The sequence below is a fragment of the Macaca nemestrina genome, chromosome 12, assembly GCF_043159975.1.
Source record: "Macaca nemestrina isolate mMacNem1 chromosome 12, mMacNem.hap1, whole genome shotgun sequence".
Taxonomy (NCBI): domain Eukaryota; kingdom Metazoa; phylum Chordata; class Mammalia; order Primates; family Cercopithecidae; genus Macaca; species Macaca nemestrina.
The window spans coordinates 58224107-58427776 of NC_092136.1; the positions used below are offsets into that span (position 1 = coordinate 58224107).

A 203670-nucleotide genomic window follows, 5' to 3' on the forward strand; every position below is an offset into this window, starting at 1 on the left:
CTCTGATTTAAGAAATATTCTGCATTGGTCAGCATTGAGTGTCTGAGTGGGCTGGGTGCTCCATCAGTGGTCCCTCATGAAGCTCAGCCCAGTCAACTGTACTAGTCCGCTGAGCCTCTTTGTTCAGGATGACATTTTAGCAAAATGCACAAAGGATGGGCCAGCGCCAGGGTGAAGAGGAAGAGATGGAGTGGGTGGGCTGCTTACAAGCTCTGGCAAAGACAATGAGCCGAAGATGTGACTGGGTAGCAGGGGGCACATTGGAAAAGAGGCCCACAATCAAAGCAAACAGAACATCAGAACAGGGGGCTCCTCCCTTGGGGGACTTCTGATCCAAGCCTTAGGAGATTTTTTAATACAGTAAATTCAAGTATAAATAAATAAGCCCTATGAGACAAAAGCAATCATTCATTTATTGTATTAGTTTCCTATTGCTACTGCAACAAATTACTACAAATTTGGTGGCTTAAAGCAACACAAATCTGGTCTATTACAGTTCTGGAAGCAAGAAGTATGAAATAGTTTCACAGGGCTAAAGTCAATGCATCAACAGGGCTGATTCCTTCCAGAGTCTCTGAGGGGAAAATCCATTTCTTTGCCTTTCAGCCTCTAGTGGTTGCCTGTATCCCTTGGCATGTGGCCCCTTCCCCCATCTTCAAAGTTCATTACGCCAATCAATCGCTGCTTCTGTTATGGCACTGCCTTCTCCTCTGACTCTCTTCTCCTGTGTCTCTCTTATAAAGACCCTTGTGATCACATCAGGCCCACCCGGATAATTCAGGAGAGCCTCTCTGTCTCAAGATCTTTAAATTAATCACAGTTTGAGAGTCAGAAAAAAAAAAAAAAGTGTTTGTCCTGTTCTTTCTCTCAATGATCAACACTTCTGTGACCCTAGATTTGTGGAAATTTTTCCCCATACACCACGTGAGCCATTCTCCAGTAGACACTGGCTGAGAGTCCTCTAATTCAATTCATTTCTGACATCGTCTACTTGGAAGTAGCCTAAGAGACCACACATTGAGGGTTCAGTCCCTAAGACTGCCACCCACCCCAGATGCCAGTCTCAAGGCTGGGCTTCCAGAATTTCTGACTGATTGGCTATGAAGTGGGGTTCCCATGACTCCCTACTCAAATTAGATTAATTTGCTGGAGTTGCTCATAGAACTCAGGGAATCAAGCTAGTTATGTTGATCATTTTATAATAAAGGATATTCCAAAGAATACAGTTGAACAGCCAGATGGAAAAGATGCACAGGGCAAGGCATATGGGCAGGGTCATGGAGCTCCCATGCCTTCTCCTGGCACACTGTGCTCTAGGGACTTCCACATGTTCAGCTATCCAGAACCTCTCTGAACTCAGCCCTTTGAGGTATTTATGGAAACTTTGTTATGTAGGCATAATTGGTTAAATTATTGACCACGGGTGAGCGATTCATCTTTCAGTCCCTTTCCCCTCCCTGGAGGTTGGAGGTGGGAGGCTGAAGGTTCCATCCAACCTTCTGTATTAGTCCATTTTCATATTGCTATAAAGAACATCCCTGAGACTGGATAATTTATAAAGGAAAGAGGTTTAATTGACTCACAGTTTTGCATGGCTGGGGAGGCCTCAGGAAACTTACAATCATGTCAGAGGGTGAAGGGGAAGCAAGCATCTTCTTCACAAGGCAGTGGGAGAGAGAGAATGAGGGAAGAACTTCCAAACACCTATGAAACCATCAGATCTGGTGAGAACTCACTCACTATTATGAGAACAGTATGGGGAAACTGCCCCTTAATCCAATCACCTACCTCCCTCTTTCCCTCTACACATGGGGATTATTATAATTCAAGATGATGAGATTTGGGTGGGGATACAGAGCCAAACCATATCACCCTCTAAACATGAGGTTGGTTTCCTTGGCAACCAGCACCCATCAGGAGGCTATTCAGGAGCCCCTAACAATCAGTCAACTCATTATCATATAAAAAGATCCATATCACTTGGGAGATTCCAAGGATTTTGGTTGTCGTATGCCAGGAAACTGGGAGGAAGATCAAATATATATTTTACAATATCATGCACAGCTACAAAGTCCCTTTTGTCATAAAGGGTAGCATTCATAGGTTGTGGGCATATCTGGGGTGCCATTATTCAGTCTGCTCCAATTTAGGTTTAACAGCTAGGACCTAAGAAATGGTCATTTATATAGAGAGTAAAATGGAAATAAATTATTTTCAAGAGTAAACACCTAATGAAAAGTTCACAGCTGCCTGGAAACTGTTTTGTGAGCAAACATTCATTTAAAGAAATTTTTACCTTTTATTTTAGATTCAGAGGGTGCATGCACAGGTTTGCTACGTGCATATTACTGCACAATGCTGAGGTTTGGGATACAAATGATCGTGTGACCTAGGTAATGAGAATATTAGCCAATAGGTAATTTTTCAGCCCATGCCTCCCTCCCTTCCTCCCCGTTCTAGTAGTCCCCAGTGGCTACTGCTCCCATCTTTATGTCCATGTGTACTCAATGCTTAGCTCCCACTTAGAAGTGAGAACATGCGGTATTAAGTTTTCTGTTTCTGTGGTAATTCACTTAGGATAATGGCCTCCAGCTGCACCCACATTGCTGCAAAGAACATGATTTTGTTTTTTTTTATGACTATGTAGTATTCCATGGTGTATCTGTACCACATTTTCTTTTTCCAATCCACCATTGATGGGCACCTAAGTTGATTCCATGTCTTTGCTATTCTGAACAGTGCTTTGATGAACATGTAAGTGCATGTGTCTTTTTGGTAGAATGATTTATTTGCCTTTGGGGATATATCCAGTAATGGGATTGCTGAGTCAAATTGTACTTCTGTTTTCAGTTCTTTGAGAAATCTCCAAACTGCTTTCCACAGTGGCTGAGCTAATTTACATTCCAACCAACAGTGTATAAGTGTTCTTTTTTCTCCACAGCCTCACCAACATCTGTTATTTTTTGACTTTTTAGTAATAGCCATTCTGATTGGTGCAAGATGGTATCTCATTGTGGTTTTTATTTGCCTACCTCTGATGATTAGTGATGGGGAGCACTTTTCCATATGGCAATCACTCATTGACCAATGACTTGGGCAGGACATCAGTTCCCCCAGAGGATACTCAGTAATGAAGGAGGCCTCGCTCCTGCACAGGAAGAGCTGAATCTTTGGGGGTGGAGTCTCACAGATGTTCAAACAGTGACAACAGAGATTCATCTTGTTTTGTTTTTCTTTTCCTTAGCAAATGCATGCTGAGAGCCTACCCTTGCCAGGCCCTATTATAAACCTGGGGATTCAGAGACATGAGACTTGTGCTTATGATTTATTTCAGGGAATTAGTAGAAAATGAGCCAAAATCCAGGCAGCACATGAGCATGTGAGGGACACATTTACAGTGTTTAGGAGTTAGGAGAAGAGAGGGGGATCACTGCCCTTTCAAGATTACCGGGAGCCCATATAAACGCCTTTTATCCTGCTCCAAGAATGAATAAAGAGAATGTGCTTGCTATCTGCCTCTCTAATAACAAGAGGGAACAGGCAGAGAAAATGAGAAGGAAGAATGAAGGGTAGAAACAAACTACTAAGAAAACCACAGGAAAAGGTGAGGTGCCTCTGGATTTCAAAGCCAAAAGTAAAGGTTTTTGACAGAGTCAAAGGGAGAAAACAATGTTTGTTCATTCATTCACACATGCAATAACTATTGAGCATCTACCAATTGCCAGACACTGTTCTAGGGATATAGCAGTAGCTAAAATAGACAAAGTAACTCCCATCCTCATGAAGCTTACTGATATGGTTTGGCTGTGTCCTCATCCAAATCTCAACTCGTAGTTCCCATAATCTCCATGTATTGTGGGAGGGACCCAGTGGGAGATGGTTGAATCAGGAATCATGGGGGCAATTACCCTTAGGCTGTTCTCGTGATAGTGAGTGAGTTCTTACAAGATCTGATGGTTTTATAAGAGGCTTTTCCCCTTTTGCTCAGCACTTCTCCTTCCTGCTGCCACGTGAAGAAGGATGTGTTTGCTTCCCCTTTTGCCATGATTGTAAGTTTCCTGAGGCCGCCCCAGCCAGGCTGAACTGTGAATCAATGGAAACCTTTTTCCTTTGTAAATTAGCCAGTCTCGGGTATGTCCTTATGGCAGCATGAGAATGGACTAATACACTTACAATCTATGTAACAAATAAGTAAAATATGTTGTATAGGTAAAAAAGTATATGATCTGGTGCTATGTCTTACGGAGACAAATTAAGCAAGGAAGGGAACAGAGTACGATGGAAAGGATTGTTCCTCTCCTAGGTGAAGAAGTATATATGGAGCATCTATCATGTGTTCTAAATGCTGTAGGGCAGAGATGAATTCATTCATTTGTTCATTAAATAGTCATTGAATGTTGCCTTTGTGACAGTCAGTGTGCTAAACCCTGGGAAAACAAGGTGTCTGCCATAAAGGAACTTCCAGACTATTGTGAAAGTCAGTCATTTAATAATGCACTATTCAAATGTACAATTACAAACTCAAGTAAAAGCTATGAATAGGACCGGGTGTGGTGGCTCACACCTAAAATCTCAGGACTTTGGGAGGCCAAGGAGGAAAGATCCCTTGAGGCTAGGAGTTCCAGGCTATACTGTGCAACGACCATGCTTGTGAATAGCCATTGCTCTCCACCCTGGACAACAAAGCGGGACCCTTACCTCTACAAAAAATACAAAAATCACCCAGGTATATGGCAACAGTCCTTGCTACTCAGAGGCTGAGGCTGGAGGCTAGCTTGAGCTGGGGAGTTCAAGGTTGTAGTGATCTATGATCATGCCATTGTGCTCCAGCCTGGGCAACAGAGTGAGACTTTGTCTCTGAAAAAAGAAAAAGGCTATGAATAGAATAGTTAAAGTAAAAGAAAAATTAAATTTAACAGAGTTTCATTGAGCAAAAAACAAGTTATGAATCAGGCAACCCTAAGAACCAGAATAAGTTCAGAGCAACTCTGGGGCTGCCACATGGTTGCATAATACTTATGGACAGAAACAGGAAAGTGATGTACAGAAAATGTAAGTGAAGTACAGAAACAGCGGGATTGGTTACAGCTTACCATTTGCCTTATTTGAACACAGTCTGAACAGTTGGCTGCCTATAATGGGCTGAAACTCCATGATTGGTACAATAGTCGGTTACAGTTCACTATGTACGAAGAAACTTTGAGGGTGAACCTAAAATATGTAAGGAGGCAGCTTTAAGTTAAACTTAATTTGACAGACAAATTAAGTTACAAACATTACAAGTTAAATTATGTTAAAACATTAATAGGTACATGTACTTAAGTTGGGGGATCACAGAAGCATCTCCAAGGGAGTGATATCTGACCCGAGATCCAAAGAATGTATAAGAATGAAAGACATAAACACTTGTTATAAACTACTGTAACTAAAACAGTGTGGTATTGTGACATGGTTAGGCAACTAAATAATGTAAGAGAAATGGGAGGCCAGAGCTACAGTCACACACTTATGAAAACTGACATAGCACAGGGGTAGCAGATCAGTTGCAGGTCAGTGGCCAGGTGTGAGCAATTCAATAAATATTACTGAAAAAAACACATTAGCCACATGGAAAAATGAAATTGTATCCCTGCCTCACATCCTACACAGAAATCAATTCCAAGTGGTTGAAAAACTTAAATGTGAAAGGAAAATCTTTAAATCTTATTGGGGAAAATACACGATATCTTTAAGGGCTTGGGTAGAAATAGACAAGTCACAAAAATCACTAACTATAAAGGCAAAAAAATTGAAGATTGGTACATTTGGTTACACTGCAATTCAAATTTCTATTCGTCAGACTACACCACAAAAAAAGTGGGACAGAAAATAAAGAAAAAAGGAAGAAGTTACAAATTACAAGAAAACATTTATAACTCATGTAACTGGCAAAGAAGGGATATCTAAAATATATATAAAAGACTCCTAAAAATCAGTAAGAAAAAGACAACGCAACAGAAAAATGAGCAAAAATCATGAGCAGGCATTTCTTTTTTCTGAAAAGGAAGCTCCATGGGAAATAAATATATTAAAGATGTTCAACCTTATTAGCAGTTATTAGGTAATGCAAATTGGGTTCCTGAGACATCATTTTACACCTATCGCATTGTCAAAAATTAAAATATCTGACAATAATATCCAAGCACCTACGGGTAAATCAAAAGTAAAGGCATTTGATTAAGTCAAAGAGAGAAAATTAAGTTTGTTTATTCATTCACACAGCAAGAATTTTTGAGCCTGTGGTGGTGTGTGTTTTGGAGATAAGGGTTGGTGAAGTGTTACGGGTTATTGTTTTCACCCCCATTCTTATGTTGAAGCACTAACCCCCAGTACCTAAGGATGTGACCTTATTTGAAGATAGAGCCTTTACATAAGTAATCAAGTTAAAACAAGGTCATTAGGATGGACCCTAATTGAATATGACTGGTGTCCTCATAAAAGGGGAAATTTGGACACAGGGGACACACATAGAGGGATGAAGATGTGGAGATACAGGAAGATGCCCCTTCTCCTAGCCCCTCTCCTACAAACCTAGGAGAGGCATGGAACGATCCTTTCCTCCCAGCCCACACAAGGAACCTACTCTGCCCACACCTTGATTTTGGACTTCCAGCCCCCAGACCTGTGAGACAATAAATTTTTGTTGTTTAAGCCGCTCAGTCTGTGGCACTTTGTTACAGCAGCCCTAGCGGAGTCAAACAGGCGGGGATCTGCTTCTGGGCGTCTCTGTTTCACACAGGTCCTGAGGCAAGAATTTGCCTTTGCCTGTAATCAAGGGTGAGCGGGCAGCGAAGGCTCCAAAATGCACCGTGAAGACCCTCTAACTGTGCCTACTGTTCTGCTCCCCTCCGATCGGCGCGGGGCCCTCGTTCTCCCTCTCCAACCAGCGAATGAATGAACACATGAATACATGAGTCTTCAACTCGGCGACGCCCCTGCTTCGGCCCCACCCGGAAAACACCCACCCCGGACCAGGCCCAGAGTAGGTGCCCAAGAGGCATATTGAATGAATATATTCACGCGTTCTTTGCTGCTGCCTGAATTCCTCCTTCACCAGCATCCCCCTCCGCCCAGTCCCCCAGACGGCCTTCTCCAGCCTTGCCGCGTTTAAGTAAGCTGAGGGGTGCTCAGTGTGGCAGCTCGGAAGGGGCCAGGATGCAGAGAGGCAGCGCAGGAGCGAGGACGCCCGGGCTCAGCGCCCCGCCAGCCTCAGGATCGAGCGCTGCCCTGGGGGCAGGGCTGACCCAGAGCCAGCGGCTCGCGAGTGAGAGCCCCCCGACCACGGCCCTTCTCGGGGAGCGGGCCAGCAGCCAAGGTCCCAGCCTGCGGGGTCCGCCCGAGCCTCTGTCCTCCTGGGCGCGCATGTCCGCGTCTCGGCGGGTTCCCCGTCGGCCAGGCGGAGCTGCAGGGCGGCGCCACGAGTCTGCGGGCCCGCGGGGGGAGCCGCGCACCGGCCCCCGGCCAACCCCAGTTCGACGACATGTTGGGCGTCTCACTCCGGGTGGGTTCCGCGGCGGGGTGTATTTATGGAGTATTTAAGAAATATCTCTGTCGGGACGGCCGGAAGGAAAGAGGCCGGAGGCCGGCTAGAGCCGGGAACGTCAGACCGGGCGGCTGGGAGCCGGAGCCGGAGCCGGAGGCGGGGGAGCGGTGGTGGGCGGGACCGCGAAGGGCTGGGAGCGGGGCGGGCCGGCTCGGATTCCGGAAGGCGTGGTGAGGGCTGAGACTCCAGCGCCCGGGCGGGAGGAGAGGGAACTTTCCCTGTCAGGCTTGCGTTGGGAGAGGAGCAGGCCGGCCTTGTGGGGTAGGGACAGATGCGGGGAGGCTGGCCGAGTCTCTGGCAGTTGAGTGCCCAGGCCCTCTTCGCCCTGTCCAGGAGAGTGTTGGGGAGTCCCCAGGCTCTAAGTCACGGGGCACCTCTTAAAGCTACGCACCCTAGTTCTGTCTTTAGGGACTGGGCCCCTTATTCCGGATTGTGTGTTAGGGGTAATGTCCTCCACCTTCACCTCGAGGAAGGGACTTCCAGTGTGTGAACGTTTGGCCGTAGCCAGGAGGGGCCTAGTGACCTGAGCACCCCAGGCCATGTGTGCGGCCCGGTCCAGGGGCCTGAAACATCCTTCCTGTGTGACCTGCAGCTGACCCCTCCCTACCTTCTGGTCCGCCACAGGCTGTCCCAGCCGCCTTCTGTGTCACTACCGCTCTCTTTGCCTATTTCCTTCAGGCAGAGCTCAGCTTCTGTGCCTTTGGTGAGGGGAGGGTGTACTGCGCCTGAGAGCTGCCCTGTCCGGGGCGGGCAAGACCTGAGGTGCTCTGCTTACATTGTGTCTACCAGGACCCGTCCCTGCTCCTGACCATCACCGTCATTGGGGTCACTGTGCTCGTGTTGGTCCTGAAGAGCATGAACTCCAGGAAGAGAGAGCCTATCACCTTACAAGACCCTGAAGCCAAGTACCCGCTGCCTTTGATTGAGAAAGAGGTAATGGGTCAGCCCTGCGGGTGTAAGGCAGTAAGTGGATGATGGCTGGGATGGCAGGGCAGCCAGACAGTCATCTCATGGCCTCCAGTTCACTCCCTGCCGCCCTGTGTGCCTGTGCTGGAATAGCGCCAAACGGATCTCCTTTCCCAGGCATCTCACCTGCCCAACAAGGCTTTCTAGAAAGCTGACAGAACCTGCCTATGTTTTGTTTTGTTAGAAAATCAGCCACAACACCCGGAGGTTCCGCTTTGAACTGCCTTCGCCTGACCATGTCTTAGGACTTCCTGTAGGTGAGCTGGGCTTGGGTCATCACCAGGACTGGGGCCTCTGGGGGCTAAGCCCTCCTCTCCGAACAGAAACACAGGTTTCCCACGTCCTGAGGTGTGGAAGATGCCCTCATGCTCCTCCTGAGCCTGTGTGCTCAGGAAGATAGGTGGATGCATGTGGGACAGAAAATTTATTTTCTTCATTATTCCAATTGGGCTGACACAAGAATGGTACCTCAGTGAGCATTGAAAAGAACTGAACCTAGAGCCAAAAGGCCTAAGATCTCACGGAAGGCTCCTTGCTGGGGAACTTTAGGGAAGTCCTTCAATCTCTCTGAGCCCCAGTCTATGAAATGAGATTTCCCAGGCCTGCCTGTCTACCTCACTTGGGTTGTTGTGAAAGTAGAGTGACTGATGGATATGAAAATTCAGAAACTGCAAAGTATTGTGCACCTGGGAGGGATGGGAGGAACCAATGGTCAGGGGAAAGGCCCAGAATGTGCGGGCAGGCAGGAATGAGTTAGGTGTGCCCTGCCCCCACGGTCACTTAGATTCTCTGCAGGGGCCTCAGACCCACATAAGGAGGGGCCAGCCCTAGGAGTCCTAGAGTTGACTTATCCCATTTCTAATCTGTAACACCATCAGATAGCTGAGTCAGTCTTAGTGCAGTAGAAAACTGCTAGAATCAGGGATTCAGAGAAGCTTTGTATAATCTGCTAGTGCTGCTTGCCTGCCTGGTGGATCCTACTCCATGGCCTATTTGTCTTATATGCAAACAGGACAAAACATTGACCTCAACTCCATCAGGGGGTGAGATTACACTCTAGCCAGCTGGCTGGGCCCCTGAGCCTCCTTGCTGCTCCCTCACTCCCTCTCTATGCACGAGAGCTCAGTGTTGTGCGTGCGGTCTCCCAGCTCTCTGCTTGGCCTGTCAGGCCGGTCCTGTTGGCAGGAAGCCTAAAAGAATGAAAAACTTTGAGATACAGAATTTCTTAGAAACTGCCTTGACCCACTATCTCCTCAGCCTTGGCCTAGGCCGTGCAAAGTTAGTGGGACAAGGTAATGTAGAGGCTTCTGAGAGAGTCTAATATGAAGCCTCAGAGTTCGCTGCTTTGTCCCAGGTCAGTGGAAGTGAAGCCAGTTAGAGATGGGGCCTGAAGGACCAGCCAGGGAGCCCCATTTGCCCTGGGGACAGCATCGGGCCAGGCCTAGGTGGCTGCATATGAAAGAGCCTTTCCAGGTTTCCAGTTTCAGGTTCTCAGAAGGAAGCTAGATGTCTCAGGCACTTATTCCTGCATATCCCTGGTGCCCAGAGGGACCATGACCAGAGTCATTGAGCCTGTTCTGAGCCCAGAGTGTTGGCACCTCAAAGACTTGGCTCATCCCCTTGAATCAGCTTCAGGGACCAGCCCCTCTAGTGCCTACTCTGCCTCCTTTTTTCTCCTCCTGCCACCTCCTCCTCCCTGCACCTTAGGTCTTGGTTTCTATCCATATTTCTGTTCCATCTTCCTTGTCTCTTGACTAATTTCCTGTATGTAGTCCACTCAGTTTCTGAGTGAGTAGAAACTGACTACATACAGGAAATTAGTCAAGGTTTAGGGTTAGGGTTAGGGTTACAAAACTTTATCTCTTGATTGCACTCCTGTCCCTGCCACTAATTGCCTTAGTAATTTGAGTCTCACATTTTGGATCCAACAGGTTGTAGCTGCCCAGTGTATCATCTGACAGTGGGATGTAGTCATGATCCATAGGTCTCCGGCCATACTTGGTTTATTGAATTCTACCCAGGAAGTGCAGAGTTACATGGTTTAAAACTTCACTGCTACTCCTCACAGGGCCATAGGCCAGGAAGACATGATATTGTTGCTTCATTTGCTCCATGGGTACCCAAATCCTAGGACCCTATAGTATCTATTAACCCAGGCCTGCTCTGTGCCTAATACCAGGATACAGATGGAGTAGTTGTAATTTATTCACAGACCCCAGTGATACATCCAGTTTAGGAAGAAATTAGTCTGTGAAGGCCACTATTTTTCTTGAATAGACAAATACTCCTTTCTGTATTTTTTTTTTTTTTTTTTGAGACAGGGTCTCATTCTGTCGTCCAGGCTGGAATGCAGTGGCACAGTCTCAGCTCACTGCAGCCTCGACCTCCTGGGCTCAGGTGATGCTCCCACCTCAGCCTCCCAAGTAGCTGAGACTACAGGTGTGCACCACCACACCTGGCTAATTTTTTGTATTTTTTTGTAGAGATGGGGTTTCGCCATGTTGCCCAGGCTGGTCTCAAACTCCTGAGCTCAAACAATCCACCCGCCTCTGGGCTGGGATTACAGGGGTGAGCTACCATGTCTGACCCCTTTCTGTAATTTTTAATACTCACCCTCCAACTTTAATGATCTTTTCCTGCTCCAAAAAGCAGTTATACTATGATCACAGGTGGGCAGACATATCATCCCTATTTTACAGATGAAGACACCAAAACCCAGAGAGGTGAAGTGACTTGCCTAGGGTAGCACAGCAAGGCAGAGCAGGCCTAGGATCCAGGCATCCCATATTGGGGCTCCTTCCCTGATCTCTCCTTCCCGCCCCCCTTAACATTCTGCCCCAGTATTTGCTCCCTTCACTGAAGCTCAGTCCTTTATCCCTGGGCCTTATTTAAGCTAAGTATGCTTTGACTCAGTGCTTGATGCCTTTTCTATAGGTAACTATGTCCAGCTCTTGGCGAAAATTGATAATGAATTGGTGGTCAGGGCTTACACGCCTGTCTCCAGTGATGATGACAGAGGCTTTGTGGACTTAATTATAAAGGTAAATAGTGCTCACCATATCTGGCTGCCTCGTGCTTTCAAGCCTATTGAGGGTGGTGGGGTGGAGGGGCAGTGCTTTTCCTCCGAGGGGACATATGCCCTAGACAGGGCTTTCCAGCAGTGAAGCTACAGTTAACCTTGAGGCAGCTTCATCTTCAGGGACTGCGTACAGCAATTAAGAGAGCAGAACATTTTCTCTGCAAAGCTTCCAGCAGTAAATACATTTTCTGGTTGTGTGTGGCTGTGGCATTGTGTCTGGGAATGTGAAAGCAGTGCTGCCTTGCTTTTCAGATCTACTTCAAAAATGTACACCCCCAGTATCCTGAAGGGGGGAAGATGACTCAGTATTTGGAGAACATGAAAATCGGGGACACCATCTTTTTTCGAGGGCCAAAGGGACGCTTGTTTTACCATGGGCCAGGTACTGGAGGGGTTCATGCTGGGCTCCCAGCCGGGAGGAAGATTCCTTCAATGGTTCCATTGTTCTCGTACACGCCTCAGATTTGAGTCACATGGGGTTGTCCTTAGTCTTCATTCATTCACACACAATGCATAATGACCACACTTGTTATGCCTTCACACACCCACTTCATGAGGTTGTAAGCTTTTTTAAGGTAGGGGAATGATTTGGTGTTTCCTCGTCATTGTATCAATGTCTCCAGCACAATGCCTGATACATAAATGGTGCCTGCTAATACTGAAAAGTGGATGGAGGAGTCCATGCTCCTTTGCTTACTCACATAGCCATTATTTACTCACTGGTTCACCTCCGTGAGTGAGAATGCTCTTTGAGTCTCTGTGTTAACTTCAGCTTGCCCCTCTTTTTCCTCAGAACCAAAGGTCCAGCGATTCCCTGAGCAGGCTCAGGCTCTATTCCCACTTTGTGCACTGGGGCGCCAGAACTCGCTGAGGAGACTGCCCTGGCCTGCTTCACCAGCTTAAAATGGTGCAGACAGTCCTTTAGTTGGAGCTGCCTCCTGGGAGTCCTAAAGAATGTCAGTGATCTTTTGCAGTCTCTTAGGCAAGAACTGCAGAGGTCATAAGCATTCCCTGTGTTTCCAGGGAATCTTGGAATCAGACCAGACCAGACGAGTGAGCCTAAAAAAAAACTGGCCCATCACCTGGGAATGATTGCTGGGGGCACAGGTAAGAGGCTTCTAGGGGCTCCATCCGGAGAATGAGCCCTGAGACCATTCTGACTTGGGAGTCATTTGATCCTCGAAGGGACAACATGAGCGATTTCGCCCCCAGCTGTAGAAGGTGGGAATGATGAATCAGTGACAGGTCTTGAAACCGACCCTGTGTGCCCTGCTTCCCCTAACCAACATGGTGGTTGCTCAGGAGCCTTGCGGGGACCTCTCAGGTCAGGCTGAGGGCCAAGCTGGGCAGGCCCACCCATGCTGTCCCAGGAGCGCCTGGATCCAGTTCAAGTCTGACTCTCCCCATCCCTTGAAAATGACTGCCTGAAGGAAGAGAACAATCTTTGAAGGAGACATACAATGTGCCAGGCACTGTAATAGGCACTCTTAAAGCTATCACATTTACCCGTCATTAATTGTTTGATGAATGAGGACACGGAAGAACTTAGAGTGTTCTTTCCATCTTGCCATATGAAAATGAGAAAGACCTTCTGACTTACTGTTGCATTAGAAAGGAAAACCAAAATGAAGGGCTGTTTCCCACTTTTGAGTTTTGGGGACAGAAGTGAGAAAAGGATAACTGGGGCTGGGGGCAGGTAAGCTTGCTGCAGGTCAGGGACTGTGGGCTTCAGAGACAGGGAGAAAGCTGGCTGCCCACTCACTATGTTCCAGGCATCACACCCATGTTGCAGCTCATTCGCCACATCACCAAGGACCCCAGTGACAGCACCAGGATGTCCCTCATCTTTGCCAACCAGGTCAGTTCCTGCTGAGCTTGCAGTGGTAGGATGGAATGTTTGCTGAGCTGGGCTCTTGTTTTCATTTCTCCTCCATTGACTGAGCTCATGCTGCTTGGGTGCCTGTGACTGTGGGAGGGCTTAGTGGGATCAACAGGGCTGCTGGCAGGGAAGCTGAGTCTAGGCCTGCTTTTTGCATGTATTTAACTCTTTTGTGTCTCCTCAGCCAACCCTAAGCACTAAGCATTCCTTTTTTCCTTAATATGTATTGCTACATTTTTGCTAAGTGCAAAATCACAGATGTCCTCAGTGGACAGACACTTCAGAAAATACAGAATATAAATACTTACTTATTTTTTAAATCTTTTTTCTATATATGCGATATATTTATAATTTATATATGCATTTTTTTCACTCAGCATTACCACACAGGCATTTTCTTCTCTTTAAACTGCTTTATAAATATTTTCATCATAGTTTTTATCAAGTTGCACTATAATCTAACTTCTATATTCAGGCTGTTTTCAGTTATAAATAATACGGTCATGAATAATTGTGCCTACGCTTGATTACTTTTAGATTATTTTCTAAAACAGAATCCCAGAAGTGGAATGACTGGGATGAGAATCATGAAGGTTCTGTGCAGGTCTTCTGTGCAGTACGTTTGAGCCTGTGACAGGTTATTTTTGGCTTTGGTTCCCTTTCCCCCAAATGAGGCTCCAGACTGTTTTCCTCTCCTTCACATATCCAGTACTGTTCTATCACAGGACTTTCTGAGCCCATTACATTTCTTCCAGAAGATCCTGGGCCTGCACTGAGCTTGTTCCAGTTAGGTTTGCTGTGCTAGAGCTCAGTGTAGATGTAGGAGGCAGGGCTGGAGCTCTGCGTGAAGCCATCCTGGCCAGTGCTTGGCAAAGGTCCTTCTAGCTGGAGGCAGTCACTACAGCTCCATGGGAACCTACATCCTACCACCAACTTCATCCACAAGACAAACGGTTTTGATCTTCACGAGCAGCAGCAGAACTCCTGTTTGCCCTGAAAGTTGGCAGCAAGCATTCCAGCTGGAGCGGCAGCAGCTTTGGCCAAGAGTATGCTGACCAGTGTAGTCAGTCCAGGGAACAACAGGATGGCCCTGGAGGGGCTTTTCTAGTGTTGCTTCTTTTCTAGACAGAGGAGGATATATTGGTCAGAAAAGAGCTTGAAGAAATTGCCAGGACTCACCCAGACCAGTTCGACCTGTGGTACACCCTGGACAGGCCTCCTATTGGTACGATATCCAGTGCCCTCACCCACCATGGGTCAGCATCAACCCTTGACCACTTTGAGGACTGGTCTCTGTTTGTTTTGTTTTTGTTTTATAGGAACAGATGTGGGGGTGAAGCCTTGGGCTCTGGCTCCAGGTGGGAAATGTGAGAAATTGAGGGAGAGAGGATTTGGGATGGCCTGCTTTTAAGGGCAATCAAGAGCAGGTGTCTAATACATCAGCAGCACCCCACACACTGCACTGAACATCAAAAGGGACACTGCCCCTGTCCACTCTGAACACCCACCCACTCCACACACCATCACATACACATCTAATATGGGCACTGACCCCTTCACCACTCACGCCTCTGCTTACGGCCACCACACCCCTCACCACCCACCTCGCCTGGACAGCAATCTTCACATGCTGAGCCCCCAGACAGCTGCTGCAGCCCAGGCAGCATCCCAGCAACCACTGTGCACAGAGCACCCCACAGGCGCACATCTCACACTGCGCCCAGCTGTACCTGCTTGTCATACAGCTTCGTGGTTGGCAGAGGCCACTACCCGACTGAGCAATTCTGAGCAGTTCCACTAACACCAGGCCACACCCTGCCGGACAACTCCAGCCGGCCGTCTTGATTCACACACCTCGGTATACCTCATTGTGTTCTCCTTCCTCATTAATGCTGACAGCTGACAGCAGCAGGGCTTCAGGGTCCCCGCAGTGAGCCTGGGACCTGGGGCGACTGCTGCAGAGGGCTGTTTACTAGTTCTGAGGCTTTTTGCAGGGAGCCGTAGTACAGACTTCTAAGCCTTTGTAGAGCAGCTTGTCACCTCCTCCCTGGTTGAGGGTGGGTATATAGGCGGCCTGGGATCAGGAACTCCACCTGGCATCCCACAGCTTTCTCCTGCGTCTGCTTCATTTCAGGCTGGAAGTACAGCTCAGGCTTTGTTACTGCCGACATGATCAAGGAGCACCTTCCTCCTCCAGGGAAGTCCACGCTCATCCTGGTGTGTGGCCCACCACCCCTGATCCAGACGGCAGCTCACCCTAACCTGGAGAAGCTGGGTTATACCCAGGACATGATTTTCACCTACTAACACCTCCATGTGCTCAGGAAATTTGCATGTCCCTTTTCATCTGTTTCAGAGTAAGTTCAGTCTCACCACGTTAAACTGGGATGTTTTCAAAAGTGCTTTGCCAGGTACCCTCACGCAGACACTGGTTCTCCTCTCTTTTGGGTGGGGGCCTAACAAGAAGGGCTTAAGGGGCTGGAGACTGGCTGCTGGGGCCTCCTTGCTTGGAGGCTGGAAAGAGCTCCATTTCAGTATCTTTCTCCATGGTTTTGTGAAATAAACTCAAGTACAAAGCAGACAGCCCATGAAGTGTGGCTCTGTGGGGGACCTGCTAGGTAGTCAGAGGCCATGGCCTGGCCTGTGAGTTGGCGTCTGCATACCCATGGGGGTCAGAACTGTCAAGTGTAGGGGCAATTCCCAAAAAACTCCAAGTGGGGTCACATCAACTCTCAAGAATCTCTCCATGGCACTGGGGGTCATGGTAGGAGTGGTTACACACAGAAACTTCTCAACTTTCAAAGTCAGATTCCAGAAGCTGCCTTAAATCCTTTGTAGTATCATGAAACCCAAACGATACGAGTGACCACATGGCCCCCTGCGGTTCATGGCCAGGATGACACAGTGCTGCTCTGTTACCTGTGAGTGGGTAGAGCTGCTTCTGCCCTGCTTCATAGAAGTCTCATAACAAACCAGAGATTCTGTAGGGATTTTGTTCTCCAAATTATAGATGAGGAAACTGAGGCCTGGAGACTGTGTTCCCAGGTCATTCAACCAGTGGGTGGCAAAGCTGGCCTTAAACCTAGGCCAGGTGTATTCTAAGTTGTTCCCCTTTTCACAAAAACTGACATAATGGTGGCCACGTTGGAACTTGGTGTCACTGGACTTGTTACTCAGTGTGCATGCGCGTGAGGGAGAGGGGAGCGGAGAGAGAGAACAGGGCTCTGGGGAGCTGTCTGAAGTACAGCTGTGTCTGACCCTCCGGTGGCCAAACACAGAGATGACCTCACAGAAGGTCTGTGGGGGTGGGAGGGAGGGGTGGCCAACCTCACCCATCCACCTGTTCAGTGTCTCCTCGGGGATCCTTCACTGTTTTCAAGGGAGACCCCACTCTGGCCACCCCTTCTCTCCAGGACGCACTCCAGGGTCTGGCTCCCAAGGCCTTTCTTGATTTGGCTCCTGCTGACCTTGTCAGATTTTCCTTTCCCTGGGCCCCCAACTCTGACCCCATTCTCTCGCCTAGTGGTTCTTCAACTAAGGGTGATTTTGCTGCTCAGGGAACAGATAACAAAGTCCAAAGACATGTTGGTTGTCAACTAGAGAAGGGGTGCATCTACCCTTTATTGGCATCTAGAGGGTAGAGACCAAGGATGCCGCTAAACGTCTTAAAACCCACAGGAGAGCCTCCATCACAGAGTATTACGCAGCCCAAAGTGACAGCAGCACAGAGGCCAGGAAACCCTGCTTTAGCCTACCAACTTTTGGCAATTCCTAGGTTGTGCTGCGCTGTTTCAAGTCTGTCTACCTGGAATGCCCTTCCCCTCTGGCATACCTGGGAAAATACGATTCATCTTTCCAAATTCAAGTGTCACCTCTTCCATGGAACCTATTCAGACTCCTTCCCCAAACCCCCATTAAAAATGATAACATGCTCTTTTAGGCTGCAGAAACTAATATTGGAGCATCTGTATCCTTTGGCAAAGTCTTGTTTGAAACTGGTCTGTACTCCACTAGACTGTAAGCACCTTCAGGCAGGGACCTTGGCATTCATGCCTATATCTGTAGCCCTGGCATGGAAGCTACTTAACACACACGTGTGAAGGAGTGGGTGGATGGGGAACTTAGGAGCATGGATCTCCTTGGCAATTGGAGGACTGTCTGTACGGGAACCAGCCCAGAGCAGGTGCTCCAAGTTTGTGGTGAGGACGGGTATGAAACTTCAAGGTGAGCTGTGCTCTGGCTCAAGGGCAGACACGGTACTGTGGGACACCTGACCTGTAACTGGATCATGCGGGAAGGCTTCCTGAGAGACGGTCTCTTTGCCATGCCTTGGGAGACAGGATTTTGCCTCATGAAGGGGACTAGGAGAAAAATGCATTCCCCAGCGAGGGAAGGGCCTGAGCAGATGCCTGGAGGGAGGAAAGACTAAAGAGTGGAGAGGAAACGGACATGTTTGGGAAGTTGGTGAGTTGCGGTGGAAACACGGAGCTTGAGGTGCCCAAGGGCCTTCCACTTGGGGGAGCTATTTAATCAGACATTATGCCTGAGCTGCTCCAAGGGCAAGGCCTGGGAGGCTGTGTGTCAGCTTGGGCGGAGGCAAAGGGCAGGGCGTGCATGTGTTGGGGACGCCTCTGCTCCAAGCTGGGAGGTTGCACAGATACCCCTTGCAGATGACGGGAGATAGAGTCAGGCAGGGCTGTGGGAAAGGGGCCTCGTTGCTTTCCCTGCTCACACCCTAAACACCTGCCTTGCCCGGCCACAGTCCTGTGAATGGAAAAGCATGCTCCTGTGAAGCAGCGCCGGAGGGAGCTCCCGGTGATCATTTCACAAAACGCAGTCTCTACAGAACATTCAAAACAGTTTTTCGGAACTTTTTTTCCAGCAGGTTTTATTAACTAACAGCTCTCCTCCTCGGGTGTGAGAGCCTCCAGGATGTCACCAGGAATAGCATGAGCCATCTAGTCTGCGTGCTGATATCTCACTGCCCTCCCACAAAAGTGGTCCGCAGACCATGTATAAAAGTACAAAAGGTATGAAGCCTGCGGTGAAGAGCGCAGCATGGTTGAAGACACGCACGGACCCTGGGGCCACCCCTGGACACCTGTCCCACAGCTCTGCTTCGTGCCTGTCGGCACCCTGTCTGAGACACCCTGCCAGCCCAGACTGGGCTTGCAGAGAGGGCTGTGTGCCAGCTCCCCACAGAAGCAAAGGCTCTGGGCCCCCACACATGCCTCCCTACGCTCTCAGCCATGAAGAAAGTCATCTCCAGTCATCAGAGTCGGGGGCAGGCAGGCGAGAGTCATTCAGCAGCTGGTCCTGGCTCAGCATTGTCTGAAAAGGACACAGCCGAAGGGTCAGTTTAACAGAGTTTTGGTCCAGGCTGCCCTGCAGCAGCTGCATGGGAACTAGAGGGCACTGGGTGAGGGCTGCATCTGACGCAGGTGAACTGTATAGTGTTTATAGTGTCCCAAGAAACCCTGAGTATTGGATCAGAATAAACAATACTATTAAGATAAAAATAAATTGTTCATCTTAGAAATACATTTTCTATTTTCAGGCCACCGAAGGACTAGATCATAAGGGCAAGTGTGGTCAGATTCCTTTCATGGGTGGGCCAATAAATACAAACGTTGAATAAAACTGATCCTGTTTGGAGTCAGGGAGACTTCCCTGTTGTATCCTTGGATACAAGGAGAGTCGTGTGTCCCTGTCCTTGTCCTGTCTTCCCAATGGGCCTTGTTAGACAAGCAAGCAAAGTACAGTGACAGGGGCCTCGATGGGGACAGACACTACAGCCAACAGGCTGAGTGATGGGATGTCCAAGAACTAAAAGGCCTTGGGAGTTATGGGTCCTCAAAAACAAATCCTGTGCTCTGAGGCTGCGCTCTGTGGCTGGCCTTTTCCTGCCGGCTCTAGTCTGCCTGTAAGCCTGGCAAGGAGGGTATCATTAGCCCTGCTTTACAGATAACTAAGCCAAAGCTCAGGAGAGAATGACACCCCAGGTCACAGAGCTAGTGAAGTCAGAGCAGAGACTTGAGCCTCACTCCAAAATTGCTTTTCAAGGCCAAGCTCCTTCCCCATGATATAGTTTGTCCTTTCAGGCATGCCAGATGGGCTCACAAGCCTGTCAACACTTTGTGATACCCACAAAGTCAGAGGCACGATAGGAAATGCATTTGTCTCTGGGCAGAGGGTGGAAGTGTCCACTAGGACAGGATGCAGCCTGGGCTCTAGGCTGCTGAGACAGATGATCCAGAGCTGCTGAGCATTTTGGTTTCCTCATCTTTAAGCCTGGGAAGAGGACCTGAGATCTAGTGTGCTTTAGCTGGCTTTGGCTAACAGCCCATGAGCCTCCCCAATGCCCTTAAGGGCTCAAGGTCCAGTAACAGGCCAACAGAGAAGGCCCCTGGGCTGCTTTCTGCCTCGGGGCTGTTTCAGGCTCAGGCTGTGACCCCAGCACTGAGCACCATTCTTTGCCGTTCTCCAGGCCTTGTGCACTACCACACCAAACTCACTGGGCCTCCCTAGCACCAGTCTGACTATGGGGAGAGGGGTCAGAGTCCTACCGTAAGGCGGTGAATGTCTTGGGAGAGGAGCCCTATTTGCGTCACGGTACCTTCCGAAGGTGCCATCTGTAAAATGGGCAGCAGCCTGGTCAGCACACATGGACGTAGCTCGTGATTCACAGAAATGGCATGCAAGTCCTGTCATACTCAAGCCTGGCTTCTCCAGGGCATGCTTCCCTGGAGGGATGGGCAAGGAGGGGGCCGGGCCCTGAGGAGTGACAGGTGGGTGGAGCACAGGCTGCTTCTGTTTCCTGGGGAGAGGCATCAATGTCCCACACTGCATGCATACCTCTCCTGGGGCCCCACTGGGAACTGGCATTCAGGGTACACAGAGGCAGGACACAGGCTTGTCAGAAGCAGCCCTTCTGCACGTATTCAATGTTCCAGCTATTTCCAGGAGCAGAGAGCAGCAGCAATGAAGGCCTTCAGGATGCTAAACACACTCACACTAACCAGGCAACAGAAGCTCAGACACCAATGCCCTGACATAGGTGGGCATCCTTCCTCACTACTCAAGAGCCTCCCTCCTGCCCCTCCTTCTCAGGTAATGCTGGTCTCTTCCTTCTTCCCTAAACCTACTTAGACACTGTAGATTTGGAAACATCCTCTGTAAATTTGGAGGGCACCAAGTGTAACCCCTCCCTTGTTTTATAGGTAGGAAAACTGAAGCCCACAAAGGGAACAGGACTTACTTGAGGGTGCAGAGAATCAGTGGCAAAACAGTTCCATGCAGGTTTTGAAAAGAGGCACATGCAGAGATCCCTGTACTGTGACATAAGAAGCAAGGGACAAAGCCTGCCCTGACTGGCTCTACAACTCCAATGGCCAGGCGTCAGCCTGAATGACCACTTCTCATCCAGCGGACCTGGGTACCAGGATCTAACAGCAGCATTGCCAGCTGGCAAGCTTGTCCCGACATCTCTCACCTCCTGTGGCAACAGACCATGCCTGAGGCTGCTGGTAGTTTAAGAAGTGAATCTTAGCACAGCCTCCATCTGGGACAGAATCAGAGTGCCACAATGGAATGGGGTCATCAGGCCGTGCCCAGGCCATCAGATGGCGGTGATGTGGTGTTACTTTTCTGCGATGAGGCCCAGGGGATTGAGGGGAGCCAAACGCTGCCTGGGGGCAAACTAAAGTCTCTTGACCAGGAGCCCAGACTGGCAAGGCACGTCTCTCCCTCAGTCCCAGCCAGACAAGGCCCATCTGGAGGAGCCATTATCAGTCAGTCAGCCTCTAAATCAAGGGGACAGATCTCTTTCAGTTCTGCCAGCAGACAGACCAGCCCCCACCATGGTTATGAGCCTGGCTAAGTCAGTAATAGAGAAGCCAGAAAAACACATGAAAGAACAGAGAGTCTTTCCAGCAAGGTGCCCTTCTTATCTCCCAACCATCCCCTTCACTGAGGGAGCTCATGCCACTAAAACCAATCAGCTTTGAGGTCTGCACGACAGATGTGCCGTATGGTCAGGACGTGCATGAGACACGAAGCCCCCTCTGCTTCACAGAGGGAAGCAAATTCTGGAGCACTGAGGCCACAGACCTCCTCTGAAGGCTATGGGAGGGGTTCCCGCCTTGTTCTATCCCCTAGTGAATCCTGAGCCTGCACCTGGCTGAGGACCAGGCTCAGTGCCATCGGCTCTTCAGCTCTGCAATTGGTAGGACTCCATTTCCAGCTGCCCTCAGCTCTCTTTCCCCAACAAAGTTAAAGATATGTTGCACTTCTTGCTTTCCACATAAATATTGCTTTTATTACAAGAAAGAAGAGACCACCTCTGAAGTAAGGCACAACACAATTCCATTGTCACTGTGGCAGAAGTCCCTGTGGCTCCTCCCTTTGATCTCAGCCAAGACTGTGGCCCACGGGCCTAAGGCACTTGAGCTTTTCCCTCAACTGAAGCATAGAGGGTGCCTGAGAGCTGAGCCTCGTGGGAGTGTCCATGGTCTCTGGACCTGCATCGAAGTTCATGTGTTTCCACTGGTGCTGAAGATGAACATCAAGACTTACTAGAAATGTAAAGGTGTCTTTAAGTGTCTTTCCTGCTGAGTCCACCTTTGACAATGGTCCCCAAAGCCTGGCCCCTTAGAGATGCAGCTCCAGATCCTGGCCACCCTCAGAGTTCAAAGAGAGACTGGCCCAGGGGTACACAATTGCTGGAATGTTCTCTGCGAGTCATGCACATGTGCAGGGGTGAGGTGCAGTTATATGGTGACACAGTGTTACTGTGAGCTCTCAGGGTGCACAGAGGGCAGGTGACAAGGGCATCAGCTAATCTGTCCCACCTGGTCCAGCCCATCCAGTTCAGGGGCATCAAGGGGGCTGAGGTCCCGGTAGCCACTGTAGACCCTATGACTGTCACTGACACCGTCACTAGGCTCCATTGGGCAAATGTAGTCCGTCGATTCATCAAACTTCTTTTTTCTTATGTTTCCAAAGTGTGAAAATCCTAGTTTCCTTGGCTAAAACACAGCAAATGTAAGATTATGAGAAGGCAATCAGGGCAGTGTGCAGGTGTGACTGACAATATAATTAAAATTTAAGAGCAGGCCCGCAAGGAGAGGAATGATGTAAACTGCTCCTAGAAAGATTCTGAACAAAACAGAGCTCTTGTAAGCAATTTATATGCTGCAGAAAGGCCAACAGGTAAATAATCTTGAACAATAAGAGCTGCCCCTCCAATACTATGCCAGAAACTCATGCCTGGCTGCCCCACCAAAGTGACTTTCTTATTTCCATAGATGAACTGGGAGTTTCTTTAGAATGTACTTGAGGTCTGCACTTGAGGCGAAGCACAGAGAACTTGCCTCAGCACAGCTACTGGCACCCCAACCCTTTCCCATCTGAGCACCTGGCACCATCTAAAGGCATGTAGGATAGCCCCAGGTTGCTCCCTGCCCTAGCGTCACACAGCACTGTTTCTGCTTGACTCCCCCAGACATACTTCCTGTCCTGCTCCCTTGGGGAACGAGGTCTGTGCCTGAGTTATAGCTGGGCATGAAGCCTCAACACTACCAGGGATAGGACCAGCCTGGCCTCCAGAGGTTGCCTGTGGGTCTTTAGTCTGGGAAGAATGTGGTTTGAGGATGCTGTGGCTCAGGCAGGTCTAAAGGGCTTTGTGGGATTCTGGGAGCCCCAGTGAGTAGTGTTGGTGCTTGGAAGACCTTGGGACCTCTGGGTATCTGTGTGTTGGCCACGTCACAAAGCAAGACAAATGGAACCAGCTTCCAATGGGAACACTTCCTATGTCAGCAGGACAGCTTTGGCCAAGATCCCACGGCATTGCGGCACGCAGGCAGGCCTGACCGAAGGAAAGCCAGACTCGGAGCACTTCTGCTCCGCAAGATGAGTCACGGCAGCAATGGGGTAGAGGGTGAGCTCTAAGTCACCTGAGGATAGGTGCTTCCTGAACATATTTTCTAGGTAAAGAAACCTGCACTGTCTTCCTTGGACTCAAAACTGGTGGAGAACTGGCTTAACAAAGACTGGCCTAACAGACCACAAGACCACAGCAGAAGCTGCAAGATCCTCCTTGTCCAGGCTGCGCATGCTGCTCTGGCTGCGGGCATCGAGCCAGGTGCTGTGCTGCCTGAGGGCCAGGAGGCAGCCCAGGGCCCACTCAGAAACGGTCTGCAACTCACCCGGACTTTGGCTGTGGTGGTCAGTGGTGTGTAGGCTGGTGAGGCCATCTTCTCTCGCTTTTCCTGTTCAGCCTCTGGACCAATCAGGGCATTGAACTTGGTGGTCAGGTGGCGCCTGAGGAGCGTCTTTTGTGGGGGGATATTGAGAAGCATAGCCAGGGTGTCCCCAGTGAAGCGCGGCTCCAGGATCTAAGAAGGAACCAGAAACAAACCTGGCCAGGAGCAAATACAAATAGCTCGAGGGGAGGATGCCGAGAGATTGGCCTGTTGGGCTAGGGGCACCTCCAGAGCAGGGGCAGGAGCTCAGTCACTTGTTCTGAGTCCCACTCCTCTCACTGGCTGGCACAGGACCTGACTCTGAGCACACACTAGCACATTTGCTGACTGACCACCTTGTTTTCACAGAGCAGCAGAGAACTGGGACCTCTTTGGTAAGGCTGTCTCTCAGGATCTCCTCTGGATGACATCCAAGCCACCACACTTCCTCATTTCCCCTCTGGCTTTGTCACTGACAGATCTGAGTAGTGATAAGAATCATACTGCAGCAAGTGGGAAGCTGCATTTTTATGGCTTCCCAGTCCCTTCCCCAGCCCCGCTCAGGGACAGGCAGATCTGCCTTGTAAGCGTTGGTCTTCATGCAGCCCATTGACGTAGAATCCTCAGGTCTCATGCCAAGGAGGTGCTGCCAGAAGGCAGCTTGCTTCCATGAGGTATATTAATTCTCAAGGACAAGTTATCAAAATACTTTGAGATGTCAAATTATGCAAGAGCTTCAGATGAAGTACCTATTTTTTTGGTTAGATTTTATGTCTTGTCCTTAATAAATAAGTTTCTGAATATCCCATTTGCACCAAGGCAGGTGGGCTAGGCCAGAGAGCCACTCACAATAAGGCCTCCATGGACTCCACTCCCTCGAAGATTGGGTGCATACTCTGCCAGGTCCACAGATCGCAACCACTCCATCACTCTGTGGTTGGACCACTGTACAACTTCTGAAGGAGAAAGGTTACTCTGTCAGAGGGAGGAAAGTGAGGAAGTTAGGCTTAATAGGTCCCACCATGGTCCTCTGTGGAGTCAGCCCCTGTAAGTAGCCCTGCCCCAGACACATCACAACAATAGAAGACCCTCAAGCTTAGTGACCCACCCCATCTGCCAGAGCACCAGCCTCCCCAGTTTCCAGGAAACAGAGCTCCCACTGAATCTTGCAAGATCTTCCACACTGAGATATCTGAATCCAGAATTCTGTTGCTCCCTCATTTTCTGGCTAACTTTGAGACAAATAAATGAGGACATTATAGTTATTCTTTCAGTGATTCAATAGAACTTTAAAGATGACTGTCAATTACAATCCAAGTGGTTTACAGATGAAAGATCTCCCTGGCATGGCCAACAATTTTAGGGGAGCGCACCTTAAGATACTTATTCCTAAGTGCTCTCACCTAGCACTGTGGTCTTAAAAATGCACAGCGCTGTGCTTGACATATACAAGACATTCAAAACATGTTGGTTGAATAAGGAGAAAATAGGAGATAGATGGCAAAGGTAACAGCCTAGGAAGCTGAGTTAATTTTATATCAAGGTTAGACCTAGTTCCCAGGAACAGAGGAGATAGGATGTGACTGACAATCTGCAGTTTGAGGGTCCACCAAGAACTCCAAAGTTCATGGAACATAATCAGTTATTTCTTCATGACTTGGGGTGCTGTTATTTTCCTATACTGTTTCTTCTGTAGCAAGGCTGCTCATGGATCCCTTGTACCTGGGCCTGGAAGTCAGTTAATTTTGGATCTAGAAGTAGGGATACCTATTCTGAAATGTCTTAGCTTCTATGGGCTCCTGTTCCCTCTCCTCTGTCTCTTCTCTTCTACTGTGACACCCATCTTTCCATTTTTTGTTTCTGTCTCCCTCTCCTTTGCACCATATACTCATCTCCCTTAATCACTATGATGACTTTATAGCACGTGTCTCCCCAGTGGAGGGTGGGAGCTTAGAGGTCTATGGCTACTGTGAGACACAAAGTACAGGTAATGGGTGTTTGGGGCACCAGGAAGCACAAGCAAACAAAAGAATCCCAGGCACCATGATCCAAAAAACAGTGCTTTTATGATGTCATTCTTGTTTGCTCATGGTCGATGTTTCAGAGGTCCTGGTTCAGGGCTACCTGGAGAGATACTATTGTGGTCTCACCTCATCAGCTGGCCGCCGGTGCAGGCAGTGGGGGTTGAACTTGTTGACATGCAGCACGTGAATGGCACATTTGATGCTGAGATGATGTAGTTGGCTGGTGACTTTTAAGAAGAGTAAATCATTCTGAAAGAGGAAAGTTTGGTTGATACACCAGAGTTTCCAAAGTGACAAAAGACCTCTGATGTCCCTTACGAGACCAAACATAGACAAGTCAACCACATCTCAGGAAGGTGCACGCGGAGACACCAATAGCTTATCACAGTGGTTTGTACTCTGCTACTTGGGACCTCTTTTGTGACAAATGATACTATTTCAAGGCCTTAAGAATATATGGAATCAAGTTTAAAATGACCACTATGGGTACATGTGAGCTGAGTGCTCACAGGGACAACTGAAATTGAAAGAAAAAGTCCTCACCACAGTTAGGTATTGCAGCATTCGTCCGTCAACTCTAGATTCATGAAACTGGTCTTTGTACTGGGGTAAGCCAATATCATCAAGCCACCCTACAAATACAAAAACCCCAGATGTGTCAGGATTCATGAGAATCAGAGAATGTAGATGCAAAAAAAAAGGGGAGCAAATTATATTTTGAGGTTCGTGTTATTCCCCCAAAAGTTTAGTAATTCCTCTGCCTTTTACAAGGAGACAGCTGTCCTTGAGGTACTCATTTAACAGGGAAATTCTTTCTACCCTTAGTTGCTGCCAGAGACATACTTAATATATATATGCCTGTCCTTACGTGTCACCCAGATGTGGTCTAGCAGTGCAGACTTCTCCTCCTGTTTGGTGTTGATGGCTTTCACTGCTAAAACAAGCTTCTTCCTGTGGAGAGGGTGCTTAATTCCTAGCTCCTGAAATTAAAAGATGAAGACCACATGTGAAATTTTGGCAGGCAATTTGGTCCTCAGAGAAAGCTGTGTGTGGGTGCAGATGCTCTGAGAGTATGGCAGTGGATCTCTGCACCGTGCCCTGGGATGCCAACCTGCAGCTACAGAGGGACTATCACCCTCCTTCATCCATCCTTCTGTGTGTGTGACAGGAGTGGCGGACCCTGCCCTCCCCATGCATTGGTTTGGGAAGAAATGGGCGCCTCCTCTCCCCAAGCTCAGCCCTTACCTTTTCCATGTCCTGAGGGGTGGCTGTCAATAAAGTGTGGCCAGAAGATACCCACTGCCTGGCAAAGATCACATACTGAGCCAGGCCAAAGTCCTCCAGCCATGCACACACACGCTCTGTGCTCCACTGGGCAAAGGGGGCATTGGCGTCACTGGGAAGCAGGAAAACAGCATATTCCTGTTAGTGGGAGAGCCTGAGGTTCTGAATCTAATCATGTCTCACAAAACAAAACAAAAAACCTGTTTTTTAACAAACAACTTCCATCGTGAGATTCTGTTGAACAAAATTCCACTACAACACACTCATAGGAGGAAGACCCTAGAGTTTTCTTAATAACATAAGATCTGAATTTCAAATCTCAGGCTACTTAGAGAATGGGGCAGCCTGTATGACCCTCCTGAGATCATGTTCACATGTCCTGGGTGCACATACACACATATACATGACACAAGCCCAGAACTGTGGCCTCATTAGGCGGAATCATCTTTTTAGGAAAATGCTTAGAAAACTAGTTTTCTTAGCATTTAAGAGGGTCAGTTCTCTTAACATAAAAAAAAAAAAAAAAAAAAACCAAAAACAAACAAACAAAAAAAAACACACACCAAAAACTAAAAGCAAAAACTTTCCAATCAACAACAGCTAACACATTACTTATTAACAAAACAAGAGGAACATTCACATTAAATTCAATAAAAGGACAATATGTTTTTTAGCAGTGCTAATAACACTGGTCTGAGAGTCGTAGCCAGTATTAGAGATAAATAAGAACAAGAAGTATAGCTATTAGGCAGAAATAAAGCCATTCTTTACAGATGACAGGACTGCCCATTTAGAAAACCCAAGAAAGCTCAGTAAGATGGCCAGTTATGAAATGCACATATAAACATATGTAACATATATGTTACAATACAAATATCAACAATTTTCTAATACCATCAATGCACAGATACTAATGCTGTTAAAACAATTTAAAAATCCCACTCATAGCAACCAACATTATAAAACGTCTAGGAATTGCCTTAACAAGAGATGTTTGGCCTTGTGTGATTATGTGTGGGGACTGCGGGGGTGGGGAGAGGTATTGACTACAACAGTAAACTGAGCAACATAAAAAAGGACATGAATAAATGAAAAGCTAGATTATGTTCCTAGACAGGATGACTGGGTTTTATAAAGCCATCAGTTCTTAAAGACATCCATTTTTCATTTAAAGTGTGAATATAATAGCACACTAAAAATACCAATAGAGTCATTTTTTTTAGGGGGGGATTCGACAGAGCAACTTTATGTTCATAAATGAGGATTTATAGAATATTGAAGATTAGATATTCCTTCAAAGACCAGAAAGAGTCCTTCAAAGTAGCCCTAACATACTAGATTAAAACATATTTTTTTTAAATGCCTGGTTGAGCTGTTCTTAAAGTGAGGGAATTCCTTAAAGGATAAGCATGATAAGAATGCCCCATTTTAGAACAAATGCTAGAGATGATGTATACCCTGTGGCAGGGACTGATCAATCATAATCTGGAACCTGGACTTTCATGGGTCCTGAAAATGTTTTACGAGGCCTGGAACTTACAAATTTTCTCTTCAAAAAAAGTATAAAATTTGAACATGTAATTAGAAACAAAGGGAATATTTAGAATTAGAAAACAAGCCACAAAAATTGCAAGTTTTGCAAAACTGAAAAAAATCACAAAATGTAGAAATATTTTATTATATAAAAGCTTGAGATACCTCTATAGTTTGATTCTTTTTTGAGACAGGGTATTTGTTATTTCAGAGATGGGGTATTTAGAGATACCTCTATAGTTTGATTCTTTTTTGAGACAGGGTATTTGTTATTTCAGAGATGGGGTATTTATTTTAGAGACAGGGTTTTAGTAATTAATTATTTTTAGAGATGGGGTCTGGCTCTGCTGCCCAGGCTGGAGTGTATAGTGATGTAATCATAGCTTATTACAGCCTTGAACTCCTGGGCTCAAGCAATCCTCCTGCCTCCTCCCAAGTAGCTGGGACTACAGGTCTGAGCCACTGTATCCAGCTATAGTACTTTTTGACTCTCATATTTTGGGTGGATACTCTTTGACTGCTTCTTTATACGTCCACAACTTTATAATATTTTCTATGACAACAGATGGTTGATTTAGTCTTCTAACCTGATCAATATTTATCTTTTATGATAATAGTTAAAAAGTTTTGTCTCACAATTTATAACGGTATGGTCATGTACATTTTTAGAATCATTTAAATTTAGAAAGGCCTCTATCAAATGTCTTTTATATGTAAGTTGTAAAACTATAATGCATTCAAGTTTTCTAATGCTATGGCTAATCTTAAACATTCTTTGAATTGACAGTATTCATTTAACTCATGTGTTGTCTATGTCCTTGTGGCAGTACATGAGTTTTATGTTATCTTTGTCACTGTCAGTATATCATGTAAACTCAGCAAGAAATTTCAACCTTTTCCCAGTGGGTTCATATCATTCATCTTATATGAACAACAATCTAGAAGGCTATTCACATTTTTTGTTTAAAACTTACCTCTTGCTCTTAGCAAATTATGCTTTTGGTATGATCTGGATTTTTTGTTTATAATTTGTTTTTTAATGTAAGAAAGTAATTTCTCTCAAATTTCAATGTTCATTTTATCACTTTTGTTTTATATTCTATTTGGTTTTTATTTCATTTGTTTCCTTGTTTCTTGGAAGTGGGAAAAACAAACATATCTAAGGGACCTTTCAGTTCTTTTTTAAATTTTTTAACTTTTATTTTTTGCTTAGTCTTTGTGAACCTAACATTTCAGCTCTGAAGGGGAAATAAGTGTTTTTGAGATCATAATTGGAAAACCTCTGTCCTATTGACCTTTTCAAAACCACCTAGAGCTCTGGGCCTCATCTCCAGTAGTCTTCCCATTTTTTGTTTTGTGAATCCTCTCCTCCCTCCTAAACCTTGAAGTGTTCACACAGAATCAGACCCAGCTTCTGCACCTCCTCCTCAGCTCCTCTCAGTGCCAGCATCGCCCACCTCAGCCAGGGCACCACTGAACACGCTGGGAAATAATTTGGAGATGACAGAGAAGATGCCCTTCATATATAGCCAAACCATTTGTTTTGTTGACACATTCCAAAACATCTTTTCAAATTGCACTTCAAATGATGTAGCTGAGATTTCTCAAATATGCTCTTCTCATGGTAGGGGGAGAGCACGTGGCACATTTATAATTGTACAGTTCATAAGTGAGTACAGAGCACTGAGCGAATCGGCACAATGGGAAGTAGAAGAAATCCTGGAAGCCATTTGTGCAGTAGGAAAGCTAGTGAGTTAAACCTAACTAAACTAAACATGCAGTGACTGCAAACCACAAACACACACATCCCACCCTAAACCCAAACTACATGTATCCTCAGGCTGACTTCCCCTTAACAAGTCCCCCAGAATCCCCACAGCTGCCCTAACACCATCTGTTATAAGGAAAAGCATAGATCAAGGGAAAGTTGCAGTAAAAAGAGTCAGCAGTCTTAAAACTGGTTGTATTTAAAATACCTCTTTTATGCAAAATTTTCAAAACACCTGGCCCTGTTAACACTATGATCAGACTCTCTCTGGACCCTGGAAGGGCTCCGTACAAAGGAGGGTCCCTGAAGCTTAAGCATCTTTACATTCATGATGAATCTGACTCATTATGCGTGTAGGAAAAGGAAACAAAAAGGGGTCCAAGGTAGGGGAGCAGTAGGACTGGGGACCTCTCCCAAACCTGGAATCCTGAAGGGCAATACACTCAGTAGATCAACTCAGGAAAAAAACACTCTGCAAAGATGGGATCCAGCCATGTGGCTCTAGACCCTGTTTGCCTTAAACATTATACTTTACTGCCTTTTTCTCAAAAACAGTAACTCATAATAAACTCACAAACTAAAATAATTCCTAAATGGATTATTCAAAGTTTTTAAAAATCACAGAAAAAATTTAAAACAAAATGAAAGAATTCACAAAGTGGATAAACCTAATTCTAGATCAACATAAAAATTCCATGTATCAAAGTATCAGGAACAAAAGTAAAATTCTGCCACAAACCTAAAAATACTATGTCACAATTATTAGACATGACTTAATATCTTAATAGAGAACAGTTAGAAATCTATAAGAAATACATTAATAATGAACAAAAATGCAGATAATTCACAAAAGAATTAAAATGACAAACATGAAAACTAAATTACCAATAAAAAGGAAATTTGGAGTTTCATAAAAGTAGAAAACTTTGAAAAAGAAAAATGTAAATACTTAATGCTGACAAGGATGTGGGTGTAATAGGCGCACTCTGTCCAGCAGCGCTGACTGGAATGTAACTCTGTAAAACTTTACCTGGGAGAAGAAAGCAAATAAAATGTGTTCATCCATAATCTGAAAGAAAGTGCCTACGCAATGTTATCAATTCTCATATTTTTTTAAAAATCAATTGTTTTATTGAACAAAACATGGTTGGGGCTGGAGGCTTTCAGTAACAAAGTACTTTTCCTAAAGAATACTAGCAACAACAGTTTTAAAGCTACACCTAAATATTAATATCTAGAAATTATAAATATTACCAGGGGACATTAACATATATCAAATTTCTACTTGAGAGTTATAAAGGCCTTTCTTTTCCACCAGCAAATTCATTTTGCACCGTTACGATAAACAAAGCAATCTCATCAGGACCTCTTCACACTTCTTCCCTTTCTCATCCACTGTTACGGTTAATAAAGCAGAAAGACATTCGAACAAAGCAGCCTTGGGGCTGGAACTGCAGTTTTTTCCTTTGGCAAAGAAAGCTACTGACCCTGGTCATCCCATACCCTAAAGTGACTGTCAGAATACAGAGAGCTCCCTAACCATGCTCTCCTACTCTAGGGACAATGCTGAGGGGTCTTAGGAAAGTTTTTATACCCTGACCCAATGATTCCCCTTCTAGAAGCAATCCTTCAAGAACTAGCCAGAATTCAAACAAGGACGAATCATTCAAGCTTACTATAGCTTGATTTTTTTTCGGCTCACATAAATCAGAAACAACAGTAATATCTACATTGAGAAAATTGCTAAGTAAATTAGAATATCTAATTACTGAATATACAGGTAAGCTTTCTCTGGCTCACTTTCTAAGGGCTCTGAATTGGTCTCTGACTTACTTAGACTGTGTCCTTAGATTCTCTAGCCTGTAAAAGCTAGTGGTCTACACATTCTCATGTTTCTTTTCAAGGTACCTGGAGTCTGGGGATACTCATTCAAAGAATAAATGGATCTGGAAAGGTCCCATGTCTCATGCACCAGGAGGACCTGGTAAGACTAGAAACCTGTTTGGCAAGCTGGGGAGGTGGAGTATCATATCCATGTGCAAAATAAGCTAAGGCTCCCTTCCACAGGGGATGCAGGTCTGCAAACAATATGATGCATTTAGGGAAATGGCTTTTCTTCCTTAATTGGAATCTAGACTGTATTATTTCTGAGAACGGATATTTGAATTATACGCATCTTAACCAGCAACTACCTGTACTTTCCATTGGTATACGGCAATCTTGAGGGGGACTAAACTGAAGAGAGTTACAGCTTACTTTTTGCTTTTTGGTTGGATATAAAATGTCACATTCAAATCCTGTGGAAGGCCCTCAGGAGTACTGATCTTGGCTGAGTAACTCAGAACTTAGGAGATATTGTGCTGGAGATGATGTTATTGTAGGGACTGCTTGGCTGGGGAAGAGAATATGGAAAGGGGTTTCCCCAAAACACAGTAGTAAAGATTCACCTGTGCAGGTTTGAGGGGAGATACTCTTTTTCAGAGCAGGGAGATTAAAGGAAAGTGGGTAAAGCTAGTAACTGGAGGGTTTCCACCAGGGACACCTCTGGAGAAGTTTAACGTTTTCTATGCTTTTGTATTAAGGTATGATGGGAAAAGTGACATGAAACTTCCCACTTTGACTCCAGTGCCATCCCTTTGTAACCCCCTTTAGTTAACATCCTACAGTAAAGTGTGGCACAGGATTATGAAAAATAGTGGCAGGCGTGGCCAGCTCCACCAACATCTTTCTGCAGAGTCTTTGTGGCAGGATGGAGCTGACCCAGAGGCAGGTAAGAGACAAGGCTCACTTTCCCGAATATACTAGAGGCTGTTGACTCTTGAATGGCAGACAGCTCATGTAGTAGCTCATGTAATCCTCACGATAACTTTAATAAAACAATTGTTTTGGACATCTACTTTACAAGTGAGGAAATGAAGGCATAGAGAGAGATACTGTATAACCTGGTTTAAAGCCCACAGCTAGGAAGTGGTTGAGCAGCGATTCCCAGGAATTCCCTGGGATTCTAGAATCTGTGCTCTTCCTGGCTACACCAAGGCTATCCATCTAGTGTGTAAACCCACTGCTGAGAATGGGTTATACGTGTGTAGCACTGTTCAGGTGCTCAGGGAGGCCCAAGGGCCCACCCTTCTACCCTAGCTCCCTACCTCCAGCTGTAGGGAGCTTCTTATCTTTACCTCAGCATACTTCTTATCTTTACCTCAGCATACCTCAGCATACATGCATGGAGCAACGTCCATGCATATTGAATGGGCAAGTTGAGAAGCTCTGCACTAAGGATTCCTGGCTTCTATTTCTGGAGGCTGTGGGACAACAAACACCCTCTCCCCACTCCACCCTGGCTGGGATTTTACACAACTTTTTGTAGATGGACTGGAGGGAACCTTACCTTTTCTGTCCCTTGGAGTCCCTGGTCCTAGAGAGTCTTGGCCCTGCGGTCGCCCGGAGCCCACCTCGTCGAAACTCTGCCATCCCCAGCGTGTCAGTGTTGAAATTTCCTGACTGAGTTCTTCGGATTCTGCATGGAGAAGAATCCATGGAGACTGTCATGGAATAGTTGGAAAGCCTACAGTCACTGTGCCTCCTCTTTTGCAAGGCCATGCAGGCCAGCACAGGGACTCTGGGCAGCATTGTTTCTCAGTACCTTCCTAGAGATCAAGGATCACAACCTATTGCAGCTCCTCCACCAGACTCAAGCCTCAATTCTAATCCTGCCTCTGGGATTTGGTCACTTGCCATAAAGGTCAAAGCAAAGTTTGATGCCTTGTAGGAGGCCCCAGTTTCTGCCTCATGTCACAAAGTGGATCAGTTGGGTCAGCAAGTACTTCGCTTTCAAAGATTTTTCAAGGATTTCTTAAAACAGATTGACTCCTAAGAAGGGAGAATACAGTCTCATCTATGTCTGTCCCAAAGCCCATGTAGCTGCAGAGACTATGTTCAGGGTGTGTGGAATGGGTGGGTGCCTAGGATACATGACACAAAAGGCAACTGGATATATTTAATGGGTGCCTTTCATACTTCTCCTTCTCTTGGCCCTGAAAAATATCTAAGATTCTTCTCTTTAAACATGAACACTCTGTTCTGACTGCTGTTTCAATGTCTAATGGACCAGGGGCTTAGATAGACTCTTTGCCCAATCAAAAAGAAAAATTCAAAGCAATATAATTAGGATCAATAGCACCAACTTACTTTCCCCAGAACTTCTTAATGCCTTTGGGATTCCGTTTACCATCTGGTGTTAGAGGAGACTGAGGACCTGATTCAGTGCCCGATGATGTGGATGAGAGGTCATTGACCACAGCAGTGTCATCCCAGCCACTTTCTGTGTCTCCTGAGATTGGAAGAAGGCAATGAACGTGAATGTAGCCTCTGGAACCCTTCTTCCTCAAGCCTGGGCCCTCCCCTTCAGTGGGAGTCCAGAGAATCTGCCCAATTCTGCCTTCAGGGCAGAACTCCATACCAAGATCCCAGAGACTAGTGGGGACTCCAGGCTTCCTTGCTGAGAAATTAGTGTGCTCAATATTTCAAATGTAGGTGAGCTAATGTCTTTAATGTTAAGGATTTGGGGTCCAAAGTACTTGTGGATTATTTCAACAAGGAGCTTGTTCTTTTTCCTCAGAGGGAGATGCAGGAATGCAGGCAGTAGTGGGACCCTGGCTGAGTGTTGGTGAGGGGGAGGGTTAGGGTAGGGAAACAAAGGCATTCTCACTCTCCATCTCACCTGGAATGGGTACAGTACCTAATACGGGGGCACTGACACTCCGGCCACGATCTCCAGTGAACCAAGAAGCAGAGAAGCCACATGAAGAAACAAGAGAGGCCAAAGTCCAGCCCAACAGAGTTACGGGGAAGCAAAGAAATAAACAAAAGAGTGTCATCGAGCAAGAGAGAAAAACTCAAACAGAAAGAAAAATAATCCCATGGAGAAGGATGGGGTGAGTGGTGACTGACATTGAGAGGAGGTTTCATGTGAGGGGACCAAGTGCTCCCAGTGCCCCTTTGTGACAGGCTGAGGTATCCACACCCAGGGAAAGGAAGGGACAGCAGCAGGGGCTGAATACTCCAGGTCACGGGCAGCTCTTGTGCAGGTGCCTGGGCTCACTCAGCTCACACTAGAACAATCTGAAGCCGTAGTGAGTCCAGTTTGAGTGTCACTAGAACTCATTCAAGGGCTTATCTGAAGTTCCTGCAGCCAACGGCAGAGCTGGCCTTCACGAGGCCAATGCATAGGCCAGCTCAGAGAAAAGCTGAGGCTGAGGAGCCTCAGGAAGAACTCTGCCAGGACCAGAATGTTCCCTCCTGGGCCCTTTGAATCTTCTGCTGCTGGTGGGGAAAGATGGCTTGTTTTGAATGAAAAGCAGCAAAAGCCTCTGTGGTTTCAGGTCTTACCCACCGAAAGGATACCTGTAGACCGACACCCTTGCCCATTGGCCACTGACTCCATTTGCCTAAGGAAATGCTCCCACTTGGAGTGCATGATACCCTCCTACTGGGAATAGGGAAGCTGCAGAGAAGAAGGTGGAGGCAGGAGAGAGAAGATCAGAATGACAGAGGAAGGAAGCGCGAGGGGCAGGAAGGGTAGAAGGGCGTATCTGAGAGGAGGGAAAACAATGCTAGGAAGGACAGGAAGGGGTTCGAGAGGAGGAAGAGAAGAAGAGAGGAAACGAGGGTGAAAAGCTGCAGCTGAAAAGAAGTAGGGGATACACACACCCTGGTTTGCTGAGACTGTAGAATGCTTACCTTAGAAAACAGCTCACCCAGGGGGAGCCTCTAGAGGTGGGACCACCCCAAGGTACAACTTGTTCCAGCCACCCACCCCACCATTCTCCAACTGTGGATTGTGGTGGTAGGTGCAGGGATCTTATACAATCACTGAAAGTGCCAAGGATGCTGCTCAGAGGCCACCAGCACCAGGACTGGACACTCACTCAGCCTCAGCAGGCTGCTCCCCGTGGCATCAGGCTGGCAGACAGTGGGAGGAGATTTGGCAGCCTCTCCATTGGGCGTGGGTCCCGAAAGCTTCCCAGGTAAAGTGGGATATTTGTGCTCCGCCAAGAAAGGGCTGTCCTATTGGAAGGTGAGAGAAAAAGAGAGATATCGACTTAGCTGTCAGCCTCAGTTAGGAAATCCTTGGATACAGAACAACTCCCTGTTTTCTAAGAGACATTTTTCACATATGGTGACTTGAAGACCCCTCAAAGATTATTTAGCTAGTCTGAGAAAAGGGACCAGAGTTCCAAGGAAGGAAGAAACTTTTCCAAGGCCACACAGTAAGACAGGGACAGAGTCAAGTGCAAATCTGGGGCTGACTGCAACTGCCTCTAATAGGAAGTGAAGTTGTCTTGCAAAGGGGCCTTTGCTGTCTGGCCTAGTGCTCAGAGACCCAGTGAATTAACAGCCATGAATGACTCTGCAAGCTCTTTGGATATGAAAATTGGCATTCTAATAAAAGCTGCCTAGTGCTTTATCATACATACCTACAAATATATGTAAAATAACAATCCTGCAAGAGAGGAAACTGAGCTCAGTCTAGTCTGTTTCTCCCAGATTTGCTTTTCTGTGGTGAGGAGAGAGGTGTTTCTGCTCATTGGGACCCTTACTCAGACCAGGCAAGGGCAGATATCTGTGAGGGCCTGACCAACTGCACAAATGATATGGATCTTGCCTGAGAGTGGCTATGGTACAGAAGAGAAATTATAGTTTAAATTTGGAGCAAAAGAAGAAAAAAACCGTATATTGTGATCATGGCTTCTTTAAAAACATCATGTTAAGGCAAGCATAAAGATACACACACTCTTGGGGGAGGTGACCACAAGAAATGGGCCAGAGGACTACATGTCAACAGAGCTCTTTTGGGAACTTAGGATCATAGTCTGCACGAGGTAGAGCCTCAGTGCAGCCAGCTCCATGCTTGGACCCTGGCCATGGAAGGGTCCAAAAGAAACAAGTTGATTAAATGAGGAAGGAGATAGCACTTATTTGGTAAAGAGGCATATAATGGCCTCTAAATCTGCAAACCCGAGAGAAACACAGTGGAATGTACTGTGAAAGTGAGAATAAAAGAAAAGAGAAATTGAAGCAATGTCACTACAGGAATCAGCTGTGGATCACCTGATTAGATCCAGAAGAAAAGTAATATGAAAAACAAATAGATTTCAAACTGACAAGTCAGAACAGTAATGGAAGGCTGCTGTGACTGAGACATCTTCTGAAGTTCCACTTAGCTAAAAGCCAAATATCCAATATATTTCCAATTCAATTTGCTTATAAATGTATGTCCTAGAAATTGTTTGAGATTCAGTTCATTCATTGACAATAACTCCCTAAAAATAATTCAGAAAGGAGAGATACAGGAAGAGGAAACTGAATTCTGAAAGAATTCTGGAAGAACTGGCTGGTAGAGGAGAAGTAACTAGAACCTTAAGAGAGGAAGGCCATGAGATTTTCAAGTTTGTGATGACCCATGACATAAAGATTAGACATGATCAGACATGTGGTCAAGACCCACAGTTTCCAAATGGTAGTTCATGTGCTGGCTGCTCTTCATAATTACCTGCGGCACTTGTAAAACAACATGAATTCCCAGATCCCTCCTGTGCCCAGTCCCTGATTCAGTCCCTCTGGAAGCACACCCCAGATGTCTATATTTTTAACAAGCATCTCAGATTAGCTCAGATTATACTAATGCAGTCAAACCCAGGAACCACTGACTGTGAGAAGGTAGTGTTCAAAAATTTTAGAGACCTGAAGGACATGACTCCAAGCTCCCTATTATATAGGACATATGGGAGGGGGGAAGAGCTCTCAAAAACAGGTTTCTGGTTGCATCATCATGTATGCTCCCTCAAGGCGGGGTAGAGACAGCCAAGGAGCCAAGTGGGCCACCCGGGGAACTCCCTGAGGAGCTGAGATGCAAAGAGAACACATATCTAACCCAAGGATGGGGTTTAAAAGGCAGCCCAGACCTATAAGAAAGATAGCAAAAATGAATCAGTGACAATGGAAAGGACTCTCTGAGCTCTGCTCGGGCCAAGAATAAGAGCTGGGAAGAAATGACTCACTGATGTGGAAGGCAGTGCAATGTCAGGACATGACGCAGATGCTCAACTCCAGTTCTGTTTCTCCAGTCTCCAAAAAGAACAATCCTCCTGGCTGTGGGGGAACAGAAGCCCCAGCCAAGGGAGTAGTATAGAACTGATTACCCAGCTGCTTTAAATTAGAACAGAGAAGCAGCACTCCAGAATGGAAAGGGCCTAGCCTTTGAGTCAGACCAACTCAGACAAAGCTCTTTCTCTTCCACCTCTCAGGACCTCTGTTTGATCATTTCTAAATAGAGAATAACAATTCCTGCCTCAAGTTTGCCAGGAAATAACATATCCACAGGGCCTAGCACACAGTGGACAGTGGATAAGGAGAAAAACACAGGAAATATCACATACCCAGGGCCTAAAGAAACAGCAATCTAGAAGAGCAGTCCTTAGACCAAGGCAGGCGCTGGTGAGACTACATCTAGAATATCACACTCCAAGTCTGGTCCAGGGCACAACTTGAAGAATACATTGAGAAACTAATGCTGATCCTAAGAAGACTAAGTAGCAGCTGGAAAGGCTTGTGATCCATGCACATGAGAAGGTGATGTTCAGCACAGAGAACAGAGCACTCAGAGAGGGCAAGAGGGACTTAAATTCCAGAGCTGTCAGAAGTAAAGGAGATTGACTTTTTCCATGGGCTAGACACGGAGAGAGAGGATCAGCAGATGCACATTTTAGAGAAGCTCACAGAGGTAGAAAAGAATACAAAGGATGTCTTACAATGAAATGAGCTCTCAGTCACAGAAAGCAAGAGCCAGTTTAAGCAAGGGCCGGATACCAAAGTTAGGAATGCTGCAGAAAGATGGCTGTGGAACGGTTCTGCACCTGTGGAGCAGTTCTGGGGAGGACAGTGGTGTATGTGGGTGAGGGGAGAGGGGTGACCATGTTGAATTACTGAGGTTGTATAAGATTGCGATTATGGTCAAAACCATATAAGAATTAATCTTTTAATCTGGAGCATTTTTTCCTTTATAAATAGTCCCACATCACTCATATTTCTTGGTAATCAAATTGGCATCTTAAACCTTGAGCCTGTGAGCTGGGCATGTTTCCAAAGGAGGAGGTGGTCACTTACAGGTCTGCTTTAGAAACACCTGCGAATGATCTCTGTGAAGCTGAGGTGGGAGGGGGGACTGCTGAGCGATTTAACAGCTGTCTCCATAGGAAGCCTTTCAATTCACAAAGGGACCACACCAACCCCAGGCTCAAGGGCCTGTGTTCCAGAGCACCTGGGCAGGGGAGCAGGCAGAAGACTTTTGCTGTCCAGTTCAGATGGCCCAAGGAATGGCTGCCCACTTGAAGCACCAACTGCTACAAATATGGAAGTGTAGAGAAGCCCCTTACATAGATGCAGATGTGCAGAAAAGATCTTTCTCTTACACAGATGTGGAGGAGCAGAGATGCCTCATATGACTCACCATAGGGATGTGAAAACAAAATGACCCTCTCAGGCAGAAGTCAGAAAGCAACGAGAAGCTCCATGTTTCATATGGACATGGAAGCAGGGGACAGAGAAGGGAAATGCCATCAGCCTCACAATACATTTTCCATATAATGTTATAAATGGTCGTTGGGTGTGGCTGAAATAATGCTAATGATATGAATCTTCATTTCTTTATGGGCTCAACATTTGTGCACTGGCCTAAAAACTTAATCCTCTTCCATGACAGGCTTCCCTGGAGAAAATCAGTCCTAATGAAATTTTTATAACATGACTTGTTCATCAAAGCGGGACTGAGTATACACTCGTGTTTTTTTAACCATGACATATCAGTCCAGAAAGGATGAGAGCTATCACATTCTTCAGTGTGCTGAGATCGTAGCAATCCCCTTCCCAGTGATTAAATCTGGATTACTTTGTTAAAGATTAATTTATCTGAGCCTACAAAATGGAGGTGATAATAATAAATCCTGTCCCACAGATAATGGTAGTGAAAGCATATTAAATAGCTGAGTGCACATAAAATTAAAATGGGAGAGAAAAGTTGCTTCTTTCCTCTTGCCCTCTTACTCCTTACAGTTAGCACATTTTAAGGTTATGAAAACTATGACGTGCTAAGTTAAAATACTAGCAAACAGTGTAAGCACAAATAGGCGATGGGGCACGAAGTCAACGTACCTTGGGTTCTACCACCGGGAAGGGCTGGTTCCCATCCATACACTATGGAGTAACAAGAGGATTTCGTTTATGTGGAGAAAAAGAGACTTGTGTTATTCACAAACAGCAACAACTCAGGACTACCTGTTTGCTTAAATCTGAAAGGCTCACCCCCTCCCTCCACATCTTCATGTCAAGTAATCATCATCCACGGCAGGAAAGATCCCCATCCCACTCCATGGACAGATGTCCTGGGCAGCTGCCAGCAACATGACCATGGCAACCAAGAGACACGTGACCATGGGAGCAGAGCCATTGAATAAGCCCAGGGCTCCTGCCAACTTCAGCCTTTATGGTTCTCCACTGTATCAACAAGGAGGCTGATGAACATTATTGGAGACCAAGGGATGGTATGCAGCACAGGCTCACTGAAGGGTCTCTATCGGGGCAGGTTCCCTTGGTCTCTAATGACCAAGCTCAAGAGCCTGCTACTATCCCTTGCGGGATGAGGTCCACCCACATGATCAAGGGCTACTCCCATATAAGGAGCCACAAAACCCTCCTCCATAGACTCTTACAACAGCTCACTCTCCAACATCCTGAAGATCCCACATCTTCCCTTGGGATCATCTCCTTTATTCACATTAATTCATCATTAAAAAATCGGTATGATGTCCCCAAGTGCCCCAGGGATATAGGACTAGTAGTCAAGATCTTCCCTGGCTTGATCTGTCTCATGGCTCTGACCTTACCTCGTTCTACTCCCCACCATTTCCCAAAACCTGCTGGTACCCGGCAGACTCTAACCAAGCTTTGCCGACCTCAACATCTTCTCTCATCAATTCCAGGCAGCATTTCCTGAATTGTCCTTCCTATAAGATGCTTTGGGCCATACCCAGTTGGTTAATTTTCTCAAAATGTTCATGTAATTCCTGGTTCTCCAACAACTTTATAAAATCCTCTACAAGGCAGGGACCAGGACCCGCCTGTATATATCCCAGTACTACGCTAGGCCCAAAAAAGTAACTCAGTCATCTTTAAGGATAGGTTGATGAGCTGACCTTATCCATAGATTCACTTCTCAAGTCTTCCAGACTACAAGAGAGCTTTTTCTGAGCCCTGAAAAAAACACAAAAGAAAGAAATAGTTATGAGAAGGAGGTACATGTTATCACTCATGCAGACGCCATTTCAAATGCTTAACCAGTGGTCTTGGGCTTAGGTTCAAGGTCATTGAAAAAAAAAACAATACCCTCTCATAATAGCCTTTACATACAAAATGAGACTGGCCCACCTTGGGGGATAGACTGGATCAATAATGTGTTAGCAAGGGCATGAGGGGGTCACTTAAATCCAAATGAAATGTTCTTGACATTGCACAAAAAGCCAGAATACACTCAATTCTGCTGCACTGAGGTGACAATTGTGTGGTCATAAAAGACCTAGGTCTACAGTGTCAAAAGAGCGGAAAGGCACTGATTACTCTGATTCTAAGAGTAATCCAGACACCAGGGAGCAGGGACCTGGGCCTCCTCAGAGTGCAGATGAACACATTAGCCAGCCATGGCTCTAGAACATCACCTGCTAGGACCCTTCCACACTCTGCTCTGGATCTGCATGCCCATCTAGTCTGCTTAGACTCATTTGGTTCTTTCAGGGTCTATTTTGCAGAGAAGGGCACCAAATGTGTCAAGAGGCAATGCCACCAGTGGTCACAAGGGTAACCTGTGCCACGTCTCCTTGGCAGTCATATTTCTCAGTTTATACGAATAAGTCATCATTTAAACAAATATTAGTCTCTTGTAAATCTGGTCAGTCTCAGTTCCTTGGTATTGACCTTCCCTCAGTGAACTCATAAACCACAATTCTTATTCTCCAAAACTAAGGATTGCCTGATCAACTTCTTTAACATTACCATTTTCCTCTGGGCTAAAGGCTCAAGGGAACAACTGCTTTCTGGAAAGTGGACTCAGAGTGCAGGCTCTGGAGACTCAGCACCATTCTGGGGAGTTTCTGTGATGCTTGTGGTCATCTGCCCCAACACCTTAGCTGAAAGGCAGCCTGTTCTTTGTAGTGAAGCCTCCATGTTACCCTTACATGGGGCTCAATTTCAAAATGTGTGCTAAAGTGCAGGCCTAGGGAACTAGATTTAGGTTTATTTTAGAGGGAACAAGAGAGATGGCAGTCAAATGACCTCAGAGGTGAGCCCATTATTAGTTCATTGTTGTGAAGCATCCCTAAAGCAATTAGACCAATTGCTATGAGAAGACATGGCCATCCCTGGAGAGCTTTGATTGCCAAAGGGCTAAATTCGCTCTAAGAGCAGGAAGCAGAGGCTGACAAAAGCAACACACATCACACGATGCTCTCAGCTCTGAGGAGCTGTTGTAAGACACAGATGAGTTGCAGCCACCTCTCCTCTGACGCTCCAATCCTGGCCAGATCCTCTCTCAGTGACAATGATCCACACCCTCAGCCTGAAGGATGAGAAGCCCCTCTGTGGCCAAAAGAGGTAGGCTTGGTTTGTAACTGCCCTAACAACAGATGGGCAGGTGCACCTAGGATGCAGTGGCCATGCTTACCATTCACGGCCCTCACCATCCACTTCGGCAGCCCCAAGGCAAGCCTGAGAGCACACTGGCTGTGGGGAAATGCCCAGGTCTCTTACCTGGCTTCCAGTGATTTCTGTGGCAATGGAGGTGGCCCCACTGTAGGAGAGCTACATCTCGGAGGCATCTGCATCAGAGACAGAAGAGTCATGGTAGAGGACAGTCTGTTTGGGGACCACCCACCATCTTTCCCCCTTCTTTACATGATTCCTTTTAGGGAGATATTTCCTCCCTGGGTACAGCCATAGTGGATACATCATTATAGATGCCTTGCTCTTTCAAGATGCCAAGGGGGCGTGGTAGGCCTATCAGTCCATCTGGGCCAGCTTGCCTCTCCTTCCTGGGCCCTAGAGCTTAGATCATGTTCATATCCCAGCAGTAGAGTCCTGAGACCTGGGTTCTTGGGCTTTTTCTGCTCCTTCCCTTCCTGAGCTTGGTTCTTCAGCTTTTCCTTTCATTCAGCAAGCCACTGCACACTCTTTTAAAAACAATTCTTTTTGGCTTAGGTTAGCCAGAGCCAAATTTTGTTGCTTTCAATGAGAGAATCCCATTTGATATGGTCACCCAATAAACATCAGCAACATCTACTCCCTGCCAGGCCCTGTGCCAGGTCTGGAGCTAGCACTCCTCACATCTGGGAGACAGACAAGTAAATTAGGAGAACAGAACAATGTGCAATGTTCTTTTGGCTCCAACACCTGTAACACAATATGGGAATAGTGGGAGAGAGGGGCTCCCTCTCACTGATGGGAAGGCTGAGAAAGCTTTGGAGAGGAGAACAGCTGAGCTGAATTTTGAGAAATGAAAACTGGTTAAGGCAAGAAAGGAAAGAACATTACAGGTGGAACGACCACAAGCTAATGATGGTATGAAAGAATACAGTCCCGTGTCTTCAGTATTGCACCTAGCACAACACTGTGCCTTCAGTAGTGCACCTAGCATCACAGGCGGAGCCACCTTGAGCTAATGGTGGTTATGAAAGAACACAGTCTCCAGTACTGCCTCTTTTCTCTAGATCCTAGCATCCTCTTGGTCTACTATAAGAACAACCCTGGCATTACAGTATAGTTTTAAAAGCCTAGGCTTTGTGGTCAGACCTGGGTTCAAGTCCAGATTCTGCCAGATAGATTGTTCATCACAGTGACCACATGGAGGTATACAGTAAGACTTGGACACCGCTATTCTGTAATTGCCAGCAATCTGGTGTGCTTGTTCTGAGTCAATAACTGGCTCCCTGGATGATGCTTTTGCTCCTTAATTAAAAAGGTTGAACTGAAGCACTAAGATTCTTTTCAGTTTGATAGTCTGAAGTTTCAGGAATCTTTTGGACCCTAGGCTGAAGCCCCTCCTCCACCTGAGGTTTTGTTTATTTGCATCTAGCTTAAGTCTAGAGAGAGTCATACAATAGGACCAGATTTTAAACAAATGAAATAGATGAGAAGGAAAATCTGTGTCCTGGCTATAGGGGCTGAAGGGCATATCTGTCAGGAAGGAACGCAGCATTTCAGAGGTTGCAGTTGATTCCTCTAAATGAGCAAGACATGTTCGTTCATTCAACAAATATTTGTTGAATTCTACTGGGTATCAGGCATTACTGCAGACCTTGGAGAAAGGGTGGTAGATAAATCAAACACCACCTTTGGTCTATGCTTACATTCCAGAGAAAAAAAAAAAAGATAAAAATAAACTAGCAGCCTGATTAAAAAGAAGAACTCCTATCCTTGAAAGTTCCAGTATCCACCATGCTGCCTCCAACCAGAGCACAGGCCAGAGCCTCAGCCTCTTGCTCCCCTATCCCCACCACAGCCTGAGGGGCACTTTATTAAATTTAAGTATTCACCTGCCAAGATATGTACCCGACACATGTCTGACTAGATCCTCCCTCAAGCTCAGGGCAAGCTCGGAGGAGCTGCTGAAACCCTACATCATGGATGGAAACACAGTACCTCTTGTTTAAATAATTCTTCAGGGCCCTTATTTGTAGTGTTCCACTTTCTGAAACCTCCCTCTAGTTCTTCTTCATTGATTGAGAGAGTTCTCTCTGAAGGCCCTGCAAGCATTAATGCAGTAAGAGTGAATTGTTGAATTCATACTACGTGAATTGTTTAGAAACCTATAATCGTACCGCAAAATTTTAACATTGTTTCCCCTTCATTAAGAAGGACTAAGAAATATATAAAGGGACAGTAAGAGTGTGATTCTGAAGAATCTTCAGGGCATCTGAGCAAGGGCTGGCATCAGGATCATTTCAAGGTCAAAGTTTATTTGCAGAACAGAGGTAAGGTACCCCCTGCCTCCAAACTTCTCACTCCTTAGCTACAGGCAATCAAAGCCCTGAGAGTGGCTTGATCCATGATCTTAAAAAGAGGGCTGTGAGGCCAGGTGCAGTGGCTCACGCCTATAATCTCAGCACTTTGGGAGGCTGAGGCAGGCGGATCACTTGAGGTCAGGAGTTCCAGACTAGCCTGGTCAACATGTTGAAACCCCATTTCCACTAAAAATACAAAAATTACAGGCAGGTGCCTGTAATCCCAGCTACTCAGGAGGCTGAGGCATAAGAATTGCTTAAACTTGGGAGGCAGAGGTTACAGTGAGCTGAGATTGTGCCACTGCACTCCAACCTGGGTGACAGAGTGACACTCCATCTCAAAAAAAAAAAAGAGGGCTGTGTGTGAGGGCTGGCAGAGGCCCTGGTCAGTGACCAGTCAGCCACATCCTGGCAGAGGCTTGGCTTCTTCCCAAGAAGAGGCAGAAGCTCAGCCAGAATCAGAGGTTCCTGAATATCCTTCAAAGCAGCCCTGTGCTGTGAAACAGCTGCTTCCTCAGGATCTATGATGGGAGCCCAGGTCAATGGCATGAACAGTGAAGGCAGCCTGGCACATGCACCACTATGCCCATAAGAACCCTGATGCTGCTTGCATGTTGCATTCAGTCTGGGCAGCAAATATAAAACACAGCAGCTCTCTCTGTCCTGTGACTTCCTATAGCAACTCAGGCCCAGCAACTCGAAGAAGGCTCCCAGAGGGCCCTTTGAGTCTGCTGCGGAGCTTTAGATTTTCTAGGAGGTGGATGAGCTCTAATCCTCAATGACAGCACTGAGTTGATTTTTGATCCAGGTTTAATTGCACTTGCTGCCTCTAAGGTGTGTCCTGGGAAGGTGCATAAGAGACCCTCCAAGGATGGGGAATTCACAGGCTTTATATTCTTGGTGATCTGGATAGTCCCTGAAGGCCCTGAGCTGACTTCCATTTGGTAATATTTCTGGAAATCAACAACTGCTAATTTCTCATCATGCAGAAAAGTCTAAACAGCTCTGTTCTCCAGTAGGGAGTCTTCTCCGAAATAGAGGTGAAACGGCTGCTAGCAGGACCGCCCCTGGATTTAACACAGCTGATGGAATATCTTTCAGAGACAATGATAGGATTGCCCTTGCTCTTACCTTGAGTGACCACCACAATCTCCTTTACCTTCCGGTACTGGTTTAACAGCCCCGTAAGCTCCTCTATCCGACGGTCCTGCCACAGTGTGAGCAGAGATTTAGATTAATGCTACGCTGGCAGCTCAGATGATTTCATTTTGGGACCCACGCTATGTTCTGGGCACAAGGAGAAGAAATCCCACGTGGAACCAAAGGAAAAGAGTGTCCAGGCCCCATTCCACAGAGCTGGGATTTCAGTGGTCTGCCTCATAGGCATCTGCAGGCATTCACGACTCTACCTGAAGACTGTGAGTCATCTGAGACACCCTTCACAGGGCTTAAACATTTTCAGAAGCACGCAACTCACTGTCTTCCTACCTTCCTGAAGTGGTCATTGAAATCTGCCTCCTGGTCCTAGTGTTGCCCACTGGAGCGACACAAAAAAAGACTAAAATAAAGCTGTCATATTTATCCCAATATACTCATTTGTTCCCTAGGAGTCTGAGATACCTCATACTGCAGAGTAAATTCCCAGAGAAGATTGTTTCATTCAAGGCAAAGGCCTTGAAAGGAACCTGGGAGACCACACAGGTCGTAGATAAACTTGGGTGTGAAAGCTGGCTGTGCTATTTACTAGTTACCTGACCTTAGGCCAAATTACTTAAGTACTCTGAGTCTGTTTCCTCATCTGGAAAATGAAGGGTTGTGATCCTCAGAGATGATGTTTATACCAGCCAGGTACTCTTTATTTATAGAGGTGGCTATTTATGACTGTGCCAAAATTAGATGCAAAGGATATAAGATGGCAGAGTAAACTGAGGCACAGCATGCTGCCAAGTGTCTCTATGATGGTTCTATTGTCAGATCATGCATATGGGAGATTGGGGGGGCTATTTTGCTAGGAATTCCAGCAAGAGCTATGATATTGGCAGTGATCACAGCAGCAGCAGTATTTTTTTCCCCCCACACCAGCAGGAACAGGCAGGGCTATAATCTGCCTTTAGGAGATTCCATTTAGACAAACTTTCCATTTCTCAAAGCTAAAAACAGGTGGCTGAGGCCAGGTCTCTAGGAGGCATAAGTCATTCTCCTGACATACCCCTATGTCAATGGCATAATAAGTATGGCCCTGTCCAGAATATCAGAGACCAGCAGGGACCAAACAGAGCCAGGGATGTAAGCACGGAAAAGACAAGGCTACCCAATGACCATCTCACCTTATCTTCATTGGCAAGCAGCAAAGTTTCCATCCCCATTTTCAGACGTTGAATTTCTTGGTCTAAAAGAATTCGGGTATAGAAATAATTATTTATATAAATGCAAACAGCTATCCACACTTGCTATGATGCCTCCCAGGTTCAAATGAAGACTTTCCATGTGAACATGGCTCTTTTAGTTCTTTAAAGAGGCCAGGATGGTGTCTGCCACAGACTCATTCTCTTTAAATATTTGCTAGACTACTAAATGAAGGAATCCAGTATGCTGTCTTCTCTTTACAGACATTTATGGGCAAAATCAAAATGCCCATGTACTTGAGGTGACACAGATCTTTCAAAACCAACATCTCCTAAGAATATAGACATTTTTATCCTTTACAACTTGAGGAGGCATGTACCTGGGCTTCTGGCTGGCTTTGAAGAAAATCATACAGTCTGACAAATCGTAGGAAGAGGAGAATTTAACATTAAAAGAATCTACAGTTGAGTGAAGACTGGGAAATAAAAATTATGTAAAAGAGTTGGTACTTGGCTTAATTTGAAATGATATAGTCAAAACTGACTAACAAATGTTTAGATGTATTGGGATAGATACATATATGCAAATGCTGGGTTAAGGATAAACAATCTTATTTCATCATAAACCAGAATTTCCCTATGGGCTGAGAAATCTGTCGGTCTGCGGTGGAAAACCCGCAGCCTTCTCTCAGTTTGGACCCAACAGGGACTCTGTTGATTCCTTAACTGTTTTGGAGAGCCTAAGGAAGCTGGAGGTCATTTGCCAGATACTCTAGGAATTGGCACGTAGCTAGATTGTTCAAAGAAGGATCTATGCCTCCTCCTAAATGGGAATAGGGATGTCTATATCAAAAAAAAGTACAGGAGTCAAGGGAATATATAGGCCTCCCATTTTCTTTTGGGATGCTTGTTACATCTAACAAGAATAGCAACAGTAGATCTATGGACTTTGTGTAAACAGTTGTGGAGATGAATTTTCAGAATAAAGTGGATAATCGCTTGCTCATTATTTAGGCTCTGGGTAGCTAATATCAGCTCTGCAGCTCACTTTGCTGGGGAGGGCAGTAAGCTTCATATGAAGACTGGCAAACCCTGATCCACTGGTCAGAACCTAACTTCGACAGCAAATGACCCAAGGACCAGCTCTAGAAAGTACCCAGTAATGGAGTGGGGTAGGGCCTGGGAGGCTCAGACTGTGGGGAGAGGAGGGGTAGACTGGGAAGGCTGCCTGGCCTAGAAGTCATGACATGGGGCACTCTCTGTCCAGGCTTAGCATCAGAGATAGTCCAGGTTGTCTTAGTAGAGCCCGGCCTCTACAAGCAGGCCTTGGCAGGTAGGCAACACAGCCAATGGCTTGGGCGGACACTGAGAAAAGCTAGGAGAGGGATGAGCATGTTGATAACTAATTTCCTTCTCCAGCCTAAGCCATTGTTGCATGGCTTCCACACCCCAACTGGGGATCCAAGCTAAGCAGTGCTGAGGCCAGGATGTGACTAGGTAGTGACACCAACCCGTAGGACTATATGATCTTCAGCATTGCTCTGCAGCCTGGTAGTGAGTGGAGAAGTTGAAAGGTGTGTGATCATTTTGTATACATGGCAAACAGCCATAAAGATTTATGTGTTTATTACAGTAGTTGAGGATTTATCCTCTATTTTTGATCAGCAAGACTTGAACTCCTCAGGGACCATTCACCATCCTTTCACTTATTCAAGAAATATTTATTAGGGAAATATTTCTACAATGAAATATTTCCACAAGAAATATTTCTACAATGGGACGAATATTGTGCTGGGCTTTGTGGATACGCTCTTAAACAAGAAACATATAGTCCTTGCCCCAGAGTGGGGATAACACACAACACTGGTAAGTTATAATAAGTGCTAGGCAGGAAAAAGAAAGGATATGGAGTTAGAGAATAATAGGACTGGGACCACCTATTTGAGTTAGGGTGGCCAGGAAAGGTGTTTCTGAGAGGTAAGATTTGAAACCTCAAGAATGAAAAAGAACTGACTTGTTTCTGTAATCTCAGGGCCTTATACAAGCATCAGGCAGATCTCCATGAAATGACTGAATAAATTGCTAAAGCCTCCCCTTTGGTGATGATACAGAAGTAAGGCCTTTCAATCAAATGAGAGAGTTAGGTATTTCCTGCATTTTCAGTAAAAGCTCCAGAGGTGGCTGCACAGAACTTCTGTGCATCTGAAAAAAGCCTTCTAGTTAGGGGAGAGTTCCATGGGAATGATTCCACAATAGTGCTGCATTATAGGGATACACACAAACACACAAACTGGTGCATCCATTCACTTGGCCATGCTTGCACACATATATGCATGTCCATTAGCGTGGCTATACACACAAGCATACGCACACTCATTTATAGAAAAACAGGCTCACTTATAAGAGTAGGCCCAGGGACCCAGACAACTGCATTTTGTCACAGTCAAGCTAGTCACCTCTCTCTGTGTGGTCACCGTGGAGAGCTGCTGTCCGGGAGAGCTGGCTGTGCAGACGCTCAATTTCTGCATCTTTCAGGGCCACCTGTTCTTGCAGCTGGGCGACTTCAGCCTGGAAAAGCAACAGAGGATCCCTACCAGGTCAGAAGGACTGCTAAATCATGATGAAGTGCCTCTCGTCAGAGTCCAGAGCCCATCAGGCACCAGGGTGAATCAGGAGTTAGAAGAGGTGAGCAGTAGCAGGGGCTCACTGCCCTCTCTACAGGTGGAACTCTGCTGACTGAACTCACTCTTCTAGGCCATCCTGGCCCTCCCCCACAGCTCTGGACATCAATGTGCTTCTTCCCCTGCATCTTCCTACATGACCAGGTTTTCTCTCCCCTGCCCTGTGAGGACTGGGATTGTGATGAGGAGTTGGGATTGTGTGCAATGGGAGGGCTGTCCTTGGTGCAGAGGAGGATATTCTGGATGTGGTCTTCCTTCTCCCAAGATACTCATGCAATAACATTTAGAGACACCACTGTAACAAGTGCATGCAGCTTTCATCTTTCCAACCCACACAGAAAATACAGCAGAAGCCAAATCACCACTGGTGGAGAAAAGGTAAGCCAAGGGCTCCCTCCTTCAACACGCTCCTACCCTTTGGGCACAGTCACTGCCTCTCTCCAATGTCCAGGCATGTGTGCATGTTCACTCATATATAGATGTACAAACATTCAGGTGTGCTTAATTTACATACTGTGGCAAAAAAGCATGTATACACACCTCATAAGTACACACATACATTCATATTTGCACACACACAGGCAGCTGCACTAGATGGTTCCCAGGTCACAATTAAGTAGTGCAGGTTAAATTTCATACACAACACTAGGTGTGGTTGTTCATGCTTTCCCATACTCATTAGGAGATCAGAATTGTATAGGTCCTGTCCCAAGAGGTACCTGGATTTTGGAGTCAAACAAACCTTGATTCTCTTTAGTTGGGTGACCTTGGGCAAGTAAGTTAACCTTTCTGAGTCTCAGCTCACCTATAAAATGGGAAAAACTACACCTACTTCATGGGACTGCAATAAGGCTTAAGATAATGGTTATGAACGACCTAGTCCAATATTTAGTATATACTAAGAGCTCAATAAATGCTACTGCTATTTGCTCCTCTCATCCTATTCTTTTCTTTGTGGATAATTGGTTCAATTCTCTCTGCATCAAACCAGGTAAGAAAAGGGATGAGCATCGAATGTGGAGTTGGTCAATAAAAGACAGCAAAGGCTTCTCCTCTGGCCACCCTTCCCCATGTGTTGGCCCTATCATGTCCCACCTTTGGTCCTGAAGGTCATAGTATGAGCTGTTCATTTCCACAAAGGCCCAAGTTAATATTTGAACAACCCCAAGTAATTAAGTGAATACTGGCCCTGTTGGCAACTCTGTTGCTGGACAGGCCTTGTGTTCAGTTTCAGCACAAAGACTGAGCACCCACCCTGATCAGCCCCTGCGCTCACTTTCTTACATCAAATCCTCACAAGAAACCACCGGAGGAAACAATATCTCCGTAAGTCATCAGGGAGCAAACGGGAGTAATACAAGATTCTGTGTCAGTCACAGAGCTACTTGATGACCAGGCCAGGATGCAAACCCTGGCCTGCCTGCTCCAGTGTCAGGGCTCCACCCACCACCGCATGTCTGCTTCTGAGTTAACAGGACAGATGAAGGCCACTCTTACCAGGCTTGGGCTCCCTGAGCTCACCTCAAGGGTTTCTGAATCACCTTCCCTAACATCCCCCAAATAGGACAGGGATGACCATATAAAGAGATGACAAGGGGTAGGGTTTCCTTATTCCAAAGTTCATAATGAAGCACTGCCCCTCTACTCACAGAGGCCAAGAGCTGGGTCCTGCTGTGCAACCCGCTTGCTGAGACATGCAGCTATGGAGCAGTTTATCAGAGCTCACTCAAGGCAAAGATGCCCATGGGCTTATGACTCATGGTGACAATGGCTTCTGAAGATATTAGCTTTGGGAGTCTCAACATCCATTTCTACAAAGGCCAGATGATTCTTGAAAGATATTCCTTTAACTTTTCTTGTACCTCTCCACACCCATTTCTCCCTTTCTTTGTGGACAAGATGGGCACTGGTCTCTGTCAGAAATCTGGATACCTGATGCTTGTCTGCTGGCCCCACAGTTGGGAATTCAGCAGTGTGGACTGATCAAGACAGAATCTAGCACCTGGCACTATGAGGGCTCTTCTTCCTGAGCCCTGCCTCTAGGGGAGGTCCTGTAGGTATATACAATGGACCCTACAGACCAAGTGACTGGGTCCAACCTGCCTTGTGCCAATTTCCACAGAAATAGGCCAGACTCTATAGGGGCTCTGTTATCCTTTGAACGATCTCTGTCCCCGCAGTTGGGAAGGCCAAGAACACTCCAGAGACCTACTTGACTGTGTATGTTACTGCCACTTGACTGTGTATGCTACTGTCTGAGTCCCTGCAGATGCTGTGCCTCATTAAACCCAGGGACCATGCCCTACTGTCATTGCACTGGGAGATGAATCCCCTTCAGGGACTGAGAGGCCTTAAGCAGAAAAGTGAAAAACTTCCAAAAACAGTGCTGGTTTTCTCTGCAGGGAATCAGGATGATGTTGGAAACAACATGAAGGCACAGGAATGACACAGACCCAGATGTGAACCTCAGCTTGGCCATGCTGAGCCTCTGTTTCCTTCCCAGTCAAGTGAGAATAAAAAAACATATACCTCACTAGGTGATTTTATGGATTATATGATCAAATGTGTGCAAATAGCTTGGTACATTCTGGCACATAGGAAGTGCTCCACACCTGGTAGTTATTAAATAACCCTTAGCATCTCAAAGGTCTACATGCCAAGGCAAAGAGCTGGGGTAATTTAAAAAGAAAAGTATTATTTGGTTTTATGACAGAGGGTGTACAACTTCAAAGGTTTCCCCAAGACAGGGCTTGTTTGAGTGGGGCATTGTGATGGAAGGTTCTGAGCTACTGGACAAAACCAGTGCCCCTAGAGCTGGTGCCTGTGAAGCATACACATACACAACTACACTCAGATACACACAGGCCAGGACACAGATGGGTCTGATTGCCTAGGCTTGGTACCAAATAGCTGTAAAATCCTGGGAAAGTTAAATCTCTCTGTGCATCCATTTCATTATCTGTAAAATGATTAATCAAATTATTTTACATGTATACACTAGATTACATATTTACATATGTTCAGTGCTTTATTTTGATAACATGAGAAGTCATAAAATTTTAAATAATAGCATGATATAAAATTGCATATAAATTATCAACAATAAAAATTAAGAGACAGAGATAGGGAGACCCTGATGTTTGAATATTTCTTCCTGCCAAATCTCATGTTGAACTGTAACCCCCAGTATTGGAGGTGGGCCCTGGCAGGAGGTGAATGGATCATGAGGGTAGATTTCTCATGAATGGTGGTGCCACCCTCTTGGTGCTGTCCTCGCAATTGTCAGTGAGTTTTCATGAGATGAGGTTGTTTAAAAGTTTGTGGCACCTCCTCTCGTCTCTCTCACTTGCTCCTGCTTTTGCCTTCTGCCATGACTGAAAACTCCCTAAGGTTTCACTAGAAGCTGAGCGGATGCGACCAGCATGCTTCCTGTAAAACCTGCAGTACCCTGAGCTAATTAAACCTCTTCTTTATAAATTACCTAGTCTAAGCTATTTACTTGTAGCAATGCAAGAATGGCCTGACACAGACCTAAAACAGAAGAGAATACATGGAAGGAAATATTAGCACTGGTAGTACCTGGGTGGTATGAGTGCTTTTGATTCCTTTAATTTTTTATGTTTTGAACATTCTCTATAGTGTGTGTTACTGTTTTTATAATAATTAGCAATTAACCTGCACAAAAAATAAAAATACAAAGTAGAAGTTAAGAAAATTCTAATAAAAACGATCCAGTAATGCCCTTGGGTGGCACTGCAGACACAGTAGGGGAAGGCAGGTGTGAGCCTCCCATCTCCCCATACTCCCCAAAGGAAACCTAACTGTAGCCTAATGTAAACTTCCTGAAATTTAAATAACAATTCACCGTTTTAAAATCCAATGTGCAGGCCAAAAAAATTCATGGGCTACATGTAACCCACTAGTTTTGATCTCTGCACTTTAGTATAGGAAAAGAAGGAAGAAACAAAGAGGGGACGGAAGAAATTTATTTCACAATATAATTTATTTTTGGTGTCCTTCAAATTGCAGGCTCCCTAGTTTAAGAGAAACATGATTTGATTGAAGAAATAATTCAAAGCTTATATCATTTTTAGGATTATATTTTGTGCCAAATATAAAGCATGCCTATTTTTTTGAAAAACTGATTCTAGAAGGGACTACTGAATTTAAAATGATGCATCCAACATCTGTTTTAGGACTCATGACTCACTGCTTGCCACTCACTTGCTCCCCCACTCCTAGCCCCTTCTTGGTCCAGCTTCAGCCAGGCATTATGGGGTGCAGGGAGAGGAAGCAGACTGGGTTACTACACTTGAGCAATTCATAATCTCGCAGGCTTTCTCCATGAGGATCTTTCCTGGATCAAGTCTGTCTGCTGCCCAATCTGGGCACTGTTGTGTGTCCACACTGGAGGGCTGATTTGCATTTTCAAACTTAGGCTACTGGAAACCCCCAAGTTGGAATGCAGACCTTCTCCACAAGGCCCTCGTACTCTCTCCGTAAGCATCAGGAGTGCCGTTTACCTTAGTGGCCTTTAGCTTCCATTCGTACTGATTCCGTTCATTTTCCAATTCTTCCACTTTGATTTTGAGGTGCCTGAGCTCTTGCAGTAACTCCTAGAGGGATGAGGGAGAAAGACAAAGTTCTGATGGTTAAAAGATGTGCTCTCGATTTACCAACTTGGTTAAGCTCATGCATAGGGGATGCAGCAACCACATCAAGCTCCACATAGCAGCTTTAATCTTTAAACAAGACCCTTGTTTCAGGAAAGCTGTATGGCCATTAAAAAACAAAGGCCAGTGCATTCCAGACATAAGAAAGTGAAAACTTTCCTTTTAGTTTTAGAACCTGTTCTGCCTGCCCCTTTCTCTGACATCTATGTCCTCTGCGGGGTATGCCAGCATCACACACATGAGTATAGGCAGGCAGGCGAGGCTTTGGAGTGGGGAGAACAGAGCTGCTGAAATGAAGCAGCTTCTTCCCTGTGATGCAAAGTAGTAGGAAGCAGGCTAATTGGGAGCATCTCTCTGTGCTGGGAGTGAAGGAAGCTAGAAGAAGGGGCCTGTGATCCTGGAAGGCCTCACAGAGGAAAAAAATGAAACCCGAAGGGAACAAACGTTAAGGGCCAAATATAGATGTCATAATGGGTGTTCCAGTTCAGAGGAAGATAATAGTTTGAAGAAAGAAAGGAGGGAGAAAGCATCCAGGGAGGAGTAAAGATAGGAGACAGAAAGGGAGATAACTCATGGGGCTGGAGCTGAGGATGGGTGTAGGTACACAGTGGAAGATGAGGCTGAGAAGTTAAGGTGAGGCCCTAAGGTAAAGGCTTGAGGATGAGAATACATATGATGAGTTCTGATGCCATTCTTTGGACAGTAGTGAGTCACTGAAGGTTGCTGAGTGGGGAGGTGACACAAACAATTTTCTCTTACATGGAATTCAAGCCCCTATATTCTGACTCCAGGACCCTTGTTTGTGAAACTACTCCTTCTATAAAGATGACTCCACTAAGCACTGTTATCTTGAACCAAGATTCTCTTAACAGACAATTAGTCCTGCTGACTAGCTCCCATCAGAAGAATTGGCATAAAGATAATTATTTCCATAGGCTTTCTGAACTACAGTCTCATACAACAAACTTCCTACTTAACATCACATGGATGCTCATAGGCATCTCCGGACCGTCATGTGCCAAGTGGAATCCTCAACTCCCCTCCTAGTTACTCTCATCTTACTAAATGCCATATCCATCGATCTAACAGCTTATCCAGAAACATAGGATCTATCCTCAGCATCTCCCTCTCCTTCCTCCCCTATGTATGCAGTTCATCCCCAAGTTTTATTAATTCTACTTTCAGGAAAACGACTTGAATGTCGCATTTCTTTCCCACTCAGGCACCACCACTCTGGTCTAGCAATTAGCACTGACAGCCTGGACAGTCAATTCATTGGTTGCTTCTCGGTTGTCTTGCTCCTCTCAAAGCAGTTGACCCCGTGGCATCTGGGGGAGTGATATGATCAAACCATACATTAGATCACGGCACTCCCATGCTTCTCAAAGCTCATAAACTTCAACACATGACCTGACACCTCCCTGCCTGCCTCTTGGATCACTCTTTCTCCCTAGTTATGCTCTAGCCACATGGATAATTTTCAGTTCCTCTCTCCAATTTAGGTGTTTGCAGGTAACATTCCCTCTGTCTGGAATTTTCTGCCAGGTTAACTCCTGCCCATCCTTCAGGTCTCCCTGAGTAAATCTATCCTGACCTCCATACTATATCAGGCCCCTCTGCTATATTCTCTTGTACTTCCTACATAATATGCAATTAAATATTTATTTGTATGACAGCTAACAGCTAGCTCTCCTCCTAAGCTGTAAACTCCATGAGGCATTTGCTAACCTCTGATTATCCTGCAGTGCCTGGCACATAGTAGGTATGCACAATTTGTCAATGAATGCACACATGAAACTCAAGTCATTATTTAACTGGCCTGGAGGTCTTGGCCTTCTGAGATCATCCACCACGAAGTGACATTGCTTACCCTTGAATTTCGTAGGGTCATTTATTAAGATTGCCTTCTAGCTGAGGTGAGCATTTGCTGATGCCCATTAAAAACAAAACAAAGAAAACTTCTGGCCAGGCACGGTGGTTCACGCCTGTAATCCCAACACTTTGAGAGGCTGAGGTGGGTGGGTCACTTGAGATCAGGAGCTCGAGACCAGCCTAGCTAACATGGTGAAACCCTATCTTTACTAAAAATACAAAAATTAGCCAAGTGTGGTGATGAGTGTCTGTAATCCCAGCTGGAAAAAAAAAAAAAAAAAAAAAGAAAAGAAAAAAGGAAAAGGAAACTTCTCAACTAAGGCTATTGCATCCATGATCTGCATCACTGGATATCAAGGCCTCAGTTACCTGCTTTGACTTGCAGCAGACCCTGAATCATTCTCTGAGAACATTATTGGCCCTGCCTGAGAGGCTCCAATGCCCACAAGTTGGGGGTTCTTCTGCTCAGCCTTGTATCCTAGCCAGGCTACTCAGTCTGTTGGAGAGGGTGTCAGGCCAGCTGATATCAGAATCGGAAGTATGCAGGTTCCTACTGCCTGAGGAGCTGCCACTGTGGGTACACAGCGATCATCCTCTCCAGGCTCTGTTACCTCTGGAACATCCTCTTCCTTCCATGTTACTTGTTGTCCATCACTGACTACCAACATGAGTACACGCACATTTTACCTTCCTTTAAAAGTCTTGCTGGAGTAACCTACTCAACATAGGTCATGGGCCAACACCCTCTCAAGGCTTCTCTATCCAAATCTACATTTACATCTTGACTTTCCTATTTTCCCCCTGTCCTTTAATGCAGCAGGAAATCTTTCCCACCGAATCCCTCCCCCCAAAACCTATGTCTAGATTTTCAACAGGCTCTCTAATTGAGTATGGACCATAGTAACTTCCTACAGAGCCAGGGTACCCTCTGTAGTACTCATGGCTGCTGTGACCTCAGTCTTTTCTTGGGGTGCTTCCAAGTCCTTTTCAACAGTAGGCCTCCTTAGAGGCATAGGCTTGTCTCTGCTGAAGCTGCTATCACCTGCCATGAGCAAAGTCACAGAGGACCAGGTCATCCCCATGTGGAGAGCCAAGTCCAGAGTCCCAGTCAGATACAGCCCCGCGTGGCCCAGTGGTTATAAAATCAGCCTGATGTGATTACGTGGGGGGGGATTTTTCCTGGAAATTCAGATGACGACTTAATTATTCACAGCACATGAAAACTTGCATTTTATTTTTTCACTGGGGGTAAACATAAACTTGAAAGGATTCTTTTTCATAATACTTTTTTTTCCTTAAAAAAAAAAATCATGTGAAACAAAACTTTGTTTAATCTCCCAGCCTGGGAGGAGGAATCAGGATCTGAGTCATATACATGGGAAGGGGAATCATGAGGCTTCCTGTGGCACAAATGCCCCATCACTCAGAGCACCTGGTGCACCTCATTCCCAGCCCTTAAGGAGATGAGTGCCACCTGTTTGAGGGTTGGCCTCACCTGCTCAGACCCTGCTCAGTGAGGGTCACTGAACTCACTTCACTTCCCAAGAGGATTGAGTGAGTCCAAGCTCTGCCCAGAGGTAACAACAGATCCATGCCAAGCCACTGCACTCTGTTCTGGTTAGGAGAAACCCCAGCCCCTCCACGAGTGAAATGCCCCACACACGCATGCTCTGGTATACTTAAGTGTGGTTCCTACAGGTGACCCCTCCCAACAGGCACAGTCCTGGCCGCAGGACTGGGACTCGGCCACACCGTCACTGGCCGCTACCTCCTCAGGGTGGTCCCTACTGTGTAACAGGCGCTCTTGAATCTGCCTGTGGATGTCCAGCTGCAGCCTACACATCTGCTCCTGCAGCTCACTGATCACATTCAGAACCGACTGTAGGAAGGAAAAGAAAGAAGAGAAAAGCGCTCCAGGTCAGACAGCTCTCAGATGCAGAACTCCTTAAGAGAAAAGCACAGAGGTGCATGGGGCAGGGAGGAGGTGGCACCCAGTGGTCACTGTCGACAGCCCTCCACTTTCCTCACCAGAACCAAAAGACATGGCATTTTTCCTCAGGCCTGCCCCATCCAGGTGCCTGTCTGGCAGTTCAAACAAATCCCCAACAGCTCCTTTGTGCCATACTGTTGTGTCAACACCGAGATATGGAGTCTAGAAGAAACCCTTCATCCAAGCAGAAACAATAGCAGATGTGGGTGCACACCGGGGCACACACACAAACACATCCCCTCTCCACCATATGCATGATACACATACTGACTCCCCTTACCCAAACACCCAGTGTGTCAGCACGTATGCACAGGCGACATATGGCACACATAACACTTATCCATGACAATATGTACCTAAACTCTGAACTCGGTCAGGCACCAATATGCTATTTCAGTGTCTTCATCTTACATTCCTCCATCTTGTCTACAAGATTATCCCAAGCAACGTTTTTGCAACACTTCAGTGAAATGTGGATTTACCTGGTCTACCACAAGACACATTCCTGGCCAAACTGATAAGGCCAATCTAATGTGACTCACTCCTCGAGGACACCAATCCCCACTACTTTGTCTCCTAGCTTCTTGCAAACCATCATAGAGTTGGCCCCAAACTCAATAGACTAAAATTTATTGAATCTATCACACTTTTGCCATTTTGAAAATCAAGAAGGAAATGGTTCCAGTTTTCTAGAAACATTTGATTTTCCTGATTCCTTAAAGTTAACTTATAGCAAGCACTTTGGGGGACTACTGTCCTAAATTTTTTGTACCTGTCAGAGGCATCCATGGAATCAAGTCCATTTTTTCTTTGTTTTTCTTATTAAGAACATAACTCTGTGTGGTGTGTGTGTGTGTGTGTGTGTGTGTGTGTGTGTGTGTGGCTTTGTGTTGTCCTCAGCATTATCCTTTAGTTTGGGATGTCCCCTTCCTGACACTGGTCATGCAGGTGCACTTTTGTCTTTAGCATATGTCCTTTCTGCCTTTTGTACAAGCCCCTCTGAAAACTACTTCCTTTCAAGACACCTCTAAGCTCTTCCTTTTTATTGGTATTATCTGTGAGATTGCACAGTCAGAATTATATTTAAGTAGTTCAACATTCTTGGGTCTTCCTCTATTTGAGAGTTCCCCATCCATTTTATTTTTAAACTGTCAGAGTTATGACTGACCCAAGTTTACAGTGCATGTCTGTTTATGCCTAGTTTTTTCCGTGCTCACCCTTGTGAACATTCAAATAACAACGACCACTTTCTCTCAAGGTACCTATCACTTTTACTTCATAAACCAGTGCCTCCTTTTGCTTCAATATTGGAGCTAGAATGGCAGTTTTCCTAGTTTTGTCTTCTACCCTCTGAGTAGAGGGTAAGCAAGTGAGAAAAACAAACAAGTAAACATTCAAATGCTTCAGAATTCAGCTGGGAGACATTTAGGAGCTAACCAAGTAAGTTGCTGCTCCCCTTCCTCCATCACTGCCCCTTGTGTGTATCAGTCTGGAGACCTGCATCAGGAACACATCTGTTTTCCTCCCTCTGCTCAGCGTGTGGTGTACCCAAAACTTCTGGGCTACTCTGCTTTAATTCTCCTGAGCCATGTGTTGTCACTGTTTTATGGTATGTCTGTCCCCAGGCTTGGCATTTCAACTTAGCTTTATAATTTTTTTTTTTTTTTTTTGAGACAGAGTCTCGCTCTGTCTCCCAGGCTGGAGTGCAGTGGCGTGATCTCGGCTCACTGCAACCTCCACCTCCCAGGTTCAAGTGATTCTCATGTCTCGCCTCCCAAGAAGCTGGGACTACAGGCGCACAATACCATGCCTGGCTAATTTTCATATGTTTTAGTAGAGACAGGGTTTCACTATGTTGGCCAGGCTGGTCTCAAACTCCTGACCTCAAGTGATCCACTCTCCTCAGCCTCCCAAAGTACTGGGGTTACAGGTGTGAGCCACTACACCTGGCCTAGCTTCATAATTCTTTATCTCCAGGGCTGGCCCATCTCCTCTCTTAACAGGTCTGTTTCCCTCCCATAAAGCAGACCCTTTTGTAGCTCTATTCCATTCTGGGTCCCACATCATGATGTCTAGGTGGCATTTATGAGGTTATAATTGCTGTCCTGTGTTGTAATCTCAGCTCACTTTTTTTTTAATCACACTTTGCCAACCATTAAAGTTCTTCTTTATGGTTCTTTTCTGTGTGAAACTACTGAGCACCTCCTGTAATCACAGTTGTTCCCAATTCCATCTTACCTGTTAATCTTGTATATAATTTTACTTAGTTCTTTGTTCTTTTTTCAGGCTCAGTTTAATACTGTCCTGGCACTCTTATGCATTACATTGCTCATGGGAATATAACCTCTATGTTCTAGAGAGGGCCATTTGGAAATATCTGTCAAAATGTCAAGTTCGCGTACTCCTTGACCCATAAACTCCACATCAATATCTTTACATATATACAAGATTATTCACTGCAGCATTATTTGTAATAGCAGAAACTTGGAAACCACCTCAATGTCCACTGAGAGAGGACTGGTTAAATAAATTAGGCTATAGTTGGATGGTAGAACAATATGCAGACATAGATATGAATGAGGAAGTTTTTAAAAACATACTTGGTGTAAAAAGAACTCCAAGACTACTAAATTTAAAAAGAAAGGTCTAGAATAGTGAACATCTGTATAAAAATGAGGGGAAGTGTGTGTGTCTGTGTGTATCCACATGAATGTACTTGTCCACACATAATATAACTCTGGAAGGATACAAACTGATGGCACTGGTTCCTGACTGCTGACTGGAGGACAGGTGTTGAATGAGATCTTTTGCTATATGCCCTTTTGAACTCTTGATTTTTGAATTGTGGGAGTATATTTCCTATATTGATGCAAATGAGTAAAGAAAGAAAATAAAAGCAAGAATAACAAAACTCTCCTCATTAGGCCAGCTCATCTCTGAGCAAACACAATCTTCCCAGATCTTGCTCTGTAGTCCAAGTCCATCATTCTGTTGCCTCAGTTCAGAAATCAGAATCCCTTTCTCCCAAGGTCCTAACCACAAGAAAGAAGAAATGATGGCATCATCGCTTGTGCTATAAGATGTGTCCATTTTCTGCAGGAAATCCTAAAGATTCTTTCCTGTTCTCTTCTTGCTCACACGTACCCCTGATCAGTTGGGCTGACTCCCCTTCCTAGCATATCTGGGGTCCTTGCTCCCTTCTTAACAGGCTGTTCTGGTAACTACTCACAGAACCCTCCAGTTACCACAGTGGGGTCCAGCTGCAGGTTGCCGGCACCCCCACAGCATGGGGAAGCCAGATTCCTTTCTCAGAGAAGACCCATCTGAGCAACACGCCTATGCAATGCTTTGATCTGTGTCCACACACAGGTTTCCCTTTACCTCTGGATCTCTTTCTTTCATGCTCCATCTCCTTATTGTGGTATTTACTTTCCATGTCAATCATTCTTCCATAGTCCTGCTTTTCAGGAGTACATCTAATTTATCCAGTCTTCAGTACCCTCATATGACACTGAACCATTGCAAAAGGCTGATGAGAAAAGGTAAAAAGGAAACCTAGTATTCATCCAAATCTCATTTGGGCCACTACTCATTCCTGAGCAAGGCTGGCCATCAAGGAACCTGTGCCTGCAAGTCCTCAAGTCTTACAGAATGACTGTCAGTAATCATTTCCACAACTTAAACAGCAAGATGCTGGCTTGAGCTATGATCAGAATCAGAGCAGAAGGAGCAGTCTGCAATGCTCTTGCCACCAGCATTCTCTTCTTTTCATTAAAACATAAAACAGAATTTGAGGATAAAGCCTGAGCTAAGCTGAGGAGGTTTATTTCAGATCTGGCTACCTCATACCTAAGGGGAAAAAAAAAAAAAAAAAAAGAATCCTGCCTGTTCCAAACCATACACAATGAGCCCTTAAGCTAAATACATTCACCGGAAAAAAACAGCTGCAGTACAGTATGGAAAGCAGCATTCCCTTTATTCATGCAATTACAACATCTGATGACCTCAGCTAGCAAAATGTCTCACTCAAAATAAACATCTCCATGCACATGACAATAGTGCAGCTTAAGCAGCACCCTGTGGTTTTAAACCCCTGGTGCTCCAGATGCTCACAAATAGAGGTAGAAGTTCTGTGCATACCAGCAAAGATTATGTGCAATTACAAGAATGAGGAATTTGTTTCAGATCATGTGGCTGCTCACTGATTATCACAGGTTTGCACAGCCTGCAGAATTCCTCCACGTGGAAACCTAATATTTGTACTAGCAACTGGAAAGGGCTGTTATCTGGTAGAATTGAGGCCAGACACTCAGAGTCTACGTTGCCTTATGCATGAACAGACCAATGAAAAACAAAAACAAGAAATTCAGATTTAAAAATAATCCTTCAGAAAAGAAAGAAAAAAGCAAACAGCAAGATGACTGTGTTAGTGCTTCTTATCCCAGAAGCGGGAGCTCTCCTTCCTTTCTGATGTCCCTTTAAAAGGACTGCATTATGCCAGCTTGGTGCTAACTCTGCATACTTCCACAGATGGGCTGACTTTAATACTCACACCCCCCACCCCTCATGCACGGATCCCAGAGGTGGCTGGTGTAGAACCAGGTATATGACCCAAATTGACCCAATGAAATGCACTCCTGGGGCTTTTGCTGGAATCTTTGAGAAAGCACCTCTTTGACTGCAGAAGTTGCCTGGCTGGTAGGATATCATTCTGGAGCTACCAATGGCTATCTGTGTCACCACTTGGGGAGAGTCTTCTTGAGAATAAGGCTAAAACAGAACCAAGTGATACAACTGAGACTAATTTCTAGTGACACTGTGAGATTACCTGGATCTAGTCATACTGCATTTTTTAAACCCTAGACTTTTCAAGTTACGTGACATAGGTCTCTCTCCTCCCTTTTTTTCTTGATTTTGAGTTGAGTGTCTGCCACTTTAAGCCTTCTCACAGAGTTTATGGAATTCTGCCCCCGAAGTCCTAATGTGTGTTCACATACAATCATGCATGTTGAAACATTGGTAAAATAACTTTAAACCAGAAGAAAATTCAGTTACTTCTCTCTGAACATTTAATTCAACTAACACTTCACACAGATTAGCTTTCAGGCTGTGTAAACTTTGCAATATGTAAATAACGTATCTATGTCTACATTTTCATTTCCAACATGCTTAACAATACTATCAGTAAGTGATCAATAAAAGCTAACTATTACTATGCTAAGAGTTCCACATACATTGTCTCATTCACTCCTCAGAATAACCAAAGAAATTGGAAGTATTACTACCTCCATCTTACAGAAGAAGAAACGGGTTTGGGAGGTTAAATTACTTGCCCCAGATCACAAAGCCACTGAGCTCAGTTTAAAGCCAGGAGATCTGATTCATCAGCCTGGACTCTTAATCAATACAAGCTACTGTTCTCAGCTTATTGGGGATATCTTCTTTTGGCAACTGTACTTCTAATTAATGAACATGTTCTCAAAAGCAATGCAAGGAATATGCTCGCACATTAGAAATATTCTAATCACCAGTGTGTTTACTCAGCAAACATGGCAGGTTTCAGTATGCACTAATGCTGGCACTTATCAGAAGGGAACAATATCTGTCTTTGGCCTAAATGTAGGAAGGAGATGAAGACATACCAGGTACTGACAAAATGCCAAATACTATGACAGGTACATAATTTTCATGATTTTATTTGGACTTTACCACACAGTTATCCGCTAACAAGTAGTTAGGTCAGTAAATGAGCAAGGTGTTTCTAAACCTAAAACCTATCTTCTTTCATATCTCTCATTGTTGGTGTGAATACAAGAACTTAAAGGTAGAGGCACAAGAAGACGGTTATCTAAGGTTAAAACAGGCTGCCTGCTCTCAAAGGAGTCTGAGTCTAAAATTCTGTAAACATTTATTTAAAAAAGTCTGGCATGTTCCAGCCAATGGCATACAAAGACTGAAAAACAAAATTAGGAAAACATTCTCTAAGAGAAGGCCTTCAGATGGCCGCTCCATAAGACCCATCAGGAGAAAAGAAACACATAACCTGAGGTTCCACCTGGGTCAGGGAAATGCACGTCAAGAAATGTTTCCAGACTCCTTGGATCTAGTGACAATGGGCTGTTGGGAGGCCAACTTCATTATGGTACGTCGTCATTTCCTTGGTTCTCACAGAAGACATCTTGTGTCCCTCCATATTTTGTCTTATTCTTCCCCAACTATTGCTTCTCTTTCCATCCTTGTCAGCAGTTTGAGGGCAGATAAAGCCTTAGAGCCAAAACTGGGTGGTTTGGATATTGCTGAAATTTGCAGCCACAGCAAAACTTGATAACTTGGTATTAACAGATCACTGCATCTCTAGTGTATAGATATTTCTGGCACCCAATAGCTTCCAGGCTGGGAGTTGACAAGACAGCCTAAATTCACATTATGACAGCCTTCTCAGGTCTGAGCTTAAGACAGTACAAGTTCACCCTCACCTCTGCTTTTCTCTGCTTCTCCTCCTGCTCTCTCTGCTCCTTCTCCATGCCAACCAGCTTGAGCTTCAGCTCAGACACTTCAGTCATCAGATCAAGCTTCTGGGTCTCAAGAGATGTGCGGCTTAGCAGCTCCTGCAAGCAAAAACAGATCTTGAAATCAGAAACCACCATGGCAATAAGAACAGCTCCGGCTTCATCTACAGCACATAAGGCAATACCTAAATTGTGTGTTCAACAACACAGAATTGAGACTGGTACATATGAGTCACAGGCCTATTATGGATGGGCCTGGGCTGATGCTGGGCTATTAGGAATAGCACACCCCCGATACCACCCACTATGCTTTGATAGACAAGGTGAGCTACATTTCTCAAATATGTTTGCCCATAGAGACCATTATTCATTATTTCCATATCGAGAAAAGCGAATGGATACTTTCAAAGAACCAAATTTATCAATTTTTTTAAAAAACAAAGCAGCAGATCCTCTCTATCAAAACAAAAAAAACACTTAACAATATATTTTTTTCAAAGTCAAAATTTCTAGATCACTTTCTGGGCTCAACCAATGCTCAGCCCAGTCTTCAACATGTTTGAATACAGGACTTCACTGCAATGAACCTAGACAGGAGCTAGAGCACAAAGTAGATGTCCAAAGAGTATTGAATGATTACATATGAATCTTATGTGAGATGGATCTTTCCTGGGCTATTCCAAAATTATAATCTGGCCACTCTGGAATGTAAATAAGATTGTTCTTTCCCAATTGTGAGAACAGACCAGGAAGCTTATTACTAGTCTTGCCATCACTAGAACAGTAGCAGACTATAACCAAATAACCCAGGTCTTTGACGACAAACCTGTCACTAATAAAAACACTTAATAAGCATAAACAAGGTAAAAAATAAAGATGATAGACAAGACACCCACTTAGAACTAATATGATTATAAAGGACCTCAAAAATCAGGATCATTTCCTAAAGTCCAGGGCAACATATTTTTTCCATTAGCAAAGGACAATGTCCTGTAAGGTCCAAAATCCTGGCACATGGTAGACACTGGCTACACAGGTTGTGGCAAGAATAGACACAGCAACCAGGAATAGCAATGGGCCAAATGAACAGAAGAATATGCAATATCCTGCCATGGTTTGACCATTTTGTATCATCTTGGGCAACCCAAGCTCAGCACAAGAATGGCAATCTCAACACCCTGACTCAGCCACTACGAGGTCACAGATTTGGAACTGTCCTCAGATCATGAATCAAACCACGCAGGACAGAAATTTTTGACTTGGAATACATGATTCCCCAGGCCAACGGCCTGGGAAACAGCCTACCTGGGAACGGCAGGCAACAAACTGTTCATCTGCTAGTCTGAGGGGATGGGTATCTATCTAGAAGTCCAGCAACTCAGCATAATAAGCTCCCCAAGCTCTGGGACTAAGGAGGCCAGCTCTTCCTGGGCCAGCCAGACTGGAAGCTGGCTCACAAGGCAGAGGCAGAGCACTGCAGCCAGAGCACAGGCTACTTGGCCACTAGGAGTCAGCCAGATGAGTGTGTCCAATGCACTGGAGAACTGAAATATTTTGAGTGCCTCTTCTGTACCAGAGACTGCTGGTGCTTTTGTATACATCTTCTTAATAAACCCTCCCAGTGAGTCGGCAGTAAATATTATCCCAATTCTACAGATGAGGAAATAGGCCAAGAGAGAGTATGTAAATCTTTTGGCCAAGGACACAAGCCAATCAGCAGCCAAGTTAGTTTTTCTTTCTTTCTTTTTTTTTTTTTTTTTGAGATGGAGTTTCACTCTTTTTGCCCAGGCTGGAGTACAATGGCGCGATCTTGGCTCACCACAAGCTCCACCTCCCGGGTTCAAGCGATTCTCCTGCCTCAGCCTCCTGAGTAGCCAGGATTACAGGCGCCCACCACCACACCCAGCTAATTTTGTATTTTTAGTAGAGACTGGCTTTCACCATGTTGGCCAGGCTGGTCTTGAACTCCTGATCTCCAGTAATTCACCCGCCTCAGCCTCCCAAAGTGCTGGGATTATAGGCGTGAACCACCACGCCCGGCCAGCAGAGTTAGTTTTCAAACAAAACTCTGTTTGACCCCAGAACTCATTTTAGTCTATTGTATTACACAGTTTCCCAAACAGAGAAAGAAGTCCAAGCATTTTAAGAGACATTTTAAAAAAACACGCTAAAATAGCCAATCAACAAACATTCAGTGAGCCCAGGAAATGTCCACTCAAATTGCCAAGACTTCATTGAGCACATACTACCTATCAGGGCCTAGTGCTAAGGCTATGCAGGCCACAAAGGGCCTTAAGCAGTTCTTCCCTGAGTGTGAGGGCACACACAGTAAGTTCTCTGAGTCTTGAGTACATGAATATCTTAAGATACAATCATCCCCCACACCACCTATTCTCTTCCCCTTCTTTCCTTTCCCTACCTCCCTCTCTTCCTTTATTACCTCATTCTCTAGTTCTCTATCCTTCTGCCTACCCACCTTGTTCCCAAAATGTTTTTAGGCAGTTTGCAAAATAGATATTTTCAAGTTAAAAAATAAATCATAAAAATTAAAGCAGGTAGGAAAATAAGTTAAAGTCAGAGTTACAGTCAGTAGAAAATCTATGCCATAAACTTCTATAAACAGCTAGAGATAGACTATAATGTACGTGTGAGCCTCCCAGCTGCCAATGCAAAGGGGAAAAGGAACAAGTGCACAGGTCAAGGTCCACAAGAAAATGTCTTTAGACTACTAAGATCTCAGGGAAAAAACATCCTCCATGAGACTTCATTCTTTCATTCAACAAATATGTTTTTAAACAGCTACCAGATGCCAGTGCCTAGACACATGACAGTTACTAATAAAACAAAGCCCCTGTTGAGTACTTGAACATCTTAAGATGATGCTCAGCCTGGGCACAGTGGCTCATGCCTGTAATCCTAGCACTTTGGGAGGCTGAGGTAGGTGGATCATTTGAGCCCCCAGGAGTCTGAAATCTGCCTAGGCAACATAGTGGAACCCTGTCTCTACAAAAAAAAAAAAAAAAAAAAAAAAAAAAAAAAAATCAAATTGGCACCCGTGGTGGCATGGGCCTATAGTCCCAGCTAATTGAGAGGCTGAGGTGGGAGGACTGATTGAACCTGGGAGGTTGAGGCTGCAGTGAGCTGTGATCATGCCATAGTACTCCAGCCTAGGCGACACAGTGAGACCCTTTCTTAAAAAAAAAAAAAAAAAAAACAAACATATTCACGCAGTTTTGTCTTCTGATCAGCATTCAAAATATTGCTTTGATGTGATTTTTAAAAGTTTCACAATATATCTCTTTTGAAAGCTAAGAGTCTACTCTGCTTCCATCATGGCCAAAATCCCTATTTTAACTACCAGGTTGTGATTGGTCATACCAATGTTCCCGCTGATGAAGACAATATTTTCACTAGTTCCAATAGCCATTCCAATTGGTCATGCCAGTGTTTGAATTAGTCACACTAACATTCCAAATAGACATTCACAATTGGACACACTAACATTTTAATTAGAAACCTGGGGTTGTGGCCGGGCGCGGTGGTTCACGCCTGTAATCCCAGCACTTTGGGAGGCCGAGACGGGCGGATCATGAGGTCAGGAGATCGAGACCATCCTGGCTAACATGGTGAAACCCCGTCTCTACTAAAAATACAAAAAAAACTAGCTGGGTATAGTAGCGGGCGCCTGTAGTCCCAGCTACTCTGGACGCTGAGGCAGGAAAATGGCGTGAACCCGGGAGGCAGAGCTTGCAGAGAGCCGAGATCATGCCACCGCACTCCAGCCTGGGTGACTGAGCAAGACTCCGTCTCAAAAAAAAAAAAAAAGAAACCTGAGGTTGCTTAATTTCATATAGTTCACTGATAATAGAACATTACTTATTCTCTTCAGCTTATATCTATTAGCATGTGCTTCTACCTTTCATGATCATCTTCCCCTTGTCCCTGTCATAATTACTGTTCTGGTCCCTAAACTCAAAATCAGCCTTCAACAAACTTATCCCAGTCCAGCTCTACTTCCCCATCTCCAGATCCAGCAAGGCCCTTAGCCACTATTATGAACTGTGATCTCTAAAATGTGTGTTTTAATAGGAGTTAACTTATCCTACATCCTCAACTGCTCCTTCTACTTCCAACATAAAGTGAATCTTGTGCTTTCAACAATATTACACATTCTTCCCAGTCATTTCAGATGGAGACCACTCAGCTTCTACCAGCCCAACTTACAGAACACTGTGCTCCCTATATTCCAGGGCTGCTTCCAACCCACTATTTGGCCCCCCGACCATCCACATCTATCCTCCTATTGTAAGGCAGTGCTCTTCACTTATACCACATTCTCCCCAAACCGAAGGAACTAACCCGCTTCCTTCAGGCTTTTTTCTTGATCAACAGATTTTCTACCTACTTTAGGCGCATTCCACCTCCTCAATAGCTTCCACATTCTTGTTATTAATTTTTCCATTCAGCATCCACTCTGGCTTCACATTCTTTGACCTCAGCTCCAATAGGCTTTGCTTTCCATTTCGTTCAGCTTTTCAGCAGCACAGTCACAACTTGGATCTCACGTGTATCCAGAATGTGTTTGCTTTGCTTCTAAAATCTTCAGCTCTGAAATTCTCTGGCCACAATCTTCTGACCTTTCATCTGTCCCACTTGCTCGCTCAACCTCTAAGTTCTTCTGTGGCCACTAGTTACTTAGTAACTCTATTTTCCTGGTTTATCAACTTCCTTGAAGCAACATTGTTCTCCTTATCCACTCTGTACCTTGAGGTGAGTCATTTCAATTGTATTCATACCTACAGCAGAAAATCCTCATGGGATATCAACCCTGTACCAGGCCTCGTGTGCATTTGTTAGTCTTTTGTCTGATTCCACTCTCCACAGCTTAAAAATTGCTAGTAAAAGTAACTTGACGCCAGTTGGTTTCCATACAAATTTATGCTATCTAATTACAGCTGATCTTCCAATACTGCCTGGCAAAACTTGTGTTTGTCTCTGTCCGATTCCTTTCAGGAACTGTTCCAAGTCTTTTCTGTTCTGCTCAAGCCCTAAACCCCTACCATGTCCCCCTCTTCTCCTCAAATAATCTCTCCTCATATTTGCTGAAAAGATAAAATGCATCTGTTCACTGAATGTAAGTTCTATTTCAAAGTTTCCTAGCATCATCTTTCATTCATATATCTTAAATCCCTGTCTAGAAACAGCAAGCCCATAGTTCCTTTCCAAGGATAAATTGCCACAATCGCACATTGCTATCTTTTCTATAGGCTTCTTTCATCTTTGAAAACTGTTCCCTAGCTCAGAACACTTCCAGGTGCACATAAAAAGTAACCATCAAAGGATATAATGCTTCCAGAATTTGTTCCTGAATTGCCCCTGACTGACCTTCCCATTTCTGGCTATTTCTCAGCCTCCTGACTCTTCATACATCCCCATACAACTTGATAAACCTTACGGTAACTCCCTGGTCAACCAGCAGCCTTTGACCCTGTTCTCTGAGTTCTGATCCTGTTTCTCCCTCCAGCTGGTAACTCAGAATGGCTCCTGCTCACATGGTCCCAGACTCTCCCTCACTTCTATACTGCCTTTGAGCAAGTTCCTACCAAGCTCTGTGCTACTCTAGGTTAGGGCCATCAATCATCCACTCTGGCAGGCATTTAATCTCTCCCTAACCATCAGCTCCCATTCCTCAGGCTATAAACATGATCAAATTTCTGACATTCTAAAGAAACTTCCGTCTTGACCTTGCACTCAAAGCTACCACCATCAACTCCCATGTCCTCTTGCTGGACAGATGCATGTGTGTGTGTGTGTGTGTGTGTGTGTGTATGGGTGGGTGAGTAGGTGTGTGTGGGGTGTGTATGTGTGTATGGGTGGGTGAGTAGGTATGGGGTGTGTGTGTGTGTGTATGTGTAGGTGAGTAGGTATGAGGGGTGTGTGTGTGTGTGTGTATGGGTGGGTGAGTAGGTGGGTGGGTGTGGGTGCATGTGGGTGTATGTGTGTCACTCCTCAATAAGATTTCTGCCTGCCTGAACCTGGCTTCTGCCTTCACTAACTAGGGCACAGAAATAATCCTGAAACCAATGTACAAACTTTGAGATGCAGCTTGCATTTCTCATATCTTAACTGTCTCGCCCTTCATCCATTCAATGTAAGGTACTCCTAGCCACCCCATCTTCCTTGCTTCAGGTTTTCCTGACCTTTCTTTTTTCTTCTCCATCTCCTTTGCTGGCTGCCTTTATTCTGTCTATCCTGTAAGGAAAACATTCTTGGAGCCCTTATTCTCAAGACTGGAGTGAACTGTGATCCAGGCTGTCTGGAACACCCACATCCTCGCCAGGCAATGCTTGCCCCCTGCTGAAGGCTTCCTGACCTTCAGGGTGGAATTCTGTTGGAGTCATGCAGCTACCGCAGTGTATGAGGAGGAAGTTGAGGGGAGGCAGTGAGCTGAGGATAAGGGGCAAAGGCTTCACAGGCGGCATTCTGCTTCTGCTCTCAATTGTTTGAAGGTTGCCTGTGCAAATGAAGAGGGAGGTGGTCTGGGGGAGGGTGGTTTGTTTTACTCACTGTGATGGACCATGAAACTGGGTAATAAATGTTTAGAAAAAAATCAATGGACAAAACTGCCACTAACCTTTTCAGAAAGACAAATACTTCTTCTTTCTAAGAGATGAAAGAAAGTTTATATCTCGGAGCAACTCATCATTTCCTTTTTCCAAAACTCAGGTTCTGACTAAAGCTGAAAAAAAGAATTTGCCTTCCAACCTATTTTCTCCTTAAAGGGCCACATCTTGAAGCAATTACCTCTATCTTTCAGTGTGGAATATGACCCAGGGAGTTACTGACCAATGACAGAGGACTGCAGCCAGACTGGCAACCTGAAACCAGAACGAAAGAGTGGGCAATGGAAAGGCATAAAAGGAAAAATAAGTCTCTTTGCCCTTTGAAGTAAAAGGCCCAGGTCTTGCAGGGAAGTCTCTTTCATGAGTAACACTGTGCAGAGAAGAAGTGCTTGTAGTCAACTCGAGTTTGAGTCCAGACTCAGTCCTCGGTAACTCAATCATCTCTCTGAACCTCACTCTTATCTGTAAAATGGAGTTCAAGTATCTACTTTGCCCTGTAGTCTGGATACCCAACATCACATCGGATAAGCATGAAGAAACTCATTAGCTCATAAATCCCCAGAGGGAATTTTGGGGAATATTTGAAAAATTCCTGTTTTTTTCACTTCTGAATCAGTGTCTTACCCACCTCAGAGAGATTTGTGTTCCCACCGGAACATGTACACAGCTCTGTTTAATATTCTCTTTGAGATAGAAATACCTGCTTAAAGGCGCTCCTGGGAAATTTACCAGGCAGCTACTAGGCCTAAGTCTTAGGCCCACGACCTCCTGCTCAGTGTCTTGACTCACAATGCCCAACCGTGTGATAGCACGTGCTTAATAACACTGGAATAACTTTACTATAACTCTGAGAAGTAAGAGGTGGGCAATACAGAGTCCATATTGTCATCCTCAATCTCTACTAGTAAGAAAACAGGTGCACTGACTTTCCCAGATCAACAGCAAATAGCAAATCTACAGAAACTCATATCCATGAACTCTTAATCCCCTATATTTGTCACTCCCCAACCTCACCTAAAAGTCAAAAAAATGAAGTTGCCTAAACCCTGAAGCTCTGGCTCAGTAGGGAGGATGGAAATAGAGGCTGGTGTTGTCCAAGATTTCCCAAAAGCAGGATTATGTCCTCACAAGGTTTGCATCCTTACTTCCTCCCCACGGTGCTCCCTTTCCCTGTGTTGTTTTGACACTGAACATTGTTTCTGTTTATATGGATTATATCTGTAAATGGCCAGTCTCTGGAAAATGCTCCATTTGGCCACCAGCTCCATGTAAAACCTCTTATCCACTGAGTAGCATCAGCTTCTTCCCAGAGATCCTCTTCCTCTAGAGAAGGGTGCAGAACCTACTAGACCCCGGTGAGCTCACAGTGGCTACTTTAGAAAATGCCACCACGGGCCTCAAGTATATCACAGACCAGGGAAACCCTCCCCATGATACAGAGATTTTTGTTGCCAGCATAGTTTGAGCCAGTCACGAGAACATTGCTGGTCCGTGCCTGAAACCCTAGGGTACAATTCTGGGCCCTGGCCTCTGATAGCCTCAGTGTGCAGCTGAGCAATGCCTTGATCTGCTTAAGGACCAAAGAGGCAGGGCCCAGTGCTGTGAGTTCTACTTTCAGGCTCAGACAATACCAGACCAGTGAAAACTGACACGGACTGTCCCTCCCTTAAAGATCCTTTTGAGAAATGTCTCTTCATTTTATTTTATTTTTTTGAGTTTCATTCTTGTTGCCCAGGCTAGAGTGCAATGGCATGATCTTGGCTCACTGCAACCTCCATCTCCTGGGTTCAAGCGATTCTCCTGCCTCAGCCTCCCAAGTAGCTAGGATTACAGGCATGTACCACCACACCTGGCTAATTTTGTATTTTTAGTAGAGACAGGGTTTCACCATGTTGGTCAGGCTGGTCTCGAACTCCTGACCTCAGGTTATCCGCCCACCTCGGCCTCCCAAAGTGCTGGGATTACAGGTGTGAGCCACAGTGCCTGGCCAAGAAATGTCTCTTCTTAATGGGGAAAGTTTCCTGGGCAATCCAGACATGCTCAGTGAGTCTAAGACCACATCTGACTAGGTGCTTCCATAGGCGGTCCTGAGAGATGCTTGTAGCTGTCTATACAGACAGCTACAAGGTATGTCTATATGTCTATGTTGACAGCTATGAGATGCTTGTAGCAGTCCTGAGAGATACTTGTAGCTATCATATTCCCTTCCCATCCCATATCCTGCCATGGGCTGCAAAATAGAAACATTATTTTGCCCTGAAAAGTGTTCATAATCTAGGTGGGCTCATGTGGACCTGCCCCTTTGCTGGCTCTGGTTGGTTCTGGTTTGCCTGTCTAACCCCAAGAGAGGTCTTTTTGTTCTTTCTGGAGGCTAGATGAGTTCATGTGTAGACAAAAATAGATACGAGTTGGGAGGTCAGCCTTGAGCAGGGACAGGCTGAGGATGTTGTGGCTGGGGATACAATGAGTACATTGTTCATGAACTGGGTAGGGAACTAACTCCTCACCTCTTGTGCTCCTGGAGGGAGGTTGACATTGGTCAAGAGAACACTATGGAGAGAGACAGCTCAACTGGGGTTCCTGGAGCCCCTCTAAGCACAAAGTTTGGGCTATGCTCATTGATTTGGCTTTCCCCAAGTCCCCCTAGAGTTATTCCAGACTGTGGAAGGGGCCAAGTCTAGAGGAGAGGTTGCAGATTAGAGGCCTGCAGGCCAGGCTTGACCTATACGTATGTACTGTATGATTCACACAGCATTTAAAAAAACTTAAATTAGCTGCTAATATTTTAAAAGCAGACGTCTTTAACTCTTTAAATCTGGATTTTGAGTCTTGTGAAAAATGAGAATATCTAGCATTACTGGGCCTAAATGGGCAGTCAACGAGTAGAATAGCGGCTGCTGCCTTCAGACAGGATGTCTTCAGCCTGCAGGGTTATCAGGAGCAGCAAACCCAGAGGAAGCACCTTATCTATAGGCAGTCAGAAGGGCGCATGCTGAGACAGTGAAAGGATTTCCTTTAGAGCCTTTGAGCAGCAGGCTCGCCTTGGCTCTGGGCAGGAATGGTTTCTGAGGCTGGCAGAAAGAGGCAATTGTTTGTCTCCATTCTCTGCCTCTAGGCCATGAGTCATTCTTGCTCCTACCACCAGAAGCCAAGGGCCCTGCAGCCCGGGATATCTCAGTCAAATCAGGCAAGTGTTTGCCTGTCCCTAGCTCAGAGAATGCATACATAGTCCAGCCAGAGATATTGCATCAGCACTGTGGTGCAAGAATCAAGTGTCTTCACAAACAGCATCAAACAGACGTCAGGAAAGCAACAGCATGTGTGGCCGAACATTCAACTTTGGATTTAGATCTGGGAACTCAAAAGATCCCAAGCTCTGGTGCCACCCAGCCCAGCAAACACATGAGTGGGAGATGAGGCTCAGATGTGTCCTATGGCTTGAACTCAATTTGTTAAGAAAGGAGCACTGCACACTGCTATCATTTTACCCTTGACAATTTGAGAGAACACAATGAAAGCTTACGAGCAGAAAAATAACTTAGTCAAGCTCAGGAATCTTTGAAACTCAGAAGTGGCTACCATACTCCAAAATATGCCAGGTTAAGACATCTACTTGTATGGCACATGGTACCACATGCCCAATACCAAACCCATAGCACACAAGAAAGAGGATTTAGAATAAACAGAATAAAAAAGGTAACTGAGCTTATGACTTTTTAAAAAGTCTAAAATGGCATCCATGGGATGATGCTTAGAGGAACTAGACAGCCTCTCCCCAAGTGGTACAGGGCATCACAATCAGACTCCTTGTCACAGAGACTTTGACAATGGAGCAGAAACACTGCCGTGGAGAGCTATGCAGAGCAGGCACAGCAGCACGGGCAGTCAGATAACTCAGGTACTACAATGCAGCTATTCTCTGACCTCTGATTATGTGGTTACTCTCCCGGCATAACCTTCCTGAAACATCAGCCTTCTGACATGTTCCTTTCCATATTCAAATATTCTTGATCTCTTTCTGGATTGTTTACACCATTCCATCATCTTCCTCCCTTATCCTTCTCACCTCAAAACCACACCTTGTGCAGACTTGAAAACACAATCTAGTAGGTTGTTTTCTGCACTCTTTCTGAAAATACTTTCATCATTTGAGATTTTTATCCATCAGGCTATTTTCTTTCCTGGGTCTTCAAAAGAAAGATTCAATTAAAAAAAAAAAAAAAAAAGCTTCAATTCCTCTTGCTAGTCAGAGTTTTAGGGAATATTATGAACAAGAGAAATGGCACACAACCTAAGTAGAAAATCAAATGGAGCCAAGAATGTGGTCATTTATTAATCAGCAATGAAAAGATAACAAACAAAAGTTTCAGAGCCATTGGAACTGGTTTTTATGGAGGCATACATATAAAAACACTGACTTACATTTATATAAAGTTATTCAAAGGCACTCAAACTAGCAAACACCAGAATTAAGATGTTCATCATGTGACCAAAGGCAAAACACAAAGCCTATGTCCACCAGTATGCTGTCAAGAAACAATCTGAGTCTTATGCTGATCATGACAATTAAAAAAAAAAAATGCTAGTGCTTTTGGGGGAAAGATTGTAAGCAGTCCTCTAATTGAATCCACCCATTTTAAGGACCAAACTTTTGTTCTTTAAGTAATTGTGAGCACCTTTTATGTGCCAAGTACTCTGCCAGGAGTTATAAGGCATACACACATAAACTTCAGTCATTGTTTAATTTTCAAGATAACTTAAAATGTAAGAATGATTTAAGGAAAATTAAATATTAGATATATTAATACAGTTCATTTAAAAACCTAATTAGCTTCTCAACAAATTCTGAAGAGTTTTGATGCAATACAAATTCAACACCCCTTCCTAAAAAATTGTAGCTCATTATTTACAATACAGAAAAAGTATTTAAGAATTGAAAAATAGTTAAGTCAATTCTGATACTTTTACTAAGAAAATCTATTATAAGTGATAGTAAAGATGACAATACAGTAAAAATTTAAAATGGGATAAATTATATGATATTAAGCATACAAAATCAGAGGACTAAATTGCATATCTCTTGGGACTACAGATTTGGAAAGTACATGTATACACATAACAAGGACAAAAAGAAAATAAGGAGAAGACATTATTTGAATGGTAGGGAACAGTTTAATATTTTTTCCATTTTGATAGCTATTAAATTATATTAAAATGTTATTTATGTAGTAATTTTTATTTAAAAAACTATATAGAGTAGGAAGAGGTGGAGCAGGATGGGAAAGGGGCATAGAATCAGCTGAGAATTGACTTTCTAAAACTCCAGATGGCACCCACAGGATGAGGGTGAGGCCCCCAGCTGAGGGCTCCCTCACTGCACCAGGTCTGGGGAAAGTGCTATCTCGGAATCTGTCTAACCAGCTCAGCAGGTTATTCATCTCAGGGCAGCCCTTCCTTTCCCTACCCCCTCTGCCACCCTCAACGTACAGGTTGGTTTCACTTGCTGTATAAACACTATACACTGAGCAGCCAATCCCACCTCCAGGCAGGATGGGAAAGACGACAGCGAGATCTGTAGCCTGGGCATACAAAGGAGCTTCAGCACGAGCTGCTTCAGAACCCAAGGGCCTTCAGTGCACCCGCCCTTACCTGTTGAAGCATCTCTTCAGCAGCATTGAGTTTCACCTGGTGTCCTTCCAGACACACTTCCAGGTCTCGAATCTTCTCTCCCTGGGCTTCTACTTGGTCTGTGAGGACACTCACCTGTTCCAGGAAATAAAGCAATGGTGGAGGACCAGGGACTTCACATGGTGCAGGAAAGCCTCCCCACCGCAGGCAAGCCGTGAAACCTCACCACTGACTCTTATACACAGGGAACAGTTTTGCTTTTTGCTGAATGGCGGGTGGAGGAAGTGCCCTGAATGAAGGCAGCTCCAGTTAGATTCTTACCTTACCAGGGAATCTCGGCCACTGCTCTGATGACATGGGTCACGTTTACTGTTCTTGACAGACTCAAGAGTAAAACACCCAACAGCCACGGGAGCTGCCTCTGGGCTGGACTCCTGCTCCTTATTCCTTTTCCAGAACAGCCCCAACCTCAAGGCACATCTCAGCTGGCTTGTCAGGACTTCTGCAACTTCATGTGGAAGAGCGTTCCAAACTTCATGGAAACTAACCAATGACCTTACCTCTCTCATAAGGGTGTGAGGACTGCTCACCTATCAGGCGAGTGTTTTGTTGCAATTAAGGAATGTGGGCTGTAAAGGGCATGTATTAGCGCTGACAAAACTTGGCTCCAGAAAGGTTTTTGTGCTTCACAGGCCAAAACATGACTCTAAGTCATAAATATAGAGGAGCCACATTACACATACGGTGGCAGGAACAAAGTCATCTTTCTGAAGAATGCTGAGAATCTCTATTGAAAATATTAATTAGTAAAAACTCATTTACAGGAGGTCATTCAAATTATGCCCTAACTATATATTAACAATGGTTTTCATAGCCTTCTCTATTAGCAAACTGCCCCAGGATCCTTTTTCTTTATTAAGAGATGGCTCAAAGCAAGAAGAAAGAGAATGAGTGTCCTCTCCAAAGTGAAGAAATTAACAGTTGATAAACTGAGATCCTTTCGACCTTTTTGATTAGAGTCATTGCCATTTACATATAGATTATCTGGAATTATTTCCCAGTCTGTAATGGAATAATAGACGGAGCATGAGTTGATGTAATTCATTTATGAGTGTTTAAATAAACTTTCTGAATTATAAAGCGCCTGTTTAAAAAGGAACTAATCTAAATTAATATGCCTACTTTAAGATCTCCATTTTTATTTTCCCAAACGATGAATGAATTATTGAAACATATTCCTGGAGTCGACACATGGTTAACATTCCACTTTTAACCAAAAAATCTGTTTAAAAAAAAAAAAAAAAAAAAGGCTCTATCAACTTGGTCCACCTTACACGCAAACCTTTGTGGGTGGGTGTTTATTTATTAATTCCTGTGGCCCAACACTCTCAGCCATCCTGAACTAACTCCACTTTCAAAAGGGCAGGACTCTCGGGGTGGGCTTTGTTCGCTGGAATCTAGAGTTTCTGTTTGTGAAGGATGTTTTCTGGTTAATATTATTATGAGGGTTAAACATTTCTATGGTCTATACCATGCCTTGAGGCCATATGTTGGTGATACTCAAGGAATTATAGGATCTCTAGCATTCTGTAACTAATTGTTCAGCTCCAGGGTCCTTCTGAACCTCAAGGCTGATTCTAAGTATTACGAATGAAGGGATGTAGGAAATCCAGACAAAATACATAAAGGTCCTAAAATGTGACCTTCGTTCACTAAAAACAACTATTTTTGAAACCCTAATAGATGCTAGGCATAATTTTAGGTACTGGAGGATACACAAGTTAAAAAAAAAAAAAAAAAAGGATGAAAATCCTTTTCTTAAGGAGTTACATTATAACGAAGATATAAGAGATTTTGGTTTTGTTTTTAACTAATCCTAGAAACAAAGTATTTTGTTATGTGTGATTTGCCTTTTTCTACCAGTAGAACCAGGAAAACTTTCTGGGCCAAGGACTCTAAATTAATTCAGTCTGGCTAAGCTGCTGTGTTCATTAAGCAAGAGGCTCTACCCTGCTGAGAATCTGCCTAACCAGCTCCACTGGGCCACTACAGAACAGCAGTGATCACGTAACAGATACTCCTGGAGTCTGCCCATAAGCTCCCAGTAAAGTAGAAACCACTAGGGTCAACTTCTGACTTTACTGGTAAGCAGCTTCCCAATTGTGTTAGGATTATTTAAATGGGGATTATTCAAGAATTCAGAATTTTAGAAAACTATGAATGTGAAAGGCAGCATTATTACACAGGACTTTAAAAAATTAAATTGTAATCCTCTCTAAATAGGAATGTGCTATTTCAATCATGAAGGGTCCTGGTTCAAAAGTTTGCAATGCCATACTGTTTGCTGCCAAATCTTACATTGGATACTCTTTCATTAATCATGTCATTGGGATAAGAGTTTCAAATTACATATCCCTCAAATATCTGTGCTACAATGTGCTATTCAATCTGGTCCCTGCTACCTCTCTACAAGGCAGCTTGCACCACACTTTTGGGCACAGACTCCAGGCACAATGGCCCCTTGCTATTCTTCCCACACCCCAAGCACACTCTTGCCTCATTGTGTGGGCTGGACTGACCACCTGCTCTGCCTGGAATGTACTTCTCCAGGTATCTGCATGGCTCCCTGCCCGGCTTCCTCCTGTAAAGGAGATCTTCCTTTTACTACACAATCCTCATCCTGCTTTACTTTTTTCCAGAGTTCTTACCAGTGCCTGAAATAGTTTATGTATTGGCTTATTGTCAATTCACACTCTCCTTTTTCTTTTCTTTTTTTTTTTTTTTTTTTGAGATGGAGGCTCGCTCTGTTGCCCAGGCTGGAGTGCAGTGATGCGATGTCAGCTCACTGCAACCTTCACCTCCTGGGTTAAATCAATTCTCCTACCTCAGCCTCCTGAGTAGCTGGGATTACAGGCACCTGCCACCATGCCTGGCTTATTTTTGTATTTTTAGTAAAGACAGGATTTCATGCTGGTCAGGCTGGTCTCCAACTCCTAACTTCAGGTGATTCACCCGCCTCAGCCTCCCAAAGTGCTGGGATTACAGGCATGAGCTACTGCACCTGGCCCACTCTCTGTCTTTCAAATGGAAGATCCACAAGAATGGGAACTTAGTTTGCTTCCTTCACTGCTGCATCCTAGCATCTAAAACCAGCATCTCACAAGTTGTAGATACTCAATTATTTTATAATGAAGAAATTAATGAAGTGAAGAAAAACACAAAACTTCAAAGTAAAACTGTATATTTGGTATGAGCTCAGTTATTTAGAATAGAGGCAAGAGGAAAAAAAAAAAAACATACACTGGAAAAAAGGCCAAAATGTTAACCTGGTTCTTCAAATTTTTAGAATTTTAAAAGCTTCTAAAATCATTCATTACCCTTATGTTCATAAAATACAATGAAAGAATAAAACATATAAGGTAAAAAGAGAGAAAACAAACACATTGCCACCTCATAACCCTAGTGCTCCAAGCTAAAGCCCACAGCCTGGGGTGGGGGCCAGGCCTCCCTCAACCCCTCCCTTCATTCTATCACTAGTCTAACTCATCACCCTTTAAGCTTTTAAGGAGCTGGGATTAGGATACGAGCCTTTATATTTTCCAAATCACCAATTAATATCTGATGCATACCAGACCTTGAATAAATGCTTGCTAAATCAATTTATATTTTCAAGAGTTAACACAGCAAAGTGCTAGACCTGCTTATTCAACAGCCTTCTTATGAGAATACCTAACTCTATGTCCTACCAAGGCACACAAACTTTCAAGAGCAAAATAAGCTCCCTTGACTATCCTTCTCCGTAAAAGGTTTTAGAGTTCCTCTCTTTCAAGCAAGACAGCGATCAAAGGCTTAGCCCATTACCAGCTCGAGGGGATTTGGCATCAAAGTGATCAGTCTAGATCCAGCGTCAGACAATTTGGACTTGATTCCATTAGCATTCACCCTTAGGCCCATATCACCCACAGCTCTGTTTTATTAGTGGCATGAGGATATATCTCCCCTCCCGCACAAGACTCAGGGGCTTCTGGGGGACAGGGCCCATTTTGTTCATTCTTAGCACCTGGAAATCAGCCTGGTCATGGGGCTTCCAGTGTATAGAGGCAAGTGCTTGGTAGTGCATGATCAATGAATGAATGAATTCACAGCCCCCCAAAGCCAAGTCTAGAGTTAAATGTCCCCTGAGTTACTTAATGTTTTATTTCAGGAAAAGTCTTTTCTAAAAACATATGCTTTGGAAGGAGAAAAATTCCAACAGAGAAAATCCCTTGTGCTTCCCTTCCACGTAGGGGAAACTACATAGTAGGAGGTAACAGGATAAGCTGGTTCTCACCAAACAGTACCCACCTGCAATATGAGGGACTCCTTATCCCCTTCTAGACGTGCCAAGCGTTCCTGGTAGGTTTCATTACTAGCAGCACTGTGGTGGTTTACCTGGGACTAAAGAGGACAGAAAAAAAAGAATACACTTAAAAGGTTGGAAAAACATCTTACCAACTTCTAAATGAAATAGGGGATGCATGTAATTTGTGAGGATAGCTTCACTGATTATATGTACAAAACCACTCATCAAAACAGGAAACCACAAGATTTCAAAACTACCATGAGGAGAACCAGATCACATGCCACTGAAAGGTGTGCCCTGGAAGTTGGCACAACCACCCCCTGGATGACCTCACTCCTGGCCAGGAGGGCCTCTGTGAAACTCTAGGCCCAGCAGTGCTTGACTTGACCAGCTGGGTCTGGGTTAGCCAGAGGCACAGCCTCCAGAGGCATGTTGACAGTGAGGGTCTGCTCTTTGAGGAGACTGGAGAGCTGGCACCATACACCAAGGGACTACATGGGAACAGCTTCTGGATAGATCTTGGTATCTCCTAACTCTCATGCCAGGGTCCCCTGAAGCCAAGGCACACCTTGCTGCATGGAGGCCCATCCTGAATATCACAGTGAGCACGAAGGATGGAGGATGTCAAATGCAAGGCCCTTCACTCACACATCCCTTCCCACCCCAATCCCACCCTCTAATAAGAGCTTTGGTAGCCAGGCTAGCAGGTCACATTTCTGCAGTGCTAGAGCTGAGAGAAGCAAGCTAAGACAAACATCTTGAGAAGAACTTAAATAATAGCCAGAGGGATGCCAGAGCAAAAGCACAGGAAATGACAGGTAGCCAGAAACTACAGAAAACAGAGGAAGGGGAGAGGATGTGAAATGTCAGAGGAGAAGCAGAATCTTACAAATGCCCCGAGCAGAGAAAGGAGGTGTCACTTTCTTGGGTGTGTCTGACCTGGTTGTGGGCAGACAGGAGAGAAGGAGCTAATGTCACCAAGCTGGCCCCAACACGTCCTTCCTCCATGCGAATGGAAGACTGAAACCAGACTGGTCTGCAATAGGCCACCTAAAAGGTTGGCAGTCTGAAAAAGTAGATCCAATTGCTAAATGCGGAACTGAGTATCATATAATCTGAGCTGGTCCAGTGAAATCAGTGCTTCAGTATTCACGAGGGAGGTGTCTACTACCCTAGAGGAAAGTCTTAATTGTGCAGAGGCAGATGTGAGAGACCCAGAGTCGGGCTACCTTGTCCTAGGCCATTTCCCCACATTTCAACTTTTAGCATGGGCTCTCCCACCACCATGAGAAAAGGCACCTCCTTCCTCCTCTCATCCCACCCCTTCCCAATGCACTGCATAGGTGAGGGAGGCAACAGAGTCATGCCCAGTCCTAGAACAGAAATGTGGACCAAGCATACTGCATTCAAACCCTGGAGTCTCACTAGTGAAAGATGCATTGCTTGTTTGTTGAAGGTGCAGCCGGAGGACAGGCCCAGGGGCCACTCCCCAGGCCAGCTGTGCCAGGCAGCACCTGCTGCCACACCTCTGTCTTCTGCTCCAGCCCCTCTGGAGTCTATGTCTTGTTCATTGTTATGGAAGCTCTTAAGAACGTTAACAATCACAAATGACTTCTTTGTTAATGGCAGTTTATTGTTGCTAAATTAATATTCCAGTTCTCACATGATCAAATCCTCTGACTAGAATCCAAGAATATATTATAATCTATATTTTCTCAGAACCTGAGAAGGAATGATAGGAGAATAATTCTTAATAGCAGGTCAACTTCTTTGTCAAACAATTCATATGATGGTGATTTCCAGTGGACAGAGAATTAAAAAGGACCCAGGTGTCCAAGTGAAGCTCTGCACGTAGAACCCCAGTGCCAAGTCCACATGGACACGGAGCCACCTAGCTCTGGCAGCTGCCCATTCTCTGGCAGGAAATGAAGGACAGAAGACTAAAGGGAAGACTCCTTCCACAGACTCCAGAAGCCACTGTACCAACTATGCCTTATTCAAATGGTGTGCAGTATATTCTTCATTATAATAAAAGGTCTACCCATACAATCACCCAGAGAGGTAACTATTTTTATTAGTTGACAAAGAGTAAGAAAGTTGAAATCAGAAATTCAGTTAATAAAATGTATGACCCAGATTCTATAACACATGCTAGAAGGGGGATCAAAAATCTAGATCCACGCTAGCAGCCAATGAAAAAAGAGAAGCACAATCAAGTTAACGGATGCGCAGATCAGTGTGGTAAAATCAAATCAATTGCCTAGGAGAAGCATAATTATTCTGGAGCAAGGGATAAACTTCATGTTTTCATCCAGAGATTTCGTGTAATGGGATCAGCAATACCCATGATGACACCCTTAGAGTAAACAGAGCCCAGTAGAACTCATTGTTTTTGTGTGATGTTCTCAGAATAGTTCAGAGGCTAGTGGACAATATGGGCCAAAGGTGAAAGCAATTCTATGGAGACTAATATAATACGATTCAGGCACAGTGCTGTAAATATACAGCAAGCACCTTGTGCTCAGTATGTGCCAGGCACTGTTCAGAGCACTTTGCCATAATGTTTGAGTTTCCTACAAAATGTTTCTATTAATTAAAATATATTTGAAAATCTAGAAGCACTGTTAGAGGACCTAGAACAGTGGTTCCTGATATTTGTCCCTCCTATAACAGATTCAAGGAGCCAACTCCTTTCCTAGCAGTCATACTGGTCCATACAGCAGTGGTGTGCATGGCAGACAGGTCCCTCCCGCACCCAGTGCATCTTCCTCTTCTACAGGTCCTTCAAAATAACTGGTCTCCAGCAAGCTTTTTAAAGGTATTAAACAGCAGTGAAAGATAATGTTCCAGACAGAAACGCAAAGTATCACTAGCCTTTGCTTTTGATGAAGTCAGAGCCATGTGTTTTCGTGATCTATATAGGACTGGGATGTTAAAAAAAAAACTGAATTCTTCAGAAGGGCATAGGCCAGGATCAAATGCCACCTATGCCTGGAGAAAAACTTGGAAAGCATCTGAGAACAGGGCCAAGAAGAGGATTGTCTTGCTGAATGCTAATACTCATCAGCCAAAGGTAAGGATTTGCCTTTGGGTGAATCTGTATATTCTGTATTCTTATAATATGGCAACAGGTTCGATCACATTCTGGTATCATTCTTGCATTATAAAATGACTACATCATCAGGGCATAATAAGCTTTGTGGTTATCAAAATGTGATTCCAATTTATTAAGAAATATATTTTAAAGGACTGAGTTAGGACACACCTCTGTTTTGCTCTACTTTAAAGAGAGCTTGCTTGGTCAACAAGTATACCTGCTTCTTTAATAGTGGAATTGCAAACAGAAGGCTTGGATGGATAGTGGGTCCCTGCATGATTCCAGGTTTGAGGCGTCCCTGAAAAGTCTTGTCCATGTTCCTGATTAGGTAAATCAGTGATAGGGCAGTTGCCCAGCTCTCCATGAATGAAGTCAGGTTGCAAGAACCAAGCCCACATTCCACAGAAAAGAAAGTCCAATCAAATTCTGAAGGATGCCACATGCTAATTTTCTGGGTTTTTTTTTTTTTTTTTTTTTTTTTTTTGGTTGTTCTTTTTGAGATGGAGTCTCATTCTGTCACCAGGCTGGAGTGCAGTGGCGCGATCTAGGCTCACTGCAACCTCTGCCTCCTGGGTTCAAGCGATCCTCCTGCCTCAGCCTCCTGAGGAGCTGGGACTACAGGTGTGCACCACCACGCCCAGCTAATTTTTTGTATTTTTAGTAGACATGGGGTTTCACCATGTTGGCCAGGATGGTCTCCATCTCTTGACCTTGTGATCTGCCCACTTCGGCCTCCCAAAGTGCTGGGATTACAGGCATGAGCCACTGCACCTGGCCTACATGCTAATTTTCTATTGTTTCCCACTGTGATATGGCAAGTGACTATAAAGGAGAGTATCATCTACCCCCTGTTCTACTTGTTAAGGATGCTCAACCCACAGATGAATATAAGAAAGAGCTAACTTTTACTCAACCAATGACATTAGCCACTAGGCTAGACCTGCCAATGGTAAGCTCTGTTACATATATTTGATCAAACTTCCTCCCCCTCTGTTTTGATGGTTATTGCTACAAATGTGACAGGGAAAAGTCAATCTTCTCATTCAAATTTTCCATTGTCAGAACTGTTTCTGATACTGTAATTCAGGTTAGTTACCTAAAAATATTGTGAGAACCATGTGATCTGTGTGCCCTATGGAGAATTGTTAACTACAGATATTTCCATATCCTCTTCAATTTTGACTAAAGAATGCCACAGTGAAACATACTACCTCTCCTATATCATGGAACTGAATCAAGACAAGGGCTTCTTGAATGCATATCGTTAAGAACTCAGCACCTTTAGTCAAGATTATTGAAGCCAAACCACCTTTCTGTCTATCAAGCTTTGCTCTCAAGAGGTTGAAAAAAGTCTCAGACACAAGGAATTCATCCTCTAAAACTCAGATCTTGTGGAGGCAAATATAAAACACAGCACGGAGTTGTCATATCAAGGTCTTCCCTAGGCCTTGAGAGTAATATTCCAGAGTGTTTCAGAAACAGTGACAACACATCTCCTTGATTCTTACAGGTTATCCTAGGGTCTGTTTCTATAAGACCCAAACAGCTACCACTGCTGGGGCTGGGCAAGCCTAATGTGCAGCTTGAGCAATTAACAGCCTAAGGTGTGGGTATTTTCTAAGCCATCCCTAACTGAGAGGGGCCTCAGAAAGATGTATCAGCTGTGCAGGATATTCTATGGTTGGGGATTCTGGAGTTGATCATGATAGTCAATCAGCCTCAGCAGGGAGAGGATAGAAAGAGAACTGTGAGTAGCCAGGAGGGAGAGGACTGGCTGACCAGCAAGATTCCAGCAGGGATAGTCTCCACATAAGGGGCATTTTGGACCGTACAATGACACTAGCCTAACCTAAACCAGGTCCTGTCCCTGCCTCTCCCATCCCTCCCCTTGGTCAGTAAGAAATTTACTCTTGATAAGTTCCTCAGGCACAGAGAGCTGGATGCTGGCAGACTCAAGAAATCAAGATTTCTGCACCTTGGAGAACATTGCATTTTAGGGATGAGATTTTCAGGGGATGTGTAAGGTCCAAAAAAGAAACTTCATCAGGAATTGTGGTGAACCCTAGATCAGCCGAATTTTCCCCTTGTTCTCTTGCTAAGGAAAAGGAACAGAGAAGACTTGTATCAGTCTTGGCAGAGAATTCTTCAGCACCCTGCTTTAATGGAATCTATTGTTTGTGTAGAGTAGGCTGAGATCATCGCTTTTACTGTAATTATGTGGCACAAATGAGGGCTGCCATCTTCTTAGAAAGATCCTCATCTCCCTGCCACTTGATCCAAGCTTGACTTGTTGAAATCCTTCCTCTGAATTTTTAAACTTGGGAACATAGCATGGTAGTGGTGGTGCAATAGTTCTGAGGTTGTCAGTGGCCATGTCCTGCTCCACAGGGAAAAAGCTGGTTTGCAGCAAGACACAGCTATGAACCAAATGTGCACAGAAAAGCAAACAAAAGCCAAGAAAAAGACTGGAGGCATTCTCATCCCTGGTGCCTGCTGTCTAAAAGCAGAGATATATTCCAGCCCTTCCTGTTGGTTCCCTCTTGGCCTGGTTCAAACTGAGCTTCTGTTATTTGCAACCAAAGTTCTGGTTAATGCATTTGTCTCAAAAGGTGATCAACTGACTAAAATTTACTCCTTTGGAAACAGACCTGTAGGAAAGAATTCCTGCTATTTGGATATAGTTCTGAATTGCAAAGGAATTCTGCCACTATTGCTTGATTTGTTTAAACTGGTAATTTTTAAGATAGGACTGTCGGTCCTAAGCCAACTATAGTTCAAACCAGGATTATCGTCAGGGGCTAATTGAGATCTACTTTGTGGCATAGGGAGTGTCTGTGTGGGATGTACTAGGATAAAAAGGAAACCCAGTCTCTTTTGTGTGTGGAATAGATGACTTTCTATCCACCACCTGTTTGCTTCCATTCTTATTTCCCATGTAGAGCAAAAAGGTTAAGACAGGGAATGAATACAAGACGCAACAGGCCCATGGGCATCAACCGGGGTTGGTGGAGGTGGGGAGCAGGATGTGGGATATGAAAAAGTAAGTTCAAACAAAACAAGAAATAAACAGGAGCTAAAGTCTAAAAGATATAATCAGAAAATGAATCAGAAAATGAATAAATGAAGGGTAAATAACAGAAATATATCTAACAACTGTTTAAGTAGTTATGTCGAGAGAATTACATGTCAGACACAGCTATACAAATGCCAGGTCTGGGCACTGGGAGGCTGAGAGCTCTGGGTTTCCTGTGCCCCTGATTTGGCCCAGCTGAACTTCAAGTCAGGGGATCCCTGGGGACTTTCTTGTGTTGCTTCCATATTCATTTACAGAATTTCTGTTGCATCCTCCTCCCCAAGGGACCACCTTCTCTGCAGAAAGAGGACAAACCAAGAATAATTAGGAGGCTGGGGATGCACCTAACCATGTGTAATCGCAGGTAGGTCACCTCATCTCAGGCTTTCCATCCTTTCAAAAGAAAAAATTATGCTTCATGGAGCAACAGAGAGCGTCAAGTCGGGTCAGTATACCTGAAAACGTGTGGTACTAAAACTATAGAATGCTCTTTATAGTAGGGTGCTCTAAGTATTCCTGTGTGACATAAACAGTTTTTGAATAATCATAGGAATACTTTTTTTTTTTGAATAATCATAGGAAATGATTTTCAAATTATAATTTAACACATGAATTTAGCTAACTTATAAATGAATTTAGCTTTGTTTAATCTAAAAGACCAATGTTCAGTTAGAAGCACCAGTTAGAAGGCATCATTTAATGCTTTCTACAAAAAGTTTTAATTAATTCACTTTTTTTGTGTAAGAGAACAATGGGGGCAATATTTCTGATCAGGATGCCTAAGAAATATCTATAAAGATCTGTACAAACAACCCAAGGAAACAATAACCAAAATACTTTCAGGCTTGAAATGAAAAACAAAACAAAACAAAAAGAAAGCCTCTGTGATAGTGACAACACAGAACCCATCATTAGCTAATAGCCCTGGGATCATGCCTTTGGGCCACAATGCCAAAGATGAGTTCACTTCTGCACTATCCCTGAAAAAGTGCTCACATTTTGGAGTCATATATTCATGGCCACATTTTTTGCTTTCGTACAAGTGTTTTATTGTGTACTGTAAGTATTATGTGCTAGATACATGTTTATAATGAGTATACTGGGAATTTCTGTAGCTAATAATAACCAATCATAAACACATGGGTTTTTATTTCTGTTCCAATCTAGTGGTTAGTTCAAATGCGGGTTAAACATGAACTTTTCAGCCAAGTTAACCCCCAGCAGCCTCCTCAAAGACATCACCCTCTGACCGCAGTGGCTGTTCATATCCATGACAATGCTCTCTCCTGGCCTAGCCCTTCCACTGTAGCGTGGCCACGGGATAGCCATATTAGTCTCTCCATGGAGCTCTAGACAGGGTGTGAGTGCTTGATGCCATGGCTGGGGTCCTGCAGATTTGCGGGCAGCATGACTGCTTTATGGCCTGGCTGGCATTTGCAAGGAGAACATACCCTTCACATGTGCTCTGGTACACCTCAGGGATGCTGGGTGAGGGCATTTCTGTAGCACTCCCCAACTGGCACGACCCAGGAGACTTCCTTCTGGCACTGTACTTCACTGAACTAGGGGAAGGAGTTGGTTCCAGAGTAGTCAAATGGGGCAAGGGGAAGATCACAACAGGGCTGTCATTGGTATACAAGTAAGGAGTGTGGGAAAATCTAAGACAGTCAGTTCCCCAGTGTGACAGCTCTAGCCATCATGTTGGTTTCTGAAGCCAACAGTTGCTTCTCAGGGCTCTTGCCTTGGGATCCTCAAAATGCATCTGCCTTCCTTTTTTTTTTTTGATATCAATAGCTGTCATCTTGGCCAGGTAGAGTTACATTTCCTTCAGTGCTTCTAATAAGCTATAAATTCCAGTGCCTTCAGGATCTTGGCCATAGTACATACACTGTCCCAGCTGGTCAGAGCATGTTAAATTATATGACGGCTCTTTGCCTGTAAATACGCTGAGATTTTGAATACAGCATGTTGGGTAAGCCTGTAAATACGCTGAGATTTTGAACATAGCACATTGGGTAACCTTGTCCTGGATAAGCCTTAAAATGATTCTGCCTTATTTAGCCATTTAGATGACATGTATTTTTAGCTGAATAAGAAAACAAAAGAAAATGTATAGTGTTTCCATGCTGCCTGGTCAAAAGGATCTTATCAAAATCCAGAAAACCAGTTACAAGTGAACCATAGCTGCCAGGCACAGGGCATCAGGGGAGATATTCAAGTTACTAAGGCTATATCTTAAGCTCAGAAGCACCACTCACATGCAACCCCTTTTAGAAACTTAGAAGACATAAACCTTAAAAGTAAGGGGACCAAAATAAATAAATAAACAAAAATGATTGGATCACAAAAGCTAGTCAATTCCTGCTACAGGACTCTGGTTACCCAACACCAAGGGATCCCAGCAGTATGAGTGTAGGCAGGTGCTTATAAAAAAGAAAACTTCCCTTAGATTTTTTTATTAAGGAGTTCTAGGGCTTTCTGGCACTTATTATAAACCTGACTATTCCCAGGACCAGTTCTACTTTTTCTAGGTGAAGAATGGTCAAGCCAATCTACCATCTTTGGCACAGTGTTAAAGAAATTTCTTCCAAATGCAATGTGAATAGAGTGCAATCAGATCCTTTGCTGCTAGGAGTCCAACAAGATAAAGTCTATCCTGACCTTGACCCTTATGCCCTCCTCCCCTCAATTATATATAAGGTGAGGTTAAGTATTGCTGATGGGGTTATCATCCAATGATCTAAATGTCCTCTTTTAAGGAAGAACAAATCAGAGTTCATAAACAGCAAATAAATAGCTTCTTTGTTGACCAATGTTCACGTCATCACACTCCATGCATGTTCATTCAATGACTTGAATAATCTTGAGCACCCACTAGGTATCACTTTCTGTACTAAATAATGATTTAGTTCCTGCCCTTAAAAAGCTCTGTAGTATTATAGGAATAAGGACAGAAGTTAAAAAGAAATCAACCTTTGCAGCAGGATGTAATAAGTACTATCATAAAGAGTTGTACGCACATGAATGGCAGGGGCATAGAGGAGAGACAAAAATATTTCACCTTCAAAAGAGAGAAGAGGCTTTAAAGTGGAGGCACCATTTGAATGATTGAGTCTGAAGGCTATAAAGGAATTCCCCTAGGAGAACGTGAGAACAGCAGCTTTGCAAATAGCCTTCCCAATACAGACATGCTACCCATGAAGCTATGACAATCACTACCCTTCAGGCATTCTGGTCTTCTGGAACTAACACGGCAAACACAGGACACCTTGAAGATGAACTGGCCATCAGCTCTCCAACCAAGGGGCTGGCACAAAGCTCCTAACTGATCTTCCTGGGGAGCTAGATTTGTAGAGAAACACATTTGATTTACCAAGATTTTTTTTCCCCAAAATTATAACCTTGGCTGAGCTTAGTCACTGCTAAATTCTCTTTATCTGGTGGCTGGACACTTAAAAAGCTTATATCACTGGGCTGCAGAAACAGCATTTGTATGTGTGCTGGTATCCTGTAATGAGAGGATGTGAAAGCCAAGAGGAGAGTAAAAAGAGAATACTCTTTGAAGACTGTCCTCACCTTGCCAACTCCAATAGACGCACTGAGTCATTATTACTGGAAACAGCTTCAGAGACAGTGCAGCAGGAATGGGTGCTAGAGTTGGGGTGGAGTGGGCGCTGTGACTCTCTTAGCTCCCCTGGAGGCTTTGGAGCCTGGTGTCTCTTCAACTGTCTAGACCTCCCATATGAGCAACAAACAATCATATAGGCATGAAAGATCCAAAGTTGGAGAACACAGAATTAGGCAAGGGCCAAAATGAGGAGCTGCTCCTTGGGTCACAAGAATGCCATTAATCCTATAAGATTTCCAGATGGAAGTGAATACAAAGGAAAGTATATGGGGAAGATTGCTTGGGAACTAGAGGCAGCAAGAACAACATTACAGAAGGAATTTAAAAGCTGACTATAGGAACAAAGCTAGTGCTCACTGGCTTCAGGAGTGACCAGGAGGGAGTAGAGATGAACAAGCAGGCTAACAACTCACCAAGGATCTTACTGGTGAAAGGAAGGTAAGTTATAAGGCAGCATGAAGAGGCAAGCACAGGGTCAAAGACAGTTTTGATTTGTTTTTTCCCTGAGAATTGAGAAGCATTTTCCACCAAGGGCAAGGGACAAATAGGCAGGGAGGAGCCGAGAGAAGAAACAATCAGAGGAAGAAGAGGAGATGGAAGAGGACTGGGTCAAGGACAGGATACTGGGATAGCCTTGGCTGAGAGAAGAGACTCTTGGCCCATGAAACAGAAGGATGCTGAAACACAGTTACATTTTGCAGTGAAAGGGAGGAAGGGTAAGAGACTCATCTCAGTTTGGCTGTCTTTTATTTCTTTCTTGTTTTTTTTTTTTTTTTTTTTTTTTTTCTATGACATTGGTAGCGACATCAGTTGAAAGGGGAGTATAAGGTTGGAGACTAATGGAAAAGTGTGAAAGAGCTGCTATGGAGGATGGGACAGAGAAAAGCAGGGACGAGTCAAAGGATCCCTAAGTGCTGCTGCCAGCCCACAAAACCAACAATGACTGCGCTGCTCTGCAGTGCCCACAAGTTATTCAGCAAATGACCCTGGTGTGATGCCACTTTGTTAAATCCCACTGGGTAAAAGAGACCTCTCTTCAAGGAGCTGGCAGGAGTAACAGGTGCTGGGTGTCAGAGATCGCAGAATTCTAGCTTCTAAATTATACCAGGAAATATGATGTACAGGTACCTTGGGTGTGTTGACTAGAAATAGGAGGTATCATAGGAAATTGAGGACAGCTAGTGCTCTTGGGTGACCATATCCACTGTTGCCTTTCCCATGGGATTGAAAAACCTCTCTTTTCAGAATCAAGGTTGGGTACATGGCTCCTGAGTAACCACAGGTTGTCAGTTCTGATCGATGTCATCATCCCCATAACTCTAACACTTATGAAGTGCTTCCTAAACACTTAACACATATTGAATTGGCTGGGCACGGTGGCTCACGCCTGTAATCCTAGCACTTTGGGAGACCGAGGCGGGTGCATCATCTGAGATCAGGAGTTTGAGACCAGCCTGGCCAACATGGCAAAATCCAATCTCTACTAAAAATACAAAAATTAGCTGGGCGTGGTGCCGTATGCCTGTAATCCCAGCTACTCAGGAGGCTGAGGCAGGAGAATCGCTTGAACCCAGGAGGAGGAGGTTGCAGTGAGCCGAGATTGCACCACTGCCTGGGTGACAAAGCTAGACTGTCTCAAATATATATATATATGTGTGTGTGTGTATATATATATGTGTGTGTGTATATATATATGTGTGTGTGTGTGTATGTGTGTGTGTGTATATATATATACACATGTGTATATTATATATATAGAACTGTTTATCCATATATTATAGTCAAGGAAATTGAATTCTAAGAGGGTTAAATAAATTGCCCAAGTCTACACAGAGGTGAAATATGAGCCCAAGGAATCTAGATCCAGGATCCATGCTCTTAACTAGTAGAAACAGCCTTCACAGAAGCTCCTGCCTATTTCTGTAACTTTCTCTGCAGTCCAACATGAATGCAAGACAAGTCAGTGTCTGGAGCAAGGATGCCTATGTGTCCACCTTTGCAGCTCTTCTGGCCCAAGTGGCCAGGCTACTGGATCAACCATTTGAGCACCAGATGACACAGAATAAAGTCTCACATTAGCAGCTTAAGTTCATTCCACTTTCTACTGCAGAACCCAAGCCAATTGCATGGGGGACCTGTAGTGATTCCATTTTCTTTGTGACTTCGAGTTGGAATTTGCTTAAGCACTGAGAGTGCTGGAAGCCAGGAAGCAGTGTGAAGATGCTGACAGTCTGGGATTTCTGTTCCTGGGAAAATGAATTCTTGCTGAAAGAGCAGTGGGTGGGTCCCACAGACCCTGCTCGGAGCTATTTTTAGAGGCGTGTTCATGGTTGTGTGGGTTGGATCCACTGGCCTCAATGTAGGACAGGTGGGAGCTGTCTGTGACTGAGTCCCTCTGGATACTTGTGGCAGGAGACTACCTTATCCCTAGGCTTTGTCTGTTAGAGAATGAACTAGAGCATCAGCCCTGATTAGCCTTCACTCAGCAACCACAGCCAAGCTGGCCGGATCCAGCAGCCAATGAGGCCTCTGGTCACCTATGATGGCCCAGGTTGCAGTAGCCTCTTCTAGGTTTTCAATATGCTTGGTTTGAGACCTCAATCTGAGTGTGGGAAAGCGCATAGAGCTGAAGCACTGAATGGCCTGAGAGGCACTGCTAGGAGAGAACCTGGTCCCATCTGTTCCTCTTTCAACTTCTCCCTTCCTGATAATCACCAATAGCAGTTAATAGCAAACATGTTATTGAGTATTTCCTACATGCATGACACTGTACTAATTGTATCGTTTTAGTCCTCATAAAGCCTGTATGTGGTAGGTACTATTATCTCCCTTATTTTACAGTTGAAGAAATCCAGGCTTTTGAGATAATTTACCTTGGATCACACAGCTGGTAAACGTGGCAATGCCAGGATTCTAATCCAGGCCTCACTCCAGACTCCATATTCTTAACTATAATGTTAATATTATAGTATCTCTATATATTATATATATAATATCTATATAATATTATATATATATTGTATCTATATAATATATCTATCTATATATCTATCAATATATCTAATAATCTATATATATCTATATAATATTATAGTATCTATATAATATTATATACTATCCCATCCCACAAGGACCCTGGAGCAAGGTTTCTTTTCTGGGCAAATATTTCCCCTCCAGTTCCTTGCCTCTCTGACCATAGGTATCTCCCCTTTGCCCTGAGACACTAACTACCACCTTGGACTGCTCAAAGGGAAAGCGTTCCTGCTCTGTGCACCAGGTACCTCTTCTTCCAGAATCTATGCCCTCTGTAAAGGAGAATGAAGATGACAGTGTTTCTACCTTCAAAAACATGAGTTCAGAGAAACCAGCTCTCTATGCCACCTCAGCTGAAGGGAGCACAGGAGAAAGGGTGGGTGAGCTGTGCAGATGGGAAGTGCTGCAGACCTGGGCTACAGGAGGTGGGGAGGGAGGGCCAGCAGAGGTTTCCTGGGAAAAGACAGCCTGGATGGAGTCAGATGAAGTGGAAGAGAATTAGATAGGAGGTGGTCATCTGGGGTAAAAGCTCAGAAAAGGGAAGAAATACACTTGGGAGCTCATCAGGGTAGATATAAAAGATAAAACTAAAAAGGTAAGTTAAGGTGGGACTGCTAATGGTCTCAAAGGCCAAGCAAGCTGAAGGGCCTGAGATTTTTCTTCTAGACTAAGGGTGAGTCCAGGGGGGCTCATCATCAGGGTCATAGGATGAAACGGAATTTATTTTTGTTTTTTTTTTCAAAGAAGATTTTAAAAATCTGGCAGTAGTGTTTAGGGTAGAGAATAGGGAAAATACTCTTTCACACTGCCTATGAAATGTCTAACACTTTGAGTTTTGCTTTTGTAAAATGCTCTTTAAAATTCTAAAAGTAGAAGAAAAATATCTGTTTTGCTATGAGTCATCCTGGGGGGTTCTAAAGTCTCCTTACCTAAAGTTTCCCTAAGCAAACTTCTAACTGTCCACAGGAGCCAGAATACCCTGGGTCTTGGGACAAGAAGGGCCTTCTTACATTGCATCACATGCAAAATTAGTTCTTCCGCACACAGAACTTCTCCTGTAGTAGGCAGAGTTACAGTATCTGCCCCAGGGGCTGGGACAAGGCTCTGACAATCCTAGGCATATGTTGGCTGAAAGGATTTCTTGATTAAAAGTTTCATTTGGAATACAGGGAAAGAAGGACCAAGTGATGGACAGTGCATTTCTTACATATTTCCTGCCAGTATCTCCCCAGTGGGACTTTTAAAAAACGTAAGATGATGCAAACCTTTCCCAAAACGTCTGGTCATCTCAGCATGCTCTCTGGTGACTGTGATGCCCTAGGGGCTGGGCACAGACAGGATTTCTGCTGGGTTCTAAAGCAATAATTTTATACATACTTGGCAGAGAAGATGAATAAAGAGAACTAGACTGGGAGATACAGAACAGGGTTCAAGACCAGGCTGCACCACTAATAGCTATGACACTAATACCATGAGGTTCTTAGCCCATCTTGGGCTTTGTTAAATGAGGGGTTTGTACTAACCGATCTCTTCAAGCCCTACAGCCCTATAATTGTGTTCAGCTGCCTCACTTTTCCCAACATAGCTTACCATATACCACATCACAGCTAGAGTAATTTTCTTAAAATACAAATTGGACCGCCGTAATGTATCCCATGTCACTTCCCTGCTACAAGTCCCCCAGCACACAAACCATGTCGCCCAAAAGCCTTACGGTGGCCTTCACTGTCCTGCGTGATCTGGCATCTGCCCACCTCTGCCTGCCATCACTGTGCTCAGCCACACGAGCTCTCCCTCAATCTGGACACTTGGCAGACTCTGTCTTGCTTAAGGACCTTTGCATACATCATCCCCTTTACCTGGAATGTTTTTCACCCCATTCTTCACCTGACTCATTCTTACTGCTCTTTCAGTTTTCAGCAAAGTATAATTTTCTCAAACTCCCTGACCACTCCCCCCAATCCCCCACCCCTTGTCCATCAAAACAGCAGTCCCTTGTCTTCTGTTCTTCCTCCAGGCACACTTATTGTTTGTAATCTGAGGTTTATTTCCTGGGACTGTTTCACCTACATCTCCAGCATTAGGTAGAAGATCCACAAGAGACTGGCACCATTTTGCTCACTACCATACACCCAGTACCCAAACTCAGTAAAGATTTGCTGAAGGAGTGCTGCTGCACTCACACAAAAGCCAGCCAGCCCAGTGTCTGGGAGTCGAGGTCCAGGCATCTGCATGCCCCTTCTGAACTGGATGCTTCCTGGCTCTTCTGTCCTTCTGCAGTTACAATGTCAAATTTCTAACCCGTCAGCTGCTTTTGCCATTCCTGCCTCTGAAAAACATTCAGCCTAAAATCCCTTAGTGTGAAAATCAATTCATACCTATCTTAGCCAATTTAAAGGCAGCCACAAAAGAAGAAAGAGCCTTAGGAGTACGATGCTACTCCAGCCCCCAACGTCCATTCATTCCTTGCTCATACCACACACTCAGGTTTGTCCTCTAAAGAAAGGGCATGAACAACTTGCAACGTAAACCCTCAGCTTCAGAGCATTCAAAAGAGAACTCCCTGAAAGCTTTCCTCCGGAAATGCAGAAGCTCATTCTGCTGATAGCAGATGTGTGCTCCACCGGATAACATCACAGTGAGAATGAGTTAAACAACTTCCGAACCCAGTACATTTAAAAAGGCAGCAGCTTCCTCCCTACATCCTCAAACTGAAAAGCGGTGGGCACATTTTTCTGGTCACGGTGTCTGGAGCTTCTGACTGTTTAAGTGCCAAAGTTAAAATAACCAACTTTCCTCACTCCATTCTTGCCTTTCTGTACAGAGGCTCATTCACTAGAATGTCAGTGGAGAAACAAAGACAGCTGACTGTTTTCTCCCTGGTGTCTATAATTAGATTCTCATGAAGAACTTGGCCACAGCAGGGCTTTGCCGGACAATACCTCCCCCTACCACACACACGCACACAGCCCCAAAAGCACCCTAAAGCGTCTCCCCCTCACTCATCTCCACGGAGACCCAGACAAAGCAGCCAGTCACTTACCCTCTTCAGCCACGAGAAATGCTTGTAAACATCAATGTCCCCATCCATGCTGGGCACCCATGTCAGCAGTTAGATGCCTTGGTGGAAAAAGCCCTTTTTCTGGCTGGAGACCAAGTTCTCTCCTCTTCCTTGCCTCTGCCCCCTCCCCCACTCAAGAACTCCAAGCTGTGTTCAAATTTCCCCACTTCCCTGGCCTGCGTCCTTCAGCCTCTCCCTAGACAGTTTCAGACACACAGCGACTCAGAGAAGAGCGCGCTGCTCCAGTGTCCTCCCCGACCACCCCAACAAACACACACACACACATACACGCACACACACACGCACCAGGACTGGGATTCAGAGCCCTGAGGAGAAATCAAATGTAACACAAAGGTAGGGGAAAAAGAAGACTTGGACAGGAGTTGTACACACAACACACAAGCGCACACACACGGGACCGTTCTCAGTGATAATACCGGAGCCTGCCAGAGGGAAACAGTCCTGAAGAAAATTCCTTGTCTGGCTTCCCCCTTCTGGAGTGGCTGGAACTCATTACTGAGAGCCCCGATTTCCTGTCTCTGCTTCACTCTGCATTTACCCAGGGCTCCCAGCTGCTCTCAGTTTATTTGGGACTGGGGAGAAGACTAAAAATAAGTGCTGCTCTTGGAGGAGCTCGCTGGTTCCCACACACAGCCTGACCCCCACCCTGAAGCCCACGCCTACCCGTTTTCCAGGCCAGTGACAGGCTGTGCCCCGAGGAAAGCCTGTTGTTTCCAAAAAAGAGCAGATTCAGAAGCAGCTCCAGTCTGGGTTCTTGGTCCTGCTGTGCGATGGGCCCTGCACAGAGCGTTTGCTGTCCTTGGCGCTGGTGGTACCATCCATTAGAGACCAAATGCTGCAAACTCAGGGGAGTCTGGCCCTGGGCTGTTGGCCACGAGCCGGGGCTCCCTAGGGGCCACATTCTGGACAGGGGCCAGGGCTGGAGGGTCCTGCCTTTCTGGCTGTCCCCCACTGTGGACTACCTGCCTGACAAACCAAGGAGGTGGAAAGGTTGAGGCTGCTTCATGTGCATTTCCATGAGACTCAGGGAGCAGTGCTGGGTAGACGGGGCCTTGGAAAGGCTGACGGAGACCTGGAGCTGTGACTGTTTTCCTCCTGTCAGGGCAGGTCACATGCGGGCTCTCCAGGTGGCCCCTCCAGCACTCCCTAGATGCCAGCCCCCACCTCCTCCTCATATTCCCATCTCCTTTGAGAGCTTCCCGCTAAAAACAGCTTTTCTCCCTTGCCCAGCCCTTAATGTGTGGCCTTTGGCTATGACTGATTGTGAAAGTGACCTTTGATGTGGGTGCGGTGGGAATTGTGGTTACATGCAAGGCCCTGAGCTCTGCTGTGGCAAAGGACTTGCAGATGCATATCTTGTGACTGCCCTGGCCTTCCCAGGTCCCTTGGGGGTCACCTCCAGGGTTTCCTGGAACGCCCAGTCTGAAGAGAAGTCCCTATTGGGTGTCAGCATGTCCCTCAGCATGGCTTCAATGTCCACCAGGGCCAGAAGCAGGGCCCAACAAAGCCTGGCAGCACAGTCCCCAGCAGGCTGGGCCAGCCCACAGAGATCACAGAGGCAGCAAGGAGGAGAGCTCTAGCCAGCAGCTGGCATGAGGGGAGGAGTAAATTCCTGGAGACACACCCAGACAGAGGCCAGAAAGGAAAAGCAGGCTTTCCTACCCATGCGCTGAGCTCTAGCCCCTTGCTCCTTACCTCTGGCCCAGCTCCACAGCACAGTGTGACCCACCCAGCCCAGGTTCCCTGCCCACGCTATGGCAGGATGTTGCCGAGGAAGAATATCTCTAAAGGTACAGGGGTAAGTAGGTTGGTTTATCTCTGTCTAGAAGCCTGAATAAGTCACATAAAGAAATTCATCCAGTCAATACACATTTTCCCCGCATCCAAGGCAAACGAAAAACTTCCTGCCTTGGGTTAAGAATTACCACATGGTATGCAATAAAGGTATATCTAGGACTCCAAGGAAGAGGAGGTAGACAAGCTGATTTGGGAGCTGGATAGGGAGAGGTGGTGCAGAGTTCCAGCCTCTACAGGATGGTAGACAATCCCCCACGCTCCTGGGATGAGCACAGTGCTCTCCCTTAGGTTCTGGTACAAGAGAGGAGGAAAGAGAAAGGTGGCCAACATGGCTGCTCTCATCAGCCTTGCTCACTCCCAGCTTACACAGAGCTGTGACTCAGGTGTCCCTCTTCTATCCCCTCCTGAGCACCTGCGTTCCCTTCTACTTCATCACTGACCTTGTCACACCAGACCACCCCTACTGCGCCAGACTGTCAGAAGTATGTCTGATTTCCAACTCACTTCTCCTACTTCCATGCCTATAATTCTTAGCACACAGTATGAATTTAAACATTTTTTGGATAAAAGAATAAGGCTCAAATGATAAGACTGGTAAAGTAAGACTAAAATTCTACTTGAAGAAAAGAGACTTGAAGGTCTGTTTCTCCAGGGTAAAGATGTTTGACACAAAGAGGAAAAGACGGGACCCATTTCCTCTGTTAGCTCAACTCAATGTGTGATGAACAAAGGTGGGGGGTGCGGAGTGGGGGAGAGAAAGGGACAGAAAAGGGAGGAAGGTAGGGAAGAATCCAGATAAACTGCAGTTAAATTCTTGACATTTTTATGGCATCCTCAAGTAGCAAGTCTTACCTCAGCATTGTTTTTCCTTAAACACCAAAGTACATTTTACTTATATTGTAATTCAACTCAAAAATCACAAATTAACACCCCAAAAGACCTAGGAGCAGGTTGGCAGGGGGAAAACGGGAGGGGCTGAGTGAAATGGGATGGATTGAGAAGCTAAGGTGCCTCCTCACTCACCCCACCCCCAGGGGCAGCTGGGTCCCTGTCGTGGCTCCCTCATCACGCTGGCCTGGCAAGGCAAACCCATGGCTGCACCACTGCCCTAGAAGTCCATCCTGTCCAGGGCACCTCACTTGATCTACGGATGGAATTCCAGGGATCAGAAAAGCCCCTAAATATGTTCACCAAATATATACAAAGTACCACTATTTGTATTCACAAATCTTTCTCTGAAAAAGAGTTGTCAGATTATCAGAACAGTCCATGACTCCCAAAAGGCTAGAGGCCCAGATTTTATTTGGCCTAGGTAGTTACTCCCAAAGGTCTAGGCTGTCCTTATTATTGGGAGCTCGGGTGCCTGGGCTTCCTGCTCCCATTACACTGCTCCTGTGAGGTGGTGTCTCAGACTCGCTGGACCCATCCCTGAAGACAGAAGTCCTCAGGAAGCACAGAGGGTACACAAATAGGGGTCACTACAGTGACCTAACAGCCCCCAGGGCCTTCCTGGAAGTACTTTGCTCACCTACAACCAGACTCATTACTGCCTGCAATATGCAGCAGTCAGCTATGGGAAAAGGGCAGGAGACTGTGAGGCTGAGCGTTCTGGGAGTGAAAACACAGCTAAGAGGCCAGGGTGGTCAGGTTTGCTGGGGAAAGTCACTATAGCTTGCTCCACCCCTGTCCTAAGGTCCAGAAGAGAACCCCAGGATTGTCACCTACCTGACTGGAATTCCAAGTACTTGAGGGAATGGCTGAAAAAGGAGCTGAGGTCCCCTGATGTGTTACTCCAGCTGCCTACCAGAAGTCAGCAGCATCTTATCAGGCAGAACTGTAAACTGAGAGGAATCTCATGGTCACATGCTGTTCCACTGACCTATCACCTACAGGCATCCTGGGCTCCGCTCAGCCCTGAGCCTTCACCTCTGGGCCATGGGTGGCAGCTGCTAGGACACTCCCTCATAAATCCTCATAAGTCAGATACAAACTTGTGTTCTTCAACAGACATGGTGCACAGTGGGCCCGCTGCTAGTAAGAAGGAGAAGCGGGGGAAGGGAGTGAAGAGCGCAGTGGAGGAAGTCCTGGCCACTGCAGCTCAAGCCTCCACAGAACACAAGCATGGAGAACGCACTTCCAAAACAGATCAGGACAAAGGTCACCAGGCTTTTCCTGTAAAGGGCTAGATGGTAAATATTTTGGGTTTGGTGGGCCATATAGTCTCTCTCATACTCAACTCTCCCATTTGCAGTGCAAAAGCAGCCACAGCCAACACCAAAACCAGTGTGTGGCTGTGTTCTAGTAAAACTTTATTTATGAACACCAAAATGTGAATTTATGTTATTTTCCCATCTCAAAACATTCTTGTGATTTTTCTGCAGTCTTGAAAAATGTAAAAATTATTCTTAGCTGATGAGGGTAAGAAATATGCAGCAGGCTAAGTGTGGGCCATGGTTTGCTAACCCCTGGGTTAAAACAGTGCCTCCCCATCCAGAATGAACTGCCTGGACCCGAGGGGGTTCTAGTAAAAATGCAGATTCTGGTTCAGTAGGTTGGGTATGGGGCCTGCTGTTGTGCACTGCTGACAAGCTCCCAGGTGATGCTCATACTACTGGTCCCAGGACAACACTTGGAGGAGTAAGAAGTTAGGAAACTGCTTTCAAAAGTTCCTCAAGGCCGGGCATGGTGGCTCATACCTGTAATCCCAGCACTTTGGGAGGCCGAGGTGTGGGCGGATCACCTAAGGTCAGGAGTTCAAGACCAGCCTGGTCAGCATGGTGAAACTCTGTCTCTACTAAAAATACAAAAATTAGACCGGCGTGGGGGTGCACAACTGCAATCCCAGCTAATTGGGAGGCTGAGGCAGAATTGCTTGAACCTGGGAGGTAGAGGTTGCAGTGAGCCAAGATCATATCACTGCATACCAGCCTGGGCAACAAGAGTAAAACTCTGTCTCAAACAAACAAACAAACAAACAAAAAACAACAACAAAAACAAAAACCTCCTAATTACTAAACAAACTTGCCTAGAAGCATAAATTCCCTGGAGGCCTGCCTGCCCACTAGCAGGTACCTGAAAGGGCAGAAGGCTCTTGGTAGTGTGTCTCTGGCAGGTTTTTCTTTTGTGAGTGGAGAGTAAGTGGTTGTCCACATGCTCAGACCTCAAGTTATGCTAACCTGGCAACATCGTCCACCATGGCCCCTGGGCCTGAAGCAGGAAATTTAGTGGGGAAGGATTTATTTGCTCTTTCACCAGTGTTTGCACATTCTTGGTCATTTATAAACATTGGTTCTTAGAGGCTGAAATAGTCTCTTTAGGTCAGGTCTGAAAGGAGCCGGATTGTTAGAATTTAGTAGGGTAAATTTACTTTAGGGGGCAGGGATCAAGATCCAGGAAAATTAAAACTGCTAAATTTGCAGTGGCTGAAGGCCCCCTTGGCTGCTGTGCCAGGAAAAGGGCATTCAAAATCCCCCAGGGGACAGGAAGCTTCTCTAGGGCAGGGCATGACATACACTGTGGGCTAGGAAATGCCCCCAGGAATGGAAAGGGCCATCCTACTAGCACCCCAGCAGAAGGCACTGCAGTCAAGAAATCTGGAGAGGTTTCTTCATATCCACAGGGGAAGGTCAGGTCTATGCTCCCAGGACCAGCCCTGTCTCTTCTCCCCCACCCTAAACAGTGGAGCCCTCCCTTGACTGCCCTTTGTCCACTGTTTCTAAGGAAAATGGCAAAGAATTATCTTTGCCAGCAGACCTAGGTGCAGTTAAGCAGTTTCAATAATGAGAGATGCTTATGTTATCTTTATCTAAAAGAGAAAAATAAAAAGTTGTTTTCTCATACAAAGCCCATGCTGTACCTCATTCTTTGGGATTTCACTTCCCAGCATTTGTCCCTGACTCCCACCTAGTGGCTTCTTCCAGCACTGCACAGGGACAAAGAACTGCCACTGGTGCCATGGGAGTCCGGCCCCGGAGCCCCTTGGGAGCTGAGCACAGAAAGCAAGCATGGACACCTATTCCTTTCTCATCTCTCACTCAAGTTCACACCTGTCACAGGGGAGGTAAGAAAACATGCTGGAAACAGGCTCTACTTTTTTTCTTGAAAAATAAGCACCGAATTTTCCCTCCTCTTAAGATCCAGAGGAAAAGGTTTACCTATAAAACTCCTTCTGTAACTTTTCAAAATTAAAATGTTCAACACACATGTATCCTGACTATCTTCTGTTTTCCATTCTGGAGATACAGAAATGAATCACATGGTAAAAAATTCAAGCTCACATTTTATAATTCACAAAACAACTTTTTCTCTCCACCATTTTTTTGCAACTCCTCTGGCTTTTCAATATGGTAAACAGATTTGCTACTTTGGACAGAATGAAAGATTGCAAGCTGGATCTGGCAGTAATGTATGGGCTTTGTTTGAGGAGCTTGGAGCTGAAGAAGCTGCCATCTGTGACAAGGTGGTTTGGAGCTGAGAAGGCGGGTGGCTGTGCTCCCCAGCCTGGGTCTGGGTTTCTTTGTTTTTTGGGAAACTAGTTAAAAAGGTAACTGAGGGCATCTGAACTGACTGCTGGGCTGTCAGAGGTGAGCACTTACCCAGCTGGGGCCAGCAGAGGCTGCTTATTCAGGAGGGCAATTCTTCAGGTTTTTCAATATGGTAAACAGATTTGTCTCTCCACTGTTGAGATGTGGGCCTCCGTCAAGCTCTAACATAAGGGCAGCAGTAAACTGAGAGGATCCTAACCTGTCTCCACACTTTGGAACTCAAGAGGTCAAGACTGAGGGAGGCAAAGGCGGTGCTTACAAAGAGACCACTCCATATAGCTCCTAGAACAAACTGCAGAATTGGAATGCTTGGCCAGATCTTGCAGACACTTTCAAACTCAGCTGTCATTTCCAGTAGGGAAACTGAGTCCCAGAGAAGTGAAAAAGAGGCTCATATGAGTAGTAGGGCCAGGGTAGAACCCTGGCCTTTTAACTCCTTCCTACCTTCCATACTCCCTCACCCTGGTTCAATTTGCTTTCACCTACTCAAGCACACTGACCAGGACTCTTGCAACCTTGCAAAGAAAAGCCTGGGTTCCTGCTGGGTTCCATGTACCCCAGTTCCAAACAGGGCCTACAGTATAACCCTTCTATGGGTTCTCTGCCAACCACCCCTCACCCTTGAGCCTGAGCTCTTCCTTGACTTGCCTTCACTTTGCTGCTGGGTTTGCCTACCCCTTCTCTGGCTTCATCTTGAAACTTCACTGAGAATCTCCTTGGCCCATACCCAGTGTGCTAAACAGCAGAACAGACTGGCTGGCAGGTAGGAGATGAAGGGTATACATAACATACTGTTAGAGAAGCACCCATAGCTACTTCATATGGAGACTCTACTGGCTCTGGTATCTTCTGGGCATCACCCAAAGACCTGGGACACGAATCAACACTGTGTACCAGCCTAGGTCTACTCCTCCCAGCTAACTGGCTATTTCCAGCCCTGTAGAGCCCACTTGAATCTGCTGGCTAACCTGTCTAAGGTTTCCACCACCCAACCTAGCTGTAGATCTATGCAGCCAACCACCCAGCCAAGCCAAGCAGGTGTGGAGGGGTAGAGACACCCCTTTCAGACTATGGGAAAGCCCCACTCAAGGCACAGCCAAAATCCTGGAAGTGGTCACAGTTGTACCAGCTCCTTCTTGCCCGGGCCAGGTACCACATGCCAGGGCCACTGATGAGTACATGTCAGTACATGCCAGGGCCACTGATGAGCACTGCTTCCATTTCCGGGCTTCAGGACCACCTGTGGGGTTCTGGGGCTCCTGACCTGAAATAACCACACCCTCCTGAGGGCATCATCCTACATTTCACCATAGTAAACAGAGAAGAAGGAGGATGCCCCTTTCTGGAACTCAGCTCTGTTCCCATCACAACAGAGCTGCCTCAGCCTTCCAGCCAAGGCCTCAGCTGCATCCTTCATGAGCACTGACCCTGAGCTTGGCTCTGTCTTCCAGTTATAAAGGACCACCTTCCCATCTCCTAAGGGTAACACTGCTCTGCTGCACCACAGGCAGGACAGCCTCCCAAATACTTCCTCTGCAGGCCAGGTCCCAGCTCATCTTAGACCCCAAGATACCCTCTATACAAGGTCCTCATTCACCAGCTTTCCAGAGGAAATACTGCTCCTAGACCAAGGGAATCCAGGCCCTTTGTTCCTTGCCTCACTGAGGCCCCAGAGGGTGTCCCCATTAAGAAAACCTCGCACATGCCCTTCTAGGCCCGGAGCCCACTTCTCCTCATTATACCTACTGTCAAGGGGCAGGATGCTAGTTTAGACCCCAGAGCATGGGAAACTCTCTCACAACCGAGTGCCACTGACTCCTGGGCAGGTCTGCTCCACTTGGCCTTTACAACGAGTCTGCTCTGTTTTATACCCATCTCCAGGCAGAGTCCCGGCCAACAGCACTCCTACTGCTGCCGACTGTGCTGGCCCAGCTGTGCTTCAGCTCTGCCAGGACCCAGCAGAAGAGGAACCAGCCCTGCCACAAAGAAACAGCTGCCCAATAGGAGGCACTAGGACTAGGAGTGTCCTTTCCATGTAAGACATAAAAGAGAGAGCCCAGGACTAATCTGCTATTTGTCCTATTCTAACTATGGACCACTCCTCCACATCTACCCCTGCTTCTCAGCAGTCCATTCTTCTGGTGGACCACAGATGCCCCAGTGCCAGAAGGTCTGCAGTCCCAGATGAGCAGCAGCAGTACAAGACCACATTTTCCACTACGTAATCCCTCCCCTCTGCTAACAGTTGATTCACTCTGGGGTAGACACCTGATCTAAGGTGTGCATCCATAGCTGTGAATAAATTAAAAGTCTTTAATGCCTGTTTCTTTTACACTTAACACTTCTTCATTGATCTGGAGGACTTCGCTCAAAAATAATTAACTGGGTCAATCAGATTCTTTTCCTTAGAAACTTGAGTTTAAAAAGAAAACATATTGAGAAAACATGGAAAGAATTTGTCAGTCAACAAGAGTAAACTCAAACCTAACAGAAGTTTGTGGCAGTCACTCTGAGCTGTCTTCCTGAGGGCCACTCACTTTCCCCCACTCTATCGTCATTCCTTTCTGACAGAGGCCACCTCCCTGTATGGCAGATGGAAGTGCCAATACTTGCTTCCCCAGCCTCCCTTGCAGCTAGGGTATGCACAGGTGAATAAATCCTGGCCACTGCGGCTAAATGGGAAGTCTGCTAGAGGGTTGCAGAGAGTTTCCCTCCTGATTAAAAGCAACAACAACAAAAACATACTAAAGAAATGATTCTCTACCTCTGCACATAGTTGTATAGTTGTGTCTTGTAAGGACATGCTGCCTGCGGTTCTAGTGGCCATCTTGTGACTATTAGGGGATATGCCTGAGCAAAAACCACCCCTTGAGGATGGCAGGGCAAAAAGATGGGAAGAACCAGTGTCCGTGAGGTCACTCAGAGCCACTTATTTAACCCTGTGACTGTCTGTCTTCTGTACATCTTGTTAGTGGTCTATCTTGTTATTGTTTACATCATTTTACTGGAAAAAGTATCCCAACTGATATAGATGCCACAAGACAGAGTTGGACCATGTCAGGCCAGTGTCATGGCCAAGCAGGAACTCTAGGTGTGTAACAATGCCAGTGTGTCTACAGAGGAGAAGGGAGCAAATATGCAAGGGATGCACAGACATCACGCATGAGAAGGCGCTGGGCAGTGCTGCCTAATCATTCAAACCGTCTTATTAGTTCCAATTCCAATCCTAATCCACATGGGATTCTAAAAAAATAATTCAACTGAGTCTCCATGGTTGAAAGCAGTGCTTCTTAAACTTTAATGTGCTTATGAGTCACCTGGAGATGGTTCAACAAGTGTGAGATGGGGTCCATATTCTGCATTTTTCACAAGCTACTAGGGGATAAGAAAGCTGCTGAGCCAGAGACCAAAATTTGAGCAGCAATAACTTCTAACTAAAAGTGTCAATCTAAAGCCCGCGATGAGTTTGCTCACCAGTCTGAATTTTATTTCCATACAGATTAAGACCTTGTGTGGAATGTGGATGTGCCGATTGTAAAATGACTTTAGGTCTGCAAGATCTAAAATACAGACAGGCTATCTCTGTCCAGAATAAAAACTTTAACATACAGCTCTTACATCTTGGAATGTTTATATGAACTTCTGACCCCCTAAAAGTACTTGCTTCCCCATTCATAGGTTAGTGATGTCCATAATTACTCTAGAAGATTTATGAAAGCAATCACTTTTTGGGAAATCTCTTCAAAGGCAGGCATGCCCTACACCATTGTAAATAACCCCAAGACAAAACTGCAAATCTGAATGCAAGCTGTTTTCTACCAATGCATCTTGAAAAAAAACAACCATGTCAACTGCCTTTGGATCAAAAAATATTTTTAATAAATTTCCAAAAACTGTTTTAAAAGTTAGATTCGTTGTTTATACCAAACACTAAAAAATATTGTTGATGGACTGCAGTTAACCATAAAATAATCAAACCATAAACTTACTAGAGGAAGATACAGGTGAATAGTTATTTGTTCTGAGGTTGGGAAAGGCCTTGCTAGGGCCAAAAGGAAAACAAGAAACCAAAATAGGAAAGACTGATAGAGTGAAGTACAGTTGGTTAAAATTTTATGTCTCAAAAAGTTCCCTAAACATTTAAAAACAGAGTGAGGAAAATATATGCTACAAATAAAGCAAACGGCTAATAAAAGTTCATTCAAATAGATAAGAAAAACACTAAAATCCTAATAGAAAACAACAGCACAGAATACGAATAGACTAGAGTGGGAGAGGCGCACCCAAGAGGCTCAAGGTGATTTCTGGGTGTATAGGGAAAAATATTGGAACTATTTTTTAATCTATCCTTTAAAACTCTATTTTGGTGAGCAATGGATACCCTAAATACCCTGACTGACTTGATCACTATGTGTTATATAACATGTAACTAAATTTCACATGTACCTCACAAATTCATACAAATAAAAAACTTCAAAATTCTGTTTTGTGGTATTTTTATAATTTAGGTATACTAGTGAAATACTGGCTAGGTGCAGTGGCTCATGCTTATAATCCTAGCACTTTTGGGAGGCCAAGGTGGGTGGATTGTTTGAGCCAAGAGTTCAAGACCAACCTGGGCAACATATGGAAACCCCATCTCCACACACACAATTTTTTTTTTTTTTTTTTTTAATTAGCCAGGTGTGGCGGTGCACTTCTGGGAGCAAGAGTTGGGAGAATTCCCTTGAGCCTGGGAGGTCGAGGCTGCAGTGAGCCATGATCAAGCCACATTGCACTCCAGTTTGGGTGACAGAGCAAGACCATGTCTCAAAAATAAAATGCTGCATGTGAATATGTATATGGGAAATGCATTCTTTTTCCAGATAGGATAGAATCAAAAGTTTAGAGACCATACAGAGGAATACGAATAAACTAATTTTTAAAAGTTTAGCCTTCTTACCAAACAAAGAAATGCAAAAATAAGAAAACATTTCCTCCTAAGAAATTTGTCATGCTTTTTTTTAAATCAATGAGGTAACCAGTCTTTTGTTTGTGGTAAGAAATAAGGGGTAGTGGGATCTAGCTGAGGGGAGAGACACCAGCCAGGGATTAGAACTCAATAAGCAGTACTTATAATTCGAGGGTGTATGTGTGTATGTGTGAAATCGTCAATGTTTGTCCTTCTCTAGCCCTGGATTTCCTCAGGAGAGAAAGACTGTGGACCACGGAAGGGCAGAGGACATAGCTTAAGTCCCTTGACTGGGCTCTATACTCCTTGATAAGAAGGGCCACCCTGCAGCGTTGGCTAAAGTGGGATGGAAGAAAAGGCTAGAAGGTGTACAGATGAGTCAACAGCCCCAGTCAGTAGGGGCACTCCATGGGCTGCACCATTACATTCCCCAGTAGTTCCCAATCAGGCCACGGGACTACTCACCAAGCTCTCCTCAAACCACTCCTTTATGTAGGCAGCCGTTGGGCCAGGGATCTGGCTCAGGAGGGCTGCTCTCTCCTGAGGAAGCTCCAGCATCTCCAAGGCCAGCCTCAAGTCCTCGATGAGATGGAGCACCGGGAAGGAGTTCATGTATGAGGCTGGGGAAGCCAGTCCAGGCTCACAAGTACCATCACTAAGATCTGCACCTGTTTTAGTGCCTGCAACGAGAGAGAGGTGGAAACTCAGTAAGAAGGGTGGACACCATGGGCAAGGAACTAGTAAAGGGCAAAGGTGGTGAAAAAAAGGTGAAAGGGACAGATAAGAAGCTGGGAGTGAGCTGGGCATGGTGGTGCATGCCTGTAGTCTCAGCTACTTGGGAGGCTGAAGCAGGAGGATCACTTGAGTCCAGGAGTTCCAGGCTATAGTGCACAGTATCAGGCTTGAGAATAGTCACTACTCTCCAGCCTGGGCAACAGAGTGAGACCCCATCTTTAAATAAAGAAACCTGGAAGGCCACCTCGACCCCAGCTGAATCACTCACAATGTAAACTTTCCAGAAATCATCTTTATCTAATCTTGGGCTGGACAGTGTAAAAAGAGGCATGCAGAGGTGGATGACCATACCCTTTGGGACTGACATATGAAGCTCACACACTTAGACAACTGGGAAAGCACAGCCAGTCCTCACTAGGGACCACAAACTGCTAGTTTAGGCAGTAAGATCTCATTCTTCAGCTTTTAGAATAATTTTTTTCTTTATATTAATGTCATAGATTGCAGTTGGCCACCAGAGATTCCTCTATTCCTGTGTGTGCATTCCACTCCTCTGATAAAGGGATGGATCTTGACTCTGGGCTGGCTTGGTGACTTGCTCTGATCAACAGAATGCAATGGAAGTGACTCTGTACCAGCTCTGGGCCTGGGCCTTAAGAGGTCTAACAGGTTCCACTCTTTCTTTGACCCTAAACCACCATGTAACAAAGCCCAGTTACCCTGCTAGAAAAACAGCCCCACCTTTCTTAGCCCTCCCAGCTGTAGTGACAGACATGTGAATGAAGCCATCCAGGATCTTCCAGCCCCCAAGAGCCACCCCAGCTGACACCATGTGGAACAGGGAGGAGACACACCTGCAGTGCTACTCAAATCAGGAAATTACAAGGAAACGATGGTAGTTTTAAGCCAATATGTTTGGTTTGGCTTATCCCACAGCAATAGATGACAATTACTATATTCATTTTGGTGAGGGTTTAGTGAACTGGAATCTTTCTGGATCTTCCCAGTTGGGAGATCTTCATATTCCCTATATATCTCTATATGTTCTTAAATTTGTATTTATATATATCTCCATACCTTATCTCTTTATTGTGGGCTGTGGAGTCTCTGAGAGAGTCCATGGTCCATGTTACATTTAGCCGAGTTCCCAGCATCATGCACTCTACCCAGTAGACACTGAAAAGGAATCTGACCAAATGCCTGCACATATACCTGAACGAGTATCTGGAGAGAGAGTGCTTCAACGTCCTCAGAGATCTGGTATATTGGGTCAGCTCTTTCTAATTTGATAAGCCCCAAATTCGACTGTTCCACCATTTTTTTTTTTTTTTTTTTGAGACAGAGTCTCGCTCTGTCGCCCAGGCTGGAGTGCAGTGGCGCGATCTCAGCTCACAGCAAGCTCTGCCTCCCGGATTCATACCATTCTCCTGCCTCAGCCTCCCAAGTAGCTGGGACTACAGGTGCCCGCCACCACACCAGCTAATTTTTTGTATTTTTTAGTAGAGACAGGGTTTCACCGTGTTAGCCAGGATAGTCTCGATCTCCTGATCTTGTGATCCGCCCACCTCGGCCTCCCAAAGTGCTGGGATTACAGATGTGAGCCACTGTGTCCAGCCTGTTCCACCATTCTTACACCCATTTAACAACAGCAGTAGCAGCAGCAGCAGCAGCAGCAGCAGCCAAAATCTCCTTTCCATAAGCTCAGGGATATATTTTTCAAATCAAAACTGGGGCAACAGTCTAACAAAGGAAGTCTGTGCTTCTTTCAGCAGTAAACACTTTAGAAACTATGGTTTAGGTGGTGGAATTTCTAGGGCATTTGGATTATTTATAAGGCCAACCGGATGAAAGATTTGAAATTAGGACTCTACTGGAAAATGTGAGCTTGGGGCCACCGCATCCATGGTATGCTGCAGGCCTGACGTCCAATTTCCAGGTCCCTTTACTCTTCTCAGAGCCAACCTCCTCCTTGCCAGGCAGTCTTGGGAATGAGAAATCCACACAGATGGAAACAATTACCATTTGATTGCCAGTTTGCTTTCTGAAAATGCATGATACAGGGAATCATGGATCACAATCCACAAACAAGTCAGAGGCTCTGGGGAGCCAGGAAACTGCCCAATTACCCACCACTGTGATGTGTGCTCAGCACTTTCTGGCTCCTACAAATCCAATTAAGAGTGGACTGGGAAGAGCCACAGCCAAACTTCAAGGAAGAAAATGGACAGAAGCAGAGCAAGACCTTCAATCTCCAAATCATTGCTGAGTAATCCCTCTCCATTCTGTATACACGAATTTCAAACACGTAGCCATTCAGTTTCATTTTAAGTATTTCATAAATGTAGGAAGAATGAGTCAGGCTAAAAGGTGGATGGAAGATCTGGGTTTTCATTAACTTTATACCACTGTGTGGCCTTGGAAAAGTCTCTTCCTTTCTCTGGGACCCTCTCTGCCCTAAAGCTTTGAGATTCTTTCCTACTATTCAGAGTGTGTGTGTGTACATGTATGTGAGTACATGTATATCTGTGCCAAGTTTTACAGGCATATGTGTATATATGTATAAAAACTTTATATTTCTTTGCAACTTATATTTCTTTTATTACTTTATCAAAACCAATAGTCAATAAATACTAGATGAGAGAAGTGAAAAGATAAATATTTTGTCCCTGAGCTAGTGGTAATGACAGTGACAGAAAAGCCTCAGACGACAAACTCCACTTGATTTTAAATTTAATCAGATAAGGTTACAGGGCAGAAAACTAAGGGAAGAAGAAACTTCCAGATGCCACCATTGGGCTTTGGGATGCAAATGACAAAATGATATTGAATAAGCATCTACACAAAAGGAGATACAATTCTAAATTTCTTCTCAGAGGAAGAGTTTGGTAACCAGCTTCCAATAAGCCGTCAGTGACCCATTCCTCTTAATGTTCGTAATTTGTGGATATTATATCATGGTTGCTCCGTGTCACCAGTAGAATATGACAGAAATGATGGAACGTTGCTTCCAAGGCTAGATTATAAAAAGCACTGTGACTCCTTCTGCTTTATTATATCAGGCCACTCGCTCTAGGGGAAGGCCGCTGCCATGATATAAGGACATTCAATCATCCCTACGGAAAAGTCCATATGGTGACGAAATATGGCTACCTGTCAGCAGACATCAAAGAACTGAGCCCTTCTACCAACGGCCATATGAGTGAGCCACTGTGGAAGGGATCTTCCGGCCCAGGTGTTCCCAACCCCAGCCACAGACTGGTACCAGTCCATGGCCTGTTGGGAATTGGGCCACACAGCAGGAGGTGAGCAGTGGGCCAATGAGCATTACTACCTGAGCTCCACCTTCTGTCAGATCACTGGTGGCATTAGAGTCTCATAGGTGCGCGAACCCTATTGTGAACTGTGCATGCGAGAGATCTAGGTTGCTCACTCCTCATGGGAATCTAACAAATGCCTGGTGATCTGAGGTAGAACAGGTTCATCCTGAAACTTTCCCCCGACCCTCCAGGTTCATGGAAAAACTGTCTTCAACAAAACCGTTCCCTGGTGCCAAAAAGGTTAAGGATTGCTGCTCCAGCCCCAGAGAAGCCTTCAGATGACTGTAGCCCCAGCTAATATCTTAACTATAACCCTTTAAAAGACCTAAGCCAGAACCACCCAACTAAACCACTCCTGAATTCCTGGCAGATAGAAACAGATGATAAATGTTTGTTATTGTATGATGCTATGTTTGGGGTAATTTATGTTACACAGTAAAATAACTAACCAATAAAAATAGCTGAGAATATTCTGAGAAGTACAATCAAGAGACACTTGCCATGCACTGCTAAAATATGTTACTAGAATTACTCTCACAGAAAAAAATAAGATCTTTATTCTATACCATACACAAAAATAAAATTTAGACAGACAAGGATTATATGCTTAAAAAACTGAACTAGAAATACAAAGAGAAGATAGATCAAAACTGAGTTAGAGGAAGATTTTATAGGCACAAGAGCAATTGAGCAAGACATAAAAGAACAATAAATCTGACTACGTAAAATTAACTTCTGGAATATTAAAAACACAATTAAATTAAAAGACAAATTATAGCCTGAAAAACCTACTTGTAAGGCCAGGCATGGTGGTTAATGCCTGTAATCCTAGTATTTCGGGAGGCCGAGGCGGGCAGATCACCTGAGGTCAGGAGTTCGAGACTGGCCTGGCCAACATGGCAAAACCCTGTCTCTACTAAAAATACAAAAATTAGCCAAGCATGGTGGCAGGCCCCAGTAATCCCAGCTACTCGGGAGGCTGAGGCCGGAGAATGGCGTGAACCCGGGAGGCGGAGCTTGCAGTGAGCCGAGATTGCACCACTGCACTCCAGCCTGGGTGACAGAGCGAGACTCCGTCTCAAAAAAAAAAAAAACAAAAAACAAAAAACAAAAAAAAAAACCTACTCATATCAATTACAACAAAAGCTCAGTACAGCCTTCATTAAAAAAAAAAAAAGAGAGACCTTATCTATCAATAAAAAAAATCCCCAATTCACTTCTCACACATAAAACAGGCACAAGGTTCTTATGTGGGTAATTCTAGAATTAAAAAACAAAAGTAAAAATTAAAAATATGGAAAGAAAATGTTTTTGCACTAGTAAATAGAACATTTAAAAATGATATTCAATTTTCACCTACGCAAATTGTTGAAAATGCAAATGCAATGATAGTTAATGTTGGCAAGCTCGTATGCTATTCATAAGGGTACCCTCATACACTGTTACTAGACACAAAGACCAGCCTAATCTTTCTGAAAAGCAATTTGGCAAGATACAGGAAAAATATTCATGGCTTTTGACCTAGCAAGTCCAATTCTAGAAAGTTAACCTACAGAAATATAACCAGACATGTAGTCAAAGATTAATATATAAGAATCATCTCAGCAGCATCTTAATTTTCAAAAAGTAGGGGAAAAATCCCCCCAAATTGCTGAATGTTTAAATAACTTCTGAAACAAAGAATATGATTCATATAGCTATATAAAAAACAATTATCTAAAGACTCAATAACATGGGGAAATACTTGCCTTATTCAGTAAAAAAAAAATTATAAATATATGTATACGGTGTATATATACAGAAAAATACACAAATGTTGACAATATTTTCATTACTTTTATAACAATTTGTTTTAAACTTTAAATTTGTTGAATGTAAGTGAGACATTCAAGTTTGACATTTAGTTTGCACAGGGACTGTAGGTTCTCTTGCTCTCTGAAAGTCCCCACAGGATGCTAGACAATATGGAAGAATTCAGGCCTTTATTTGGTCAGGAAATGAAGTGAGTAAACCCAGACAGGTTTCTTCCTTGTGCTATTGATTAGCTTTCCCTCTCTCCATAATTGCATTAGTGAAAGGGGGGAAAACCTGGTAGTATTTCCACAGAACAATCATTTCAGAAAATCCCAGAGCAGGCTTCTTGGTAAGCTAGCCATGTACTGCTTAACGGGGAGCCTTCTGGAAACAGGACAGACTCAACTGCCAGGAGTCCCTGTTACCCACAATGAACAAACAGAAAAGCTGAAAAAGATAACACCTTTATTTCATTTTTATTTTTTAAATGTGGAGCCAAGCTTGAAAGACAGTAAAAACCTTGGGTACCAGAAACAGAGTGAACTCAACAGTGAAATTAATTCAAGCTGACTCTACAGTAGCCCGGGGCAAAATACCCAGCTATAGGGAGGAACCGAGGTTGGGGCTTGAGGTTTTAATGTCTCCAGTGAAAGCAGTAAGTTGAAAGTGAGACCCCTATAGAAAGAAAGTACCCCGAAGTATTGCCTATTTCATAAAGGGGTCTGAAAAATTTCACCCAACGGCAGGGAAGCTTGCAGTATGCTAAGGCGCCCCCTACGTGTTTATAATACCACGTATATACACCCTCCCTCACCCCCAGTGAGACATCAAACCTACAGGCCTCTGCATACTACTGGTATAGTGCCAAATTTCTACTATGCACTTACTACTGAAACCCCAAACCAGAAATCAACATACATGCACACAAAATGGTCCAGAATAGTGCAACACCTAAAGCCCAGCATTAGCAAATGCAAAATCTCCCAGGAGGCTCATTTCCACACTCTACACACATTCCCCGCAATTATCCCCTATAAAAAAAATTACAACCACAGTGGGAAACAAATCAAAATAGAACAAAAACAATAAATAAAGAAAATGTGTACCCTAAAACCTGGGATTAACAGGACAATTTAGAAGGCACAATAAACCACTAATACTGGATATGCCTAAATATAAGGCAAGATTTATCCCCCAAATTTCTCAGAAAAGGGTAATTCAACTTACAGTCAAGCCTAAAGTTTCTCTTTGGGGCATTCTATTTCATTTTGAGCAACGAAGTATTCAGAGTAGCACAAATGTTTTCAACTTTCAATGCTCACTGAAGTCACCTGAGCAGTTTTACAAACTACAGATGCCTGGGCCCTCCTCCAGGGATTCTAATTTAATTGGTCTGAGGTGTGACCTGGGGTAATAAAAAGTTTTCCAGGTGACACTAAAATGATGCTTAAGCTGAAACCATGGCACTAGCAGATCACCTCAATCAAGTCTAGCTTTGATGGTTATAGAGGTCACCTGAGAATTTTTATTTTAAGGAAGAAAACCAAAATTTAATGAAGATGTAGTAATTATTTTTGAGGATAAGACCACATACAATGCAAGTGTTATAGGATTTCATTGAAAGCCTTTTCTTTTCTTATTTTTATTTATTTATTTTTTTGAGACAGAGTCTCTCTCTGTCACCCAGGCTGGAGTGCAGTGGCACGATCTCAGCTCACTGCAACCTCCACCTCCCAGTGATTCTCCTGCCTCAGCATCCTGAGTAGCTGGGACTACAGGCACGCACCACCACACCTGGCTAATTTTTGTATTTAGTAGAGACGGGGTTTTGCCATATTGCCCAGGGTGGTCTCGAACTCCTGACCTTGTGATCTGCCTGCCTCCGCCTCCCAAAGTGCTGGGATAAAGGCGTGAGCCACCACACCCGGCTGAAAGCCTTTTAATGATTGCTTTTGAAAACACATAGGCATGTATGTGGTAGTGACTGGGGTTGTTCAGGTATTTTGTTCTCCTCTGCTTGCATTCTTAGTAGGCTTACAGTTCTGTCCCTTGAAGTCACTCATGGTCACATAACTTCCTTTGGCCAATAAACAGAAACTATGTGTATCACTGGGAGAAAGTCTAAGAGCCAGTACACAATTCCCCATATCTCTTCCACCTTCCCTGACTCCTGGCAATAGTGGAGACTCAATCAGCCTGTGTTCAAGTGAAGATGATAAGGACCAGAGCTCTTGGCAGATCTCAGAGAACTTGCAATGTGCACAAGAAGTAAACCTTTGTGTTTCAAACTACTGACATTTCAGTAGTTTCTCACTGCAACATAACTTAGCTTATCTTCATTCATGCAAAATATATATGTTGTACAATTAAGACATATAAACAAGATAAACTTTTAAAATCTAATCTTTTACTATGTAAATGGAGTTCTTTGGCATGAGATGAAATAGCTGATGACAGCATCATATGTGAATTTTAAAAGTGTTGTATTTAAAACAACTTCCAAGTAAGGATGGTGTGTTCTAAAACCTTGCCACTTAAAAGTGGGGTCCACATGAGTAGCAATAGCAAAACCTGAGAGTTCATTAGAAATACAGAGTCTCAGATCCCATCCCAGACCTACAAATAGGAATCTGCATCCTCAAATGCTCTACAACTGCTCTAGAATGCTAGGATTATTCAAAAAGAGCTCTTATAATGATAGAAACAAAGATAAGTATAAAAAGCTTGAATAAAATTATTTCATCAGATGTGCCAGTGACAGGAATGGTGGCGGGCACCTGTAATCCCAATTACTCAGGAGGCTGAGAATTGCTTGAACCTAGGAGGTGGAGGTTTCAGTGAGCCAAGATTACGCCACTGTACTCCAGCCTGGGCAACAGAGCAAGACTCTGTCTCAAAAAAAAGAAAAAACCAAGTGCCAGTGAGACAAGAAGTTCATAAATTAACATATCATTTTGAATTACTGAAAGCCTTTTAATTAGTGCTTAAACATATAACTAAATCAATACCTGAATATTATGAATAAATATTTTGTCTATTTGGGAATATTTGGGCATATTTCATATGTTTTATGTAATTAAAGGAGAAAAGGAAGAAATAAAAACCTTAAAGAAAATGAAAGCATGATTTTAAAAAATAGGAAAATTTGAAAAAAAAAATACAAACCAAAATAAAGAATGCAGCGAAACAAATTAAAAATTAAATGAACAGGTTAAATAGCAGATGAGAGAATTATTGGAGAGGAAGATAGATCTGAAGAATGCTGCATACAGAGACACAAGTGAAAAATATAAAAGAGGAGTAGCAAGCATGGAATTAAAAAACAATGACAAAGTCCAACACAATTCTTCAGGAATTCCAGAAGAATACAGAGGATGAAGCAGAGGCAACAAATAAAATGGCTATGAATTTTTCAGAATGGAAAACTTGAGTCCTCTCAGTTTAAAGACACTCACTGAGTCCCAAGAATAATACATCAAAACAAATCCACCGAAGAAACAAGACAGTGAAACTGAAGAACACCAAAGATAAACAGGAAGTTTAAAAACAACCAGAGACAGAAGACAGATACAGATCGCCAGACTTCTCATTAGCAATAAATCCCTGTGACCACAAAATAATACCTATGGATAGTGCCCAACCTACAAGCCTGTATAAGATAAACTATCATTCAAGATTAGGAACATTTAAGGACATTTTTCAAATGACAACTAATACAATCTATTACTCACAGACTATCAAATTTTAAGGAAGAAAACTATATCATGCAAAAAAAGCAGCAGGATGAAAGAATCAACTATGATTGGAGAGGTTGTTAAAATTGTTAAACAAAACGCTGCCAATTTAAAAAACAATAATTTGGAGAATATAAATAAAGATACTAGAATACTAAACAAAAATAATGTGGAAGATGGGGCAGTGATGGGAATTAAAGCATTCTAAGAGTCAAGTATTATTTATTTTATTTTTATTTTATCTTTTGAGATGGAGTCTGGCTCTGTCGCCCAGGCTGGACTGCAGTGGCGCGATGTCAGCTCACTGCAAGCTCCGCCTCCTGGGTTCATGCCATTCTCCTGCCTCAGCCTCCCGAGTAGCTGGGACTACAGGTGCCTGCCATCACGCCCGTCTAATTTTTCACTGTGTTAGCCAGGATGGTCTCGATTTCCTGACCTCGTGATCCGCCCGCCTCGGCCTCCCAAAGTGCTGGGATTACAGGCGTGAGCCACCGCGCCCAGCCCTCTTATAAAGAAATTTAATCGTAGTTTAAATTTTTTTCCACACAGAAAACACCAGGCCAAATGCTTTTATATGTTAATTCTATCAAACATTAAAGAATAATTCTAATCTAAGAAAGTATTTTAGATAAAATATAAAGGCCAACTTGATGCTAACAAAATGGAAAGCCTCAGTAAAATGGACACATTTCTAGAAAAACTTAACTTGCCAAGACTCAATTAAGAAAACCCGTCCACACCATTACAAGAAAAAAATCTTCAAACAAGAATACATGATGCCCACACAGTTTTGCAGCTCAGTTCCTATACCTACAACTATAGCAAATATTTAAGGAACACATAGTTCCAGCCTTATCCACTCTTTCAGAGAATGGAAAACAAGGCACAGTTCCATAAAGGACTGGGAGATGGGGTCTACCAGTGAGGGAAAAATGGAATGAGGGCTGTCAAACAGCGGGTGCCCCAGTAGCAGTTTTGACCTCTTCATACAAATGGCAGTCTTTAATAGCTCTGCCCCTTAGACACTCCTAAAACCCCCACTCCAGCTCTTCTGAACAAAGTCCTAGCAGGGCTCTCCCACCCCGCAATGGGAAACAGTGAGTCTGTTACTGATGACTGCTATATGAGGCTCCACCTCAGAGAAGCCGGGATAAGACCAGTTAAGGACTGTTCAGAGTATAGTCTCAACAGCCTTCAGCACCACAGCTGACTTCATTCATAGGCCGACGTGAAGAATCTTGGTCTTGATCAGAACTTTCTCTGCCCCTGCACAATCTTTTGTTGTTTTCTTTTTACAAACCCAGACGCTAATCAGAGTTGGCAGAATGGCCGCAGCTGACAGGGCAACCTCTTTAACTGTCATAAAACAGACTCCTCTTAACTATTCCTCCTCAATGAGTACTGCTTGTACATAACTGCATGAGTAACCTCCTGCACAGCCAAGAGGAATAAGTGGCCCTCTGTGTCCTGACCACGTGGCTCTCTGGTCCCCTGCCAGAAGTGGCCTGACAAAGTAGCCACTGAACCTGTCAGTTCACAAATTAAGCCCCATGCAAAATTAGTGTCTGTGGCAGTTGCTCTGGGCCATCCAGAGGGAGGTAATTAAGCAATATATAGTTCAATTTCAATTGTCAACAGTGTAATTCAATTACAGTGTAATTTGCAAGCAGAATCACAGGGACTAATCAGGAGGAAGACTAGATCAAAGGTTAACATCCTACTGAAAACTATAATAATGGTCTTTCATATTGGAACCAAGTCATTATTGACACAGGTCCTAGAGTCTTTAACAGCCACCCTTTCCCAACTTTCTGATATAAAATCCTGAGGTCCAAATCTAGTATAGTCCCACTCTAGTATAGTCTAGTCACCTGGGATTCAGCCATTCAGATTTCAAGAATTCAACTTTACAAGGAGTTTCATTTAATAGTCCTGCTTACAAGGCATTTCTTTTTGCATTTACAAGAACCAATTTCTATCTCTCACACCTCCCAAGCGTTGACCACCTGAGATGAAGGCCATCACACTACGGCTCTGGAGGGGCGTAATTACCACTTGCGCATTAGGATGTCCTCTCAGAGTACTCCTGGTCTGATTGTTTACAGGAGTGATAATCATCCTGCACTGTTAGCACTTTTTTAGTTGATGGGGGAGGAGATGGACATTTTTTTGCACTAAAAGCTTAATTACATAAACACTGATATCACATGCCCAAAGTGCACTCCTTTTAGAAGGAGTTTTGGAAAGTAAACAGTAACCTAGCCTACTGTAATTAATAAGAGGCAATTCCTTGTTACATAGTATATGATTATTAGTGATCACTGAATAAATTACATCCATTTTAGTAGGAAAATGTGTTGTTTTCGTGTAAGTGGCTACTATTTGGGAGGTGCAGGAAGCCCATAAAGGTTTTTTCCATTGAAATACATGGTAAAACACACTCTTTGGGTACTTGAGTACTTTGATGGAAAAGCAGTTGTGTTTTGGCAGTGGTGGTGGCACTACTTGACATCATGCAATCTGAAATTAATCAGAGAATATAAATAAAGAGAGGAAGATTTAAATGTTCACACAAAAATGTCATTTCTGCAAGATCTATGGTATCATGATGTGGTGCCACAGTTTTTCAACTTCTTTAGCTGTGCCATCCTTAAGCAAAGGAACCCTTGTTTGGAAGAAATAATGTAAGAGAGACAAGAACAAAACCACTTTGGCTTAGGGATTGTGATCAAGAAGAGAAAAGTATCCTTCCCTCTGTTAATTCTTTTCTCTTACAGACAGCCCCACGCATCAACATAAAAACCAGCCCAGGAATAAAAGGAGCCCGGAAGAGACTCAGATGGCCCTGGACTCAAATCTCAGCAGTATGATCTTGGGGGGTAAAAATAATTTAATGCTAGTATCAATAAAACAAATAACTTGGACCAATTCAGCACTTTCTAGGTGCCTTATTTGCATTAATTCAACCCTCACAATAATATGAGACAGGTACTATTATTATGGCTATTTTATCAATAAGTAAATTGAGGCTCAGAAGAATTAAGCAATTTGTCCAAAGATCCCACAGCCAGCACTAAATGGCTGAGCTGGGATTCAAATCCCTACAATCCAACTCTGTAGTCCACATTAATAACCACAAAAATTCTTAACCTCTTTGGTCCAATTTGGCTCAGCCATTTTAATGCCATCATAAAAATGAGGAAAAGTGTCCTCAACAATCTTGAGAAAAAGTACCCTCAACAAGACATTCAAAAGAATGATCATTATTTTTATCAAGAATAGCATAGAAAACACGCCCTCCAGATACTCACTAGTAACCTCAATGTTGAATAATGTGTCAAATAGCTCCTGTCAAATATCTACGTGAGCCAGTTACTACTTCAGGGATGGTTCACGGGACATACAAACTACTAGTTTTCCAATAAATAAATAAATAAATAAATAAATAAATAAATAAATAAATGATTTGTTATTCCAAAAAGAATCAGTGAAACAAAGGTGAAAATAGAGAAAATAAATGAAGTTCAGTAGGCAGTCAGATAGAGGATGTATACAGAAACCTATATGTATACCTCCTAACCAATGAAAAGGAGATCCTAGTCACAAAAGCAAATAAAAAAAATACATCTAGCATATATTAAATGCTTATTAACTAAAATGCCTAAAACCACCCATTAAGGCACTGGAGATACAGTGGCAGAGCCTCTATCCTTAAGAAACTCACATGCTGGTGCAGGAGGCAGACAATAAACAAAGAGGCAAATATGAATGTAATAGGTCAGGAAATAAGTGCTATAAATAAGTATAAACAAGATACAAGAACAGAGTTATGTGGGAATGCATGATAGACACAGTCAGGGAAGGCCTTCTGATATGGTAACATTTCAGCATAAGCCTAGATCTGGAGGAGGGCATTCCAGAAAAGGGGAGAGCAAGAGCATGGTTAAAGTGAGATAAGCCCTGGGAACATAAAAGGGATGCATAAAGGGCTGCAAAAACCAAGTCATACCAAGACGTTGCTGGCCATGGTAAGGGTTTTAAACTTTATCTTGAGATGGGAAGCCATTGAGGAGTTTTGGAGAGAGGAGTGATATGACTTAATTTACATTTTCAGGTTTACTCTGCAGCTCTGTGGAAAAGAGTCTATAAAGGAGCAAGAACAGACACAGAGGGCAATCAGAAGACTATGTATCAATCTTGCAGACCCTGGGCAAATCCAGCAATGGATGCACAAGCCGTATACAGTGAAAACTACAAAACTCAGATGGGTGAAATAAGAGCTTTAATAAATGAGAATGCTACCCTGTCCCAGAAAAGATTCAACATGATAAAGATTATTTTTAGTCCCTCATTAATCTATCAAGAACTAACATTTTATAGTGCTTACTATGTGCCAGGCACTGTTCTAAGCACCTTACGTGTGTTAACACAGGCAACTCTCCAAGATGGGTACTATTACTATTCTCATTTCAAATATGAGGAAACTGAGGCACAGACCATGCAAGTAACTTGTTGTAGAGCTAGGATTTCAAACAAGTAGTCTGGCTACAGGTATTCCTCCCTACCAATCTGCAAAGAACCAATTTGCAAAAAATGTCTTCTCTCTATAAAACTCTCAAACCTGCTCCAGACAGAGAAGCCCAGGAGTCCTTCTAGATGGAACCTTCCAAGATGGAGGACTAAGGAATGGAAGGACAGAGCAGTTTGTACTGGAAGATCAGAAGAATAGGTCTCCTGGGTTTCACACAACCCACACTTAGGGCCCCTCTCTCCACACACATCCCAGATTCTCAATTGCAGATCCTGGGTCAAGGCAAGGCCTTAAGGATCCAGTCACATAATGTCTCTCAGAGACAAAATGAATTTTCCCAGAGGCTCTGTCATTTCAGGAATGCCTGTATGGAGAAATCAGGAAGCAGAAAGAGGTACTGACCCCATACAAGGCTACTTTTCTTTAGAAGTCTGATTCATCGCTCAAAAATTCAATATTGTGAAAGTGTCAGTTCTTCCCAACACGATCTAAGTTAAATGCAATCGCAATCAAAATCCCAGAAAGGTACTTTGTGATAAAAAGAAAAAAAAAAAAAACTGACTCTAAATTTCATATGAAGAGGCAAAAGGTAGCCAACATAACATTGAAGAATAAAGTTGGAGGACTGACAGTACCCAACTTCAAGACTTACTATAAAGCTACAGTAATCAACACAGTGTGGTATTGGTGAAAGAAAAAATAAACAAATAAATCCCTGAAACAGAATAGAGAGCTCAAAAATAGACCTGAATATGTATCACAAAAATATAATCAAATGGCCTTTGACAAAGCAGCAAAGATAACACATAGAGAAAAGACAGTATTTTCATCCCTCCCTGACAACCATGGAAGAGGTCTGACAGGGGCTCGCTCAGTCTCCCCTTTGCTCTTTGGCTGAAGGCTCTGAAGTGCTGACTGCCTCAGGCATTTTCAGGCAATGATCCTGTGGCTCTTATCCCAATGCACATAAGCTCCCAAGGAGCTCGCAGGTCAGTATCTCTAAAAGGATTGCTAGGAAATCCACTTTCTTGACTCTTTCTCCTCAGTAAGGCATCAGAGACCCTAATCTAGAACATGACATCTGTATTGGCCAGGGTTCTCTAGAGGGACAGAACTAATAAGAGATATGTATACATAAAGGGGAGTTTATTAAGTAGTATTAACTCACACAATCACAAGGTCCCACAATAGGCCGTCTGCAAACTGAGGAGCAAGGAAGCCAGTCACAGTCCTAAAGCTGAAGAACTTGAAGTCTGATGTTCAGGGACAGGAAGCATCCAGCACAGGAGAAAGATGTAGGCTGGGAGGCTAAGCTAGTCTAGACTTTTCATGTTTTTCTGCCTGCTTTATATTAGCTAGCAGCTTATTAGATGGTGCCTACCCAGATTAAGGGTGGATCTGCCTTCCCTAGCCCACTGACTCAAATGTTAATCTCCTTTGGCAGCACTCTCACAGACACACCCAGGATCAATACTTTGCATCCTTCAATCCAATCAAGTTGACACTCAGTATTAAACATCATGACATCCCAGTCTATGGAGCCTCTGAAAAGCAGGACATTAGTCATGGCTTCTCAAGGGCTCTCTATCCACTGAGAAATTGAGAAGCAGACAGATGATAGATAGCTAGAATACATCACAGTACCAACAATAACCTGAAGAAGCTGCAAGACACAGGCACACTCTCCCACCTCAGGCTCAAACACTAAGAGCCCTCTGTAAGTCAGGTGAAACCCTCCAATGGGAAGGAAAAGCAAATGCCTGAGAAGCGGCAGTGTCAGGTACTCTGTATACTTCCTGGGGTCTAGCCACACTTGGCCCAATACCTTCCTCCATGCTCTCTTCCAGCCACAGCTCAAACAATGAAGAGCAAAGTCCCAAAGAAGCACATCCAATCTACCAATGAGGCTACTGAAGTGTACCTGGTAAAGTCAGAAGATTTGGGACCTTCTGGAAAGATTTCCAACAAAAGGTTTGGTCTAATCAATACAGGCTTCTGGTTGCTCCCGTAAAGAAAGGAATCAGCTGGAACAGCTAATGGATAGTACTTTCAAATTAACCACAACTTTGCTAGATCTTTTCTTAAAAAAAAAAAAAAAAGTCCCCTACTGGCTAATGCAAATATTAAAACCAAACAGTTGAGATGGATAAAAAACAATATGGCATAAAGAACATTTGAATCACTAATTGAATCAAAACAAAACTGCCTCCCATCTCTGAAACACACTAGAGACCATCTGAGGAAGCTGACACCTGCATTAGGTGGCAAAGTCTGCTAGATTTCAAGTTTCAGATCAGCTGTAATAAGCCATGAAAAGCCCTGAAAATTTTACATTAGAATCAGTCTCACTGAACCCAAACTGCCTCGCAGCCAGAATCCAAACTGAGGCGGTAGATGGTAGGTACATCCACACTGTCTCAGCAGAGACCAGAACGATCACACCAGACATCAGAGAGTGGTATAAGTTCGTATCAAAGAAAAAAAGAGAGTTGATATACACAATAACACTATTGAAAAATAAATACAACAAGAGACTTTTCTCTATGCCAAAAAAAAAGTAAATGGAGAGAAGCAGTTTCTGGAATGTGGAGGATGAGACCTCAGTTGCTGGGGTTCCCTGGGCATACCTGCAATGATCCCGTCCATTTGCTCCAGGGCAGCTTCCAGCGCATGACTAGCATCAGAAGCCATGACTCCTTTTGCCTGCCTAGTCTCCTCCTCTTCTTACTGAAAATTCAAATACAGAACAAAAGAAAAATTACAGAGAGTTTCACGTTACGCACACAAGATCACAAAAACCTTTCATTCCATCATCACACAATGTGTTTTCATAAGAATCATAATAGCCGACATGTAGTTTCTGCACCTCCACAGCCTTTCCCCTCCTGGCATGAGTGCTTTTTCCATGAACCTTTAGCACACAATCCCATTCACTTCTGTAATGAAAAACCACCAGGGCTCTCCAGAGTCACCTGTGGCAGCAAGATGGCAATTGTTAACACCTCACCAGGTGTAACAATTGGAGTCCCAGGTTCCAGAAGCTCCAACCCCACTGTTTCACTGAGTCTACTTTGCCACTCCACTAAGTGGCGTAGGAGAGCAGCGTACCTAACAGGGATACTGCCAGGGCCAGGGCGTACAAGGCAATGCAGTGCAAAGGCAGGGCCTGGGACAGTCCCTGCAGGCATTTAACTGTCTTACATCTGCATTTGCCCTATGCCTGCAGTGCTTTCCTTGGGTGGGTGTGAGCCAGGCTGAGAGGGCTCAAATGCCACTTCCACTCCTTCAATTGGGAAAGGGTGCACTGCCTAGGAAGGCTACAGGCCACGAGGATGTAGAGAGAGCACTGTCCCAGGAGCACTGTAACTGACCATCTTAGATCCACTCTACCCAGCACCATTCGAGGTTCAGAATCCCATCTTTTCAGGGCAGATGAACACCTGCAAGGATACACAGTCCAGTCACTCCCATAATGCTGTATCCCCTAGCTATAGCAAAGGGGAACTGCTCAGTGCCTCTCCCCTGTCCCTTGGACAATTGCTTCCATCTCTAGACAACTCTACCTCAAGGAAGGTCTTTAGTTTAAACTCTCTTCCTGCTGCCTCCTCTCATTTTTCTTGTTCCCCACCCCCTCCCTGGGTAGCAGGGAGGGATTTACAATACCACTTGTAATCTCAAGAGAATTAGCTCACGTCTGTAAACTAGAGGAGTTGCTGTTTGCTCATTCAGCAAATCTACACATGTGCCTAATGGCCATACATGCTATGGAGAACAGAGGCACAGCTCCCACACTCAAGCATTGTGCAGCACAGGAAACAGGTGGTTCTGAAGCTCTTTGCCAGTTTTTCCTGTGAAGTGGGACATTTAGAGTGAAGACAGGAAAATGGGCACCACCCAGGAGTGGCTTTGGAGATGGTGTGGATAAGCATATCAAGACCAAGGAACCACACTTAACTGCACCAGGAAGTAATAGTTAAAATTCACAGGCTCCAAAGTCAGATAGCTTGAGTTCAGACCCAGCTCTGCTATGTATTATGTGATCTCTGAGCCTCAGTTTCTTCATCTGTAAAATGGGGATAACAGCATAATCCATAGATGTCATGATTAAAATTATGTAGAGAGCACTAAGCATATTCCTTTGCACAAAGTGTTCAATATGTTAGCTGTTTTTTGTTTGTTTGTTTATTTTAAGTGAGGATATAACATCAGGACATATTTTTGTCAGCTCAGAGGAAACTTTAAACAAAAATAGGTAGGTGCAGGGAGGGAGAACCAGATAAACTCAGGAGGCTGGTTTGTTTGGAGGTGGCAGGCATGGGGAAGGAAGATAAGCAACCATGCTTGTGAAGGGGGAGAGGGCAGGGATTTACAGGTGCTAAGGCCAAGGAAGGTTCAGAAGCAGGCATTCAGCCTCGGGGGTCAAGAACCACTGCACAGTTAGCTTAGAGAGAATGAGAATGGGAGCTCTCAGGGGTGTCGGGGAACTTCAGTGTACCTTAGGGCCCTGGCAGGAGCCAGAAAAGCCTGCAACAAGGAACAGAGCTGCTCCGAGGTGAGATGAGCAGCCCAGGCTGCTACAGAGTGAACACGGTGTGGAAATCCTGGGGCCTGAATGGAGCCAGCTTCGGACAGGATAAAAGAAGAGGTAGCAGGGAAAAGGGGGGAAGCAGAAGGAGGGAAACAATCTGCAGACTGTCACCTGTTCAGCATAAGAGATATTAAAAGTTTGAAATAATCCCTCCAAATCCTTCCCACTGCTCTTTCAATAAGGGGAAAATTCCCAACTCCTTACTGTGGCCTATGACGCAGGTCTCAGGATCAGGCCAGGCCATGCTCACATTTCTCCCCTCACGGCTCCTCATGCTTCAGCAGCACTGGTCTCCTGTCTGCTCCCAAGTCCTCCAAGACCTTCCCTCCTCTGCAATACACCTGCCATCCCCCTACCCTGAGCTCACTTCCTGGTTCTCTGTACAGCTGATTTATTCTCATCCTTCAGGTCTCAGATCCAAAGTATCAGAAAGGTCTTCCCCACACTACCCTCCCCGGCACCAGGTAAAGCAGCCCCTTCAAGGCACAACAAATCCACAGTATCTTGTTCTATGTATTTGTTTCCTTGCTAACTGGCCACCTTCTCACAGAGGCAGAGGGACCCTGTCTGCCTTGTTTACTCCTAGGTTCCCACTGTCTAGCAGATAGATACTTACGAATAAATGGATAGATCCATGCAGCCAGCATTGTGCTAGGGCCTAGAAGGATACTGATAAATCAGACCTAGTCTCTGACCCCCATGAACCACACAATCTAGTGGAGGAGATGGAAGTATGAACAAATAATTATGACACAGTGCAAGGTGTGTTGATAGAGGCAGGTGTGCAACTTCTCTGGGTCTTGAAGGATGATAGAAGCTTTCTCAGAAGGTGAGGAGGAGAATGCTGTTCCAGGCAGAGAATGTGGTGCACATGAAAGCCAGGGAAGCATGCACAGGCAGGATGTAGTTGGCAAAGGCCAAAGTGGTTGATGAGATTATGCAGCAGCACCCAGCTGCTCAAGATGAGTCAAAGCCTTCCATGGAATTCACATATGCAGTACAAGGGCAATGCATGAGAGGAGCCTGGGAATCACACCCACCACATCAGGGGACTGGATGCCAGTGCCTAACAAATCAAGTGGCTTCAGATGTAAACATGACAGAGTGTCAAATCCAGAGGGCCCAGGCTATGTGCCCCTGCAACAGAAGGGCCATAAAACAAGACCCATGGGCCCTCTGCCCAGCGATGAGTTTGCACTTGGCAAACAGTAAGCTGGGTGGACCCGTGGGAGCTGGCCTGAAGTGAAACATGATTCAAGGTGTATCCTATTCACAATGCATGACTAGCATCAGAAGCCATGACTCCTTTTGCCAGCCTATTTTCCTCTTCCTGAAAATTCAAATACAGAACAAAGAAACATTACAGAGAGTTCCACATATGCATACAAGACCACAAAACCGCTTAAATCCATTGTCATACAATGTACTTTCATAAGAATCCTAGGAGCCGATGTGTAGTTTCTGACAACACAGAAGCAACCAAATAGAAGAGATGCACAGGGCAAGGGACTGGGTGGGGTGGGGAATGCATGGAGCTTCCATAGCCTCTCCAGGGCTGCTACCCAGCAGCACTTTCAGGGGTTGACCAACCCCGAAGTTCTCCAAACCCCTTCCTTCATTTAGGGTTTCTTATAGAAGTTCCCTTAATCCAATCAGTCCTTGGTGATCGAATTCAAGCTCCAGCCCCACTCTCCTCCCTGAGGTAGGAGTCAGGAGGATGGGGAGTGGAGCTGAAAGTTCTAACCCTCTAATCACAAGGTTGGTTTCTCTGGTAACCAGCCCATCCTGCAGGAGTCGCCTCATTAGCATAAAGTTGAGTAAGGTTGAAAGGGGCTTATTATGAATAACAAAAGTTGCCCCTTTTCTGTGCTAGGAAACTGGAAGGAGACCAACTATATATATTTTTTAATTATAGTAGTCCCCTCTTATCCTTGGGGGATACATTCCAAGACCCTCAGTGAAAGCCTGAAACAGTGGATGGTACCAAGCCCTATATATAGAATACAATGTTTCCTGTACGTACAGACCTATGATGAACTTTAATTTACAAATTAGGCATGGTACAGTAAGAGATTAACAGTAATTAGTAATAAAATAGAACAATTATAATAATACACTGTAGAAACATTATGCGAATGTGTTTTTTTATTTTGTTTTTCCTTTTTTGTGACAGGGTCTCACTCTGTCACCCAGGCTACAGTGCAGTGGCACGATCTCGGCTCACTGCAACCTCCACCTTCCAGGCTCAAGCAATTCTCGTGCCTCATCCTCCTAAGTAGCTGGGATTATAGGTGTGCACCACCATGCCCAGCTAATTTTTGTATTTTGGGTAGAAGACAGGATTTCACCATGTTGGTCAGGCTGATCTCGAACTCCTGGCCTCAAGTGATCCCCCCACCTCGGCCTCCCAAAGTGCTGGGATTATAGGCTTGAGCCACCATGCCTGGCCCTGTCTCTTTCAAAATACCTTACTGGATGGTACCTTGGGTAACCAAACCCCGGGAAAGCAAAACCATGGGTAAGAGGGGGCTACTGTATCTCATAGTATCACAGGTCTCAGAGGTAAACGTGCTGTCTGATGACATGCAGTGTGTTGTTCAGTGGCTTCCACATCGGTTCCTCCCACAGGGACACGGTATCTCCTAGGGAGCCAGGGCTCTTCAGGGATATGGGGCTTAACTGTACCAAGCTCCAGAAGCAACATGCCAGGGAGAAGACAGAGGGAGCCAGAATCCAAGACAAAATCCCAAGTAACATGTGAAAAATCAGGATATCATCTAAGCAGATGGTGGGAAGTAGATTTTTTTTTTTTTTTTTTAAAGGAGTCTCACTCTGCCACCCAGGCTAGAGTACAGCAGTGCAATCTCAGCTCACTGCAACCTCCACCTCCCAGGTTCAAACAAATTCTCCTGCCTCAGTCTCCCAAGTAGCTGGGACTACAGGCACCCGCCATCACACCCGGCTAATTTTTTGTATTCTTAGTAGAGACAGGGTTTCACCGTGTTAGCCAGGATGGTCTCAATCTCCTGACCTCGTGATCCACCCGCCTTGGCCTCCCAAAGTGCTGGGATTACAGGCGTGAACCAGGATGTAGAATTTAAATCATGCTCCCCAGCAATGCGAGGAGAGCTACAGCAGCTAGTCGAGGGCTTTACACAGCACGGACAACAGAGGAATCAACAATGTGCCATGGGGACTGTACGAGGGGCACCTAACCAGCCCAGGAAAGAAAGGAGCGGACACAGAGAAGGACATTGCACTTATCACAAACAATACAGTGACAGTTGTTACACGGAACCAAAGCACTTTTCATTCTCTCTGGACACTTAACATAGCTGGCATTTGACCCTAATGAGCAGGCTGGCTTCTGATACTGAGACACTGTCTCATCCCTGGCCATAAAGATAAGGCAGGGTATGTTGTTTAAGAAAAAATGCAGTCCATCCACAATTCATCCTTCCTTCACTCACAGACCTATATGTGAGTATAGGTCTCACATATATGTGCTGTCATCTTCCTATCTGGGACAGCGTCTGAGGTTGGGGCTCCTGCTCATTACAGGACTTAACCCTTCTCTTCACTACCAGTGAGGGAGAAAATGATCCCACACCCCCTTAGCTGTAAATGCAGCCAGTGAGGAAGTAATAGCCATGTTTTAGAATGGCAAGGTATATGACATGCCACAGCCACATGAACTGCACCACACAAAGGCCAGTTTGGCACCTGGAAGTTGATTAGGGAGCAAGATCTGTATGTGTTCTAAAATTTAGAAAGTGAGTCACAATTGACCCTCATCATCTGGTATGTTCTGAGGCAAACAGTGATTTATATACTACGTTAACTCCTTTCATGTTTGGCAAAAGAAAGTTCTAAGTAGGCAGCATCCACTGATTAAGGTGAGTTTGAAGCAAGTAAACCTTAATTTACCCCACCCACACTGAATTCCATTTCTAAACTTCTTTTCTCTCAATAAAAATGGTTAGGGTTGTAACTGACGTTTGGAGCAGGCTAACACAGCTTTGGATGCTGAAATGAACTAGGAACAGATCTGGAAGTCACCGCTATTCCCTGTTCCTCCAGGATATTCTGGGCCTTGGACACAGTTCGGCTAGAGCTGAGACCTGACTCCTCAGCAGCTGCCACTAGACAGGGGCCAGTATTTCTGCCAGAAGGCAAGGCCTGGGGAAGGAGGCCTCAGCCAAGAACCCCACCACAACCACGGAACCTAACTCCTTTCCTACCTCTCCCTTCCCCAAGTGGCGAACAGATGACAAAGAAGTGTCACCATATCACAAGAAACTGGAGTCTTTTCCCCACAATTTACAGGCTTCCCATAAGCCATAGCTGCTCTTAAATGGTTATTTTAAGAAATACCTTTTGCTATCCCTAGGCTTAAGAGAAAGCCTCTGAAAAGGATATAAGAAACCTCTTTGGTAGCGTGGAGCAAGAAGCCATTTGGAGCGTCCAGAAATAAAAAGGACAAAGACAGATATGAAGGAATTTGATGGCAGTGCTAACAACATCCCATATTAACCAATAACTACTTTCTTTCTAAAGGACAAAGGAGAGAGAGTACAGCTTTTATAGACAGACGAATTAAAACATGGGCTCTGCTGCATAATGGCTGTGAGTCTTTTAACCTCTTTTAGCCTCAATTGTCTCATCTGTAAAATCAGTATAAAATCACTTTCATTGTTATGGGCAAATGTAAATAAGACAGAACTCAGATAAACACTGCAGGCTGAACCTAAACATTTAATTTAACTGCTAATTTAAACAAGAGAGAGATTTATTCTGAAAGACATAAACTCAAAAGGACACAATGTCATAGCCATAAGGGAAATGCTAGGGTCCAGTTCTGCAGCAAGCCTGCAAGGTCAGCCTTGGGAGAGACTTCATCAGTAATACGAAATTGACAGAATACCTGGTGCATCTGAACATCTTAACAGACTTACATAATTGGTGAAGACCTTGTTTAATTCAATAAGAACAGATAATGACAACTGGGGGAAAATAATAAAGCAGCACAACAAGCATTTTTCTAGAGCTACAGATAAAAATACAGGACTAGAAGAATTAAGGAGCTCCATCTGAGGAGGAACAATGGGGTGGGGAGGTGGAGAGGTGGCTGTTTTAACAAATTACATACAATTATTTGAGTCTTTAAATTGTGTGGATATATAGTGGTGACGAAAATTAGAAGAAATAAAAAAGATTAAAAGAGATAATACATGTGGCATGCAGGCACAGTGCCAAGATTAAATTAATGCGGCGTCTTTCTCCTCTTTAGTTACCATATATTGGGCAGATAACTGTTAGCTACTTGCTAAGGGTTTACTCAACATTATCTCACGTAATCCCCACACCAGTTAGGAATTATTCTCCCCCGTTACAGATGAGAAAACAGATTAGGCAATTTGCCTGAGGATGCACACCATTTTTCCTCCTGTTCTTCCACTTTCCTGAGACAGAAACCCATTTGGAGGGTTCTAAGGATAGAGTTGACATGATCTGACTTAACCTTTTAAAAGGATTACTCTGGCTGCTGCTTGGAAAATAGACTGCAGGGGATGCAGCAGTGAACACAGGAAACCCGGCAAGAGATGAAGTGACTCAGATCATAATAAATTAGATGTTCTAATTCCTGATATACCTTGAGGACAAAGCCCGTAAGATTTACTGATAAACTGGACATAGGCATGAGAGAGCAGAGTCAAGCGTGCCTACACGGTTTTTGCCCTGAGTACCTAGAGAATGTGGAGGTCTGCAGAAGCAACAATGTAGGGTGTCCGGGGATGAAATCAGGAGATTGGTTTTGGAAACATTCAACTTAAGATGTCTACAGACATCGAGGAAGTTACGCTAAGTAGCCATTTGGAAATAGGAGTCTGATGTTTACAAAGTCTGGGATGGAGATGTCAAATACATCTTCATAAAGATGTATTTAAGCAATTGCATGAAGTGACTTAAGAAGTGGTATTAAAACAGAGGAAGCCCCAGGACTCCCTGAAACATTCCACCATGCAGCCACCGGGGAGAAGAGGAATGGACAAAGGAGACAGGAGGAGCAGCCAGAAGTGAGAGTGGCACCCAGAAGCCAAACGAAGGGTTTCTGGATAGAGGGCGCAGTCAGGTGCACCAAATGCTGCTGAATAAGACCAGAGCACTTCTCTCCACTCTCACGCTAGTGGTGATCTCACCTGCTCACACAGCCTCACCTGTCCCTGTATTACCTCACCCTAGATGACTACAATAGCCTCCTAGCCGGTTACCCTTCTCTGAGCAGCCCTCCCCATTCACTCTGCACTGAAGATTCACCTATCTCAGTGGTCCTCAAACTCTGCTATTAATCAGAATCACCCTGAGAACTAATCGAGCAAGAAGCCCAACCTCCTGTAAGTAGAGCGCCTGACCTTTATGGCTGATCTAGTCATTCGGGTGATTCTGATTCTGACCAAAGTTGAGGAACTGATGGAATGCAAACACAGCCCTGCACCAGGCACCCTTTTGCTTAGACAGCCTCAGGGGCTGGCCACCAGCCACAACAGTAGAAATCATGGTCTATCATCATATGGACTCAACCTACTTGGTCACAGCTTTAACTTTTACCATACATACCTTTTGGCAGACCTCTGCCCCATCCTAACCAGATGCCTTATCACTAGTGGACTGATCCCAATTGTTAGTTAATTGGCTGTCTGTCTGCACTGCTTTCCAGCTTTTATGCCCATGCCTACTGCTGTCCCTGCTAAATTCCCATCAAGCCAGCTCTTCCAGGTAATTGTACTTAATTCTGGCTACCTAAGTGGGATCTCCCTGATTATCTTTTTCATCCGGAAGGAAAGGGATGACAGCAGCTGTGCACAACCATCTCCCTGACAACTGTGCCATGTGTCTGGGTCCCTGTGGGGTCCCCCATTCTGTAAGCACTGGATAAATGTTTACAGATTTATTGATAAAATAACCAATTCATTGTCCATGGGAAGCTAAAGCCTGGGAGATAGTGGGGACTGGAGTGAGGTTACAGCAGGTTCCCCACAACAGCCCCCAAATCTTCCTATCCTGAACACCCACCTCCCTCTCTATATTCTCACAATGGGTGGCACCCAAATGCTTCCCATCCCACCTTGGTGATGCCACCATGGTCACCAAGATAAAAACCTGGGAATCAGCCTTGGACCTTCCCTTTTGTTACCCATATCCAACTGGGCACCAGATCTGGTAAAATCTCCTTCCTCACCCTCTTTCAGATCTGTCCCCTCATCTTCACCCGCCCTGCCATCATCTATCAGAGTGGCTGCACTGGCTTCTAACCAGTTTCTCTGCCTCCAGCCTCACTGCTCCCCCATACACCTCATCCTCCAAATTGCTGCTAGGAGGATGGGTCTATTTCACAAATTTTACCAAGGCTCCCCAGGGTTCACAACGCTTCACCAGCTTTCTATCACCCAGGCAACAAAGGGGTGCCTGGGGACCTGGAGAGGAAGTTAAGGACCCACGAGAGCAGTTAGGAGAGTGGGCTCTGTAGTCAGACATGCATGTAGATCCAAGTTCTTTGCTTCATGAGCTGTGCCCCTGACAAGCTCCTTAACATTACTGAACCTCATTTTACCTATTTATAAAATTCAGGTGAAAAGAGACACATTGTGGGATTGTAGAGATTCAAAACTGGGTGGGAGTTCACAACCCCAGCAGTCGTAATTCTCCTGGCTATATCTGGCTCCTGCCCTGAGCAACAGCCAAGCTATTGTCTCCAGTTTACTTCTGCTTTTGGGGCTTCCTTGGTGTTTTAGCTGAAGTCCTTCGTTCCACCTGCTTGACTCCCACTCCTGTTTTGAGGCCAAATTCCATCATCATTATCTCCAAGGATCCTCTTCCATTCCCCAGATGGAAGTGACTGCTCCTGAATGGGTTTGTCCCCCCTCGCCACTCCCAGGACAGACCTTTCTAGGGCACTTTTGTCTGAGTGGTAAGGCCCTCACAGGCAGGGCCATGTCTCTGACCCCGGAGCTCAGCTCCCATTCTAAAAGGGAGAAAGTGAAAGGAAATAAAGAGGTCACTGGTCTACACTGGCGAAGCTCTCAGCATAGCAGTTGAAGTTGTCCCCACCTTCTGCCGGGGCCACAAGCTGTACCTGTCCTCTACAGATCCTATACCATCCTGAGGTCACCACTCCCACAGGATCAGATCTGACAGTGGAGAGAAGCCGCACACCTGGCCTGCGAAGACAGCTCCTCAGAGCAATGGCAGAGCCCACAGACACTGGCTTTATATCACAACGCTAAATTTCACTCAGGACAGAGGAGCTCAACACAGCAAGACATCCTGTCAGGACAAAGAGGAGCCATAGCAGGACAGAGGGGCCAGGCTGCTAAGAACATTGCTATCAGAGTTGCTGAATGCCTTTAGTGAATGTCGGAGTCTAATAAAAGTGAAGAGGCAGAGCTTTGTTCTCTTTTGTCAATGAATAGAAGCTTAAGTAGCCTAAAAGAAGCTGAAGATGAGAAAATAGAAGAATGCCACTGAAGGTGAACAAGCATGCTTAACTGGTCCCCATCTAATCATATTATCAGTAACTCCAAAGACCAAACATTTGTTTAAAGCTTTATAGTGACAAAAATATTTGGCACATACAAGGTTCCTTGTTTCCACCTAAACATCCTAGATCAGGCTGTTCTGATTAGTCAGTTAAGCTCAGGCCGGTGGGGGCGGAGATCTGTCAGAACAGCCGAAATGGGCTCTGAATCTAGACGCAGGCTGGCAGTGCTGGGTGGCGGCAGGGGATGAATGCAATATTTCTTGCTTAGCATCTTTTTCCCGCTATACCAGGTTAGTGAGTTGTGTGCGCTGGGCATTCCCAGCCACTCCTTGTCAGGCGAGTTCCAGGACATCCTTAAGAACATTTGTGCTGGAGCCTAGTTCTGCTGAACCCACTGGGAGGATTCCTTTTGCTTTCCGGTCCTTCCATTGAAGACACAGCCCAAGTCCTGCTCCACCACCAGCCTCCTTTGGCATAGCCAAGCCCAGATGCTTCCACTTAAGCATTCCCAAAATGCTCAAGCCCTTCTCACGAAACCACAGCCCTTTAAGCAAGGCTCCATGATCCCAAACAGCATTTCCAGCAACATATCATAACAGCAGGGCATTCAGTCACAAAGCTGAACACTGCCCTCTGAAGAAGGCAAAGAACAGCACCAGGCACTGACACCTCACCTCCGGGCGCCCCGAGGCCAGACTCCCTCTGAGCCTAGCTGTCCCACAGTCTCAGGAGCGACATCCTCCTCCTACTGGAAATGGCAAGCTTCTTAAGAGAAACGCCACCCCAAAGACATGAGCATGAGACACCATGAGCCCAACCCACAAGGAGGAGCACAGGGTCTAGCCAGGAAACGGGTGTGAGTCTGAGGTTCTGATGGCTCACACCCAGAAGCACATCTGACCTTCTGGGCTTTAGGAACACTGAGAAGCTGATGTCAAGTTTCCTTCACTGTGTTTGCCTGATGTTGTTGAATGCTTGCTTCACCCTCCTCTGACTCTTCTCACCTCCTATTTCTGCTCTTGATATTCTGCCTTTGTTTCCCTCTCTCCCCAAGCTGGTCCTTTTCCCAACTCAATCATTGATTAGGGTAAATGGGCCACAACAATCTTGGTGACCAAGGCCATGCCTTAATGCCAGGTCTGTCAAAGAATGGTATGAGGAGACATCAAAGGTCAAACAGTGTAGGTACTCCAACAAGGAGAGGGATTGGGGGTGGGGGGAAAGCGAGGCAGGGTTCTGTGCCTTTGGGAAGAATTGAGATGGAGAGCCAGACAGCATCCAGGGAGCAAAGCATCACCAAACTCCATCAGTCTGCCCTTCAATACTGTAAGACAAGTATATCAGTGCCCTAATGGGGATGGGGCCCACCGTAGCCACTTAGAGAACTTGCAGAGAGGAGGCTCTTTCCCTTCCTTCTGAACCACTCAGAAAGAGTGGGTCTAAGAAGTAAACGTAAATGACAGTCTACCCTTTGAGGCTGAGATATGAAGAGCCAGGACTAGGAATAAATAACTCACAGATTCTAAGATTTGGCTGCCTGCCCTGGCCACACAGCCATTCACAATAGATCAAGATGATGGTGAATTACTTCATGCTTGTGCAATATCCACCTGTGTGTAAAAACTGCCTGCTCTGGAAGTTCACTGGTTTCCTGTCTCCTTTGAGAAGCTGCTGCCCCTGTGGAAAAAAAAAAAGTATCCTCCTTTTTGTTTTCTCATTTAATCTTCAAGGGGGTCCTGTGAGGGTATAGTACAATTATCAGCCCTGTTATACAAGGATGTAGCTCAGTGGCCAAAGAGCAGGGGAAAAGTGACAGCGAATGAAGCTGACCCAGCTTGAGAAGGGTCTCTCACCTCTCACCCCTATAACATAGCCTGTAGCCATTAGGCAATTACAGCCACCGAGGGAGCCACCTAGAAGCCACCCACTCTTCCCAGCAATAACATAGGAGGAGGAGGCGGGGACCTGAAGGAAGGATCCTTCTCAGTGAGCTCAAGGATCTCTCTGGATTCCCCTCCCCAAGGGTAACCATGCTCTGCCGGCCTGCCCCTCTACCTGCCCACTTCAGGTCCCCACCTATCCCCTCCCTCCCCACACTTCCTTGACTCCACTTCCTTTTTCGCCATAGCCCTATTCTGGACAATGTGGAAGCTCTCTCCCTGGCTCTGTTCGTCAGAGCGTAGAGTCCTCACCTCTCTCCAGCTGCCTCCCAGCTCACACTGAACCTGCTTCTCAGCTCATTCTGCCTCTCTGGTCACAACTTACCCTCATCCTCCCTCTGCCTGGGGTACCAGGTTCACATGTCTCTTCTTCCTTCTGCTCCCGGGATGCTAAACAACACATCAGACATTCATGCGCCCTAATCTCATGTTTCTTCCTGTCAAGACTCCCTCAGCAAACTACCATGCATCTTTCTTTAATGAGAAACAAAACCTCTTGATTTCCCTTCTCTCATCTCTTACCCTCTCTTCATATGCTGTGGAAAAGCTGCCGCTCCTCCCTGTGACCCCTAATCTCCAATCATCACTGAGATCCAACCTCTCAATTATTCCCCCTCCAAACTGAATCTGCACTCTCCCTCTCCTGCTGCTTCCTCTGCTATCCTAGAACATGTCCTTTGACCCTGCACCCGACTGTTATTATTCCATGTTTCTCCTTCGCCTCAGAGCCCCACTGCCCACCTCCCATGCTCTCTGACACCCCCAGTGGTGGGATGTCACTCATCTGTGTGCACCCGTGCCATGCTCTCATCCAGCCAGCTGCTTGTGTTTCCATTTCCTTAAGAGGCAGTCTAGGGTGGGGTTAAAAGCCCAGGCTGGGGTTGGACTGCCTAGGTGACAGCCCTGATTCCGACACTATATGTCCCAGGGCAAGACATTTAACCTCTGTGCCTCAGCTTTGTCATCTTTAAGATGAGGATAATAATAAAACTGCCTCCCTGACAGGGTGTTTGTGAAGGTTAAATGTTAACAGAGTAAAGCACTTAGACTCGCCATCAGTCAGCATTGCTCCAGTGCCTTCTTTGGCATCTCATCAGTGCTGATACTCTCCTCCTCTGGCATTTGGGAGAAGCGCTCTCCGGGTCCCTCCATGAATTATGCAGCCTGCATTCACCTGTCATGCTTCCCCACCCTACTCCCCTCCCCTGTGAGCCACCAGGTCTCTGTGGTCTCCCCCTGCAGGGATGCTCTTCTCCATCTCATCCTTTCCACTCCTACTGCCCAGACTGTGTTCAGGTATTCAGAACTAGGACACTGGAGGACCTCCTCTCACCTGAGTAACACCTGGCCTCTCCCACAGCAGTCCAAATGCATGAGCTGACATCCAAATTGCAGCTGACCCCAAAATATCCTGGACTCATGATGGTAATTATAATGGCTACCATTTATTAAGCACTCACCTCTATACTGAGCTAAGTTCTTATATTTATCTCATATCTCAATATTTATAACTATTATTATCCAGATTCTACCGATAAGAAAACTGAAGCTTGGAGAGGTTAAGTGACTTGGCCAAATCACACATCCAGGAAGCAGTAAAGATAAGATTTGAATTCAGGCAGTCCAACTCCAAGGTTATGTTCCTAACCACACTTGATGCACTTCCTCACTGAGCCTGACCTGCTCCTGGGTTCCTGATACCCCAGCCGCAAGAGAGCGTTCTTATGCCACTGTGCCTTTTTCATGCTGTTTCCTCAACTAAAGGCCCCTTCCCCAATCTCTGTCCATCAAAACTAATTAATTTTTCAATGCTCAGGCAAGTTTTCTCTGTGACAGCATCCCCACCCCTGCCTGTTCAAATGAATCTTGGCTGAGACATGGGCTCCCAACTCCATTTAGTTTCTGCTTCATGTTGTCACGGGGAAGATCCAATGGGAGGATACTGACTCCCTCTTTTTCCAGGATTTCCTCCCCGGGGAAACAGGTCAGTATCTGATGGTAGAAATCAAAGAAGGAACTGAGCATGTGCAGCTCAGCCCATTCTTCCCTCTCCCTAGAGCCACCTTGGTGAAGGAAGTGGCCTGTGCCAGAAAGAGCCTATGAGGTCCCATCGGGGCCTGTAGTGATACACCTACAATGGACATGGTGCCTTCCATTTGAGAGCATGGCTCCCCAGCAACCTGCGGATGATGCTGTAATTCACTTTCCCAGGTGGGGTAATGCCAGGAAGGTGGTCTGGGAAAGTAGGCATTTGTGTTGTGGCCACTGCACAATGCCTGCCAGAGTAAATTAAATTGGTGTCTGGCTTACGGACTAGCCTTGTCAGGTTGGTCAGTGTGAATTAAGCTCTGGGCAACAAACCCCTCCCAGAGAATGGATAAGGGTGTGTGACCTGTGGTAGTCCTTACCTCCGTTCTCTCCCCTGCCCACACCGCACCTGGCCCCACAGCAGACAGAGAGCCTCACGCTCCTGACAGGACCCTGTTGGCAATGTGCCTCCTTAGCCCCAGAACTCACCCTTCAAGGGAAGCTACCCTCATTTTCCTTCTTACAGCAAAGAACACACAGGCATACACACAATTTACCTCTAGGGAGGAACAAATGGACATGAAGTCATTTCATTGCCTCAACCAGATCATAAACAGATTCAGAGAAATGCTTCAAATGCAACCTCAAATTGAATATTTCCAAAAAGCTTCATCTCAAAAATTGCCCCCCTAAAAAATAATACAAGCAAGAGGTCGTTAAGCAAATGATAGGTGAGAGCATTCATTTTACTATTTCTATTTCCGTGTACATTTGAATTCTTTTTATAGTAACAGGTTAACACAAGAAACCAAACCACCACCTGGGGATGTGGACTTTTCAGGGCAGGGGGCACAGAATTCTACCTTCCCTTCCAGCAGAACTGAGATTTGAACCTAAGTTCCTGATGACTCATTTGGTGCTCTTTCTACTGTGCCATTCAAACTCCCTGAATAGGTCCTAACATTCCACCAAACTCTCCTTACCTCTCACCTCACCACAGTTTAGAACCTCATCATCTCTCAGCTAGATTGCAAAAGCTGCTTCCTCTGGGCTTTCTACCTCTAGGCAACTCCCCTGCAATCTTTCTTTCTTTCCTCGTGCAGGCAGGACATGTTCCATGGTGCTCATGACATGCTCCTCTGCTCCCAAACATTCCTCGGCTCCCCAGTGCTTTCAGGAGAGAAGCTGCATTTTGCAGCTCTGCAAAAGTCCTCTAATACAGTTAACCTTCCCCGCTACACTCCTCACCACTCTGAGTTCCAGCCTCACTGGACCACCTCTTACCCTCAAATACAGAAATACTCCATTTTCTGTACTTCCTCTATGTGGGCGCTTTTCTCCATCTCTGCTTTCAAATCCCACCCATGCTACAGCCTTATCCAAATGACCACTGCCAGAAAGCCTTTCCTAACACCATTACCCCGTCATCCCTGAAGGCACTGGATGCCTCAGCTCTGCTCTTGTCATATCCAGTATGCACAAGCAAGAGGTTGTTAAGCAAATGATAGCCTATCTATAAACAAGCCATTATTTATAAAGATGATAATAATTTGTATTATTTCTCAATATGTCTGCCTCCCTGTCTAGATTAACTCCTAGGGAGCAAGGAGTATGCTCCATTTACCTTTCTATCCTCAGAGCCCAGCAAAGAACCTGGCACAGGACTTTCAGTAAATGTTTGTTGATACAAAATGTTAAGTGTTTGTGTATCTGAGTGGAAAGTTGAAGGGAGGTTGGGCATGTAACCTTGGCCAGCATTCTGAAATAAGGATTGGGGGCAATCCATGACAGCCTCTCCCACTGAACTTTCTCCATACCTGGGGCCCTTCTCTCTTATAGCCAGATATTCAGAGGTGAAAGCGTCTCTCCCATAACGGGAACTTACGCTTGGGCTTGGCATGAGCGAGAGACATCACTGATGGATGCAATTGTATTCCTGAAGAACCAATGAGAAAAAAGGATGACACTTCCCCTAACAGATGATAAAACCAGGCATTTCTCCCCATTCCATTATTTTAGAATGCTAAGCAACAAGATTAAAAAAAAAAAACAGATATGAATTGGTAAGTTTTCTCTGTTAGCTGCAGCATGCATAACTTTTGCCTATAGCCAACTCCCTCCTACGAGCCTCCCTGGCTGCCTGCTGAGGGATAGGCCCCAGAATTTGGCAGGCTGGAGGTAAACACTAATTGAATTAATCAAAATGTATTCTGTAATTTGAGCCTTCATTTCAACATTTGTTGAACGGTTTAATTTTGATTTAATGCAATGCTTTTCCTCTTGCAATAAAAAAAAATTAAGCCAGTAGAAGACCAAAGAACTTCTTTAAAGACAGGCCTGTGTGCACCGTCAACAGCCTGGTCCCTGCCTCCATCAGAGGAGAAGGAGGCTTCCCCCAAAGGCCTGGACTGGAGGGTATTAGCAACTCTGTCTTCACTGGAGTTTGAAACTCCAGTGAAGGGCCACACGGGAGCCAGATGAAGTCACTGCACAGAAACTACTACTGCCAGAGAGCCTGACTACAAGTAAACAGCTCGGCCTGGAGCTGAGCTTTTGGACAAGGCCAGTCAGGCTTCCTCCATTAGCTAGCTGGGTCCACCATCCTCTCCTGGTCCCAAGGTTGGCAGGATCAGTAATAAGTACCTCTCCATCCTTCACCATGACACTGAGCCTTGTTCAGTGAAGATTTTGGAAACACCCTGTTATGAGCTGAATTGTACCCACACACTCAAAATTCTTATGCTGAAGTCCTAACCCCCGGTACCTGAGAATGTGACTATATTTGGAAATAAGGTCTTGAAAGAGGTAATTACATTCCAATGAGATAATTAGGGTGGGCCCTAATCCAATAGTTGGTGTACTTAAAAGCAGAGCAGATTAGGACACATGGGTACAGAGAAAAGACCATGTGAAGACAAAGGGAGAAGACAGCCATCTAAAAGTCAAGGAGAGGCTGGGCATGGTGGCTCACGCCTATAATCCCAGCACTTTGGGAGGCTGAGGTGAGTGGATCACCTGAGGCCAGGAGTTCAAGACCAGCCTCGCCAACATGGTGAAACCCTATCTCTACTAAAAACACACACACAAAAATTAGTTGAGCGTGGTGGTACACGCCTGTAACCCCAGCTCCTCAGGAGGTTGAGGCAGGAGATTCACTTGTACCCAGGAGGTGGAGGTTGCTGTGAGCCAAGATCGTGCCACTGCACTCCAGCATGGACAACAGAGACTCTGTGTCAAAAAAATTAATTAATTAATTAATTAATTAAAAATAAATAAAAGTAAAGGAGAGGCCCCAGAAGAAACTAATTCTGCCAACACCCTGATCTTAGACTTCTGGCCTCCATAATTGTGAGAAAATAAATTTCTGTTGTGTAAGCCCCCCAGTCTAGCACCTTGTTATGGCAGCCCAAGCAAACTGATACACACCCCCATTTGATCCTGCACACGCAGCTGGGAAAGTTATGGGAAGAAGGCAGCCTCCTCTCCCAGGCTGTCAGCCTCTATCCTGACCCACTGGTGTTCCCCTTCCCTCTTAATCCAGGGGAAACTTTGCTTCACATCCTCAGACCTTAAACCACATCCAGGTAAGCACAGTTCCCAATATTCCTTTATCTGTATTCTTTGTAAGTCAGCTCTAAGTCGAATCACACCTCTGGACCAAGACCATTTAGTGAGGCCAGTCTTTAGGATGCTACAAAGAGGAAACTCTAAGATCCTGCAGCCTGACCAGATGTCAAGCTGCATTCAAGGACCAAGAGCCCCAGGCCCAGCTCTCTTCAACTCAGTTCAAAAGCTCCAGCATGTGGGGAGGCAGGGGAAGGGTTGGTCCCTAACCTCAGCTTGCCAGTCACAAGATATTTGCCACTTGGATCACTTCCCTCCCCTAAGAATTCAGAAGCCAGAGAGTGGTTTAGGGACTTTCCCAAGAAAAGTGCTCCAGGAATCCCCCACTTGCACAAGTGTTCTGCAGGCCAAAGACTGGCCTGCTGGAGAATGACACTGCACTAGGTAGCCCCTTCCCTGCAGGCTCAATTGGTCTTGCTCCTGGAAGTTTGTTAGCTGGACTCCAGGGGAGTGGGAAGGTCTAACAATCTCCTGGGACCTCTCTCCTACCTTTCTCAGCTCTTCCTTTCCATAAAGCAGGGTCTTTATTCCCCTATAGAAGATACCAAAAGAGTTCCTCAGAATGAAAGGAAAAAGTGAAAAGCACAGAGGTCTATGTGACTCAAAAGGGCCACAGAAGGGACAGTATAGATGCCAGGTCCCCATATGGGGGGATGCTCCCCAGCCCCATGCCTTCTGAGGCTCCTTTTTTCCCAAGTGAGGAGGGGCTTCTTTCCCTGAAGAAAGAGAGGCGCAGCAGGCAGCAGAAAGAGCCCAAGCTTTGTCTTAGTCTGTCCAGTCTGCTTTAACAAAATTACCATAAATTGGGTAGGTAGCTCACAAACAATGGAAATGTATTTCTCATAGCTGTGGAGGCTGGGAAGCCCAGGAACAAGGCAGCAGCAGAGTCAGTGTCTGGAGCAGGACTGTTTCCTTGTTCACAGATGGTGCCTCCCAGCTATGTCCTCACATGGTGGAAGAAACTAGCTAGTTCTCTGGGGCCTCTTTATAAGGGAACCAATCTCAAGCATGAGGGCTCCACTCTCATGACCTAATCACTTCCCAAGGCCCCACCTCCTAATACCATCACTTTGGGGATTATAATTTCAACATATGAATTTTTAGGAGACATAAACATTCAGACCATAGCAAAGTCAGACAGACTTGGGTTTAAATCCTTGCTCCACTACTTATGAGCTGGATTCGTTTTTTACCTTAGGTAATATGGACATTAACCTTTCAAGTTACTGTGTAATGGATATAATACCTGCCTCACACAGGGTTAGTCAGAGGGTTAAGAAAGAGGACAGAATAAACTACCCACCTCAGTGCCTGGCCCAGTAAGTATGTAACAATCTGCCTCTCCTCATCAGAGAACAGGTTCCCAATTGCACTATTCCAGAAGATGGCTTTAGCCAAGACCCTTCATCGGGGCCTAAATGTTGGGATCAGGGGAAAAAAACAACCACCACGATGTTGAGTTCCTTTGAGAAGTTGCCAAATCTCTCGCAGGTAGCCCCCAAAGTGGCAGACCCTGGGGTACGGCAGCTCAAACAGCCCACATGCTCCAGGTTTTCTGTATCTCTCTAGTCGTACCTGACAAAACAGAGCAAGGCTAGGGCCACACGGCCTTCCAGAGCTGAAGGTATCCTAGGGATCACATGCCCACTCTTACGGCCCCTCGGTGCCTCCCTCAGCCATTCCACCAGGGTTACAAGGTGACCTGCTTAGGGACAGTGAACAGGCTGAGTTATGAGGCTCAGGGGCCATCCCAGGGGCAGGTACCTGACAGAGAAGACACCGCTGGGGAAATGGATTTGGGAGGCCTCAAACACATAGGCTAAAGCTGAACTGGGCTCTGTGGAGTTAGGGAGGGGAAGGGCAAAGTCTTGACCATGTTCATGGCTGGCTGCCTTCAGCCTTGGTGTAGCAGGTCCCTGGCTCCATGCACTGGCATCCAGAGAGTCCACAGTAACTCTAGAGATGGCCTTGAGAGAAGATGGCTGAGCTGTACTGGTATCCGAAAAAGGCCTTCTGGTTATTCTCAGTGGACACCACACTCTTGGGGGACACTTATAGCCAGATAGGCAATCACCCCAGGAGTTACTAAGGGAAGGTTTCCATATACGATGTGTAACAGTGATGTAATGAGATGCATTTTTCATGCAACTGATAAGATCTGTCTCATTAACTCCATTTCCCATTCAGCTGTCACTTGGCTTATTTAAAATTCTCTTTTAAATATAAATCATAACAAATTTGTGACCCTGGAACAGCCTTTAACGGGTTCTCAAAGTGCTCCTTATTAAGTGGTAGGACAAGGAGGTAGAGCTTCCTCCCACATCAAGTCTCCTGTTAACTTGAGATCCTGAGTCACTGCAGCCCAGATGCTCCCCCAACTTCTTCCTCTGAATATTTCCTCTGTCTTCTCAGTGGTTACTACTGCCCCCCAGGTGGTCTCAACTTTTCTCTCCAGGCTGATGAAAAGCCTCCCATTAGGAAGTCTGAAGGACCCTGGGTCCACCCTGAGGACAGAAGCAAGGTGTGGCCACCAGGGCTAGATCTGATTTCTGAGCTCCAGGAGGAAGGTCAAACTGGATGGAGAATTGGGCCCTGGGCAGATCTGCTCACCAATAAAGACTGGCTGACTCTACTAGATATACACATCAGAATGAACCCCAACTTGAGCAGGCAGTCCCCACCAACACCCACCTGCTCAGAGCTTGAACATGCTATCTGTGAAAACAATGCTGTCCTTTCATGCAGGTATCCCAGCACCCACTCCACAACCCTGCATGGGCAGGCTCTCAGCAAACGCTTACTGAATTGTATCAGTCCCTCCTCTCAACCCCTACAGCCCCACCTGGGTTACTGCCCATGTTTCTCTGACTCTTACCCTCATCCCACCCTTCCAACCCACTTGGAGTACCACTCTTGCTAAATATCTCTTAGGGCTGACACCTTGGTATCCTAAACAGGTAAGGTTGGTTGTAGGTAACTTGTTACTAATGATAGAAGCTTTTTGTATAAATTGGAGAAGATTCAGGCTTATCTTGCCCCATTCTAATATACTTTATTGATGGGATGAGAAAATATTGGAATTTAGCCAGCAATTCAGAAATTGCCTGTAGCAGTCTGGGAGTAACAGTTTCTATTATAATGTGAAAACTGCATTTAGGAAGTTAGAGATTAACTTCCTAAATATACATGTGTATGTATACACATATATGTATTGGAACTGAGATATGCTTTGTGACAATCTGGCCATGTCCACCAAGTACCCTCTCAAAGGTTACTGTGGTTTGCCATGTGCCATCTGACCATCTTCCTGCCTCAGTACGGTAAGAACAGGCCTTCACTGTAAATTTAAGACTGGATAATCTGGACTCTAAACATAGTGGCAAGATTAAGTGGAAAGAACAGAATTTGGGGTCAGGCAGCCTGGACATCAATCTTATTTTGGCCACTCACCAGCTAGGGAACCTTGAGATGATCAGATATCTTCTTGGAGCCCATTTCCTCCTCAGTTAAAGCCCTGAAAGGCTGCTTTGAAATTTAAGTGAGCACAGACTCTGTGCTCAATGGCTGATGCATGATGGGTACTTTATAGATGGTAATTTCCAATTCCTGATGCCCTATTTAACCTCATTTACTCCTCAGTTCCAGCCAAATCATGCCTCCAGCTGTTTTCCACAGGTGCCCCTTAATTGGTGTTACTCATGCCTTCCTTTGTGCACTGCTGTTCCCTCTGCCAGCAATTCCCTTCAGCCCCAGAGCGTGTCTCCAGTCCCTGTCTTTCCTTCAGGACACACCTCAAATGCCACCTCCTCAGCAAGCCAGGTCCCCCAACATCTTTCTCTGAATATTAACTGTATCTTCTCAGCAGTTACTACTATCTGTTTGAGTAAGGGGGTACATTTCTTAAGTTCCATTCAGTCAGGTCAGGGGACATGTCTGTTCATCTTGTGGTCCCATCATCACCATTCTCAGCATAGAGGACAGTTCAAAAATTATTTAGAGACTGAAATAATAAATACTGTCATAAGCCTACTGATTCCACAGTACTTAAGAAGTACGCTCTACCTCTGCTGCTAAAAGGTAGGTTTCCCCAGATCCAATGGGCCAGTTCTGACCTTGGGGTTCCATGGCCACTCTTCCTACCATTCTGGCCAGACTCCCTCCTTGCCACCCAGACCAAGACATGCCGCTGAGGCATCCATGTTGCCTAACCACAGCAACTCTCTCCTCCCATACACCACACCCCACCCAAAACCTCAGCCTACTTGAATGAGGTACCCACATCCTTTCCTTGCCTCCCCTCCCAGGGATGGAACCTTGCTCACTCTATGGCCGGAGCTGCAGTCAGTCAGATTTCCCAGGGTAAGGTAGGTATAGAAGGGAGTGATTCAGGAGGACATTCTTGTGACCAGTGTCCTCCTGGATCACTCCTTTCTATACCTGCTATGCCCTCTAGGATGCTGTGAACCCAGCTGTTTCACACCACATGCCCTGGTTCTCCAGGTCTCAGGATCGTGTGTTCTCAAAATCTTCAAGGGATGGCAAGTGAGTCTACAACAGCTCTCAGGCCACAGTCAGGTGGCTGGGCCAAGGTAGGCATCAGCAAAGAATATACACAGTCCAGTCACTTCTTGGGATCATAGTCTCATTTTCAGCCCACAAAGACATTTGCTCAGAGCCTTTCCCTTCTCCCAGCCCTTGTTACTAAGTGGGATGTCCAGCCTGTGACTTGGGATAGAGAAGCTTCTGCACAGCTTTAAGGCTGCTCTTTCCCCAGCCTCCCACCCTCACTCCAGCCTACATCTGCTGCAAGTCATTTCTCTCAGAAGCCACCAATTATTCCCCACTGCTGACAGGGTAAAGTCCAACTTCCTAGTTTGGTATTTAAGTTCCTTTTCCCTTAGAGTCCCAACTTCTTTCTTTGACTTTTAACAATGGGGAGAAGCTGGTTTCCTTATGATTTCTTGATCCCACTTCACTCACTTGCACTTCTATGCCTTTTACTTACTTGACTGACCAGGGATCCCCAGAGAACCTTTTCTTCCCAGCTTCCCAGGATCCCACCCCAGTTGGTTGATCTACAAAGCCTTCCTTTTGCCAAAATCTTACAGTACTTTAATTAGAGCCATAACCTTTCAGTACACCCTCCTCCCTGTTATTTCATAAACTCCTCTCTAGTCAATACTGCTTGAACAATACCCTTTGCAGGTAGACTCCAATATCTGCTCTAAAACAGCTGTTTGGCCATAGAGACAAGCTTGAGTTCTTTAAAAATTTCTTACATTATGTCAAAGTAGAATCTGCCCTGTCTTTAGTTTTCTTTGCCATCACTACCATAGGCCTTCGTCTCTGCCCTCTGAGCAACACAGAACACGCTGCCCCTCTTGCCCACCTGAAAATAGCAGTCATTCTGCTATATCTTCCTGACTGTCCTTGGGCCCCTCCAAAGCTTATAAGACAGGGATACTAGCTTTGCACACTCCAGGTGTGGCCAGTCTCAGCCAATGCAGGGAAAAGATACTCTACCAAGGTCTAAACCCAGGACTTCAATTAATGTAGCCAGGCTAAGCCAACATATTGGGCTTTTCTATATAGATGAATAGGACACTCACAGAATTAATTTTCAGGGCCTAAGGGCAGGACTTTGCACTTAACCCTGCCACGTCTCATCCAGCTGGTTTGGGCTCTGCGCTGTTTGCTTCTTTTGTCCTGTACGTGGGTGACCAGGCACCTGAATCCAGGCTGTTTTCTACCTTATCATATACTTCTGCCTCCTGGACTTTCTGCTCACCACCACCATGGCTGCCCTTTCTGTGTCATGCCTGGAAGCCCAGAGCATGCAACTTCCCACCTGAAATTTCAGGATAAGTCCTCTGGATGATCGAAATACCTCTTGACAAACGATTTCTCTCAGGCTTCCTGAGAAGGGAATAATAGCATTTACTGACTACCTATGATGTGCCAAGCACTGGAGTCAACATTTCATCTCATCTAATTTTCTTTTTCTTTTTCTTTTTTTTTTTTGAGACGGAGTCTCGCTCTGTCGCCCAGGCTGGAGTGCAGTGGCCGGATCTCAGCTCACTGCAAGCTCCACCTCCCGGGTTTACGCCATTCATCTAATTTTCACAACCACCAAATGAATTGGCCTATTATTGTTCCCATTAAACAGATGAGGAATGTAAACCTCAAAGAGGTAAGGAGACTTGCTCAAAGGAGCAACAGCAAATTTGTGTAGAGCTGAGATTTTAATGGAGGACTGTAACCCTCCACTCTAGAGCTACCAGGGTCCTCAGGAGTTAGGGAGGCCAAGTCCTCATGCTGGAGAAAACCTGTTGCCTGCCATGATAGAATGAGGGGGCGGGGCAGGCAAGAGGAGTCAGTTTCCTCATCTCCAGAAGCAGGACAATAATCCCTGCCAGGGGCATTGTGCCGCACCAGTGAGCAGGCACAGTGAAAACCCAGACAGACACACAAGGCTGTTGTTGTTACCAGGTGAGCACATGCATCCAAGAACCAGATGTCTTGGCTGGTTGGTCACAGGAAAAGCTTATGTAATAAAACTTTTTCATGACATCCAGTCAAGGTCAGATGTCAGAGTCAAGAACTATTCCTCTGCCTTGGTGAAATGTTGAATTAGAAGAATCTGCTATGCCTATCCCAAATCAATTTCCACCCCCTCAGGCCAATCCACTCTCCCACCCCACCCCTTCCCTTTTCTGCCCCCATTGCTCATAGAATTCAGAGTTTTGAACACTGAATTTGAAACCACACATCCCAATGTGCCTGATCCTGATCTTCCCCAGGCCCCATCCAGTTTAGCATTTATGTGCCTCCTTTCACTTTCAAAAGTGTTCAGTTTGGACAATAAATTACATTAAATCTAATACTCTGGAACCTTCAAAAGTGTCTTTACTTCTCTGGCACCTGTTTCCCATAAAATGGGAATAACACTACCCTCACCTCAGGAAACAAGCCATTTGTCAAACCCATCAAAGTTGCAAGTTCTGCTCTATCCTTTCCTGTGGAAGAAACCTTCTGTGGGGCCAGTCTACACCTCCACTGCCTCCATGAAGCAGTCCAACATTGAACTAGTTATTCATGCAAAAATGTCTTTGATTTGGAGGGAACATGGACTTGCGTGTTGGGAGAAGGAAACTGTTGACCCTGAAGATAGAGGCTTTCTTGCCTAAGCAAGCAAGAAAGAGGTAACCCAGTTTTGGTCTTCCTAAGCTTAAGCGTCTGTGGCTCTACCCACTGTCTGTTCCCCTTGTCCCTATAACAAACCTCTTGATTCCTACACAACTCTCTCTCACACACACACACACACACACACACGTGCACACACACACACACACACAATTGTCAACCAAGTAGTTCCTTTTGGCAGAGTTCTCTGAACCTTTCACCAGAAGCAACTTGGAGAAGTTTGCTAAGAAGGCCTCTTGGGATAACCAGTGCAGTCACAGGAGTGACCCTCCAGGTCAGAGTGAGAGGCCCAGTTGCATGTGATGGCTGCATTTCAACCATGCACACAAGTCACTGTGGAAGTGTAACTTTACCCTGGAGAGCAGGGGCAAGAGTATCCCCACTAAACACGCCTCATTGGCATCCCTAAGCAGGCAGAGAAATCCTGAGATCTGGATCATCTCCTTCCCTATTCCCAGGAGGAAAGAGACATACCCAAAGCAGAGCCACCTAGGAACACCACAGTGGCCATAGGCCAGGGAAGAGGCAATGTAGGATCTAGTCCCCATAGCCTCCCTTGGGCTAACAAATCCCTTCCTGGAGATGCATTAGTGGTTCCTCCAACCACCTACTTCCTAAGAAATGGGAAGCACAAATCTAAGTCTGTAATCTGTGCAATTTGTGGAGTCCCTGACACTTTACTATGGGTGAGCAGACTCATGCACATATTTTGGCCTTAATATGAAAAACAGAAACAAAAAACCTTCAGAACAAGATGAGGTATAAACTGGCAAGACCCCACTACAAAGCTCAAAAGAGAAGGGGAGGCTTGACAAGTTTTCCTTCAACATTGGCTCCCAGTATTCTTTGTGCATACGTTTTTATTTGGCAACTAACACATCTCAGACAATAATCCAAATGTTTCACATTCATTAACCCAGCTCTTCCTCAAGAAATAGAAGTGACCACTGTGTCAGCATCCACGGCAAAGACAAGACTCCCTCCTGGGAGGCTGGAGGCTGAGGAGCCTGGCTGGGCAGAGAGCTGTGGAAGGGAGGGGTGAGGAGGATTGAGGAACTCCAGCCTCAGGGCCACTGAGTCTCCCTACAGCAGTACAGATTCTAGATAAGATCCTCACTCCTCATCCGACAGCTGTAGCCCTCATCCAGCCATCTGAGTCCCTGATCCTGACTCTACGCTGGCCCCTGCTTGGATGAGGTCCTCATGGCTGGCTGCCTTCCCTAGCTAGCTGTTCCCTGCACCCAATCCCCACTCCAACACTATAAGAGGCAACTTTTCATGAATTGGCTGGATGTGTCCCTGAAGTTTGGGTAAAGGAGGTGTTTGGGCCTTGGAATACAACTTTCCATGGAATTGATAAATTGACTGGTGGTTACATTCCCAGAAGAAAATTAATACACATGTGCCTACATTGAGCATAATAAGTATAAGAGCACTGATACCCTAAAAGTACTTCCTACCTCCAATCAGTCCCACATACAGCTAGGTCACAGGGCAAAAAGGAGGCCTCATGAGCCTTCAGGCCCCCATGGCACTGGCAACCAGCAGACATTTCCCATCTGGGTGCTTGACCTGTAAGACTCCAGCCTTAGCTGTTCTGCAGGCTGAATTCACCCCAAACCTGGTCTCATTCCCATTTTTCATTGCCTAATGGAATCTCCATCTCGACCTTCTGGCAGCTCTCCTCTCTCTATACTCATGCGCTACAGAAAATAGAAGCCCAGGCCATAACGTCAGGAGGCCTGAGTTCTACCACCAACAGCTAAGTGATCTTGGGTAGGTTTCTTTGGGCTTCACCATTCTTTCACGGGTAAACATATAAAGGGCAAGCAAGAAGCTACCCAAGACTCCCTTCTGATTCCAAAAGAATCAACCACTTTCATTTCCCTTCCCCCTTCCATGAAGTGCCTCCATGCTTTCATTAACATGCTATTGACAGTTGCCTCATTCTTCTCCCAGCAAACTAACACACAATGTCAGTATCCAGTTTGACTCTTTTCTCTCTCCCTCAAACACAATCAGTCACCAAATCCTCCCAGATTTCTTGGCATGCTCACTCGCCTCTGCTCCCTTCTCTCTATTCCTACTGCCATTGCTTTGATTTAGGTCCTGAGCTACCTCAATGGGTTATTCTAACAGCCTGTGCTCATAAGAAGTTCCTCCCTGTCCCTCCAACCTGCCCTTCCCAGCCAGAATCATTCTGAACAAACAGTTTTACCATGTCTTTTCCATACTTGAGTATGGAACCTTCAATGTCATCAAAATAAAATTTAAATTATATAGCTCCAACTTTCAGGGCCTTCCATGATCTCTTCCCAGCCTGAGATTCTATCCTCACCTCTCCCAGTGTCCACCCAACCCCCTGACTCTAGCCATGTGGGCTCACTCTTCATTGGGCCTGTCCTTCCTCCCAGTCTCTCAGTTTCTGCTCCTGTTCCTTCTCTCATCTACCACACGAAATAACCAGCCCCTTTCCCTCTTTACTGAGGTAAACATTGCAAAGCCAGCCAGCTTAAGGCCCATATCTACCACAGACTCTTCCTGAACATCTGCTAACTGTGGGGCCACACACAACAGCTGATAGAGCCCTAAAGCAGCTCAGAGTTTAGAGGGGTATGGACAGAGACATACACATAAAGTGATGAAACAGCATCGCAGATCTTTATTTGATGTGATATGTATGTAACAGAAGAGTAAAAACGACTTAGGGGCAAGGGGGTTTCAAGAATTTGATCTATATCCTGAAGGATTAATAATCTTGTAGAACAGAGACAAAAGGGCTTTCTGGGAAGATAAAAATAGTGTATGCAAAGGCAGATAGGCACAAACAAATAGAAATTATTCAGCTTCTCAGTTTGGGGAACAGTAGAGATGCAGCTGGAGAGCTAAAGTAGGGCCCACCACTGCAGAGACTTGAATGCCATACAAGGATGGTATATTTTATCCTATCAGAGAGACAGTCCTATACACTTCTGTGTCTAGGCCTCCCATCTACAGGTATGTTAGGGGTCATGATTACTATGCAACATAGAATAGGGTGATTAAAAGCATCATGCACAATGAATGCTCAGCTTTCAGTGTGCATGAATGTGTACATATGAACAGGACAGAGAAAGGAAATGAAAGTAAGAATTACAAGGGAGAACCAAGCCAAGGACCGTAAAGCAAACAGAAATCATACATTTGCTGAAGACAAAGCTCAGAGTCAGCAGTCCCCTGGAACTTGAGGCGCTAAGGAGATCTGGACCTAAAGTTAAACAGATTGTTCTAGGACAGCCTCTTTTAGAGGATTATTTACCAGATGAGTGAGAGATAAGAATGAAGCTTGTGAAGATCCACAAAGTCAAACAAGACTTGACTTTAAGGGTATATAAAGGATAAAGCCCACCTTCCCCAGACTACACATAGATTCCATGAAGACAGAGACACATAGGTGCCATCAAGCATTGGAACCAAAGAATGATACTAAGAAACATAAAGTTCAAGAGAAGTGGAGCTCCTCTGAAGAAGAAGGAAGCAGGAAAAATAGTGACTCAGGAATAAACAAAGCTGCCAAAAGTTTCAGCCTAGTTGTGCCCACACCAAATGGGGACTGAATGTCACATCTTGAATGGGGATGAACAGGCTGTAGAATGGAATAAATGTTTAAATACCTTATCAGTTGTGTTTATATTAGTACTTCCTTCTTATATTTTGCATTAGGATATCCACCAGAGGATTTCAAACAGGACAGCATCATGAACAGATTTGGATTTCAGTGAAAAAAAAAAAAAAGATCTTAGGGCCAAGTAAAAAACCACTTCTAAACTGAAAGATTCTCCCTGGGATCTGAAAGCTTGAAGAGATAAGTAACTCCTCCCTTCTCAGGCCCAGTCCCAAGGCGCAAGGCCTACTTGTGCTAGCAGCCTGTGTCAGCAAGACAGCAGAAGCAGGAAGAGAGCCAGCCGGAAGACATCTACCCTGCCCGGAAGACACGTACCCCCTGAAGATCCAGAGGTGGGCCATCTGGGTACCGCCTAGCAGCTACCGCAGACTGAGACACTTCTTGTTTACAGGAGACTATAAAACCCCTACCCCATCCTCATTTGGTGCTGATGCTATTTTAGGCCTCAGCCTGCCTGCACCCAGGCGCTCATTAAAACAGCATGTTGCTCCAACCGCCTGGTGTTATGTGTTGGTGCGCTCTCGGGGTTTGAACCAATACAAGAACCTTTCATCTGGTGCTGAAACCCGGGAAGGGCTCGGGTCTGTGTCCCCCGTGGACCTACCACTCCACGCTGGAAAGCAGGCCACAGCAGCTGGACAAAGGAAGCCCCCCAGCCCCTCTGTGCATGCACGTCGGTCACTGATCTCGCTTACTGGTAAGTTTCGCGGGGAACCCAGTTAACAGGGAAAAATCCGCTCGGTCTTTCTTGGTTTCTCCAGTCCGAAAATTCAACGTTGGTCCAAAAAGGCTCCAAAGTGTGCCAGGCACTCGCTGATCATCTGGTCTTAGGGGGACACCTCTAAACAATTTGACCCCGTTCCAGGAACGAAAAAGACGGTGGTGACGATTGCTCCTTTTATTGTCTCCATCCCACCATCCAGGACCGTCTCCTTTTTCCTTGTTCTCCTATGCCTACCCTCCCTTATGGGAAACTCCTGGTTCTCCATTCCAAAAAACAGCCCTCTAGGCTGCCTCATAAAAAACCTGCAAACCTTAGGCCTCAGGCAAGATATCCGCCCTAAGCGCCTTGTCTTTTTTTGCAATTCAGTCTGGCCACAGTACAAATTAGGTAACGGTCCAAATGGCAGGCAAATGAAACATTCGACTTTACAGTTTTAACTGATTTAAGCAATTATTGCCAACGACCAGAGAAATAGGGAGAAATTCCTTATGTCCAGACCTTTTTGCACTCAGATCACAACCTGACCTCTGCAATTCTTGCTCACCTGTTCAAATCCTTCTCCTCTATTCTCGCCACCCTAATCGCCTTTCTCCTCCCAACCCTACCTCTTTTTCCCCATTAGATCCAGCAGACTGCTATCCATCCCTCCCAGACTCTACCTCTCCTCTCAACCGTCTTCTTTAACCCCACAAGCCCTTCTCTTTATCTTCTCAGCTGCACTCTTCTCAGCCGCCATCTTTCCAGTCACCATCTTCTCAGCTGCCATCTTCCCAGCTACCATCTTCCCAGTCAGCAGTACCCACTTCTTTTCCTACACCGTCCTCTCCTGAGGACAACTCTAGCATTATTTGTACTCATTCTCCTTCCTCATTGCCCTCTCCTGAAGCCTGTAAACCCATCCCGCCACCTTATGCCCCTATCTATCCTCCACTGCCTATCAAATCAAATCCCCTTCCCCCTTCAAACCCTCAGCAGGAACCACTTCCGGCTTCTTCCTTCTCTCCTGCCCATACTTGCTTGAGCGCCATCTTTGGCCCATGCCCCACCCTCACTTCAGCACCAGTGCTAGAGTGCCTCCTTTGGGAAGTAGCAGGAGCTGAAGGTATTGTTAGAGTTCATTTTCCCTTTTCCCTCACTGATCTCTCTCAAATTAACAAAAGACTTGGTTCATTTCCAGAAGACCCTACCTCTTATATTAGGGAGTTTCAGTATCTTACCCAGTCTTATGAACTAACTTGGCATGACCTCTACGTTATCTTCTCTTCTACCCTCACCTCAGAAGACCAGGACCGTATCTGGACCCCAGCTTAGGTGTATGCTGATACAGTTCATCACCAAGCTCCTGCCGAGCCTACTGGTGCAGAGGCAGTCCCCAACCAGGCCTCCCACTGGGATTATCAAGACAGGGCCTCTAGATGCTGCCATCGAGACCACATGATTGTGTGTCTCCTTGCAGAACTCAAAAAGGGTACCCATAAAGTGGTAAACTATGAAAAACTTCCAGAAATTACCCAAGGTCCTGACAAAAACCTAGCCCTTTTTCTCTCTCATGTAACTGAAGCCATGAGAAAATATACCAACCTAGACCCAGCCAGCCCAGAAGGAACCACTATCTTAAACTTTCGGTTCATCTCCCAATCCATTCCCGATATGGCTCAAGCTTCAGAAGCTTGACGACAATGAGACGACAAGCCCTCAAACCCCCACAACGAGACCTTCTTAATTTAGCCTTCAAAGTCTTTAACAATCATGATGAGGAAAGTAAAAGGCAAAAACAGGCAGAGTTTCAAATGCCTGCCTCCACCATCAAGGGCCCTGCAGGCCCACGGGGCCACAGCTCCACACAGAAGCCTCCTAGCAATCCACCTCCACCTGGCGCCTGTTTCAAATGCGGCAATGAAGGCCACTGGTCCAGACAATGCCCAAACCCAGGTAAGCCCACTAGGCTGTGTCCCCTCTGCAGAGGACCCCACTGGAAGTCGGACCATGAGCAGCCCCTGCAAGGACCACCCCCATCCCTTCCCGAGCAGGCCAAAACCGCCTACTCGGATCTCGTCCGCCTTGCCAGTGAAGACTGACGGTGCCCTGGAACGGACGCCCCGGCAACTACCATTGCTTCATCTGAGCCAAGGGTAACCCTGATGGTAGCAGGTAGGCCAGTATGTTTTTAAATTGATACCTGGGCGACCTACTCTGCTTTACCTAATTTTTCAGGACCCACCCAGTCCTCTCACGTCTCTGTTGTGGGAATTGATGGACAAGTCTCCAAACCCCGAGCCACCCCTCCACTTTTCTGCTCCCTGCACACCCTTTCCTTCACTCACTCTTTCTTAGTCCTGCCCTCATGCCCAACTCTGCTCATAGGCAGAAACATCCTTTCAAAACTCCACACTACTCTCCACTTCCACGTTCCCCATAGTACCCAACACATCAACCCAGACCCATCTGAGGCTTCTAATTTTCTTCTACTCCTGCAACCTCCCACTCTAAAACCTGCAACCTTTCCTTATCCCCCATCTGTAGTTAACCCCACTGTTAGGGATACTTCCACACCCTCAGTCGCAAAACACCACACCCCACACTATTGAAGTCAATCCGCGCCTCCTAGGCACCACTTCCCAAAAAGCTGAACTCATCACCCTCACTCAAGCTCTCACTCTAGCAGCCGGACAACAGTTCTCTAACTTTGGAGGATTTAAAACCCTGGTAGGGACAGTAATCGTCATCACTGGGTTCCTCCTTTTCCTCCCCTGTGTTATCTCACTAATAATAAAAGCCACTAAAACTCTTGTTGAAACTACAGTTAGCCACCGGACAATTCAGATTATGCTCCTGCTACAGTGACACGATGGATACCAACCCGTCTCTCAAGAATACCCTAAAAATTAAGTTTTTCTTTTTCCAAGGAGCCCATGCCACCCCTATGTCACACCTGAAGTAGTTATTGAGAAGGTCACTCCTTATCCCTTTTTACTATAACCAAATAGACAGGAATGAAAGATTCTCCCCGGGGTTTGAAAGCTTGAAGAGATGAGTAACTCCTTCCTTCTCAGGCCCAGTCCCAAGGCGCAAGGCCACTTGCGCCAGCAGCGTGCGTCAGCAACATGGCAGAAGTAGGAAGAGAGCCAGCCAGAAGACACCTACCCTGGCCAGAAGACATGTATCCCATGAAGATTGAGAGGGAGGCCGTCTGGGTACCACGTAGCAGTTACATCAGACTGAGACACTTCTTGTTTACAGGAGACTATAAAACCCCTGCTCCGTCCTCATTTGGTGCTGATGCCATTTTAGGCCTCAGCTCACCTGCACCCAGGCGCTCATTAAAACAGCATGTTGCTCCATACCGCCTCGTGTTGTCTGTTGGCGTGCTCTCTGGGTTTGAACTGATACAAGAACCTTTCATAAACTTTACCTTAAGTATTACAGTCTAAAAGCCATACCATTCCTCAGGCCCAAAGCTGAATCTTCCCAGCATTGTTTCTCCCTCCTCACTTGTCATTCCATCTAATCAGTCTAGAGACTGTCCCATTCCCTAGTCCTCCGTCCTACAGATTCTATCTCTCCAAAGTCTCCCTACCTGTCCCCTCCTCACCACTCTCTCAGGCCCAAAATAAGGCCTCATCCCTTCCACCCTGAATCAGCCTCCCAGTTTCCTATCCAGCCTCACCGCCCCCACTGTCTTTTTCCCTTGGACTTTGCTTCCCACCACACTGCCAGAACTTTGCCATTGCAGCAGTGGCCTTCGGATTTGTCAACAGAATCACCTGGGGGAACTTGGTAAAAACATCCCAGAGTACTTAATCTGGACATTTTACAAAACTCCCCAGATTATGAGGCAGTTTGCAAACTGCTATTCTAAATTCTTGCTATACATAGGGAAATGATCAGCAAGCTCCTGGGAATCTGTTAGAAACGCAGAATGTCAGGTCCCACCCATGACCTATGGAATTGTAATTTGCATTTGAACGAGATGCCTGCATGATTCTCAAACTTGTTAAAGTTTGAGAAGCTCTGCTCTACAGTGTTGTCACATCATGCACTCCACAAATATTTACTGGATTTTCTCTGTATCAGGCTAGGAATTGGGAGGGTTAAGGACCAAGGTCTTTGACTTTGAGAAGTTCACAGAACCATCAGTCAGTCCCCTGCTGTGCCTTCAGACCAAGTCCAGACTTCTGCACTGGACAGCTGGCGCCATTTTCCAGCCTTATCACCAGTCTTACTGTCTAGCACTCAACATAAGAGCCAAGCTGGACCACTGACCACTTCTCATGGTGAGTCCATGCCTGCCTGCCCACACAGTTGTCACAGCCCAGGCCACACTCTACCCTTTTCTGCCTTGAAAAACCCAGGAGGGATCCTTTGAGGTCCATCACATCACCCTTTCTTAAAATTATCCCAGATTTCCCACTCAGATGAAAGACAGGAATTCCCATAACTTTGTTCCTACCGTCTTCATGTCATTGATCTCATTCCACTTAATCTTAAAGTCAAAGCGCATCTCCTTTAGCTACCCAGTAAAGAAGGCATCATGATGGTAAGCAGCTTGTCTCTCCAGTAGCAATAAGCTAACAACTGTCACATCACCAAATCTTAAAATAGTATTACTAATAATTGAAATATGTTAAATAAAACATGGATATATGCAATCAGTGAAAACCTCATCAATCATCCCCATCTCCCACTTCAATGTTATTTAGATATTAATTTAAGCAAAGTGCAAATGGGTTGCCTCTTTTAAGCCAAAGAGAGAAATAATTTCTAAATTAGACAACACTTAGAGTTTTCCATACACCTATAATAATGAAAGACTGAATATGCTGAAGATGAATTATGTCTAAAGCCCACTACTTTTCTGTAGTTGACCATTTAACTTCACATAATACACTATAAAATTTGAAAAAAACTTCAGATTTGTATTATAATCAATTAAGGAGGGGTTGAGAAAAGAGAGAGATGAAGAGAAAGACAGAAGAGAGATGAAGAGAAAGACAGGAAATAGACCAAAATATAGAAAAAGGAGACGGATCTATACCAATTATCCGGTTGCTCTAAAAGTAAAAATATAATTAGATTCGTTTTTTAAGAAGATTAAACACTGGCAAAAATGCCTGTCTTAATCCTACCCAAATGCTGGAAGTTCTGTTCTCTAGTTACATAATCTTATTTTCATCCGAGGAAAATCTGCGGGTCTTAAGTCTGATGTGATGAGGTGAAGAGCCCACTTTTAAATAGGACCGTCCCCATCCTGCAATCTACGGGGAGGCAGTGGTTTTAGATTTTGAAAAGCGTGCTGTATTTTTGCACTTACACTACAGAACTGGCTTTAGCCGAGGCGTTGCATCTAGACACACGCTGTGTCCAACAGAGAATTGCCTGGGCTGGACAGACCTAAAGCTTCCGCAACCTCCTTAGGCTCCCTAGTCCACGCAGCTGCTCCCCGGGCTGAGCAGGGCTGAGACGCGCCGCACAGAACTCAGGGACCCCACCTCCCTGCGCATCTCCAGGGCCACGCTGGCACCTGCAGGAGTGCGGACTGTCCGCTGATCCCAGGCAGGGTGGGGTGGAGATTCGCAGCCAACCCACAGGAGTTCTGCCCTCCTCCCAGGCTTCTGGCCAGTGGAGTTGCAGAAGGGTCCCCGTCCTCGAGCCTGGGACACGCTCCGGGGCTCACGGAGACACTGACCCGCACGCCCCCGTGGTTCGTAGCTCTGGGGGCGCTCCACTCCCCAGGCAATGCTCCCGACGGGGATCCCAACCCCGACCGCGCGGCGAGCCCGGGGTGTTGGGAAAGCCCACTGACCTGGGTGCGGGGCCGCGGCTCCTCTCCGGGCGGCTCAGGTGTGCGGGCCGCTCCCGTGTCCCTCCCACCTTCAAACATGAGAGCCCAGAAGCGAGCGACAAGCCACTGGCCCACCGACCAACTGCCGGACCAAGCGCCCGACCAACCAGCGGACCGACCGCAGCGGCCGGGGCCGGCGCCCACGTGACGGGGCGGGGACCTGAGGGAGGCTCTTCCCGGAGCGCCGCGCCCCCACCCCGGGACCTGCCACGGGGACCACCCTCTCGGGAACCCGCTCCCTCTCGGGCACCGAGAAAGCCTGCTGGGACCCGTCCGCCAGAGTTCCTGTTCCCCGGGGACCGGACTGGTCAGCCCCGCCCCTTCGAACCTGCCTAGTCCCCACCCTCTGGGCCGCGAGTCCCGGCACCAGCCCGGAGTCTCTCGGCGGACCGCGCCCCCTCCCGGGAGCCCCGCCCCGCCCCGCCCCGCCCCGCCCCGCCAGCCGCACCTCCTCCTCCGCACAGCTCCGGTTGCTGGGAGGCCCGGGTGGGTCCCCAGCGCTCTGGCTGCTAGTATCCTGGGCTTCTCCAGCCCTTCAGCGCCGTTCTCCGGTCACAGGGAATGAAAGCGAGGAAGAAGGAAACTGTGTCGAGAATTGCAAAGGGAGAAAGCATAGAAAACCCACATTAGAGGCACACCCAGAGCAGCAACCCTTCGAAGCATCCCGACTTCCTCAGGCCGCATGGGATCCCAGCAAAACTGAGGTGGTCTCTGAGCCGTCCTCCCTAAGCAGGTCGGAAAGCCCCGAATCACCCCAGGTCCCGCCGCGCTCCACTCGCGACCTGGGGTGGTGGAGGTCCCTCTAGTGGTTGGCACCAAACAAAAGTTCTGTCTTGCAAAGAGCCGAGGTCAGGAAGCATTTCCCTGTGCCCAGCACCAAGGATCTGGGACCTTAGGTCCAAGAAAAGCGTTGGCAATGTCTGACCACAAGAATGGGTTCTCGAACTGGGGAGGAGTGAACCCTGGAGACCTGGTCCAACCCCTACCTTCAGTGTGTGGCCTGAACCCGTTTTGGTTGTACTGCTAGGCTGTGGCCCTGCCCACGCCTCCAAGGACTGGCTGCTGTTAAGCTGTTTAAAATCCCTGTAGGCCTCAGATGGCAGCGACACCAGGGACTCTGGCATAGTCCCCAGCTCTGGCAGGAGTCACCACAGCTCTGGCCTTTAGTTCTCTACAGGCTGGAGTGTCAACAAACTCCACAGGATACAACTTTTTCGAACCAAATTTACCCTCGCGGTCTGAAGTGACCAGTGGGCCCAGGAGACTTTTACATGTGAACAGAACCTAAGCCACCCTGGCAAATATGAGACGTGTGGTCACTGCAGGAACCTGGCCAGCAGCAGACCAAAGCACAGCCAGCAGGGGAAGGCTGGGGCCCGCAAGAGTTGTGTTACAACAGGACACCCTTCAGTTCTCTTTCACTTCCTTAAAATAGCAGCAGAGAGGCTTTTGTAGAGCGAGGCTGCCGCAGTTCACAAGAGTTCGTGGCCGTTTCCAAACCCCACACTTTATTGCCCTAGTGGACCCACTCCCTTATCTCAGCCCCCAGAAACTGCTAGCCTGTTCTTAAAACGATACAATTACCTTTTTAAATGTTCTAAGTCACCGGCTCTGGAGCTTCTTTGCACTTTGGAACCACATTGCGGGAAGGGACTTTAAAAATACTGATGTCTTGATTCATCCCCAGAGGTTATGATTTAATGGTCTTGGGGGTATGGCCATGGCATGAGGACTCTTAAAACTCCACAGGTGATTCTTATGTGCAACAAAGTTTAAGAATCACTGATGTAGGTCATGTTGATGTCAGTCTTCACTTAAATCCAACAAGACCCCAGAGCTAAAAAGTTCACCTGAAAGAAACCCCATTCCCAGGCCTGCATACTGACCTGCCCTGGCTCACAAGAAGCAAAGTGGTCCCTTAACAGGGGCTTCCTGGAGAAAATGTCTTGACCTAAAAGAGTGATTCAAGCTGCAGGGATTTAAGGTAGCTACCAAGGTGAGTTGTTAGGGGCAGATGTGCCCCGCAGAGCTGTCCATCAAATCATATCCCAGATGGAATCTAGAAAGCACATTTCAGGCAACCTCTCCTCTGTGCCTCCAAAGGAACTATGGTTGCAGGACTCACTCCTATTGATAAATCTACCCCATTATCCTCTGTGAGGCAGCCTACATTGCTTATATCTGTGAAATAGGTGGGTAATAGGGCAGGTAATATCACATTTATTTTATTCATACCTATCTCATTCCACAAAGGATATGGGCTCTCTGTACCCTTCTGTTAGAACTGTGGGTAATTACACTGTATCCATGGGTTGAGTAATTCCCTTTTGCCAAAGATCTACTCAAATGCTATGGAAAAAAACATTTTGTCTTCACTGCCTATGGTCCCAGCCTGGGCTTGGCAAAGACAGGAAAACAGCTGCAAGCACACAAAGCAAACTTTCTCATGTGACCAACCTGGAAAGAGAGAGGCCTCAGCACGTGACACAGACTGGCACCACAGCCTGCACTTGTGACTTGAACTTAGCTGAATTGGACAAACACGTGGGAAACACTGAGGAAGCCCCTGTCAAGAGGCATGCTGCCCTCGGTGCCACAGGGCATGCCTGCTGTGGCAGAGTCGCTTGCCTGCTGTATGACTTCTGTCCAGATTCCAGAATATTTATTAAGGGCCTCAGTGTGTTGGAAATCATTCACTGTAAACCTAACACAAGCAGCACTCCCAGAAAGCTTTTATGCTTAGGGTATGTGGGCAAATATAACCTGATGGGGTTATTTGCTCAGTGTCACTTTTATTGAATTTAAAGCAAAAAGAGAGAAACAGAGGACAGCAAGACAAGGGGAGGCTAGAGTTGGGGGTCCTCACTCTTAGACTAGTTTTCTGGAGGAATTATTGTTTGAAAGGCCTATTGAAAGGTCTTGCACAGACATGAAAACTGGCTAAAGGGGCAGACTGTTATTTTTAAGCTGAAATGATGAACACATTGACTATAAGAGTACGTGAACAAACATACATATTTGATGTTTCCTTGGGCGATGGAAAGACCGGCATTTGTATTTTCTAGCTGTATCTTTCACTTTGTAATTGTGTTACTCACCTAAACTCTAGAATGACAGCTGTAAAGACTTGTGCATGTTTCACAATGGTGAAATGAGAATTAAATGATGTGCAAACACTCTACACCTGGAAAGTGGCATTCAAATGTTAACATTTTCACTTTATTATTACACCTGCCTAGCTTAGTGGAAGGACAGGGCTAGGGGAAATAGAGGTTAGACCTCAATAAGATATAGTACTTTAAGCCAGGTGTGGTGGCACATGCCTGTAATCCCGGGTACTTAGGAGGCTGAGGCAGGAGGATCTCTTGAGCTCTGGAGTTTGAGACCAGCCTGGGCAACATAGTGAGACCTTGTCTCAAAAAAAAAAAAAAAAAGAAAGAAAGAAAGAAAGAAATATTAATAGTACTTTAGTTGGGCAGTGAAAATAGGAGAATATCAATAGACATTTGAAAAAGAGGGAAGAGCTTCAGCAAAGGCCGGGGGAGAGAAAAGCCAGTGGTGAATATTAGGGGCTGGTATATAACTCTAATTGTGGGAGGGAAGAGGGCAGAGTTACAGTAAATGCTGGGGGGGAGTAAAAGAAAAGGCTTGAAGTAAGCTGTATCAGAATGTGGTCAGCCTTGAGAACCAGGAGGTTTGGGGGAGTAATGGACATTGTTGAAACTTTTCTAATGATATGCTCTTGCTCTCATCTAAGCTCCTGGAAGATACCTAAGGCAGTGACATCTGGGTAAGGATGCATATGTATTTCCACTTCTACACACTCTTCCTGTGTGTGATTAGAGGGATACCATATTGTGAAGGGGCTGTAGCCTCACTGTCCTGTAGAACAGCTGCCAAAGCCACAGTGCTCTTTCTCCCAGCTGTAATGCATTACTTCAGAGGCAGCTTTCTCTTTGTCTGGAGCTTGTAAATGATTTGGTTTCCTTCATTCCAGGCATAGAGCTGCTTATCTCTGGGGTTGTAATGGATCATGGAGTGACTTCTTGGTCTCTTGGGGAAGAACAAGTTGGGCAAGTCCTCCTCACTGATAGTGCCCAGTGGATCATAGACACAGGTGATGCGATGAGGGCCCTGGCCTCCAGTACGGTAGACCACATAGAGAACCCCACACAAGAGGAATGAGGCTTCAGCATCCTGGCTTCTGCATGGGGTATCCCATGAATGCTCCACTCCCAGTGTGCCCGGCTCAATCTTTGTGAGAACCAAATGGCTATGAGTGCCTGGCCCGGAGTGGATGGCCCAGAGCCCATGCTCATCCACAGCCAGATCAATATAAGTTGAAGGGGAGTGCTGGTAAACCAATGCTCGGCCTACCCCTCCTGGGAGCAGCATTCGATCTTCCACAGTCCTCTTCTGCAGGTTATATTTGATTATCTCATTAGAAGTCGCCTGGTTGTGAAAAAATAGAAAACCTTTGTAGATCACTTGGCCTGTTCCCTGCCAGGAAAGTGTTAGGATTTGCTTCCGGGGAGCTGGCTTGGTGTTATCCTCCATGAATGCCCGTATGTTTGCAAATTCCCAAACAGTGTTGTTTCTGGATCCAATTAACAAGTACACCTTTGGAGAGTTATAGACAGCATCTTTCATCCAAGAGCCATGTGTGTCCATCATCTTCTTCACTATTTTCAGAGACTTTATGCTCATCAGCATGTTGTCACAGCCTGGCCAAACAGGAGAAAAAGGAGAGATTACTTTAAAAACATGAGCTGTCTGCTTTCTGGAAGGCTCACTGTGCTTGGTAAATCTTGTTTCCTTTCAGGTTTAATACTGGTAGGGAATATTTTCAGTTCTACTGTGACATGACAGTCCTTAGAAGAAGGGTTTCCCTTGGAAAATCCTAGAGTGAAAATGCAACATAGGCATGCATTTTGTTTCCTTAAGAAAAAGGGCATTTAAATCCCAGCAAGAAGCTAAGCCCATTCTTTCACCTCCTTATTTTCACAGATTGTTTTTTCCTTAGTGTCCATAATAGTTATTGTATATAGATCAACCACAATTCATTGTATGACTCAATGAATGAAAGAATAAATAAATGGTCTCTGTTAAGGGACTTGCTATCCAGTTCTAAGAGTCAGCATTTTATTCACTTCAGGATATTAACAGCTATTTGCTGTTTCACAGACCGTGTTCACTGTCTAGAGCACTTGGGATTGACACAGTGAGAATGACTTAGGTGTGAAGACACTAATTCAATTCCATTTACCACGATTTTATTGTACTGTGTACTTAGGTTACAATGTTTCCAGAATGGTTCTAAGTATGGAGGATAAAAAATACAATATCAACCCTACACCTCGAGGAGATTATCTCCTAGTGAAGGATTCTGACCCTTAACATGACTACAACATTATAAGAGCTCTATTTATTTATTCATGAATGTATGAATGAACGCATATAGTTAGCAGACACCGGATACCTACAAGGAGCAAGATAATGAGCGAGGTATTATGAGCTGGGGTTATGAGCATAAACTGGGCATGGTTCTTTCTATTAAGTCCAGGACTAACTAGAATATAGGGAGTAAAGTGGAATTTTAAGAATAGAGAAAGGAAATGTCATTTGATGCAGGGAAGAATCTGTATTTGATTTGGTCCTTGAAGGATAAATGGAGTTGAATACTCAGAGAGGAGTGGAGAAGCATTCCAGACAGCAAACAAAACCACTTTCAGGAAAGTACTCTAAGATTAGGTAAAGAAGTGTAGAGTTTAGACCAATACAAGCTAATGTTTGATGTTGCTTCAAACTAGATATATAAAGCAAAGTACAGTTGACCCTTGAACATGAGTTTTAACTGTGCAGATCTCTTAAAATGTGGATTCTCTCCTGTCTCTGCCAGCCTGAGACAGCAAAGCCAACCCCTTCTTTTCTTCCTTCTCAGCCTACTCAGTGTGAAAAGGATGATGAGGATAAAGACCTTTATGATGATCCACTTCCACTTAATGAACAGTAAATCTATTTTCTTTCCTTATGATTTTCTTAATGACATTTTCTTTTCTCTAGCTTACTTTATTTTTAGAATAAAGTTGCAGTGCTCTTTCTCCCAGCTATAACGCATTACTTCAGAGGCAGCTTTCTCTTTGTCTGGATTTGTAAATAGGAAAGGACCAGATTAACATTCACAATATGTGTTAATCGACGTTTACCTTATCAGTCAGTCTTCTGGTCAACAGCAGACTATCCATAGTTAAGTTTTGGAGGAGTTAAAAGTTACACATAGGCTGGACATGGTGGCTCACACCTGTAATATCCCAGCACTTTGAGAGGCTGAGGTGGGCAGATCACAAGGTCAGGAGATTGAGACCATCCTGGCCAACAGGGTGAAACCCTGTCTTTACAAAAATTAGCTGGGTGTGGTAGTGCGTGCTGGTAGTCCCAGCCACTTGGGAAGCTGAGGCAGGAGAATCGCTTGAACCCAGGAGGCGGAGGTTGCGGTGAGTCAAGATCATGCCACTGCACTCCAGCCTGGCAACAGAGGGAGACTCCATCTCAAAAAAAAAAAAAAAATGTTGCACATAAATTTTCAACACACAAGGGTCAGCACCCCTAGCAACCACATTATCCAAGGGTCAATTATAGTAGATTGAAGCCATCTCTATGCCTGGAACCTTAAGGGCCAGGCTAAGGAATTTGGATTTTATTCCATAGATGGAGAGATACTGAAGTTTTTGAGCAGGAGTGAAATAAAGGCTGTCAAGACTGTTCCACAAGGTTAAGCTAGAAGTCCTGTGTATGATGGACATTTGGAGTGAGACCAAAATCAGGGAAATCAATTAGTAGATTATTTCTTTAATCCAAATGGGATGATAAATGATCTAAACTGGAAGAAAGGAGAAAAGTGAAGTAAAATGAAGGAGTTACAGTTTTCTAGCTCCTCAGTGCCACTTCAGGCTACTATTCTTCCCACCTACAGCAAAATCTCTTCCTTTTTAGTATTCATGCTTTGTGTCTCATGCTGTCAACTCCTCCCAGTCTAAATCATTGGCAATTCTCCAGGACACTACCCTATATGCATGGAGCATGTCCACCTCTTCAATTCCATGGAAACTTACTTTTAAACCACATTAGCATCCTTCTCCAGGGTTATACTCTGATCTCCCATTCCCAACAACTATTTCGTATCTGAAATCGAAAACCCCAGTATCCCACTCACCATGGTTATTCTTCCATTCCTCACTCCTTTGCTCATGCCTTCCAGTCCCTTGGCCTCTACTTTCTCCCAGGTCATCAGCCCTCTCTTGACCTTGCTTTCTTTCCTATACAGCCTAAACCACTCTAATAGCTCTCTCACTGGCATTCTCACCCATCAACCCCTAGTTATGCCACAATATCCACCCAACAAAAGTCCCTGGCCCAGAATAAGTTCAAACATCTGCCTTGTCCTGGAGTTGAGTGTTGATGGAGGAGAAAATCTCACAATGGTGTATATTGGTGCCACTAGACATAAGGGGTCTCCAGTGTCAACTGAGCCCCAAATACCATACTGGTCTTCATGGTTAGCCCACCATCTTCACATAATACTAATATCTTCCCTACCCCGCCCCACCCATCCTGCCCTGGCCAGTCCCTTCACCAACAGCAGATTAATTCCTTTGAAAAAACAAATACCATTAGACATGAACTCTTTTCACTTCCTGTCTCCTCACTTATAAACTTTTCTTTAGTTGTTCCCCTGTTGCTACCCTCACACACATCTTAGAAGAAACTGTGTCATTTCTCCTGTCCAAGACTAATACATTCACTTGTACTGTGATCTCATCTTTTCCTGGCTTCTTCTAGACTTCCTTGATGAATTATCCCTTTTCTGTTATCTTTAATTTCTCCTTCATTACTAGATTCTTAGCCTTAGCTTATAAGCATCTAGCCTACATTAAAACAACAACAATTCACCTTCAACTAGGCACCTTTTTCTAGTTGCTTCATTATCTCTTTCCATCATTTTATAGCCAGCTTCTCCTACAGAATAGGCTATACTCTGTAATCTACATCTTCATCTCCCATTCTTTTACTTCGCCATAACTCCATAGAAATTATTCTATATAATGTTACCAGGAACCTCATAACTGAAAACTCAAATAGATATTTTATGTCCATATTTTACTTGATCTTCCTGGAGCATGGTCAGTTCTTCCTCCTTGAAGATTGATGTGAATCAGGATAAGATCAGCTCTACTGGTCATTTCAAGAAAAGTCGGTCATCAGTTCTAATTTTGGACTTTTTTTTGGAGACAGCTTTTTACTCTATTAAACAGGCTAGAGTGCAGTGGCATGATCTTGGCTCACTGTAGCCTCAACTTCCTGAGCTCAAGCAATCCCCCCACCTCCTCCTCCTGAGTAGCTGGTACTAAAGATGCATACCAACAGGCCCAGCTAATTTTGTTTATTTTTTGCAGCAATGAGGTCTACTATGTTGCCCAGGCTAGTCTCAAACTCTAGGACTCAAGTGGTCTTCCTGCCTTGGCCTCCCAAAGTGCTAGGATTACAGGCATGAGATACCACTCCCAGCCAATTGTGGACTCTTGTTGAGACTGCCTTATCAGGCCATCTGTTGTGAGGTGAGCAATGTCATGGAAGCAGGGAGTGGTGGTCTTGCTAGGAGCATGAGGAAACTTGCAGGTCTACCGCAAATCCTGCTGAAGTTTCTATTATGGGTAGGAAAGAGTAGTCTTAATAAGAGCATAGGAATCCTGGGCCTCCCTCATTGACTTCTGGGTGTGAGGTGGTGGAATGATAGTTAGATAGAGTCTTTAAAGGACAACTGAGCACTCTGAGGAGCTCCTTCAAATCCTTTGAAAGGCTTTGGTATAAGAAGCTGGATGTGGACCGGACACCGTGGCTCACACCTGTAAGCCCAGCACTTTGGAAGGCCAAGACAGATAAATCACTTGATCTCAGGGGTTCAAGACCAGCCTGGGCAACAGAGTGAGACCCCATTCCTACAAAAAATGCAATAATTAGCCGGGTGTAGTGGTGTGCACCTGTAGTCACAGCTACTCGGGAGGCTGAAGTAGGAGGGTCATGTGAGCTCAGGGGGTAGAGGTTGCAGTGAGCTGAGATCATGCCACTGCATTCCAGCCTGAGTGAGAGAGCCAGACCCTGTCTCAAAAAAAAAAAAAAAAAAAAAAAAAAAAGTTGGATGTGTCAGCAGGTTGTCATTTTCTTAATCAGTGCTTGGGTTCTTAAAGCCCACTGAAGGTCAACTGGAGTCATAGGACAAGAAACAGAATGAAGGAAAGAAGACTGGACAGGAGGAAGAGAGATGCACAGTGAGATGGGTCCCAGAGGTTCGGAGGTAAGCAAGCATGTTAGCAAACTGCTTGTTATATGCCAGCTGTGGGCAGCAGTCCTATCACGCTTTCCATATGACTATCACACTTTCTCATCTCCCTGCAAGCCTCCATCATACCCTTGCATGGAGATCTTCCCACTTACTCCATGAGAAAGTAGAAGCAATCCTAGGAGAACTGCACCATCTCCTGCCTGGACTACTGTGGCAGCAGTCTCCTATATGGTGTTCATGCCTCCATCCTTGCCTCCCATAGTCCAATTCCCACAGCAGCCAAAGGCATGCTTTTAAAATGTAAGTCACATCATGTCCTGTGTCTGCTTGAAACCCTCCATTGGCTTCTCATTTCACTCAGAGTGAAATGGATAAAGCTTGGGTCTTTACCTCCAAAGCCACACGTAAGCTGTTCTCCTATTGCTTCTCTCTCTGTTCTTCCACTCCTTGTCCCCTACAACTTCTCCACCTTGTTCATTTTTTTCTACCACACTGACTTCTGCTATTTCTCAGATTGTACCAAACACACTCCTGCCTCAGGAACTTGGCACTTTTTGTTACCTCTGCTTGGAAACAAATATCTACATGGCTTCTTCCCTTGCTGCCTTTAGGCCTGTTCCAAATGGTCCTTGATCATTTAGACCTTTTCCCATTACCCTATAAAAAAGGCAACCCTCTTCTCCAGCTCTCCAGGGACTCCTTTACCCTAGATCATTTTTCTCCATAGTGCTTATTTTGTCTGACATATTATACATTTGTCATTAGCATATTATTGCTTGATTCCCCTCAATAAAATGTAAACGCCGTGAGAGTATAAGCTTTGTCTTATCTGTTTCATTCACTACTGTATCTCTTGTTCTTAGAATAGCATCTGGCATATAGTAGTTCCGTATTTTCTGAATGAATAATGGATTTTCAACAACCAAATCCATCAACAAACTGCTCCTGACCCTGCATTCTCTGCCGTCCTTCTTGCGTCCTTTACTTTTGCAGTGGATCTCTTACCCTTTCACCTACTCAAGAACTTATGACCTGAAATTATCTTCCCTTTCCTACCTCAGTAGTCTCTTCCTCCCTATTGGATCATTCAGTAAATCATCCATCCTGGAAAAACCTACTAGCATGGCCCCATTTCTCTATTCCACTTTATATTAAAACTCCTTGAAAGAGGCGTTTCCTTACTTCCAATGATCCTCTAAGCCATTCTATTCAGACTTCAGTTCTCCACTGGTCTAAACTCTGCTGCCCATTTTTCTGAATCAGTCTCTGTCAAGGTCACCAACAGCCTCCATGTTGGCAAATCCAAGGGTCAATTCACAGGATTCATCCTTATCAACTTTACAGCCGAATTTGATTATTTGGTCAATATTTTCCCTCGAAACTCTTTCTCTTCCTGATTCTGGGATATCCCCCTCATGTTTGTCTTCCCATCTTTCTGGATTGTTTTTTATTGGTGTCCATTGCCAGTTTCTCCTCATCTTCCTCTTTTAAATACTCTATCCTCAGGCCTCCTCTTTTCTTTGTCTACAATCACTTTCTAAGTCATTCCATTCTATCTCTGAGACCATGGAAGTTCTAAATAATGATGACTACCAACTTTGTATCTTCAGCCCCTGTCTGGATATCTACTTAGTCCCAAACCTATTTATCTACCTGCTTATTCAATGTCCCTACTTGGATATCTTCAAACTTAACCTGTCCAAAGCGAAACTCTTACTTTTATCCTCCAAACTCTCTTTCTCCCTACTTTTTCCATTTCAGGCAAGATCCATAAACCACATTTCTTACTTAGAAATCCTTGATTTCTTTCCTTCTATTCTCCAACACCAGCAAATCCTGATAGTATAACTTCTCTTGAAATTATAATGTTACATAAGGCCAGGAGCGGTGGCTCACACCTATAATCCTAGCACTTTGGGAGGCCAAGTTGGGCAGATCACCTGAGGTCAGGAGTTCAAGACCAGCCTGGCCAACATGGCAAAACCCCATCTCTACTTAAAATACAAAAATTAGCCAGGCATAGTGGTGCATTCCTGTAATCACAGTTATTTGGGAGGCTAAGGCAGGAGAATTGCTTGAATCTGGGAGGCAGACGTTGGAGTAAGCCGAGATTGTGCCACTGCACTCCATCCTGGAGACAAAGTGAGACTCCGCCAAGAAAAAAAAAAGAAAAAGAAAAATTATAATGTTACATGAAAATACTCAAATATACATCTCACTTTCAACCTACTACCTCTTTTTGCCCTGGAATCCATTCATCATCACTTTTTGCCTAGACCACTATAATAGTCTCTACTTTGTCTCCCTGATTTTATTCTTACTTACCTTTAGTTAGTATGTTCTCCATAAAGCGGTATGAGTGATCTGTTTGAAAACATAAATTATGTGACTGGCCTGGCTAAACCCTTTCTATCATATTTAAAATAAAATCCTAAACCCTTGCCTAAGGAATCTACATAACGTGGCCCCTGCCTTTCTCTGTGACTTTCCCTGATACCTTTCTCCCCTTGCTCACTGTGTTGTGATTACATTGGTTGTCTTCCATCCTGCCAGGATGTCAAGTGTGTTTCTGCCTCAGGGCTCCCGCACTTGCAATTTTCTGCCTAGAGTGCTCTTTTTCTTGATCTTCCCACAGTTAGCTCCTATTTAGCCTTCAAGTCTCATTTTCAATATTATGTCTTTAAGAGGCTTCCTGTGACCACACTATGTAAATATGTCCACCCAAAAATTGTCTACTCTAGCCCTTTTCTTATTTCCTTGAGATTGCTTATCATATTCTTAATTATTTCATCTGTTTTATTTACTAGCTCATTGTCCTTCTCTCCCGCTCCCAGGCTTCTAGTCTCTGCTCCTTCATCTTCATGGATAGTGTCGTATCCCAGTGCCTAACTCAGTGAGTTGGGGGTTCGTAAATATCTGTTGAATGAATTTAAAAATAGTCTCATTTAAGCAGATATTATTCTAAAGTCTAAATATTACTGCACTTCCAGAGTTCTGACTGCAGGCCCATCTTAAGTAAATAATAATTTGTAAAGTACTTTAAAGCTTTTAAGATACTTTCAAACCCATTATTCCATTAAAAAATCTGACCCAAGGTTTTCATGAAGGGAATACATGGCAGAAGTGGGGGTGGGAGCAACCCTAGCTGGGAAGAGCTGAGTCTCAGGAAGTCAGTCCTTTCAGTGGTCATGACATCACTGGCTGTTCCCAGGGACACAGTGTCCTTGCCTGGCTTACACTGTGGCCAGAGCCAGACTTGGAGGCAAGCTGTAGAAGTCTCTCAGCCATCAGCTGCCCCCATGCTCCCCTGCTGACATGGTTCATCAGCCTGAGGGGTTGCTTTCTTGTGGCCTCCAGGTCAACATTGTCCTGGGTCAGCCCGGGTTATAGGAAGCCAAAGCCCTGGGGAGTGTGGAGAAGTCTGGGACAACAGGGAACCTTATGCATTGCAGGAGCAGCTAACAGAAGGACCCCCTGACACACTGAGCTACTGGGGTCCATAGGCTGCAGTGCAGAAGGATGGGGAATGATCTGCCCTGTTTGCTAGGGCCACCCCTCCACCTGAGCCCGAAAGAGCTTTCTTCAGTTTCCCAAGCCTAACCTGTCTCATGTGAAGCCTCTGCTCTTCCCTGATTCTATGCTGATTACAGAGGATGAGTAAGGGTTTAAGCCTGTGAGTGACCATAGAGGATTTTTATGGGGTAAGAGGGAAGGTCTATTGGCTGTGAGAAAAGCCCAGAAGCTATTCCTATTAAGGAACAAGCACAAGGGCTAGAGAAGTTAATAAATATCCAACAAATATATCTGACATATAGTATGCTTGGTACTGTGCTAGGCACTTTACATTAACTAATATAATTCTTTTTTTTAAGTTTTTAAACATTTTTTATTTGATTATTTTAGAGATAGGGTCTTGCTACGTTCACCAGGCTGGTCTCAAACTCCTGGCCTCAACCAACCCTCCTGGCCTTGGCCTCCCAAAGTGCTGGTATTACAGATGTGAGCTACCATGCCCAGCCCTATATAATTATTATTTTTTTAACTTTTTAAAATTTCTATTTTTAATTGACAAATAATTATATATATTGGTGGGGGGATACTATGATGTTTTAATATAAGTTTAAAATGTAGAACTCACAATTCTTACAATAAGCTTAAGTGGTAGATGTTTCAATACTCATTTTCCAAATGAGAAAACATTAAGGCCTGTATAAATTACCTGGAAAGGTCACACAGCCATAAAGGGGGATGCGGTCCTCTGAGCTCAGTCTGAGCTGGGAGGCAGCCAGTCAGGACCCCTCCAGCCAGCCCCAAGGGCACAGTGATGTGTATGTATGTATGTGGAGGGAAAGGATGAATAGCATCTGGGTGTGCAGAACGGTGGATGAGGGCAATGGGCTCTCTGGGACCTAGTCACAGACTAGGGGCCTTGACTAGGAAGCCCCCAGCCTTCCCATCCTTCTTGCCTGAAGAAAAGCCAACAGGCTTGCAGCCCAGCTACGGAGGGACTGTGTCTAAGAGCAAGGTCAATTAATGTCTCTCCCATAATAAAATGTTCATTTAAAATACAGTAGAAATGACTGGGCCCAGTGGCTCATGCCTGTAATCCCAGCACTTTGAGAGGTTGAGGTGGGAGGATCCCTTGAGTCCAGGAGTTCAAGACCAATGTGGGCAACATAGTGAGACCTCACTCCACAAAACATACAAAAATTAGTTGGGCTTGGTGGCACACTCCTGTAGTCCCAGCTACGTGGGAGGCTGAGGTTGGGAGGATCACTTGAGCCTGGGAGGTTGAGGCTGTAGTAAGCTGACAGTGCATCATTGTATTCTAGCCTGGGCAACAGAGGGAGACCCTGTCTCCAAACAAACAAACAACAACAACAAAACAAAACAATAAATCAGTCAATAAAGTAAAATACAGCAGAAACCAACACAAACTGCTTCTTTTACCCTCTTCTTTTCTAATGCAGAACCCTTGGAGAAGTAACACAAGAGTGGATATATGGTTTTGGTCAGGGAAACATAGTTCTGGAAAAAAAAAAAACAATTCCCCCCATGTTCCTTCTGCTTCTCCTATTCCTTCCTTTGTAGATGAAACCCAGGATTTGGAGTCAGAGATGTGAGTGGTCTGAACTCAGCCTTTGGCTCTGTGTGTCTCCCCAAAAGTCCCTTTGTCAACCCAACCTTGTTTTTCCCAGCTGTAAAACAAGAGGTTTAGGTTAGATGCTCTCTATATGTAGTTTTCAGCGCTGATACTCTGTAGGTTTTATCAATTCCTTTTCTTTTGGAATTTGAGGATAATATATTAATTTACAGTGTTCAAGTAAAAGGGTAAGTTAAAACTCCCTGCTGTGCTTCTCTTGAGAAGAGATAATTAGCAGGAAGAAAAGGTTGGGGAGGGATGGGAAATAAATTTGAAACCTTTGGGTCCAGCCAAGATGCAAATTTTTTTAACAGAGACAATGACATGCAGGGTTTCCCTGGCAAACCAGAGAATGAGAATCTGGGTTTCCCCCTCAGGCAGAATTGCAGACAAGCAATTAGGATAGAATTTGGCACAAGGCCTCACAGTAAATTCATACGCAAGTATTACTTATTTGAATCTTTTCATATAACTTGTAAATTCATACACAAATATCACTTACTTTAATCTTTTAAATACTTTTCCCCTGATTTAATAGCAACACTTTCCATATCTGGTGAGACGTATTACTTTATGTGGGAGTCACTCAGTCTGAGTTAAGGATCAGAAACACTGGTCTGGCTGCTGGTGGAGAATGGCTTGGGGATGGGGAAGGACAGAGGGATACCAGGTAATGAGTTTGTAAGTATGATCCAGATGAGAACTATCCAAATAGTGACGGATATAAGTAGTTAGAAAAAGGAGAGATCAGGTTTTAATAACTGATTCAATTGAGGGAACCTGTTGATACCAAATCAGACTCAAAAATGGGGTGATAGGGTACATGAGATAGCAGCAGAGAAGGTTGGCTTGGGAAGAGTGATGAATTCATTAAAGAGAAAAGAATTCTCTTAAAACCCTGAGTATTTTGACTGCTTCCTGAAATGCTGTTGTAAAACTTGACTTTTTCAACCATCTAGATTGTATTCATGTTCATAAACATTTGTCAATACTAATCAGCTGATAGGTAGGATGTAGGCACTGAGATGACAAAGATGATGGCTTTCAGACTTGTAGTCAGATATAAAATATCTATAAAATTGTCAGCATGGACTTATTCTAAAAATTAGGGGTATTTCATGATTTCGCCCACGGAATAAGTTTCAGATATCTCAGCATAGCATGCAGAGTGCTTAATTAACTTCCTCTCTTGTCACTTCCTCATCATGCTAGTCACTAGTCACCAAACCTGCCATGGCTTCCCACAAGTTTTAGACTTTGCTCAGACTTCTCCTTAGCTCTCCTTTGCTAACTTGGGATACACCTGCTCATTATTCAAAACAAAATCCTCTGCTCCTGCAGAGCAGTTAGGTCATTCTCATCTGCCGAAAGCATTCTGTGCAACCCCTTCTAGGGCAGTTATTATGCTGAACTAGAATTGATTATTCACTTTGTTTCCTTGCAAGCACTTTAGACTCTATTTATCCTAAGTGCCTGGGACACAATATATATCTCCCTCAGTAGTCAATTTACTGCTTACTCTCCAAACTCAGAAGCCAATTAGATTCAGATTATGCAGAGTTTGTCAGTTTCCAAACTTGCTATCCCAATTCATGCTGTGCCAGCCTAGAAATCAAATAGATTAGCAGGTGATATTTCGCTGAGTGCTTCAGTGGATGGGTAGTAGGAAAATAGGTACTGTATAAAATTCAGTGAGCCATGGGGCAATTTGGCATTGCAGAAGGGCTGTGAACCCAGGGTTAGGGCTTAAACAGGGCCTGGCATACAGTAAGTGCTTTATATGTTGGTTTTAGTGAATCACACAGAATCCTTTATTAAATCCATATCATAGGTTTTTCTAGCTTTCCAGCACTAAATTCAGAGTATTCCATGGCACCCTGTCCTGAACCCTAACAGCTTTATTGATAATAGCAATAAATTATGAAAAAGAAACAGACTTGACACATGGCTTTTCACATGCATAGATATATGTTGCCCAAAAACATCAAGTTGAGAACTTCAATGGAGAGTGTGGAAGCTGCGAAGATGTGTGAGGTATGAGTGTGAGTCCAGCCTGGCTCCACCATGGGGTCCCTACAGTTGGAGTCCAACACAGGCAACATAGACAACTTCCTTACAATGCCTCCTTCTGGAAGAGGCCAAGTCTCCATAACCCCTTTCCTTAGTTTATTTTCCTCTATAGTACTTATTATATTCTGTCTACATATTATACATTTATCTGCTAACATATTTAGTGTTTGGCCTCCCTCAAAAGAATGTCAGCTCTAAAAAATGAAAGAAAAATAAAGCAGGGGCTTTGTCTTATCTGTTTTTCTTTTCACAGATGCATGTCTTATCCTGGAATAGCATCTGGTACATGTTATTACAATTTCTCCATTTTAATTATGAATATGATAAATGGTCAATAGTTATAACCAGCCTCAACAAAACCTATTTGGAGGCCTGAATAATTTTTATGACTGTAAAGGGTTTCTGAACCTGACAGTTTAAGAACTGTCCTAAAGCATCCAGGCTCGTCAACACTCACATAAAGCATGAAAATGGGCCATCCTCTGGGGAATTTATTTTTTTGAGACAGGGTCTTTCTCTGTCACCCAGGCTGGAGTGCAGTTGCATGATCAAGGTTCATTGCAGCCTAGACCTCCCAGCTACATTGTAGCTGGGACTACAGGCACATGCCACTATGCCTGGATAATTTTTTTATGTTTTATAGAGATGGTGTCTGGCTTTGTTGCCTAGGCTGCTCTGGGGAATTTCTGATCAGTTTCCACTTTCCACCAATTATCTGACTGCAACAACATTGTAACCATTCCAAGGTTATAATTATGAACTTCTTGTTTTTATTTATTTCTCATTTAAAGACTGAGCTGATTTTTGCAGTGTGTGTGTGTGTGTGTGTGTGTGTGTGTGTGTGTGTGTGTGTGTTTCCTGTAATATTCCAAACTGAAAAGGGTGGAAATGCTCTCAATTTCTAGCTGTGGCAATGCCATTCGCCTGTGTGTAGTTAGAAGACACAAAGTCATTTTGTTGTTTCCCCATGGATTCTTCCTGTGAAGTACATCTCATTTCATCCTATTCTTTTTATCCTTTCTCAACATGTGATGGTCTAGGGCCTGCTTCCTGAACCTGAACTTTGCAGCCGCCTTCTCGCTGGTTCTTTGGTGATACTTCTTCAAAACTGCTAATCATACCAATGCCTGACTCATTGCTTTCATGTAGATGTTTGCATATTTTAAAATCAGGCTTGATTGCTGCCCGTTTCCATGGGCATTGAGATGAAAAGCCTTATATGGGTATAACTAGAGGTCATAGTATATGTGTGAGCTTCAGAGCCATACTTGGAACACCAAAGTGTTAAAGTGACCAGGCTAAGTTCCTAGGGACCTTGTGTGCTTCTGCTTTCTCTCTTAGACATCTGCCTCCGTCATGAGGCCGGGCCAGGTTAGCGTCATACAGGAGCAGAGGCCACACAGAGGGCAGCTCAGTCACCCCAGCTGAGGCCATCCTCACCCAGCTGTTCCTAGGCAATGTGCCACTGACTGCAGGTGCACAAGTGAGCCTACCCAGCCACCCTATGGACCCCTGAGAAATGATAAATGATTGTTGTCTGAACCCACTAAGTTTGGGCATGGTTTGCTATGTAGCATTATCGTGGCAGCAGATAACTGATTCAGGGTGGGGTGGAGATTGTGAGTAGACACAGAGGCAGAGATGGATCTAGTGTGTCTGGGGTGGTGCATACTCCTTATGTGGCAGGAATATGGGGAGAGGAGATGGGCTCTGTGGAACTCTCTAAGCCACAATTTCTTCATCTGAAAAGGAGCTATAATAGTATCGACCTAGCAGGGTTGTTGTGGTCATCAGACAAGACATCAGATTTAAGGGCTGAATGCTATCTCTGGCAAATAGTTTCCTCCACTTTCGAATAAACGATTCTTTCAGGTCAGAAAAGATTGATCCCCTTCTCTGTTCTACGCACAATGATAGACTTAGGGAACACAGCATAAATGACTCAGGCACGCATGAGGTATAGTTTACGTTTTCAGAATAGCAGGTGAGATGGACAGAGCACCAGACAGATAGGGATAGGCAGCAGCGGCACAAGATGCTGAGGGATGCTCAAAGTTGCCGTGTTCAATTGTTGGCTTCTTATCCACTTTTATGATAAAAGTAAGCACAACACATATAGTGGATACCATGGTCACAGTTTTTATTTAACTTGTAAATATTACTTTCATACTTAAACCAAAGAGAGCCAGGCTGGCAGGGGTCAGGTTGTAAAGGACTTTCTTCATATGTTATTTTGTGGGGGTTGCTTTACCCTGCAGGTTTGGGTTGCCATTGAAGGGGATAAAGCAGCGATGTGGTAACTCTGGCAAGATTACTCTGTGGCAATATAGGATAAGCCCTAGAACAGGGAGAAATGGGAGGCAGGAAGGTCAGCGAGGAGGCTTTCATAGGAATCAAGACTAGAGATGTTGAGAGGGCAGTGCAGGTGGAAAGAGTACACTTGAGAGAGATTCACAAGGAAAAATCTACTGGATATGGTGACCAGTCAGACGAGGGCCAAAGGGAAGATTTCTAGCCCAGGAAAGTGTGTGTGTGACTATTCTGTTAACTGAGCAAAAAGTGGGGAAAGCACAGGAATTTTATTGTTTAAAAGTCAATGAAGAAATGGCAGGGAACTAAAAAACAAGAGGGTAGGGAAAGAAAATTGGACCTTCTTGGCCAGAGTTTAAGAATCTAAAACCAGTCTGTTTGTAAGTAGGAACCATCATCCAATAGTGACCAGGAAAACTAACATGGTCTTCATACTGTGACCCATGATAAGATCAGAAACAGCTAGAACTTCTGAGCCCAGGCACCTACTCTCACAACAGAAGGCTCCTACCTCATGTGCCTCCCTAGCAGTCCTGGAGATGGCTTCACTGGGTTCAGCCTGTTTCTTCTGTGTCCCCTCAGCCTCCCCTACTGCCATTCTGCTCTGCACCTTGTGGCCAGAATGAACCTCCTCTGAGCCCCGATACTCCCATTCTTATCACTACTATGCAGACAGCACAATGGAAGAGGTGAGTGTGTGCAGGACCCAGCCTGTCTGGGTCGAATTGCAGCTCTGCCATCTATTAGTTGTGTGACCTTGGACAAATGACTTATCCTCTCAGTGTCTTTGTTTCCTCATCTATAAAATGGGAGATAATATACAGTACCTATCTCACAGGGTTATTGTGAGTATTGCATGACATAGTCCAGTGAGATATGTAAAATGCTTAAGGATTATGTGGTACATAATACACATTCAGTAATATTAATTGCCGTCGTTCACATTATTCTGATTCCCTACAGCTTGCAAGTGTCAACTAGTTTAGCACAAAGGAGCTTAGCTCATGTCTGGTCCTTTCATCGCCTCTACAACTTCCTCCTTCACCTGAGCTCCATTGAACAACTTGTTCCACAAACACACTGAGCCCAATTATGCTTGTGCTGCACCATGCTGTTTCATTTTCTTGAAATGCCCTTTACTTGATTCTCCACTTAATTAGCTTTTTTCCATGATTAAAACTCAGCTTGAGGGCTACTTTCAAGATTCCGTAATCCCCCCATCTACATGGCAACCCTGACCATATCTACTTGATGCCTGTCCCCTGTGCTTTTGTGACATCCTTTGCATCCCTCCATCAGAGCCATTATCACTCTGAATTTGTCTAGACAGCTTCTCCCCTTGGCCGTAAGCTTTTTGAGGACAAGAATGTTATCCTATCCAACATTCCATTTCTAATGCCTGGCACAATGCCAACATATTTCTAGAATTCAGTTGGACATTTGTTGAATAAGTAAAACAACTAAGTTATAGCGAGAATGAGTGGATGTTCAGGGCACCTGGAGCCACAAGCTAACCCTCTGTGAGAATCCGTAGTGATGGGATTGGAGGTATCCTCATAGACCACAGGCCTTTCAGATGGATAAACAAAAGAAGTGCTATGTACGTAGGTCTTTCTGAACCCAGCACAGTGATCCATGGGCGTGGCTTCTCCAAGGGAAAGCACAGGATAAGCTGTACTCTACACATACCTCCAATGTTGCTGTCCCCGTGAATGCAGAAATAGCTGGGTGTACGCAGGCACATGTACACGCACGTGCACACACACACACGCACCTGTACTTACACTTGCATTTATACTTTCAATCCCTTCTTTTGTGGTAAACACATCTGTTGCAAATTAGTTATACTTCTTTTCATATTTTGTTCTGCTCATGACAAACTAATGGACCTTGAGAGTTGGCTAACAGATACATTTTATTTGGTTAATAGCGGGGATTTTTGTTTAGTTGTTTTGCTTTTAATGGTTTTGAATATGGGTCATGCACACTTATAAAACCTGGATAGATCCCGGAGGCTTTAAATATGTTGCAACAGACTTTCTTATTTGAAACATGATCTAGCAAAAGATATGACTTATTTAATTCAGCAGGGTGAAAATTACTTGAGGTAACTTTCATGCACTCTTGCAATAAAAAGAACTGGATGACAATAGGAAATAAAATAAAATCTGCCATAATGGCTTATTTTGACTGCCTGGAGAATTTTTCTTCACAGACTATTTACAAGTGAAAACGAGGTTAATACTTGTATGCACACAAGAATGCAGCCTGTGGAATCTTCCAAAGAGTATCAGTTGGATAAATTCTTAATCTGGGTGTCTGAGGCAATGATTCTTTGTCATAAGTTATAAGGTGCAATGCAAAATTTTATTTTAATAATAGTTATAGTTTCAAAGACTTGGAATAATTTTTAAAAATAAGTTAGACTTAGTGTTATAGTCAAATAGTGTTCACTTCTTTGCATCCTAAATTGTGTATGTGTGTAAATGAGAGAAGAAGAGAGAGAGGGAAGAGTGGGAAAGTGGGAGAGAGAGTTAAGATTCTAAGATTGTACCTACCCCCAAAATGTCCCTGAGTTGAAGACCTCATGTGAATGTCATTTGGGGATAATCTCTAAATAAAGGTTGAAGATTTGAGAACAGCTTTCTAGGGAATGGCTTAATTATAGAGCCATTTTATCTTATTATTCTCAGTACTTGGCCCTTAGTAGTTGCCTGAATAATATTCCTAAAATAAGTGAGAACCGTTGAAATTAGTACTAGAATTTCCTGGAAGTCTCCTGAGATATAAGGTTAAATTTTCCAAGAAAATTGTATCATCTATTCTGTAGGGGTTTACAAACTCTCTAAGACAACGCATACATATGAATGAAACCCTCTGAACTGACCTCTGGCAATGCCTTCCTAGCCCATAATCCCATGGTTTTTGCCCACAGAAGGGTGCTAACTTGAGTCTTCAGGATTTTAGGGGAAGGTCTGTAACTGGCACAGTCTCTATAGGCCAAGGTTGGAAGACAGGAAGATCAGAGTCGTCCAGGAAGAAGGCAGGTACAGGTAATTAGTAGCACCAGCTGAGCCTATCAGACTAAAGCATTGTGATAGGCAGAATTCTTAAACAGTCCCCAGGATTTTTACCCCCTGGTGTATATGCCCAGTGTAATTCCCTTCCCTTGAGTATGGGCAGGACTTGTGCGTGTATGACAGGACAACACTCTGTGATTGCATTACATTGTAAGACAAAGGTGAAGGAATTTTGCATATAAAAATAAGGTTCCAAATCAGTTGATTTTGAAGTTATCAATAGGAAATTATGGGTGGGCTGGCTGAATCACATAAAAGCCCTTAAAAAAGGGACTAGGCGCTTCCTAAAGAGAAGCACTCTCCATCTACTTGAAGGAGCAATAGGTGTGTTGTGCAGTGCCTACAGCAAGGAGAGGCTGTAGGAGCTGAGGATTCCAGCCCTACAAGTAGGAGCTGAGGGTTCCAGCCCTACAAGTACCAGCAGAGGACCCAGCTAAGCCATGCATGGACTCCTGACCCACATAAACTCTGAGGTAGTAAACGTGTCTTGTTTTAAGATGCTAAACCTATGGTAATTCGTTGTACAGCATGAGAACCGATATAGGCATAGTTACTAAAAGAAATGGTAAAAAGCAGGAGTGTGCATAATATATACAATACAAAACAGTACCTAACTGGGGAATAAATTGACTTTCCAAAGTCTACTCATAGATAGAGAACCTCTAAAAATAATAAGCTGGAAGGGCACTAATCACACAGTTGTGCTTGTTTCTAGGTTTGTCTTTCCCTAAACTAAGCTCTGCAGGGGCCCCTGCCATCATTATTTCTTCTGTAAACAATTTCTGTGGCCTTCTCCATGGGAGGGCATGACCTAGACTCTGTGAATGCAGAAAAGAAGATGTCAGTATGTTTGTGGAATGACTGAGGAGTCAAACACATACAGACTTGTGTGGTCGGGTATGTGAGATGCTCCCTGAGAGGAATGAATGAAGTGCTCCAGGAGTACTGTAGGCCAATCTGCCTGGCAGCCCCCTCACCTCTATCCTTACCCTCATAGGTCTTCACAAAGAATTCACAGCATTTTTGAGTCACAAAGGATTGCTAGGAAAAATATATATAAATATATATTAATCATATACATTTTAATATATACATATATACACACATACATAAATATATGTATATGTATATTTAAACTGCATTTGGGTAAGTTATGGGAGAAGGAGCTGGAGATCAACTTGCATCACTTCGTAAAGGGCCTTTCTTATATAAAAGAAAGCTAGGAGATTTCAATGGATTTTTTTGTTGTTGATAATTGATGGTAAATGACAAAAATATGTTCCTCACAGAGGAGAATTATGATCTATTTTGTGTTGTGGAAAGTCTACATGACAGCAGGCAGACTGTGGGAGGCAAGAGAAATGGTAAGGAAGCTAGAGCAGGATGCAGACGTGTCCTACTTGGTCCTCCATCCCTCCTGTGCAGCACAGGGCCCATACAGTAGTGGGAGGCAAGAGTATTGGCTGATTTGCAAACCAACACAGCATCAAATGTGAGCTCCAGAGGCAACAGACAGGGATGCAGCAATCTCTGATAGGTTCAGAAATGTTTTCATATACCACAGAGCTAGGAGAGGGGATATTTCAGAAGTGCAGTATCTGAGGGGCAGAGGATGGGGGTTGAAAAAGCAAGTCCAGTCTCAGGACCTCCACTGAGCTCTAGCTGGAATGGGAAGGGGTAATCTCAACACCTGGTAGGCTGCGAGTGTCCAGGGACCAGGGACAGCTCAGGAATACAATTCAGCACAACTATTCAGACTTAGGGTCCTGCCTGACCCTCCAGTGTGAAAGTTCAGACACATTCTAGATCAGGCCACATTAGCACCCAGTCCTCTCCATGAGCATTCTAGGAAGCCCCTGTTCATCTCGGTTGGCCTATTTCCTTCCCTCACTCTGTGCTTACCCCCAGCTTCTCCCTCTTTGAGGATGATTCATCTCAGGACAAAGTCAGGGCCAAAAAGGATTGCTCACTTGACCTATTGCTTCATATTATAGGCAAGGCACCCTCCTCTCTTTCTTCTGACTCAGAGATAAGATGTTTTTTGGGTTGTTTTTTTTTTTTTTTTTGCCTCCAAAGTTTGACTAAGCCCTCTGCCTGTGTTGACAATCCCTACATCCATTCATTTATTTGTTTTAATTATTTAATTACTCACTGAAAACTATTTATTGAATAGACCTCATTCTAGGCACTGAAGACACAGCATTGAACGTGAAACTGGGGTTCCAAGTTCTCATAGAGCTGACATTACAGGTAGGGAGGTAGGAAATAAGCTGTGATCCAATAAATGAACTAAACAGTTTCAAAATTATAAATGGTCTAAAAAAATCATACAGTAATAAGTGCTCCCAAACTCCTTTTGAGTTTTCCATTTCAATATATTTCATACCAACCATTCGATGACCTAAGCCCAAAACCTGGGAAACATCCTAGAGTCATCTCTCTCACTCATCCTTTACTTTTAATTAGCAGTCAGAAAGCCATGTGGATTCTAACTCTCAATGGCTCTCAAATCCACCTGTTCTCTGTCCCATGACACTTAATGCCAACACTCTCACTTGTTGCCCAAATTATTGCAGCATTCCCTGACTGGTCTCCTCTCTCTAGTTTTACCCTCTTCCTTCTTATCATGCCCTTGTTTAATATTGCTCAATAGTTCTCTGTAGTTTCTCCAGTGAGCTTCAACTTCCTTTATCTAGCATGCAAGGTCTCTCATTAACTGGGTCCTGCTGAGCTCTTCAACCTAGTTTTCCTACTGTCACCTCTCTAAAAAGCTTTCACTCAGCCATATTTGCGGGTCTACATGTCAAGGTGCTACAGTACCCTCATGCCTTTGGTACATTGTGCCCTGACTTGAAGTACCCTCTGCTCATTCTTTTCTAACTTCTTTGTTCAAAAATCAGACCAAGTGTCACCTCATTTAGGAAGACTCTTTTCCTTATAGTGATCATGAAGTTCTTAGAAGGATTTCATTGAGAAGGTACGTGAAACTTTTAGTACAATGATGGCACTCAGCTTATATGTCATTTCCCTGATGGAGGTTCTTGAATTGGAACAGATGTAATTAGCATGTAAATAAAGTCTTCCTATTTGTAATGAAAACATCTCAGAATACAAACCCTGAGGTGGGAGATTTGTCTCCCTCATTGTTTTAATGAAATAGACTCATGCACAGAAAATTTTTCTTTGTCATTTGTGTGTTTATTGCCTGATACTGTTTATTATAATTTGAGCTGCTACACATTATTCTTAATGGCCTGGAAGTGATTCTGATGGATCACAAGATTAGACCACATCCCATGCCTATCACCATCTCAGACAGCACACACAGTAGTAATTCACTGCAGTTCCCAGCCCTGAGGGTTGGCTGTTGCCATTTCCAATTTAAGACTGTTTCTTGGTACGTTTGCAGATGCTATCTACACCCTGGGTACTGGATGTAGAATCCACCAAACTGCCACTTTCCCTGAAAAAATCTGGGACCACACATCTCCACCAAATCAAGGTTTATCAGGAGGTGGTCTCCTTGGGCTGACCTTTGACACTATAGTCTTGACCTTCTATGGAGTCTTTAGGCACTCTGTGTGAAAGAAAGAGTGGCTTTCTGAGAATGGATTTCCCTTTGGACACCTGTTCTCTTTATAGCTTTCTCTCTCAGCAATGCACACAAAAGCACACCTCCAGCTCTTTCATTACTCTACGATGCTCCCTGACTGCTCTGAGTCTGTGTGTTTCTGAGCATGATAGCCCCTAGAAGGGCTAGGAAAAGATGCAGTTTTCTTACTTGCATTCAGCAGAGTCCGGATCTTTTTCTCTTCTTCAGCTTCTTGGAGCAACGTTTCTGCCAGTGTCTTGTCCTCTGATTCTATGCACTCGTCAGCTTCTCGAAGGTATTGTATGTAGTCAATCTCCCGTTGGGCACGTTCAACTCTCAGTGCCAAGTTACCCACTGCACTCTTGTACTCACTTGTGTAGGTCTGACATCTTCCCAGCATGACAGATATATTTTTTGAGAACTCTTGGAATTCTTGAATGTATGCCCTTGTTGCTTGGGTACATTTTTCCAGCCCTTGCTTCAATCAGAAAATAAATTTGCAAATTATTGCTTGTTATTTAAATTACCCAAATAATATAAATAGCTATCATTTATAGAAAAGGATTAGAAAATTATACATAATCGAATAGGAGAAAAATTGAAATCACCCCTAATTCCTAAATTCAAAGGTACTATTGATACTTTAGTATATCAGTTTTTAAAAGTTTTCCCGAGCATTTAGTCATACATATGTAAATATATTTTTAAAATGTGATTTTACTATATGTTTTGTATCTTTTTCACCTGTAGATATATTGTGAACATACTTAGATACCAATTAATGTATACCTATACCATAACTTTAATGAGCACATTCCATTGAGTTGATATCCCGTTATTTATTCTTAGACTCTTTTTGATGTATATTTACAGTTTTTAATTTTTTGTCATTCAATCAATGCTGAGAAAAAACTTTGTATTTACATCTTCATCAGATTATTTTAAGGGAAAAAAAAACCTTTGTATTTACATCTTCATCAGATTATTTTAAGACAGATTTCCAGAATATCCATCCCTAGCACTTGGCACAGGGCCAAGCACATAATAATACTCAATAAATATTTGCTGAACAAAAGAACAAATGAATGGGAATGGGATTGCTTCGTCAAAGAGAATGTCGACTTAAAGCTCATTTGCCATAGTTTATCAAAATGCTGTCCACAAATGTAAAAATGTATGCTCCAAACAGCAATATGTAAGGCTGTTTATTTTGAAGGGAGAAAGACAGAAAGACCCAAAATACTTCCCTAAATCCCTACCCTCTTTTTTCCTACCCTTCTGACACTGGCTTCTCAGGCTGGGAATGCTATCACTGTGTTGTTAAGTGTCTGCGCTGGCCAACGGTGACTGCCACATGCGACTTAGCTTCACCTCAGGTCAGGACTGGGGTGGGAAGATCTTGTCTTTTTCAAATCCACATTCATAACTATAAAAGGATTAGTCTGTACTTTATACCCTTGACAAGTTCTTAAGGTATTGAAAGACAATTTGCAGGGATTTGGCTGGCTTTACTCCCAAGGCAAGTCGGTGCTAAATGCAGAGGGATCCTGGGTGAGCATCATTCTGGCACTTCTAAGGAGGTGAGGCTCAGGAGGGAGCAAGTGAAGAAGCACAAGAGGCTGCTCGTCTGGGAACACTTCAGCCACTGCCTCCAGGCCTCAGCCTGTTGGCTGGACGCCCTTAGGAAATGTGTTTGGCCTGCTGTGTGGAATTACTTTACCCTGACTGTAACTAGAAGAACACGTAATTTGGACATGAAGATTTTTCAGGAAAATGTAGAAAATAATTATTAGCAATAAGAGTGTCTTTGAAAGAAGATAAATAATTTATCAGTTTAGCTTGTACAAAAGCAAGTCATTAAGTATGAATAGTCAGTGCCAGGGTGTGGCAAAGGCTAGGGTGGAGGGTTACATTTGTCCCTGGGAGCCTGTCCAGGCCGCCAAAATGTTGGGTTTTGCACATTTTAATGAGGTGGTAGCCCGAATGCTTTCTTTCTGTTTAACTTGGCCAAAATCTGCTCATTTCTAAATCTAAATCCAGTTCAGCAAAAGAAACTAAGACTTCTCAATACATCAATATCATGACTTTTTACAGTGACCTAATGGTTTATCATAAAAGACAAAAAGAAAAGCTGAAATTCATTATCAGCCTGCAACACTAAACATGAAGAAAAAGTGACCAACATTTTTAAGTTTCATATTTTAAAAAATGAACTATGGTGAATAATAACATTTTAGATACATACCATTATGCCAGGCAGTATTTTAGCTATGGATTAAATCTTCAGAATAGCCTTACAACATAAATTCTACTGTTATCCCCATTTTACAGATGAGACAAACTGCCAAATCAGAGCACACAGTGCAACTATGCTCAAGGTCTGGGAGTGGCACACTGGACACTGGAGTTGGGCTCTAAACAGCTAGATTATGAGCATTTTGAAGTGTAACTTTGGCAATGTGTCATTTGCTATCTGGGAAAAATACAACCCAGTAGATAGAGAAACATGGGTAAAATAAGGTATTTCCGGGAGGCCTGTTCCTTGTCCAAGGTGTACAGATGCCACCTACCTCCAAGACTCGAAAGCGCTGGTAGATGTAATGCACCATTGCTGGGTCCTGAGCACACTGCGGCGGGGGCAGAAAAGCTGCAAGGAACAGAACGAGCAATGCAGAAGCTCCTCGAAGGGCCACCATCATCCTGCAAAACACCAACCAGGGTAATCTCTTACGCTGTGGCTCTCCTCAAAGAAGTCTCGAGGGTTCCAGTGGTGGTCTCCTGCTTTCTATCCACTGCTGTGGCAAATCCTCTAAAAACAGCGTTTTGCACAGCAGAGAGCAAAGTCCGCTTGTTATTCCACCCGATGCATGAGCTCAGTTTGCCAGCTAGTGATCAAGTCCAACTGTTGGTATGTTGGTCCCTGAGGCCTTGCAGACTGGCTTGTGGCAGAGAGCTCCCTGGGTCCAGCATCTGTTGCCCTCACCCTTGACACATGTGGACCCTCCCCAGGCTAGTGGTTGCACGCTGCTTCCAGGCTTAATTGTGTGTGCGTTGGGGTGGGGGGTGAAGATGGCTTCCCCCCTATTCCCTCGCCCTAGCTATTTCCTTTTTACTTTTGCTTTCCTCCTCCCTAGTGAATTCTGCAGTCCAATCACAGGCCTTCCCCAACACAAACCACCCCCAACTTTTCAAAGTTGGAATCTCAGTTTAGCTTCTGGCAGAAATTCCCAGGATCCTTTTCCCAGAAGTCCTACTGGGAGACCCCACCCCTCCTCCAGACTCCCTTCACATTTCTGCAGCTCTTAAAGGCACAGCCAGGAAAAATAAACATGGATCTACCACTATCTCTGAACAGCCAGTGCACAGGGCTGTATCACCCCTTGGGCAGAAAGGTAAAATGGGCTACAGGCCTGGCCACCCAGGCTGACAGCTGAAACATCTCAGGATGGAGCTGAGAAGAATTTGATTAAGAGGAATAACAACAATCGTTGATACAGTGATGCTTCCAAAGTCAAGCCATCAACAAAATTAATTCCTTACAAAATTCCTTTGTAAGGAAATCCTTGAGTTTTCTCAATCATTAGAGGCAGAATTCCCTTCATGTAGCTGCAGGCCAGAAATATGTAGGACTAAACTCCTGCAGGCCCTGGTCCAATTGAAGATAAATTATAGCCCTAGGACAAGGTAGTAAAATCTTTGATTTTGTCTGCAGTCCAGCCTTCTTCTTATCTCAACCTGTCTTTCCGTGGGAAAGGCCAGGACACCTTTCTCAATCACCTGCCAAAATGAGAAAGGTTGGGGCATCTACGGGATGTGAAAAGAACGCTCTCCAGGAGTCAGAAGGCCTGTGTTTCCATTTGCTGCTCACAAGAGACACTAATAGATACCTTTATCAAAACATCTCATGTACCCCATAAACACCTACTATGTATCCACAAAACTTTTTTAAAAAGAGACACTAATAGACTGAGAATTTGCCACTGGTGGTCCTTAAACTTCCTTATCCCCAGTAATATTTCTCCCCACCCTTCTTCCATATGGCCACAGCTCCTAACTATTCCTTCTCACTCTCTTGCTAAAATCCCAAAAAGTAGTTCCTCATCCTTAGAAACAATTCCTCATATTTCTGAGAACCGTCTTTGCACTATTCCCTAAACCAGTTGAACTTCAGCTGACCCTGCCTCCTAAATCCTTATTAAAAAACCTGCCTGGCTCACGCTCCTTCTCCAAGTGAGAATATTCTCTTTGAAATTACTCATGCCCAGCATTTTTGAATAAAGTCTTAGAGTAAAGGTGCTCTAATTGATTTACTTCCACAAATGCCTCAAGTCCTAACTTTGAGACTGTGAACTAAGATGGATAAGGTCCACTGGAGGAAAATTCTGATTGTATCATAATTAACTTTTGGGTGGTGGTGGTGTGGATAATTCTTTCCTGGGTTTTCTAGAGCATGCTTATATTACTTTTTCAATGAAATACACATACCATACTTACGATGTCTAAAGAATTACAGGAGAGTCTGTGAGGGGGAAATGCAGTGGGAAGCCTTGGTTGCAGCAGAAGTCCTTGGGGTGCTTTCAGGGCTGCTGTTGCTCTTCTCTCTGTGGAGTGGGCTCCAAACAGCTTGCTCAGGCCTGGCAGGCACCATCTCTGCCCACCAGTGATTCAGGCCCAGTACCACCTTCTCTGCGGTCACCACCTTCTTCAGAGGGACACTCGTGGCCTCTCAGTTCTGACTGCCCACACCTGGTCTTAATTGGAGAGCTTCATTTACTCTTTGTAATTCCAAACAGGGACCGCAAATCTCACAGCTGGAACCCATAACCCATTAGGATTGATGACCCATGGTTCAGAACCAGAGTGGAAACTCTCATATTCTTGTGACCAGAGGTTTCATAAAGAAAAACCAAACTCACATTGGAGACAGACCCAACTTTGACTTGCGGTGGCCTACTGAAGCCATCTTTATTAGAACAGTCCCTCCTCAATGGGTGCCGGGTGGGTAAGGGTGAGAAAGATGGCCTGCTGCACCTAAACCTGCGGTTGGATGAAATCAGTTAGCTCCACCATCTTCATTACACTTAACCTCCGGCCTTGACTATTGCTGTCACTAACTGGGACAGTGGACAAGCACAGTGACTTCTCTTTTCTCCTCTGCAAGTGTCTGATCCGTCAGCTTTTCTACCCCAGTATCCTGAGAGGGGAAATAAGCTCCTTAATATCCATCACTATTTCCTCTCTGTGGCTGGATCCAGGTGATTGGTCCTTAATCTATAAGCCAGGCCTGAGCTGACTGTTTTCTCTACATGAGAAAGAGCTGGGTATATCAATGCTCTCAGCCCACTTAGCCCCCTGAAGCTGATTACATCCAGATCTCCAGTTCCTTTTGGAAATTGTTGCTGTCTTCACCCCTCTTGGCTCCATTTGCTGCTGTGCCTCCACATTAACTGACCTTCTGATATCTAGAGCCTTCTCTGCTTCCAGTACCCCCTCACTTTGCTGAGAGATGCTAGTCAACTCCAGCAAAGTCTGGAGGAGACTTTGCCTTTTTGAGGTTGCAAAACCCAACTCAAAAGAATTCCTTCTGGGATATTAGAATTCATCATTTAGATGTGAACAGGATGCCTCGTTTTTTTCTGTTTTTTTTTTTTTTCTCTTTGCCTCTACTTTTCCCTTTATCTTTTATTTGTCATGCCTCCCCTGCTCCTCCCTTCCTGATAGCTGTTTGCTTTAAGTCATCTTCAAATCTTCCAACCTTTTACCAAGTTAATTGCATTGTTTCCTGCATGAGTGATTGGAACAGCCTCTAATTCCCTATCTTCATCTCCTTAGATAAAGTGTTGGCTGATTTCATGCCAAAATGAAAGCTTTTTACAATATAACCTCGACCAACCTTTCTTCCTTCAACTATTGGCATCTACCACATTCATCCCCTACAACAGCCACATCTAATTGTCCCCAAACTACCCATGAAATTTAACATGTGGTATCTTTCCTTATGCAGTTTCCTCAGCCTAAAAGGTCTCTCTCCCTTTTGTAACTAGTGAATTCTTCAAGTCCTCCTGCCACCTTTTTGACCCCATTCCAGGCAGAATAATACCCGTAACATGTTGAAGCCTGAATCTTGGAAATTTGAGGGGAAGGCTAATCTGGCCATTGGTGCTTGATGAGAGCTGTGGGCTTGCTGCCTCTGGGACAGACAGCAGTGTGGAAGGGGAAAGAGAAGAAACGTTGAACTGTTAGGGGCTGAAGTATGTTGCCTCCAAATTCATATGGTAGAGCCCTAACCCCCATGACTTCAAAATGTAATTATATTTGGAGTTAGGGTCTTCTAAAAGGTGTTTTAGTTAAAATGATACAATTAGGGTGGACTTTCCAATCTGACTGGTGCCCTTATACAAAGAGGAAATTTGGACCAGGGATGTAGGTGCACAGAGAAAAGCCCATATGAGGACAGAGCAAGAATGTGGCCATCTGCTAGCCAAGGAGAGAGGCCACATAAGAAACGAAACCTGCCCACACCTTGATCTGGGACTTCTGGCTTTCAGAACCATGAGAAAGTAAATTTCTGTTGTTTAAGCTTCTAGTCTATGGTATTTTGTTATGGCGGCCCAAGCATACTGGTACATATTATATCCTAGTGTGTTCCGAGTACTGGACTATGCACTGGGGATACAACAATGGACACAATAGACATATTTCTTGCACCCTTAGAAGATGTAGTCTAGGCTGGGCATGGTGGCTCATGCCTGTAATCCCAGCACTTTGGGAGGCCGAGGCGGGTGGATCATGAGGTCAAGAGATCGAGACCATTCTGGCCAACATGGTGAAACCCCGTCTCTACTAAAAATACAAAAATTAGCTGGGCGTGGTGGCACACACTTATAGTCCCAGCTACTCAGGAGGCTGAGGCAGGAGAATGGCTTGAACCTGGGAGGTGGAGATTGCCCTGAGCCAAGATTGTGCCACTGCATTCCAGCCTGGCAACAGAGCGAGACTCTGTCTCAAAAAAAAAAAAAAAAAAAAAAAAAAAAAAAGTAGTCTAGTAGGGGAGGTAGCACACGGATACATAAATAGAATGCATTATAATTTGTCTAAGCATTGATGAGGTAGTACTAAATGTCATGACAACATAAAGACAGAGCACCTGAGCTTTGTGAATCAGGAGGACTTCCTAAAGGAGGTGACATCTTAGCTGAGACTTGAAGGTAAATAGGAAAAAGGTAGGAAATGCTCTAGGGAAAAGAAATAGCTTGTGCAAAAACCCATACAGCAGAGAGAGCTCAGTGGACTTGAGGAACTGATAAAAGTTCCATATGAACTTTCTATGTCTGAATAATGTTTCTGGGAGAGTATTGTAGGTCAGACTCTCCAGGAAACAGAGTCTGAGACCAATTTACATGCATGATGTTTCTTCAGGTGTGCTGTCTGGAATACCTGTGGGGGGTGAAGGATGCATGACTGGGCAAAGAGAGAAGTTAAACTGCCATGCAGTTACAACACAGGCCTCAACTGATCCCATGAGGGGCTCTGGAGATAGGAGGGCCCATCAGCTATGTCCCAAACTGAGGCAAGGAGACCAGACCTTGGCACTCCCGCATCAAGCAGTCATTGGATGAAAGCTGTGCCCAAGGAGGAAGAGTAGATAATCTTGAGTGAGGTGCTTTTCTTTGGATGAGAGGAATGCCTGGAAAGGGACTCAGCTGTGAGTTAATAGCAACACTTGCACAGCTGGGAAATGAATGTCCTCCTAAAGAGTAAATTTCAGCGATGCACCACAGTGTCTGCTTCAGTAGGTTAAGCAAAAGCCAGACCTTGTCAAGTTTGTAGGACATGCCAAGTATTTTAGGTGTTATGGTAAGAACAATGAGACAGCAATTAGAGTTTCAAGAGAATAACACATAAATAGATGTGTGTTTACAGAGGTCTCTCTTGAGGCCAGGTGAAGGACAAATTGGAGGACAAGACTAAATTCAAGGTGGGAGACGGATTAGGAGGCTGTGAGAATGATCTGAAAAGAGAATGATAAGAGCCAGAACTAGAGTTGTGTCAGTGGAGAGAGATCTAACTGGTTGCCTTTGAGAAATATTTAGAATGTAGAATTGCTAGAGCTTGGTTAGTGATTGAGAGGAAAGAGAGGGAGTCAGGTTGATGGCCAGATCCTGCGTTGTCTACAACAGGCTCCCTTCTAACCCCTTCAAGTCTAGCGTCCGCGTTGTAGCCAGAGTGAGGGAGCCAGTATGCAAACCTCATTGTGTAAGTTCCCTGCTTAGAAGCCTTGATTGTTTGCCAATTCCTTCCCAAGAACGTGTAGACTTCTCAGGCTCAGGGAAGTCTGCAGTTACATCTAAGCTAAGATCTACAACGTGAGTAACCAGTAGGCCAAGGAGGAGGGAGTATGTGTTACATTCCTTATGGAGGGAGACACACACAGACAGCCCTTTAAAGGTTGCTCTGAGGCAGAGGCAGGAGGATTGATTGAGCCCAGGAGTTTGATATCATCCTGAGCAACAAAGTGAGACCCCATCACTACGAAAAATCAAAAAATTAGCCAGGCATGGTGGCATGAGCCTGTGGTCCCAGCTACTTTGGGAAGCTGAGGTAGGAGGATTGCTTGAGCTGGGAAGGTAGAGGCTACAGTGGGCTGTGTTCGTACCACTGCACTCCAGCCTGGGAGACAGAGTGAGACCCTGTCTCAAAAAAAAAAAAAAAAAAAAAAAAGAAAATCATCTCTGAGCCACGAGGCTCCCTGTAAGCATTGAACATTGAGCATTGCCTCTTCCAGATCCAATCTCTGCTGCCTGCTTCTTCTTCTTTCTTTCTTTCTTTCTTTCTTTTTTTTTTTTTGTCATGTATCTCCTACTTAGTTTTGGAGCCCTATTTGATCACCCTTGCCTAGACTAACACCTGAACCAACGGTACCTTTCTTCTTAGCCTGGGCTTTTGTCTGCCTCCAGAACTGGCCCTTTATATAATTCTTCCCGCCCTGACTTTGCAACCAAGTTGTATCACCTGATGTCCTCTTTGAAAGACACCTGCAAGTTTGCATGGATGCACGTAAGTACCTCGGCTCTATTATTGGGGCCCACTTAATAGATTTTAGTACAAATCATATATTTTTGAGGGGCTCAATTGTCTCTAACCCTTAGCAAACTGGAGACATGTGAAGTGATTTCTCTAGTTCAGCCTATCCCACATACCTGTGAAGACAACGCTCTTGGTAATGTTATATTTACAAACCATGCAATACTGTAGATGTGTCATCTCATTTCTCTATGAGACATTCCTTGTAAATAAATTTTCAGAAAACATGGGATTCCTTTTACCTTGGGAAAATGCCAAAACATTTTTTACACTTGATCTTAGCCAAAAGGTTGAAAAGCGATGCCAAAACATTTTTTAACTTTAAATATTTTAATGGAAATCTTCCCAAATGTGTTTCAAACTTACTTACTTTTCCAAAGTCATTTGTTAATGTCATAAGATGACCATATAGATATCAGCTATTGTATCATGTATAGGGACCTTTCAGAGATTATTAAGTATATAGAAATGTCTGCCTTGGTACTTTCTGGCTAAGGAAAAATAGGGATTTTGAGTTCCTGTGTCTGTTGTTATATTTTCTGTCTCCTTTTCCCTGTCTCTGTCCAATCTTTGTAAATAAAAGAAGCTAATTCTCATGCTGAGATTCTGAGCAGGTGAAATAGCCCTGTTTGGCATTAGGTTTAGACTTATGCTTCAGAAATCATTTGAGGTTGCCCCCTATTTTGCTCACTCAGCTGCTCTCTGTCTCTCTCCTGGGATCATAACCTTGATCCCAGTTTCCATGACTTGCCCTGGCTCTCCCGTGTAGCAAGATCTAGAACTGGATTTGGGTTTGTTATTCTGCTTCACTTCAGCCCCTTCTAGATCATGGCCCCTGGACTCTCTCCTCCAAGTTCATGGGTCTCAGCAGTGAGTATGGGATACACCATCCCATGACTCCAGTAGAGATCTGTGGGACCCACTGGAATAGGCAGGGGTGGATGTTTGATTATACCCTCTCTTGGAAGTCTCTATTCTTTTCATCTCTGGCTTCCGCCTACCACTTTCTGTAGCTCGCTGTAGGCTCTGTCGTGCATTTACATCCAAGGGAAGAACAGAAGTTTGACAGAGAAGGTTGGAAAGGACTTTTCAGGGTTTGAGGATCATCTTGTTTCTTCTTAGTCTGTAAAGAGTGGTTTTTTTTCCCGAATATAAAAATTGTATTATAATCCACATGAAATTCAAGAGGCCCTTCCACAAGTTAAGGAGGAAATCATCTCCTTTCCACCTTCCCCCATACCACAGAGACAGTAAAAGATAACCTAAACCCTCCAGACTCCGTGGTGACTGTCCAGGGAGACCTTGGCAAGGACCATCATACCTCCCAAGTGCAGACCACTTGGGGTAAGGGAGTGGGCACTGAATGAAGAAGGGCTGGCCTCAAATACCAAATTAATTGTTACAAATTTCAGAGTTAGTATCTGTCAGTCTGTATGAAAATCGGAGCTAGAGTCCTTAGGAGTCTGGTTTTATTGAAGGTAAAGAATAAGAATGGTTTTAATAAGTGTGCCAACTTATGGCTCCATGTCTTTATTGACTTCTTGAGGCAATGTGCTATGAAAATTAGAAGACATGGCTCTGCCTTTCGGGAACGTACAATTACTAGAACACGAACACACTCAGAAAATAGTGTAAAAGAATCCAGTTGTGAGGTCACAAGAGTGAGAGATGCTGAGTGGGCATGAAAGAGTGTTCTTTCTTAAGTACTGTAATGTTCCCTCAGATATATTCATTTTCTGATTGTCTACTCTTGTCTTTTCAAATCTTTGGATTATATAAAAGAGAAAGATGTGAGAGTGGAGTTATAGGGAGCAATCTGTGGAATTTCATGACTAAATTCTGCTTCAGGTTAGAATAAAAAGAATAGATATATTGAAGAAGGAGTTTAAATTAGATATTAAGAATAGTTTTCTGACTGAGAAGTTTTGGGCAAGAGGATGTTTAAGCAAGTGCGTATTTTTCTAGTGTATTTGGGAATCATTTAAAAATCTTCAATTAATTGTGTTAAGGAGTCAGGAGAGAGCCCCCTAGAAGGCCCCATAAAACCAGGGGCTGCCAACATTTTTTACATTGTTTACATTGACTGTCAAAAATGACAGTCATATGTAAATACTTGTGATATCTCCAATTATTGTCAGATATACATTTAGTTACCTTCTATCTCCACACACAATTTTCTGTGTCACCAACTTAGTCTGTCCAGACTACTATAATGAAATACCATAGACTGGGTGGCTTAAACAACAGTTTATTTCTCAGTTCTGGAGGCTGGGAAGACCAAGATGAAGGCGCTGGAAGATTTGGTCAGGACCTTTGTCCTGGCTTTCAGATGGCAGACTTCTGACTATATTCTCACATGGTGGAGAGAGAGCGGGTTCTAGTCTCTTCTGCTTCCTATGATTTGACATAAGTGAGAAGTTCCCCAAAATGCCACCTTTTCCCCCATTCCCTCCTCCTTCTTCTTCTTCCTTCTCCTCTTCTTCTTCTCCTTCCTCCTCCTCCTCTTCTTCCCTCTTCTTCTTCCCCCTTCCTCCTCCTCCTTATTCTCCTTCTCTTCCTCCTCCGTCTCCTTCACCTCCTTCTTCTTTCTCCTTCTTCTTCGCTGTGGAGCCTCACTATGTTGCCCAGGCTTGAATGCAGTGGTTCCTCCTAAGTGCTGTTATAGCACACTGTAGCCTTGAACTCCTGGGCTCAAGCAATCCTCCCACCTCAACCTCCAGGAGTAGCCAGGACAACAGGCATCTGCTACTGCACCTAGCCATTCACTTCTTCTTACCCTTTTTGCTCACTTTTGGCCTCGGTCTACTCAGAGCACAGTCTAGTCTTCTCAGTTCTGAACATTCTCCCTCAACTCCCTGTGCTTTACTGGAAATGCCTTGTGGTCTGAAATATCTCAGTGATTGGCAGTGGTACATTCTCTGCCTGAAGTGAAGAGCCTGGTCCTGCCTTCCCACAGCCCCCAGGATGGGACAGCTGCCTGCCCCACATGCACTTGGTGGAATGGCCTCACTCTGCTCTTTAAAATAAAAACCATGTGTGCCGGGGTCCCTAGAATGCTCACACCTCTTATTGTGATCATTCTGGTTTGGCTTTTGAAGTCACTTGGGAAGTTTCCCATGAACTTATTCTCCCTGGAGGCTGAGTATCTGGTCCTAACTGGCACTAGCCAAATGCAGGGTATGCCAGGTGTGGCTGGGTAGACTCAGGTGGCCTACTCTGAGTCTCTGTTTCTTCAGCACCTGGTAACCATATCTCTGCCAAGGGCTTCTGAAATCTTGTTCACACCCACACAGCTTGTGGAGTCCCTGGGAGTGGATAGTGGGAAGGTTACAGGGAAGGGGACTGATTACTGAGAGCTGCTGATGGGGGTGGGATGTGGATTAGTGAATCTGGAGGTATGGAAGGTGTAGTTGCAGCTGGAGAAGGCATGCTGGCAAGGATATGATGTCATGTTGCTTGATGGTCACCTGCACAGTGCTTCTTCCCTGCAGGTGAAGGGAAGTACACCCTAGGGCCAGGGTTGGCTGGCATGGGTGGGAAGGCTGAGTCTTATTTGGGCTATGTGTCTCCCCAGGATCTTGGTCTCTGCTGCACAGGTTCCCAAGTTAGGTCTCTGGGGTTCTATAAACTTTTTTTTTTTTTTTTTTTCTGGTGGGAATGCAGCACCAGGACATAAAGCTGAGGAGTTACCTGCTGTTCCCAGAGAGTTCCTCCTTGGGAGATTTTTGTTCAGTGTCCTAGATCCAATATTGGGTCAATGTTTGTGCCAACTATTGGTTTCAGAGCCTTTAGTTACTAAAGGCCAGAGGCTTTTCAGATAGTCATCTGACTATGGCCAAGGTACTAGTCATTTTCCTTTTTAGACGTGAATGAGAACATATTCCATCTAGAAAAAGTACTGCCCACAAACCCTCTCCCTTCTCGCCTCCTCACCCAATAAGTCTGATTTATATTCTTGCTAAATTGATAATGGAATGGGTAGTTTGATTTTCAAAAACATACGCTGATATACAAGCATAATGGTTCTTGCAGTCAATAGAGCATCAGGCCCTGGAAATCCACATCTCAGTCCGGTGCACACACAGGTCTGGTGGGTGGACAGCACTGGCTTGTGTGAGCCATGCAGTATGGAGAAGGAAGGTTCTTGCTTTTGGTGCTCCAGACACCTCTGTCTTGATGTTCTCAGAAGCACAGAGTGGCATGAACTGGGGACAGATGCATGAGCTTCCTAGGATGAAGATTTCTATCACTGCCCTAGGTGAGGGATCACAGACTGGTTCTTAAAGAAGGAGGCTAGGGCAGGAGGGGCCCAGCATCCTCCCTGTGGGTCCCAGTTTCCTGCCCCAGATGTGAACCAACAACACAGATTGCCTTTCTGTCTTTTCTTCATCTAATACCTGCTTCTCTGTGCACAAGCTCCCCATCCAGGAGGCTCACCTTTCTGCTGCCCTCCTCTCACCCATCTGGCTTACTTGTAAGACTGTGATGAACTCTTTAGGGTATATTGAAAGAACTTATTTTGGTATTTAACTCAAAATGGAATTCCTGTGTTTAGAGGGCCAGTTGTGGTTTTATAATCCACGCTAGACATGACTGGTCATTACAAGGGCTTTCAGGACAATCTCAAAGTCAAATTCCTTTCCATTTATTAAACATGAAAGCCCATTGAAAAGGAAACTGAGAAACAATGGAAGGGGTAAAGAGACAGCTGATGTCGGGAGAAATCACCAAAACCTCCCCTTCAGAGTTAGCCTGTGCTTGGATTTCCAGCAGTGTTGTCTAGCATTGCACAGGCCCTACCCCAGGTGTCTGGTTTCCTCAGTGCTGGGCAGAAGGAGTTTCCTAGATTCACAGACACACAGACACCAGAGGTGGAAGAGCATAGAACATAGTAGGCCAACTCTTCCTCATGTGAGAAGAAACTGTGACCAGCAGGGGTGGTTTCAGCCTCAGCAGCAGGAGCAGAGCTCTGGGACCCAGCCCCAGCTCATGGCTCTGCCCACCACACTGTGATCCATCTTGGTCTTGCCCAGTGTTCCTCAGGCTGGCAGTCAGTTGCAAACACTGCAGGTGAAGGATAACTTTTCAATAGAAATGGAAGCCTTATCAAACATTAATGCTGTAGTCTTGGACACGATCCTTTTTTGACCCACATATGATGGGCCTGGAAAGGTGGGGTCACCTCTACTGATACTTTCCTGGCTACACACTGGGTTATGGAGGTGAGTGTCATCCATCCTCATATTGGATAAAATGATGGAGGAGCTGACATGACTGAGGGTCATAGGTATCAAAGGAGACAGGTGGCTTCTCAGAAGACTAAGCTACTCTGTTAGGTGGGCAGGTGCCTTATCTCTGGCATTCCCATGCAGCAATTTCTGTAAGAGCCAGAGAGCTTCTTTCTATAAAGGGATGCACAAAGTCAAGTCTCCCAGCTGTGATAGGATCATGGTCCCCTCAGCCACTTTCTTGTGCCTGGGAAGGACATGAAGCCCTGCACCAGCCTCTTTGCAGCTCTTCCTGCACAATAATTGCATCTGTGCTTGTGTGTGTATGTGTGTATAGTGGCCTAGAAATGCCAATCACCATTATGTAAAAACCAGTGATGGGCTGGGCCAAGGCAGGAAGTTCTAGGCCGGGGTTTCCCATGATCATGTTGTGTCTGAGTCTTTGGGGATTGCTAAAGTCTTCTTAAGCCCAGAAGGGTGGGAGCCAAGTATAGTCACAGGTGCAGTGCTGTTTAGCCCTCAGATATGGCTGTGACCTGGCTGCACCAGGGGCTGAGAAATGTCTGGCAGGATCCTGACAGCAGGGAGTGTCTAGGAAGGTGAGACCTGGAAATCACAGGATTGGTCAATGGCAGAGCAGGTCCTCAGCCCCATCTCAGAAAAAGGCTGTCTCCAACCTGCACCGTGCTTGGTGGTAACTGGGTGGAGTTCCCTTTGTACTTTCTAGGAGCCAGCTGGTCTCCATCACTATGTCCAACTACCAGAATAGGGCAAATATTTTAGGATTAGAATCCAAAGAAGTGAGATCATGCACTAGAATAATTTCAAGTAGTGAGTAAAAGTTTAATCTTCCTTCCCAGTCATTAACCCCTGTAAAATTACAGCTTCAAGATTGAAAGCTACCTTTCCCAAACTAGTGATTTTTCCTTGTTCCCTGGAGTCAAAGAAGGTCATAAGTTGAAGGTAGGTAGGGGAAACTTTCCTTATTTATATAAACACCTCTACAAAGACCTTCCCTCTTTATATAAACATCAGAAGACTTGAAGACCATGCTGGGGTCTTTTTTTTCAAAGCCAGAAAAGGCCCACTGAGGGGCAATGGGTCCCACTGAGGCTTCACACATGGAAGTGGTCCTTTAGCGGGGAGAATTGGTACCAGCAGAGAAGGGTACTGCTATAGAGATAACCTAAAAACGTGAAAGCAACTTTGGAACTGGGTAACAGGCAAAGGTTGGAACGATTTGGAGGGCTCAGAAGAAGACAGGAAGATGTGGGAAAGTTTGGAACTTCCTAGAGATTGGTTGAATGGTTTTGACTAAAATGCTGATAGTGATGTGGACAATGAAGTCCAGGCTGAGGTGGTCTCAGGTGGAGATGAGGAACTTATGGGAACTGGAGTCAAGGTCACTCATGCCGTGCTTTAGCAAAGAGACTGGCAGCATTTTGCCTCTGCCCTAGAGATCTGTGGAACTTTGAACCTGAGAGGGATAATTTAGGATATCTGATTAAAGAAATTTCTAAGCAGTGAAGCATTCAAGAGTTGACCTGTATTTTTCTGAAGGCATACTGTCATACATGTTCACAAAGAGATAATTTGAAATTGGAACTTATGTTTAAAAGGGAAGCAGAGCACAAAGGTTTGGAAAATTTGCAGCCTGACCATGTGGAAGAAAAGAAAAACCAGTGTTCTGGGGAGAGGTTCAAACTGGTTATAGAAATTTGCATAATGAGAAGCAGAGGAAGTTAATAGCCAAGATAATGGAGAAAATGTCTCCAGGGCATGTCAGAGATCCTAGTGACAATCCCTCCCATCATAGGCCAGGAGGCCTAGGAGGAAAAAATGGTTTTGTGGGCTGGGCCCAGGGCCCCTGCTGTTCTGTGCAGCCTTGGAATATGGCACCCTGTGTCCCAGGCACAGCAGCTCCAGCCCTGGCTAAAAAGGAGCCAAGGTACAGCTTGGACCATTGCTTCAGAAGGCGCAAGCCCCAAGCCTTGGTGGCTTCCATGTGGTGTTGGGACAGCGGGTGTGCAGAAGATAAGAGTTGAGTCTTGGGAATCTCTGCCTGGATTTCAGAGGATGTATAGAAATGCCTGGATGTCTAGGCAGAAGTCTGCTGCAGAGGTGAAGCCCTCATGGAGAACCTCGGCAAGGGCATCGCAGAAGGGAAATGTGGGGTTGGAGCCCCCACACAGAGTCCCACTGGGGCACTGACTAGTGGAGCTGTGAGAAGAG

The 203670-nt window shown here is 44.8% G+C and overlaps 3 protein-coding genes and 2 long non-coding RNA genes across 21 annotated transcripts; 3 read left to right on the forward strand and 2 right to left on the reverse strand.

The window, feature by feature from the left end:
• Nucleotides 1–6993: 6993 nt before the first annotated feature.
• Nucleotides 6994–16754, forward strand: LOC105488718 (cytochrome b5 reductase 2). 4 transcript variants are annotated; one of them, XM_011753042.3, is made up of 9 exons: nucleotides 6994–7540; nucleotides 8372–8515; nucleotides 8733–8805; nucleotides 11483–11589; nucleotides 11880–12009; nucleotides 12651–12734; nucleotides 13400–13485; nucleotides 14632–14731; nucleotides 15641–16101. In XM_011753042.3, exons 1-9 carry the CDS (start codon nucleotides 7520–7522, stop codon nucleotides 15811–15813), a joined length of 918 nt encoding a protein of 305 aa, XP_011751344.2. In that variant the 5' UTR covers nucleotides 6994–7519; the 3' UTR covers nucleotides 15814–16101. The 4 variants fall into 4 exon arrangements, with proteins under 4 accessions (XP_011751344.2, XP_024650777.2, XP_011751346.2 ...); XM_024795009.2 differs by having other exon boundaries at nucleotides 7297–7540; nucleotides 14636–14731; nucleotides 15641–16754; XM_011753044.2 differs by lacking the exon at nucleotides 6994–7540 and adding an exon at nucleotides 7682–7752.
• Nucleotides 16755–17966: 1212 nt separating this feature from the next.
• On the reverse strand, nucleotides 17967–161884 carry LOC105488720 (PPFIA binding protein 2). Of its 14 annotated transcripts, none has more exons than XM_011753045.3 (27): nucleotides 161553–161884; nucleotides 126067–126166; nucleotides 109794–110008; nucleotides 82126–82218; nucleotides 77803–77916; nucleotides 65498–65629; nucleotides 55010–55102; nucleotides 50262–50373; nucleotides 47788–47849; nucleotides 46592–46667; nucleotides 45099–45202; nucleotides 43212–43279; nucleotides 41606–41663; nucleotides 40566–40607; nucleotides 36284–36422; nucleotides 35095–35127; nucleotides 34545–34686; nucleotides 33745–33873; nucleotides 27017–27167; nucleotides 26640–26751; nucleotides 26315–26403; nucleotides 25898–26020; nucleotides 24597–24722; nucleotides 23712–23900; nucleotides 22356–22532; nucleotides 20073–20138; nucleotides 18372–18837 (listed from the first exon to the last, which is right to left on the reverse strand). In XM_011753045.3, the coding sequence occupies exons 2-27, from the start codon at nucleotides 126128–126130 to the stop codon at nucleotides 18766–18768; spliced, it is 2781 nt and encodes a 926-aa protein (XP_011751347.1). In that variant the 5' UTR covers nucleotides 126131–126166; nucleotides 161553–161884; the 3' UTR covers nucleotides 18372–18765. The 14 variants fall into 14 exon arrangements, with proteins under 14 accessions (XP_011751355.1, XP_011751359.1, XP_011751347.1 ...); XM_011753046.3 differs by lacking the exon at nucleotides 161553–161884 and adding an exon at nucleotides 128232–128338; XM_011753048.3 differs by lacking the exon at nucleotides 20073–20138 and having other exon boundaries at nucleotides 161553–161883.
• On the forward strand, nucleotides 42917–46597 carry LOC139357518 (uncharacterized). The gene is made up of 3 exons (XR_011610869.1): nucleotides 42917–43055; nucleotides 45312–45430; nucleotides 46477–46597. It is a non-coding gene; the product is annotated as an uncharacterized lncRNA (long non-coding RNA).
• Nucleotides 85062–93989, forward strand: LOC139357519 (uncharacterized). The gene is made up of 3 exons (XR_011610870.1): nucleotides 85062–85196; nucleotides 88578–88657; nucleotides 93860–93989. It is a non-coding gene; the product is annotated as an uncharacterized lncRNA (long non-coding RNA).
• A 165-nt stretch (nucleotides 161885–162049) lies between the features above and the next one.
• Nucleotides 162050–190360, reverse strand: LOC105488717 (olfactomedin like 1). The gene is made up of 3 exons (XM_011753041.3): nucleotides 189697–190360; nucleotides 187316–187604; nucleotides 162050–166315 (listed from the first exon to the last, which is right to left on the reverse strand). The coding sequence occupies exons 1-3, from the start codon at nucleotides 189823–189825 to the stop codon at nucleotides 165525–165527; spliced, it is 1209 nt and encodes a 402-aa protein (XP_011751343.1). The 5' UTR covers nucleotides 189826–190360; the 3' UTR covers nucleotides 162050–165524.
• Nucleotides 190361–203670: the final 13310 nt, after the last annotated feature.

Excerpts from the sequence above, each read along its gene's own strand:
- LOC105488720 (XM_071075145.1), bottom strand. The coding sequence starts at position 126,130 with ATGGCTTCTGATGCTAGTCATGCGCTGGAAGCTGCCCTGGAGCAAATG. Across the intron at positions 50,374-55,009 it reads GGAAGCTAAAGGCCACTAAG|GCTGAAGTCGCCCAGCTGCA; the intron begins GTAAACGGCACT and ends TTGCTTTTCCAG. Across the intron at positions 43,280-45,098 it reads AAGAATTATTTAAACAAGAG|ATGCCTCCGAGATGTAGCTC; the intron begins GTACTGTGTTTC and ends TCTCTGATGCAG.
- LOC105488718 (XM_011753042.3), top strand. The coding sequence starts at position 7,520 with ATGTTGGGCGTCTCACTCCGG. Across the intron at positions 7,541-8,371 it reads TGTTGGGCGTCTCACTCCGG|GACCCGTCCCTGCTCCTGAC; the intron begins GTGGGTTCCGCG and ends TGTGTCTACCAG. Across the intron at positions 8,806-11,482 it reads TGTCTTAGGACTTCCTGTAG|GTAACTATGTCCAGCTCTTG; the intron begins GTGAGCTGGGCT and ends CCTTTTCTATAG.
- LOC105488717 (XM_011753041.3), bottom strand. The coding sequence starts at position 189,825 with ATGATGGTGGCCCTTCGAGGAGCTTCTGCATTGCTCGTTCTGTTCCTT. Across the intron at positions 187,605-189,696 it reads AGCGCTTTCGAGTCTTGGAG|CAAGGGCTGGAAAAATGTAC; the intron begins GTAGGTGGCATC and ends TTCTGATTGAAG. Across the intron at positions 166,316-187,315 it reads CCGGACTCTGCTGAATGCAA|GCTGTGACAACATGCTGATG; the intron begins GTAAGAAAACTG and ends CTGTTTGGCCAG.